Raw genomic sequence first — 288,358 nt, forward strand, 5'->3', positions numbered from 1 at the left:
CCTCATTCCGTAAATTCTCTTCATTGTTTGAGCTGGATTTTCCCAGCATTTGTAATGAATATGTCCTCACTTATGGTGAAGAAAGAAATATAGGGAACAGGATAGGAAAATTGGTGGATGATATTCCATATGTCCAAGCACAAAGAAATTACTGTGCATAGGTAACCAAGGAGTTGGGGAAAACCAGCGTGTGATTGTGATAGAGTTCCCTGGGCTACCCATTACATGAACTGTCTCCCATTCTTGGAAATCTCTCACTATAAGAATCCTGGTGGAAGGATCTACCTCCCACTCCAGAAGTCCACCTCACGGAGGTTAGGGTGGGGCTGAGTGTTTGATGCTCAGCCAATCATATGCTCCCACTGGGACCCGGGATCCAGGATAGGCAATGTAGACCAGCAGGAAAAGTTGCAGTGGCAACTAAGTGCACTTCCAACAGCAGCAAGACTGGTGCCATTGTTCAATGATGTAATGACGGCATTGATATCCTCACCTAGTGGGTGCCTGGTTTCCCTTGATTCCAGCTTGTTTTCCAAGCTTGATTCTTTGCCTTCTTGGCAATTTTGTGAGCTACCTACTAACTGCTAAATAGACCTCTTTTCTGCCAGAACAATCAGAATTGGTTTCTGGTGTTTACAGGTGAGGACCCTCCCCTGCCACCAACTGACTAGCCAAGGTGGAGGTCAGTACTGCTAGACAAAGAAGAACTGGTCAGGAGAGAAGTTCGTGAAGGTCTCCCAGAGAGAAGTAGCCTTCATGTCAAGTACAGGGGATGTGGGAACAGATATACCGGGATTGAATCCCGGCTCTGTCATTTACTCATGTGACCATGGCAGGTAATCTGACCTCTCTGAGCCTTCATGTCTCACGTGCAAGAGCACTGTGATGGTAGGACCTAATGGACGGCACCTTTGGGGTGGCATTCTTTAGTCTAGATTCTGGCACAGACCTGGTCTTCAGAGTAATAGCTGTTCATGAGGTGACCTTGCTCACAAAGAGCCCCATTGCACCCTTTTTTGAGTATACTTGTCCTTACTCTTTACTCTTCATTCCCAGCAGAAAGGAAGAAGATATTCCCAATGTGTAGGGAAGAAATTTAAGTTGGATCGAGACGGATGTGTGCTGGTCAGTGTTGAACAACCAGTTCTCCAGGGAAATAAAAGCACTGATTTGTAGCATTTGCTGATTTCCACGGTGTAAAAACTCTCACTGTGGCTCATTTCAGGCAGCCAACATGCTGTTGCTAACCATGGAGGCGGGAAGAGATGTTCTCAGTCAGCTCTCGTGATCCAGCACGAGCACACCACTGGACCCAGGGAAATACCTTGAAATGTTGGAGAGTTGAGGGAAATAGGTGGTTCCTGAGCCCTGGGGCAGAATGTCAAATGAAACTCCTTAAGAACTGTTGACAGGATGAGGGTGGCCACATAGTGTGCTTGGCTTAAAACTTGAGAGTTGTCTTTAAATGGTACCCTTTGACACCCCCCACACTTCAGCTAGTCAGCTTCTAGGGCCTGGCTGTTCCTTCTTTAAAATCTCTCCTGCAGACGGGACCGGGTGGCTTAGGCAGTTAAACTTCCGACTTCAGCTCAGGTCACAAACTCGTGGTTTGTGAGTTCGAACCCCATGTCAGGCTCTGTGCTGACAGCTTGGAACCTGGAGTCTGCTTCAGATTCTGTGTCTCCCTGTCTCTCTGCCCTTCCCCTGCTCCCACTCTGTCTCTGTCTCTCTCAAAAATAAATAAACATTAAAAAAAATTTTTTTTTAAATCTCTTCTGCATTTGGACACCTACATGAGTCAGTCAAACATCCAACTCTTGGTTTGGGCTCAGTTCATGGTCTCACGGTTTGTGAGTTCAAGCCCTGCATCAGGCTCTATGCTACTAGCGCGAGACTGCTTGGGATTCTCTCTCTTTTTCTCTCTCTGCTCCTTTCCCGCTCATGCTTCCTCGCTTGCTCTCTCTCAAAGTAAATAAATTTTTAAAAATCTGCCCTGCATCTATCAATCCCTTCTTTTTCATGCCCACTGTGGCCCTGCCGCCCATGGGCTCAAGTTTTCAACTCTGAAACATGACTCCCTTTGTTGTACTGGAGTGGACCCGTGTGCCATCCTTCAGCTGACTTTCAGTGTGCCTTCCCCACTCAGGGTTTATTGTCATATGGCTCTACGTTAGCTGTCCCATCCACTGTAAATGCTGCTGCATGGTTGGCCCCACTCAGTCTGGAAGTGATGTGAGTGTGGGTCTCATATCTACTTACTAGCTATGAGTTCTGGGGCAAATTACACGACATTCCCTGAGCTTTAACTTCCTTACGTCTAAGATGGAGATAATAGAAGAACTTGCTTAGGGTTGTTCTGAAGACTAAATTCTACAAAAGGCTTGGGATGGCCCTTGGGCCGCTGTGCATGTCGAAGTGAATACTGGCTCCGTGACGATGACGATGATGGTAACTGCTCCTCTGATGGTAAACGGTGGCTGATGGAAGGTTAATCTTCCTCCCGCCGGGACTTCTACCCTACTTGCCTTTGCTATTTCAGTGCCATTTTTCCTTCAGCTTTGGTTCTTTTTTGGCCCGATAGGGTTTTTTTTGTGCACTGATTAGCTGCTTTTCCTCTGAGTTTCTGAGGCAATTACACCCCATCATGAAACATTAAATTCAGTACTGTCCCTTACTGTTCTCTCTTGATGTGAATCCTGTTTTCCTGGCTCTTCTGTAATGGGTTTATGGGGTGTGGCCTGTCTCCTTCTGTTTCTCTTGTGAAGGATCTTGGATCAGCAACCACAGAGCAGCAGCCAAAGTGATAAATGTCGTGAACGACCTGGGACTGTGCCTGCTATTGTATGTGCATCCTCCCATTTTATTGTTTCCATTCACCCAGGGTTGGTCTGGGCACCAGCTATTTGCTAGGCGCTGGGGTTACACACTGAGTGGGATAAGAGCCTCTGTCTTTCACGAGCTTACGGTGTCCTGAGGGGAGCTGTGCTGAAACATGTGATCACCCAAACCGGGGTACCTTGATGGATGGCACCGGGTGCTGGGGAGGGAAAGAAGAGAGTGTGACAGGAGAGTAAAACAGGAGCCTGATGTGGGTAGGGGCAGAGGTCAGGGCAGGGGCGCTTAAGCTAGCACCGGAAGGAGTCGCTCAAGGAAAGAGACTTTCTAGGAAGCTGGCTCGATAGGAGCTGAGTGCAGTGGCTCAGAGTGCTGAGGACCGGAGATAAGATGGAACAGCAGCAGGTCCCAGCAGGAGGGACAGAACAGCCCGCAGCAATGGGCAGGCAGGTAGCCCCGGGCCTGCTGGGCTTCCTAGTCCGGTTTGGGTATTTCGGTCTCTATCCTAAAAGTGGAAAGCACTTCATCCTCTCAGAAATCTTATGAGATAGTTGCTATTATCAGTCCCATTTTACAACAGAGGAAACAGGGGCCCAGCATGATTAAGTAACTTGCCCAGGGTCACACAGCTAGTTGGCAGCTCAGAGTGCCAGTATGGCCCAACATGGCCAGGACCCCTCCAGCGTTCAGTAGCCACTCCCTGAGTGACTGAGAGCAGCAGTGACCACTGCAGTACCCACCAGCCTTGTCCTTCCCACATGCTGTTTTGGAAACGGCCCTGGAATTGAGAATTTTCTCAGGGGGTGGCGGGGGACAGTCTGGGGCCTCCTGGGAAACACAAAACTAGTTTGGTGGGAATGAAGATGTCAGCAATTCTGCAGTCATAGCTGAGGGGTTTACAACTGCCTTGCCTTCTAAGCACTAGGTCCCACGGTCACATCCCGGCTCATGCTCTGCAGAGCTAAAAAGAAACTCCCCGTTCTGTTAGTCAGAAGTCTGAGGCTGTGGTGCCAAGAAAAGGAGGTGGTGCTTTATGGGGAGCAGTACCGTCTTGAGGAGTTGAGCCTGGATGGTGTGGGCAAAGAAGCCCAGGCACAAAGGGGCCTGAGGAAGTCTGGTGGAGACAGGATGTGCCCAGGAATCTGAAATAGGCAGCATTTGTCTTCCCAACTCCTCTAAGCCCCCTCCAGTCTAAGACCTTCTTCCTTTCTCAGCGCTCCCCCCCCCCCACGCCCACCCAGGGAGAGGTGGTCTGGAGTCCCTTCCCTGGGCCCCATCAAGGTTCCCAGCCTGCCTCCAGGGCCCCTCCCAGAACATTAAAACTTACTTAAGATGCTAATAGGTGATAACAACACCTCCCAGGACCTGGGACCCAGGAGGTAGTTAAGAGTGGGAATTTCAGGCACCAAATGGAGGTGGCCTTTTGGCCCCCCTCAAGTCACCCTGTCACCCCAGGGAGATAACTCCTTTTATTTCCAGTCTTCTATAGTATGGTGATTTCTTTTCATCTGTCATTCCCCCCTCCCCCTCCCGTGTTCTGTGGAGAGCAAAGAGCTCACAGCTCAGTGAGGCAGAAGAGCCATTGGACCAATGAGAGGTGGGAAGAAAATGAGGGAATGAAGCCTCTGTCTGCTTCCTGCCAAGGAAGGTCCCTTTGTTTGCCCAGAGCCTGGCCCTTGGGCCACAACATGACCAGAGGCCCTTGGGTCAGGAGGCTTGCCCCCTTTATGGCCTTCTAATGAACCTTCCTTCCGGGACGCTTGAGCAAATGCCCCTGCCTGCGGGGGAGGGGCAGCCCGTAGCTGTCCTGTTGGTTTGCCCAAGGAACCCTGCCCCCAGCCTCACCCGTGGAGAAACTAGCACCTCCAAGGCTGGAAGCGGAGGATGTGCCCAAGTTCCCACCGGCTCTTTTGTCCGAAGGGACAGGAGGATTATCTGACTCCCCAACCCTAAGGAGATGCCCTCAGTGCCTTTCTCTTTGTTGTTTGGTTATCTATGGGGTTATGGTATCCCCATGTCATGTGTTTTAAGTTCCACCATCATTTTGTGAGGGAAGCTGGCCTGAGGTTTCCATAATGCAGAGTGGTATCAACAGGTGCCAGGACCACTGGACCCTACACACACACACACACACACACACCCCTACCTCATACAGTACCTTTAGCTCACCCTGACTTCTTGCCCCCTTTGCATCCATTTACTCCCTACCATGCACCTTGTATCCTTCCCTCTTTTTTTGTGTCCTCTTTGCCACACTCTAGCTCACTGCCCTACTTGGCTAATCTCGGACCTGTCTCCTGCCTCTCCATTTCATCCCATCAATGGCTAGCACTTCATTGACATAATAACAATTGCTACCTACAGTGAGTACCTAATAATTCTAGCTCACATTTAGTGACAGCGCCCTGTTAAGAAGTGTCCTAGAGGCTTACATTAAAGCTGTCCAGTATCGAGGCCAGGGCACAGAGGTGCCAGAGCACGTGGCTCCGGGGCATCCAGGACAGACAGGTTCAGTTGCTTGCCACTGACAGAATCCAAAGGCAGGGAGAGGAGTGGTGGTGAAACAAGACAGGAATTTAGTTCAGTGAGGCTGACACCAGGAAGGCAGCGGAGCAGTGTCTCGAAGACTGCCTCCAGAGTGCTGACAAGTCTTCAGGTTTATATAGGGAAAATGTGGGGCAAAGGTTGGTGGGTGTGTGCAGGTGGGCAGTGAAGGTTGAATGATCGCGGTCTTGGGGTCAGTCACTGGGCTGGGTCTTGCTAGCTACCCCAGGATAGTCCGTGCTGGAGATGGTTAGGGTTTCCATCAGGGGATGCTTTGCCCTCGGGGTCTCCTGTCTGAGCCAAGAGACAAGCTGGAAAGAACCCAACTGGAAAGTTTTGAGGTGAAAATGGAGGCAGCCAAAGCCCTCTTTCAGTATTGCTGCTGCTTTGCAGTGGAAGAAACAGACAAGGAGAGTAATTGGCCCAAAGTCACACAGGTAATAAGTGGCAGAGCCAGGATTTGAACACAGTCAGCTAGACACAAGCCTGAACTCCTAACTGTCATTAACATGGAATTTAAAAATATTTTTTCCTAAAAATCTATTATGAAGAAAGCCATAGGGTAGGCGCTAAGAGCATTTAAACAGGAGTAGATGAAACTTGTTTCCTCCTCATGTCCTAGCTCAGGGAGTTAAATGATAGTAAAGGCCACCTAGGGAGATGAGTAAGACAAGTCCAGACATGACCTCCTGCCGGAGAGGGCAGAGTACGTGCCACGGAGAAGATACACAGAGGGCCTTTGGTACAGAGGACAGAGAAGTCACATCCGTTCAGGAGACTCAGGAAGTCAGGAAGAGTTCCAGGGAGGCCGTTGGGTGGGGGATGGTTTGGAAGGACAGATGGGTTTGTGGCAGGGTCCTAGGAGGTGAGGAAGGACTAGATTGGAGCAAAGAGGGTAAATACTCTGAATACTGCAGAACAAAGATCAAGAGAAGCAGAGCCAAGGTAAAAGCACCCTGACCACAAGACTCAACCCCCTGAGAACTGAACCCGGTAGTTGAAGACTATATGAGTTCTAATTTCTTTTCTAGCACTTAACCAGCTCTGTAATCATAGCCTCCCCCATGTTTCGGTCACCTCATCTGAAAAGTGGGTGTAGTTCAGGGCAAGGACCAAGGTAAGGTGGATGAGGCATTTGCCTTGAGTATGATGCAGGCAGGCCGAGTCGAGAGGTGCCCCCCAAAAAGCTCTGTGATACGAAACCATATTGGAGCCTAAAGCAAAAGGAAAAATCAGTAAAATTGATCCTGTTTTTAGTTAAGATAAAGCCTCCCCCCTGGTCCTGGCCCTGATAATAACACTAGGCATTTCTTGATTGAATCAAAAAAGAATATCAGGCAGGCATTAACATTTAGGAGATATTTCCATGGGGCAGTAAGGCAAGTCTTCATGGAAAAGGTTGAAGTTAAGCTATTAGTTTATCAACATAGTTTTTAATACATCTTTTATCTGGCACCAGAGAAATAGCGATACATATGACATACACTACCCTTACTTTCAAGGTGTTTATACTTTAGCTGAGAAGAAAAATAATAACAAATACTTAAGAATAATTGATCAGCACAAGGATAGTAAGCATTAGATAGAGGTGCCACAGGACCATCAACTCCTGGAAGACAGGGAATATGCACTGGATTTTTCTTTCTTTTCTGCTGTACTTACATAATTAAGACCTAAAGGATGGAAGTTTTTAATTTATAGATAAACTTTAAGCTTTATGTCTGTCTCTTTTTTTAAGTCCTTGACTTTTTTTTAAGTTTGTCTATTTTGAGAGACCCAGAGGGAGCACGAGCAAGGGAGGGGTAGAGAGAGAGAGAGGGAGAGAAAGAATCCCAAGCAGGCTCCATGCTGCCATCGCGGAGCCCGATGTGGGGCTTGAACTCATGAACCATGAGGTCATGACCTGAGCCCGAAATCCAGAGTCAGACACTTAACCGACTGAGCCATCCAGGCCCCTCTGTGCCTCCTTTGAATAAGTGTTACTCACGTGTGGTGTATAGTCTAAAAAACACAAAAGGGTATATAGTGAAAAGTCTCTATGCATCCCTTTCCAGAGGTGAGTGATGCCACTGTCTCAGGTATCATCCCAGAGATGGTCTAGCTATACATAGTCAGGTCAACTCCTGAGTAATTACATAAGTGGGGTCATGCCACCCTCACTAACTAGCACTTACTTCTGTCTTGATGATTATTCCATATTAGTATGTGATTTTTATGACTGCATAGTACTGTGGTGGGTGATTCTGTCAAAGTTTATTTAACCAAAATCCTATTGGTGAACACATTGTTGGTATTTTTTTTTCAATTAACATACTTTATTTTTTGAAGCAGTTTTAGGTTGGGCGCCTGGGTGGCTCAGTCGGTTACGCATCCAACTCCTGATTTTGGCTCAAATCATGGTCTCATGGTTTATGAATTCGAGCCCAGTGTCAGCCTCTGCGCTGACATTGTGGAGCCTGCTTGGGATTTTTCTCTCTCCCTCTGTCTCTCTCTCTCTCTCTCTCTCTCTCTCTTTTCCTCCCCCACTTGTGCTCCCTCTCCCTCTCTTTCTCAAAATAAAGACAGACAGACAGATAGATAGATAAGCAAGCAAGCTGTTTTAGGTTTATAGAAAAATGAGCAGAAAGTACAGCGTTCCCACATTATCTCTCTTCCAGCCCATGCCCCGTATTAACATTTAGCATTAGTGTAGTACGTTTGTTACGATTGATGAGCCAATATTCATACATTATCATCAGCTAAAGTCTGTAGTTTACATTAGGGTTCTCTCCGTGTTGTATATTTTGTGGGTTTTGACAAATGTCTAATGACCTATATCCGCTGTTACAGAATGGTCTCCCTGCCCTCAAAGTCTCCGTGCCCTACCTCTTCATCCCTTCCTCCCTCCCTGGTGAAATGTCGTTTGTAACATTCACAGTTATTTGTAGTTCAGCTTTCAGAGATGTGGGGGAGGAAAAATAATTTTCCCTCTACTCTTCGAGGTTTTTGGCAGAGACACTCCTCCAATAATAATTTTTAAAAGAGGATTAACAAGAGAAGAACAAAAGTTTAATAACATATAGCCCTTTTATCTGCATGAGAGACACCCAGGAAAATCTGGTAACTCTCCAAAATGGCCCAGGCCATCACCTTAAATGCCATCTTTGGCTAAAGACAAAAGAAAGGTGTTAGGGGTGGTGGGGGAAGGCCACTTATGGAAGGTCACCAGGAAAGCACAGTAAGTAAGCATATGGTTGTTATGAAGATTTAAATCATTGCCTTCGCCACCATTAAGAATTTCTAGAGATTTGGACATAACCCTCTTCCTGGTACAGCAAGGGAGACAGGCTTACAAATGGGGATTTCCTGTATCCGTGTAAATGTTTGTTACAAAAGTAGAACCTTCTACCAGGTTTTCAGAGCATCTCCTGTGTTTGTGGTTTCTTAAAAAGAAGCAGCTTAGATTAATCCTTATGCCAAAGGGCATATTTTGGGGTGACAAATTCTCCCCCTCACTCCTTTCTTTTAAACTTTAAACTAGAAGTTTCACCGTCCAGAAGCTAAATTGATAGACTGCTCCCTATCTCACTGCACCAGTCACTCCGTCCTGAGATTAGGTCAGTTGAGTCAAACAGTTGTGTCACATTTCAGGAAGTGATGATGCAACTAGACTGCCAAAGTTAGGCCTATATTGTGTGAGAAATCAGGAGTTTAATAATACATTTCTGTGCATACAAAAGAAAAACAAGAGTAAATTGGACCAGTCTGAGTCCTAAGGGCAGTCAGTCAAGATTTCTAGATGTCAGGCTCAAAACATCTTTGGCAGTTTGACCATCTGCAATGGTCCCTGGGCGTTCAGATAAACTTTCTGAGTGGCCCATGCAGCCTGAAAATTGTCTAAAAGTGTGCTGGTGTGGCATTTGCTCTGAGGTTTATGTCAAGTCATTTTACCTCCAGGTTGCAGGGCTTTGGGGAAAATGGCGGTTTTTGGACTCAGTGATTCCAGTCAAAGAGGTGAGAGAAAGTTCAAAATGTTAGTTTGGAGACTTGTAGTCAGATATTTGAGGAAACTCCAGTTCAGGATATGGTCCAGTTGACAGGTAGAAAATGGAAACTTCAAAGACAATTGACTGGAGTATGTAACCACAAGTGTGTATTATGATTTCTAGTGCAACATAACTTCGCTTTCTAAAATGAACATCACTTCTACCAAAGATGGCCAAATTGAGACTGATTTCTTTGCAAAATAAGTCTAGTCTCAATAAACTTGGCCTAATTATTTACATAAATGCAGCAAGCATAGTGCTGGACCATATAGGCTTCTTTAAATCTGCTTTGCTGGAACTTTTCATAAGGACTCTCAGATCAAGCTTTTAAAAGCCTCTCCATGCTGGGGCGCCTGGGTGGCTCAGTTGGTTTGCATCCAACTCTTGGTTTTGGCTCAGGTCATGATCTCAAAACTTGTGAGTTCAAGTCCTGCGTTGGGCTCTGTGCTGACAGGGTGGAGCCTGCTTGGGATTCTCTATCTCCCTCTCTCTCCACCCCTCCCCCTCTCTCTATCTCTCTCTCTCAAAAATAAATAAATAACTTAAAATAAAAATAAAAGCCTCTTCATGCTAAGAAACCAAGTCAAGGACTCACTATCAGATTTTTCCTGTAGTACCTATAGATTTGGGTGAATTTTTCCCTTCTCAAGGTCCCCAAAATATCCTGAGTTTCCTGCATCTGCCCAGAAGTGACCTTCCTTACTCACCTACTTAGGATCCTTTTTTTTTTTTTAATATGAAATTTGTTGTCAAACTGGTTTCCATACCACATCCAGTGCTCATCCCAACAGGTGCCCTCCTCAATGCCCATTACCCACTTTCTCCTCCCTCTCACCCCCCATCAACCTCCGTTTATTCTCGGTTTTTAAGAGTCTCTTATGGTTTGCCTTCTTCCCTCTCTGTAACTTTTTTCCCCCTTCCCCTCCCCCCATGGTGTTCTGTTAAGTTTCTCAGGATCCACATAAGAGTGAAAACATATGATATCTGTCTTTCTCTGTATCACTTATTTCACTTAGCATCACACTCTCCAGTTCCATCCATGTTGCTACAAAAGGCCATATTTCATTCTTTCTCATTGCCATGTAGTATTCCATTGTGTATATAGACCACAAGTTTCTTTATCCATTCATCAGTTGATGGACATTTAGGCTCTTTCCATAATTTGACTATTGTTGAAAGCACTGCTATGAACATTGGGGTACAAGTGCCCCTCTGCATCAGCACTCCTGTATCCCTTGGGTAAATTCCTAGCAGTGCTATTGCTGGGTCATAGGGTAGAGCTATTTTGAATTTTTTGAGGAACATCCACACTATTTTCTGGAGTGGCTGCACCAGTTTGCATTCCCACCAACAGTGCAAGAGGGTTCCCGTTTCTCCACATCCTCTCCAGCATCTATAGTCTCCTGATTTGCTCATTTTGGCCACTCTGACTGGCGTGAGGTGATATCTGAGTGTGGTTTTGATTTGTATCCCCCTGATGAGGAGCGACGTTGAGCATCTTTTCATGTGTCTGTTGGCCATCTGGATGTCTTCTTGAGAGAAGTGTCTATTCATGTTTTCTGCCCATTTCTCCACTGGACTATTTGTTTTTTGGGTGTGGAGTTTGGTGAGTTCTTTATATATTTTGGATACTAGCCCTTTGTCCAATATGTCATTTGCAAATATCTTTTCCCATTTACTTAGGATCCTTATAAGCAAGGTTCCAGGCTCTTTTTCTTTATTGGCTCTTATCAAGTCAGCCTTCGTTTCTTAAAGCTGTCTGGCATATCTGGTTCTATGCACATTCTCAAATCTCACTTTGCAGTCAAAGCCTTGATAATATAACCAGTGTTTCCAGTTGTGTCCTGTTATAAGGAGAACTGATTGTTACTGAACTTATGCAAATAAATATATTGCCATGAAAATAGGAATGCTAAGAGTCTCCAAATTCTGGAGGGATCAGGTAGGGAGGAAAAGAAATTGTTTCATTCTTGTTTACTTTACTAAATTGCTGTAAGTCATAATTAGCTTAAGAGAAGATAATGTCCTAGGGCATCTAGGTGGCTCAGTTGGCTGAGTATCCAACTTGATCTCAGCTCAGGTCTTGATCTCAGGGTCATGAGTTCAAGCACTGCTTTGGGCTCCGCACTGGGTGTGAAGCCTACTTTAAAAAAGAGAGAGAGAAAATAATTCCCTTAAATCTGGAAAAATAAAACATTAAAGAACCAGCAGTATTTCCTACAAAAAAGTTATAAAAGTTATCATCCTCATCAGTTCTTTCAGTTATTAATGTTATTAATTATTGTTCTGTTTGGATGTAGTTTTTCCATGAGTTCTGGAAATTCTTACCCAATTTACTTTTATGATCTTAAAAGTTATCTAAAGCCTGTGCTTGCCACAGCCCTTTCCATGAATCTCCTTGAAGATGAAGCACTTCTACAGGAACACTTTTGTAAAAGCATCACAGTAAAACAATCATTGTAAATGACAAGACTTAAAAATGTCCATGCCTAGGGGTGGCTGGGTGGTTCAGTCGGTTGAGCGTCTGACTTCGGCTCAGGTTATGATCTTGCGGTCTCTGAGTTCGAGCCCCGCGTCGGGCTTTGTGCTGACAGCTCAGAGCCTGGAGCCTGCTTCAGATTCTGTGTTTCCCTCTCTCTCTGCCCCTCACCCTCTCATGCTCTGTCTCTCTCTCTCTGTCAAAAATAAATAAAAACATTTAAAAAAATGTCCATGCATAAAGATCTGAAGAGTTCATCATAATACATGGGACAAGGAAATGTGCTGATTAATTCAAAATAATAACTAGAATTATGACTGATAGAATTATACCAGGACCTACAGGAATTTCAGAAATGTCATACAATTTCTGGAATGCTTACATACATATGCAGATGTGACATAAAGAAGCCTTAGTATTACTTTCTTATTTGACAATGCTTCTTCTGCAGTTTAACATATTAAATAAGCATAATTAGTTTGACATCTCCCCCTTTTTAACAAAGAGAACAAATCTTTAGAGATAATCCAAGGACCTTTTGAAAAATCCCAAAGTTAGTCAGAGGTCCAGAAGACTTCATTTAGAATTTGATTTGGGGAAGTTTATCAAAAATATCAAAAGGTTTGGACACCTGACAAACAGAATTACAGATCATTATGAAACAGTAATTATCCATTTAACCAAAGTGACAGAAGATTTTAAGGGAAAATACAGAAGGTTATATGGTTGTAAGCAAAAGTTAGCTTTTTTAATATTGAAAAGACCCAGTTTTCTTAATTAAAGACCTGATTAAGGTAACATTGAAGCACAGGAAATCATTTTGGCAAGACACAAAATCTTTGATTTTTAGGCAGATTACTTAAAAGGTAAAGAAAAACCTTTTATGATCTCTTATCAGGAGCAGACCTATAGTCCAAGAAAACTTTATCCTTTTAGCAAATGAAAGTGAAATTCCAGTTTTACATAACTACACTATTGATATTAAATCTTATTTAAGGGGTGCCTGGGTGCCTCAGTCAGTTAAGCATCCAACTCTTGATTTCAGCTCAGGTCGTGATCTTGTGGTTCCTGAGATCAAGCCCTGATTTGGGTTCTGCACTGACAGAGTGGAGCCTGCTTGGGATTCTCTCTCTCCCTTTCTCTCTGCCCCTCCCCGGTGCATGCATGCATGTGCACCTGTGCGCACACAGTCTCTCTTTCTGTCTCTCTCAAGATAAAGAAACAGTTTTTAAAAAGAAAAAATCTACATCACAAAGGCATAGAGAAAGTATCCAAATGTTTTCCAAGGAGTTTGGGGGTATTTTCTTTATCAGAGGTATGAAGTAATTACTACTTAAATTTTTCCTTTTTTTTTAAAGCATAGGGCAATTCTGTTTTGTAGTATCTCAGTATCAATAGCATTTTAGGATGAATAAGGGAGCTTTGGGGATTGATAAGGATAGGTGGACTTCGAATTGTGTCTAGAACCACAGTTCCAGTTTTGTAGACCTGCAAGTCAAAGACAGTTGTTTCTAATTCCTCAGAGAATCAGGTTTTTAGCCCAAACATCAAGAGGAGGATGCACCCATCCAACTAAACTTTGCTTCTTTTACCAGGGAGATTTCCACATTCTAGAAATTTAGGGTTTAATGCAGTGCACCTTTAAAAAGTCTAAAGCATTTAACAGAGGCCTTGTTTCTGCACAGTTCAATCTTGGACCAATTTACCTATCAGGGAAAACCTGTATTGCTTCTATTAGTCCCTGAATATCCACTTCCAGGTGACCGATTTCCTGATAATTTACAGTAAGTCCTGGGAAGAATTCTGGTCATCTGTTTCTTTGTGAGGGGGTAGTTTCCCCAGGGAGCTGTCTGGCTTGTCTGATAACCACAGTATAAATCACGTGTGGCAAGAATACTCTTTTACAGCCAATCGAGGTTCCTCTGAGTGGGATTGTGAATGTTTACTGCTCTAAATGTTCTGTTAATTTGGTAGGATCATCTCAAAGTGAAGGCAAAAAGGACTTTCTAATTTCATCTGGTTAAATAATTCCTTATGGCTAGCCACCTTTGTGTTTGTGTGTGTGTGTGTGTGTGTGTGTATCCTCTTTTCAATTTGATTTTTCCATAGGCACCATTAAGATAATTGTTTAGAATGAGAGAGCTCTCTAGGGGCACCTGGGTGGCTCAGTCGGTTAAGCGGCTGACTTCGGCTCAGGTCATGATCTCGCGGTCCGTGCTCGAGCCCTGCGTCGGGCTCTGTGCTGACACCTCAGAGCCTGGAGCCTGTTTCAGATTCTGTGTCTCCCTCTCTCTCTGACCCTCCCCTGTTCATGCTCTGTCTCTCCCTGTCTCAAAAATAAATAAAACATTAAAAAAAATTTAGAATGAGAGAGCTCTCTAAGTTTTTTCAAGTATAGACGTTTGTTTAATAGAAAGGATCCATCATCTGGTCACTGATGAGTAGGATCTTATATGAATCTCAATAGCAGTTCAAACTAAATGCCTTCTTATGGTTTACCCATGGATGCAAGAGGGAATGTAAAAGATGCAACCCCCACAAGATCCAGAAAGTGTTCTCCCAGAGTTAGCCTAAGAAGGCACAGATCTTTGTTGTCACGGGCAATAAGGATGGTGTAGTTGAAACAGTGTCTCTGGTTTCCCATGCGAATGTGAGATGCCTTCAGTCCCAGACCCACTGATCTGTGACGCTGGATGGGCACTGCTGGAATGGGACTTTTCCAGCAATAACAAGACAAGGAAGGTTGAGATGATAAGGACCCCTTATGACAAACTCCCCTGAGAACTGTCACAGTTGGACAAAGAGAATTCTGCTTCTCAGATCCACAGGCTGTTCGGCTGCCCGCCAGATACGTGCTGGTACATGTATCCTCTGGCTGGTAGAGACTGGGGAGGATATTCTTACTGGCTGCAAAGCAAAGACCTGAAGACATAGAACAAGACGAAAGGAAAAACCTCATCAGACCTATGGTGCTGCTCTTTATCTAAACAACACAGAAGACAGAGGCAAAAGAAAACAATGACCATCTCTGGGAGGAAGAGGATCAGTAGCAAACAGGGGTACTTGTAACAGATTTTTAGGAGATTAGCTATCCCCAAGGAACTAGTTCATACAAATATTTTCTCTTGCTGATGTCAATGTAGAAAGGAAGAGGCAAAACATTGTTACCTTTCTCTTGACCAGGTACTGCAGAGTGAGCTCCAGGGGAGCTGGCTTTGTTAAGAATTCTTACCCTTCATGACTTCTTCCAGTTTTCTAGGATTCCTTCTGGAGGCCGCAAAACGAGTACGGTGTATCAGAAAGTCCCATAGGGGACACTAAAACTATGGGGGAGGAAAAATAATTTTCGTTCTACCCTTCTAGTTTCTTGGGTGAGATGCCTTTGTAATAAAAAGACAGATTAACAGGAGAAAAACAAAAGTTTAATAACATGTAGCCCTCCTGTGTACATGAGAGAGACCCAGGAAAATCAAGTAACTCTTCTTAAAAGAGGCCATCACCTTCAATACTTTCTCCAGCTAAAGACAAAATATATATATATATGTTGGTGGAGGCCACCAGGAAAGCACAGTGAACAAGCATATTGTTGGTAATGAAGATTTAATTCTTTTCCCTCTCCATTGATAAGAATTTCTAGGGATTTGGTCATCCCCTTTTCCTTGTACAGTGAAGGAGACAGCCTTACAAATGGAAGTTTCTCTTTTCCTTGTAAATGTGTCTTACAAAAGGGTAACTTCTGCCCGTTGTTTTTTTGTTTGTGATATAATTTATTGTCGAGTTAGCTAACATACATTGTATACAGTGTGCTCTTGGTTTTGGGGGTATCTGCTCGGTTTTTAGAGCTTCTCTATCTGCAGTGTCTGAAATACAACTAATGCTTATGCCAAAGGATTGGGCAACAGATTCTCTGCCCCTCCAGAGCCTTTATCCTTCGTCTCCTTGTCTCCTGCCCCCTGTCCTCTGGCCACACTGTATTGCTTCTGCCCTCTGAAACTGTGTGCCGCCCCTACCTGACTGCTCCTCCTGCAGGCACACTCGGCTGTCACCTTCTCTCTGAAGCCTTTTCCTGTCTAATCTACACTCCCCAACAGATTCATGGTCTCTTCCTTTATGTGGTTCTTTTTTTATTAAAAATTTTTTATGTTTATTTTTTACACGAGAGAGAGACCGAGCGTGAGCAAGGGAGGGACAGAGACAGAGATAGTGGTTCTTTTTTTTTTTTTAAAGATAACCTTTTCACTTTTTATTTTATTTATTTTTAAATGTTTATTTTTGAGAGGGAGAGAGAGAGAGAGAGGAAGGTAATGAGTGGGGGAGAACCAGAGAAAGAGAGGGGACAGAGGATCTGAAGCAGGCTCTGTGCTGACAGCAGCAAGCCTGATGCAGGGCTTGAACTCACAAAGGCTTAACTGACTGAGCCGCCCAGGTGCCCCCCTCTATGTGGTTCTTATGTTATTCACTCGTGCAACAGATATTTAGGGAGCATCTTTTGCATGCCAGTCAGGATACTGGTGCTAAGGATCTGGTGGGGACACATGACGATGAAGCCCAGCTCTCAGATGATTGAAAGTTCTTCAAAGAAACTAAAACCAACTGAGGTGCTGAAAGAAGCCAGTGTAGTCAGGGAAGGGCTCTTGGAGGAGGAGACATTTATGAAGGGGCTAGAGTAGAGGTGCCTGGGTGGCTCAGTCAGTTAAGCATCTGACTCTTGATAATGGCTCAGGTCTTGATCTCACGGTTCATCCAATCAAGCCCTGCGTCAGGCTCTGTGCTAAGCGTGGAGTCTGCTTGGGATTTTCTCTTTCCCTCTCTGTCTGCCCTTCCCACACTCACCTTCATGTTCTCTCTCTGTCTCTGTCTCTTTCAAAATAAATCAATAAGCTTAAAAAAACAAAGGGACTAGGGGGGAGGTATTAAAGGTGGGAAAAGCAGCAAGTACAAGGTCACAGAGCACTGCATGCAAACCTGAGGAAACACGCAGCTACCTCATACTCTTGGAAGAAAGCAGGCAGCCCTCCAGCCTGCGTTCTTCTGTGCATGCCTGGTGACCAGCCCAGGTCAGGGATACAAGAGAGAATAGTGAGACTGGGCAGGCCTGTCCCCGGTGGGGCAGAGTTGGTGGGGGGGCTCCTGCGCTTCCCGGCAAACACACTCTCCCCTCATTCTCCCAGCTGGTTGCTGACGGCTTTGTTTGCTAAAGCGTTTGAGCCCTTGATACCAAACCCCAATTACCTGAGAGAAGGCTATTGCCTCTTTAAAGAGTTCAAAAGCCCAGACTTTTTATAAATAGCTCTGGCCTTTCACCAGCTCCTAAGACTGCGATTTATGGCCCACTTCCCCAGAGGCAGACGGACCAACAGACAGGTTACTTCCCTTGGAGCCAGGTTCCTACAATTGTGGGATGCTCCCGCTTCCTCTTTGCATTTTATGACCTCCTGGCAGCTAATCCTGAAATGGGTTCCACGGGAAGGAGGTGGATCGTTCAGGGCTGCAGCTGCCTCGGAAGCCAGAGGCCCACCAGACTCAGGAAAGAACTGGCAGGCAGCAGGGAGGCCCAGGCAGCCTGGACTCTTGGCCGTGGCTGGCTCCTCTGGTTCCCGGCCTTTCCCCCAACACGATACCCAGAGTAAAGTCCTTAGCGTGACTGGACATCGGGGGGTATCTGCAGCAGAGGGACAGACCAAAAAAACCTCAGTTCCTAATCTCTTAATGTAGTGGGGCAATGTGGCAAGAATGAGAAATTTTGCTCGTCACGTAAACACATCACTCGGGGCATGTGCATATTCCTTATTGCCTTTAATTACACAGCTCCAGTTGGTCTAATGACATCTGTGTGACAGACGAGGAAACTGAGGCAGAGACAAGTCCGGGTTACACAGCTAAGGAGTGCCAGGTATGGATTCTGATCTTGGCTTCAAATGCTGGGTTGGGGTCAGAGGCACCAAGAGCAGTGGGAGGTCAGGAAAGAGAGTGGCCTTTGGGAGAGGGTGGTCAGCTTTGAAGAAGGGGAAGGGGTTGTAAGAGAGGATGCGGTAGAAAAGGCAAAGTCTGTCATGGGACAGCGACACTGGACTGGACCAGAGCGTGGGGAGGCACAAGCACCCTGATATCTCTCTGTAGGTCTTTTCCGTGGACCCCAGCCTCACCTTTTCCACAACCTTTTCTCTAGTTGCTCACTTCTCACCCTGATGGGCGCGGCAGTGGTCGGGAGCAAGGGCTGAGAGTTCAAACCCCTCCTACCAGCCATGGGACTTTGAGTGGATGGCTTAACCTTTCTTACCTCCTTCTCCTCACCTCTAACATGAGCTTGGTAATGACGGACTGGGGTGAACACAATGACAACTTGACGATTGTTGCCCCAGTTAGTGTTTCTCGTTCTGAAGTACAGCTCCTAACTCGTCATTTGCTCTGCTCAAAAAATCAAGACTGAGCATGTTATTTTGGTTATGAAGGCCCTGTGAGGTCTGATCCTAAAATCCCTCACGGCCAGACCATCTTTAGACGGTTTGAAATCTCAGAGGATGGGGATCTACTGCATTCATGGCCCGTGACACAGTGGAAAGAACATCAGGCTGGGGATCAAGACAGGCCAGTGTTCAAATTCCAGCTCTTGCAGTGGTCCCGCGTGCAGGGGAAACTAACCTCCCAGAGTCTCCACAGCCTTGCCTGTAAGGAGTGGGGTCTTTCTCCACTGGCTGCTCTGAGAGTGTGGCACCACGTGCTTTGCTTTCTGGACCACTGTGGGTGCTCCTTCAACGTGCCCCCTTGTCTTCCTTTCAGTGATGTATTCGTTTCATGCCATCTATATGAAAGTGGCTCTGCTACAAAGTCATCAGGAAGGAGCTCACCAGCAGGACACACACAGTGGCCTTGCATTCAGCTTTCCCACCATGGCCATGTCTTGTTCCCCCACCCAGATGGCCAGGCTTTCCCAGGGTAGGCTCCATGTCTATCTTGTTCATCCCAGATACTGGCCTGATGAGTAGTCAGCACTCAATAAATATTTATTGGACAAATTAAGTATTGAAGAGAGGCCTCGAGCACCGTGTTCAGTGTCCAGGAAGTATGTTTGAAACATGCACTTTGAATCTCAAGGGCCTCAGAAAGTAAATTCATGCTCCTAAGAATATGATAATGAATTAGAATCGGCAGGTAAGTCACAGCCATGGGATAGCAGTGAATAATGAGCATGTCTACAGTAAAAAAAGGGGCTTCCTTGTGTGAGCAGCTGTCCTTAGCTCTGTTCTGGACCTCCTGGCTCAGGGGTCCCTCTCCCTCTGGGGAGAGGCACTAACGTGTTACAGTGTGCCTACTATGTCCTCTATCCTTGGCATTTTATAGCCACTATCCCTGTTAATCTCAACACCAACACTGTAGGTTAGAATTCTGATCTCCATTTTACAGATGAGGAAATTAAGGCAAAGAAAGGACAAGCAACCCACCCATCTAGGTTACTCAGTCAGCGGGTAGTGGAGCTATGATCTGAACCTAAGCAAGACCCAGCCCCCAAACCCATGGTCTTCGGACTAGCCCACACTTCCTACCTTGGCCAGGTTAGCCCACTGTGCCTTTCAAACTGCACATCTATCATTCTTTTCTTGGCACCCATTTCCCAGACTAGCAGGACCACTTTTGAAAGACTAGACCAACTCACCAGAGTGTGTTTCCAGCCTTGGGCAAGCCCAAACTGCTCTGTGTGCTGGCAGCACTGGTCTGCGTGCTTCCGATAGTCCCCGAAGGGGGTTGAAACTCAGGGCAAGTGGAAACTTCCCCCAACGTGGTGTTCAGAGATGGAATTTTTTTCTCTCTCAATTTTGAAACGGGAGGATTGGGGCCTCCGTCTGGGCTGGGCTCCTCTGGGGTTGGTGATTTATTCATCAGGTGGCTTTGGTACTTAAATTTCTCTGTAGGAATTTGTTGTAGAGGAAAGTGGAGATACATGGGGACCCGTGGGGCTTGAATCCCCCTTTGCCCCTCAACCCTTACCCAGAGGTGAACAGTGACAGTTCTCCAGCTCTGCACCCCCACCCCAAGCCGGGTGCCTGATTGCCAAACAGATAGCATCTGGGCAACAGGAAACAATTAGCTGCCATTGTGTTATTTAGACTGGAGACAGAGTGAGGTTAGGGACTTGGGGGGAAGATTTGCACATTTATTAGCTTTCTCCTTCCCTTTTTCACACAAATGTACACTAATCCCCTTGAGCCCTGGGTTGGCTGAGCCAATAGAAAGGTCAAGTTGACTTTCTCCCTCCCTCCCTTCTAGCTTGAATGCTGCTTCACCATTTACTGTTTGGGTGACACTTTGCTTACGTTTTGAAAGCCTCAGTTTCCGTCTCTGTAAAATGGCATAAAATATAGCACCTCATAGTTTATTGTGACGCCTGGATGAGTGAATGCATTTTTTTTTTAATTTTTTTTTTCAACGTTTATTTATTTTTGGGACAGAGAGAGACAGAGCATGAACGGGGGAGGGGCAGAGAGAGAGGGAGACACAGAATCGGAAACAGGCTCCAGACTCTGAGCCATCAGCCCAGAGCCTGACGCGGGGCTTGAACTCCCGGACCGCGAGATCATGACCTGGCTGAAGTCGGATGCTTAACCGACTGCGCCACCCAGGCGCCCCAAGTGAATGCATTTTTAAGTGTTTGGCACCTGACCTCGCACCTTTATTAAAAGGCCATGCAAATGTAAGCTTTCACTGTTGCTATTGCTGACCTGGCAAACAGCGACTGGTAACGTACCGTGTGCCCTGAATTGTGCTGGGTGTTGGATATAGTCCGGGCTTTCCAATGATACGCGGCTAGTGGGAAAAGAGAGCTCATGAAACAGCCAGCCGGAACACAGCATGGTAGTAAGTGAAGTGACAAACAAACCATAGTATTAGGACTTAGTATATGCCAGACACTGTTTGAAGGTCAATCACTCATCTTATTTAATCTTCAAAGCAGTCTCATGAGGCAGGTACTATTGTTTTCTCCACTTTTTAGATGTGGGAACTAAAGTACGGAGGAATGACGCAACCTGCCCCAGTCCACCTATCTGTTGGAGGTGGGATGGGAATCCAGGCAGACTTTACAGGATGCCAGAGGGCTGCCTTGCCAGCCGAGGGCAGGAGAAGCTGCATGGAAGAAAAGATGTCCGAGTTGACCTTGAAGGTCCAGTAGGCTAAGCAGGAATGAGCAGGGGTACAGGGAACGGCATGTGGGGTCCTCTCTCCCTGGGGCTGTCCCTTGCCCAGCTGTGGAAGATTCAGCTTTCCTTTGTCTTTCTCCCTTCCTTCCCTCTTTCCTTTCCCTTTCTTTCTTTTTCTTTCTTTCTTTCTTTCTTTCTTTCTTTCTTTCTTTCTTTCTTCTTTTTTTTTTTTTTTTTATTTTGAGAGAGAGAGAGCAAACAGGGGAAGGGCAGAGAGAGAGAGAGGGAGAGAGAGAATCTCAAGCAGACTCCCGCTGTCAACACAGAACCCAACGTGGGCTCGAATTCACAAACTGTAAGATCATGACCTGAGCCAAGAGTTGGAAGCTTAACCAGTTAAGCCACCCAGGTGCCCCATGTCTTTATTTTTTTAATGTTTATTTATTTTTGAGAGAGGGAGAGCAAGCAGGGAGGGGCAGAGAGAGGAAGAGAGGGGATACCAAGCCAACTCTGTTCTGGGAGCAGAGAGCCTGATGTGGGGCTTGAACTCATGAACCATGAGCTCATGACCTGAGCCAAAGTCCAACACTTAACCAACTGAGCCATCCAGGCACCCCAACTTCCTTTGTCTTTAAAATATGAGTCCACTTAGTAGTATGATATTTGTGAGGACTGAACAAGAGGGTGTGTAGTATGGAAAGTGCCTTCCACAGTGCCAGGGTGCATTAAGTGTTCAGTAGATTTATTCATTCATTCATTTGTTCATCCAACACATTTTTATTAAGCACCTACCATGAGCCAGGCACTGTCCTGGACATTAGGAATGTAGTGGTTAAACAGGCAACCTCTTGCCTTCTCATAGAGTTTATATTTTAGTCGGCAATACAGACAATAAACAAGTAGACAAAAAAATGTATATGTGATATAAAAGCAGGTAGTGGTGAAATAGAAAAATAGGATGAGAGGAGGTGAGAGGTTGAAGGGGGGACTATTCTAGACTGGGAGGTAAGATAAGGCCTTTCTAAGGAAGTGATAATTAAGCAAAATCCTGAATGAAGTAAGGGACTGAGCCATGCAAATATCTGGGCAAAGAGCTTTCTCCGCCAGGGAACCAACAAATGCAAAGGCCCTGAGGCATAACATCCTTGGGCAGATGGAGGAACTTCAAGGAAGACCACACGGGAAGGAAGGAAGGAAGTAAAAGGAAGGGGCATCAGAAGAGATGCAGGGACAGATCACAGGGAGCCTTATCGGCCTTAGATACTGTTTGGAATGAAATGAGAAGCCAGTAGGGAGGGCTTGAGCAGAGGGATGGCTTGTGGTTTTGTGCTAGAAGTTAGGTACGGCCAACGCCTTCCAGTGACATCCAATCTAGTGGGAAGAAATGACTCTTGAAAAACTTGTCACTGCACAGCATGCTAAGTGAAATGACAAATTGTCATAATGAGACTCACTATGGGCCAGGCACCCGTATCTTATTTATCTTCACAATAGTCTCAAGAGGCAAGTATTATTACTTTTGCTGTTGATTAGAGGCAGCACAAAGGAGTGAAACAACCTGCCCAAGACCACCCCCCCCTCCCCCCAGGGGCTCCGTGCTCTCAGTAAGCTAACCACAGGGGCCATAAGAGACAGCAGAGAGCAGGTGCGGTCATCCAGAGGAGACAGAAAGGATGTCGGGTGGCTTGGATGGAGGTGGTAGTGGTGGCAGTAGATCAGATCCCCCATGTATTTGACTGTAAACCAATAATGATTTGCTGCTGTATCAGGTGTGGGGTGGGAAATAAAGAGAGAAGCCAACAATGAGCCCGAGATTTGGGGCCTGAGCTACTGGGTAAATTCTGTATTTACTGAGATAGGAGAAAGTTGTAAGAAGGGCAGTTTAGGAGAGAAAGTCACGACGTGGGCTGGTTTAAAACATGGAAAAACCCGTGTTTACTGAACGGATGAAATGGCCACTCGGTCCCATGCTCTTATTGTAGTTGAGGGGCATCTCTAGTTAAAATGGTTAAAAAATGCTTCTCGGTCAAGTACTTCCTGTCCTCCCACCCAGCTCCACCCCAGGGTTCCAGAGAGAGGCCATCCCTGTGTGACCTTCTCACGTTGTTTTTTACACCTTTAACTTTGTTTTGGCAGCTTTGACCTGAAGAGAGCTGTTTCACCTCAACTTGTACTGGGGTCAAGGGGAGGCATCCTGCCTTGAACTCTCTCCCTGGCCTCCCCCACCCTCCCATCCCCCCCGACCTCCGGCCCCTAACCCAGAAGCATTGTTTTGAATGTAGCTTCTAGTCCCCCTGGCCCAGGAAAGGTGGAGGTGGGTTGGGGGCCTGCGCTGGGAAGTGTGAAGTCTCTCCCCAGCCAGAGGAAACCCTGGTGATTCATTGAACTGAGGTACTCTCAAGGAAGGAAAATAGCACACAGCGGGGAGATCTTTATCTGAACCATTTGTCTGCCTCCCCCTGCCCCCCATAGAGGGCTTCCCTGGGGGCTCACAGCCACTTCCTGCTCTTGCTCAAGGGGAGGGGGGCGACTGAGTTCTGAAAAACTGCCAACAGAATTCATCTCAGCCATGTTTTATCTGGGCAGTTCTTGCAGATTTTTCTTTGACTTTGTTTTATGGGGTGTGTGTTTGTGTGCATGTTGTAAGGACCAGGTTCTGGGAGGGCCTGTTAGGGAAGACCCTTCCTTTATCCCATGGCTCACACCTCCCATTTCTCGCTGGGGTTTCAGCTCAAACATCACGCATCCTCAGAGAGGCCTTCCCTGACCACTATGTGGGTCATTCTCCACCAGGTCACCTTAGTTCTTTTCCCTGTAGCTCTGGTAACTCACTAAAATAATGGAGAGTCAGTGACCTTCCACCAGGAGAGAAAGCTGCTTTGTCCCTCCTTTGCCCTCAGGACTTCCCAGTCACCCCAGACCTCACCTCCTCATGTCTGTCTCAGGATCTGGGCTCCATTTGTCTCTCCCCTTGTCCAGATCTCAGTGATTCTCTCTTTCTAACTGTCCTTTGTTTCTCTATTTCTGTCTTCCTCTCTCTTCCTTGTCTCCCTGTCATCCTCTCTTTCCTTGTTCAGACTTTGCACATTTACTGAGTTCTTTTTTCGTGGTAACTGCTGTATGTACGCACTCTCACTGACCCCTGACAGGAGTCTGTGTGAGATAGGTCATTATGGTCCCGTTTTTCAAATGGGGAAATGGAGGCTCAGGAAGACCTTGGACTGGTCTGTTCACACAACCAGTGTATGGTCCAGCTGGGATTTGAACCCAGGTCTTCTGATGATCATGTTCTCTGTAAGGCCACGGTCCTAACAGAAAACAAATGCTGTCTGTCTTCTGAGGACGTGGTGATCTCCGGTCCACCGTTCCAGCAGGTGGAGATGAGGCTGGGAAGGCCAAGAAGGTGTGTGGATGGGTGGGCTTGTGAGGTCACACCTTGCAGTCACCCCTCATGCAACTCTGCCTCTCAGAGAAATGGGGAGCCCCTTTGGTCTCCATCCAGGTCCTGCCTGCAGGCTTGTTTCATTTAGTTGTAATCCCGAGGCCAGAAAAACTTGGGAAAATTAGAGCTGGAAGGAGAGAAACAGCTACAAACTTGTGTCTACCAGTTCATCTGTGACAGTTACGTGTGGAAGTCTGACTCCAGCAGATCCTTTTATGGAAAGAAGTGGCAAGAAGGACAGGAATACAACCCTCTTTTTACCCTACCAGAAGCACAAGCTCTCCACACTTCAACACGGGGTTAAAAGGTGACGCTGGGTCAGCCTAAACCACCATCTCTCCCAAGGCAGCGTTTTCAAGACAAGTTTGGGGCAGCTTTGGAAGTTGCTTCTCCCCGGCTCGCCTCACCTGGCAGGGAGAAGTTATTGTTGGAGAGCAGGTGGGAAGCATTCACCTGCTGCTCTGCCCGCCTCGCCCCGAGTGGGCTGGTGAGCTTTCTTGACAAGGCTGGCTTATTCACACCACTGAAGCCAGAAGAGGCAGGATGGAGACAGATTCTAACAAACGAGTTATTTATATCTACATCCCAGACCTCACAAGGAAAATTCCCATACTTAGACATTCCTAGATGGCCTGCGACACAGGATATTTAAAGTAACAATGGGCCAAATTCTTGCTCACATTTTTGGCAGTGATCCAGTCTGAAAGTCCACAAGAGAAAGACTTGTCGGGCTGTGTAGCTTCAGCAGAGGGGGGGTGGGAAGACTGTTTCTAATTCGGGATTTATTTAAGATCTGACTTCCCCCTTCCTTCCTGGAATTACAAGGAAAACATGATTTTGATTTTAGAGACAACATTCTATGTAATCTCCTTTGGAAGATTTTAGGAGTTGTGGCTCTCCCCACCTTGAAAACGCGGGATGTTAAATCAACTAATAGGGTACACTATGAAAAACTATAGCACTCCTCCTACATTTATTATTTTTCACCTGAGGGTGGATTTAGCTACTACCCATGGGCGGTCTAGTAGCCAAACTCTCTGAATGCTGCAGGTGACTGTATAGAGCTGGACACAGGCCTCTACTAAAGTCACTGGCTCATTTAAGACATGACGTGATAGGGGCGCCTGGCTGGCTCAGATGGTAGAGCATGTGACTCTTGATCTCAGGGTTGTGGGTTCGAGCCCCACACTGGGAGTAGAGATTATGTAAGAAAAAAACACCTTAAAAAAAAAAAGACATGACATGGTAGCATTAGTTCCAAGGAATATCTCAGAAAGGGTTGAAAACGGTGACTTTCTTGTACTTACCCAGTTGTTAAGAGGATTTATGGTGAGGATGACTTAAGGCCCCTCCCAAACCCAGGATATTTCTAAATGCCAGTCTTCTAAAGAAGTAAGGAATATTGCATCTCTGTTGGCTAGGATGCCTTTGACTACAAGTCATGAAAATTACCCAGCTCACACTGGCTTGAATTATAAGAAAGGTGTGTTCATTCATATGCACCTAGTCTGCAGGTATAATGACTGCAGGATCAGCTAATTAGGCAGCCCAGCAATGTCACAAGGGTTATAGGTTCCTTCAATTTTCTCTCTCCCATCCAGCCTCTGGCCCTTAACCTCAGACCAGCTCCCTTCATGGCACTAAGATTGCAGTTCTAGTGTCACAAAGACACTACGGTGTGTTCCTTTCTTCCTTGTGTCTCCTTTTATGAATGAAGAAACTTCCCAGATACCCCCAGATTTCCCCTTAAATCCCATTGGTTGTCTCAATACCACATGTCCTTGCGGATGCAGTCACTGGCAAGGGAACTGGGGCCAACATGATTTGATTACACTCCTCAGGGGTTATCTATGAATAAAATTACTTTTGCCTTAATTACATAGCAAGAGGATTACATCTGAAAGAAACTTGGGGCAGGTTAGGCAGGGTCTTGTAGACTTTGGTAAGGAGTTGGGACTTTTGTTCTAAGTTCAATGGGAAGAAACTGAAGATTTTTAAAAATTATTTATTTAAAAAAACCTTTTTATTTTTTTTAATGTTTATTGTCAGGGGGCGGGGAGGGGCAGAGAGAGAGACACACAGAATCTGAAGCAGGCTCCAGGCTCTGAGCTGTCAGCAGAGTCTGACATGGGGGTAGAACTCACAAACTGCAAGGTCATGATGTGAGCCGAAGTCGGACGTTTAACCAACTGAGTCACCCATGCACCCCCAAAACATTTTTATTTCGAAATAATTTTATTTCAAATACAGTTAATTCCCTATGCTGTTCTCCTAGCTTCCCCTAATGTTAACATCTTTGATAACCATAGTATATTGATCAGAACTGGGAAATTAACACTGGGAGATTACACCACTATACAGATTTTATTCCGATTTTGTCATTTTCCACCAAGTTGTATTTAGTTGTCATGTGTCTTCAGTCTTCCCTAGTATGTGACAGTTTCTCCGTGTTGATGGTTCATTGCCTTGACACTTTGGGAGAGTTCTAGTCAGGTATTTTAAAGAGTGTCTCTCAATTTGGGTTTGTCTGCTGTTTTCTCGTGATTCCACTAAGGCTGTGAATTTGGGGGAAGCATACGAGAGGTGATGTGCCCTTCTTGTCATATTATTTCAGGGAGTATATGACATCAGTGTGACTTATTACTTGTGATGTTTAATGATCACTTGGTCAGGGTAGCATCTGCCAGATTTCTCCACTGTGAAGTTACCGTTGTTACTTTTCTATGCTCTGTTCTTTGGAAGCAAGTCACTAAATCCAGTCCACACTCGAGGGGATGGAGAAACTAGAGGGTTTTAAGAAGGGCAGTGACAAGAAGGGATTGGGTAAATAAATGATGGTTGCTGTGGAATACACTGCTCTAAGCAGTCCAGACCTGGAGCGGATGGTCCAGTGAAAACCGTGCATCTTAAAGACAGTAAGTAGCCTTTCTTGTGCCTTCCTGTTTATTGTCGTGGTCACCTTTTTAAAAAAAATTTTTTTAATGTTTATTTCTGAGAGAGAGACAGAGCATGAGTGGGGGAGGGGCAGAGAGAGAGGGAGACACAGAATCAGAAGCAGGCTCCAGGCTGTCAGCACAGAGCCTGACACAGGGCTCGAACTCACAGACCGCGAGATCATGACCTGAGCCGAAGCCAGACCCTCAACCGACTAAGCCACCCAGCCGCCCTGAGTCATGGTTATCCTTAAGGAGAATGTCATATGATCTAGGAGCTTGTCCCAACACAGCAATTTACCACCTGGCAGGTCTTCTGGGGAGGGCAGAATTTCCTTTCCCCCACATTACCAGCTCCAACAGGCTGCCCTGTGTGCGGCCCCACCCCTTGCAACCTCCCCCTCCATACACACACACACACACACATACACACACACACACACTCAACAGGCTGACAGGGCTCCTGTTTTTGACCCTTAGCTTTCTTGGGAGGGCAAGCAGAGGGTGTGTCTCTTGTGGTCCAGGTGAGGTTTGTGGCTGGGTGTGTAGAGCAGAGCTCTCAAAAGAAGAGGTGGAAACAAGAGTGGTAAGGCTATAAAATGAAATGCCATGCAACACCACCTGTTAAAAAGGAAAAGGTGGAACTGTAGAGATAGGGAAGGAAGTCCATGTGTGTGGTGTGGAATGGTGTTCTGAGAGTGATCCCGTATACAGTTTGAAGATGGAAGTACAGTGTCTGCACATTATTTGTTAAATAAATGAATGGTCTACTCCAGAATGTCAAACTGAAACTGGGAATATGATGGGGAGTTTTATTTTTTTCTGTTGCTTTCCATTTTGCAAGTCATGTTATTTTTAAAAAAACCTATTTGACTCTTTAAAATATTTTTCAAAAATTAGGTACCACCTTGATTCTTTTTCCCAAAGCTGATCAGTAATAATTTTTCTTATACTTGCCTGGTCTAAGCAGTGAATGTTCAGTCTAAGAACTGACCATTAACAAACACTTCTGGTAACTGTATTTGTTCTAGAAGGGCCAGAAGAACCAAATGGCATTAGTTCCTAAACTGGCTTCCTCTTTTTCTCTTTGGGGATATTCTGTCCCAGGCAAGTGGTGAAGGGAGCTCGGAGCTGGGAGTTTGCCAGATTCACTTTTGCAAACTGCTGGCCCCAGGTGCCTTCACAGTCCATGAGTGATTCTACAGCCTGCAGGCAGGGCTTCCTCCTATGCAGCTAGGGCTCAGGCCTCCTCCGTCATGTCAACCGTCCCCAGTTGGTGGCCCAGACACCCTGCTGATGCCTCTTCCCAGTGTCCACTGGGTGGGCACGTGAGTAGGAAAGCTGGGGCTCAGGAGTCAGGCCTGTGTGACCTTGGGCACATGACATCATGGCACATGACATCTAGAGCCTCAGTGTCTTCATCTGTAAAATGGGGGAAGATACAAGTACTAGTACAGAATGAGGATTAAAGTAAAAAATGGATAAAAAGCAGTTGATTGGCATGGTGCTAGGCATGTGATAAACACTCAAGTATCAGCTGTATAAAATGGAGGCTGGTCTTATTATTTGTATCATTATGATTATATAGTGGAAATGCTGTGTCCTCTCATGTGGCTAGCTTTGGGACAGAAATAAAGTCTGAGGCCACGTGTTCACTTGTTTTTTACTCTCCTTTCAGTATATCATTATTTGATTACTACATTTGACAAATATTTATTGACTGCCCCTCATATGCCAGTTGCTTTGTTGGAAGCTTTCCAGTGGATGTGGGGTATATTGAATACTGATCCCCTAGATGTTTGGGGCAGTGGGTGTACCTTGGGGAGGACAGAGAGAACCTGTGGACTCTTGTGCTGCTGCCCATCACTGACAAGAGACCTTGTTGGTTTACCTGAGTGGCCAGTTTCTCTGGGTGCTGTGACAAAGGCCAGGCGGCACTGATATCACGAACCAAAGAGGCCAAGTTTCGCACTGTCACAGAACCCATCCTCTAGTGGGGACAAGACATGCTGTGAGCAAGTAAACAGGTCATCAAATCGCTGCGTATCGCAGAAGTGGCAGGAATAACCAAGTAAAGATTGGAGAAAGAGAGTTGGGGTGAGATTGCAGGGGGTGATTACTGACAATATCATTATAGTTGAGGTCACTTTTGGGGGAATTTTTGAAGGAGACACTATAGATGGGCGGATAACTGCTTAAAAATCACGAACTGTTTTCCTAGAAAGAAAACCTGGCTCCTGTTCTTCACAGCTAACCCGTTGTGTGACCTAGGACAAGCCACTCTCAGGATCTTCCATCCCCATCCATAAAATGGAGGTGGGTGGATTGGACTAAGGATTCCTAACATTTTGGACTAGTCACATGCCCCTCTGAGACTGGAAAGTACAAACATACAGAAATTTATCTAACAATGTCAAAGGGTTCCCTTAACCACCCACTCCCAAATTCTGGGCTACGGACCTCCATGACCTTGGATGTCTTTTCTGGGATTAGGACTCTGGTACCTGTAACTGAGTGATATGCCTGCAGGGTGGGCAGCCTTAGGAAGCCTCTAGATGGGATTTGGGACGTCGAACATGGTTTGAGTTAGAGTGCCCAAGAGCGCCAGCCAGACTTGATAGCAGCCAGCATTGGGGGTGGAGAGCTGGGCAGGTAATCTAAAAAGAGAAGCACGCTGGACTAAGAGACATCATGGGACAAACATGACCCATGCCGGCGGGGACCCTGCCCAGTTTGCAAAAGGCACTTGCCTTTCAGCTCTGGCCAGTTGTCACCATGGGAAATGAGGGCTCAGAGGCGCCAGCTATTTTTATTTTTTCAAGAGAAGCTTTATATCTGGGTTTGGGAACATCTTATTTTTCAAATGACGATAACCAACAGTTTTCAGAAGCACTGTGGACCAGCAGTTAGTGACTTCCTGCCTCCACAGTCCAGGCTGTAGGCTTAACATGGAGAAACTGAGGCTCAGAAGAGAGCCAAATTCCTCTTTTCCCTGCTGTCCCACGTGAGCCCCATTTTGATCTCTGATAGTAGAAACAGCATTTATCAGTGTTGTGCACAGCCACTATCTCATCCTTCAGCTGTTATTACAAGGGCAAGGATTCTCCCGGGGTTACACTAGTGAAGATGACAGGGCAGGGACCTGAGCAGTAGGGACCATAAGGCTCAGTGCTCTTTTTACCACATTGTCCTGAGAGGAGTGGCCTGTGGGGGTGGCCCCAAGGCTTGTGCCCACTCTGGGAACTAGCTCTGCCTGGATGGACACTAGTTGTCTAACTGGATTAGATCCAGCACCTCCAAGAGCCTTAGTCCAGGGCTGGCTGGAGCATTGCCTGGAAACAGTCCAACAGTAGCCTGAGGGATTGGGAGGTGCACTGCTTCTAACACGGGCCACCCCTTACCTTCGTCACTCTCACCTCCACCCTGACCACTTTGGCTCGCTGGTCTGTGCCCCATCCATCTACTCCAGCATTGGCACAAAGAGGAACGTGCCTTGGCCCCTGGACATGCAGAGGAGCGGTCTCTGCCCTTCACCCTGTGTGCGTATCCCTCCCCATGCAGGTGCACCACCCCATCCACCCAGGCCACACTTGTGAATTATATGTGGCAGCTTACAGCCTCCTCTCTCCCCTGTTGGGTTCTCGTCCCTGGCTACCACAGCCCAAATAATTCCATAGTCTGAGGATGCACCTCCTCTCTTGATGGCAGAGGAAATCAGGCAGGCTGGCCAGGAGCAGTGTCAGGAGGGTTCTTGTAACGTCATGTGGTAAGATCAGTTTGAAGATGTGGCCTCAATATTTTATATGGGGTGTTGTGGTGCGGTGGTTAGACCCGGACTCAAATCTCTTCTCAATTAGTCTGTGTAACCTTGGTTAAAGATCACTTACTCTGCCAACGGGTACAGAAGCACAAGTGGAAGGAGACCTTTCTGGGAACATAGGAAAGTGTCTCAGGGGAGGTAGTATTTGGGTTGGGTTTGGAAGTTTGAATAAGACCTCAGCCTGCAGTGCACAGGCTCTGGAGGCAGGCCCACCACTTACCAGCTGTGTAGCCTTGGGCAGATGACTTAACCTCTCTGAACCTCAGTATTCTCAACTATAAAATGAGACTGATTATATCATACTAACTTGATTATTTTCAAGATTGCAGAGGACAGTGCAGCATCTTTGCTTAGAAGCAGTAGCTTTTGTAATGATGTCATAAGGCCACTTGACTTATCACCCTGTGCAGGCTTCCCAGAAGACTGTAGGTGTTCCAAGTACTGATCTTGTTTAGAGTGTCATCTGGAACTCCGTTATCTTGCTTTGTAGACGCTGAATGTTTTTTGTGGAGACTGACACCACTCCCCTCACCAAGCCAAGGGAGAGGAGTCAGTCAGAAGTTTACCTGAGTCTCTTCAGGTACAGGAAAGAAAGGGGCCAGACCCAAGGGAGAAGGTGGAGAGGAAGAGAACAGGGAGGGTTCCAAATCTTGCAACAGTTAAATGTTAATGTAGGTGTCGGCATAGGAAGTGTCTTCTAATGACAGAAGGAAACGAGGGAGTTTGTCAATCATCTCCTGCTTAACAGATACAGATGTATTCATAATTATCCCTTGCCTCAGGCCTTGAGGCCCAGGTGGGCTCCAGAAGGGCCTGTGTTCCTGCCAGACAAGAGTCCTTAAGGAATATCATGTAGACAATTGGAATGCCATTTATCGCACAAAACACAATAAAACCCTGAGCTCTCTTCCTGTCTCAGAGACCCATAAATTATGAAAATTATACCTGCCCCAGGCCATGGACATATTGTTTTATTAAAGTTCCGATGAATAAACTTCAGGCTCTTAAAAATGTCCTCTCGGCTTTCATCTGGCACACACCTCCAGCGTGGAGCTGTCTGCCGGGGTGCATTTGATTACCTCACAAATGTACTTTGGAAAGTGGAACTCATTTCAAGGTGCAGGTTCAGCAAGCTGGAAGGGCCAGCTGGGGAGCGGCGGGTGCAGCTTGGGGCTGCCTGGCCAGACTACAGAGTTGCCAGAAGTGGGGGTGGAGGGGGTTGTTTTTTTTTTGCCCCTAGAGCAGGGATACCCACCCTCCCCATCTCTTGGTGGAATGGGCACCAGGCTTGTGGTGCCCTCCTAGGGGTATGCGGTTATCGGCGTGGAGGGTAGAAATTCTGCTTCTTCCCCCTTATTTTAAAATTCAGTCACCAGGGTCTATCTAGTCTATTGTCTGCTTCTGACCCAAATTGTGCTGCTAAACCCTCAACTCCCCGTTTTCCTCATCTACCCCCGAACAGGTGTTGGGCATGTGACCACATGTCGAACCTCAGTTTCTGCACCTCTAAGAGGGAACTAACAATGGTGTCTGCCATGTATTGTTCAATTTCTGGCAAAAAGAAACCATTCAGCAAATGCTAACCATTATTACCCAAAGCCATTTCATAAGCAGTCAGGAAGGGAAAGACAAGGGAGGCAAATGTGGAATTTTTTCTCTGGACAGGAGTTTTTAAAATACAAGTGCTTATTCATTCAAACAATATTTGGATTGGGGAGATGCTAAGCACCCAACACCCTGTGTAGATTTTTATTTTTAATCCCCAAACATTAGAAAACAACATAAAACCAGGGGCAGGCCAAGTGTCAGGAAATCCAAGACTGAACCAAAGCCTGGTATACAGCATTCGGGATTGAGGTGATTAAAGAGACAAGCATCTGCAGCGGGACACTTACCTGGCCAGCACAGGAAGATTTTGGAGCACAATTATTCCTTGTCCATCATCTGGGAACGGGGAGGCTACATGGTCTCATCAGGGAGACTGGTGCCTACCTTTTATTAAAGTTCTAGAGCAGACAGGACCGCAGTGACTACAAACATCCTTTGTGCTCTCTTAGGCACTAACCAGGGGGTCCTTGGAATGGGTTTGGATATCTTAAAGAGGAACCTGAGGCTTGAACAAAGAATTGGAAGATGCCTGTAACTGATGACCTCAGAGAAAACAAGATCTGGACCCAGGGCTTCTCATCCTCTGTCCATCCCTCTTGTCTTTGTGTGCTTCGTGGCAACAGGAAAAAAACCAATAATCATTCAATTCCTTGTCTTTCAGTAAATAGGCATGTATTCACATGTTCACAATAAAAAAGTTCCCCCAGGTCCATAAACTGAGAAGTGACCTGGTCTCTACCAAGTTTTGAGGGGGTGGGGCAGAGGAAACAGGTGGCAGGTACATCAGAAGGGCAAAGCCAAAGCATTCAATGGATGGAAGCCTTCAGAAGCCAAAGGAACTGCTTTTATGTAATATAGACCACTCTGGTGGTCATAAGAAAACTACCAAGCGCTTTCCAAAAGTAAAGTTACAGAATTTTTGTGAACTGGGCAGGTCAGATGACCCTTTCCCACTTCCACTGCCTCTCTGTTTGAGTTTTGTCATCTGTGGGTTACAAATACACGCCTGCGTAGGGGAGGATTTAGCAGCACCTGGCAGAAGTCAGCTTCACAAGGAAGTGAACAAGGGACATTCTGGCACAAGGAGCCCCCTCCCTCTGCCCCTTCGTCTTGCCAGAGCTGGGGTACGCGCTTCCACTTGGTGTTTTTGACAGGCTCGGGGTCTTGCTGGGTGAGGAGGTCGGGGGTGTGAACACACAAACACATGAGAAACGGCAGTCCTGTGTATATTTAACAATATATATTTATATATATTTTCTAGATCAGTACATTCAGTTTTTAACTTGTTTTTTTTCTTCACAAACAGAAGAACTCTTACAATAGTAGACTTTCTAAAATAAATACTATTAAAATAGAGCTTCAAAATAAATATTCTATACAAAGGAAACCTTCTGTGGTAACTTTTGTTGTGGGGTGAGAAGGGGCTACAGTGAAGAGGGAAAATGAAGAATGTGGTGGGGTGGGAACCTCGAACACCTTTTGTGTTTGTAACACGAAACCAAACTGTGGGGCAGAGAAGAGAAAGCAAGGTAGACACCACACGGGAGTTACCCACAGCAAAAAATGGCAGCGCAAGATTTGTCATCAACTGTCACAGTAAGCGGAGGGCAGGAGAATGCTCACCGAAGGTATGAGCCAAAAGGCCCGTCAAGCTTGTGAGATGCCCTAGTGAATTGTATACAGTGCAAAGTTGTGCGGCCCACACTCTATCAGACATCTCCTGGGGCAACGGGTGGAGAATATGGAGCTTCGAGGCGATGGGATCTGGGCGTTTGGTTCCAACCAATACTTTCCATGTCGTGCAACCTTGGGCAAGTCATTATCTAACTGGGTCACACTCAATGTACGTTGGGGACCCACGCAGACTCCACAGCACTGAAAGGACTAGTTGACATGTCACATGAAGGTCTTCTGTTTCTGTTGTTGAAGGGGCCCGTGCCAACAGCAGGGATTGGTCTTTACCTCCTTCCAGCCAAGAACTGTGAGAAGCCTTGGTTGCACCCTGCCATCCATCTGGAAGGGTTTTGCTATTTCAGAGCCAGTTCCCCAGGGTTTCTTGGAGTGTTGGACCTTCACAAACCCACCCTCAGGGCAGGAGCAGCCAAGGTCCACTAGGACACGTCTTAGACCCACGCTTGTGGACCCTACCCCCAGTTGGAGGCAGAACCACCACCCACCCAGGCTGAACAGAAGCGGGAACCAACTGGCTCTTTTCCAAAAAGGTCAAGACGAGGCACAATCCAGCCAAGCCAGCCGTTGGTGACAGAAATAATCAGCCGGAAGCAGCACCCACCAAAATGTGTTCCTCAGTGGACCTCGACTGGCCCCCGGGAAAGCCAGTTTCATTTTCTTTTGCCAAGAAGCTGAGAAAAACATGCCAAAGACTTGCCCTGCAACAGAGCTGGGAGAACCAAAGTTGCTACATGGCTTCCCTTTACCATGGAGCACAGGGGACCCCGGGAGCTTGGCACACATCCATCTAGCAGGTGAAATGCAAACCAAGAGAACAAGCCAAAATGGGGAAGCAAAAAAGTAAAAAGAAACCCAAAACCAGAAAAATCCGTGTTTATAACTATGTACACAAAAAGTCAGGGTTCATCAGGGGTCAGGAGGCTGTTTGCCAGGAAACAGGGTCTGTGTAGATAGAGGGTTGTGGGGTAGGTGTGTAGTTTGTGTGTGTGTGTGTGTGTGTGTGTATACACAGCTTATGTAAATTCTCCACAGAATGGGTGTGTAGAACACCAAGATCACCAAAGTGCAACTTGCCATTGGGTCAAGTTCCCCATGGAGACATTTTGAGAGGGACCCTGGGAAAGGTTCTGAGGCCTCGCCAACAAGAGTGGACACGTGCCCTTCCATTGTGGGGGTAACCTCTGCACACCTATTCTGAGGAAAACATCTCCAGTCCCTTCGGTACACATCTGATACATTCAATTAGTAGAAGTGGTTGGTTGAATGTGTTTTTCCTACCATTCCCTCCTATTTGTGCAAGAACATCCATACATCCATCACTGTGGCAAGGGTAGCTACACGAATCAGCCTTAGAAAACGCAGATGCGGTATTTCCTATTTTACAAGCTAGCAAACGTTATATAAATAAAGCCTAAAATGATAAGACCCTCCCCTCCTTTCCTCCAATCAATAAATACCTACAGTTACGATGAACTTATTCTAAACCATAAGATGTTACTACTAGTCTTCAAGGGAAACAAAAAAAGTCCTAGAGAAGCAGTGGGTGCATGCCAATCACAGCTACCTGCCTCCTTGCCTCCGTCCTGGAGGTGGTTCTGTTCCTACAGAACAAACTGGAAACACTGTGCACGCTCTGCCTAACACACTTCCAGTTTCACCTGGGGTAGCTTTTCCCACCCAGGCCACTTCCTCTCATGGGGGTGGGAGGACACACAAAATACCACACGAAGCAAAGACCCCCCACACAACAACTGGGGAGGAAGGACCAGACACAATATAGCTTTTGCATGCAACAAGTACCTACCCACTGGACGTGCTGCGCTGAGTCCTTTAGCACCTTGAGAGAGAGAGTTGCTACGTCTTTGGGGGCTGTTGGGAGGGGGCGTTGTGGCCATGCACAGAAGCAGGGCTCAATCCCCCAAGAAGCCCCTGGAGAATCCCCACCGCGCCCCCCTTGCTTTCTTATTCCCCTGCCAGGGCTTCCTAGCACTAAAATAGACTCTTTTTTTGTCATCTGTCTATTTACATTAAAGATACAGACACATCACTGTACACAAAAGGCTATGACAGCAAGCAGCAGAATCAGAAGAGAAGGAACCCACACCCAGCTCGGCCCTACTGTTGCTCTGCCAATGGGAGGTGCTGTCTCTCTTCTTTGCTGTGAAAATCCTCTTCTTGGTGGGAAGGGGGATTGTGTTCCTTGAGGTTGCTCGCCCCCCAGATTTTGAAATCAGCCCTTCCTGGGGGTGGCCCAAAAGGAAGCAAAGTGTTTTATTATTATTTCTCTTTAAAACACCGTTATAGCATCTGGTTTAATTGTTCTATAAAAACATAACGACTGGATCCAGAGACCACAGTCTCAGACTCATTGGCAAAATGATATTTGGTCTCGCATGTGCCGCCCCGGCCTTCTCTACCCGTGAAATTTCTGGAAAGGATCTAGGTAGAGAGAACACGGGACGCATAGTGGCAGGTGAGTCTGTGACTCGGTAAGAACCGAAGGACGGTGTTACGAGCTGAACACCCCCAAGAGTTAGTGATGAAGCTGGAGGGGAGGAATGCACTGTGCAGTGGCTCCTAAGTCCATCTGTGGCTCCAGGGAGGCAGAGCGAGGAACGAGGCCTGGACTCCCTGGCTCTCAGGGGCTCCCAAGTATATACAACAGGGATCACCAAGGTCTTCTCCGCCTTCCCCAAGGCGTTGGGGCAAACTGGGGTGGAGGGTGGGGGAGGAGAAGTATGAAAGTCAGGGCTCCAGGGGTCTTCTTCAAAGGTCCCCTGGTCACTCAGTAAATGATTCCTCCCAGGCAGCCAAAGAGAATGGAAGAGCAGGGGGAGAGGGGGAAGGAGGAGGAACTGGGAAGGCATTCAAGCAGCCGCAACTTCCGGATATGTGTCCACATCTGTGTTCCGTCTTCTGAATAAGAACACCCCCCCCCACCCCCACCCCCCCCCACCCCGCTCCCCTGCCCCGCAGCCACACCACGCCCCTGCCACTGTCTGACACAAAGTTCCGGGACCCTGAAAAAAAACCCAAAGTGCTTCTTCATCCTTTTGGGGAAGAGAGGGCGGGCGGTGGTGGTCTTCATTTCTTCAGAAGCTGAGGATGGGGAGTGGGGCAGACCAGCAAGGTCAGCCTCAGGACACTAAAACCTCTGGCCTCGCTGTGGTCTTCTCAGGTGTCAGAAGGGAACCGAGTTCCAGGGGTAGCAGCACGGGGGCTTCGACCCAAAGTGTCAGAAAGACTTGTCCGGTTTGCTGGCCTTGGCGTCGCCGGCGGCTGCCTTGCAGATGACGCTGTTCGTGTGCTTGCATCGACAACCAGGGCGGCGCAGGCGGTCGTAGCCGCGCTGGGCCAGCTTCACGCAGCCGGTGGCGGGCAGGTAGCAGAGTAGGCACGGCAGCACCAGGGAGAGGGCGCCCATGAAGGACCAGCGGGCGCAGCAGTTTGAGCGGGAGCAGGAGCAGGGGTGGTCAGCGCAGGAGCCCTCGTCGTCCTCGTTGGTACAGTGGTAGAAGATGCCTTGCACCAGGCACATGCAGGTGCCGTAGTTGACCAGGGTCTGGGCTGAGCACAGGCACTCCTGGTTGCAGACCCAGCAGGAGGGCAGTGTCCGGGGTGATGCACACTCCTTGCACTTACACTTCCCACAGGCCTCGCACAGCAAGAAGTGCTTGTCCAGCTCCGGTGGGACTGCTGGGCCCTTGAAGTCCAGTGGCTTGCAGTGGATGGCCTTGGGCTGGATGCGCACAGCCCTGGGGGAGGCCTGGTCAGCCACGGGCGGTGGTGCCATGTGGTCTAAGAGACGCTGGTCAGAGGACGTGCTGCTGCTGCTGCTCACAGAGCTGGGGCGCCCGCTGAAGGAGATCCAGTGGTGGGTGACGTCCTGGTCACAGCGGGCCGGCGTCAGGGCCAGCTCTGGGGCCCCACCCCGGGTCCGCTTCGGGCCAATGGGGGGCACCAGGCCGGGGTTGTCTATGTAGTCATTCTCCACGTGGCTGGTCTTCATCTGGTCGATGGGGAGGATGGTGAGTGGGTGTTGGAGGCGGCCGTGGGGCATGCGGCTGTCAAGTAGGGGCTGGACCATGACTGAGCTGGGAGTCAAGGGGACGCTCTGTGGGATCGGGGGCTCCATGGGGCTGGAGAGGTCCTGGACTGTGCTGAGGAACAGGCTTCTAGGGGCCCTAGGTGGGAGGTGGGGAAAAGGAAGAGAGAGCGGATTCCAGGCATCAGTACTTGGCCTGTTAACACCCCCACCCCCCATCAGGTCCTTGGGAGTCCAAATGAAATGGGAACCCGATTCCCTCAGGACTCTCCAGCATCCAGGCTTAGATGATTAATAATAACAATTAATAGTAAGTGGTAAAAATAACACTTATTCAGCACTTAATGTGAGCCAGGCAGTCTCCTAAGCACCATATATATTATGTCATTGACTCTTCACAGTCCTGGACTCTTCACCCTAAAATGTGACTACTATTATTATGCCTTTTCTAGTTACAGAAAACTAATGTTCAAAGTAACTTGTCCAAAGGCACACAAAACTATGAACAGAACTCGGCAGGAGTTCAAACCTAGCCCATCCGATCTCATTCTTGGAACTGTGAAATACGCTCCATTTTTTAGCGAGTTCAGTGGTTATACACACAGGCTCTGGAATCAGATTCAAGTTTGAATTCTCACCCCTGCCTAGCAGCGATGCTAGAAATAAGGTTCTGTAACCTCTGTATCTTTAGTTTTGTCATCTGTGAAATGGGTTCTTGTGAGAAGTAAATGAGAAAATGCATATCCAGTGCCTAGCATCTTGCCTGGCAGTAATCTGTCACTACCCCAGAGAGCAACAGTGTAGATTTCCTGAACACCAAAAGGACTTTGTGCCAAGCATCGTGCTGAGGATGTAATGACCAAGACAGATAGCCCCTGTGTGCTCCCATCGTGTATCAGCTGGGTAAACAAAACCCTTTATTCCAGTTAGTCACAGAAGGAAGGGCTGCATGTGATGCCTACACATCCAAGATATTAACTTATTACCAGCACTTCGAAGAGCAGCAACCTCCAGTGGCTAATAACCCCCGGCTAGGTGCACTTCTGACAACTTGGATGGGAAATCCTCTCGAGGGGCACTCACATCACCCATTTCCAAGTGCTGAGCCGAACATTCAGCCTAAATGCTATTTACTAGAATAGCTAAGCCAACTCTGGATCAGTTTCTAATTTCACCGAGAGAGTGCAATTTTAAGTTGGAATCTGGCCAGAGATTCAACTGCAGTGCCTGACACGGAACCCCAGGAAGTCACTTAAATCAAAGAGCGGAAACGGCTTGGTTCAAATTTAGAAAGTGCACATTGTTTTCTATTAGAAGTGCCATTTCCTCGCCTGCTGACCTTTACATTCGGAATTCGGCTGGAGATCAATTTAAAGAAATAGCAGCAGAAGGCCAAGACCTCTGCCCAAGGGGACCCGGTTTGGAATCCAAGAGAATTAGACTCTGGGAAGAGTCCACCAGGGCGTGGGGGTGTGAGACAGGACACGGTGTTGGGTAGAAGGGAAAGATAATGGTCTTTAAAAAAGGAACAGACCTTTGGATTAACGTGTTACAGGGTATGGTTTAGTAAATGCTTGTTCGCGATGCTAATAATGTTGTTTAGGAGAGCCGACCCTGCACTTCTGCTGTTAAGTTCATCTGGCCTCAAAGGGGATGCCTGAGAAGATAGGTGGTGGATAGGTTTCCACTGCCACTTACCCCCCCACCCCCGCCCCCCCCCCTTCCAAACTGGGTACACGGTAGGCCCATCCCAATAGTCCAGTCACACCTTGCCTCACTCAGGTAACTCATCCACATTTATCCATGTCTACAGTGAAGGGGAAAAGGCATTCAGGGCAACTCAATATTATGGTTCCCTCCTTGCAAACAGTTCAGACAGTATCAGAAATGGTTAAATTGTTGGCAGAGGGCTTTCATAGATGCTTTCTAACCTGTCTAAAAGAAAGAGCTAGCTCTAGATGCAAAGTTCACGAAGTAGATAAAAGGGAACTTATCCACAGGGTTCTCATCTGTATATCCTCTACACTGCAAATGCAGAAAAGCATGAAGTCTTTTCTATAAGGTTCAGTGTTCAGTCGATGGATATTTCCCATTTGCACAGGGCCATGTACTATTGGCTTTGCTCCCGTGGCCCTACCTACTTAAAAGATGCTGGGATTTCTGTGCAGTTTTTCTCATGTTGGAGAAAGTCTGCCTAATGGCAACACCTGCCTCCTATCTCCACATTCCCTTCAGATGTAGGGGGAGTGAGCATCTTCTTCAAATGGGAGACTTTCCTGTGGCAGAGTTAGCCTTAAGTGTCTGGCGGGTCTGCCACCAAGAATGGTCATTTCCCAAGGCAGCCTCCTGTGGGGAGCCCTATGGTCAAGGCTGGATCGGGGGTGGGGGTGTCAAATAAGCATCTCTGGCACAGTTTTTCCAAGGATCAGGCCAACCACCCAGCAGAGTCCACTTATTCTTTGCAGGGGTTCCATAGCCTTGCTTCTAGAAATGGGTTTGGGGTTGACAGAAGAGGGTTAGGAGACCCTAGGTCCACACCATAGGGACTTTGCCTGGAGGAAAAGGTGTGACTGAGCATAAGAATGGAAAATGTTGACAGAGGCACAGGAGAAGGATCTCTGGTGCCAGCCAAGAGGTGCTGCAGCCAGAACCCCCTAAGACAAAGCACAATTTCCCTTATTCCAGAAGCTCAGGTCATGAATACCCAGGGTCCTGCCAACAAAACTGTCAGTGGCAGTTTGAAGGCTGTGTTGTCCCATGTAGTTGGGCTTTTTGTCTCTTAGGACTGGGGGCTGGGACTTGCCATGCTGTTGGAAAAAGTAAGGGAAAAGAAGATTATCCACTCCTCTTTCCCCAGTTCTATTCCTGGGGCTCTTAAAAACAGACACATTTTTCTGTGGATAAAGCAAAAGGCATGGGCAATGCTCAGGGATTTTGATAGGCCCTGGAATCAGAAGGCAGATTAATGGAAAAGTCCCACCAGGATGCCAGGGTGGGCGCCGCGCCTGCAGGCAATGGGGATATTGGCATTTGTGGGCTCCCATCACCCTCCAGAGGTAGCTGTCAACATCTGGGCCTGTAGTTGGGGCCAGACATGGGGTTGGGAGCTCAGTCCACGATGACTCAGCTCTCTTGGGACATGCTGCATCCAAGATGGCTCCAGCAGGCATACTCCAAAATGCATCTTCCCTATCACAACTCTGATGTCGGATTCCTTCCGGCCACCAGCTCAGCAAAAACAGTGGCTGGCTCAGAGTTGTACTGCTCAAAAACCTCCTCAGGCCTCACTGCCTCCTCACCTCCCCATTAGCAGGGACTTCCACAGGAGGGTTGAATTCATTTGGCTGACAAAGAAAAACTACTTCCCGGGCAGCCTGTTTGATAACCCCTCAGCATAGCTAAATGAAGTCTCAAAAAAAAAAAAACCAACCAACCAAAAAACCCAACCCTCAGTTGGTTTAGAAGATCAAGCTCTACTCACTGGGACACACCCATCCTCCAGTCTAAGCAATGCTGACAGAACTTAAGTGCAGTTTAATATGTACTCTCTGCTTCCCCTGCAAGGAAGGAAGAGATTTATAATATAAATAGGAGAGAGGAGGCTTTGCCTCATTTAGGCTCTTTGGAAGACTGATGGCCAATTTGGAAGACTGTGGACAGAGAAACAAAGCCAGCACTCCACTTAGGCAGAGAAGCACCTCTATCAAGTTTTAGGTGGCATTATTATGGATTAGCATGAGGAAACTTTTACCTCCACTCACAACTTCTCATAATAAATAATAATAATTGTGGAAAGAGCGGATATTTATGAACATACCTTCATGTCAGGCTCTCTGCGCTAAGCCCTCAGTGATTTTCTCATTTAATCCTCACACCATCACCTTGGAGGATAACACCCATTTCGCAAGGAAGAAATGAAGAATAACGCTGGTAGGTGATGAGATTCGAACCCACACAGGGAGAGGCTCCAGAGCCTGCAACGTCAGCCCCACAGCCCTGACCAACAGTCAGGGCTAGGTATTCATGTGATGACAGGAAAGCACCAGTCACTTTCACAGCTGTGAATTCTACTAGTCCGTCTCCCCCTTCCCCCTGCCCAGTCTGGCCACTAGCCCTTCAGGAGCCTCATCAGGCCATCCTCTGGCTCTTAACCAAACCAGCAGGGAAATGAAGCCAGACAGGGGTTACATCAGATGGGCCCCTAGTTCAGGGAATTGTCACTGTTCAGAGTGGAGGCTGGGGGTTTGAAATCTGTCATTACAGGAAGGCTCAGGGCTCAAGTTACCTTCGTTTCCACTTCAGTTTTCTTTGCCGTCTCATACACCGCTACTTTACTAAGTGTGTTCATTTTTATTTTTCGTAGAGTCAGATGGGTCTCACCACAAAAGTCCCTAAAAGGAAGCCCTGGAGTGGGAGGGAATCCCCTCTCCTTCCTCGTACACAGCTGAACTTAAATTAAGGGTCTCTCCAGGGCACTTTCTCGGATGGGGCTTATTGGTCCAGGTCTGTGCAGAAGGGAAGAAATAAGAGGAAGCCAGAAGAGAGTCCTAGAATATTGAATCAGCAGGATATGGAAAAGCCCAGAGCACAAGGTCCTGTCTTTGCCACTTGGTGGTCTGTGGCGTTTGTACCTGTGGGAGGGGCTGAGCATCAGGACGCAGACCTTGCAAAGCAGGCTGGCTGAAAAGAATTAAGTGGCGTTTTAAATGCCCACGCCACCCATCCACCCTTCCCCTTGACTTACCCTGGGAAGAGGAGTTGGGAAATACTTGGAAAACCTGACAGTTGTGCTTTGAAAACTATAGGTCAGCAAATGACAGACTGGCAAGAGGCTCTGAATGAATGGGCAATTTCTGCACCATTCAGTCTCGGTAGGTTCTCCCAGCGAAGGCTATTTAACCCTTTATCAGTTCAGAAGAAAAGGTCTCTAGGCTGCAGGGAGCCTGCCCACCACTACCACTTGGTTCTTTATGACAACATCCCAGTTTAGTTAATTAAACTCCAATCAAATAATGACTTACTGCTTCAGAAAGACTTTAAAAGGTGTTTTGGGGGGGGGGGTGTGGTATAAGGAAAGCCAGGGACCTGCCTTCCCTGTACCCCACTGAGGAAGACAGTCTCTGCATCTCTGCTGAGAACTGCCCCTGTGGGAAAACAAAGCACTTCCGCAGTTGGATTTGTCCGAGAACCTCGCTGCTCTCCCATCCCTCTCGGGCACCGGGCACCAGCACTAAGGAGCTCACCTCTAGCCATAAACCGTTAGAGATCACAAAAGAAAACAGCTGCTTTTCATCCCTTTGTCTCAGCACTAGCTAGCAGTTCCCAACCCTCTTCTCTTTCTCGTCCACGAGTCAGCTAGCACCAAAGGCCAGCACAGGCATGAGCTGGAAAGAGTCCTGCTATATACTAGGCTCTGGGCTGTCCTAGGTGGCTTCAAATGTTGGTTTCACTGTATTATTAACCCCATAATCCTTGTCTGCTCAAATTCCTTTAAAGAGGTAATAGAAAGCAAGAGTGAGTAAAGAATGGGGCTAGAAGCAGCCTGTTAGCCATCGGCACAGTTTGGGAACTCCTGGCCCACGTCGAAGCTTGGAGGGGACCAGAAACCTAGACCCCAAGGGAAGGCCCCCGTCTCACGGGCACCAAGATCATTTATCTCGCCATCCTCCACCATCGATTTCTAATAATAGACTCTAAAAATAGGCTTTAGCTTACTCCTGGGATGGGGCAGGAGATGACTATCCCCTTCTCCCATCCAGAAAAAGAAAGACTACCGGACAAGGGAAACCACTCTTCTGCAAATGGCCACCTGCCCCAGAAGGGCCCCTTCCCTCCTCCACTAGATCCAGCACATCTGTGCTCCTCCCCCAGTGCCCTTGCTTCCTCCACGGACTGTCCTTGGAAAGAACAATCATGATCACAGCTGAATGGTGGAGCCTCTTAAACACAGCCACATGTCCCGGATACATCCCCAGCCTTGTCAGCTGTCCGGATCTACAGGGTGGCCCCAGACCATTGAGAGCCAAGAATACCCCACCTCTTACATCATGCAACACCCTACACCTCCTGTGTAGGATGTGGCTCACTTACAACCAGCTCTTCATCCTAGGTGCCCAGTAGTGACAAGCAGCGCAGCCCAGCCCCCTGGGGAAGTTTCTTCTCTCCCCACTCTGCAGATGGAGAGACCAAGGCCCAAGATAGCAGGTTTTCTAGCCAGTCATCTGCTCCCACCTGGCTGCTAACTTAGTCTGGAAGGACTAATACACTTCTGTATGTTGCTCTTCATCACCTGTTCCTCTGGCTTTTTTGAAAGAGCAAAATTGCCCAGTAGGGCACTGCTTTCCCTTCTATCAGGGAGATCCAGGCTGGCCAGGAGATGGAAGCTTTTCACTCTTGGCCCCCCCCCCCCCCCACTTAAGAACGCTTTGTCTACATCCCAACTCCAACATTTTCAACTATATCCCTAAATTCAGAGGTTTGTGCAAGAATCCTCTCAGTGTTCCTCACAAAGGAACTTCCAAATCGTTAGCGGTGAGATGACAGGCACCCTGGATTCAGAACTACATTAAATGCCTTAACTCTCTAAGAGCACAACTTCTCTAATGAAAGAAAGGGGGCTCCTTCCCAAGTTTCCTTATTCCAAATAAGGAGTCCTACCCAAAAGGATGTCCGGAGGAAAGAAAAATGCCTCAGGGGGCCCTACACTGGGGAGTAGAGGTCGCACCAAGGGACTTAGCATCAGAATTGGAAGAAAGTCCCTACGTGTTCTCCCAAAGTATTAAGCAGAGTAAAACACCTCAGGGGCCACTTCTTGAGGCGTTAATGGATGTCTTTTCCTCCCTTTATTTTTAAATCGCTCACTTTTAAATTTTGCTTTGAATGCCTGCCTTCATTTGTTATTCAAGTCAGCCAAACCTCTGGGCAGAGGCTACGTCAGGTTTACCCGAGTGGGGGATGGGGATGGGTAGGTAAAGAATATGAACTGGACAGAGGGTGAAATTCCAAAGAGCCCTATCTCGCCATCTATTCTGGAAGGATTAAAACAAAAAGGACATCTGTGAGCTCCAAATGATCTCCGTCCCCCAGTTTCTGTCCTGCTTTAGCTAGGAATCGTTCTTGTCTATGTTCTGTCTCCTCCCACCAAGCCCAACCAAAACTTTAGGAAGTGTTGCCATTTCAAAATGATGGTAATCTGGAAAAGGTCAGGGGAACGAGGAGGATTTCCACTTTACAAAAAGGGGAAGGACTCCTGGGTTCAGAATCTAAAAAAGGAAAATAAGAGATGTCTATGAAAAGTCTTCCTCACTTTAACTGACAAACATTTGTCCATCAAGGAGATTTCAGAAATGTGCCATCAAAATGCCCCCTACCAGGTACTGGGTAAATGCATCTCAGTTGGTCAGTGTGTGCACTGCTCACATTAATGGATTTGCCTGAAGCCTGCTGGCAAGGGAGGTTGCTCCCAAGGGCTGGCAAAGGGAGGAAACTCCATTTCACACTGGACAGGTCTACATTTTTCCCACCCTTCTTCTGAGACAGAACTAAAGGGGTCAACTGCAGCCCTCCCTTTCCTAGTCCAACCCACACCCACATACTTAAAGAAAAACTGAAAATTCCAGATGTTTATGCTCCATTCGTGTGAAGATCCAGAGAACTCTAAACATTGTGAAATCACCAGTGCAATATTGGGTAGGGCGTCAGGCCCGACTGAGCTTTATTAAGAGATTGATAAGGCCATATTTCCTCAATACTCTAGGCCTTCACCTTCCAGCTTTGTATCCCCCAGAGGCTCGTCAGAAAGACTGGAGAGCCTTGGTCAGCTCCCACCCCTCTCCAACTGGAGAGAATCACGCCACTGATTTGGAGGCATTCGGAAGGTGGGGGTTCCCACTGGATCTGGGTACCCCACTGAACCCACACTTTTCCTTTCAGCACTAACCATGTTTTGGGGGGGTCCTCGGAACCTCAGTGTGCCAGAGCACAGCCTCCTGCCCTCACCCAGACTTGGCAATATGGATGCCCATCCATAGCTGCTAAATGAGGCAGCCAGCAGCTCTCCCCTCTCCTCACCATCCAGCCCCTCCATCCCAGTTTGCTTCAACGCCCAAGGCTCAGCCTTCAAGCTGTGCAACCATTTTCGCTTCTCCTGCCTTCTCTGCCCACAACCCCCAGCCCCAATCAAAGAGAATTGGGAAATCGTCTTCTTGCACAAGAGTAGCTACTGTCTAAATGCCTTTTGATCGTCTGCATGGAGGGGAAACTGGGCACAGCTCTGGCCCCAGTGATGAAGCCAAGCTTCAGCAACCCTGACTGCCCAAACCCGCCTTTGCCCCCCCCCCCCCTTCTTTGCCCCTGTGGCCTTGGGAGATTCGGAATTTTCAGAACGTACCGTCTGTATCTTCCTCTCTTCTCGGTGATGTCAAGCCTGGTACCACCAAGAAGGAAGGAGGGAAAGCGGGAGCCTTATCTCTCCTACGCACGCAACCTCTTCCTCCAGCTCCCACACGCCCGGCGTTATGTAAACGCACCTTCAGCCCCCACCACAGCCCCAGCGCGGCCCGGCCCCAGGGCCTGGCACAGCTCGATGCCCCGAGAAGGGAGGCACGAGGAGGCCGAGGTGCCTCTGGCCCTGCAGAGGCCGGGAAAGGGAAAGGCAACTGCAAGGCAGTTGCACAGCATAAAATGCAGCAGCAGAGCAAAGGTCAGACGGCGAGGAACCGCCTCGCCAAAGAGAGGGAGCAGAAATGCCCAGTCCCGGGCCAACCCCGTGCTGACCATCGAGGGGGAGGCAGAAGGGTAGAAAACCCAGTCCGTCACGGCTCCGACGGGAGAAGAAAAACCTACGTCGAGCATAGGCCGCTGCAGTGGGCTGGGAATATCTGGGCAGAGCTGGCACCGTGGGCACGGAGCCCGGGGTGGGCAAGCCGCCCAGGGCAAGAGCGCCCGCCGAACCCAAGAGGTGGCTCCTGACCGAGCCCAGAGCCTCCTGTTCCAGCGCTCGAGGCGGGTGGTGGCAGGAGGAGGGAAGAAACCAGGCCAGAGGCAAACTCCCGGGACACGCACGGGGCTTCCTGAGTCGCAGAGTGGAGAAGCCGGGCTTGGCAATGCCCCGGGGTCGGAAACTCCGGTGCCAGGCTGTGAACACCCCCGGCGCCGTGCCGGCCCAGCCGAGGGCGTCAGGGAGCTGCGGCACACCGCAGTGGCTCAAGGAGGCGCAGGGAGAGGAAAGGAACACTGAGGCGCGCCTAGAAATAGCGCACCATTTGCCCCAGCCGAAGTGGAGGTCGCGTCGCGGCTCAGAGGGGGGCAGTTTCGGATCCCGAAACCGGCCAGGGACTTACTTTGAGGAGCCGCAGAGCCATAAGCATTGCTCCACGCCTGTATAAATCTCCGAACCCGGGCGGGTCAGACGCTGCTGTCCTCGCAGACGTCGGCGGGAGAAACCGATAGGACTCCTTGCGCTCCGCAGCGCCAGCTCCGCGCTGTCAGCTCCTCTCGCTGCCTCCGCGGCGGTGTTGCAACCACTGCCTGGGAAAATGGCTTTTTTATGAATGGGAGGGAAGGGAGCTCCAGTGCGCACGCGCCCCGTTCGCGATTCTATGAATGGGTGGGCACAAGAGACCCCGCGCGCGCATGCGCCGCGCTCCTTTTTTTATGAATGGGGGGCCGGAAAAGGACTTAACCCCTGATTGCTGGGGCTGACTCTAGCTCCTCTGAGGCCGTCGTTCTTTTACAAAAAGGGGTGGAGGTTGTTGTTGCCTTTTTTTTTTTTTTTTTTTTTTTAATGAATGGAGGGCGGCGGCGACTGCTGCAGCTGGCTCAGCTGCGCGGGCTGTACCCCCTCCCAAGCCTGCGAGAGGAGGTAAAGGCCACCTTCACGCCACTGCGGGCCTGGGCAGGAACCGTCAGTGTCGTTGGGGGGGCGGGGGGCACTGAGGCCTCTGAATCCTGGGCGGAGAGCCGGGTGGGGAGGACACACCTAGATCTTGGGATCTCGAACTGCCGCAGGCAGTCGCGGGGCGTGGGGGGGGGGTGTTGGAGGGAGACGGGAAGACCCCTGCTGTGGCCCTTATCTTTCTCTAGCCTAGGGGCGTCGGGTGGGGGGAGGGGTCTTGAAACTACGCTCACCAAAATTTAAAATGTCAAATGTCCGTAGCACAGAAGGGCATAGTGGGGGTTGCTTGAGTGCATCTGGTTCCATTACTAAGTCTGAGTCTCCCTTGAGTGAGTGCAGACCACCCCACCCCCCACCCCACCATTTCTTGGGCGTGGACAGCGACAAGACCGAGACCTCTTCCTTTTCCAGTACCCTCCCCCGACCGACGCTGGCTACTCAACTAGAGGAGCCCAGGCTCTCGCCTTGCAGTGCACGCCCTCCATGCCCCAGTGTATTGTCCGCAGTGCCCTGGCGCCTGCCCGCCCTTGGCTGCCCTCACTAGCTGCTTCACTCTTCACCCCCGTGCCTTTTCCAACCCTGAGGAGCCTATGTCCCCCGAAGGCTATGGCCCCTTCCTCCAGTAGGAGCCTTTTCTCCATCATCCCCATCAGCGCCCTTCCGGGGAAGCGGGAACAGCCGAGAATTGGCCAGGTGGATGGGTGGAGTCGGCAGAGCCGAGGATGCTGCGGGAGTAGCCATGGGATTAAATAACAACAGGGTTCTTGAGCCGCAGAGGAAATGGAAATGGCCGGGGGTCCTTTCTTTGCAGTTAACGATGCTGATGGGGTTATCCCATCAGTCTAGGCCGTTGAAAAAGAAAAGCCCCAGCCTTTAGGCCTGATTCTGTGAAGGCGAGGAGCCCTCACAACAGCCTCAGGCCCAGCTCCGCCCAGGAAAGGAGGATGCTGTAGCCTGGGGGGCACGGAGGGGGAAGTCCAGCGTTGGGGGTGGCTTTGATACAGGGATGTGAGCTGGGCCAGGGCCTGAATCCCCCTGTTTGTCTTGCTGGTGTTCTGGCTTCACTGCCCGAGGTTGTGAGCTGCCCTTTTTCTTTCTACGCCACCAAAGGACTGCGCTTGGCTGTTGTCAAAAGAGCCAATGAAAGGCTCCCAGTCCAGGCCAGAAATCTGGCCTGGGGCTGGGGCTGGGACTGGGGCTGGGGCTCAGGAGACTGGCTGCAGAGGGACATTTTGCAAACCCAGACTAGAACTCAAGGTTACAGAGTCTCAGTCTAAAATGCCTTCTCACTACTCAGATGTAGCTTTGCAGTGTGATTTACTTAACTCAGCTCCTGGGAGCAGAGCTCCCCCTCGCCTAGGGGACCTCAGTCTTTGAGGGCCAAGACCTTACTTAAAGTCAAAAGAAAAACTCTTTACTACGGCAGTAGAGAGTATTACAGTTGTTGAGGATTTCTCTTTGCAGGTCCTGAAGTTCAGTGTCATTATTACCATTTGTCAGTTGTAGGAATTGAGGCCAAGCGTCCTTTACCTGCTCAGTGGAAGATCTAGTGAATATAGTGCTGATTTTCCAGATCTTTGCAATCTAGCTCTCTCTACTTTGCTACCACCCCTTCTCAGCATCACAAACATAAAAACCTGGTGTTTTGTTAAGTCATTTAAGCACACTAAACAAGGAAAGTTGGAGTAGTAATTTTGCAGCCAGTGATCTCTCTGGGATTTGCTTGAACAATTAAAAGGATGGCAGTAAATACATCCTTTCTAAACCATCAAAGGAAAGCAAGATGGTGGTAGTAGTTTGGGTTTGCTGTCCTCTTTCCTTTCTTTAGGGGATTTAGCCGAGACAGACGGGGTTCCATTTCTGATCTTTTCCCAGCTTTCCTGAAGCATGAGGTGAAGAAAGCACAGCCTTGGTGGGATGGTGAGAAGAAGGAGGAGCCCCCAGCCCTGGCCTGGGAGGAGCCTCTGATGTGTAAGTAGAGTGTGATTCCAGAGTGTCTGGGAGGTAAGTGATGGTTATATTCTGCTCCTGCTTGGAACCTAAAGAGAGGTTTGGGGCAAGTGTTCTGAGAAATGCATGTATGTATGTATGTATGTATGTATGTATACATTCATTCATTCATTCACATATCATTCTGTGTAAGAGTCCATCCTGACTCTGAGGACTCAGTGGTGAGAAACAGTGTTCCCTGCCCTTGTGAAGCTCACAACCTTTTGATGAGACAGACAGACCATGCAATTTGAGGCTGTGATAAGTGCCAGGAGGGGGTCTGACTTGAGACCTGAAATCTGAGAACGGGTGAGCCTGAGGGAGGTTGAGGGAGCCTGGTTGGAAGCCCTGTCGGGGGAAAGGGCCTGACGTGGAAGTGCTGATGGTAGGGCTCTGTGGCCACAGCTTGGCAAGTAAGGTGGAAATTGGCCTGGTGAGGAGTTCAGATATTATCCTCTTAAGGGCTTTAAGCAGGGTCGTGACACATTCTAGCTTGTGTTCTAAACCTCTGTAGCAGCCCAGAGGCCCGTGGCCTGGGGGTGAGGGGATAGAGTGAATGGTGACAGGGAGATGCAAAATGTTTGCTCCCCTGACGGGCTGAAGGTGCCATATTTGTTCTTTGGGTTTAGGTGGACAGTAGGCCTGTGCTTTTTTTTCTCTTCTGCTTCATCTGACTTTGTTTATTCCAAAGCTGCTGTCTCCTGCCCAGGTATAACTTTTCTGCTAGAGGCAAATCCTAACGGCCCTGCATTCCTGCCTGTGCTAATTATAGTCCTATCACCCCAACCTCAACGTAAACATCTTTACCCCTACCAGATCATGGCCAGGGAGTGGGTTCACTTCTGGGCTTGGCTGTCTTGTTAAGCCCCTAGCCTTGCCAGGACCTGGAGCAGTTAGTGGGAGTTAGGAGAGGCAGGAATTCCAATTCACTGACAGACATTCATGGAGCACTTACTGTGTGCCATGTGGGTGCACGGCGTGTTTTCCTATGTACTGCTCCTTTAAAAAGCTGTATGCTGGGTCATAGCCTTTCTCTTTGTCAGATAAGAAGTCAGAGGCTATGTCTTAATTATTTATTAATTCCACCAAAAATTTTTATGCACTCCCTGTGTGTCAGGCACAGTGCCAGGTGTGGGGAAAAAAAAATAGATACAATTTTTGCCTTTATAGAACTTTCACTCAGGGGTGAGGTGGGTGGGGGTAGGGTGTGATTTTCCCCCTGTTACCTTCATCAGCGCCCTCGTTCATTTCTATATTCACTTCACAGTTTTCAACCTTACATAAAGTACTAAGCAGTGGAAGCCAAGCCCCCCAGCCTAAACAGATTACCTGCCCCCCACTTGTAATCAAGTAGGGGAGATGAGACATTAAACAGATAATTGATCAAAGACTGATTTAATTACAGTGATGTGACAGAGAGTGCAGAGAGCAAAGTAGGGGGACACAGCCTGGGGGCCCTGGGGAAAGCTTCCCTGCGGTTCCGATCTGCAGAATGCAACCTCAGCCAAGCTGGTCTCAGTGGCAGAAAGCTCAGAAGCAGAAAGGGGTCTTGAGGAGTGCTTGAGGATGTGTCAGACCTGAGTTAGAGCTCTCTTCTGGCCTAGCTCCTAGGCTTTCTGGCTCCGTGTGTTCATTGGTTTCAGCTTTGAAGGCCGGAGACCTTGAAAGATACATGTGCAGACATGGAGCACGGATTGCTGAAGTCCTCTCCTACCCTTACAAGCTCCATAGCCTTGGACAGGTTCTCCAAACTTTGGATACCTCAGTGTCCTCCTCTGTAATATGAAAACTGCTAGGTGCACTTACCACAAAGGGTTCACTGGAACCTGAATGGAAAAATGTACACAAATAACTTAGAACAGCATCTGGCGAATTCTAAGTGCAAAGCATACATTTAGATGATTCTTCAACACACCCGGCCGTGTTCATGCAAGGATTGAGTTAGAATTTTAAGAGGAGTCCATTTATGTGGGCTATTCCCAACTTTGGAAAGAGAAAGCTAACCTAAACTGTAAACAAAGTTTTCACTGCTAATAAATAGTTAAAACAGTAATACTTTGGCTGTCATTGTTACTTTAACTAGTACAATTTTTGCAGGACAAACATTAAGCTAGATTCAGCTGTGTGGCTGGGTATTTTAAATAGTTCACCAGAGAGTTGATTTGAACCCTGGCCAATATAGATGCTTGAATTTTGGCGATAGCACATGTGTTACCAGTATAATGCTGAAAGTATGCTGAGTAATGATTCTGTTGTATCAGTAGGGGGAAGGGGTACTAAGCACTTGGTGACTTTGCATTTATTCACAGTCTGTTCAAGACTCTATTGTAAAGAGGGCATAGCCCTAAGCATCTGCTTCAGAGGGTTGTTATGAGCAGTAAGGGAGGGAAGTATGTTTTTCAAGTAACTTAGCTCAGAACCAAGTGCACAGCTATTTTTGTGGTCCTCTACTTGATCTGTGTAACAGGATATTTTAAAGATTTTAACTTGGTTATGGTAACACAGGTCACTGGCTTCCTTTGCCCCAGTTTTCCTCAAAGATCCTTGGTTTTCACTCTTTGCCGAACAGGGCTGTAGAATGGTATGCAAAAGAAGGATTCCACGAGACCTCACATAATTCAAGAATAATTTCCTCATAGGTGTGACGGTGAAGTCAGATTTGCACGGTATCAGTTTGGGCTTCTGAGTCAAGATTTTTGTGAATATATTTATACGGCACGGTTCAGATTTGCCTTAGTTCAAGTTCACATAAAATGCAAGTGCCCTGTTTATTTCAGGTGTGGGAGCTACCTCCAGAGCAACCACAGAAAGAAGGAAAAAATGCCAGAAATAGCCCCCTTGGTCCTTTTTTGCAAATCACAGAAATCCCCTAGTAACTTGAAAAATCAGGTGGTAGAGTAGTTGGCAAATTCTGGCTTTAGGGACAGACAGACTTAGACTATGCCCAAAGTAATGCCACTTAATTGTTGATGGATCTCAGGTGAGTTACTGGTCCTTTTTAAAAAAATTTTTAATGTTTACTTATTTATTTTGAGAGAGAAAGAGAGAGAATAGACTGGGGGAAGGGCAGAGAGAGAGGGAGACAGTGAATCTGAAGCGTGCTCTCACTGTCAGTGTGAAACCCCATGTGGGGCACGAACGCAAAAACTGTGAGATCGTAACCCAAGCCAAAATTAAAAGTCAGACACTTAACTGACTGAGCCACCCAGGTGCCCTGAGTTACTGATCCTTTAGACCCTCAACCTTATCTATATAATGGGCGTGATGATTTATTCCTACTCCGTAGGATGGTTCAGTAAATACCTCATAAATGTCTGTATCCTTCACACAACAGAATGGGGACCCTGGGAGAAACACAGGGATGAGGAATGGATGTCTACACCCCAGGGATCAGCAACTTTCCAGAGGCCTGATCTTGCTTCATGAGGGAGATGGGGGCGTTGTCCTTCTTCCTGACTTGACAGTTGTACTTTGGGCCACTTTTTTCTCCCCTGACCTCCATTTACGCCACTTCATTTATTCACTTGCACATTCATTCATTCAACCAATATTTAAGCACCTTCTAGGTACCAGGTGCCATGCCAGCCCCCAAGGATACAACAGTAAATACATTCTAGGAATCCCCTGTTCTCCTAGGGTTTAGTGTAACGATGGGAACAGATAATGAAAAGTAAACACCCAAAAAATAACAATTTCAGATGTTGGTAAAATCTACAAAGGGAATAATAGGGGGAGGTGACAACGAATGGGGGACTGAGCTGGTCCCTTTAGGGAGGTCGGGGAAAGCCTCTCTAGGCAATCTGAAGGCTGAAGAACAGGAGCCATGGAAAGGCCTAGGAAGGAGGGCACAGTGAGCACAGAGGCTAGGGCCAGCAAGGGCTGGCATGTTCCAGGAATACTGACATCTTGGGTCTGAGGCTGGAGTTGCTCATCTCTGCTTGAGGACATTCTGGCCTCCTGCAGCTGACTTGCATCACACTGGGGCTGGCCCAGGCTCTGGACTCTGGAGTACACAGCCAAGTGCACCAGCCTCAGGCCCTGGGGAAGAATTTACAACCATCCTGAGCCTGTTTACCACCTGCCAAGGAGCCCTTGGAAGGCACAGGCTCTTTCTCAAAACCACTTTTTACAGAGCCGTGTACAAAACAATTCAACTGGATAGGATTTTTCCCCCTTTTCTTCAGTGATCTTTTTTTTTTTTTTTATGTATGACATATTAGTTGAACCACACGAAATTGCCGATATTCAACCACTTCTCATGTACAAAGATGGCAATTTCATGCAATTCAACATAAATTTCATGTAATTCATTCGGAAAACTGCACAAATCAAGTATACAACTCAGTGTATTTTCACTAAATGAACACAACTGTGGAATTAGTGGACAGGTCAAGAAACAAAACACTACCAGCATTCTGGAAGCCACATTCATGCTCCTCGCATTGCTCACCATCACCATTCCCCACCTCCACCCGCAAGAGTAATCACCGTCGTGACTTTTAGCACCATAGATTAATGTAGTCTATTTTTTTATCTTTCTATAAATGGAATTCTATAGTAGATTCTTTTTTGTGTGAGATTCATCCATGTGGTTGCATATAGTTGTAGTTTCTTTTTTGTTGCTATATACAATTCCAAAATAGAGTTGTACTGCAGTATATTTATTCCTTCTATTATTGATGGGTATGTATATTGTTTCCAATGTTTACTTTTTTTTTTTAAGGTTTTTTATTTATTTTGAGAGAGAGAGAGAGCGAGAGAGAAAGAGGGAGCAAGAGCAGGGGAGGGGCAGAGAGAGAGGGAGAGAGAGAGAATCCCAAGCAGGGCCCGACAGAAGGCTCAATCCCTTGAACCTCGAGATTAGGACCTGAGCCAAAATCAAGAGTTGGAAACCTAACCAACTAAGCCACCCAGGTGCCCCTCCAGTGTTTAGTTTTACAAATACTGCTGAGGCACATGGGTGGCTTAGTTGATTAAGCCTGTGACTTGATTTCAGCTCAGGTCATGATCTCATGGTTTGTGGATTTGAACCCAATGTGGGGCTCTACACTGACAGTGCGGAGCCTGCTTAGTGTTCTCTCTCTCTGTCCCTCCCCCACTTGTGCTCACTCTTTCTCACAAAATAAATAAATAAAATTTAAAAAAAGAAAATACTGCTTCTAGGGGGCACCTGCCTGGCTCAGTCTGTAGAGCTTGTGACTCTTGACCTTGGGGTCGTGAGTTTGAACCCCATGTTGGGCATGGAGCCTACTTAAAAAGAATAAAGAAAGGAAAAAAAAAAGAATGCTGCTTTTAGGGGAACTTGGCTGGCTCATTTGGTCGAGCATGCAACTCATGATCTTGGAGATATGAGTTTGAGCCCCGTGTTGTGTATAGAGATTACTTAAAAATAAAGTATTAAAAATCAAAAAGAATATGGCTTCTGTTAATAGTCCTGTATATGATTTTTAATAGATTTTTAAAAAATTTAAATTTAATTTTGAGAGAGAGAGCGTGTGCATTTGTGCGCAACCTGGGGAGGAGCAGGAGGGCAGGGGGACAGAGGATCTGAAGCAGGCTCTGTGAGAACAGCAGACAGCCCAATTCGAGGCTCGAACTCATGAACTGCGAGACCATGACTTGAGCCGAAGTCTGTTGCTTAACTGACTGAGCCGCCCAGCAGCCCCATCCTGTAGCCGGCTTTTGTTGAAGACCTGTTTATCTGTTGGTGGATATACACTGAGAACTGGTTTGGCTTTAGTGAGTACTTCCAGTTTTCCCAAGCGGTTCTACTAATTCACATTCTCTGCACTGCTTTCTTCGCTGTTCCCTTGCTGTCTAGCTCTTGGGCCAGGTTCTGTGCAAGGAATGAATAGAAGGGAGATAATCGTGACATGCGTCATGGGATGAGTCTCAGTTTGTGCAGTGATTAAGAGCACAAGTGGGTTCAATTGTTACTCAGCACCTCTGTTTACCTACTACCTCTGAGGGCAAGTCAGCCAACATCACTAGGCCTTAAGTTCTTCATCTATAAAGTCAGATAAACATAGTAGTTCTTATCTCTCACAGGGTTTTTTACCCACTCCTTTAAATGTTTGTGGACTGCCTCTTGTGTGCTGGGCTCTGTCTTGGACACTGAATTCACGGGGTGCACAGAACAGAGGAGGCTTTGCTCTCATGGAATTTATACGCTAGTTAGAGGAGGCAGATAATAATGGAGCAAACAAAGAATTAAGATAATTTTAGATAGCAATAGATATTATGGAGGCAATAAAACAGGGTGCCATGATCGAGCGTGGAGGGGAGGGTAGTAGGGAAGTCAGGGTGGTAGTAACTGAGCTGAGACCCAAATGACCAGAAGGAGGCACCTGTAGGTGGATCTGAGGCAAGAGCACTCTATGCAGCAGGGCTAGCTGGTGCAAAGGCCATGAGGTAGGAACAGGTTTCGTGTATGTGAGTTGCAGAAGGAAGGTTTATGCTGCTGGAGTGAAAGGACTAGTGGGTGGGCTGTTTGAGATACAGCAGCAGAAATAGGCAGCGGTCAGGTCCTGCAGGGCTTCGAAGGCCATAGTAAGGAGTTGGCATTTTATCTATTTATTTTTTTTAAGTTTTTGTTAAAAGTGTTTTTTAATGTATATTTATATTTGAGAGACAGAGTCCAAGTGCAAGCTGGGGAGGGGCAGAAAGAGAGGGAGACAGAAAATCCAAAGCAGTCTCCAGGCTCTGAGCTGTCAGCATAGAGCCTGTCATGGGGCTTGAACTCACAAGCCATGAGATCGTGACCTGAGATGAAGTTGGATGCTCAACCAACTGAGCCACCCAGGCGCCCCTAAGTGTTTATTTTTAAGTAATGTCTGCATCCATTGTGGGGCTCAGACTCACAACCCCAAGATCAAGAGTTGCATGCTCTACCAACAGAGCCAGCGACGTGTCCTGCATTTTAATATCAGTGAAAGTCATTGAAGTGTCTTAAGTAGGGGACCACTATGAGCTAATTTACATGAAAATTGAAAGATTATATGCTTATATATATGTATACACACACACACACACACACACATACACACTTAACACAGAGTCTGGCATAGAGTGATGTTTGGTAAATGTTGTTATTATTCATGTTCTTAAAGAATCTAAAAATTTTCATCCTCATTGAGGATAAGGAAGCGAAGGCATAGAGCCATTACCATCCATATATAAAGTCAATCAAATCAGACAACAAGGTGTAGATTTTATTAATCAAAGGAACTGCTTTTGGTCTCTTTCCCAAATGGGAATTTTAAGGCAGAGGAGTTTCTCTGTGGTTAGCAATTGTCTGAAGCCAACCAAACTCAACTCCTTCAGCCCACCGCGCCAAAATGCCCAGAGTTCAGTCACTTGAGTCCCATTGGCTGTGGCCCCATCCATCATTTAGGGCCCTTGGAAAGGCTAGTGGTTGATTGTTAATCCATCTACCTTTGCTCTGGGTCTGATGGGTCAACAATGGGGAGCCATTCCCCGTCCTCCACCTTCAGTGTCCACCAGGTTTACTGAGACACCATCCACTGCTGTGGCTTGGAGGCTTTCCTACCGTGTTCTTGCCATATACACAGCCCAGAGAGTGTTTTTATGTTTAGGAAAGGCCTTTGAAGGCAGCTGCATTTAATTTTCTCTGACATAGAGAAATGACAAGTAAATAATCTTTGAATGAATGAATGCAGATTGGGTGATGAAACTGGGGAAAGCTTCTTGGGGTATGGAACACTTGTTTCTGGGCAAAGCACTCTTCTCTAAGTGAGGATGTTGTCATTCCTTTACTCATCAGTATTTATTGAGCTTCTGTGAGGCTCCAGGTGCCAAGCACTGTGCAGATCTGTGAGTATAAAGGATGCCATTCTTCCCCTTATGGAGCTTACAGTCTAGTGAGACATACATTCATCAAACAATTGCACAAATATACATGTTAAATGACAACAGGGGCACCTGGGTGGCTCAGTTGGTTAAGCGTCCGACTTCAGCTCAGGTCATGATCTCATGGCTTGTGAGTTCAAGCCCCATGACAGGCTCTAGTGGTTTGTGGGTTCGAGCCCCATGTCAGGCTCTGTGCCGACAGCTGGGAACCTGGGCCCTGCTTTGGATTCTGTGTCTCCCTCTCTCTCTGCCCCACGCTCTGTGTCTCTGTCTCTCAAAAATGAATAAACGTAGAAAAATTTTTTAAAACATAAAATGACAGCAGTGATAAGTGCTCTGCAGGAGAGGTATTAACACCCTGAAGGTATATAATGAAGCTGAGGCTTTGGGAAGAAAGTTCCTCTCCATATCTAGTGATACCTGAGTTTAGCCCAAAAGGATGAGTGGTGATAAGTGGGTTTGGAGGGTGGAGGGAGAAGTATTCCAGGCAAGGACAGCATATACAAAGGTCCTGAGGTAGGAGGGAGCATGCATGATAAACCCAAGGACATAAGATAAAGCCCACTGTGACTAAAGAATTGAAAATGAAGTGGACTCTGGTCCCAGAAAAAGCTAGAGATAGGGAAGAGGGAACAGATCATTGAAGGTTTCGGAGGCTGTGCAAAGATTAGTAGTTTTATCCTGCTCAAGGATCATGGGATACTATTAAAAGTATTAAAGCTGTGTATGTTTGTGTGTGAGTATGCACGTTGGAGAATATGTCATTTTGGCTACAGTGTGGAAAATGGATTAGAAGGAGCCAGAATATATTCTGGTGATTTGCCCAGTCTTCCCTGGCCCTTCAGTCCTAGAGGTGATAACGAAGCCCGTTTTTTCACAGTTCCACAGTGTTGCACTATCCTGAGTTTCCTTACACTCTGGCCACATGTCTGCAAATAGTTCCTTTATCAAACTATCCTCAGATGACCGAATTTGTTCTGTTTGACTTTGTAGAGAAATCACACTGACAGGATAAAGCAGGAGGAAACTTTGGCAGTTACTTAGGCTCACTCCTTTATTTTTTTTGTAACAAGCACTATTACATTTTTTTTTTAAGTGTACTTATTTTGAGAGAGAGCGAGCAAGTGCATGTGAGAGGGGCAGAGAGAGGGAGAGAGAGAATCCCAAGCAGGCTCAGCACTAAATGTGGAAAAGGACAATTAAAAGAATATGTATTTATTTTGAGAGAGAGAGAGAGAGAGAGAGAGAGAGAGAGAGAGAGAGAGAGAGAGAGAGGCAGAAGAGAGGGAGAGAGACTTTCAAACAGGCTCCACTCTGTCAGTGTAGAACCTGATGTGGGGCTCGAACTCACTAACCTCGAGATCATGACCTGAGCTGAAACCAAGAGTTGGGTGCTGAACTGACTGAGCCACTCAGGTGCCCTGGATTTTAATTTCTAGCCAGTCTGACAAGCTTTGTGTTTTCGCTGCAGAGTGGTGCATTTCAGTTTGCATGTTTTTATATAAGAACTGAAAATGACTGAATTAGATTTTTCTGTCTCATCCTGTGCTATTTATCATATGTGTGTGTTATGACTATGTTTTAGAGCAATTTTAGCTTTATAACAAAACCGAGAGGAAAGGACGGAGATTTCCCATATACCCCCTACCTTCCACATGCATGGCCTTCCCTGTGTGCTGGTTTTTATTTTTGCTCTTCCTTCTACTTTCTTGTTGTGTGGATTGAGTTTTTTTATTTTTTAAAAAATGTTTTATGTTTATTTTTGAGAGAGAGAGAAAGACAGACAGAGGGCAAGTGGGGGAGGGGCAGAGAGAGAGGGAGACACAGAATCCGAAGCAGACTCCAGGCTCTGAGCTGTCAGCATAGAGCCCGATGCGGGGCTCAGACCCAGAACCCTGAGATCATGACCTGAGCAGAAGTCGGATGCTTAACTGACTGAGCCACCCAGGTGCCCCGTATTGAGTTGTTGAAAAAATCATCCGATTCTTTCCTACTGATTGCTTTGGAAGTTACAGTCTCTCTGTTTTTTTACTGGATCCCCTAGATGTTTAAAACTTAATCACAATTTCTGCCCTCTTAAACAATATAACACAGGGACCTTAGATTAATTTAAATCCTTAAGTCTCTACCTTCCCCCTCTCACCCCTTTATATTCTTTTGTAGTTCAGAGTTTTCGTTCTATCCTTTTTTTTTCTTTTTTAGTAGAGACTTACTATTGTTTCTTTATATGGACAGATATTGTCCATTGGTGGATTACAGACCCACCAATCTCTTTGTTCACTGTTTCTTTTTATAAGAGCATCTGTCTGAGATTGCTTTTCTTCTGCCTGAAATTCAGCCTTTAGAATTTCCTTCAGTGTCTGTTGGTAGTAAATTCTCTCAGTTTTTCCTGGGTTGAAAATTCCTTTCTTTCACCCTCATATTTAAATTTTTGAATAAAATCCTTGAACAACAGTTATTTTGTTCTCAGCACATTGAAGATACCGTTCTGGTTTCCATTGTGACTGCTGAGAAGTCTTGCGTCAGTCTAACTGCAATTACTTTGTTGTTGATCTATATTTGTTCCAGGCCCTCTGCAGTTTCAATCTGATGTAAGTACTTGTGAATATATTTTTCTTCATCCTTCATGGGATTTCTGGATGCAGAGTTTTCTGTCTTAGAACAATTTGGAAAAACTCTCGGCATGGGCAGCACTAGTGTGAAGTCAGGGAGGTGTCTAGGGCACCACATTTAAGGAGGTACTCATTCTTGAGTTTGTCTAAATGCAGAATTGGTCGTGAGGGTGAGTGTCTAAAATAAATTTTATGCCCTAGGTACCTCACCCACTTCACTCCTATCCTGGTCCTGCTTCTACAAACACTCCTCTTTCTTATTCTTTCCTTTATTTTCTTCTGTAAATACAATTAAGTATATATTAGACAATCTTATTCTGTCCTCCAATGTCACATATGTAGTTCTTTGTATTCTTCATCTCTCTGTATCTTTGGGTCACTCGTTAGATTTCTTTAGATCCATTTTCTAGTAAATGAATTCTGCCTTTAATAGTATCTAATCAGGGTGCCTGGGTGGCTCAGTCAGTTAAGTGTTTGACTCTGAATTTTGGCTCAGGTAACGATCTCATGGTTGGTGAGTTCGAGCCTGGCATTGGGCTCTGCATTGAGAGTGTGGAGCCTGCTTGGGATTCTCTCTCTCCCTGTCTTTCTGCCTCTTCCCCGCTCACACGCTTTCTCTCTCTCTCAAAAATAAATAAATAAAATTTAAAAATTAATTAAAAAAAACCCCTAGTATCTAATCTGCTATTTAATCCATCTTCGTTTTAATTAAAAACATTTAAAAAACATTTTTTTTTTTTTTTTTTTGGAGAGAGAGAGAGAGAGCGTGCACGCAAGCACTGGCGTGAGCAGGGGGAGGGGCAGAAAGGAGACACAGATTCCAAAGCAGGTTCCAGGCTCTGAGTACAGCCTGATGCGGGACTCGAACCCACTAACTGTGAGATCATGACCTGAGCCAAAGTCAGATGCTGAACCAATTTAGCCACCCAGGCAACCCTTAAGTTTTGTTTTTTTTTTTTTTCAAAATTGGCTTGGTTACTTTTTATAGTCTTCTACTCCTGGCTCATATGTTTAAGGCTTATGTTTATTTCTTGAAATATAGTACATATACTTACCCATTTTCTGTACTTGATAATTTTTATGTCATATTTTTGTGGATCTGATTAGACTGTCTGTTGTTTCTGCTGGTTTTCACTTATGGTGCCTTGTTTCCTTGTGTGTTTTGTGATTTTCAGCTTTAGGCCCAATTTCTTGGAATTTTATGGGCATTCCTTAATGCATCAGTTGAAATTATAGTCCTTTAGAGATAATTTGTATTTGCTTTTACCATTACTGAGCTTTATTCCTACCTGGAGCTACTTAAATTTTCTGCTTGAAGTTTTCAAGTACACAAGGTATAGGTTGTATGAATTCAGTCTATAAACTCGTGAAAGTTGGTTTGTAGTTATGAATTTTCAGGGAAGATTTGTTTTTCTTTGCTCATGCAATATCAGTGTTTGCCAAACAAATTTCCTTGCTGCCTCTTCTGTGCATTGGATATATTTCTCACTCATCCCTTACACTGAGGCTGTAACTTTTTGTGTATCCTTTTGAGGGGCTTCTATTAGGCTTATTACCTTGTGTGATATTACCTTCTGCCTGCCTCTGTTACCTTCTTATCTTGTATCTTCTGTCTTCCTCATCCTTTGTATTTATCAGAATTAAAGCTTTATGTCACCAGGTTACTGCAGATACCCTAAGGGGAAAGCTGTCTCATGCACTCACTTATGTTCCAGAGTTGCCATTTTCTTTTCTGTTTTTCTTTTCCTTTTTTATCTTGGCCTCTGAGTATTTCTTTCTTCTTTTAATTTCTTTTAAGGTTTATTCATTTTTCAGAGACAGAAACAGAGCATGAGGGGGGAGGGGCAGAGAGAGAGAGGGAGACACAGAATCTGAACCAGGCTCTAGGCTCTGAGCTGTCAGCACAGATCCTGAGGCAGGACTCGAACCCACGAACCTCAAGATCATGACCTGAGCCAAAGTCTTCCAATTCAGTGATGTATTTTTGAAAAAATTCTATATTTTATTCAATACTTGGAATTATTTTCATTGAGAAAGCCATCCAGGGTATTTTGGTCACCATACCATCAGAAACTGAACCAATTCTTTTACATTCCCAGAGAAAGAGGTAGCACGGTGTAGTATGAAGAGTTGGAGGTTAGACCATACTGGGTTCACATCCACATTTCATTCTTTCAAGACCAGGGTGCCTGGTTGGCTTAGTCGGTAGAGCAAGCAACTCTTGATCTCAGGGTTATGAGTTTGAGCCCCAGTGTGTGATGTAGAGTTTACTTAAAAACAATTCTTGGGGTATCTAGGTGGCTCAGTCAGTTAAGTGTCCAGCTCTTGATTTCAGCTCAGGTCATGATCTCGGAGTTTGTGGTACTGAACCTTGCATTGGGCTCTGTGCTGACAGTGCAAAGCCTGCTTGGGATTCTCTTTCTCTCCGTCTCTCTGCCCCTCCCCTGCTCGTGCTCTCTCTCTCAAAATACATAAATAAACTTCAAAAAAAATTCTTACAAGAATCCTATGATGTAGGTACCATTGTTATCTTCATTTTATAGATCAAAAAACCTGCCTAAGGCCACAGGATGGAATGAGGAACCAAACCCATGTAAGACACTGGAGCTTTTGTTTTTATCTTCACTGCTATTCTATCTTTCTAACAGAACAGTCCACTGAATCCTAAAAATTCAATACTTATCTAAATATAAATGCACTGAAATATTTTATCTGTGGGGTGGGGTTGGGGGGACAGAATAGAACTAGGGTTGTAGAGCGTGTGGCTCTTGATCTCAGGATTGTAAGATCAAGACCCACATTGAGCATAAAGCTTACTTAAAAAAAAAAAAAAAAAAAAAGATGGGCGCCTGGGTGTCTCAGTTAAGCGTCTGACTTTGGCTCAGGTCATGATTTCATGGTTCGTGGGTTCAAGCCCCGCGTCAAACTCTGTGCTGACAGCTGGGAGCCTGGAGCCTGCTTTGGATCCTATATCTCTGTCTATCTCTGCCCCTCTCTTGCTTGTGCTCTTTCTCTCTCTCTCTCTCTCTTAAAAATAAATAAACATTAAAAAAAAAAAAGTTAGAGCTAAAACACTGGACAACAGACAATGATTTTGAGATCCACTGAAAATTTCTTTATTGGCTATGAGGGAGGAAAAAGGACAGAGTAAAAGACGATTCCATATTTTTGAGTGACCAGATGGAAGGTGCTTTTAGGAATAGGGAAGTTGGGACGAGAGCCGAGTTTGCTTTTGTTTCGTGCCTCAGTTTCCTCATCTGTGAAGCAAGGTGGTTGGGTTGACCTACAAGGATTTTGTGGTTCTAGACCTCTTGAAGTTTCAAGATTGGCAAAATGACTCAGGAATAATTGTCTCGTAGGCAGCTGGAATTTAGAACTGGGATCTGGATGAGCATCTAGGTCTGTGTGTAGACATGTTGACCTGCATGGGAAATTGGGAAGGGGAGGGATGATAGTTTAGACCATGGAGATGAATTGACAGAGGAGGATGAGATCTTTGGGGATGATGACTGTGACATAGAATACAAGGGGTGTATTAGTCTACTAGAGCCACTATAACCAAGTACCACAGACCCCGTGGCTTAAACAACAGAAACTTATTTTCTCACAATTCTGGAGGCTGGAAGTGTGAGGTCACAATGCCAACCGAATTGGTTTCTTCTTAGGGCTCTCTCCTTTACTTATAAAAGACCCTGTCTTCACATGGTTTGCCCTCTGCCTGTGTCCTGATAAATCAGGACATATTAGATTAGGGCCCACCCTAATGGACCTCATTAATTACTTTTTAAAGACCCTATCTCCAATACAGTCACACTCTGAGGCGCAGGGGGTTAGCATTTTAACATATGGATTTTGGAGGGATGCTGTGAGGCAAGAAGCAATACAAGGCAAGAATCAGGGGCGGGAAAGGGAGAAGAGAAGGGAGGACAATGGAGTATAGTCACCCAGAGAAACCAAAGGAGGAGAAAGGTGTGGAAATTAGGAACAAGCAGTGGGGAGGGGTGCCTGGATTAACAGCTGGTGAGCTGGTGCGCCTGAGGACTCCCTACAAGGAAGCCTTTTCAGTAGAGAGGTGGAGACCAGGCTTTGAGGGTTTGAGGCAGATGCCAGGATGGTAAGGGAGTAGAGGAGCAAGGCCAAGCAGCAAGTTTTTGGTTTCGCTTCTAGACACAATAGATATTCCACATAGATATTTGTTGAATGAATATATTAATTTTCTTTCCTCCCTCCTCTGATCCTCCATGGTCCTAGGACTTGGTTTCTCTTTAGAAACTGTGAGGTGAGGCCGCATTCCAGGACCTTGGGCCCGAGTTTATTCTTTGATGTGGCTGGATCTTGAGGACAAGCCAAGGGGAAGAGAACATCTTTTCTGTGAGGAAGAGAATGAATTGCACGAACCGAACCAAATTGCATTATCAGTAAGCTGCCACATCGTAAAGAAGCGAATAGGGTGACAAGAGGTTGGAGAGGCCTTGGGGGTTATTTTGTAATTTTCCTGTCCGCCCTTCGGAAATGAAGAGGTTGTTCATTCATTCACCGAAAGAAATTTTAATGAAGCATCTACTCTGAATTGGGCACTGTGCTAGGCAAGAGGGAGATATCAGTGGAGCAAGTATGAAAGATTTATTCGCTGCTTATGTAATGCCATGTCCTGTGTTAAGTACTTGGTATACCTCCTGCCTTCAAGGACAGTGTAAGGCAGGGACTGTGCATGTTGCTTTTGCTTTTTTTCACAGATGGGGGCATGGACTAACTGAAGCCTAAGATGGTGGCTCACTGTGGGTCACAGAGTTGTACGTGAGCAACTTGGATACATCTTTTCTTCCCCGCCCTAGTTTCACCCAGGCTCCTGGGCTTCCCCCAGGGTGCAGTAAGGGGCTTGGCTTGGGGTCCTGCATGAGTCAGGCTGAGCTGGGGATAAGCACTCACAGTTCCTGCCGTTCCATCCTGTCCTTGGCCTGAGCAAGGACATAGTTGTAAAGGGACGGATGTGGGCTAGGATAATAATGCCGAGTCACTGCTGATGAAAGCCCTATGTGTTCACCTCCCCCCAGCCACCACCTGAAGGCTGTCTCCTCTGCTGTCCTTATTGTCATACTCACATCCCTCTCAGTCCCACTGAAAACAGCTGGGATTGTGTCTCATGAACCAAAAACGTATTTCCTTCCTTCTCTGGGGCTACCTCAGGGCTACCTGAGAACACAGCCAGACTCTGAAATCTTATCCCCCAATGCCTGGGATTTCCCCTCTGGTTCCAGATAAAGGGACATACGTGGGTTCTGTGAGCTTCTTTTGAGCGGGATCGTAAGGAAACAGTCCAGTGACCTCTTTCTTCTATTTTGAAATGAGGAGGAACGTGGTCACACCGGTGACCAGTGAGTCAGTGAGTATAGGGACTGAATGCTATATTTGGGTAGAGACACGGGAGGTAGAACCAAATTTGATGACTCACTCCCAGTCTAGTCTAATCTGGCAATCCGAAGCCCTAAGACTTAAGGTGTCCGTAGAGATATGTATACAAAGATGTTCATCACATTGTTTTAGTAGTAGCAACCTACATGCCCATCTGTAGGAGGTTGATTAAATCAATGATGGTTGCTTTTTGCAAAAGAAATCGAAGTTGCCTTTGAACAGTGTGTGGTGAACCTATCAGGTATAGGTATAGAAAGGTGTTCAAGACCGATTGTTAGGGGTGTCTGCATGGCTCAGTCAGTTAAATATCCGACTCTTGATCTCAGCTCAGGTCTTGATCTCAGGGTCATGCGTTCAAGCCCTGTGCTCGGCTCTGCACTGTACATGAAGCCTACTTAGAGCGAGAGAGGCCGATTGTTAAGCGAAAAAAGCAGGCCACAGAAAAGTGTATGTGTGTATATGTTTCTATAGCCGTGGATGTTTTCTGGAAATACACATGAGAAGCTAACTGGTTATTTCTGAAGATCAGGAATGGAGGTTTGGGTGACGAGTGAGACATTTGCTATTCACTTTTAATATTTTAATGAACATGTATTGTTTTTATAATACAATGATAGTGATAAAAAAAAAAAAAAGGTGGAAGAAAGAAAGGCTTAAGGTTCCAAACCAAAGGTACTAAAACAATTCAGCACCGAATCCAGGAGTGCTGAGGGCAGGAGGAACCACAAAGTAGGGCCTGAGATGACTTTGTATGATGGAACTTTCTCTTAACCACTGCTTGCAGAGACTACTTTGACCAGCCAAGGGTGGACACAGAGGTAGGGACTGGCAGGAAATCACTATTTGCAAGGCTGGCTCGGTGACAGAAAGTGTAAAGCAAAAATAAGGCCAAAGTTCAAATCCAAGAATAGGAACTGGAGTCTCTTATAACAATAGCTAACACGTACTGAGTACTACTGAGTACGTGTATCACATATGTATCACACTGTCATGTATCACAACACTGTCCTAATTGTTTTACTTAGCATTATTTCATTTAAATTTTCACATCAAACCCATGAGGTAGCACTGTTATTATCCCAGTTTTACAGGTAAGGATACTGAAGCTCAGAGGGTCCAGATACACACAATTAGAATTGGTAGGGCTGAGATTAGCCCAGGTCTGTCTGTTTCTAGAGGCAGTTCTCTTACCACCTCCTGAATACTACTCCATGTTGAACTCTAAGGCCCTAGGGTCCAAGAACAGGACATCCTTACCATCAAGGCGCAGTCTGGATAGCTGGGGAATATTGCACTAATGTGTGTGGAATATATAGTATCTTATATAGGGCACACATTTGGATTTAGCTGGGCTGCAAAGATGATAAGCATTTTTGGATTTTAAATTTGGGGAGATCTGTAAGTTCTGAAGTTGTAAACAAAGGCATCTTGGAGGAGGAAGGATTTAAACCATAGGTCTGGAAGGTTGGACTGAATTAAGAGAGGAGTACGGAGAACATTCCAGAGAAGAGAATGCACAAGTTGTGCAGAAGTCTGCTCTGTTGTTTCAGAGACAGTGACACATCTTGCCTAATCAGAGTGAGAGCTGTGTACATGTGATAAGCGAGCTGCTGTGTGTGGGGAGGGAAAACAGAGCATCAGAAGTCATCCTGAAGGGAGAAAGCTGGCAGAAGAGTTGTACTTAACATGGGAGGAAATCAAGAGAGTCTGAAGGTATTTTGGGGCAGTGAGGAGACACTGCAAAGTGATGCTTCAGAGAGATTAATGTGACAGAGGTGTCCAAACGCCTTGGAGTGAAGGAGGGAGCTGGGGGAAAATATCAGTGTGGGGTGACAGAGGCCTCAGCGAAGGTACTAGAGGGACGAAGCAGAAGGGTCGGGTGAAAGCTGCTGTAAAGGGAGAGAGGGAGGAGACAATAGGACTTGCTGATTGAAAAGAAACAGACTATGAAAGCAAGGGTCCACACCAAATAGTTCTGGGCCTCAAATCCGTGTGTCCAAAGAAGGGAATGCCTATATCTGGAACAGGGAATTGGAAGAGGGTTTGCTATTGGAGGTGGGGTGGGAACAGGTGATGAATTGTGTTTTCATTCCAAACCTTGCTTTTTCCTGTGACTGTAAGTCAGTATAGGGACTTTTTCTCTCTGTTTTCTTGGCTGTGTAATGCATAGGACTCCCTTTGTCTGGACCAGTTCATTCATTCAACAGTTCTTTATTAAGTTGCCATTATGGTCTGATTGTTGGGAACACAGCATTGAGAGCCAGAGCTGGTCCCTGTCGTCATGAAAGGCAGATATTGAGCAAGAAATTATAATGGTCCTAGTATCAGGGTGACATTTCTTCCCCAGACCAATCCTGCTCTCTACTCCCCAAGTCCGTAGCAGGCACCAGCTGGTAAGGGCATTTGTCAAACATTTTACTATACATTGTATCTTGAAAAAAAAATCATCACAACCATTTATGTATTTCTTTGTTCTATAAATATTTATTGCATGGCACTGTGGCTATGTATTTTTAGCCCTCATGCTCACTCACTAGTGGAGGATACTGACAAGTAAACAGATAATGATAACATGGTATAAGAAGTATAGTGAGGGATAAGCACCAGGTTGTGGGAGCAACTGGGAGGGATATGTGGCTGGCCAGGTGAGTTTCTCTGACAAGAATAATGAGGTATGGGGCATCTGCCTGGCTCAGTTGGTGGAGAATGTAACTCATGATCTCAGGATTATTGGTTCGAGCCCCACTTTGGGTGTAGAGATTACTTAAAAAAAAAAAAATCTTAAAAAAAAAAGGGACACCTGGGTGTCTCATTTGGTTGAGTGTCCGACTTTGGCTCAGGTCACGATCTCATGGTCTGTGGGTTGGAGCCCTGCGTCAGGCTGTGTGCTGACAGCTTGCTCAGAGCCTGGAGCCTGCTTTAGATTCTGTGTCTCCTCTGTCTGCCCCTCCCCCGCTCACACTCTGTCTCTATCTCTCAAAAATAAATAAATGTTGGGGCACCTGGGTGGCTCAGTCAGTTGAGCGTCCGACTTCAGCTCAGGTCATGATCTCACGGTCCGTGAGTTCGAGCCCCGCGTCAGGCTCTGTGCTGACCGCTCAGAGCCTGGAGCCTGTTTCAGATTCTGTGTCTCCCTCTCTCTCTGACCCTCCCCCGTTCATGCTCTGTCTCTCTCTGTCTCAAAAATAAATAAACGTTAAAAAAAAAAATTAAAAAAAAATAAATAAATGTTAAAAAAAATTTTTTTAAATAAATCTTAATAAAAAAAAAAACAAAAAACAATGAGGTGTTAGCTACACAAGGGTGGGAGTGGGCATGGGATATGTGTTCTATGCAAAAGGAACTTACAGTTCAAACACCTGGATGCTGGAGAGGCCTAGGGTTGTTGGGGGAATGATTTACAACCTAGAATTTTATACCTAGCAAAACTACCAGTCAAAATGTGAAGAGAGAACAGAAGGCAAGATATATGCTGATATGCAAGGTCTCAAAAAATTGACCTCTCCTCTATCTGTTATCAGGAAGCTACTGGAGGACCCACTGCCAAAATCAAGATGTAAATCAAGAGAGCAGATACACGGGAATGACTACTTGGAGCTCAGGTAGGCGGGAGCTGGATCAAAAAGGGTTCTAACGGCATAGGGAGGAGTTTGGACTTGCTTGGAATGACAAAATTACCTAAAGTAATAATAGAAAGGTATTCTAAAATAGTGATTTTTTTTCCCCAAACTTTGAATTCTAGGGACCCGTTTGAGCAACCTTGTGATTGGTTCCTACCAGAAACAATAGTTTTAAATCTATTTTTCCTTTGTGTTACTTTGCAAAGAATTCTGCTGAATTTTAGAGTTTGGAAACAATTGTACAAAAAAACCTAAAACTGTGTATAAGTACTTCTTCGTCTCGTGCAATTTGGCGGGGCCTCCAGAAGCCAGGGCTATGAAAATTCCTGGAGCAGTGCACTGTGGGATAGGGGAGAATGATATAGGGAGATGATAAAACGTTGTCACCAAATTTCAGCAGGACTCTTGGCTGGTCATTCTTCCATCCGCAGCAAAGGTGATCACTAGAAGAATATTTCTACTAGGACAGATCTGTTTACCAGTTAAGTGTTGAAGCAGCCTTCCCCAGTGACTTCCAGACTGCCAGCAAATAAATTTTAAAAATACAAACTTGGGGTGGGGGAAACACAGTGAGACCATAGCTCCTCTCCTACTGAGCTTTGTCACAGTTGGAATAAGGCAGGGTGTAGATGAGCGTGTGTGTATGTGTGTGTGTGCATGCGTGCGTGCGTGCATGTGTGTGTGTGTGTATTCAGTGAGCTTAAAAGAAATTCATGGGTATGTTGTATGTTATATTGTAGCAGGGATCCAGTTGTTCCCTAAATCTGGAGCCAGGAGCCAAGGAGAACCTTTTCTTTATGGATTCAGCAGAAGGCTGTTTGTTTTCTTTTTGATATCTGCATTTCAAGCACTATGATAAAAGATCAGCCCAGAAACCAAGCAGCTTGTTAAGGTGTTTGCTGGTTTTGCTAACCATAAAAAAGGGCGTTCCCCAGTTCCCCATCAGCTGGGAGAAATCCTTCCCCACCCTCTCCTGACCAATGTCTTTCCCTCCCCCTAAGCAAGTGAATTTTAAATACCGCTCTAAAGTTGTTGGCTGGTGACCTGGAAAATTCCTTTTGCTTTGTTATCGTGTTAATGGCCCATCAGTTTAAACCTCCTATCCCCAGAAACAGTTCTTTCTCCTAACTAGACTAGACTGAGGAGGTAACGGAAGTTAAAAGAAAAAATGAAAGAAAGGATTCCTATTTCTAAGGGCTTTGGGAAGATTCAAAAATGGCCAGGCCTGAATGAATGGAAGGAAGGAATTTCATTTGTCTTGATTTGTCTGCACAGCACCAGCAAATGTAAAGGCAAGTGTAAATTAAATTAGGGTCTCTACTGGATGACTTTAGAGGAAGGTGATAACTGTTGAATGTAATATTAGCTCTACTGTGTAGGATTTTGGTGGGCACAGGTCTTCTGGAAGACCACTAATTCAGACTTATGTTAGAGATGTGTAAGCTAGTAAGTATGTAAATGTCAATCACCTTCCTTATTTTCATGTGAAAGCTATATTTAAGGGGCACCCAGGTGGCTTAGTCAGTTAAGTTCCTCTTGACTTTGGCTCAGGTCATGATCCCACGGTTAATGAGTTCGCGCCCCACATCGGACTCTGCACTGACAGTGTGGAGCCTACTTGGGATTCTCTTTTGCGTCTCCCCTACTCATGCTCACATGCATGCTCAAAATAAATAAACTAAAAAAAAAAGGTACAGTTAATAATTGTTGGGGAATCTTGTAATTGTTAGTTATAATTGTTAGTTGCTATTTTTTTAATGTTTATTTTTGAGAGAGACACACACACACACAGAATGCAAGCAGGGGAGGGGCAGAGAGAGAAAAAAGGAGACACAGAATCCAAAGCCGGCTCCAGGCTCTGAGTTGTTAGTGTAGAGCCCAACACAGGGCTCAGAGTCACGGACCACGAGATCATGACCTGAGAAATTGGATGCTTAACTGACTGAGCCACTCAGGCACCCCAAACCAATGGTTACTATTAACTGCATGTACCCAGTACAGGGCTCAGGACTTTTCCTGCATTGTCTCATTTAATTCTCACTGGACAGTTCCGTGAGGTAAGTACTATTATCATCCCCATTTTAGAAGAGAGGAAATGGAAGCTTAGGGAAGTGGTACAGAATCCCACTTGGGTTCTCTGTCTTCTTAGCTCATGCTCTTAACCACAACATCATGCTGTTTATAAAGTACGAAGATCTAAGAAATCATAAAAAGGAAGCAGAGTGTGGCTAAATTATTCTTCCCTAGAGCATGACAGTTCACCTCGTGCTGTTCCTGCAGACCGCAAAGTTACCAAGGTATCAGGTCCTCATTGGAGGGGACAGTCCTGCATATAATGTTCTAAGCAGACCCTTGCTCCTAGCCTTTTGGATTTCTGGGTTGAGGTTTGGACCACAAAGAACTATTGTCTATCTTCAGGTCTTGGTTTGTCAGGTTCCATTTCTCACCTTCCAAAACAACACATAGATGCATAAGGAAGTCAGAGCCTTTGAACTTCAGTGCCACTCCCTTCACCTACCTCTATGGGATAGGTAGCACCTTTGGCAGTTTTCCCCTCCGAAGTGAGCTTTGTCACCTCTTCTATCAGCTGGGGCTTCTAGCTCTCAAATCCATCTTCTATCACCCAAAACTTCCACGGGGCATTCCCTGACTGAAGAGGAAGCAGCTGACCAGGTAAGAGATTGCCACTGTAATGGCATGCTGAGGACAAAGCGGCTGTGGGCAGCGGTGGAACTGTTAACACCAGCTGGAAAAACCGGCAGAGATGACATTGGCTGGGGGCCTATCTTGGATAGAATTCCCAGAGCCCAAAGTAGGCTTTTATGCTCCCCTTTTTCATATTTATTTTTATTTTTTATGAATAGAAGTCCCTTTATCTAAAAAAATTAATACACATTTGCTGTCAACAACTTAAATAATATAGTGATTAATAGAGAAAGTAAAAGTATGCCATTAATGCAACACACTGCCCCACTGTTACCTCCACCCATATGCATCTGCCCAGTCATCACTAGAACAGTTGGGAATCTGTCCTTCCAGATGGTTCTGCTAGTTTCCGGTGTGTGTGTGTGTGTGTGTGTGTGTGTGTGTGTGTGTGGTGTTTACAGAAATATCAATGAGAAGATCTTGTTCTGTACCTTGTGTATCACGAGCATCTTTGGAATCTATCTGTACAGCTCTCCCCTTTTTAATAGCAGCACACTATTTCACTGTAAGATGGACCAGCAGCTTCCCTTTTTTCTAATCTCTGCTTTAACAGATCTTTCACTTCCTTGGGAACCTGTCTCAGTGCCCTTCTCTGGGTCCTGCCTCAGGGAACTGCACAAATGGGAAGGCGGTCAAAAGGTGGGAAGGGTACTGGTGGGCCCCATATGGGAGGGGGTGGGGGCGGGTGAGTATATTCTGTCCTGGCCATACTGGGGTGCACAGAAAGTTTTCTCCTCATCCTGCCAAATGGTTCCTCCGTCTGCCTGAGGCAAAACCGCACATTTTATGGGAATCATCTTTGAAAATGACCAAGAAGATCAATGCAGAGAAACATAAAAGGCTGTTTTTCTTAGAGTTACCCTCCATTTTGGGACCTGCACTCTGGTCATGCACATCATTGTGCTGTCAGAATGACCAGAGGCCCTTCAGGCCAGTCCCTTGCCTCCATTCAAGGCAGGTTTGCAGCCCCAGCTCAGAGTACCCCAGACTTTTTTTCTCTGTAGCTACTCTGTGTGATTAACAACTCCGTGAGGTAGAAATTTGCTTCTTGTCACTGGAAAGACACTCCAGCTTAGAGGACTCAGGCTCTTGGCCAGATTTCCTCTCTGTACCTCCAATTCCTCATGTGTAAAATGGAGGTAATAACAGTACCCATCTAATTTGGTAGGGTTTTTCTCTGTAACTTAAATATGTGCATGGCATATTTGGTGTATTATAAGAGAGATGGCAAACACTCAGTGTTGTGAATGATTATAGGTTACTGGCTCTTCACCCTGGCTGCACACTGAATTCAGCCAGGGAACCCTCAAACAAATGCCAGTGCACAGGCTTCATTATCAGAGATTCTGATTCCCTGGGACCGAGGTGGGATCAGGGGGATCATTGTTTTTGAAAACCACCCTGGGGAATTCTAATTTGCACTTAGGGTTGAGAGCTACTGAATTTAGTTCAGTGTTCTGTTTCTAGGTGAAGAAACTGTGAGGCCTGGAGCAGGGAAGGGACTTGCTGGGGTTATACGGCCAGACCGGAAGGACCCAGGTCGCTCACATCCTGGATGCCAGTTCCCAGGGCTTGTCTTGGGGGCGGGGGGAGGGAAATCCTCCCTGGGATGCCCTTCAGGTGGTCTTGGGGATGAGCAGGGATGCTGTCCCTGCTTCTAGTCTCTCTCTGCATAATGTTGCTGGACGTTTCAATTCATTCTTTGGTCACCAACTCAAGGAGTTTTCCTTTAAGGAAGCCGTGGTTCTAGAATCTAGAATATGACCCTCTTTGATTAGAGCACATACAGCATGTGAAATAATCCCATCTATCCATCCACTCATTCATTTTGAGAATCTAAGCCCCCTGGGGGCAGGGATGTTGTCTGTCTTGTTCCTGTTGTACCGGGCCTAGAATGGTGACCAGCGCTTAATTAAAAACAACAACAACAACAACAAACATTAAATGACTGAATGAAGGAAATCCCAGGAGGGTAGTTGAGTATTTTATTATTTTTCTGGCCCTAGCCATCTGATTCTCATTACTCCTACAGCCAGGGAAGCCTCTCTCCGCCTTGGCGTTTTATAAACCTCGTGTGCGTACGTCGACATTTTAACCATAAATCCAGAGTTTGGGGGCTGGAAAATTCGAGGCGAGGGGATTGGGGGAGGGGGTAAAAACCACCCGGAGGTCCGAAGCCGGGCCCTGGAATTGGCGCGGGAGGGCGGGAGGGAAACCGTCGGGCGGGAGCGCCTCCGCCCCCCGCCTGCCCCCTCCGCGGGAGATGGCCCCGGGCCGCTGCATCCATCAGAGGGGTGCGCCGCCGCCGTCTCCTCGCGTCCGCGGGAATGGAAGGCCGCGGGGGAGGGGACGCGATCCGGGTCGCGGCCCGGGGCCGGCTCCGGCAGCAGCCCCTTCATTCCGGCCGCGCGCACCCCCGGAGGTGGCGCCTTGGGGAGGCTGTATTTTTTTTTTTTTTCTTGGAGCCGCAGGGGAGTAGGGGGGGGTGGGGGGGAGGGAACCCTGTGTGTGTGTCCCTTTAAGAGCCGGAGCGCTGCCCCCGCCTTGCAGGCGCCCGGAGCCTCACAAAAGAACAGGATGTTGTTGATTTGTCACCAAACCACAGAGAGGAAATGATTGTAAATTTCCTTTAAACATCCCCACCGCGCTCCGGCCGCCCCCGCTTCCTCCTCCGCCGCCCCCGCCCGGCCGGGCGCAGCGGGGCCTCGGCGCTCCCGCGGGGCGCCCGCTCCCTGGCCTTCCCGGTCAGGCCACAGGCCCCGGGCCGGCTCTGGGGCGCCTGCTGGAGCGGCCCCCCGCCCCCGCCGCGCCCCCACTCGCGTTCCAGCTGATTTCTTCTGATTTTTTTTTTTTTTTTTTTTTTTACACAACAGCTGTTGGAAGCGCCTTAGGGGACGCCCACCGTGTTTAGCCTTACTGCTGACCTGCTGAGGCAGGAATCATTAGCTCTGGTGCTTGGGTGGAAACTGAGGCCCAGGGAAGTTCCCTGAGTAGCAGAAAGTCACCAGCTCCTGAAACCTCTTCAGGGCTCTTGGAACACCAAACATAGATTTGTTTCACCTCTGAGCTTATGTTTGTAAGCGGTGCGCCATACAGCCGTGGGAACATTCTAGAAATACCCACTTATCAAAAGTGGCAGTGTCTCAAAGCAACAGTGACCTCAAACGAAGTTTTTTTATGAGGAGCATCCCCCACCATGTTCGTCTGTGCCTTTGTGCATCCTTATGTCTCCTCACACCCTTTCCCATTGTTTGCAATGATTTTTTGAAACCCTCTGGTGGAATTCATGTTTGCTTTCAACCTGCAGTCCGTGGTCGAGTGGTCAAGTCTGTCTGTGGTGCAGAGAAAGGCTCCGTTTGCTGTACAGAGTGTTCTTTTGGAGCAATTAATGCTTATGATTCCGGCATTGGCTGCAATGGAGTTCTTGGCTTGGATATTCAAAGCAGCAGATAATGCCCCAGGCGCTGTGCATTCTCTCCTTTCTTCCTCACATAGCCCCCTTAGACATTGCTGGGGGCTTTCATACACGTGAGGAAACAGGTTCAGGGAGGTTGAGGAGTTGGACCAGCTCACACAATGTTTCCTTATTCTCACTACTGGTGGTGTCCTTCTTTGGCCCTTTAAAATTGATTATTTGGTTAAGAGAACAGATAGGGAAGGAAGCACAGGGTATTTTTGTTGGGTCCTTTCTCACCTTAACCCTTGGGGAACTCTAGGCCATATCTCACTTTCTGCAAAAAAGCATTTGAGTGATTCATACTGTCGGGCTGCAGTCTTCCCTTTGGGGCCTGATGAGGTGCTGAGTGGCTTGGAGGAAGAGGGGGACTGGTGTAGGGTCTGAGTTCTTTCCATTCTACTTGAATGGAAAGCAAAAAACATTATCTGGTACTGGATTCCTAAGGCTGAATAGTCCCTCATTTCCAAGACCCCCAATTCTAAACTCTAAGGGGGTGGTGAGGCGGACAGGGGTTGGGGAAGGGAGGGTTGTGTTTGACTGCAGGTATCATCTTGTCCTATGAGAACACTTAATGTTTCATCATGTCCTTGCCACGGACCATGCCCCGGGGCTGTGTGCTTTCTCATTTGATGCTAAGAAGGTCCTAACGGATGAAAAGTAGATACCCAGAGAGGTTGTACATCTAGGAATGGTATAGCTGGGGTTTGCAGCCGTCTGCACAGGGTCCCTTGTGTCTGTGCAAGAGGAAGTTACCCACGCGCGCCAGAAATGGGACTGCAGTACTTGTCTTCAGTCAGTGCAGAAAGCCATGAGGGTCCTGGATGCTGGTGGATTTTGGAGAGAGAAATGCAGTGGCCTTTGGCTCCTTTGTGCTGCAGCTGTCTGCACTTCTTCAACTCTGAGCACATTTGTTGATGGATTTCCAGAGCCACTGCAGTATCTCCACCTGTCCTTTTTGCTTTTATAGATTGCCAGTCACTGGGGCATCCGGGTCCTGAGCATTGGGGGGGAGAGCCATCTGCTTAATTATTTCCATTCCCCAGACAAGGAACACAGGACACCAACATGCTGAGCTGTTGGTCTGGGCAGGCTGGCTTGAAGCAGAACGAGACAGCAGGAGTTAGGGCCCTCAGCCGCTACCACTGCTCAATTCTAGGGAAGCAGGAACCAGAGGGTAGGTCATCTGATGTCTCTTGGCCTCAGTTTCCTAGCCTGTGTAGACCTTTGGCCAGCGTGGTCTCTGATGGCTCTTTCAGGCCTCATCATCCAAATAATAGCTTCTATTTACTCATTCAGTTAATATTTATTAAACATCTACTGTATGCCAGGCATCCCTGCTGAAGGTGCTGGAGATACAGCAGACTACAAAACAAAAGCTCTGCCTTCTTGGGGTTTACCTTTTAGGTGGAGACAAAAAAAAATTAAACACACAGATATATAAAATGTCAGATAGTTCTTAGTGCTATGGAAGATAAAGAGCGTAAGAGGGGGATGTAGTGTGTGTGTATGGAAGGAGGAGCTAGTGTTTTATTTAGGGTCTTAAGGGAAGGCTCACTGATAAGGTGGCACTTGAGAAGGAAGAAAAAAGTGAGCCTTCTGAAGTTTGCTTTAGGTAGTTGGGATGGCAAAGATAAGAACCAGGAGATGGGAGTATGCTGCATAGCACTTACAGTGTGTCAGACGCTGTGCTAAATGCATTATGTTATTTAATCCTGTTATCACTATATTTTATTTGAAGAAGCTGAGACTCAGAGAGGTTCAGCGATTTGCCCAAGGCCACACAGCTAGTGAGTAGTGGAGCTGAAATTCAACTGCTCGTCTTAACCGTCATGCTGCTTCCCACTCAGGGACTCTTTTGGAACTAGTGTTTAATTCATGACCTAGTTCTTTCGATTTCTTGGGGATTAAGTGACAACTGTGGCAGTGACTCCTGGTCCCTGAGTTGCCTGTGTTGGGGAAAGAGCTCAGGGCCTGGAGTTCCTTTTTGTGAGTGGAAAAAGGTAATATGTTTGATGCTGGAAAACCTCATGTTGTGTTTATGGCAAAAGGGTGAAAAAACACCTTCAGATTAGTGTAAACAAGAGAAATGGGAGAATGGGGTAGCCTGAATCCCTCCACCCCCCTCCTTCGCTTTAATTTCCCCATGTTGGGCTCAACACAGCATGTTGTATTATACAGCGATAATTAAAACACTTGGATTAGTGAGCTGAGATTTATAGGGCAAACAGGAGCCAGAGGAGAAACGACAGTCATGTCTTTTATTTGCAGGCAGATATCCAAATTGCCACTTGCTTCCTTTTTCTTCCTGACACTATCACCTACTCTGCTTAATTAGATTCTTTTTTTTCTGTATCATTTCCAACACCCGCTCAGCCTGCTGTTCAGCAGCGAGTTTAGGGAGCTGCATACTGAACCTTTTCCCACAGCCCAGGGAAGATGAGTCAGGAGCAAGGCAAATAAAAGCCAAGGAGGGTGCCTTGGCATCAGGCTTTGGAGCCCACCTGTCTGTCAGCATCGTAGAGCAGCCCAGGAGGGTGGAACCCAGGGCTGCAGAGAGGAAGCATCGCATATGAAACACCCTCTATCTTGTGGGGAGCAGAGAGTGAATTCCCCAAACAGCAGACCACCCCCAAGACAAAAAATTCCCTTTCAAAACAAATAGTTAAATCATGTTCCCCAAATTTTATTGAATATTTTACTATATTCAAAGTATCATCATAGACTCTGTGGGGGGCGAGGGGTAGAGGGTACTGAGATGAAGAAACTGCTGTCCAAATTTATCTAGCAGAAAGAAGAGTTGCAAATAACTGATGAGAATTTTGGTCAAATTCGTATGTTTGATAAGTACTTCTTGAATATCTAGTACATGTCAGGCATTGTTCTAGGCACTTAGGGGACACAGTAGTGGCTAAACAGTGGAAAATCCCTGTCCACGTGAATTTACCAGCTCTTGGGCTGGGGGATGGGGCAACAGTGAGTTCATCACTAAAGAGCCTAAAAACTGTGGAGAAGGATGCCTGGGTGGTTCAGGTGGGTGCACGTCCGATTTCAGCTTAGGTCATGATCTCGAGTTCGTGGGTTCTGGCCCCATGTCAGGCTCTCTGCTGTCAGCACAGAGCCGGCTTTGGATCCTCTGACTCCCCCTCTTTTTGCCGCCTGCTTGCACGCTCTCTCTCAAAAATAAATAAACATTAAAAAAAAAAACTATGGAGAAAAATTAAGTGGAAAAGGTGGCTAAGAGAGTCCCGGGGCTGGTCATTTTAAAAACAAAAAGGGTGAAGGCAGCACGCCCTGGTGCAGACTGACAGATCTGATAGGGAATCTGGGCTTCCACACCTGCTAGCTGTGTGGCCTTCACGTTTCTGTAATCAATTGGTCTGAACTTTATTTTTCTCACCTGTACAATAGTAGGACTGGTCATAGACACTCATAAAAGGATTAAATGAGGCAATATATATATATATATATGGCAAAAAAATATATATATGCATATATATGCATATATATATGAAATATTATATATATAATATTTCATATATATATATTTCATATATATATGTATGTGTATATATATATATATATATATATATATATATATATATATATGAAATATTAGGAGCACCTGGGTGGCTCAGTCAGTTGAGCATCTGGTTTTGGCTCAGGTCATGATATTGCAGTTCGTGAGTTTGAGCCCTGAGTTGGGCTCTGTGCTGACAGCTCAGAGCCTGGAACCTGGAACCTGCGTTGGATTCTATGTCTCCTTCTCTCTCTTCCCCTCCTCCGCTCATACTCTATCTGTCTCTGGCTCTCAAAGATAATAAATAAATATTAAAAAAAGAAATATATAGGGGCGCCTGGGTGGCTCAGTCGGTTAAGCGTCCGACTTCAGCTCAGGTCACGATCTCGCGGTCTGTGAGTTCCAGCCCCGCGTCGGGCTCTGGGCTGTTGGCTCAGAGCCTGGAGCCTGCTTCCGATTCTGTGTCTCCCTCTCTCTCTGCCCCTTCCCCGTTCATGCTCTCTCTCTGTCCCAAAAATAAATAAATGTTAAAAAAAAAAAAGAAATATATAACAAATAATATAAAAATAATATTAAATACATATATATAATCCATACCTAATTAGGGCTCGGTGAATGCTTGCCGTTTTCAGCATTATATGCTTATAAGAAGGTCATGCAGAGCTGAAGGCACAGTGAGTAGTTACAGTTGGAAAGAAAAGGGTCGTTAACCACGTCCCCCTTCCCTCGCAGTTTGCGCATCCACCCAGAAGGCAGGAGTGTGGGTGCGCTCCTGCGGCAGGCAGCATCAGGACTGCAGAGGGTTTAGGTCCGGGTTTGGTACGCAGGCTGTATAGGTGGGAGCTGGAGGATTGTCGAGTTCTGCATTCACTCTTGAAAATTATTTTCCACATGCTTGGTGTTCACCCTGATACTCCACAACCAGCGTGGCAGGGGGGTTGGGGCTGCCCACTTGACAAACGGGAAAACAGGCACAGGATGTGAGTGCCTGGCCAAGGTCACCTCCAGTCTCCAGAGGAGATCTCCTGCCGGCCTCAAGATGAGTCATCCTGGAGTGTTGTTCCCGGGGTGAAATCACAAAGGAAGGAAGGCTTGGATTTATTGCAGGCAGCCCGGGAAGTTTCCTGTTCTTGAGAAATCTCAGAAACAGTAACTCCTCCACCTGCAGGGCTTTGTTCTTCCTAGATCAGCCTACTCCAGAGCCCCCCGAACCTCCAGGATGATACAGGGTCTGATACGGGGCTAGGGCGAGGGCAAGGGTAGAAACCCTTTGACGTAAACAGAGGAGGAAGAAAGAAGAAGCCGTGTAGGGGTGGAGAGCTTGGGCCCTGGAGTCAGACACATCTGGGTTTGGTGGTTCTGCCACTTACCAGCTTGGGCAAATCACCTAGCCCTCTTCGAGCCTTAGTTTCCTCATTTGTAAAACAGAATAGTAACAGCCTATAACTTACAGGTTATTGGGAAAGTGAAATAAGGTCACGTGTGCCAAGAGTTTAGCCCAGTGCCTGGCAGTAGGAGGAAAAGGGGGCAGCTGGGTAAGGGAGAAGGGGTGAGAGGGCCCTCGGGTTCTGCATCCCTCCAACGCCAGAGCAGTTAGATGAGGTCTTGGTGAAGTTCTTTCCACCCAAGGCTTCTGGAGTCAGTCCCACGGGAGGTGCGTCTTGACCCCCTAGGAGTTTATGCTGGGCCCAGCAGAGCACGACCAGTCAAGTCTCCAATGTCTTCCTGCTGTTGCTCACCGCATCGTGGTTCACTGGGCACGGCGGGCCTGGGGTGGGGAGGGCCCCCTCGGTTCGCTTGCTCCCCCTCCCTTTAACCTTTGCTTCTCTGGCTCAGACCCATTATTCGTCCTATTGCTGTTGACTCTATATAATGAAAATAATTGAGCCTGTCTCCACTGATGACTGTCTAGGAACAAATCAAGCCTGGCCCAGTCATCTGCCTCTGATTGAACACACCCCACCTGCTGCAAACGGTGCTGCTGGAGCCTGGGTTTAACCCGGGCTGCACTGCTAGGTGCACTTTGCAGCGTGGCTGATGCCCTACTGGACAGCCTCATGCTTTGCTGAAGGGTGTCTAAAGGTTCTGGGACTAAGGCGCAGAAGCTCTGAGGACACCTCTAAGCGTTATCCAAAGCCCTAATTGTGTTCTCCAGTTAAGCATCTGCTTTTCATCCACCAGCCCAACTTCCTTGCCGCGCCCTGTCCCATTGGATGTAGATTTCTCGAAAAGAGATAACTGAGGGAGGTAAAGAGTTGCCTGGGCTTGGGGTGGGGAAGCTACTGAGGCTTCTCAGATTTTTCTGATTTTTACGTAAATGTTCCAAGAACAGATCTCAGAGGAACAGCACTGCCCAGCAAGAGTGGGCAGGGTTGTTGATTAGAGGGATCTTATTTAATTGTATTAGTCTAGTCCAAAGTCACATTTATATCTGTATATTTTGGTAAGATAATATCACAATCTTACATGAAAACAACCCCACCACCCTGTCTTCTTATCTCTAAAAGGACCCTGCCCTTTTGTCTGGGATCCACTCTCCTCTTTACCCTTGCACATAATGTGAACTGGCTCTCCCGGGGCCAGGACTGTGCTAAATGTTTACATATTTTCCACTTCCACCAAATGCTTGCAATAATTCAAGAAGGAACGAATTATTATTCCCGTTACGTTAACGAAGAAAGTGAGGCTCTGAGGTCTGGTCATCATAGTTAGCAGAACAAGGATTCAAACCCAGGTTTGAGTCTATCCAAAGTCTGCAAATTTAGTGATAGATATGAGTGTTTTCCACTCACCATGATACTATAAACATTTCCCCATGTTCCTTTATAGTCTTCCTAATTCTTGTTTAAAATAGGAACCTCAGGTATTGGGCTACGTGACATAAGCCAGTCAGAAAAAGGCAGATGTCATATGTTTTCACTCGTATGTGGAATTTGAGAAACTTAGAAGACCATAGTGGAAGGGAAGGAAAAATAAGTTACAGAGAGGGAGGCAAACCATAAGAGACTTTTAAATCCAGAGAACAAATAGAAGGTTGATGAGGGTGGAGGGACTGGAGAAAATGGGTGATGGGCATTGAGGAGGGCACTTGTTGGGATGGGCACTGGGTGTTGTATGTAAGCGATGAATCACGGGAATCTACTCCCGAAGCCAAGACTACACTGTTACCTATTTTTTTAAAAATAAAATAAATAAGATAAGAACTTCAGATTCCCCGAACCATCACTGTGTGACCATCTTCTCCTTTTGGGTGTTTGCGGACAAGGGCACTGGCTAAGGGCCGCTGAGCAGCGGTAGTAGCAAAGGGCACGGTGTGGAGGGTGGAGGGCTGGGCTCTTGGAACCTGGCACACATTACCGCTGAGAGGAGCACACGGACCTGCTACCACATCCGCTCGCTTTGACCCCGGGCAATGGGGCAGGCAGCCCCTGCACGCTTGCTCTCTATTTCACCTGTGTGAGTTGGGATGGGGACTGGGTCAGGGCGGCAGCCGGTCTCTGCCTGGGTGAGGGTGGTAGGGAAGGTACAGTCCCCTTGAGGTAGACGGAAGTGGAGTTTCTATCTCCATCTTACAGAAAAGAAACCTGCGTCTCATGCATGTCAAGAGACTTGCCAAAGCACAGCTCTGACGTGGCAAGGTGAAGAACAAGGTGTTGGCATCCTGACTCTTGTGCCATTCTCCTCTGTCATCCTGACGTTTGTCTCTGCTCTTCCGGGTATCTCCTCCAGACCACTTCTCTTCCTGGTACATGGGGATGCTCCTCAAGTAAAACCGCGTCTGTAAATCCACACCAGATACTGGTGGTACAGCAAGGCTAGCCCTGTGGAGAAAACAATTTCTTTTTCTTTTCTTTTTTTTTAAGTTTATTTATTTATTTTGAGAGAGAGAGAGAGAGGGAGAGAGAGTGTGTGTGTGTGTGTGTGTGTGTGTGAGCAGGGAAGGGGCAGAGAGAGAGGAAGAGAGAATCCCAAGCAGGCTCTGCACTGTAAGCACAGAGCCCAATGCTTGGCTTGAACCCACAAACCATGAGATCATGAGCCAAAACCAAGAGTCAGATACTTAACTGGCTGAGCCACCTAGGCATCCCGAGAAAATGATTTCTAAAGAAGGGCAGAGTAGCTGGCAGGGAAAACCAGGAACCTGTTTCTGAAAAGCTTCCCAGAAACAAGGTGGAGTTTTTCATCTTGTTGGCCCAGGATCATGGCTCAGATTCCTCCTGTAAATCTTTAGGATTTAATGCGGCACTCAGCCTCTGTCCCAAGAAATGCAGTGCTGCTAGAAACACCTTTTTCAAGTCTAAGCAATGATCCTGCACAATTTTCTTTCATAAGAGAAAAACCTGAGACCCTTAAAAGAGTGTTTGCAAACAGCATTGAGTTCTTAGAATGACAAGACAGTTTTAAGGCAACAACAACAACAACAACAACAACAACACATTGTCTATGTCAACTCTTCAGCTTATCAATATGAAATGAAGATGAAGATTCATTTATGTGGATAGACCATTTTTTGGTTGGGGGGGTTGTTAAAAATTCATATATCTTTGCTAATGGAATCATTTTCACATGCACAATGGGGGAAAAACACCAAACAAAAAAACAAGGCTCGTAAAACCTTTCCTGGAACAATCAGCAAAGGAGTGAGGCCCTGAAAATGCAGATTTGTGGTATTATATTTGCATATTGGCAAAATTCTCCTAGCCCTCCAATAGTGTGTTATGGACCTAATCTGCTGTTAGATTGGTTTAGCATCCTCTTTTAAATTATGCTTTTTCTAGACCATGTTTATCTGCCCTCACTCTGAGCCACCCGTGTTGGCCCACTTTGCACTCACCGTGGCCTTGAATCCTTACAACCCTTACCCCTTTGAAATAGCCAGGGTTCCTCACTCTATGAAAACACAATGAGAAACTAGAGTTTTGCAACATAAGGGCCCCAGAGCTGTAGTTAAGAGTGATGACCAAACTGTGAAAGGCTCCTAATGGGAATTTAGTGGGAAAAGCAGGACCTGAATCCAGCTCTGGATGACCCCTAACACATAGTGTTTTGCACTGCTCAGTTCTGCCTTAAATTAGCAAACCTGTGCTGAGCCCCTTCTGTGGAGTAAGGTGCCCTGTTAGGCACCTTGAAGGATATGCTAAGGTGAGTCAGAATGTTTATCCTCTTCAAGGCACCTGCAATCTAGCATGGGTTGGAGGCTTATCCTTTATTGTATAGAAACGTTCATTAATTTGTGTTTTTTTAATGTTTATTTATTTGAGAGAGATAGAGAGCGAGTGGGAGAGGGGCAGAGAGAGAGAGAGAGAGAGAGAGAGAGAGAGAGACAAAGAATTTCAAGCAGGTTGTGCACAGTCAGGCTGAGCCCGATGTGAGGTCCCGAACTCATGAACTGTGAGATCCTGACCTGAACTCAAACTGAGAGTGGGATGCTCAACCGACTGAGCCCCCTAGGCGCCCGAAACACATACCAACTTGTAATCCTCATTTTATAGTAAGAAACTCAATCAAAGAGGTCAGGTGACTTGCTGAAGGTCACATAGCTATGATGTGACAAGACTTATTAAATGGGTGTTGGCCAGAGGCCCACAGTAGTCCAAGCCTCTTATGTGGGCCATCACATTCCTACCTGCTAGGCAGGTGGTAGGTCAGAGCTGCACTTAAAGGGCAGACAGAGGCCAGAGTGGCAAGTACTTAGAGGGTATGGTGCTCAGTGCTCCTGAACTGGCGAGAATTTCCAAAAGAGCCCTATCCCTTCAAGATGCCTGTAGACTCCTGGGTCCGTTGTCTTACGTGCAACAGAACTCATGGGCTCACCTGCCTGGCTCCCTGTGATGAAGAGTCCCTGCTTTGGCAAGCAGACGTAGGAGACTTCTGTCCCCAAAGATTTTCCTGTAGGACAGAAGCCACCAAGGCCTGCTGAGTTGGGCTAGGCTGTACTTGCTTTCGGCTGTGTAAGCCAAGGAAAGCCTGGAGGAGCAGCAGAAGGAGGGCAGGCTTGGTAGATGCCCTTTGCTGTCACAGAGCAGTTAGCCCCACCCTCCCCAGGTGTGGGTTTTCCAGGCCCCACCCCCCCGGGGGTTACTTGAACTCTCAGCTTGTCTGCTCAGCTCTGCGTGGGCATGAGGATGACTTCGACTCCCTTTGCAGTGTTGGGAGGGGAGATGAGAAACGATTGAGTCCATTGGTGGACTCAGGGTTGATGCTTCGCATGTTTCCTTCCTTTGAATTTCTAGCTGGTCAATAAGCCCTAGAGGACTTTTCTGCCATCTTCACATCTGCAGTGACAGCATTTCCCTGTCCCACACTCTAGGCTCCTTGATGACTGCCCCGCTATACATGGGTTTCATTGGAGATGTGCACATTCAGAGTTAAAAGATGCTGGGGTGCCCATGTATCATACCAGGCATGGAGGCAGTGAGGCCATTCTTTTATTTGGCCTTTACAGTCACCTAGTTTGGGTGTTCCTCCTATCTTCTGCCTCATTGGCTGTGTGACCTAGGTTATGTTATTTAACCCTCCTGTGCCTGTTTCCATATTTGCAAAATGGAATGAGAATAGTACTTTTTCCCAGAGATGCAGGAAGTATTCAACACAATAGTGCCTCAGAGCCCCGTGGCACTGGTACGTGCTAGGAAATGTTATCTAAAACACCAAATCCAGCTAGAAGGGACTGTAGACATCAGGGCCCACCTTTTAATTTGCTTAAATTAATTTATTAAGTAATTGACAATAATGATAAGTAACAGCAATCGCTGATTGGGGCTCTTGCCACGTGCCAGGCACTGGGCTGCGTACTTTCATACATTAAGTTACTGATAAATGTGAAGGTGCACCAAGTTCTTTTCCAAAGAGGCAGCCACCATCACCAATACTCTGTTCATCTTTACCTTTGTCCTCTGTGAGCATGCAGATATTTAAATCTTTTTTTACCCCTTCAGCTTCAAATTTGAGAAATCTTGACAAATTGTCATAAAAGTGCTTATGCTGTGGAGCCCCTGGGTGTTTCACTTGGTTAAGCGTCCAACTTCAGCTCAGGTCATGATCTCATGGTTCCTGGGTTCGAGCCCCATGTCAGGCTCTGTGCTGACAGCTCAGAGCCTGGAGCCTGGTTTGCATTCTGTGTCTCCCTGTCTCTCTGCCTCTCTCCTGCTCACACTCTGTCTCTCTCTCTCTCAAAAATAAGTAAACATTAAAAAATGTTTCAAAGAATGTAAGTGACTGTAGGGGTGCCTGGGTGGTTGAGTCAGTTACGTGTCTGACTCTTGGTTTCAACTCAGGTCGTGATCTGAAGGTTCGTGAGTTCGAGTCCCACATCTGGCTCCGTGTTGATAGTGTAGAGCCTGCTGGGATTCACTCCTTCCCTCTCTGTCTGCCTCTCTCTCTCTCTGTCTCTCTGAAAATAAAAAATAAACTTTAAAAAAACATAAAAGAGGGGCGCCTGGGTGGCGCAGTCGGTTAAGCGTCCGACTTCAGCCAGGTCACGATCTCACGGTCCGTGAGTTCGAGCCCCGCGTCAGGCTCTGGGCTGATGGCTCAGAGCCTGCAGCCTGTTTCCGATTCTGTGTCTCCCTCTCTCTCTGCCCCTCCCCCGTTCATGCTCTGTCTCTCTCTGTCCCAAAAATAAAAAATTAAAAAAAAAAAAAACCATAAAAGAATGCAAGGGACTATTTAGAGTGGTCAAAGAAATACAGTATTGTATGTCAGCTGTGCTTGACATTAAAAAAAGGAAAGAAAAAAAATAGAGTTCCAACAATTTATATATTTTAAAAACCAACAAATACCTCAAACATTAGCAAATCTAAAAGAATAACATTTTTATTAATTAACAGCCTGACACACCTCTATCACACTTTTTTTATTATTTTTTTTAATGTTTATTTTTGAGACAGACAGAGACAGAGAGACAGAGCATGAGTGGGAGATGGGTCAGAGAAAAAGAGGGAGACACAGAATCCGAAGCAGGCTCCAGGCTCTAAGCTGTCAGCACAGAGCCCGACACAGGGCTCCAACTCACAAACCGCGAGATCGTGAACTGAGCTGAAGTCGGATGCTTAACTGACTGAGCCACGCAGGTGCCCCACCTCTATCATACTTTTTATTCCTACGTTTTCTAGCTTCATATTCTTTGCTCCCTTCTTCATATAATTTTCTAAAATAATCTTCTGTGGAGAGACTAAAAGATAATTCACCCTTTTTTCTAGCATGGTTGATCAAAATTTGTCTTTTTCTTGTAGTTTTATAGTTTTATTAACACAAACGTGATGTGCACATAAGCCGTCTGTTCATTTTCTTTGCTGTGCAGCCTGGCATTGGGATTGGTCACTGTGATGGCCAGCGGGGCTGCTCGCTCCACAATGGTTCTGTGGTTCCTGGAGGAGATGGTGTGAAGCAGTCTCTGTACAGTAAGATCTGTTGCACATCAGCAGCACTTCAAGCTCTTGTCAGTGCCTCTGGGTTTCCGCCAGTTGCGCTTGATTTCGACGTGTCAGTCTGACTGGTGTTGGATGAATTTCTTGGTCCTCTTTTTTTTTTAATGTTTATTTGTGCGTGTGTGTGTGTGTGTGAAAGAGAGAGAGAGAGAGAGAGAGGGAGAGAGAGAAAGCTCGAGTGGGGGAGGGGCAGAGAAAGAAGGAGAGAGAATCCAAGCAGGCTTTGCCCTGTCAGCACAGAGCTTGACTCGGGGCTCCATCTCATGAACTGTGAGATCATGACCTGAGCCAAAATCCCGAATCAGATGCTTAACTGACTGAGCCACCCAGGCACCCCTTCTTGGTCCTCTTTTTAACAATCTTGGGCTTCACCTGCGGTTTGAGGGCAGCCATGGGGCCAAGTAAGAGGTGGCTGGTGAGATATGTCTTTTGTTATTAACAGTTGAGATGCAGGAAATGAGCGAATTCACATAGCTACATGCACCGTTTGCAGTATTAATACATGTTCGTGTCCCATAAACAGGAATTTTGGTCAATTCTGTTTTATGTGATTGTCATCAAAAATGAAAAAGGAGACTACGGTGCACTATTACTGTGTGCATCAAGTGCATTTGTGAGAGAAGAGAACTTCCCCTTTGACCACGGGAACGGAATCCTCCCCTTACGGTTTTATAGGTCTCACGGTGAAAAGCCTTTCTCACAGGCTGGCATCTGGCTCTGTACCTTTCAAACCTCTCTCTGTCTTCCCTACCACATGTAGTAGTCTCTTCAGTGTTGGGCACCGGAGCACATGTTCATGTGGTGTTTCCCCCGCTGATGTGGCCGGTGTCGGGAGCTGGGTGGTGGGCACTTGGGTGCAGGAGTACTCGGGAGCTGTGTCTGCCCGGGAAGGTTTGCGGTAACTCGTCATATGTGGGGGTGACTGCGAACCACATCGATCTCTCCTTCCAGAAGCTCAGTATCTCACCTGTCTGACTCTTGCTTGGGCATTCCCTGAATGCCAAGGCCACTGTAACACCACACAACAGGAGGGCGGGCATAACAGAAGGGAAACTGGGGTGGGGAGAAACAGGACTGTTTCTACTTGTGGTTGAGACTTGACTTTGGCAGAACTTAGAGAAACCCAAGACCATGTGCACATGTCTCTTTCCAGGGCCCTGGAAGGGGCTACTGTGAGCCAGGGCTCTGAAGCTTTAGCTCTGTGAGCTTCACAGTGACCTGGGTAGCTCTTGCTTGTATTTGTGGTTAGAGAGAGCCATGCAGCCCATTTAGAAGCTGTGTGACCTTGTCTCTTATAAACATGGGTCCCGCAGTAGTAAGCATGATACTGTTACTAATATTTACTTCACTGGGAATGTAAACAGGAGGGCGGGCGCCAGTCTGATTGTTTATTGCTGTGTTCACGGTGTCTAGAACACACAACCCACACTCAACAAATACCTATTTTGTGATTTTCTTGAAATGCGGGGTGTTGGGTGTTTAGCCCCAGGCTCTCAGAGGAAAGGAAACTGAGGCACAGTGCGCTTTCCTGTGCTCTACACTGCCCCTGGTTAGACCCAAGGGAAACCATGGGTGTGTGGACCTCCTTTCCCTCCTGCTGACCCTCTCACATGTGCTGCATAGGAAGGGGAAGCTTAACTCACTTCCAAGTGCCTGAGATAATCATCGGAGTTATTCCCTCTGTTATGGACATGAGCCAGGGTCCCTGGGTCTCAACCCTGGAATTTGCTCTGATCCACAGAATCCACTGTTCCAGAGATTCTCCTCTCTTCTCCCCCTCCACTCCCGGCCCTAGGTCCCTGGGAATGGTGGGAAGCAAGGAGACAGTTGAAAGAACAAAGGTGAATGGTTTTGAGCCATAAAAAAGTGAGCCTGAAAAACAAGTTTGGAAGATGAATGGCTTTGGGCTTGCAGAGCTTAGCAGGGGCAACCCTGAGAATTGTTGACATTCCCGCCCAAGAACTCCCGGAGGCCCTGCATGAGCCACAGCCCATGTCTGTGCAGCTCCCCCTCTATTTGGGGAGGTCCTCAAGCAAAGCTAGAAGTCACCCTGTGCTGTGGAACGTTGGAGATGAGGCCACAGGGGCCTCCTCAGTCAGTGGTCATCTTGTCATCACGTGACGGGAGCCGTGGTCTAAAGCGCCAGCTGGTTGCAGGTGGTCACTCTGCTAGAGACGCAGAGCCCGTGCCAGAAGTGCAGTCTGGGTCCTGTAGATGGAGCATGCCTCTTTGCCATCCTCTGTCTGATGTGGATTTCCAGCCAAGCTCTGCACCGGCTCCCACCTCTGCTTTATGCTAAGCTGCCCCGATGGATGGTGTGGGCCTGTCCTGGGATGCTTCCCCTTTCTAGGGGGAGCTCAGGAAAACATGAGGACACTTACTGCTCTTGCATCCCCCCTCCCCCCATTAACAAGACTACCGGGATGCTGCAGGCTCTCCTTCCAGCCTGATTCCTTCCCCGCCCCCTGCCCCCGCCCCCTCCCCCCCCCCCCCCCCCCAAGCCCTGGGATAATATTTATATACAAATGCTGGCTCCGGTCTCCACCCAGGAAAACACCAGCTGCTATTGAAAATCTTTTTTGCATGTGATAGAGAGCAGAGCACTGGGCCTCACGTGGGCCCCCTTGAGCTTCTCTGGAGGGTGGTAGGGAACAGCAAGTGGGTTTTATTTGTGTTTTTCAAAGTCGTCCCAGGGCTGTGTCCAGGCAACTGAAGGCCTGTCAGAGCCAAAAACGCCCCATTCCTTTTTAGAATAGACAAAGGGATTAGGTGTCCCGGGGACTTTAACAAATGCATTGTTGGTGGTTTTGATTGAGGTTTCATTGAGGGAAGGCAAGTGCAGAGAAGAGGATGCCAGAGTTCCCGGCTGCCAGTGTTGTGAAGATGCCTGGAGACAGGCATGCATAAACTCTTGGCCGTGATGTAAATTAGTGCAGCCTCTTGGAGAGAAATTTGGCAGCATCTTTCATAAAAAATGAGTGTGACCTTTGAGGCAGCAATTCCACTCCTTGGAAACTATCCTAGAGTGATGTTTGCCCCTGTATACAAAGATCTCTGTGCAGAAATGCAAAAAAGTAGGAAATCACCAATGTGTCTCTCATCAGGGGATGGGCTTAGTAAATGACAGTTCATCCAAATGATGGAACACTATATGACCATTAAGGAAGACAACAAAGTAAATACAGTAGTTCTCCCCCTCCCCCTCCCCCACCATTGAAAGGTTTGCTTTTTAGAGTTCCAGTTACCTGTGGTCAACTGAAGTTCAGAAGCAGCTGACCTTCCTGAAGAATCTGCAGAAGTAGCCTGATGCTATGTCCCGATGCCTGCACCATTCACCTCACTTCATCTCATCACGTGGGCATTTTATCGTCCCACATCATCACAAGAAGAAGGGAGAGTACAGTACAATAAGGTATTTTGACAGAGAGGCAGACCACACTCACCTAACTCTTATTACAGTATATTGTTATAATTGCTCTATTTTATTATTGGCTGCTGTTGTTAATCTGTTACTGTGTGAGTTCTTTTTTTGTTTGTTTGTTTGTTTGTTTTTGAGAGAGAGAGAGAGAGAGAGAGAGAGAGAGAGAGAGAGAGGGCATGAGTTGGGGAGAGGCAGAGAGAGAGAGGAAGAGAGAGAGAATCCCAAGCAGACTCCATGCTCTGCACTGAGCCTGACCCAGGGTTCAATCTCACAACTGTGAGATCATGACCTGAGCTGAAATCAAGAGTTGGACACTTGACTGTCTGAGCCACTCAGGCACCCCTGTGCCAAATTCTTAAATAAAATTTCTCACAGGTATGAATGTGTAGGAAAAAACAGTATACATAATGGTTTCTAACATCTATGGGGTTCTTGGGATGTATTATTGACTGTGAATAAGAGGGGTTTGTTGCAGTGGGAATGGCCAACAAACAGACAGTACTTACTCCACACAGAATTCTAAGTTCTGTACTTATTTTATAATATTTATGTATTTATAATATTAACTCATTCAGTCTTCACAACAATCCTTTGGTTGCTATTAGAATAATAGACGGGGAAAGAGATGTAAAGTTATTTGCCTAAGATCCCATACTTAATGAGCTGGGCTTCAAGCTGGCTGGCTTCAAGTTCTAGAACCACCACACAAATGCCTGTAACTCCAGATAAAGAAGGAAAGATGCCCTTGAGTTACTCCTTTTTTTTTTTTTTTTTTTTTTTTTTAATTTTTCTTCGTGTTTATTTTTGAGAGAGAGAGAGACAGCATGAGCGGGAGAGGGCAGAGAGAGAGAGAGAGGGAGACCCAGAATATGAAGCAGGCTCCAGGCTCTGAGCTGTCAGCCCAGAGCCCGACATGGGGTTGATCTCACAGACCGCGAGATCATGACCTGAGCCGAAGTCGGACACTCAACCGACTGAGCCACCCAGGCGCCCCGCCCTTGAGTTATTCTTAAGTGAAAAATTTAAGTAGCAAAGAGTGTGATTTTATTTATGTAAAAATAATTGTTTGTGTATGTGTATGTGCACACACATGCATGCACATGTGAATGTATCACATGTATATGTAAAATTCAAGATCCGGAAGAATACGTATATCCAGGCAGTAGTTCCCTTTAGGGAGGCATAGGAGATGGGGTATATATATAAAGAGTACTCTTTTTTTTTTTTTTTTGTACTATTAACTAGATATAGCTTTATATTTTCTTGAACGAGTGCTTTTGGAATTTTAGGAACAATAAGCTTGACCACACTATCAAGGTAATGATAATAAAATAATCATTTTTTAGTTTCTTTTCTTTTTTTGTTAAAAAATTTTTTTTTTAATGTTTATTCATTTTTGAGAGACAGAGACAGAGTGTGAGCGGGGAAGGTGCAGACAGAGAGGGAGACACAGAATGCGAAACAGGCTCCAGGCTCTGAGCACAGGCTCTGAGCTGACAAGCACAGAGCCCGATGCATGGCTCGAACTCATGAACCATGAGATCATGATCTGAGCCAAAGTCGGACCTCAGCTGACTGAGCCATCCAGGCGCCCTTGTACTTTAGTTTCTATTTCTAAATGTCCTTAGAAAGGAGAGACTTCCTATAATCATGGGCTCAGAATAACCCTTGTGATTAACTCCAAAGTAAAAGATGCAGAGGCAGCCTAATAGACAGGGCTTGTGATAAATTAGATGAAGGTAGTCCAAGTTCTTCGGATTGGCTGAAAGGCATCCTGAGATAATTATTCTTACTCTCATTACCCTTGAAAGTCTTGCTTTCTCCTCGAAGGCTTTGCCCAGGCATTGGAAGAGTCTGGTGATTTTTTCACACACAACCCCTTCACGTGCCCTCCTCACTCCCCTGCCTCTTGCATTTAATGTGTTTGTGTGATGCATTATTGTACCTCACATAAATACTCTAGGCATTTGAGCCCTTGTGTCATCACTTTCCCTTCAGGGTCATCCTGTCCCAATGCACTCATGATGTATTACATTTTTAGGTACTTTGCAACTTGCAAATCTTATTCCCATTTCATTATTTCAATTAACTGAGCATGGTGCCTTGTCACTGTAATGCACTTCACCCAACATCTTTTTTTTAGAGGTAAAGCAGGGGCTTAAGAGAGGGTCTGATGAGGAAAATGAAGGCTATCAAAATTTTGACACCCATTATTATTAAAAAAAAATTTTTTTATGTTTATTTATTGGAGGGGAGGGGAGGTACAGAGAGAGAGAGGGAGAGACAGAGAATCCCAAGCAAGCCTTGCACTGTCAGCACAGAGCCCGACACAGGGCTCAATCTCATGAACCATGAGATCGTGACCTGAGTCAAAATCAAGAGTCGGACGCTTAACCTACTGAGCCACCCAGGCGCCCAGACCCCCCATTTTTAAATCCCAGTGTTTAAGTATTGATTTGTGAAATCACAGACCTATCACAGACAATACAGAAAAATAACCAGAATGGTTCTGCTTGTTATGTCTGGTTGCAATGTACCCAGTGTTCCCACATGTTTTATTTTAATTCTCGAATTAAGATTAGGGGATAATTTTTATCTCCCGTTATCTCCATAAGGAACTGAGGCTCAGGGAGGTTGCATGAGGTCCTCAAAGTCGTACGTGTGGAAAGTGGGAGATGGATTTCTCACCCAGGTCTGTCTGTCTGTCTGTCTGCAAAATCTGAGTGCTGAGCACCCAACAGAGGAAAAATAGAAAAGTTTCACTCAAATAACACCTCCCTAACATACTATTAGCGATTTAGTTTTATTTCCGTAGTTTTATCTATTTAAACAAAATTAAATTAAGAAAAATACAAACTTGGTAATGGAGGATATATAAAATGTTTATACTGTTTTTCTTTTTCACTAACATCACAAAAACTGTCATCTTTGTTGCTTTGTGATGTCATTTTATTTTATTTTTTAATTTTATTTGTTTAATTTATATCCAAATTAGTTAGCATATAGTGCAACAGTGATTTCAGGAGTAGATTCCTTAATGCCCCTTACCCATTTGGACCATCCCCCCTCCCACAACCCCTCCAGGAACCCTCTGTTTGTTCTCCATATTTATGAATCTCTTATGCGTTGTCCCTCTCCCTGTTTTTATATTTTTTTTGTTTCCCTTCCCTTGTGTTCATCTGTTTTGTCTCTTAAAGCCCTCATATGAGTGAAGTCATATGATATTTGTCTTTCTCTGACTGACTAGTTTCACTTAGCATAATACCCTCCAATTCCATCCACGTAGTTGCAAATGGCAAGACTTCATTCTTTCGGATTGCCAACTAATACTCCATTGTATAGATATACCACATCTTCTTTATCCATTCATCCATCGATGGACATTTGGGCTCTTTCCATACTTTGGCTATTGTCGATAGTGCTGCTATGAACATGGGGTTGCATGGATCCCTTTGAAACAGCACACCTGTATCCCTTGGATAAATACCTAGTAGTGCAATTGCTGGGTCTTAGGATAGTTCTATTTTTAGTTTTTTGAGGAACCTCCATACTGTTTTCCAGAGTGGCTGCACCAGCTTGCATTCCCATGTGATGTCATTTTAAATAATTGCATACTTTTTAAAACTCAATACCAAAACCCCATAATTACCTGATTAAACTGGGCTGGGACATGAGAGAGCATTTCTCTAAAGAGGACAAAGAGGCTGACAGGTATTTGGCAAAATGATCAATGTCACTACTTATCAGGGAAATGCAAATCAGGCCACAATGAGATACCACCTTACACCAGTCAAGATGGCTACCCTAAAAGAAAAAAAAAAAACAAACAGTGTTGGCAAGGATGTGGAGAAATTGGAACCCTTGCAACTGTTGGTAGGAATGTGAAATGGTGCAGTTGCTACGGAAAACAGTATGGAGGTTTTTCAAAAAAATTGAAAATAGAAATACCATATGATCCAGTAATCGTGCTACTATTTACTGAAAACTATTGAAATCAGGATCTCGAAGAGATATTAGCACTGGTATGTTCACTGCAGCACTATTCACAACAAAGTGTTCCATCAACAGACGAATGGATAAAGAAACTGGTATGTTCATATAACGGAATACTGTCTAACCTTAAAAATGAAGGAAGTTCTGCAATATGTGACAACATGAATGAACCTTGAGGTCATCATGCTAAGTGAAATAAGCTGATGACAGAAAGACAAATACTGCATGTTCCACTTACGAGGTATGTGGAATAGCCTTCATAGGATCAGAGTGGAACAGTGGTGTTAGGAGCTGGGGGGGTGGGAGCGGGGAATGGTAATTACTAATCAACGGGCATAAAGTTTTAGTTATGATGAGTCAGTTCTGGAGACCCACTGTACAACATTGTATCTATAGTCACCGGTAATGTATTATACACTTAAGAATTTGTTAAGACGGTAGATCTGATCTTAAGTGTTCTTACCACAGTTAAATAATAATAATAAAAAAGCTGTGTATTGTTCCAGGAGAGAGCTATTCTTGGGAGGGATTCCCACACATGGAATTGGTAGGTCATAGAATATAAATGTTTTTATGATTTTTGCTATACATTGCTAAATTGCTTTTCAGAAGGGCTGTATTAATTTGCATTTCGGCCAGTAATTTTGAGTGTCATTTTCATCACATTGTAGGCCTAAGTTATCATTAAAAATGAAAACACACAACGAATCTGACTTGCTTGCTAATATATACCAAACTATTTCCTACTGGTTAGTCTGGAGAGTCGGATGAGGCTGGTGGTGGAGGGGAAGGGACAGTGAAGGGGATGTCTGTTTTCTACTTTTCCTAATGTGGTTCTATTAAAAATATCTTATTATGAGCACTTATTATTTTTGTCATATGTATATTTTAAAGTTTTTAGAAATAATTTGTCTTACAGAAGAGTTGCAAAAGTAATACAAAAAATTCCCTGTATGCCTTTCGCAATTTTTTTTTTTAAAGGTGAAATAATTAGAAATGTTCCCCAAATGTCAATCCTTACATCCACAAGGCAGACTCCTGGGCCTGAGAAGAATCTGAAATCAGAATGTTTGTCAGTGAGGGTGAAATGCATTTAAACAGCCTCTCCCGGGGGCACCTGGGTGGCTCTGTTAGTTAAGCATCCGACTCTTGGTTTTGGCTCAGGTCATGATCTCCTGGTTCGTGGGTTTGACCCCATGGGCGGCTTCATGCTGACAATGAGGAACTTGGTTGGGATTCTCTATCTCTCCCTCTCTCTCTCTCTGCCCCTCCCCCGCTGGTGCACGCATGCTCGCGCGCTCTCTCTCTCTCTCAAAATAAATAAACTTAAAAAAGCAAAACAGAAAAAAACCAACTTGCCTCTCCCTCAGGTAAAGTTCTCAGAGCCCTCAAGGGCTGAGAGCCACTGTTGAAAGCTTCTTCCTTTTCATTTTATTTTCTCCAGCAATATTATGGCTTCCTTCCTTGGAAAGCCCTCCAGTGTGCAAAGATTCAGAAGAGTGAGTGAAATCTGAGCATCTTTGTTGCAACTTTTCACACTTTGTGTTGCTGCTGCTCTGCTGCTGCCAAGCTGTCTTGTAATTCGTTTTCTCAAAAGCCTCCTTTCTCTCTCAAGCTAGAAAGAAGTACCCCGAGGGAAGCCAGGTCCAGAGTGGCAGTGTGGAGGGTGGTGGTCCTAGTCACCCTTGCCACTTCTTTGCTGGGTGTCCCAGGGAGTGGTGGCTGGAGCTTTTCCCGTTACCTGGCTCCCTTGCAGGAGCAGCCCGGGGGGCCTGATGGGGAGGCATCCCTCCAGAATCTGGCGCCAGATCCTCCTGCCGTTTATTTTGTTTAATGCTGATGCTTTTCCACAGTTTGTGTCTCTTGGACACCGTGGGCATGTCCTTTCCACACGTGTGTTACATACTGGCCATTTGCCGGGTCATCTCCATAGGGGCTACTTCACCTGCCCCATGACCTCCACTGTCCTCTCCACCTTCCTCTCTGCCCCAGAGATGTTCTTTCCAAACCATAGATCTGACCGTGTCAGCTAACAGCTTAGTGACTTAACGACTGTGAGAAAGAAGTGTGGGAAATGTGGCCAGCAGGGAGCCAAACTGGGGTGGGTGGAGGGAGCTTTAAGATGAAGGAAGGTCTATTGTTGTTAAATGTCTTTTAGTCCTAAGTTTATTGTTTCCCACATTAAAAAAAATGTACAACGTACCAAGTGTTATAAGCCTATATTACCTTAGAAATGGGAAAACAGTTTTTTTTAAGTATTTATCTATTTTTGAGAAAGAGAGAGAGAGAGAAGACTGTGTGCACAAGCGGGGTTAGGGACAGAGAGAGAGGGAGACAGAGGTTCCATAGCGGCTCCACGCTGACAGCACAGAACCCAGTGCGGGGCTTGAACTCACGAACCACGGGATCGTGATCTGAGCCAAAGTCGGACGCTTAACTGACTGAGCCACCCAGGCGCCCCTGGGGAAATTTTTTTTTTTTTTTTTAAACAGTGTCCTAATGGCTAATATAGACAATTTGGAAAATAAAAAAAGTGGAAAGTGGAGGGGGAAAGTTGCCAGCAGTCCCACCAGTCAAATCAAGCCATTGTCTGCACCCAGGTGTGGAATAGCCTGGAGGATGAGGGCACAGGCCCTGAATTGGGCAAATCTGAGTTCAGATCCCTTTTCTCCCCCTTATTAGCTGTGGGCAACCAGTGTGCAGCTTCATTATCTTCTCGGAGCTTGAATTTTCTTCTTGATAAAGGGAGGCCCTCCTCACTGCCATGAAGGTTAGGTGAGATAAGAGCAAAGCAGTTGGCAGGACGCTCACAGAGTAAGTGCAGGTTGTTTACCAATACGGCATAGTTTTGTTAACCATTTCTTTATTGTTCTGTAGCAATTACTTCACGTTCCTTGTTCCCAGAACCTATGTATGAACACTTTAAAAATTTGTTTTTTTTTTTTTTAATTTTGTTTTAACATTTATTTATTTTTGAGACAGAGAGAGACAGAGCTTGAACGGGGGAGGGTCAGAGAGAGAGAGGGAGACACAGAATCCGAAACAGGCTCCAGGCTCTGAGCTGTCAGCACAGAGCCCGACGTGGGGCTCGAACTCACGGACTGCGAGATCATGACCTGAGCCGAAGTCGGCCGCTTAACCGACTGAGCCACCCAGGTGCCCCCAAATTTGTTTTCTTTATGTTTATTTATTTTTGAGAGAGAGGGAGAGAGTGTGTGTGTGTGTGTGAGTAGAGAGAGGGAGACACAGAATCCAAAGCAGGCTCCAGGCTCTGAGCTGTCAGCACAGAACCCAATGCAGGGGCTCGAACCCACGAACCGTGAGATCATGACCTGAGCCGAAGTCAGACGGTTAAATGACTGAGCCACCCAAGCGCCCCTATGTATGAACACTTTTTATGTGTACGATGTCTCCCTCTTCCCAGTCACTGCCAGTTACAACCATTTCCTTGGGGAAGAGTCTTAGAAGGGAGATTATAAGGTCAAAGGGCATGAACTTGTATCAAGGTTTGTGACCTATACTGCCAAATTGGTTCTTGTGGAGTCCAGTTCTGTTTTCAGGGCAACTGATGAGACTGGGCTGAGGGACCTGGATTTTACTACTATGCATTGTAGCTGTTGATGTGCCTGACAGAGTTGGAGGAACACAATCAGATCTGGAGTTTGAGTGGATTCATCTGGCTGCCATTGGGAGGGTGGATGGGGGCAGGGTCAATGTTACGGAGTTCTGTGGTGAGGCTCTGGCACAGGGCATTGGTGCCATAACCATCCATGAACCTGGTCAACGCCCCCATCTTTGGGAGTACCTGTGGTCACACTCTCACAATCCCGTTTTCTTGATAAGTTACTCTACTTATGTATCCTTTGTCGGTCTAGCATAAGTAACTTCAGGTTGTTTCTGTCCTTTGTGATCAAAACGAGAAGGATTTTTCATCTTCAGGGATCACAATATAAGACAGTAAGTTTGGGAGCTCTGGGATCACTGCTTGGATTGGGATCCCAAGCTTACCACTTATTAACTGTGATTTTGGGCTTCAGTTTCCCAGTCTGGGAAATGCTACCTACCTCACAGGATTAAACAAGGCGTTGTATATTCAGCAGAGAAAGTGCTGAGTGGTATTATTCTTTTCTGTCTCCTTTTTATTTATGTTTTTAAATTTTATTTTATTATTATTATTATCATTCTTTTACTGTAGGAAAGGCCTTTATTGTTTGCAACGGGAAATTAAAAGAGGAGGGGGACACAGCTCTGGCTCCAGGGGCGGGTCCCCGGACCTACTCTTTCGCTATCCCGGGATCTATCTCCTTTTTAAATTAAGGTTTTTGGTTGAAAGAAACTAATTCAACGTCTAGATTCACCACTTTCCTTCCTTCTAAAACCTAGCAAGTGCATGAAGATTAGGGAACAATACCAGGAAGCCCACTTTCCCCAAATATGTGCCCCTCGGAAATCGTGGGGAGGGAGGGAAAGAGCTTGGGGAAGCCACAATGATGGACCAACCATCCTGGGATGTGATACTTCAAGGGCTAAAACCAGAAGAGTCGCTGACAACCGAGGATGCTTGGTCATCCTAGTGTGATGGTATAGGGTGACAGGATCCGGTGAAGTTCTCTCCAATGGAGAGAGAACCAAAATCTGGAGTATTTGAGAAGTATTGTCTTTTCCTTTGGTTGTTGTTTGGTAAACCCACTTGAGCACTCATTTCACCTGGAACTTCTGGGGATGAATTAGCTGCCAGAAAGGAGACCCACCCAGCTGGGGTGGGAGTGGGGTGGGAGATAATTAAGTGCCTCCCAGGAAACAGGGCTGGGCACTTCAGTAGCTCCCAGACTCCTGGGTGTGAGTGAAGTGAAGGCTGGGGGTTAGTGCACAACGTTTTCCCCAGTCCCGGCTGGTTGTTCTGCTCTCCAGAAGCTCTCTTTCTTGGCCCAAAGAGGAGTCAGTAGCCCTGAGTGGACAAGGGTTGGTTCCCGCTTCTGCTCCAGGTCCCTTCCTAGCCCTGCGTCTCTATGTACAGCACCCCCGAGACAGAGGCTGCAGGAAGCGAAAGTGACCATGTTTAGGCTGCAGGCGAGTGGAGGGGGTCAGAGTCTGTACTTCCTCTTCCAGCCCTTTGAAAGCATTTTTAATCCGATTAGGTTTTCAGCAAACACTTGAAGGTTTGCCCTCCTCTGAGAGGCTCACAGAGCTGAGGAAGAGCCTTCCTCTGTTTGCTTTTCCTTTATGTGGAAACCTACTTGGGAGGTTTCTACAATCAGCTCCCCCCTCCCAGACTACCCCTGCCCTGAGATTCCAAGCAGGCCGGATTTCACCAACCACCAGGGCCCTGGCCTCCCGTTGCTTTCTGGGCCTAATGAACCCTCATGCCCTCCAGGAGCACCACTTTGAACAGTGGGCCCAGGCCACTGCTCTGACCCACACTGGCCTCGTAAGTGTGCGGAGACTGGAGAAGTGAGCTGACGGCCACTGACACTGTAGACTCACCTCCCTCTTTCCTTCTGTTTGTGGAGAAAGCCAGGAAGATGGGGGCCAAGATGGGCTTGGTTTTGGAAGGCAGAGAACTGACTTTCAGCCTCACACTGCTCCTCTTCCTCCCCCTTTTAATTAATTCAATTTTTAACATAAGCTCTGTGCCCACTGTGGGACTTGAACTCACCACCCTGAGATCAAACACACACACACACACACACACACACACACACACACCCTTTTTAATTAAGCCCCTGCTAGGGGTAAGGCTGGGTGGTGTGGAAGGGAAGGAGGGCAGATGGTCAAGATAGACTTCTATGCTTTATTCTGTGTATCAGTGTATTATATAAGTAACACATTAAATATACATATTAATGTATATATTAACATACATATTAAACCAGGAAGTTATCCCTTGTGATCAGGAGGCTCACTGCTAGGTAGAGTACAGGGTCAAGCCTTGGAAGATTCAGGAATGACTTCCCAGAGGAGGTGGCAGGTAAATGGTAAGTAGTTAGATTTGTTGATTCAACAAATATTTGAAAGTCTGCTGGATGTCAGATTCTGTTCTAGAAGCTAGGAGGCTAGTGGAGAGCAAAATGCGTATGGACCCTGCCAGTCCAGTGGAGAGAGACAGCTGAAGGAAAAGATCACGTTAGGTGGTGTTGAAGAAAAATTACTGACACAGGTTAAAATGGTAAGGAAGACTTGATTCAGGACTGTTTTAGTAGGAAAGAGAGTGAGTTCAACTCTGAATATAGCAAAGACAGCTGGACATCCATGACCCACAGAGTTGAGGGGGCCTGTGTATGGAGGAGACATTGAGGGTGGGGGAATTTTTGTCAAATCATCTGGATTCTTAGAGAAGGCCGGCCAAGCAGTTATACATCACAAGTGGGGGTGGAGGAACTTGGTCAGGTATCAAGGGTAGGGGCTGATTTAGCAGGACTCTTTGCTGAGAGCAGACCAAGGTGCAGGCCCGGTTCAGAAGAGGGCTCGTAGGAGCCTGACTAAAGTGTACTCGGGAGTGCTTGGTGACAGAAGGTGCTGTGAATGAAAATAAAGCAGGTGTGGCCTAGAGCAGCTAGACAGAGACCGGGGTTGCTTTTTATTAGACATGGTTAGCAAGGCCTCTTGAGGGAAGTAATTACCCAACAGAAATGCAGATGGTGTGAGGGAGCCAGACCTTCCAGCACCCCAGGTGCCCCAGGTAGAGGAGACAGCAGTGGGAAGCCCGGGAGGGTGGTTGGGGGTGTTACAGCAACTATGTGGAGAAGGTGGTCTGTAGGAAGTAAGGTCAGGGAAGGGGTGTGAGGCAGGGGGGATAGATCCTGCAGGGTCTTTCTTGTAGGATGTGATTAGAGGGGTGAGTGGGTGGCTGGAAGGATAACCTGGGCCCAGGGTAATGAGAGGGAGTTTTGCGCAGGGGTGCTGTGTTGCCCGGGCGTAAAGAAGGAGCATGTGCCAAGGTGAGTGTCTGCCAGGGGCCCAGAAGGTGGAGATAGAGGTGGCTGGAGGACTTGGGTGGGGGCGGGGGAGATTGAGAGCTGAAGGGAAGGGGTGGACCATGTGGGACTTTTTCCTTCTCTTCAAGTCAGGGTTTCTCAATCATTTTAAAGAGAGCCTCCTTCCCAGCGGAAAAAAATCAAGCAATAAAGGGAGGAATGCCTCTCCATTTAACGTAGGAGAACTACAGGAGACAAAGGAGGTTTGGTTGGAATAAAGTTGGAAGGGGCCTAGTTTGGCCGGCTGCCGGTCCTATAAATATCGCCCTCCTGGTCCTGGAAAGGCATCAGCGATGGCTGTTGCGAGCTACTGGGGAACATCCTTCCTGTTCAGATGGCCAGGAGTTGGCTGCCTGTGCACATCCGCGCGCAAAGTGCCTGGAAGCAGGGGGTGAGCGCGCAGAACAAGAAGTTCGGGAGTTTGAGCCCACTCTTTTTACCCTCGGGGCCGGCCCCACTTCCTCTGGGGGCCCAGGCATCCCTCTGGCAAGTCTTCAGCTAAGCAATCTGCAGAAGTCGTTGGCCAGACTTAGAACTAATCCTTTGTGCCAAAGGGGTTGGTGGAGGGGAGGGAGCTCTTTGCCAGAACCAGGATGTTCCTTGCTAGTGGTGAACTCGCCTGCTGCCTCCCAGCCATCCCGCTGCTTTTCTTTCGGAAGTGGGGGAAATAGGAACGAGGGGCCAGTGTAATTCGGCAACATGGGAGTTAAAAAGCAGATGAAAACCCACAGAGTAACCAGACATTCTTCTCTTTGCATGCAAGATCCTGCTGAATGTTGGAAGAGGAAGGAATATTTTTCTTGCTTTTCAGACATTACATCCTGTGAGGAGAAGATTTGGAACAGATGGGGGCCAGGGGGACCTCACTGCATTTGCTTGTTTCCCCCTACCCCCTCCCACAACCAGAAATGGTTCATTTATTTTTTCCCTAGTGAAGTTAATTTTTTTTTTTTTTTTTTTTTTTTTTTTAAGAGAGTGTAGGAAAGTAAGATAGCAGGGGTCAGGGAGAAAAATCCACACTGTTCGAGAAAAAAAAAAATCTACTTTTCATCACAGAGGCTTCTTCTAAGGCTAAAGATAGATAATTAACTAAAAATGAATTTTTTTAGTTCATGGGGGTGGGACAGGGGATAAAGGATCCCTTACCAGATGGAGAAAGAGGCTCTCTGAGTAGTGAAAGGTAAGGAGTGCTTCTGAAATCTTGGGTACACAATGTGGGAAAAACAAAGTTGATGGTGTTTTGTGGGAGCAGCTCGGGTGTTGGAATGGTTTGTCCCCCCACTTTTGTTGGAGTGATTGCCTTGGGGAAGACCATGAGATTGGGGATGTTAAGTGGTCTCTGGTGTATTTGATTGGCTGCCACGGGGTTCCTGGTAGAGTGGGGTCCCTGACCTGGCTGCAGGCAGCGAGACGTCTGGTGTGATGTTAGCCCCCAACCACAGCTGGTCCTTTTTGCTGAAGACAATTCAGACCACAGTTCTCCTTCCCCTGAACCCTGAAGGGGGCTCTGCCAGTGGAGTCTGATGGCAATAATTAGCCAGGGTGGACCTGCTGAGCTACCTCTGCTGTTGTATCTCTTCCCCAAAGGGAGTGTGGGGTGATGGCATGTGAGCACGGAAGGGCCGAAAGAAGAGCATGGGGCCTCTGCGTTTTCCTTTATTGTCCTTCCTTTCTGGCTCGTTGAAGCCTGTGACAGGGCTGTCTCTTTCTTGGGAGGGAATTGGGAGGTCCAGGTGTGGTCCACTACCTGCCTCTGGCGTGCTGTTGCTGAAGAATGTTCTCCAGAGTCGGTTCATTGAGGCAACAGCAACAGCAAGCTGATTCGGGAAGGGAAGAAGGAGGAGATAATGGCTGTAATCTCAGGTTCCCAGTGGATAGAAAGAGCTCTCCTCCCCACCTAAAAGACCTAATTTAAAAATCAGTTGACAGGAGAGAAATAGGGCCCACGTGCCTACAGTGGGATCTCCCATCTTAAGTCTTTGTTTTTTGTTTTTAAGTTTATTTATTTTGATGCATATATATGCATAAGCGAGGGGTGGGGGTGGAGAGAGGGAACTCCAAGGAGGTTCTGCATTGACAAGGGGCTCAATCTCACAAACCATGAGATCATGACCTGAGCTGAAATCAAGAGCCACTCAACCAAACGAGCCACCCAGGTGCCCCTTGAATCTTCATTCTTAACTTTTAGAACTAGATAATGCGGTAGTGGTATGTGATGGAAGCAGTAGCTTCTGCCTTTCTCTGTAGGGTTCAAATCCCCACAAGACATAATGTGGCCGTTGGAGAGGATGCTGGAAGAGCAGCCCATATTGCTTGAGTACCATTACCTACTGGGCACTGCAGTTAGGACTTCAGGGGACACATCAGTGAATAAAATACACGTCCTGCTTCCCCACAACCCAAATGCAAATACAAGAGCAATTAATTCACAGTGGAATCACCAAGGTTAGGCAAGCATATGCACATGAGACTGAAGAACCTCAGTCCGCAAGAATTAACTGAGCATCTGCTTACTTGTGAGACCCTGTGGATCCACCAGAGGATGGGAGGGACAGAGTCCCCACCTTGTTGGATCTACAGCCTGGTGTGGTAGATGGCCTAGTCAAAGGCTCTGGGGATGTCTTCCTGGAGAAGTGATGTTTAAGTTAATCCATTAGTAAGAAGAGCTGACATTTGTTGAGTGTTTACTCTTAGTTGGCCTGGGCAGTCCTTTGGTCCTGCCATTTTTATTCCTTCTTTCACTTGGAAAAGTGCTATGTTGGTATCGGGAATCGTATGGCACTCTGCTGTGTGCCAAGCATGAGCTCCACCATTAGAGTAGTTCTGGCTCATTTCAAGTGCTCGAAGGTGACCTATTTGCTGGTCATTTGACTTATCTCATTTAATCTTTATAACAACCCTGGCAGTGGTAGTTTATTGGTTAGGAATGCTTTTGGTTGCAAGTAAGAGAAACCCCATGTAACAGTGGTTTTAGGAAGAATGGCATTTATTATTAACAAAACAAGAATTCTGGGGTTGGTAGTCCCTCAGGTTGGCAGTGGCTCACCCCCCTGACATCGAGGACTCAGATCCTTGTTTTCTTTCTACTCCACTATCAAGGTTGGCCACGTAATTTGTGGGTCCCAGTGCAAATGAAAATGTGGGATTCCTTGTTTAAAAAGCAGGAAAAAAGTGCCATTTTAGGTACTAAAATGTAAAGTTTTTTCCTGTCTTTGTAATATTTGAGTGTGGTAATTTTTTATCTGCTACTTAATGTTCTAAAAAAAGAAATTTAAATACTGATACATTAGCATGAGTTTTACCACTTAAATTGTGCAGTGCTGGTTTTAAATGCAAACATGAGAGCATTTAACTTATGTGCAAAATTATACACTTATTCAAAGATAAGAAAATATTCAAGATAACTTTTTTAACGAGATGTTTTTCTAAAATGCTCACATTTATCGATGAGATGGAAAAAGCAAAACAAACTTTGTAATTAGTGTTAAAATTGTAATCAAGATTATTTTAAAGCTGAAAAAGTCCTTTCAAATTTGGACTTAGTTTTTTTTTTTTTTTTTTAATTTGATATCTGGGGCATATGGGTGGCTCTGTTGGTTTAGTATCTGACTTCAGCTCACGTCAATAGCTTGAGTTTGTGAGTTCGAGCCCTGCGTTGGGTTCTGTGCTGACAGCTCAGAGCCTGGAGGCTGCTTTGGATTCTGTGTCTCTCTCCTTCTCCCTGTGCCCCTCCCCTGCATGCAGTCTGTATCTCTCTCTCTCTCTCAAACATAAATAAACATTAAAAAATTTTTTTTTTAGTTTATCATATGCAGTTACAATGCTCAATGTCCATTTCATTTCCAAAGAATTAGTATTGGGGTGCCTGGGTGGCTCAGTTAGTTAAACGTCTGACTGTTGATTTTGGTTCAGGTCATGATCTCAGTTTGTGAGTGGGAGCCCCACATGGAGCCCCACTGTGAGTGCAGAGCCTGTTTGGGATTTTCTCTCTCCCTCTCTCTGCCCCTCCCCCGCTTATGTGGGCATGCGCACGCACATGCGTTCTCACTGTCTCAAAGTAAATAAATTTTAAAAAATAAAATAAAAATATGAAAATAAAAATTAATATGCTTCATGCATGTTCTCTTTCATATGTATGTGAGACACACATACATGCAGTATGATGTACTTTCGCAAAGTGTTCCTTAACCACCATGTGCAACTGGGGTTAATGTAGCTCTGATTTGTGATTACTTGTGGAACCATGAATAGGAACAGAAGCAAGAAAATGGGTATTCAGGACTCCTGAGTTTCTATACTTCTTTATACAAGAATGTGCTGCCTTTGTGTTGAGAGGAAGGACCCAAGGAGATCATTTGTGTTTTGTCTTCCTGAAGCGCTCCTGGCACTCAGATCCTCCCCCCACATTCATAGCAGTGTTGGTTTCCCATGGTGGCCAAAGCACAATCCACAACTTTCTCATTTGGGATGCATCCACCTTTTTTTTTTTTTTTTTTTTTTTTTTTGGCGGATATAGGCAAGAGATATGACATGTTGCTTTGGCATCTGGATGGTGTTAGCCCTCACAGCAGATGTTGAGGGTTATAAGTCATGCTGTGTGACCCTCAGGGACAGAGGCACCCATATATTCTTTAACTTGATATGTGTGTTGGTGATGAGATCCTCTAAAGCATGGGGTTTAGTGCAGGGGCCTCTCTTGACTGGTTCTAAGGGTAGTACTGTGTTCCCAGAAGTCCTCAACTGACTTTCTCTTAAAATTAAAAAACAATTTTTTTTATGTAAGTAAGCTCTACACCCAACATGGGGCTCGAGCTCATGACCTTGATATCCAGAGTCGCACGTTCTTCTGAGTGAGCCACCCAGGTGCCCCTTTACTTCTCTTAAGTTCGACTGTCCAGGATTAATCACTGGCAAAAGGAAGATGGGTTTCCATAGCTTACTGATACCGGTCAGGATGCACTCCCTGGAATGAGCGCGTGGCCTCTGAACAGAACTTGCTTTCTGTTAGGAAGAAGGGAGATAGCTGGGTATTCAACCAATATGTCCTCAATTATTATTCCCATTTTTTTCTGAAAGGGAAATTGAAGTTTAGAAAGGTTAAAGTCACACACCTGGAAAAGGATGGAACTGTGGTTGGAACTCCGGAAGCCTGACTTGGGATGTGTTTTGAACCATTCTCCCTACTGCTTCCCATGGCTGATGAGTCTTGTTGGAGAGTGAGGAAGTAAAGAGGTCTGGAAGAAACATGCCACACAGAGGTGCAAGACCAGAGGGAGGCAGGAGAAGACATGATATAGCTGAGGATTGAAAGATATTATGAGAACTGTGAGCATGTTGTATGAAGGGGGGCTTTGGGGGATAAGGCTGGAGAACAGATGCAGCCAGGGCTGTTGGGTGGACATAGGAGGTGGCAAGATGAGAAGCAGGCATGGGTCAGGAGGTAGTTGAAAGATTACAGTAGGGCAGACATAGTGATAACTGAAATAGCGGAGGGAGAAGGAAATGTATGCAATCAAAAGATACTTAGAAAGCAGAATTGATAAGATTTGAGGATGTACAGGTGCAGGAGAAGGGAAAATCAAGAATGACACCTGAGTTTTTGTCTTGGAACTGGGTTGGTGGAGTGCCATTCAGATACAGAAAACAGGAGGTGGTGCCAGGCAAGGTGGTGAAGGAGAATGAGTCCACCTTTTTTTTTTTTTTTTTTTAAGTGTGATATTGAACATGTTGAGTTCAAGGACATATAGTGGAGCTGTCCTATGGACTTTAGAGTCTGAAACTCAGGGTAGAAGTCTATGCTAGAGAGATGTGGGCTTCTTCATATACAACCTGTGGATTCCACTGTAGGTGAATGTGTAACATGTGAAAAGCAAGTCTAGAACAAGCCTCAGAATCCCAGTATGTAAAGAAAGGGGGCCCACAGAAGCAAGTGGGAAGTTGCTGCCTCCATTAGAAGCCAGGAGAATTTGGTGTTACTAAAGCCAAGGAAAGATGGCTTGAAGGAGGGAAAGGTAAGGCCTGGGAAATGAGTGCCAAGGTAATGAAGGATTGTGGTGAGGGGTGGGTCCTAGAGTGGCCACAGCCTGAGAGCAGCCAGGTGGCAGGACTCTGGGATGTGGGAAGGTAGAGGGGATGTGGATGGAAGGTAGTGGTAGGTATAGAGCTATGGGAGGATACAAGGAGGTTTAAAAAGAAAAAAACAGGAAAGCCTTGAGCGTGTTGAATTCCTGGTGAGAAATAGACTTCTGGTAGACCGCAGTTACAGATACAGAGAAGAGGTGAGTAATGAATAGCACAAAGTCCTGCAGAGGGGTTAGGAGGGGGTGGGATCCAGGGCTCAGATGGGGAGGGTACTCTGCCCCAGGGAAGGATGTGGCTCTCTTTGGAACAGGTGGGGAGGAGGCAAAGGAGGATGTACATGTGGGAAAGTGTGTGGCACCAAGAATTTGAGTTTCCTTTTGGATGCTTCCTTTGCTTTGTAAGCAGCAGAAAGAAAAGAGGAGGCGGTGGGTCAGATGGTTGGGAAAGCTGAGCTCTGAATCGTGGCCTGTAAAGAGAACTGACTGGGGAGCAGGAGCAGCTCTACCGTGGGCCGCTTGCATAGCCACACATGTCTCCAGTTTAGAGGGGTTTTGTGTTTTGTTTAACGCTCTGCTGCCACGGTCTTGAAATTATTATTTTCTAAAGTTTATTTATTTTCAGAGTTGAAGAGAGAGAGAATTTGACTAGTTTAGGAGCAGAGAGAGAATCCCAAGCAGGCTCCACACTGTCAGTACAAGAGACTGAAGCAGGGCTCGAACCCACCAACTGTGAGATCATGACCTGAGCCGAAATCAAGAGTCAGATGCTTAACTGAGCCACTCAGACGCCCCCTTGAAATTCTTAATTTATCTAATGAAGAGCCCCTCATTTTCATTTTCTTTTCTTTTCTTTTTTTTTTTTTTTTGGTGGAAATATATCCCATGTAATACTTGGGACACACATGGAAAATGACTCATTGTGCATGTGAAATTCAGATTCCATTATATTTTGTCTGGTGACCTTAACTGCAACTGGGAAATTATGTGGCTGGTCCTGCTGGAAGGCCTAGGATGACAGTGAGGTGGTGTCACAGGCCCCCGGAGGTTTCCTCTGTGAAGCACCCAGTGGTGGTGTGTGTGGAGACCTGTTTGGTCTGGAGACCTGGTGGGTTTGTGGTGGCTGTTACTTATGAGGCTGTGCAGCAGTCTTCCCAGGTCCCTGCCACCTGCATGTCCGTGTGGAGAAGGCAGACGGTGTAGGATGCCTAGATTCGATAATTTACTGTGTCCCTTGGGTGAAACCCAAAGGCTTTACCTTGGTTTGTGAGGTTTTGTCTTCCCTCCCCTTTCAACTCCCACCAGGCTGTTCTTACTGCAGCCTCTGGTCAGCTTGCTGCTCCTCAAACACTCCAAGCAGGTTTAGCCCCTGGCTGCCACTGTGGCATTCCTTCTGCCTGGAATGTTCTTCCTGCAGGTAACCTCAAGGCTTATGGTCCTTATTCCCTCAGGGTCTCCCAGAGACTTTCCCTGACCGCTTTTTTTTACAAAGCATCACCACCTCCACCTTTTGTACTGTTCCCTTTTGACTTCTGTCATTTCTCACTGCCTGATATACATTTATTTTGTGTCTGCATTAAAATAAAAGCACCATGAGAATAAAGACTTTATCTTGCTTACTACCCCTGTTCCTAGGCCTAAAAATTTGTTGAACTAATACATAAAATAATGTTATATCTTATCAGTATTTTAGGTCAAGCTTTTATAGGTGAATTTTTAAAAATCTTTGTGTAGGGGCACCTGGGTGGCTCAGTCAGTTAAGCCTCCAACTTGGGCTCAGGTCATGATCTCGCAGTTTGTGAGTTCAAGCCCCACGTCGGGCTCTGTGCTGACAGCTCAGAGCCTGGAGCCTGCTTCAGATTCTTTGTCTCCCTCTCTTTCTGCCCCTCCCCTGCTCATGCTCTGTCTCTCTCTGTCTCTCAAAAATAAATGTTTAAGAAAAAGTAAAATCTTGGTGTATATGTATCAATGATGCTCAACAATCAAAGGAATGAACTGATAGGTGCACCAACATACATGAATCTCAGGTACATTATGGTAAGTGAAAAAGACTCAAAAGGCTCCACACTGGATAACTTCATGATATTCTGACAAAGGCATACTAAGAAGGTGATAAAACAAATCAGAAGTTGCCAGTGGCTGGGAATGGGGGGAGGGATTGGCACAAAGCACTTGTTTGGGGTGATGGAAATGTTCTATATTTTGACTGTGGTGATGGGTACACAGCTCTGCATTTACTACAATTCGTGGAACTCTTTATGACAACGGGTGACTCCTGTACGTAAGTCATACCTCAATAAACTTAACATTGTTCTCAACATGGATTTTTGTTACAGTATTCGGGCATTTCTTGTGTGAGTTAGCTAGAGATTCATTTTCCCTGGTGGCAAAGTGACCCCAGCCCTCTGGTGTCACTCATGTGTATTGCTGCCATTGAATGCCTGTGCCAAGGAACTGGTTTGTTCTTCAAGACAGAGAGAGATTTGTTTGGGTGGAAATGGGTTGTCGATTTCATTCCCAGGATCTCCCACTCCCTCCTAGGAAGAGAACACCTTTTCCTGTGTAGTTGGGTGGGGCTGACCTTTGCCCTGTGTCCCTAGGAGTGGTTATGTGATCTGAGCAATTTGAGTACTGTCTGGCACTGTGCTGCCAGAACTCTGGAGGAAGATGGTCTATTTTTGTGGGGATTGGTAGGATGTGAGTGTGAGGCTTTTAGTGGGTATCTTGTTCACCAAATGGAGAAAACAGAACAGATCGGGCGCTGGTATTTGAGCCCCTGAATCTAGCCATGCCTGAAGCTAAATATCTACCTGGGACTCCCCAGTGACATAAGCTAATGAATTCCATTTTCCCCCACTTAAGTCAGGCCAACTTTGGTGGCTTCTATCAATCACAGCTGAGCAAGTTCTGACTCACAGTATTCTGGTTGAAAATGAGAAGTTCTTGACCTATGCAGTGATAGGAGATTAGACCACTTTAACTGAATTAATGAGTTGTGAGAGGAAGTTCTATTTTCTCCGAACCTTTTTATTATGGAAGCACAAGTACAGAGGGCTGAGATGGGGATGAGCGAGGGAGATTGAAGGGTGAGTGGCAGGCATCCCCCTGGATAAATGGGGCTGGGGACGCTAGGATGTCATTCCCTCCCAGTTGGGGTTCCCTGGCTGGCTGAGGAGGGCCTGGAGTCAGTAGGCAGAGGGATTAGGGGAGCCCAGGACTGTAAGCCAGCTCCAGGCTCTTGACTTCAACTTTGTACACCTCAATACTGATGGCTTGCTCACCCCAGGGCTTGTGAGACCCTCATCAGAGGGGACAGCCTCCTTTGGCGACACTTTGATGAAAACGATCAACCGTCTATAGCTTCATTTGCTCAAAGGTAAAAGGCTGGGCTAGACAGGGGCTTGAGAATCACTCAGTGTCTCTTGTAGACTTGGGCTTTGATCTGACCTTTGCATGAATGGCAGATGACAGATCATTTTGGGTAAAAGGACGAGAGGAAGCATAAAAGTAGGGCCTAGGGACTGAAACTTGGTTAGGGGTCAAAGATGGCAGTGTGGAAGGAAATTTCTGAATGCTAGCCTGGGCGCAGGGCCTTGGGCAGGCTTCTGGCTAGAGTTGTTAAGTGCCTTTCACAAACTGGAAAGAAGGAAAGACCCCCCTTTTCAAAAATGTCTTTCTTTTAAAAATTTTTTTTTTCAACGTTTATTTATTTTTGGGACAGAGAGAGACAGAGCATGAACGGGGGAGGGGCAGAGAGAGAGGGAGACAGAATCAGAAACAGGCTCCAGGCTCCGAGCCATCAGCCCAGAGGCTGACGCGGGGCTCGAACTCCCGGACCGCGAGATCGTGACCTGGCTGAAGTCGGACGCTTAACCGACTGCGCCACCCAGGCGCCCCAAAAATGTCTTTCTTTTTAAGAATAATGTAGAGTTTTTCTGAATACAAAGTAATCATCTGTTTAAGAATTTTGAAATACAGAAAAGTACACATAAGGAAACAAAACCACCTGTGATCATGATACTTCCAGAGATAACACTGGTAGGATTTTTGTCTCTTTCCAGTATTGATTTTAGTACCCTTGTGTGTATTTTAAATATATGAGAGATGGCCTATAAATAAAATTTGACTTTACTCTGTATATAGATTTAGAATCTGCGTTTTTTCACTTAATGTATGATAGAAGCATTTTCCTATATATTTTTACATCTCTTTTTACAGCCTGATTTTTAATTGTTATATTCCACATTTAGATGTATTCCTTTTATTGGATAGAAGACTGTTTCTAATTTTTTAGGATTATAAAGCAATATTGTGGTTAAATCCTTACAGATATCTTTGTGCACATCCTTAAATAATTTTGTAGGACAGAGCTTTAGAAGTGGAATGGGCTTAGAAGTCAAATGGGATGTCCACATAAGAATTTTTGTCTTTATCTGGCCAGGTTACCCCTGTTAACTTAGGTGGTGCATGGAGATTCAGAATTCTCAATATCTGGCCCTTGCTGGATATTGCTGAATTTTTAGGAACTTGCCAGTTGATATGTGGGAAAAGCTTTTTCTGTTTTATTTTTTTCAAATGTTTATTTATTTTTGTGTGTGTGAGAGGGAGAGTGCATGCACGCACACGCAGGGCACAGGCAGGGGAGTGGCAGAGAGAGACAGGGACAGAGGATCTGAAGCAGGCTCTGCCCTAACAGCACAGAGGCCAAGGCAGGACTTGAAGTCACAAACCATGAAATCATGACCTGAGCTGAAGTTGGATGCTCAACCGACTGAGCTACCCAGGCGGACCCCTCAATTTTATTTTAATATGCCTTTTTTCTGGTTACAATAAGGCTGAACTTTTTTTTTTCCATAGAAATAATAGCTGTGTGTGTGTGTGTTTACTGATTTATAGGGATTCTGTTTATAGTAAAAATATTAGCCCTTTGTGGGTACTGATATATTTTTAAGACCGTGGGGAAATGTTTTAATAATAGATCTTTTATTGAGGTCAAGGTAGAATGCTTGATTGGCTGGGGTGGGGGTGGTTGGAAATCTGATGCTGCCTACCCCCTTTTGTATACAGTATAAATCTAGAAGTATAATGTATCTCAGGATGTTAAGACGTCCTAGAGCACAGCCTGGCCATTACCTTTGTTTCACAGACAGTTCTGTTTTCAGCCAGAGAGGGGGAACTGGCTCAAGCCCCCAAAGCTGGCTATGTGCCGCAGCTCCAGTTTGCATGCCCTGGGCTTTCTGTGTCTTCTCTCCCAGGCTTCTAAATCCTCCTTGTAGGCATCTGGTGCCTGCAAGCTGGTTTTATACAAGCCACTCTACTAGAAAGCAAAATCTATTTGAAAGCTGTTTCAGGTTTTTCCAGAACTTCCAGTTTTTTAGAATCCACCTGTTCCCTTTGCCCCCAGCAATTAACATTTGAATTTCTCAATCTGCAGCTTCCTTTGTACAGTGCAGTGACTGAGTCCAAAGGGACCTTCCGCCAGGGGATTTTAGTTCCCTGGGAGAGGGCTGTGGAGCCCTTCCTCTGACCTGGGGCCAGCCTCCCCAGGAGAGCTCCTTCTGCACACTCCTCCTGCGAAGCAGCAGCAGGTCGCTGAGGATGTGGATTCTCTCCACCTCTCAGAGGTTCTTTCATATAAATATGTTCATACAATTTTCTCCTGCTGCTCTTTTTCCTGCAAGAGTGAAGTTAGAGGCTTCGGTTGCTAAATTTAGCTCTTGCTGACGCACTGGCTCTCTCCTAGCAGTCTCCTCGGGTCTCAGTGTTGCTCTTACCCTCCCTCTTTTGCTGGTAGACGAACACCATCACATCCTACATAATACTTAGCTCTGAGGTGTTTCCAGATGGGAAATGCATTTCTTTATTTTCATAGCTGTGTTCTCGGTGTGAATGGACTGTAGTGAAGGTGGGGGCTGGCAGCCTGGGGGGGGGGGTGGTGGGACCCGGTAGGGGGCTGGCAGCCAGCCTATGAGAAGCAGAGATCCCTAGGGTGGTGACAGGGAAACCAGTGCAGTTCTTGCCATAGGTTTTCTTGCTGTCGGGAAGAGAGCGCGGTGGCTCTTTGGGGAGATCTGGGGGTGGTATTTGACTGGGATGTGAATGGAGAGTTTTCACAAAGGGAAAACCCTCCTTGAAGCAAGCCTTAGTATATTGTTAAAGAAAATTATTCTGACACTTGTTAAAATGAGGCAGATTTTATTCAGGGTATTACAGTAGGAGAGAAACGGGGCTCAGCTTGGAATACAGCAAGGACAAGGGCGGATTTATCACCAAAGAGCAGAATGAGAGGCTGGCGGAATGGAGAATGGATAAAAGGAGAGATCCAGGGTAGGGGGACTTACACATCAAAGTTAGGGGAGTCTCTCTAAACTGATGTAGCAGATTCTGGCCAAGACTGGGCTGTGCAGGCCCAGAAGGATGGAGGCAAAGTCAAGGCCTGGTGGAGAAGAGGGCTCAGAGAAGCCTGACTCAAGTTCGATCAAGGAGAGCATCTTTGTCAGTCCCTCCTGTGTTCAAGGACAGAAGAGACCCTTTTCTTTCTTCAGAACGATCTAAGTGCATTTCTTGTTTGGTTGCCTTTTGTTCATTGAGTACCAGCAGAACCATCTGATGGACTTGGTAGCAGAGGACATTTGCTGGATGGTGCAAACTGTCAGATGTTTAAATGACGGGGACTCATGCTCTGCAATGGTGAGGGGTCCTTTGATGTTTTTATCCAGCCTTCCAGCTTCAGCCTGCAGAGTTTCTTTAGATCTTGGTGGGGGAACGGATAATAAGGAACTGATCAGTCAGGTTGTAGTTCTCAGTGAAGCCAGGTCAGGAGAGCGAGAGAAAAATTGGAAACAATAAGAATTGAGAGCTGGGTAAGGAGTGAGAAAATGTGCAACATGGCAGGCTGAAGTCCAGTTGGACAGGTAGGTAACACAGTAAAAACTAATTTACGAAGAGGTGAAAAATAGCTCAAGGACAATGAAGCAGACCAGAATTTGATACCCACAAGGCTGTGCTATAGTTTCCTATTGAAACGTACAATTTCTACAGCATCTAGCCCTGGTCACTGGGTGGGTTTGTTGGAATGTCACCATGGAAGGTAGCCTGGTGTCACGCAGGCCTGGCTTCAAATCCCTGCACCAGCTGTGAGATGGTGAGCAAACTGGTTTAAGAAATCATGTAATTTGTGCACAGGTGATACTGATGGGCAAGTAGAGACCAGAGTTCATGTACTTAAATGGGTTTGGCACTTATTGGTGCTGGTAGGAGTGGTGCATTGTGCCCTCTCGGCAGAGGAGGGCTCTTCTATGAGGCAGAGAGGGAGCCTCCCACCTAGACTTCAGTGCCCGAGAGGCAGACCCAGCTGGGAGAAGGGCAAGGCTGGCTGTGGCCAATGGAGGCTTCTCCAGAGACACCTCTCACCGGCTGTGCACATTTCATTGTGCACCAGATGGGTGTGTATTTTGGCACTCCTCACATCTCAGGTAGGTATCCTTCATCCTACTGTGCAGATGAGATGGAAGCTTAGAGAAGGTAACCACCGGCTCAAACACACAGGAAGTGGCAAGGCAAGGATTTGAGCCCAGGTCTGACTGGCCCAGAGCCCATGCTCTCTGCCCTGTTGGGCACCCTTGGTGACCAAGGAGGCAGACCCACACTACGGGGGAATGCTCGTGGGCAGTGCTGAGGCACAGGGATACAGTGGGTAATGGCATGGGCTTTGAAGTCAGACAGACTGGGGTTCAAATCCTGGCAATGCTACTACTTAGCTGTGTGAGCATGGGAATTCATTTAACCTCTGTGATCTTTGTTTCCTCCTCTGTAAAATGAAGGTGCTGTTAACTATGCCAAGAGAGAGTATGAGGATATCATGAGAGAAGGTCTGCAAAAGCTTGGCATAGGCCCTGGGGTGTGATGAGCATTCAGTCAATAGTGGCTGCTGTGGTGTATATGGGGGTTGCTGGCCTCTTTCTCATTCAGTTGATCCCCTTGTTGGTTTTTGGGAAGGGCAGACTCTGGAGGGCAAGTCTCAGACATAGGAGTAAACTTGGGCAATTGTCAGTCCCGGGGTGTGTCATTGGGAGCTGTTTATCAGAAAGATAACCATGGAGAGGCACCTGGGTGGCTCATTCAGTTAAGTGTCTGACTGTTGATTTCAGCTCAGGTCATGATCTTGAGATTTGTGAGATTGAGCCCTGCGTAGCGTCGGGCTCTGTGCTAACAACGCAGAGCCTGTTTGGGACCTCTCTCTTTCTCTCCCCCTCACTCTGCCCTTCCCCCACTCATTCTCTCTCTGTCTCTCTCTGCCTCTCTCTGTCTCTCTCTCTCTCTGTTTCTCCCTCTGTCTCAAAATAAACAAACAATGAAAAGAAAGAAATATAACCATTGAAGATTGGCAGGACAAGGAGAAGACAGGCTGGGTACGATATTCCAGAGTGGTCCAATTCTGGTCTTCCTAGTGACAGTCCAAAAGAAGAGACTAGAATAGGGGTTCATTTGAGCCTAATGGGACCTCCTGTAGGAACCTAGCCTGGCAGACATGGGCAGGGTCCAGAGTTCTCCTGGGGAAGGAGGGATTGCCTGTGTCCCTGGCAGTCTCCACTTGAACCTTTCATATCAGCTTGCCCTACAGTGGTCCTGTTTTTTTAGACCCTTCCCTCTAGAGAAGTGTGCTTGCCACCTCCATAAACCACTGGCTGACACAATCTCAGCACTTGCCTCATAAGGATGTGGTAAGGATTCAATGCTAATGGATGTAATGCTCTTAGACTCAAGCTTTACATGTGAGGAATGCCTACCTTCTCTCTGTGTGTGGCTCATTAATAATTTGTTGACTCTGGCACCATTTTAGGTTCAGAGGTCAAGCGATAAGCCAACAAACAAAAAGTCCACACACTCACAGGGGTCATATTCTGATGGGGGAGGACAGACAAGAAACATGTAAGCACATAGATTTGAATGCAATATTGGGGAACAGTACAGCAGTGGAATGGGACAGAGGGGTCTTTTGGGGGTGAGCAGGAAAGTGACCTGTAAGCCCAAACCGTAGTGAAGCAAGGGCTCCAATCATGAGAATGTTGGGGGGTGCATTCCCGGGAAAGGCCCGGGGTGGAGCTGACCTGGCTACAGCAGGAAGGCCCATGGGAGTGGGGGAAGGGCTAGGAAATGAGGTCAGGGTGGAAGCTACCAGATGACATTGGCCTTCTCACCATTTGAACCAGTCATTATTTCCAGATCTCAGGGAGGATTTAGCTCCTCCCTTCCCTGTGTGCATCTTGTGCGCACGCAGCCACTTTGGCAGTAGTCACCTGGGTTAGGAATGGTTGTCTGTTTTTTCCCCACACCCTGAGCTCATTAGGCCAGGAACCGCGTCTGTCTTGTTTACATCTAGCCCCTAGCATGGAATATGTGCCTCACACATTTCAAAATGAATTTGAGGGGTGCCTGGGTGGCTGAGTCAGTTGAGTGTAGTGACTTCGGCTCAGGTCATGATCTCGCGGTTTGTGGGTTCGAGCTCCACGTTGGGCTCTGTGCTGACAGCTCAGAGCCTGGAACCTGTTTCAGATTCTCTGTCTCCTCCTCTCTCTGCGCCTCCCATGCTCATGCTCATGCTCTGTCTCTCTCTCAATAATAAATGAACATATAAAAATTAAAAAAAATTAAAAAAATGAACTTGAGGGGTGCCTGGGTGGCTCAGTCAGTTGAGCATCTATCTGACTTTTGATTTTGGTTCAGGTCATGATCCCAGGGGCATGGGATCGAGTGCCATACTGGGCTCTGTGCTGGGCAATGAGCCTGCTTAAGATTCTCTCTCTCTGACCCTCTGCCCCTCTTCCCTGCTTTGCTCTCTCTCTCTCTGTCTAAAATAAAATAAAACAAATAAAAATTTTAAAGTGAATTTTAGTGATGCTGCTGCTATCTAGCCGGGTTTCTGTGCACCAGTTACCATGGTAAGCACCTTATATTTCATCATCCTGTTCCATCAGCCCCTCCTGAGGTGTTGTTGCAATTTTACCCCCAGAAGATATGCACTTAGGGTCTACTGAGGTGGGATTGGAAGCCAGGACCGGAAGGGCCATGCTTTCTGCTCTGATAAAGCCTGGGGGTTGGCTGCATTCCGTGGCTTCGTGAGGGGTGGCCGCTGTGACCACTCTTCCCCGGGATGTGGTGTGCACTCCTGAGGGTCCTGGCATCACTTTGGCTTTGTGGTCCCACAGGAGTCACCTTGAGCCCTGCCTGCCTGTAGCATCGCATAGGGCCTGTGGGGTACCCTCAGACCTCCTCTCGGCTTCATAATCCACAAATGGAAAAGTGGCACTTAGAACGAATTTATTCAGGTGGGAACTGTGTAAGACATGGAAATAAGGCTTTTGAGCTGCTGCACATAAACTGGAGTGTAAATGAAAAGCTTTTTATTTGGTTTCTGAGCCAGACTTTGAGAAGCCAGTGGGCCGTGTGGTCTGGAAGCGCACGTTATGGGCAGTGGGTCGGAACAGGGGCCACTTTGACCGGCGAGGAGGGAGAATCGCTGTTGCACAGCTGGAACGGCCAAGAGGCCAGGACGTCAATAAACACAGTCGGGACACAGAAAGTCTTTTCCGAAAAGATGGGAGGCGGGGGAGAAGAGGAAAGGCCGTGCCTCACTCCCGGCGTATTTGAGAAGGAAAATGCTTGAGGTAACCCATGTTGGCAGCTTTTATAGCTTCCTCCCAGTAATGTGCCGGGCAGACCCTGAACAGGCTGGTGTTTTATTTTCATGTAACGAAGCCGAGTGGACCAGGGGCAGCTCTCCAGCAGTGGCTCGCCTGGGGCTTTGCCGGTGGAGCGAGGCGGGAGTGCTGGGTCCGGCTCCCTGACACCGCCCTCCTGCCTGCTGGGTGAGCCCCAGGGAGGGTGGGGGGCTGGATTCCCAGCCTCCCCTTCACTCTCACTCCTTTGGCTTGTCATGGTCCTTCAATGGGAGGTCCTCTAGGGTCAGTGTCAAAGAGGGAGGCGGCGGGTGGGGTGGGAAGGCAGCCATTCTGGGAAGCGAGGCACGGGTCTACACTGTCAAAAGTGTTGCTGCTTGGGAACTGCATAGGAACCATAGCACAGGGAACCCACAGAACAGTCTTTGTGCCTTTGGTTGCCACTTGCCAAGGCACTTTCCATGACTAGATTTAACCTGCATTTATAATCTCTTCTCTTTGGTAGTAAGTACATATGTGTGTGAGGTATATTTGGACATTGGATTACGTGTGTGGTTAAAAATATGTATCTTTCACATTGGTGACCCGCATGGGCGTGTTTTTTGAGAGCCAGGGGCTAGGGGAAACGCCCAATTAGCTGCTCTGAGATCCTCAGAACTCAGAAAACACTGAGGTGCAGGTACGATCTGCTGTTTTATGTTCTTGTTATAGACCCCTTCCTGTTTTCTTCCACTTGATTATATGGAAACCAGATGTGTATCTTAAAATTTTTAGGAAGATCTTTTATCCTAAGAACTTCAGGTTTGTTTTTTAACCCATATTAATTGTGGAAAAATTAGAAAATAGCAAAAGTAAGTAGATAAAAGTCCTGTGCTTTCCCGTCATTCAGGGTGATTGCTGTTGCTGTTTGCATGTTGATGCTCTTCTAGACTCTATCCTGATGAGTATGTATTAATGTAAAATAAAATCTAATAAGTGATGATGGCTTAACATTTGAATGTTACTATTTGCCCGCACTTTACATGTGTAGACTAATTTAATCCTCAATAATCCAGTTGGTTTTTATTATTAAACCCATTGTACAGATGAGAAAGTTGAGGCCCACAATGATTAGGTACCTTAAGATCACATAGGTAAGTAGCCATGCTGGGACCTGAACCCCGGCAACCTGGTTCCATAGCCTATGCTCTTAGCTACACATTACACTGACTTGCAAAAGAAAAGGATATGGGTGCCTGGCAGGCTCATCACTTGAGCACATGAGTCTTGATCTTGGGTTATAAGTTCCAGCCCCATGTTGGGTACAGACATTACGTAAAAATAAATTCTTAAAAAAAAAAAAAGAAAAAAGAAAAAACTATTCATATCAATTTATAACTTGGTTTTTTTCACTTAATTTATTATGAACCCCTTTGGATGCCAGTAACTTTACATTCAGAGCATCGTTCCAAATGGGTAAACTGTGATGGATACATCGCAAAAATGGAATGCTATTTTCTTGTGTGGCCATTTTGAGTAATAGTAATTATTACTGTATTTAAAAATAGCAGACATCAGGCCTCCTGGGTGGTTTAGTCAGTTGAGCATCTGACTCTTTATTTTGGCTCAGATCATGATCTCACCATTTGTGAGTTTGAGCCCCGTGTTAGGCTCTTTGCTGACTCTGTGGAGCCTGCTTGGGATTCTCTCTCTTTCTCTCTCTCTCTCTGCCCCTCCCCACTGCATGTATGCCCTCTCTCTCACCCTCTCTCAAGATAAATAAATAAACATAAAAAAATAGCTAACTTCAAGGTTCTGCCTCATGCTGTGCTAAGAGCCTTGTGCGTATTCTCTAATTTAATCCTCATAGTAATTAGGGTTTCTTACAGGGAACAAGTTTTGAAGGATCAGGTGTAGATTTTCCATGGTGTATCTCATTTCCATTAAGCCTCAAATTTAGATTTTTTTTTTTTTTTAAAGTAGGCTCCATGCCCAACCTGGGGCTCGAACTTAAAACCATGAGATCAAGAGTTGCACACTTCAGTGAGTGAGCCAGTCAGGCGCCCCTGAAATTTAGATTTTTGACTTTATCTTCAAATAAAGTTAAATATACAGTAATAATATTTTTGTGTGTTAATTTTAAAAACAACTTGTTATTTTGAAATAGTGTGACTCAGAGGGAGTTGCAAAAATAGTACAGAGAATTTTTGTGTATCCTTCACCCTGCTTCCCCCAATGATAATATCTTCCATAACTGTAGTACACTGTCAAAACCAGGAAAGTTTTTGTTCTCTGTTATTCAGTTTCTCTGTTATTAAAGTTAAATTGTTTAAAAAAAATAAACACAAAATACGTCACACTTGATAATCTAGTTTGTTAGTTCTTTGTTGTTAAATATATAGGAGTCTCTAAGGGGAGAAGGCTGGGGCCTCTCTCCTGCCTCAGAGACGTGAACAGTGTTATTAGCTTCATTCAACAGGTAAGGGATAGGGGTTAGAGAGGGTAAGTCCCTTGCACAAAGTTGCACAGCTTTAGTGCGCTTCAGAGCTGGGACTTAACCTTTCTGACCCTAAGATCCAGTCTTGAGCCCCCACTCTCCCCAGCATCTTTTCTGGTTTGCTGCTGTTCAGGGCAAGGCTCTGAACATAAGTAGGTGTGTTTACAGCATCCATGCATGTGTATGCACACATACAGGTATTTCCCCGCTCTCCAGAGTTCCTTCTCTGAGACTAGAGAATGCCAGAGCTACAGAGGACCTCGAGTTGGGCATTTAGCCCAACGCCTCATTTAGTAGAGAGCAGTCACACCAGCTCGGGGGACCACGTGCTGCAGGCCACCTTCTCCCATAAACATGGTCATTTTTTCCGTTACCTTTGCGACTCTCCTCCAGTTGCTCGTTTCCACATTTGCTGACTTCCAGCTGCCTGGCTGTTGGGTTTGCTCAGTTCCCTCCTGGAGGTGCTTGGGAAGCCCAAGCAGTGATGGGCTGAGCTGAGCCTCCTGAACTTCTCCACCCTCCTTCTCTTCTCCCATCTGCACACCCAGGGCCTCTCAGCCAGTGCCTAGGACTGTAGCAAAGAGCAAAGGCCATGTGCATAGGGAAGATGCAGGAAATAAGATTTCTATAAAGTCCTGTCCATAGGAAAAGATATTTTTACCCCCATCTGAGTCCGTCCTCCTCTTTTACTGCCTTCCTTTCCAACCTTTATTTATTTATTTATTTATTTATTTATTTATTTATTTATTTATTTATAAATGTTTATTCATTTTTGAGAGCGTGAGCGGGGAAGGAGCAGAGGGGCAGAGAGAGATGGGGACAGAGGATCCCAAACAGGCTCTGTGCTGACAGCAGAGAGCCTGATGTGAGACTCAAACTCACGAACCGCGAGATCGTGACCTGAGCCAGAGTCGGATACTTGACTGAGCCACCCTGGAGCCCCCGTGCAACCTTCATTTAGAACTTGAGCTGTCAGCCCAGTCCACTTTGGCAACCCAGGAAGCAGCTAAAGCCCATCCCCTTGCCTTCCCAACCACAGCCATGGCCTGGCACTTCAGCAAAGGTGATGTGTGGAACTTATCATTCCTGTTTAAGAAATCAGGGACCTGTCTCATTTCAACTGTCTAGTTGATCCCTGAAGTAACTCTGGCCAAATTTTTGTTGGATTTTATGCATAGAACCATGGGAGTGCAGACCAGGATTGTTCCAGACACCACTTCAGAAATCCCAGGTGTGTGCCTTCCATAATGTTGCATGGATCGCCTGAGCAGTTGGGACCAAGCCCTTATTTGCTGAAGCTTCTGGCCACTGGTGGAGAGGTGATCCCAGGCCCAGGGCTGCCCCTGGTGGGGGTCAGGATGGGATGGGAGGTGATGAATTCAGTGGACCACTGTCTGAAACTGTTATGAGAGATGGTCTTCAAGTTAAGCATGGCTTGCTGAGTGGCGTCACCACCCTAATCTCATTACCTGCTGGGTCCTGTCCTCTGCCGTCCTCACAGGCAAGCAGAGAGAGACTGTATTTTCTCACCGGAAGCCCCTCAGCCTGAGAGGAGGAAACTAAGAGGGGATTAACTTGCCTCACTCTTGGACCTTCCCAAAGCTCAGTCTGCAGTTGAGACCTCTGGTATGCAGGAATGAATAGCTTCCCTCCCTAAACACGGGGAGGGGGAGCTACCGAGAGAACATTCCAGGCCAACAGGTGCCTGCCAGTGGAGGTCTTTCTGAAGGGTTGTTAAAAGATAGAAATATCAGTACTTCAGTTGCCCTAGTTTTTAAAGTAGATTCTACTATTGTAATAGTCATTCATTCTTCCAAATTTGTACCATGCAAAGTACAGTACAAACGCAAATAAGACGGTCTCTGTCTTAAGGGATGAGCCAGCAGCAGCAGCAGCCCCTGGGAACCTGTTAGAAATGCAGAATCTGGGCCGCCTGGGTCGCTCAGTGAGTTAAGCCCCGGACTCTTGATTTCTGTTCAGGTCATGATCTCCTTGTTCAGGAGTTCAAGCCCCGCATCCAGCTGCAAACTGACAGTGCAGAGCCTGCTTGGGATTCTCTTTCTCCCTTTCTCTCTGTCCATCCCCTGCTATCTCTTTCTTTCTCTCTCTCTCTCTCTCTCAAAACTAAATAAATTAATTAAAAAAAAGAAATGCAGAATCCCAGGGCCCTTCCTAATTATTGAATTAGAGCTTACATTGTCTCCAGGTCCCCTGGCGTCTCACATGCCTCTTAGAATTCACATGTTCGGCACCTCCTTCATTCCTCCACCTGTGACATAAATCACTTGTTGATCAAATGAGTTTTCTACTGACTGTATATTTGAGTTGGCTCATGTGATGAAATCTCCTTGTCATCCCTGTTGGAGTAGGAGAGAACTCACTAAGAAATAATTTCAGTGCAGTGTAATAAGTCTGCTAGGTGAGGTATAGGCTATGGGTTACGAAACTTTTTCTTTCTTTTGATAAAATTTTTGTTGCATACTGTGTGCGTGGGGCTCTGCTAGCAGAGGGTGTAATGTAAGGTCAGTAAACAGACCCCATGGGTTGGGGGAAGGGTGGATGATAAGCAGGATAGAAACATGCAAACAGGGTAACTACCCATGGTGATAAAATGCTTTGCAGGGAAGAAACGGGGTGATAGGAGAGAGTGATGGTACATAGGGCATTCAGGGAGTTGAGCAACACATGAATACTCCCAGACAGCACATGAAAGGCACTTGATAAGGTTATTATTCTTCATACTGGGGTGTACATTTTATCTGCTAACACAGATAGGTTTTTAAATTTTTTTTTAACGTTTTATTTATTTTTGAGACAGAGATAGAGCATGAACAGGGGAGGGGCAGAGAGAGAGGGAGACACAGAATCGGAAGCAGTCTCCAGGCTCTGAGCCATCAGCCCAGAACCCGACACGGGGCTCGAACTCAAGGACTGCGAGATCATGACCTGAGCCGAAGTCAGACGCTCAACCGACTGAGCCACCCAGGTGCCCTGATAGGTTTTTAATTTGCAGCAGCGCATACTAAATTTCTGCCCCTAAACACAACTTCTCTTTTCTTGGCATGTGTGGGTGCAGCCTAACACTTGTCCGGGCTTTCCAGCCTCTCATCGCAAAGTCCACTTCTGCTGTCTTCTCTGCCTAAAACAAGATTGTAAACTGAGCACACAGGACTTCGGAGCCCTCCGGTGCTTGTCCAGTCCCCGTAGTCAGCTCTGATGCCTGCGTCAGCCCAGCTCTATGCTTTGGAGGAAGAACTTCTTTTCCTTTGCTTACATCCCCTTTCTGTCTTCCCTTGGAATCCAAATCCCATGCTCCCTTTTGAGTTGGAAACACATCCGATTGGACATCTTTATAGCTACACCTGATCACACCAGTGCCTGTGAGTCTCTCTTTTCCCTGATCTCCTACTTACCTGATGAGTGCTTGATCTTTGCCAGGCCTTGCACTCAGTGCGTGGCAGAAGTACATGGGGGAATGGACGTGTTCCCCGCCCCTGGAGTGTGGGCACGTCGACTAAGCCTCTGTTTACTGCATCAAATACAGCACAGGAAAATTCCCTGGGAACCTATGCTGGGAAGGGGCCAGGTGCCTGGTACCTTGAGAGTCTCCAGTGAGGGGATCTGGCCTCAGTGGGAAGGCGTTGCTGGGGGGATCGAGGTCAAGATGCTGAACAGGCCTGAACTCAGCACAAAAGGGCAGACGAACAGCATATGCAAAGGCAAGGTGTTGAGACAACCTGGGAAGGAGAGAGGTGATGAAAGTCTCCTGGGAACATGGGGGATCCCTGCACCCCCTCTCCATGACTTAAGGCTTCCCATGTAGCCCTGACTGCTTCCCCCTGCTCTAACCTCTGTGGTCAAATTCAACGGTTATTCTCAAACCTCATCTTACTTGACCCACCAGCAGCATTTGGCACAATCAGTCATTCCTTTCTCCTTGAAACGTTTTTTTTGCTTGGCTCCCTGGACACTATGCTTTCCCGGTGGTCTTCCTGCCTACCTAGCAACTCCTTCTCAGACTCCCTTCTTGTTCTTGTCCTTGTCCTTGTCCTTGTCCTTCCTTCTGGCCTTCCTTGCTGAGGTATTCCAAACTTTTGTCTTCGGATCTCTTCTCTCTTCCTCACACTAGCTGGAATACCAGCTAGATCCTAGTTTAGATACCGTCTCCAAGTTTATCCTTTCCAGCTCTGACCTGTCTCCTGTCAGGCTCACATACCCATCTACCTGCTCAACATTCCTACTCAAATATCAATATCAAAAATCAAGGCCCAAGTCAAATTTGCCTGCTTCTCCCCCAACCACATTTGTTCTCAGTCTTCCCCCACCCCAGTAAATAGTTATTCAAGCCACAGTGTATTCAAGCCACAAACCTTGGAACCATCCTTGACCCCTCTCCTCCACTTCACTTCCATTCAGTGCTTCAGCAAATCCTGTCTACTTGGCCTTCAGTGTGTATCTGTAATCTTTGCACTTCTCACCACCTCCATTGCTACCCTTGGTCTAAATCACCTCTGTTTCTTGGCTAGACCATTGGGATCAACTCCTTCTAATTGTGCTTCTACTATGACCCTGCCATTCTCAGCATGGCAGCCAGAATGGTCCTTGTAAACTATAATCAGGTCATGCCATGCTCTGCTCAAAATCCTTCAAAAGCTGTACCATGTCACTAGAATAAAAGCCAAATCCTTTACAGCAACCCATTTCCTCCTTCCCTTACACACTGTTCCAATGTGTATAAGGTGTATTCTCTTCCATGCATTCTTAGAAAATGTACATAGTTAACTTATGTGTAAGTTTCTGAAACTTTTAAGTATATAATTATATTTTAATATGTAAGTGGTATTGTTATAGATGTCGTTCAGATTCTTTTTTCACCCAGCTCAGTATTTTTAATCTCATCTCGTTGCTAATGTATGATAATGTAACCAGCTACACACACAAGATAAAAAATTAATTTGATGCCATAATTGAATTAAAAAGGAGAAATGAAAGGAAATTAGTGTATAATAAAAGATGTAATTTGATATGTAAATGCACAGGCACAGATATACTAGAAGACATAATGAAATACATGCTTTTAAGGAAAAACTCTGGCTTTCAGAGAAGGAAAGATTTAACTACTGTTGTTGGAAGTTTCTATAAAGCTTTTGGTATTTTGAAGTAAGAGCTAAATAGATACTATGTGATAAACAGTTTCCTCAGGTGAATGTTTGGCAAGACATTTTTAAGTCCTGCAGGGCATGGTGTATGTGTGTATTTCCTGCACCTTGTGGGATCTCTAGTGTTCCCACCCTATTCTCAGTCATTGCCACACACAGAAGTGCCCCCGCAGGTGTCTAACATGCCTCCTGGAGATGGATCACAGACCTTAATCTAAAGCCATGTTAACACCATAACATTTCTAGAAGAAAGCATAGGGGAAGATTCTTTGTGACCTTTGCTTCAGCAAAAAATTCTTAGATGCAACACCTAAAGATGAGCTCTAAAAATCAGAAATGGATAAATTGGACTTCACCAAAACTAAAAACTTTTGCTCTTCAAAAGTCACTGTTAAGAGAATGAGAAGATAACCCACAGAGTAGGAGAAAATATTTGCAAAGCACATTTGTTTTTTTTTAAGTTTATTTATTTATTTGGAGAGAGACAGAGACTGCACAAATGGGGGAGGGGCAGAGAGAGAGTAGACAGAGAATTCCAAGCAGGCTCTGTGCTGCCAGCACAGAGCCCGACGCAGGGCTTGAACCCATGAAACCGCAAGATCGTGACCTGAGTGAAACCAAGAGTCGGATACTTAACTAACTGAGCCACCCAGGCGCCCTCCCTTATAGTCTTCTTAACCTTTTTTTCTCTAGCTTATCTTATTGTAAGAATTATAGTATATAATTCATATAGCATACAAAATATTTATTTGACTGTTTCTGTTATCAGTAAGGCTTCTGGTCAACCGTAGGCTATTTGTAATTAAGCTTTTGGGGAGTCAAATGTTACATACAGATTTTTGACTGTGAGAGGGTAGGCACCCCAACCCCTGCATTGCTCAAGGGTCAACTGCAGTCAAAACTAGTAAAACCCAGAAGCAACACAAATGTCTATTTACAGGGATAAACAAATTGTAATACATCCAAAATTCCCTCCGAGAGAGGGAATCTAAAGTCTAAATTTCTGCACTTCATGTTCAAGCCCTTCAATATCAATTTTCTTTCCACATTCTCTCCTGACAGGTCCCTCCTGGATGCCCTCTATGTCAAGTCTTCTAAGTTTTCTCAATACTCTAGCTGATTTTATAAGTGAAGCTTTGCAACTACAGTTGTTACGTCTTGGCTGGCCTATCCTTTATTTGGGTAGTTTTTCTTTTACATTTCTTTTTTAGATGATTTATATATGTGTGTGTGTAATCTCTCTGCCCAACATGGGACTTGAACTCATGACCCCAAGATCAAGAGTCACATACTCTACTGACTGAGCCAGCTAGGTGCCCCTATTTTGGCTTTCTTATCCTGTCACACCCCTTCTGAAGGCACCCCCATATCCTCCAGAGTTAGAAGCTCCTTTACTTAAACCTAGCAGAGCTCCTAAATATGATACAGAATTCATTTATGAGTATGTGTGCCCGCTGAATGGTCAGTTCCTCAGGGGCAGGAACTAAGACTTGGCCTTTTGTTTTTTTCATCCTTTGCACTTCATATAGAGCTTGGTAGACCACAAGTATTTGAAGGAATAAATGAATGAATGAGTGAAAGAGTGAATTGGTATTCAGTTACATGTTTTATTATTGACAATCATAATCTCTGCAGCTGGGATGGTTGTATATGTGAGTTGGATCTTGTTTTTAACTGAAGATAAACTCTGTATCAGCAACAAAACCCAAAGTTGTCACCCTAATCATCTCATAGGTCACCAGGACACATACTGTCACCTAAAGATTCTTATAATGTACATAACTATTGCAACACTAAAAATAACAATAACCCAAATGTTCCTGAACAAGGAACCTATTAAATAAATCTCAGTTCATATAATGCAGTTCTTTGTGTTGGGTAAAAAGACTCATCTAGTTCTGTACAAAGTAATGTGGAGATACGTACATAAATATAATTTTGAATACAAAGTTTCCAAACGATAAAATAGGATCCTGATTTTGAGCAAGAAAACTGTATATGTATATAGATCTGTGTATATACTATGTTAGTTTGTTCTTTTTTTTTTTTTTTTTTTTTTTTTTTTTTCTGAAATTTATTGACAAATTGGTTTCCATACAACACCCAGTGCTCATCCCAAAAGGTGCCCTCCTCAATACCCATCACCCACCCTCTCCTCCCTCCCACCCCCCATCAACCCTCAGTTTGTTCTCAGTTTTTAACAGTCTCTTATGCTTTGGCTCTCTCCCTTTCTAACCTCTTTTTTTTTTTTTTTCCTTCCCCTCCCCCATGGGTTCCTGTTAAGTTTCTCAGGATCCACATAAGAGTGAGACCATATGGTATCTGTCTTTCTCTGTATGGCTTATTTCACTTAGCATCACACTCTCCAGTTCCATCCACGTTGCTACAAAAGGCCATATTTCATTTTTTCTCATTGCCATGTAATATTCCATTGTGTATATAAACCACAATTTCTTTATCCATTCATCAGTTGATGGACATTTAGGCTCTTTCCATAATTTGGCTATTGTTGAGAGTGCTGCTATGAACATTGGGGTACAAGTGGCCCTATGCATCAATGCTCCTGTATCCCTTGGATAAATTCCTAGCAGTGCTATTGCTGGGTCATAGGGTAGGTCTATTTTTAATTTTCTGAGGAACCTCCACACTGCTTTCCAGAGCGGCTGCACTAATTTGCATTCCCACCAACAGTGCAAGAGGGTTCCCGTTTCTCCACATCCTCTCCAGCATCTATAGTCTCCTGATTTGTTCATTTTGGCCACTCTGACTGGCGTGAGGTGATACCTGAGTGTGGTTTTGATTTGTATTTCCCTGATAAGGAGCGACGCTGAACATCTTTTCATGTGTCTGTTGGCCATCCGGATGTCTTCTTTAGAGAAGTGTCTATTCATGTTTTCTGCCCATTTCTTCACTGGGTTATTTGTTTTTCGGGTGTGGAGTTTGGTGAGCTCTTTATAGATTTTGGATACTAGCCCTTTGTCCGATATGTCATTTGCAAATATCTTTTCCCATTCCGTTGGTTGCCTTTTAGTTTTGTTGGTTGTTTCCTTTGCTGTGCAGAAGCTTTTTATCTTCATAAGGTCCCAGTAATTCACTTTTGCTTTTAATTCCCTTGCCTTTGGGGATGTGTCGAGTAAGAGATTGCTACGGCTGAGGTCAGAGAGGTCTTTTCCTGCTTTCTCCTCTAAGGTTTTGATGGTTTCCTGTCTCACATTTAGGTCCTTTATCCATTTTGAGTTTATTTTTGTGAATGGTGTGAGAAAGTGGTCTAGTTTCAACCTTCTGCATGTTGCTGTCCAGTTCTCCCAGCACCATTTGTTAAAGAGGCTGTCTTTTTTCCATTGGATGTTCTTTCCTGCTTTGTCAAAGATGAGTTGGCCATACGTTTGTGGGTCTAGTTCTGGGGTTTCTATTCTATTCCATTGGTCTATGTGTCTGTTTTGGTGCCAATACCATGCTGTCTTGATGATGACAGCTTTGTAGTAGAGGCTAAAGTCTGGGATTGTGATGCCTCCTGCTTTGGTCTTCTTCTTCAAAATTCCTTTGGCTATTCGGGGCCTTTTGTGGTTCCATATGAATTTTAGGATTGCTTGTTCTAGTTTCGAGAAGAATGCTGGTGCAATTTTGATTGGGATTGCATTGAATGTGTAGATAGCTTTGGGTAGTATTGACATTTTGACAATATTTATTTTTCCAATCCATGAGCAGGGAATGTCTTTCCATTTCTTTAAATCTTCTTCAATTTCCTTCAGAAGCTTTCTATAGTTTTCAGCATACAGATCCTTTACATCTTTGGTTAGATTTATTCCTAGGTATTTTATGCTTCTTGGTGCAATTGTGAATGGGATCAGTTTCTTTATTTGTCTTTCTGTTGCTTCATTGTTAGTGTATAAGAATGCAACTGATTTCTGTACATTGATTTTGTAGCCTGCAACTTTGCTGAATTCCTGTATCAGTTCTAGCAGACTTTTGGTGGAGTCTATGGGATTTTCCATGTATAATATCATGTCATCTGCAAAAAGCGAAAGCTTGACTTCATCTTGGCCAATTTTGATGCCTTTGATTTCCTTTTGTTGTCTGATTGCTGATGCTAGAACTTCCAGCACTATGTTAAACAGCAGCGGTGAGAGTGGGCATCCTTGTCGTGTTCCTGATCTCAGGGAAAAAGCTTTCAGTTTTTCCCCGTTGAGGATGATGTTAGCTGTGGGCTTTTCATAAATGGCTTTTATGATCTTTAAGTATGTTCCTTCTATCCCGACTTTCTCAAGGGTTTTTATTAAGAAAGGGTGCTGGATTTTGTCGAAGGCCTTTTCTGCATCGATTGACAGGATCATATGGTTCTTCTCTCTTTTTTTGTTAATGTGATGTATCACGTTGATTGATTTGCGAATGTTGAACCAGCCCTGCATCCCAGGAATGAATCCCACTTGATCATGGTGAATAATTCTTTTTATATGCCGTTGAATTCGATTTGCTAGTATCTTATTGAGAATTTTTGCATCCATATTCATCAGGGATATTGGCCTGTAGTTCTCTTTTTTTACTGGGTCTCTGTCTGGTTTAGGCATCAAAGTAATACTGGCTTCATAGAATGAGTCTGGAAGTTTTCCTTCCCTTTCTATTTCTTGGAATAGCTTGAGAAGGATAGGTATTATCTCTGCTTTAAACGTCTGGTAGAACTCCCCTGGGAAGCCATCTGGTCCTGGACTCTTATTTGTTGGGAGATTTTTGATAACCGATTCAATTTCTTCGCTGGTTATGGGTCTGTTCAAGCTTTCTATTTCCTCCTGATTGAGTTTTGGAAGCGTGTGGGTGTTCAGGAATTTGTCCATTTCTTCCAGGTTGTCCAATTTGTTGGCATATAAGTTTTCATAGTATTCCCTGATAATTGTTTGTATCTCTGAGGGATTGGTTGTAATAGTTCCATTTTCATTCATGATTTTATCTATTTGGGTCATCTCCCTTTTCTTTTTGAGAAGCCTGGCTAGAGGTTTGTCAATTTTGTTTATTTTTTCAAAAAACCAACTCTTGGTTTCGTTGATCTGCTCTACAGTTTTTTTAGTTTCTATATTGTTTATTTCTGCTCTGATCTTTATTATTTCTCTTCTTCTGCTGGGCTTAGGCTGCCTTTGCTGTTCTGCTTCTAGTTCCTTTAGGTGTGCTGTTAGATTTTGTATTTGGGATTTTTCTTGTTTCTTGAGATAGGCCTGGATTGCAATGTATTTTCCTCTCAGGACTGCCTTTGCTGCGTCCCAAAGCGTTTGGATTGTTGTATTTTCATTTTCGTTTGTTTCCATATATTTTTTAATTTCTTCTCTAATTGCCTGGTTGACCCACTCATTCGTTAGTAGGGTGTTCTTTAACCTCCATGCTTTTGGAGGTTTTCCAGACTTTTTCCTGTGGTTGATTTCAAGCTTCATGGCATTGTGGTCTGAAAGTAAGCATGGTATAATTTCAATTCTTGTAAACTTATGAAGGGCTGTTTTGTGACCCAGTATATGTATGTTAGTTTGTTCTTAGGAAAATCTGGAAAAGTATTCACTCAGGGAATTGGGACATGATGGGAAAATTTCTTTTTTTAACTTTATATGCTTCAGTAGTATTTGAATTTGTTATGAGCACATAACAAATTCTTTTCTTTTAATAATGAAAAAACTCACACAGATTAAAAATATATCCCTGGCCAGTAAGACTTACTGTTATTTATTTCATGTACCCCCAAACATTAATTCTTAGATTTTTAACATTGTAGATTTATATAGCATCTTCCTCAATTGCAAGCTGTTTAAACTTATAATCTTTTTTTTTTAAGTTTATTTATTTATTTATTTTGAGAGAGAGAGAGAGAGAGAGAGAGAGAGAGAGAGAGAGAGAGAGAGAATATGAATCCCAATCAGGCTCCGGGCTGTCAGCACAGACCCTGACATAGGGCTGGAACTCACAAACCATGGGATCATAACCTGAGCTGAAATCAAGAGTTGGACCCTTAACCGAGTAAGCCACCCAGGTGCTTCTTATCTTATTTTCACCTTCAGATATCTTTTTGGGGAGCTGGCGTGAGGAGGGAACCCCAGTGCAAGAAGGGTGGACGCTGTGTCCGGTCGGAGTGTGGATTGCAGTTTCATTCTCCTACTCTTAGCCTGGTGTGCTCTTCAGTAAAGTTCAGCTGCTACCTGACCAAACTAGAATGCTCGAATTCCTTTGGTTGGGTAAGCGCGTGGGCTTTGCAGTCACAGACCTGTTTTTGACCTCTGGTTTGCTACCTATTAGCCGTGTGACCTTGGTCAGGAGTCTTAAGAGCTTCGACGTAGCTTTCCTCATCTGCAGCATCAGGATGCTGGTGGCGTGTGTGTCCTAGTGTGGTGGTGAGGCTTGGGTGTGAAGTGTCAGAAATGAACGTGGAACTTGATGGTTTGTGTTAGTTACTCCAGTAAATGTGGTGAAGGAATACCCAGCGCCTGAGAGACACGAGGCCTCATAAAAGGAAATCAAATGAGGGAAAGGACAACAATGTTTAGTGTGGGTTGAAGATACAACTCAATTTCCCAGTTCCTCTTCCCTGCTCCTTTTAAAAAAGTTAAGCCTTCTTTGCTGAGTGCTGGCAGGTGCATCACTGCTAGCTCAGTAGGAGCTGTAGGAAGGCCCAGAGCAAATGCTCTGCAGTGTGAACAGGGAAGAGAGACTTGCATGGACTGGTGAAGAGCATTTATAGGCCAAGACGCTTGGAAACCCTGTCGGCAGTGCTGCAGCGACCCGGGAAGCCAGGCCCTCTCCTCTGTACTCAGAGGGCATTGGTGGTGTGACCAGTACGCTAGCCCTGGGGCTGAGAGCTCCATGAGTTCCCAGGCAGAGTCAAGCTTTCCAGTGGGCTTCTTGTGCCCAGAACATCTCTGTGACTGAACACACTTCTGAGAAATGGTCCCGACCTGCTCTGTCGGCCTGACAGAGCCATCCTGGCCCGCATCTTACCGTGGGGAGAGATGAGAGAAGTAAGGAGAGGCAGCTGATGTGCCATTAATGTGGCAATGCCCGGAGTACTTCTTAGCTGTGGCGGCGTGGTGTCCTTGGGTCTCTGGGGACAACTGGCAGGTGGAAGTAGAGGGCACTTCTCACACGACCTTCACAACTGTGTGAGGCGGGGGTGTGTGGCCCCGTGAATGCAGTCGGGTCCGCTAAAGTGTTGGCTTACGTAGGACCCTCTTAAGAGCAGTGTTTCGTTTGTTCTACGTCGTGTTTGCAAAAGCGATCATAGTAACAGCTAATATTTATGTGATGCTCCCCACGTGCCAGGAACTATGCTAACCGCATGTGTATTTTATGCATATAATTGATACACAAATACCTAGAAAGTTACATAACAAATTACAGATGAAAATGTGTATATATCTTTTATTCCTCACACTTTGCTCTATGAAATAGGCACTAATATTACTTCTTGGGTTAGCGGTTTTTCAGATGGGGAACATGAGGCGTGAAGAGGTTTAGTAAGTTGCTGAAGGTCACATGCAGGTAAATGGCAGAACTGGGACTCAAAACACAGCTGCTCTGGTTCCAGACCCCAAGCTCCCATTAATACTACATTGCATCTCAATTTGTTTGAGCCAATATTTCGAAACTGGAATGTTTTATGTCAAAATCTGGAGAGCTGACTTTTTTTAAAAAATTATTTTTAATATTTATCTAGAGAGCACGCACATGCACACGCGCGCGTGCAAGAGAGAGTGGGGGAGGGGCAGAGAGAGGGAGGACAATCTGAAGCAGGCCCCAGGGTCTGAGTTGTCAGCACAGAGCCCAACACGGGGCTCAAACTCACTAGCCATGAGATCATGACCTGAGCCAGACTTGGACGTTCAACCGACTGAGCCACTAAGGTGCCCCTGGAGAACTGACTTCTGTTGACATATCAGAAGAACTGGGGACACGGGTCTGTGTCCCCTTGTAGTAACAATTGGCTGGTACCCAGTCAAGACTGCCCCTTAAGTGGTCTCTGCGTTACCCCTGTCCCCACCTGCCCGTCTCACATCCAACTCTGAGTCCTACTCTCTCCACCCAACTCCCATACTTATTTATATCTGCAGACGTTTCCATTTTCAACCCCTGGGTTAAGGTTGTATAGTATTCACAGATAGTGGTATTGATAAACATGTCAGGCACTTTTCCTCTGAAATAGGGACTCTCTTCATCTCCATTTTCTGTGTAAGGTCCTTACAGCAATGGAGAGGGCAAATACTCACATGAAGTAATGCAGACAGGGTTTGAGCTTTGCCTCGACCCAGAGTCTGTGCTTTGGTGACTGTATTACACCTCCTCCCCTTCGGGTCTGGGGGTTTCCTCCCACCCAGTTAGAGATTCTGTGGGAAAGCTGATAATTAGAGCAGAAGAAATTATGGTACTGTAAGAACCAAGGGTGAAAAAGTCAACCTAATAGCCCATGTCTGTTTTTGCCTGTACACAGAGTGGACAGTTCTTGAGCATAATCATTTTTCTACAACTATTTGTTGACTAGAAAATAGACCAGCAAGAGTTTTTGTTTGTTTGTTTTGTTAGTTTTTTTTAAGTTTATTTATTTTATTTTATTTTATTTTATTTTATTTTATTTTATTTTATTTTATTTTATTTTATTTTTTTAATGTTTATTTATTTTTGAGAGAGAGAGACAGAGAGAGAGGGAGACACAGAATCCGAAGCAGGCTCCAGTCTCCGAGCTGTCAGCACAGAGCCCGACGCGGGGCTCGAACTCACAGACCGCGAGATCATGACCTGAGCCGAAGTCAGCCGCTCAACCGACTGAGCCACCCAGGTGCCCCTTAAGTTTATTTATTTATTTTGAGAGAGAGAGAGGCAGAGAGAGGAGAGAGAGAGAATCCTAAGCAGCCTTCACAGTGTCCGCATAGAGCCTGATGTGGGGTCAAACTCATGAACCATGAGATCATGACTTGAGCAGAAGTCGAGTCAGACACTTAACCAACGGAGCCACCCAGGCATCCCTTGTTGTTGTTGTTGTTGTTGTTTAAATAAGCTGTACATCTAATGTGGGATTGAACTCATAACCCCAAGATCAAGATCAAGAGACCCATGCTACTGAGCCAGCCAGGTGCCCCAGAAGGAGTTATCCTTGAAGAGAGAAGAGAAATCTGAGAACATTTCAAAAAATGAATTGGTACCTAGTATATATTTAAAAAATTTTTAATTTACTGAATTTGCCTCTTCCCCCTGATTATTGGACAAAAGGGCCTTTTTCTAGCCAGTATCTCCAAGGAATTTTTTTTTTTTTTTAAATGATACAATCCTGGCTCATTTCTCAGGCAAGTTTATTTTAAAGTTCCCAGGATTCTCTTTAAGTGGTTTGAGATTTGGAGCTAGTGATAGCAAGCACAGCTGAGAAATGAGGTTTTGGCCTGGTGATTGTCTAACCAGGTGGGTTGGGGTCCTTGAACTTTAAGAAGCTTTTGTATTTCCAGCTGTACCAGGGGGATTAGTGGCTTAGTCCCACCTCATGGGAGCAAGTTTTATTGTTACCTCTTATAAGGCTGAAACCATAATGCCATGGTTTTTTACACAGCGCCATCTGCCACAGGATCTCACCGTGCTTACTTAGAGGTCCCCCCCCTGCCCCCGCCCAGTCCCTCCCTCCAAATAAGTTCAGATCTGGAAAAGCGAATGCACTTTGGATGTAGCAACAGATGTGCGTGGTAATACGTTAAAATGCAATTGGTTGGTTGTCCATCAGTTGTGTGGTCATTGAACATCTGATACAGGCCAGGCAGTGTGCTAGAATGTGTGCAGTGTCAAGGAAGAGAATCGAAATGTGGTTCCTGTCCTAAGGGACCTGGCTGGTCAAAGTAGACAGAAAGCACGCAAAAAGTACAACATCCACAGGAAGTAAAAGAAGTTAGTAAGAATAAGTAGAAGAGAGAACATGCAGGCGTGAGTCATTTCCAAAGGCAGGCTGCAGATGTGGAGTAGCAGGGTGTGAGTTCTCTTTGGTAAGGTCCCTCTTTGAGCAGCAGCAGAGCCCAGAAGGAATGTGCCTGCAGCCGCACAGTGAGAGGGGCGCTTCGAGGGGGAACAAAGCTGCTTGTGTAAGCGCCAGGGGGAGTGCTGTCTCTTCAGCGGGGTCCGGAAATTCATTCTGTAACAAAGAACTGTAATTCCGAGTCAATGACACCTTCTCAGTCCTCACAGACTATGCCCAAAATTATAGAGGAGGCATGGCGAGCTAGTTCCGTTCAGCCCGAACTGGATAGCCGTGTACTTTGCTCAAATGCCTGGGATCTGGTGGAGATGGGCCGGCAGCCAGGAGATACAGCAAGTCGATACAGGACTGGGAGAGCTCTGATGCTGGAGCAGATAATGAGGAAGGGCCAGGGTTTGAAAGCATGACCTCTTAGTCTTCCTGTGTAATGAACGGAACATAATGGAGGGCTGAGATCTGAGACCTTAGCGCACCTGTGTCTGTGCCCAGCCGGGCTGCATCTTTGCATACCTTGAGTATGCTCTGTGGGAACTTCACAGCCTTCTGGCCACCTTTACGGCTTCGTGAAAAGAGTAGAAGGCAAGAGATCCTCTCTAAAGTAGAGAGGCGTGTGGCTTAATGGGTAAGGACTTGAACTTCAGTGTTAAGACCTAGCTACCCCATTTACTAGCTGTGTGGCCTTGAGCAAGTTGCTGACCCTTTCTGAGCCTCAGAAACAGGAAAAAAAGGGCGCCTGGGTTGCTCAGTCTGTTGCGTGTCTGACTCTTGGTTTCCGCTCAGGTCATGATCCCAGGGTCGTGAGACTGAGTCCCCTGTAGGGTTCTGTGCTGAGCGTGGAGCCTGCTTAAGATTCTGTCTTCCTCTGCCCCTCTCCCAGGCTCATGTGCATGCGTTCTCTCTCTCAAAAAAAAAAAAAAATGGGAAGAAAAAAGATGATAGTACCTATAGGGTTATTGTGGAGACTAAAATATAGAGGATAGGAAAGCACTTAATGTGTATGGCACATGTGAGTGCACAGTAAGTCAAATCTTTTATTATTAAAGGAGATGATCGTGAAGAGGAATGTTTTAAATTGCTTTTTCCTTCTGTAAGTTCTGGACCTGGATGAGACAGAGTGGGGATTCTTCTATTCTTCTCCCTTAGTTCTCCACCTCAGTCTTTGAGAAGATAGGTAACTCATGCAATGGATAGGAGGTGGGATGAGGATTTAGAGAAAGGCCCTTGTCTCCATGCCCTCATAACCCAAACTTACTTAAGACTATGAAAGGTCAGCTCTCTGAAGGCGTGGTTGGGACACTGCTGCCCAGGGACCAGAATATGTTATTTCTCACCCCTTAAAGAACCTTAGAAATCGTAGAACAATGCTTCTTAAGCACTAGCATACAAAAGAGTCACCTGTGATTCTGCATTTCTTTTTTTTCTCTTTTTAAATGTTTGTTTATTATTAAGAGAGAAAGAGAGTGAGAGAGAGAGCTTGCACATGTGCAGGCGCACATGTACAAAAGAGCACGGGAGGGGCAGAGACAGGGGAACGGAGGATCTGAAGCAGGTTCTGTGCTGACAGTACAGAGCCCGATGTGGGGCTCAAACTCATGAACTGTGAGATCATGAGTGAGCCACCCACTTGCTCCGAGATTCTGCATTTCTGACCAGTTTCCAAATGATGCTACTGGTTCTCAGACCACATTTTAAATAGCAAAGTCCTGAAAGGCCTTGGGTCCTTGAGTCCTGTGGCATGGTTGAAACCTCTCTAGAATAATTTAGTGAAAATGCTCATCCAGTTCTGCCTGAACACTTCTAAGGATGACAAGCTCTTTCTGTATCCAGATGGCAGATGTGATGAGAATGTGTATCTTTTACTGAGCTGATAGAGCCATGCGTTGATCCTAGTTCATTACTTTGACAGCAGGGGGGGTGGGGATATGACACAGATAATCCTGAGGAGGCTTTTAACCTGGTTTTGGTCTTAGGGAAGAAGTCCATGAATGGGCCTCCACAACACTGATGGGGTCGGGGTGGGGGGCCCCAACCCCCTGAAAATATCTATAGAATTTTGTTTGCATGTGCATTTTCCTGGGGAGAGTTTCCATAGCTTTAAATAATTTTTCAAGGGTATCTGTCTATTCTCCCTAGACCATTAAGGACCATTGAATTCTTCTTCATAGAATGTTGTATCCCACACAAATCTATTTGGAAGGCTAGGCCCTTCTTAGTCTCTGTATTTCTTGTCTCTTTTTAAATTTGTTTTATAGAATTCTTTGTGTAGCATGGTTTCGGATACGCCGTTAGTCTTGCCAATTTTTCCTAGTTTATCTGGTCCCTCTAAGATTGTGTCCCCCCTGCCCCCGAACCATGTACAAGTTAAACTCCAGGAATCATCTAACCAAGAGTGTGTGACATCTCTCTTTAATTTGACTTGAGACTTCTCATAGTTCTTCCTAAAAGTGCACTTCTTTGGAAACCATAGTGTGCTGGACAGTACTATCAATTTGGAATGCTATGTTGCATACTAAGAAAAAAGAAGAAAAATTAACATTTAAAGGGAATTATTGGTATATGTAACAAGGCACAGGCCTAGGGGTGGTACTGCCTTCAGGTGAGGCTTGATCCAGAGGCTCAGACCACTTTGACCAAACACCCAGTTTCTTGTTCTGTCTTCTCATAGTCAGGTCTCAAGTCTTTTTCACATGTACCATGCTGAGCCCCATCTTCCACCATCCTGAATTCTTTGTATTGGTTTTTGGATCATGTATGCAGCACCTGATATTTATTACTATGAAGTACCTTGTCAGACCATAGTCCTGATTGTACCATCCCCCCCTTTGTCTCCGCGTCCAGCTTAGGGTCATCTTCAAATCTGATCAGTGTGCCAGCAAAGTAATGATGTTGAATTAGACAGGGTCAAGGCCAGAGCCACAGCACACCTCCCCCCCGCCCGCCCCCCGATACTTCTGCCCGGATTGGTGTTACATACCTTTGAATGTGGATGAACATATCTCAAAGTGCATTCTGAAGGACCCTAGTCTATAGGATGGTCCTCAAAAATGGACCCATATTATAATCAAGTGTAGTTGGATATGCTACATATCTGCAATGCTTATATTAGAAATTCTGATGAAAGAAATTGTTAGAACTAGTTTTCCAACAGTATTTGACCATTAAATTCTCCTGCCCCGCCCTGCTATGTGACTCCTAATAGTAATAATCTGTAAACAAATATGCTAGAGAGCACAGTCTGACAAATGCTCATGTAGATGTTCCAGTTATCAGTTACTTGTTTTATCATCTGGCCCAGATTCTTCCATTGTTGACCACAAGGGTAAAATAGATGTTGTAAATGCCTTGCTGAAAACCAGTTGACCTTGCCCATCTATCACCCCTTCAGAAGAGAGACTATTTTCAACTGAACACTGTTTGTCTGGGACGGCTTTCAACCTAAATCTGCCAGGTGAAGCCTGAGTGCCTTGGATGGATGTTTTTTGGGTGTTTTGGTAAAAGCAGAATCCACATGTACTTGAAGGTGCTCAGGGAAACCCAAAGCTGGGGTGGGCAGGGTGGAGGGGGAATCGTTCACAGTAATAAGGGTGATTGGAAACAACAATAACAACAACTCGAAGCTACTGAACCTTTACTTTGTGCCAGGGATGCTACTCAGTGCTTCTTATATAATACTTCACTCTTTGCTCGCAGGAACCGTACATATGAGTTGGGCGATACCGTTGTCCTCATTTTATGAATGAGGGGCCTAAAGCGTCAGGAGCTTGAAGAGTTACTCAAGTGGACACAGCAAAGGAGACATGGAGCTGGGCATCAAACCCATGTCGGTTTTTTTTTTTTTCCACAATCATGTAGTTCATTAAATGCTGACTTTGATTATGGCATGGTATTTTGTGAAGCTGAAGACACAGTCCTTCCCCTTAAGGGACTGGCACTTTATTTGGGGGAAGGTTTTTGTAGTTTAAGGCATAGAATACTTACTAGGCAAATAGAAGGAAATGCATGAAAATAGAACGCCAGATGCCGCACCGGTGGCCTGCTCAGACCTCCACAGCCGAATCTCTATAGCTTGCTTTTGAAAACCCACTTGCCCATGAATGTCTCCTTCCCATTCTTCCACATTATCTGTTGTCACAAATTCCCTTCTTAGTCTTCATCTTCCCCCTTGTCCCCTTGACCTCCACTTGTCCCCAGGGGAAACCACTAACCTCTTGGCCTCTTTAGTTTTCGGTCTGTGCGAATCCCCAGCTGACATTCACAGCACTTGGAGGTGACCTAGTTTGAATGAAATGCTGGCTTTTCAGTTATATCTTCAATAGGCTGAGTTGGCAGCTTGTCAGCAGGCTTATGTCACCTAATGACTGTGTCAATTCCCTTCTTGTCTGGCTTCCTGTTAGTAAATATCCTCAGGATGCTCTTGGAACCCAGAAGGTGTAGGAGGCCTGGTAAGGGAGCCAAAAAGAAAAGAGGAAAAAGAAAGGGGGAGAAAAGGAGAAAAGACTTGCCCTTCCTTGCAAAAAAAAAAAAAAAAAAAAAAAAAATTACAAATACAAACGAAGTATACCAGAAAAAATAATTCCCTAAAACAGAGGGAGACTGAGGGTGTCTCCCTATGGAACAATTTTTGCTCCAAGGAAGAGCTTGTTTCTTTAATTTTTTTTTTTGACCTGTTTTGATCTCATTTATCTCCACCTCCTGCCCCCCCCCCCCCCCGCCCCCCTCCCCGCCCCCCTCCCCCCAGGCTCTTCCTTCCTGTTTGGCACTTTTAAAATGGTATTACTTCTCTTCCACAATAGTGACCTGCTGGGAGTAATAGCAGAGACATTTCCTCTCCTGTGGCTCTAGTTGTCTTTTTAATAACAATCCCCACCCCACCCCCTTTCCCTCTGCTGCTCTTCATAAACATTTTCCTAAGGCTTGGTAGAAAAGCTTCAGGTGTGCCTGTTAGGTCTTGCAAAGGTTAGCCATGTTGGCGGCTTGAGCCACCCCCCCCTTCCACCACCCCTGCCCACTCTTTCCTGGGGACAGCAGCATCCAGATTTCTGCCCACTGCCCTCCTTTTGAACAGTAGCCTCAGGTTTGGATGGTGCACTCTCAGAGGTTTGGCTCTTATATTTGCGGGTTAACAGTGATTCTGTGAGCTCATTCTCTTGGGAGTTGCTTTAGGGATTCTAGGCCCTTCCGGCCCTGTGATGGTGGGTCAAGTATCTCAAACAACAGTGGAGGTGCTAGCCTGTCCAGCCTTGCCTGAGGCCAGACAAGGTCATCTTTGGAGGCCCGGGCAGCCCCATGGTTCTCTCCAAGGACTGCCTCTTCAGAAAGCAAAGTTCATGTTTGCACACACCACCAGAACAGATGAATTGGATAGAATTCTCCGTATGTCCCTTCTTCTAAAAACATGGATTCATAATCCTGAAGTTTAGTTTCAAACGTTCTACCAAAACACCACTATTTTAGTGAATGTATCTCTCCCAGAGTTGAAAATCCTAAGGTCACAATCCTTCAGCCCTTCCTTCCTTTGGCTAATTAGTTTATTCCTTAATTCATCCATTTGTTTCTTTATTTAATAAAGCATTTGTTGAACACTTCATTGCCAAGTGCTGGGTGAACAAAACAGAAAAGTTCCTGCCTTCGTGATGTTTCTGGTGCCGTTGGAGAGACAGACAGTCATGTGCCTGAGCACTGAGAATCCTGCCATGCAGTGAATGGTGGGGTTGCCTGTATGGAGAAGCGATGGGAGACCTGGAGAGGGTTGCCAGGCCTGGCCCACTAGAGGTAGTGACCTGTGAGCCCAGATGGGAAGGATAAGGAGCAGCCGATTAGAGTGTCCTTGGCAGAAACGAGCTTGCCACTTTCTAGAAACTGAGAGGAAGCCAGGGTGGCTGGAATGAAGAGGGAGGTAGAAAAATGAACTTAGAAGGGTAAGCAAGGCTCGGGTGTTGAAGTCTTAACGTTTTCAAAAAAGCATACAAAATGTGCACCTAACTCCATAGTCTTTAAAACACATACATAGAAACCTGGGATACAGTAAAACTCAGTAAACGTTAGCTATTTCAAAGACGTTTTAGGGGTGCCTGGCTGACTCATTCAGTTGAGCCTCCAACTTTGGCTCAGGTCATGACTTCGCGGTTCGTGGGTTTGAGCCCTGCATCTGGCTTTGTGCTGACAGCTCAGAGCCTAGAGCCTGCTTCGGGTTCTGTGTATCTCTCTCTCTGTGCCCCTTCCCCACTCACCCTCTCTCTGTCTCTCAAAAATGAATAAACATTAAAAAAATGTTTTTTAATTACTATTCCAGGGGTCAGCTGGGTGGCTCAGTCAGTTAAGTGTCCGACTTCTGCTCAGGTCACGATCTCAAGGTTTATGGGTTCAACCCCCACCTCGGGCTCTGTGCTGACAGCTCAGAACCTGGAACCTGCTTCGGATTCTGTGTCTCCCTCTCTCTCCCTGCCCCTCCCCTGCTCACACTCTGTTATCTCCAGTGTGCAGGCACTATGCTAGGTGTGGGGGAGCTATGCAGGATCAGCCCACTCATTCCCCTGGGGAAGGAACCATCTAGCTGCGGAGTAGGGCTTCGGTAGACACAACTCCACTTTAAAATAGTTCAACCAGAGGAAGGGTCCTTGCCCCAAAGTGGGGCTTCAGAGAGAATATCCTAGAGGAAGTGATGGCTATATGACTCAAGAAGATAGTAAGAATTAGCCAAGGATAGGCAGGACTTTCCAGGAGGTAGGAAGAGTTAGCAAAGGCCTGGAGGGGGAAACAGTGTGGAAAGTGAGGGGAACCACAAGCAGTTTGACCAGACCAGGGAGGAATGTGCCACGGGGTGGGGGGGCCGACGCTGCAGAATGAGACAGGGATGGTGTGCCTTCCTGGGGAGTGTGGCGTGGAGTCCATGGGCCACGAGGCCACTGAATGACCTCTGGAAGGGCGTTCTGTGGTTGATTTGGGCTGGGTGGTGTAGTGACGTGCCACAGCAAGGTAGACTCAGGAGGCTGTTGCTCTTGTGTGGGTGAGAGGTATTGAGAGCAAAAGTAGGGCTGTGTATTGGTTGGTCTAGAGAGGAGGGGGTGGGCGAGAGAGAAATTAGAAGGTGGTATGCAAAGGCTTTGGTGGAAAAGGCTCCATGGGGGACACATCCTAGGAGAGACGGGCTTTCAGGGATGGTGGGACTGAGGACAAAGGTATTATTCAGTGATCTTGGCATTGCCTCTACCTGCCCCCACACCCGATGTGTCCTGAGTGCTGAGTTTTGTTCAGGGACCAGGACATCCCCATGTGGGCAAACATTTCCTTAAATAGAAACCACGTGGATTTGGGGGCTAACTTCTGGGTTGCTGATGTGTGCTTATGTGTGTGTTTATAAAAAGACAGTGATGTACAAAACTTGAGTCTTTTCAACCCTGGCAGGACCTTTGGGAGGAAGAGTGTCACCATGTCAACTGCTGGGCTTGTGAGAACCTGGGTCCCAGGAGGGAGGAGGGGGATGAGAAAAAGGTATGTGGGCATCTGCCCGTACTCTGTGTATGACCAGTAGGGGACGGTTTCTGTTTGGAGTCTTTTTTGGGAAGGAATATAACGAGCAAAGAACCACTGCTCAGTCAGATCCATGAAATTGAAATAATTTGCATCCTGCAGATCTTCCGCCCGTGAGGCCTGCTCTGTGTGTCCCACCCTGGTGAGACTCTAAAGCTGATCCTGGAGCTGAAATGACCAGACAGAGTGAGCAGTGTGTATTGTGTGGTTATGATTTAATAAAGCATGTGTTGTTCCCCACTTGGCAACGCAGCCAAGTCGCTCTTCTAGCAGGTGGTGGGTAACTGGACCCAAGCCCCCTGATCGTCGCTCAGGAACTCCCTGGTCCAGCCTTTGATATCAGAACAAGAGGAGAAAACAGTGACATAGGACACTTCCTGTCCCAAAGGGGATGTGATACAGGACACCTGAAACAACAGGCAGAAGGAAAGCTTCACCAGAGCTGTTTTGGGGGAGCCAGCCACAGCCTGCCCTCCCTAAGTCCTCTAAGACCTGGTCAGCAGTGGGATTGGGCAATAGCTGTTGGACCAGGGTTCAGCTCGATGGGTTATCATGTGTTCCCGTGTGGGCAGGGCACACACTCGATACTGACCTCCCACCCCCTGCCCTTATGAAGGATATGATCCAGTGATGAAGTTGAATAAGCAGGCAGGCACTAAAAATTATCGTGATGAGGTTTAACATTTTTTTTCTAGAGCACAGAGAGGTGTTGTGGGAGCCCAGATGATATGCTCCTGAACTGTCCTGGAAAAGTCAGGGAAGGCTTCCTGGAGGAAGAGGAATCTAGGCTGGGACTTGAAGGATGAATAGGAGTTGGACTATACACAGTTGCACAGGCTCCAAAGGTCTAGGTTGAAAAGAAAGTGGAAATTTAAGCTTAAGAATTTTATCTTATCTTATCTTATCTTATCTTATCTTATCTTATCTTATGTTTTTATTTATTTATATTGAGAGAGAAAGAGTGAATGAGTCAGGGAGGGGCAGAGAGAGAGGGAGAGAAAGAGGATCCCAAGCAGTCCTCACACTGCCAGCACGGAGCCTGATATGTGGGCCTCCATCCAATTAACCGCGAGATCATGACCGGAGCTGAAGTCAGACGCTTAACCCAGGCGCCGCAGATATCGTGACGTGTCTGTTCTCAAGTACTCCTCCCCTAACGGTGGTGGATTTCTCAAATTCAGGAAATGTAACATTGGTACAATACTCTTTTCTCACAGTCCAGATTATAATGGTTCTAACAGTTTTTAACTCAGATCAAGTCCAATCAAGGGCACATTTTGCATTAAGCTGTCATGGGTCTTCAGTGTCCTTTGATCAAGAATGGTTTTCTGGCCTTTCTCCTTCCGGCATGACCTGACACGTTTGAGGAGTCCAGGCCAGTCACTTTACGGATGAGACAGCTTATTCACTGAAGTGTTAGGAGTGATGGCACACCTCCTGTGTGCCGGGCACCGTGCTGGTGATAGGAAGATACCTTGAGCAAGGTGGGTGTGGCCATCTTCCTTCTGGAGCCCATAGTCTAGTGAGAGAGCCTGATGATAAATAAGCAGGCTACACAAAAGTGACACATGCTGTGGGGCACTAAGAAGAGTTCCTGGTTGGACAGAGTCTGCTCTAACAAAACGGAGAAATAAAATAGGCCTGAGATAACAGAGGGGAGAGTGTTCCTTTTGATGGGTGACTGAAGAGGGCCTCTCTTTGAGGTGGTGATATTTAAGATGAGAGCTGAAGGATGAGGAAGTGCCCATGAGGAGGCCTGTGTGGAGTGTTGGTGACAGCATGCCTGGCAGAGGGAACAGCATGTGCAAAGGCCTGGAAGTTGGGAAGTGTTGGGCTTGGCCGAGGAACTGGGAGAAGGGCATTTTGCCTGGGGGAAGTGGGGAAGGAGGCATGAGGTGAGTTGCTGCTGTGGGCAGGGGCTAGTGGGGCTTATTTTAGATGCGATGGGAAGTCCCTGGAGAGCTGATAACGGGAGAGTCCTGAAATGAGATGTTCTTTATTTTATTAAGTTTATTTATTTATTTTTGAGAGAGAGGGAGTGCAAGTTGGGGAGGAGCAGAGAGAGAGGGAGGGAGAGAGGATCCCAAGCAGGCTCCACACTGTCAGTGCAGAGCCTGATGTGGGGCTCCAACCCACCAACCTCCAAGATCATGACCTAAGCTGAAGTCGGACCCTTAACTGACTGAGCCACCCAGGCGCCTCGAGGTGTTCTTTAAAAAGTCCACCAGCTTCTGTCTGAACCACCACTGAGGGTGGTGCCAGGCTGGAAGGAAATCACTTCCACGAGTTAATGAGGGTATTATACACACAGGGTATTGTTTGTAAGAACTTAGAGGTATCACAAGGGATGATTTAAATGCTTTGTTTTTGTAATTGAAATTATACCCGAGTGATTTCTGAGGCACGGACTTGGCCTTCTGGAGAGATTGGTGGGGCCATGTCTTGTTTCCTTATTTGTCGTTGGTTTTTCAGTGATGAGAGCCAATGCTGTTAGTATCTAGAAACAACGTAGTGGTCCCCTCTCCTCCCAGGCAGCTTGTAATTTGGTCGTGGGCTGGCGTCTCTGGGGATACCTGCCACCCTTGTCTGTGGAGCTCCTGCCTCCCACCTGCTCCCTCCATGCCCCTTCCCAGAGCCCACCCACGTTTGCTCAGTTGACCACCCTGGAACCAAAGCAGACCTTCAGAAGAAGCCCAACGGCAGGCCCAGCAAAGGCACCCACCCGTTCTTGGGCAGGCCCAGTGCAGCCAGGGGCCCTCTGTCAGTGTGCCACATGCCAGGGAGCCACAGGACCCGGCCACCATCCCAAAGCTTCAGAACCAGAGATGGAGAGAGAAGGATCCCCCTTTGCGGATTATCATCTCAGGGTTTAACAGCACTGAAGTTAAAGTTACCTTTACCGTCAGCTCCAGCTTTATGCTGGTTGCTATGTATTAATTCACAGACACACATCAATTTCTCTTCTCATGTGTCCTCCACGAAGTTTGTCCTCAGTTTTGATCTTCTGCATTCATTCTGCCTGTCTTTTCTCTGGGCCGAGAACGGTGCTGGGAGCTGGGGGGAGGTCACTGAAGAACGAGCATGACTGGAATCTGGGGCTGGCTAGAACAGCTGTGAGGCAGCTCGCTGCAGGCAGGGCAGGGAGGGAATCTATCAGCTGCAGAGCCTGCCCCCTGGCCTATCAGAGGCAGACCTCCCACCCCACCCCACCCCATGCCCCCTGAAGCCACACTTAACTGTAGGAGTCCCGTCTCCAGTCTTGGGTCTTGGAACATTCCATGCTCCCCACCTCGTTAGAGTCTTGGCACCTGCTGTTCCCACTGCTAGAATACGTTTCCTGCCCCCACCCCCTCAACAGCCAACTACTACCCTAAGAAGCCTTCCTTTTCCGGCCACCCTGACTATATCTGATAAGTTTATTACATGCATGCACGGAACTGTTTCCTTCAGAGTACATAGTTCTGTTTTATGTATTTAGTTTTATTTTCAAAGTACTCCCTGCACCCATTGTGGGGCTCGAGCTCATGACCCCGAGAACAAGAGTTTTACGTGCTACCAACTGAGCCAGCCGGGCGCCCCCATAGTTCTGTTTTGAGTAACGCATGCATATATGTATGTGATTATTTCATTAGTATTTATCTTCCCTACTTGGCTGTAAAGTCTGACAGTGGCAGGAACGTGTCTTTGGTTGCTCATCACCTAACCCCACGGTAACCTGTGTTTAAGCGTTTAGGGGTTGGGTTCCCCAGAGAACTGCTAGTTCCTGGTACTAGATGGAGGCTTGGGAAGTGTGTGCACGGTGGGTGTGTACATGGTGGGCAGCTCCTGAAGGCTACAGGATGGGGCTCTTTCTCCTGCAGGCACAAGCTGAGCCGGTCTGTCAACACATCCTTTGCAGATGTGAAAGAATCCAGTAAGATGGAAATGAGAGAGGGCTGGGCAGGAGAGGATGTTTGTAGATACTGGGCATTTCCTGACCTTCTAAACAGCAAGAACCCAGGACACCTGAAGCGGTGGCTCCCCATTTACCTTCAGAGCAGGCCACAAGGCACCTCGTTTCACTGATGTCTCTATTCCATCACCTTTTTACCTCTTGGCTACCAGTCTCTATAGTAGGATTTGCTAGAGAGGAGCAAGGGGCGTGCTTCATTTTTCTGCTCTGTGCCAAGTCTCAGCCAGGGAGAGGAAGCTCTGTAATCAGATGTTTTCTCTCCTCTGCTCCTTTGTTAGGATACTGCTCTGAAAGAATGTCCCGTTTCATTGAAGAGCTGAGCCAGCCTCAGCACGAGCCCTTATTTCAGTTGGATTGTATTTATTCCCAAATGGTGCTGGGCAAATACACTTCTGTGTCCCCACTTCCCTGGGATGTCCTGCCGAACAACATTTTGAATTAATACTTAGAATCTGTGTGGCAGCAGGTGCATAACCCAGGAATTGGGTAGAGATGTGGTCTTTATAATCTGGAAAAAGAGATCATTCTTGAGTACTCCCAAACTGGGCTTCAAGCATGAGTGCCTAACTAGCCCTTCTCCTTGACCGTCTAATGAAAATAAAATACAACAGTGCGCAGTCTAGGTCAGACTGAACTGCCTACAAGGACTAGGGAGGTGGAGCTCTCCTGTAGTTGTAGAGTGTACTTCCTTGTTAGCTCTCTAGTCCTCACCACTCCCTTTTGTCCTAAGATTACAATTGACTTCCAGTTTTGAAGGAACAGACTCCTTAGGTGGTCACACATCTTAGTTTCTATTTTGGTTGTTAGATGTTTGGGATGGGGACTATGGCGAACTAGCAAGATTGTGGCTGCTCTTGTGGTTATTCAAGAGGACGACTGCTTTTCAGCAGAGATTAGGGACCCTGTGTCACCAAGATAATCTGGGTTTTCAAGAGCAACTCGATATCTGGATTAATGTAAGATTTTCTAATTTTTTAAATATATTTTTTGAATGTTTACTTAATTTTGAAAGAGAGACAGAGCATGAGCAGGGGAGGGGCAAAGAGAGAGGGAGACACAGAATCCAAAGCAGACTCCAGGCTCTGAGCTGAGTCTGACAGGGGCTCAAACGCACGAACTGTGAGATCATGACCTGAGCTGAAGTCAGATGCTTAACGGACTGAGCTACCGAGGTGCCCTGTGGATTTTCTAATTTTTAAATGTTGACCACAAACCCATGATGTGAAATATTCTTTGTGGGTCTCACAAAACTTATCTGGGAGTGACATTTTGCCCAAGAGTTAGCAGTCCCTGGGCCAGTGCAGGGTGAGTCATCAGAAAGGTGCTATTTCTTCAAATGGCAGAATACAAGCAAATGGGTGTAGATGAGAGAAGGATTTAACCCCAAAAAGAGCTTCCAGGAAGCTGCATGGGGTGTTGGAGGGAGATGGGCTTTGGCCCATGGGGTCCCATGAGAGAGAGTGTGAATGGCCCAGTCAGTCCACCTCACGGAGTCTCACCTTTCCAAAGCATGAAATGGGAAGATGGCATTTGTTTCTTAGAGCCCATCAAGGTGGCCTTTGTAGTGCTCAGTTGCTGTCACTCCATCAGGCCTCACCTTCAACATGATCAAACAGAACTGGTCATGGCGCTCAGGTGTTCTGATGGTTGTTCAACAGCCCCATGTTCCATCTCACCAGTTTGGGCTCAGCTTTCTTCCTTGACCTGTAGCCATTGTCTGGGTCCTACCCCACATCTGTCTCCTGTCTCTCTTGTATTCCTTCCCTCCTCTTTACCTCCCTTGCCATCATTGCCTTGAGGTACTTATTACCTTTTAGCGGGATGATGGTAACTGTTTATACACCACTAGTCCTCCTTCCTCCCGAATCACTGGACACATGTCTCCAGCCCACCTTCCTGCGGTGTATCTCTGCTGGGGGCAGTGGTTAGCCCCCTGACCAGTTGGTAGAGGTTCCCATGCCTGGCCCCATCACTTTCTTCATCTTCTCTCTTGCCAGCCCGTCCAGGCTCTTCTCCTGATACCCCTGCTTCCCTCCTCTCACCCACTGGCCCCCAGCCCCTTTGGTCTCTTCCAGTTGCTCACGTCTGCCATGTTCTTTCCAGGATCCTGATACTTGGCACATTGGTCTCCCTTCTCTTCACTCAGCCAACCCTTAAATGTTTGTGCCTCACATGACATTTCTCTAATCTCCCCCCTTATTTGCCCATTGCACCCTAGACTTCTTGGCTTTTGCCCCAGTGGTAATGAATTATTTGTGTATAAATGTGTCCATCTCTTGCTTGCTTATTGGACTGAAGGGCTGGGAAGGCGGCACCACACCTGGTTCTTCTGTGTCCCCTGTTCACTGAATGACTGTAGACTCTTCCTACTTGAACTTCTGCAGAGAAATGGAATGACTGGCTGTTTCATGCACTCACTTTAGAGTCTTTAATTACATGGGGTCTGGCATGGTCTGCCTTGTGTCACTTCTGTCTCTACCCCTATGGGCTGTACCGTGTTGCCATTTTATCTCTTTGTGTCTTAATCTCTTCAACTGTAAAGTGGGGCAGATAATAGTACCTATCTGGCAGCATCCCCATCCTACCTTGTGTTAGCTGTGTTCCCCTTGGCCATGTAACCTCCCTGAGCTTGGGTTTCCCCTTTAGTAAAATGTGGGTGGTGATAGTAATACCCTCATCCCCGTTCATCCCCATTGTCGGGAGGATGAAATGAGGGAACGTGCAGGAAGTGCACTGCCCCACGCCTTGCATAGAGGACTGCTCAGTAAATGATTACTTCTTTTATGATTGTTATTAGTCTAGTGGTTGTTCTGGCACAAATTAGAGAGACCTGTTTCTGGTAATGCTTTTAGGGCCATGTGTGGGGAGAATTAGATGCTCCTGCACTGTTACTTGGGTTGCTGGTGGCAAGGGAGCGTTACATGGAAAGACCCATGGTCCACTACTTCTCTCTCCTGGCTCTAGCTCTTATTCTTAGGGCCCGTTTTTGACCTTGAACTAAGGTATTAGCAAGATAGCCTGTTTGTTGTGACTGGTGCAGCCTTGGACCATCTTTCATTTCCTGGAGGCAGCTTCCTCGACCATGCCATCAGAGATGCTTCTCCGTCCTCATTCCTTCTCCATCCCCCCCCCCCCCCCAGTTTATTTCTATCATAGGATTTTCCCTGACTCATGACATTATGTGTGGTTTGTTTTCTTCCTTCCTAGACTGGAAGTTCCACGAGGTCAGAGACTTTGTATGGTTGTCTTTGGGGAGAGCAGAAAAGAAAACCCTGCAGAGGACCTTGGATATACTTTAAAAGGTGAGGATTTTAATCTGGTATCAAGTCTGATTTGGAGGTTGGAAACGATCAGAGACAGGAGGGCAGCTCTCTCTGTATCAGTGGAGTTTGACTCTGTCATGAATGGATTCTCTTAATTTCACACGGAACTTTCCATGTGTGTGGCCTGTCCATCTCCAAGGAGAACGCAAAGCCTTCTCACCCCACTCTAAGCCGAGGATGTGTTTCTCCTTGGTCAGCTGGTGGCCTCCCAGAGCCCACTGGCCCGGCTGTACCCGGCTTATCTCCGGATGACCTCGATCACGGTGAGTTCAGAACAGTAGTAGAAATAACAGCAACCAGCATTCATCTGTGGAGCTTTTCCTGTGTGCCGGTAGCTCAGTAAGTGCTCTTAGTGCCCCCGTTTTATGGAGGAAGAAACAAACTGAGGTTTGCAGAACACAAGTTATTAGTCTAAAATCATTCAAGTAGTAGGGCCAATGTGCAAACCATGCCATCTGTTTTGAAAAGCATCGGCTTCGCTGTTGTGGTGCTGAACCGTGGAAGACTTTACATCACTCAGGTTTGGTTTGAGATCTGTTGCGGGCAGGTAGAGAGAGGGAGAAGGGCAAGGAAACGCTGTAGATTTATCTTGCTAATTTTACCAGGGCTTGAGCTAATATTAAAGTCATTTTGAGCCCTCCACTGACAAAGGCGGAAGAGAGAACCCAGTTCGATATTAAATATTTGCAATGGAAAATTCACAAAGCCTTTCTGAATGGAAGATATTTCCGAGTCATTCCCCTGGGACTAATTCAGCCAGTTGTTCCTTGTGCGGCATGCTTCCTGTGGTTGCTTCACTCTTCTCAGAAACGAACATTCCTGACTTTGAAGTCCTGGGGTTATGCTGGGCTAGCGGCTGAACTCTGCCTCGGTTTCCCTGGCAATGAGTGAATAGAGGGGACAGGGCTGTGTATTGCATTTAATTGTCCGAGTTATAATTCTCTGATATGTGAAAGTTACATTAAGCCCGGCGCCTTGGGTCACAGAGGTAGGATATATCACAATCATAATAACCGTAGTAGCGGATGCTGAGTGAGCATTTGCCGTGTGCCGTACTGAGTGCTCAGCACTTCACATGTCCTCGCTCTTTGAGTCCTAACTACTGCCCCGTAGTCAAGGTCCTATTAACCCTCTTTTATAGACTAAGGATCAGCATCACAGAGGTTAAGTTCTGGGCCCCGCTGGCACGAGGCAGAGTCGACACAAGAAGCCAGGAGGGCTTGACTCAGAGCTTCCACGCTGTCACTCACGATGCTGTGTGCCACAGAACTTTGAAGTGGTCGATGGAGGAGCTAGAGATCATTCCAGACCCCTGGCTATGGTGGGCCAGAATTGCCAGCACTGAGGGTGGAGGATGTCCATGTCTGCTTTGGCTGCCCTGTCACCTGCTGCATTCCTGGTGATCTCGGTCTGCTATACATCCAAGCAGGCGAGGAACCAGGGTGGCTGCTCATTTTCGGTTTGGAGACATGCACCGTGAGCCCTTCAGGGGAGAAAGCCCTGGAGTGTCGGAAGTAGCAGTGTCCTTTCCTTCCTCACGGCCATGTCGCCTGAATTAGTGGGAGCTCCGGTTTCCGAAGAGGTAACCTCCGGGAGGGAAACTCAAGGAGGACAGGGACTTTGTGAATGTTGTTTGGTGCTGTGTTCCCAGGACTCAGAATAGCACCTGGCACGCTGTGAGGTGTGTTACACATTTGCTGAATCTTCACTCCTACCTGGCCCCCTGCTTCTGCTGTTGACCTCTGCTGTATGTCTCCCCTTCAGCTAGAGCTTCTCATATGCTTTTGCACAAAATGCTGTTCCGTCTGCATAACGTGGTGTTCCCTACTCTTTGCCTGCTGAATTCCTTCTCCTACTCGGGTCTCAGCTTCAGTGTCACCCCTTTTGATGGGCTTTCCCAGATCTCCATGTAGCCCTGCCCCCACGGCCACATGGTGTCCCTTTGCTCAACGCTCTCTAACACCCTGTACTCTTCCTTTAAGGTATGTGTCCCGGTCTATACTTATACATAAATGAGTGGAACCGTTCAGTGTCTGACCTCTCACTAAACTGTTAGCTCCACAAGGGCAGAGAACCTGTCTGTTTTGTTCATTCTTGTAACTCCCTGGGTTTAGCGGGTGGTCACTAACATTTGTGAATGAATGAGTGTGTTCTTCGCTCTCCCCGCTGGTAGCAGATTCCTCCAGAGTGATAGGTTCCAGTGTAGTTAATATTTATAACTGGATGAAGAGTTTTCTCCCCACCCTGATCTTCACACCCACGGCATTAGCATAACTCAGACTCACTGCATCACTGAAGGGAGTGGTTTATTTTCCCTTTGGATTTGAGGACACTCGGCTCACGGAAAGCTCTGGTCTGCCTTCACCATAGTTACCTGTCCCCATGCCAGAGGGTCATGGCTATTTCCTGAATATCTTAGGGTTCTTGGAGAGTCATACAGAAAGAGTCTTAGTTCTCAACCATCTATTTTATGGGCAAGGGGAAGAAAGGCACGTCTGTGGACCCAACTGTCTGTCTGTCTGTCTTTCTCCCATTCCTTTCCCTGCCTCATGGTATCATGTTGGCATTGAAATGAATGAATCATTCACTAGGGAAAATAGGATAAGTTGGGAAAAATCAAAACCATTGATACTTTCCATCAAGGAAAAGCTGGGTTACTGCAGTCTGGGGGTGAGCAGAGAGCTCTTGTGTCTGAGGCCAGAGCTGGAGGGAAGCCTCCGAATAAAACATTTTGCAGGCTGTGAACTGTCGCTGGGCTCCAGTACCCTTGACCTCTCTCACAGGTGGCCACTTTGAAGGGTAAGGCATACAGGAGAGACCAGAAATTCTGCTTGGGCCCTTCTGGTCTCGCTCTTTCCTTCATTCCCCTTTCTCGTTATTGACGAATGCGGCTTGGGCTTGTCCTCACTCAGCCCCTTCCTCGTCACTGTTGGCTTTCGGCTCGCCCGCCTGACATCCTGTGGACGCTGCAGTTCAGACAAACAGCAAGATCATCAAAGAGAAGAGCATGAATGAAAAACTGCTTTATGACATGCCTTCAAAGTGTCTTTTTAGAAGTTCAAAGGATGTGGAGAGGAGGCAGGGGAATCAAAGACGATGGGGGAGAGCAATGAACTCTCCAAGGGATCGTCGGGTTTTTCATTGTATATTTTCTGTGACGCTTGTGATGTAAAAATCAAAAGTAATCTCAGCCCTCAAGGGCTCTGTGTGTGTGTGTGTGTGTGTGTGTGTGTGTGTGTGTGCGTGTGTGCGTGTGTGCGTGCGTGTACATCTGATGCAAAGAAGGAGAAAACTCACCTTGGTGGTGGACGGCTTTACCCTGGCCTTCTAAGTCCTATATTAGCATCTGCATTTCTTGTTGGAATCTCGATCGAATATTTTGACCTGGGAAGGCTGTGTCCAGAGATGGAGCTTGAAGGCTGCTTATGTGGTTCGATGGAGATGAATAATTTAGTCTCTGCAGAAATCCCCCATTACCTTTTCCATTTAAAGACGAGCTAGAGTCTGGTTGTAGCAGTGGATGTGCAGAGCTCAGAAAAGATCTGGCGTAGATCATAAGATCCCAGAGCTTCCCTTCTGACAGATAGAACCAAGATTCCACTTGAGGCTGGAGCCGGACCTAACGGATACACTTGTAGGAGCACCACTGATACTTTGATACTTTTAAATGCCTTGTGCCCAATATACCCAGAATATTTTGGCAACTAACATAGTACCTGGCCCATGGAGGATGCTTGAATGAAATGCATGAATGACGGAAAAAATGAACAGCTTTGTTTTGTAAGCCTAGAGAAGATTCTTTCACGGGAATGTTTCCTATTGTCCTTGGGCTGTTCAGGCCCAGTATACAAGGATAGTCTTGAGCATGAAATTTGGATTGCCGTTGGTCAAGTCTGCAAGCGATTTCAGCGGGAAGGGACAGATAGCCCAACTCAAACTGGATTGCGATAGAAGGAATTTTGTTGAATACCATTATTGAAAACTACAAAGGTAGATTTGACCCTGGCTTGATTGATAAAATGAAATGAATGTGTACATGTATAGTTCACACAGTACAACAACCCTAACGCTTAATGTGATGGTGTTTGGAGGTGGGGGCCTTTGGGACATGATTACGTCATGAGGGTGAAGCCCTCCTGACTGGGATTAGTACTGTTACCAAAGAGACCCCAGGGGACTCCCTGGTCCCTTCTGCTCTGGGAGGACACAGCGAGAAGATAGCCGGCAGACCAGGAAGTGCTTACCAGACATGGAACTTACCAGCACCTTGCTCTTGGCTCTCCAGCCTTCAGAGCTGTGAGAAGTAAATGTCTGTTAGTTACATGCTACTAAGTCTGCGGTATTTTTGTCACAGCAGCCCAAATGGACTAAGGCAGCTGATTGAAGGGCTCTGACAACGTCCTTAGGACTCTGTTTTACCCTCTTCATCTCTCACCTCTGCTTTGTGTGTGTTAGCTCTCTGCTTTCCCCCAGCCTCTCCCCGAGGGTGCCAGGGCACAGGAAGTATTGTTTCACAGCTAAAAATATAGTCTCTGGAGCCAGAAGCACGCTTAATTTGAATCCCCAATCTGTAGCTTAATAGTTTGTTCAACCTTAGACTTGTTTCTTTTTTTTTTTTAATGTTTATTTACTTTTGACACAGAGAGAGACAGAGACAGAGAGAGACAGTCAGATGCTTAACTGACTGAGCCACGCAGGCGCCCCAAGACTTGTTTCTTAACATCTCTGTGCCTCGTTTTCCATGTCTTTACATTGGAGATGATGATGGTGATGGTGATAGTCATAGCTAAAATATACTGAGCACTTGCATGTGCCTGGTGTTCTAAAGACTGCATGTAGATAAATTGACTAGTCTTTGCAACAACCTATGAGGTAGGTACTATTTTGGTGCCATGATACAGATGAGGAAACTGAGGTATAGGAAGTTTAAATAACTTGCCAGAATTCACATGCAATACTGTTGACCTCCAAACTATGCCACCTCATATAATAAATAGAACTGGCAACTCCTAGGACTCATGTGGGAATTAAATGAGATAATAATTGTGTGTGTGTACACACACTCACACACACACATACACACACACGTGCTTAGTAAGTCCTTGGCACGTAGGATTTAAAAACTTAAAAAAGAAAAACAGCTGCCCGCAACTTTTGGTCTCTATGCTATGCTCTTCGTGACCTCAGCAGAGAATGATTGTCTCTTCTAAGAGTGCCACAAAACTCTCAGAACTGGGTCTTGTTGGCTCTTTTGGGGTCACATATCCATTGTTGAACCAGCCATTATGGCCAAGAGATTGCGATGTTCTGACAAGCGAAGCTGGTTCATATATGCCTCCCCTCAGACTGAGGGTGGAGTCAGGACTACCTGGATCACATCATCTGAAAAGTGAAGGAGAGTTGTTTCTTCAGATCAGAATAGTAGGGTTACTTGCAGCGGATAGAGAAACTACACACAGTGTCCACACTGGCAATAGAGGCTGGATTTCTTTGGGAGAAGAGTGTTGTGGCTGATAAACGAAATGAGAAGGTGGTCTGAGAACCCCCCCCCCCCCCCCCCCCCCCCCCGCCCAAGTCCTGTTGAATCATTTAGCATGGAGCAGTAAGGAAAGAGGGATGAATAGGCTTGGAAAGAATCACCATTTTATTTACTTATTTATTTCTTTAGAGAGTTCGAGTCGGGGAGGGGCAGAAAGAGGGAGAGAGAGAATCCCAAGCAGACTCCACACTGTCAGCATAGAGCCCAACGTGGGACTCGATTTTACAAATTGTGAGATCATGACCTGGGCTGAAATCGAGAGTCAGATGCTTAACTGGCTGAGCTACCCAGGCACTCCAAGAGTCACCATTTTTAAGGCTCAACTCACTGTATTGTTTAGGGCAGCACTCAGAGAGGTTAAGTCAGGAAGTCAAGTGCTAGTTCATCTGGATCTACAGGAAGGTAAATAGGACATAATTACCCAGATGGCATGTGGGCAGGCCTTGAGGCCACCTTGTGAGAAGTGCTGGGCAAGCATTCGCAACCACTAATGATGCCCCTTAAGGCCCTGGTGCTGCTTAGAGATGGCGCCACCAGCCATTCCCAAGGTCCCATTCCCATGGTCCTGGGTGAGTCAGGCCGTGCTGTTGCAGCAGGGCCCCTGCCTGATTCACCCAGTCCCACTTCCTCTACTTCCTGGTGGTCCCCACCCACACAACCACCACACCCAGGTTAGCCCTGACCAGTGGGACCAAAATTAGCATCTGAGGCAAAAATGGGAATCTTGGGCCAAGGTCTTGTGGGTGGTAGATGAATTACAAAGGGGCCCAGAGACACAGATACCAGTTTACCAGTTTATGTTTAGGTCTCGACCATGTTCCACTTACTGGGCCATCTCTTGTTGGAGGAGACATAAAAACATTTCCTTGAGTGGCCAAGTCTCAGCAACTAACTTCAGTCAACCATCTCAAGGTTAGCCTGGCAACGTGAGTGTGTAGTGGGGACCATCGCCTTAAAAATAACTTGATGATAGAAACTCAGCTCTTGGGGCGCCTGGGTGGTGCAGTCGGTTAAGCGTCCGACTTCAGCCAGGTCACGATCTCGCGGTCCGTGAGTTCAAGCCCCGCGTCAGGCTCTGGGCTGACGGCTCAGAGCCTGGAGCCTGTTTCCGATTCTGTGTCTCCCTCTCTCTGTGCCCCTCGCCCGTTCATGCTCTGTCTCTCTCTGTCCCAAAAATAAATAAACGTTGAAAAAAAAAAAAAAAGAAACTCAGCTCTTTGTCACAACTGTTTATCATATGTGTATATGGGTCTAGACAATTTTGTATATTATTGGCCATGCTGGTTCTTCCAAAGACTCCTGCCCTGCATTCTTCTGTGCATTGATGGCCTTGCTTAAGACTTCACTGAAGAATGAGACCATCAACTTGACAACCCTCCTTCTCCCTCTGTTCTTCGCTGAGGCTCCAGAACTGTCTCCTTCTGCAAACTGTGGGTATCTTATCCACAATTTTTTCCTTCTATCTCTCCCTGCTATATTATTGATTTATCTTTTCTGATTCCTTTCTTTAAACCTATGTTGAAATGACTCATTCTGCAAATAAGCACCTTCCGTCACTCTCCACAATGCCTGTAGCTATACCCTTTCTACCAAATGTCTTGAAAGAGAAGTGTGTTTATTATCCCCACTTCTCAACAGCCGTTACAATCTGTTTCCATTTCTTTTTTTTTTTTTAATTTTTTTTTAACGTTTATTTATTTTTGAGACAGAGAGAGACAGAGCATGAACGGGGGAGGGGCAGAGAGAGAGGGAGACATAGAATCGGAAGCAGGCTCCAGGCTCTGAGCCGTCAGCCCAGAGCCTGACGCGGGGCTTGAACTCACGGACCGCGAGATCGTGACCTGGCTGAAGTCGGACGCTTAACCGACTGAGCCGCCCAGGCGCCCCAATCTGTTTCCATTTTTACCACATCACTGAAATTGCCCTTCTAGGCTTACAACAACTTGAAGCCCTCCAAATGTTTTAAATAGTTCATCCCTATCAGTAAAAAAAGAAATTGAATATGTGTCTCAAGGTATGAATATTCATTTGTAAATTACAGACATATGTTAGTATGTAAATATATGCACTTATAGAAAACATAAATCAATACAAATGATGATTTAAATGAAGAAGGTCAAATATTTTCCCTAAGATGACAGTCTCCTGCATGTTTGGGTCTCATTACGGATCCAATATATTTCATTGCATTTTGTTGACAATTTTATTGAGATATAATACAATGAAATCAGTTTTAAATGTACAAATCACAAAAATTCAATGAGTTTAGACAGTTGTATAAAGTCTTACAACCACTACCCCAGTCATAATATAAAACATTTATATCATCTCAGAAAGATTACCTATTCCTCTTTGTTAATCCTTTACCCCTGGCAACCAGTGGCCTGCTTTTTTTTTTTTTTTTTTAATTTTGTATGTTTATTTATTTTTGAGGGAGAGAGAGAGAGAGAGAGAGAGAGAGAGAGAGAATGAGCGAGGGAAGGGCAGAGAGAGAGGGAGACACAGGATCTAAAGTAGGCTCCAGGCTCCAAGCGGTCAGCACAGAGCCCAACGTGCGGCTTGAACCCATGAACTGTGAGATCATGACCTGAGCCAAAGTTGGATGCTTAACCAACTGATCCACCCAGGCACCCCAAGAGTTTATTTTTTAAAGTAATCTCTGTGTTCAATGTTGGGCTTGAACCCAGAACCCCAAATTCAAGAGTTGTATGCTCTACCAACTGAGCCAGCCAGGCACCCGTAAATATATGTTTAATCTGCCATCTTGCTATTTGTTTTTATTTGTTCCATTTTTTTGTTGTTGTGTTTTTGGTCTTTCTGCATTTTTTGGATTAAGTGTATATTTTATGATTTCATTTTTCATCAACCTTATGGAGGTATAATATACATACCATAAAATTAACCATTTCAGGTATACAGTTGAGTGATTTTTAGTAAATTTAGAGTTGTGCATCCCTCACCACAATCTAGTTTTAGAATATTTCTGACACCCCAAAGGGATCCTTTGTGCCCATTTGCAGTAAATATAATTCCTTTTCTAAAAAAAAAATTTAATGTTTATTTACTTTTGACAGAGACAGAACATGAATGGGGGAGGGGCAGAGAGAGAGGGAGACACAGAATCTGAAGCAGGCTCCAGGCCTTGAGCTGTCAGCACAGAGCCCGACACGGGGCTCGAACTCATGGACTGTGAGATCCTGACCTGAGTCGAAGTCGGATGCTCAACCGACTGAGCCACCCAGACAGCCCTCCCCCCTTTTTCTTAAATCTCCTTTAGTGGTTTAATCAGCTGTATCTCTTTTAATTTTCTGAGAAGTACCTGTAGGGTTTACTGTATACACCTTTAACTACATCTTTTCCCTCCTTTTGTTACTGTTAGTCATTTGTTTCTCTCTGTGACATGAACCCCTCAAAGCATCCTTGCTATTTGTCTTTTGAAAAGTCACTTCTCTTTTAAGGAGATTTTTTTAAAGTTTTAATTTAAATTCCAACCAGTTAACATACAGTGTAACATTAGTTTCAGGTGTACGATATAGTGATTGAACAATTCCATACATCGGGATGCCTGACTGGCTCAGTCACTTAAGTGTCCGACTCTTGGTTTCGGCTCAGGTTTGATCTGTTTTGTGAGTTTGAGCCCCTCTTCGGGCTCTGCTGGCGGTGCGGAGCCCCCTTGGGATTCATTCTCTCTCTCTCTCTCTCTCTCTCTCTCTCTCTCTCTCTCTCTCTCTGCCCCTCCCCTACTTGCACTCTCTCTCTCAAAGTAAATAAACTTTAAAAAAAGTTCCATACCTCACCTCGTGCTCATCACAAGTGCAGTCCTTAATCCCCATCACCTATTTCAGCCATGCCCCACCAATCTCCCCTATGGGAGAACCAACAGTTTGTTCTCTTTAGTTAAGAACCTATCTTTTGGTTTGTCTCTCTCTCTCTCTTTTTTTCCCTTTGCTCATTTGATTTGTTTTCAAAATTCTGCCTATGAGAGATTTTTAAAGTAAGAAAAAGGTGTATTTACCCACATTCTTTTTATGCCTGGTGTCCTCCATTCCTTTGTGTAGACCTCACATTACCCTTTCCTATCATCAACCTTCGGTCTGAAAGACTTCCTTTAACATTTCTCATGGTGGTGGTCTGTTTATGATGATTCTTTTCAATTCTGTGTTCAAAAATGCCTTTACTTCACCTTTGCTTTTGCAAAAATATTTTTGCTGGGTATACAGTTCTGGGTTTAGAGTTTTGTTTTCTTTTAGCACTTTAGAGGCTGGGTTGCATTGGTTTTGACACAAAGTCCTCCATCAGTCTTTATTCCTCTTTGTCTTTTTCCCCTGACTATTAAAATTTTTTTCTTTTTGTCACTAGCTACAAACACTGTGGTTATGCTATGCCTTGGTATAATCTCTGTGTTTCTTCTGTTTGAGATTTGCTGCGTTTATTGCATCTGTAGGTTTATAGATTTCATCCAATTTGGAAATCTTTCAGCTTTTATTTCTTCAAATATATATATATATTTTAATATTATTATTTTATATTACTGCTAGGCTCTGTGCCCAACATGGGGCTTGAACTCATGACCCTGAGATCAAGAGTTGCATGCTCCACTGACTGAGCCAGCCAGGAACCCCTCTGCAAATATATTTTTATGCCCCTACTCCTGACTTATTTTTTCTTGGACTCCAATGACAAATGTATTTGCCTGCTTTATGTTATTTGACAGCTCACTGATGCTCTGTTCATTTTTTTTTCCAGTGTTTTTTTTTTTTTTTTCCCTGTCCGTGTTTCACTTTGGTTTGTTTCTATTGCTATGTCTTTAAATTCATGATTTTATTCCCTGCAATGTCTAATGTATTCCTTAATTCCATCCAGTTTATTTTACATCTCAGACATTGTATTTTTAGTCTCTAGAAATTAGACTTACAACTTTTCCTGTCTTTCATGTTTCTCCTTAACATGTTCATGCTTTCCTTTAACTTTCTAGAACTTACATAGTTAGAGTACTGTTTTAATATTTTTGTATGCTCGCTCTTTCTTTTCTTTCTTTCTTTCTTTCTTTCTTTCTTTCTTTCTTTCTTTCTTTCTTTCGTTTACTTGTTTATTTTGAGAGCAAAAGAGAGGCAGTGTGAGAGAGAGAATCCCAAGTAGGCTCCATGCTGTCAGCACAGAGGCCAACGCAGGGCTCGATCCCACAACCCATGGGATCATGACCTGAGCTGAAATCGAAAACTGGGCACTCAACCGACTGAGCCCCCCAGGTGCTCCTATATGCTTTTACTCTATCATCTGTGACTTTTCTGGGTCTACTCCTCGTGATTAATTTTTTTTCCTTTGTCATTATGAGGTATATTTTCACTTCTTTGCATGACTAGTCATTTTTTATTTGATTCCAGATATTGTGCATGTAACAGTGTTGAGTGTTGGAGTTCTTTGTGTTCCTGTAAATATTGTTGGGCTTTGTTGCTCTGGAATGCAGTTCAGGTCCTTGGAATTAGTTTGATTCTTTTGAGGCTTGTTTATCAGCTTTGTTTAGGTGAGTCCAGGAGACTTGCTTTAGTGTAAGCCAGGGGCTGGCAAACTGTGGCCCACAGGCCAGCTGCCTGTTTGGGGAAATAAAATTTTATTGGAACACAGCCACACACGTTTGTTTACGTATTGTCGGTGGCTGCTTTTGTGTTCTAGCTGCAGCACTGAGTAGTTGTGGCAGAGGCTGTAAGCCCTACAAACCCAAACTATTTAGTGTCGGATCCTTTGAGAAAGAGTTGGCTAGTATCTATTTTTAGCTAATTTGGGCTCAGTATTGAAGCAGTACCCATGCTCCTGAGGACCTTCCTGATGTTCCATGTATTGGGATGTCTTTCCAGTTTCCCTGGTTGGATGATCGGCTACTCTTGGCCCTGTATGAGCTCCTGGGGTTATTCCACCTCTCTCGTTGTCCCTCCCTGCGTCGTGGTCTGGAAACTCTGAGCAGGAACCTGTGGCACTCTTAGGGTTTACCTCGCTTGCTTACCTTCCTTTAAAGGATCATCATCTTGTGCTGTCTGTTGTCCAATGTCTTCTAATGTCTTTTTTTTTTTTTAATGTTTATTTTTGAGAGAAAGAGAGAGCATGAGCAGGGGAGGAACAGAGAGAGAGGGAGACACAGAATCCAAAGCAGGCTCCAGGCTCTGAGCTGTCAGCACAGAGTCTGATATGGGGCTTGAACTCATGAACCATGAGATCATGACCTGAGCCAAAGTCAGACACTTAACCGACTAAGCCACCCAGGTGCCCCTGTTGTCCAGTGTCTTAAATGTCTCATAAATTTTGTGTGTTTTTCTGGTTGCCTAAGGTAGGATATTAAGTTTGTCTCTCTTGTTCCATCATGGCCAGAAGCTGTCATCCATTAACTTTTTCAACTTTTCTCCCCCGATTACATAAGTAATGTGTTTCTAGCCTACTAGTTGCCCTGAAGTACTGCCTCTGACTTGCCCATCCTGACTTTTTATAATTATTATACTTTTTCCACAATAATTTCTCCTCCTCCTCCTCTTCCTCCCCCTGCAACTCCTTCTTTTCTTCCTCTTCCTCCCCCTCCCCCTCCTCCCCTTCATCCCCCTCCTCCTTCATCTTTTTTTTGGTATTTTCTTTTTAAATTAATTTTGAGACAGAGAGAGAAAGCATGCATGCAAGATCAGGGGAAGGGCAGGAGGGGGGAGGGGCAGAGAGAGAGGGAGAGAGAGAATCCTAAGCAGGCCCCTCATTGTCAGCACAGAGTGCCACACAGGGCTTGAAACCCACGGACCGTGAGATCATGACCTGAGTCGAAATCAAGAGCCAAACACTCAACCAATTGAGCCACCCATGTGCCCCCACAATAATATCTTCTTCATCTGTGGTCTGTTTCTTCTGCTTTTCTTTGCTGGCTCTCCCTCTTTCTCCCGCCTTAAATATTAGGGTAGCTGGTAGTGCTCATTTTTTCCATCTTCCCGCAACTTTAGCCACTATCTGGATGGGGAGGCAATAAATACTTAGGGATCCAAAGTACAGCTTGGAGTTGTTCAGGCCTGGATAGAAAACTCAGTTTGACCATTTATTTGGATGTGTGGAAACTCAAGAATTATAAGAATAATTTCTTTTTTTTTTTAATGTTTATTTAAATTTTATTTCTTTTAATGTTTATTTATTTTTGACAGAGAGAGAGAGACAGAGCATGAGCAGGCAAGGGGCAGAGAGAGAGGGAGCCACAGAATCTGAAGCAGGCTCCCGGCTCCGAGCTGTCAGCACAGAGCCCGACATGGGGCTCGAACTCACAGACCGCGAGATCATGACCTGAGCCAAAGTCAGATGCTCAACCGACTGAGCCACCCAGGCGCCCCATGTTTTATTTATTTTTGAGAGAGAGATAGCGTGAGTGGTGAAAGGGGAGAGAAAGAGGGACAGAGGATCTGATGTGGGCTCTGTGCTGACAGCAGCGAGCTCGATGTGGGGCTTCAACTAATGAACCCAACTGTGAGATCATGACCTGAGCCAAAGTCAGATGCTCAACCGACTGAGCTACCCAGGCACCCCAATAAGAAAAATTTCCAAAATTTTTGGGGGGTCCTCTTAATATTTACCTGGTGGTGTGCTAAGTACTTGATACGTATCGTCTTTAGTCCTCCACAACAGTTCTATGAGGCAGATATTTTTGTTACACCCATTTTATAAAGGTGGAAACTGAGATTCCAAGAAGGTAAGCCACTTTTCCCTATTAGACAAGTCAAATTTAGGGCCCAGGTCAGGCTGACCAGACTAGACTGACCGGCTGCCCTGTTTTCCCTGAGATTTTTCTTGTGTTAGCACTGAAAGTCCTGCTTACTAGGAAACCCCTCAGTCCTGGGCAAACCAGCCCTGTTGGCCTCTTCTCTCTACTCGATTAGTACTTTATGCATAGTTTAAACTCTCAATGCAGGTTAACCATTTTATATGGTGCCTGACACACAGTAAGTGCTGAAAAGTAGGAGCTGTCAGTACTGGTCCTATTTCTAACCCTTCTGAATGTGTCATAGCTGACGTTTGTTATTCTGTTGTCTTCCTAACATCTGAGCAACAATGTTGTGTATAGGACATCTCCTGCCGTGTGAGGCAGGACCCATTTCATACTCCAGAGGAGGCCTGTGGCAGTGGCTTACCTCCAATCCCATCCCCATCCTGGCAGCTAGAGCACAGGCCCGTGGCCCAAGCCGGACCAGAAGCAGGGCCTGTGCAGAATCCCTCCTTGTGCAGGTGGTCGTGGTGGACACATCCAGGCTTCTTGGGGGCGGCAGCCGTGTTCTAGAAGCAGAAGGCTGGGGCAGAGAGTGAATTTGGTGCTGCTCCTGGCTGCACAGGTGTTGACCATGGTTCTCTGGCTGGTAGAGAAAATCTGTGAGTTGTCAGATTCCCTTTAGTAAGTTCCTTATCTGCTTGAGTTTGCCAGACTTGCTTTCTTCTCTCTGCAACTGAGAATGCGGATTGATATATATACCATCTGGATGTTGTGGGCACTTCAGACTTAATGGGTCCCAAAAAGGACTCATTACCTTCCTTCAGATACCTACATCATCTTACTCTGAATCTCAAACACTGTTCCTCACTATTGACTAGAGTTGTGTAATTTCAAGCCAGAGAGTCATTTTTAAGTTCCTTTTCCTATACCCCCAGCCCTGTGGCGTTTACCAAACAAGGGTCTGCGTCCTCTGGTGTTGCTCACAGACTTCTCTGCCACTCCCTTCCCCAGGTTCTGTTGTGTTTTGCCTTGATCACAGACAGCCTCAGATCCCATCTTTTTTCCTGCCGTTCTCCGGGCAGAAAGCAGAGGACAGCCAACGCGCTTTCTAAGGCCTGAAATGAGGGCAAAGCAGAAGAGAAACGGAGGTAGATGAAGGCAGATCCAAACCCATGAAATTCATGCCTTGGTTGGGAGAGAAGAGAAACTTGTTTTAAAGGTTTGAAGGGAGAAAGAGTACAAAATACCATTGATCCTCATTATTCATAGATTCTATAGTTATAATTTTGCCTACTTGCTAAAATTTATTTGTAACCTGAAAATCAGTACCGGTGATGCTTTTGTGGTCCTTTGTGGACGTGCTCAGAGTGGCACAAGTTTGAGTCCCACGGCATGTACTTTCCTAGCTGAAGTGGATGAAAGTGACACTCTGCCTTGTAGTTTGAGCCCTTATACTGTAAGCAAGCGTCTTTTTCACAGTCTGTTTTGTGCCACATTTTTTTGTGCTCTTTGTTGGTGATTTTCCTATTTGTTTTATTTATTTATTTTATTTTTTATTTTATTTTTTTATTTTTTTTGGGACAGAGAGAGACAGAGCATGAACGGGGGAGGGGCAGAGAGAGAGGGAGACACAGAATCAGAAACAGGCTCCAGGCTCTGAGCCATCAGCCCAGAGCCCGACGCGGGGCTCGAACTCACGGACCGCGAGATCGTGACCTGGCTGAAGTCGGACGCTTAACCGACTGCGCCACCCAGGCGCCCCAATGTGATTTTCCTATTTGAAATAGCCCCCAGGCAGGGTGCTGTAGTGCTGTCTAGCGTTCTCAAGTGCAAGAAGGCTGTGATGTGCCTTATGGAGAAAATACAAATATCAGATAAGCTTCCTTCTGCCATCAGTTACAATGCCCCTAACCATGGGTTCAGTGTTCACGGATCAACAATACATATAAAATAGGATCTTTGAACAGAAATACACATAAAACAAGGTTAGTTAGGCATCGCTCAATTGATGAAAATGGTGCGACCAGAGGCTCGCAGGAAGTTAACCCTGTATTTCCCCCTAGGAGCTGTGATTCAGCGTTTGCAAATTCAGTGTCTGTGGTGACTTTATAGAACAAAAGTCTGATGAGTAGTGACTGCCATTCAGCCTCTTGATCCTTAACAGTGCTTGATACGGCAAAGGGAAAGTGGCTTCACGGTACCCCCAAGTTAGCCCTCCTGGGAAATGATTGTATCAGTAAAGATTCAACCAGAGAAGCAAAACCAGCAGGAGGTATCTAGTCTAAAAGATGTATTACAAGGAATTGACTTACATAATTTAGGAGGTTGGCTGAGTGAACCCAAAATCTATAGAGCAACCTATCAGGAAGAGAAGATCACAAGGCAGCTGGAACCCATGCACATGGCAGGAGCTGTTATCCATAGACAGTCAGGAAGAGAATACCAGTGAAGGGAAAGCATTTGTATATCCAGAAGCTGTTGGGATCTCTTTTGTCAGGAAAAGCTCAGTGTCTTTTAAGGGCTCACCTGGTTAGGTTAGACCCACTAAAGATAATTTTTCTGGTTTCATGTCAACTGATGAGAGCCTTTATGGTCACATCTGTAAAATCCTTTCAGAGAAGCACCTGTGTTAGTGTTTGATTTACTAACTGGTGGAAGGAGTCTGTATGCTATAAAATAGCTCTGCCCTCTTCTTTCCTTGTCATTTAGTCTAGCTAGGTTGACCCATCTGAAGACCATCACAATGAGGCATCAAATGTAGGGTTTCTTTCTTTCTTTAAAAAAAAAATTTTAATGTTTAGTTTTGAGAGAGAGAGAATGAATGAATGAGCGAGCGGGGGAGGGGCAGAGAGAGAGGGAGACACAGAATGTGAAACAGGCTCCAGGCTCTGAGCTGTCAGCACAGAGCCCAATGTGGGCCTTGAATCTACCAGCTACAAGATCATGACCTGAGCCGAAGTCAGATGCTTAACTGACTGAGCCATCCAGGTGCCCCTCATAGGTAGGGTTTTGTTTTTTTTTTTTTAAGTTTATTTATTTATTTTGAAAGAAAGAGACAGAGAGCAAGTGAGCAGGGTAGGGGCAGAGAGAGAAGGAGAAAGAAAATCCTAAGCAGGCTCTGCTCTGTGAGTGCAGAGCCCAATGTGGAACTTGATCTCATGACCTGTGAGATCATGACCTGAGCAGAGATCAAGAGTTGGACATTCAACCACCTGAGCCGCTCAGGTGCCCCTCAAATGTAGTTTTTACTGCAACTTACTTCTAGGAGTTAGATGGTTTTATTGGGCTATCTTCCAACCAATCCACATTTCATTTAACTCCTCCCTCTTTTCTAGGTGTAAGTGTACATAGAGTCAGTACTTTGACCATCCTTATTTCACAAGTGGAGACGCTGAAGCACAGAGAAGTAACTGACTCATTTAAATGATGGGGCCAGACGCTGTGCTCTTTTTTTTTTTTTAAGTTTATTTATTTTGGGAGAGAGAGAGAGGCACAGAGAGAGCATGAGTGGGAGAGGTGCAGAGAGAGAGAATCCCAAGCAGGTTCCATGCTTTTAGCGCTGAGCTGGACATGGGGCTCAACCTCACGAACCTTGAGATCATGACCTGAGCTGAAATCAAGAGTCAGCTGCTCAACCGACTGAGCCACCACAGCACCCTTAGAGTCTGTGCTCTTAATCTTCCTCTTGTGCTAAGTCTCACTATGGCATTGGAAGGAGTCATTTCTACTCTAGACTCCTGCGTGTTTAGGGAAGGCAGGGTCTCTACAAGGACCACATGGATCTGGTGAGCATTGATTGTCTGGTAGCAGAGGGTGCATACTCTCTTGTTGGAGACATTAGTGTCCCTTGCAAGTGCCAGAACCTTAGACCTTAGTTCCAGAGTTCTGGTCCTTCTGGCCCTTCTCCTGGGGCATGTGTCATCCAGAGTCCTTTGAACCATCTTAACTCTGTGAGTCATACAGATTTCCCATTTGCCCCACACTTAGGCCTTATTATGCAGAAACTCTCTCAGATTTGTTTCCTGTGGCTTCAACTAAATCTCCTGGCCTGGGTTAGACCTTCCCACAGAAGGTTCCCACAGAACTTTTCTGTTAGACTCTGGGCCCCCTTCCCCCATTTATTCACTCATGCATCCAAGCCACCAACGAGTAAATGAGAATTTACTTCGTGCCAGGCACCTTGCAAGGTACTGGGGATACAGCTTTTAATAGGACAGACAAGCCCTTGGTGACTTCAAAATGATTACATTCCCAGGTCCCAGAAATAAAGGCCTGGGAGTAGGATTGCCTGCTGAACAGGAAAGCTGGATCCAGTGGGCCTTGCGTACTGCCTTTCTTCCTTTTTTAGCAGATATTTATAAGTATGTGTGTTTTTCTTATATAGGTGAACACATTAAAACAGTTTTACATCATTAAAAGCCCCTCTTCATCATCCTCATCCCTTTTCTCCCTTCCCTACTTCTATTCTCTACCCCACAGGTGACCCTTATGCATTTATTGCATATCTTTCCAGATATTTCTTCCATGCATTTATAAATAAATGTGAATAGGGGCGCCTGGGTGGCGCAGTCGGTTAAGCGTCCGACTTCAGCCAGGTCACGATCTCGCGGTCTGCGAGTTCAAGCCCCGCGTCAGGCTCTGGGCTGATGGCTCAGGGCCTGGAGCCTGTTTCCGATTCTGTGTCTCCCTCTCTCTGCCCCTCCCCCGTTCATGCTCTGTCTCTCTCTGCCCCAAAAATAAATAAAAACGTTGAAAAAAATTTAAAAAAAAAATGTGAATATATTGTGTTTGAAAGTACTTATAATTGTATACAATAGTTATTCCAGAAGTGCTTATTGGTGCATAGATGGATGAATGAATCCATTTTCACATGTGTTTCACCCTGGTTTCCTTGCTTGCCTCCCTGATTTCTGAACCCTTCCTGGTCAGAGGGGTTAGGCAGATGAGGGGACCAAAGGCTCTGGATTCTTGGTTTCCCCTTGAACTACATTAACCGGATGTGGACATAAGAGCTGGCTATCTGTGTTAACCAGTTCAACCTGCCACAACACAACACAACACCGCAGGGTGGGTGACTTAAACAACAGAAATTTGTTTTTTACAGTTCTGAAGGCTGGGCATTTTAAACCAAGGTGCTAGCATGATGGGTTTCTGGGGGGAGCTGTCCTCCTGTCTTACAGATATCACCTTCTGGTTGTGTCCTCACATGGTGGGGAGAGAAGAGATTGGGAGTTCTCTTTCTCTTCTCACAAGGCCATAGTCCTGTTGGATTAGGACCCCACTCTTAGGGTCTCACCTCACCTTTCTTACCTCCTAAAGACCCTGTCTCCAGATAAAGTCACACTGGGATACAGCCTCAACGTATGGATGTTGGGGGACCAATATTCGGTCCCTAGCACTGTCCATGATGTCTTTACGTGCCTCAGGGCCACCACGTACAGAGCTGGGCTGCTCTAGTGCTCCTGGTTCAGGGTTCTGCCCCCAGTGGGCATGCTGTAAGATGTTGATTGACTCATGCATTTCTTAGAGTAGAACTACTTGCCCTGGGACCTGGGGGAAGCTGAGGGCCTCCCAGTGGCTTCCATCCCTAGCATTCCATTTGAATGAGTGGAAATTTCAACCACCACTTTGTGAATGGTTCCAGATGTGCCTGCTGGGGGAGAGCAAGATGGCTTGGGGAGAGCGAGGTAGCTGGAAAGACAAGCTTAAAATTAAAGAGTTAAATTAAGTTTGAGGTGAGTGACAGCTGCCATCACCTAAGTGTTCAAGAAGGGGAGCAGTACCATTGGGAGATGCCTCAGCCTGGTAAAAATGCGGGGCTAGCCCTGTGCCATGATGAAACATTGGCATGCTAAAGCCACCTAATTAACCTCATCCCTCAGCTCAGATCTTGGTCAGTTTTAAAGGCTCAGAGGACAGAGACAGATGCAAGAGAAGAAAATAGAGAGTCCACACAGTGTGACAGAGAAGAGAGAACAGTTCCCTGGGAGATTGAGGGCTAATTAGACTTTGGAAAGCGATTTCAAAGGAGAAACTGTCAAGTGCCCACAGAGAATCTGTCGTGGGGATTGTGAGTCACTGAGGATGGCTCTGAGACACGTTTCTGTAGTGGTTCAGATGCTGGGATAAAAGACTGGGATGCAGGGTTTTAGGGGGATGGAGTGGATGACGTTTGTGGAAGAAATATTGGGGGGAAATGAACTTCTGGCTTGATGTGGCAAGAATGCTTATATGGCAAGCCAAATGAAGAGTGTGTTATTCAGAAACGAAATGTCTGCTTGATGTAGGAGAACCATGTGGCAAATGAAACTGCAAAGTAAGAGTGGCAGAAATAGAAGGGTTGCTCAAGGACAAGGACTGTGAAGCTGGTGACCTGCTGTCAGGGTGGGTCGACACGCATCAGCCCTGAAGTTGGACTTGGGGACAGTTGTTCAGCCTGAGGTGGTCATACCTGGGAGCTGCACTGGGGAAAATCACCATGTATCATCTGGCGGTACAAGAAGAAGCTACCAGACGGGTTAAGAGCCTAGATCTTGTGATTAGGTGAGCTCTAGCACTTCCTCTAGGCAAGTTACAATCTCTCTAAGCCTCAGTTTCCTCACCGGGAAAGGTGGGTAAAATAATAGTACCTACATAATAGGGCTGTTGAAAGGACTAAATGAGGAAATGCCTGGAAGAGGCTTCAGTTCGTGGTAAATGCTTAACAAGTATTAGGCGTAATTGCACCAGTTAGGCAATACGGTTTGTGTCCTTACGATAAGGACGTTTTTGCTTCCCTTTGTCGAGTCAGAAAGAATAGACACGTGAAGAAGGAAATAAATAGAACACAGGTGCAGTCAGATGGATTTTGGCCCAAGTCATGTCAGATGGAGCAGAAGAGAGTGCTTCAGCTATGGTCGAAGTGTTTATCAAGTTAGGAGTGGGAATTGAGTAACATGAGTATGAGTGGATTGAAAGGGAGGAAAAGAAAGTGGATTTTACATTCTTGTTACCCCAACTATCACTAGCCTGGGTAAAGCACCCACTATGAACGTTGTGCCCCATTAGATGGGGGATTACGTGGAAATAGATGGACTGGCCCTTGCTCATGTGGTCTTCACAGGGCAAGTTGCCATCAGCAAGTGAGTGTATCAGTGATGGAAGGATTAAACACCACACGCGGGCAGGAGCCTGATTCTGTCTCGGTGAAGACCCACCACGTGGGGGACTCTAAATATGTCTGACAGAATCTGAGTGTCCACTTCCTGCATTGCACTGTTCTACGTGCTCTGTGAAATATGCAGCCTGATCTCCCATTTTAGCCCCGCATTTGGGAGAAGATGAGTGGAGAGAACATAGAGGAGGCTTTAATGAACATTCCAGGAGAGAAGGGATGAGCCCAAATTGGGGGGAGGAGAGTGGGATAGAACAAGAGAAGAGTTCCAGTCCAAGATGGCAACATAGGAAGACCCTGTGTGTCCAGGGACACACCAAATCTACACCCGTCTGTAGAACAATTCCTCCCGAAAGAGAAGTGGTAGCTGACTGAATCGCTTCTGCAGAACAAAAGATAGACCACACAGAGGAGAACAGCAAGAGAGGCAGAGACTTGGTAATAAAGGGAACCCTACACCCCAGGCTATGAAGGATAGTACTGAGGGACCAGAGCGGTTTGTTGGCCCTGGGGCACAGAGAAAAAGCCTAGGTTTAAAAGGGCAACTAGAATATAAAGGAACCAACTCTAGAATTCTGCCAAATGGAACTCTGTCCCGGACAGAGGGCAAGTGCGACAGTTCGTGTTCCCCATACACCTTGACAAGATGGACAGGAACAGAGGACAAATTGGTAATTGCCGAAGGGGAGAGGGGAGGGGGATGGAGGATGGGCAAAATGGGTGACGGGGAGTGGAAGGAGGTACTTCTTCCAGTTAGGGAATGAATAAGTCACGGGGATGAAAGGTACAGCGTAGGGAATAAGCTATGAGTGCTGTAATGGCATTGTGGGGTGACAGATAGTAGCTACACTTGTAGCGAGCCTAGCATAACATGTAGAGGTGTCAAATCACTATATCGTATACCTAAAACTAACGTAACACTGTGTGTCAACTGTACTTCAACCAGAAAAAAAAAAAATCCAGATACAAGGGATATTGCACTGATAGATAACATACGACTCAGTGAGTATGTGGAAGAAAGGGAAGGAACGCAAGGGCTTTGAACTTTAGTGACCATGAAGTCCTATGAGCAGAAATGGGGGGCACCAGAGGAACTTGGACCAGTGGCCATCACATTTTAGTGTTTGAGACCCACTAGAGAGCTTAATACTGCAGATTCCTAGGGTATACCCACACCTACTGAATGTGAATTTCTGGGGTGGGCCAGAAATACGCCTTTATAGCAGATACCCCTTGGGAAATGCTGGATTAGAGAAAACAAACATCTCAGCCCGGCCCTCCAGAAAGCTGGGGCTGAGGCAAGGGCTGTGGTACTAATACTTTATCAGGGAGGTGAAATCCCGAGATGGTGACAGTGATGTAGGAAAGCTGTAATAGGGTACGTTGATGTTTTTGTGTTGGCTACCATTTCAGAATAAGCCATGAAGAATCAAGCAGATCCTTCCACGTGTGGGTTTGCTCCACACGGTTTGCATGGAGGGATAACACCTCAGCATAGTTGGAGGGTGAAGGAAATGGGGGAATCTGGCTTTCTCCCCACGCTGCCCTGACACCTGTTTTCCACTGGGAAAATTCACTCCAGCGGGAGTTCAGTTCCCTGCCTTTCAGGATTGTGCCTTTCAGGATTGGCCCTTTGGTGACTTCTCTGGAAGCCAGTCCCCATACTTCTGGTACTCGAGTGGCAACCGGGGTGGGTGGGATGCTGACTTGGAAAGAAAGCAAGAAGGAAGCGGTTGAGGACATGTGAGAAGGCATGCAGATTTGTTTCTCAGTGGACCCAAGAAGTCAGGCTGGCAAAGGTTTCTAGTCCCCCACAGTGGGGGACACAGTTCAGAAGCTGGATATTAAAAGAAAGATTTGTAAGGAAATTATCTAAATAGAGTTATGTTCACACTGGTAATAAGAGCAAAAGCCTAGACTTTGTATCCATAAAGTAAATGTCTTTAAGTCCTTTTTTTATTTGCATTTCTTGTCCCAGGAAAACTTCCAGTAGAAGACACTGATGATGAAATGACACGTGTGAGCAGTTGCAGGGTGTTGCAAACAGGAGGCTGCATAAATTCAAGGTATCACCTGTTTAGTTTATACTCCTGAATTAACTTTCTGCCTTCCCAGTCCAGAGGTCTAATAAAAGGTTTCACTCGGGCTAGAGAGCAAATGTGTTTGGGAATCTCATCCAGAATCCCACAGCTTTTCCTCTAAAGACCTGTAAGTTCCTGAGACACTCTAAAAGGAGTATAAAAATAATAATTGTAATTCTTGAGTGCTGCCAGTGGTATACTGGGTTCCAGAGAGTAATAACCTTGTGTAACGCTTACGTGAAGCTTTCCATCTGTGTGTTGCCAGAACTTGGCTACCATTACAACACTGGCAAATGGCATTAATCTGTCATAGAAACAGGAGAATTTAGTTGCAGGAGTTTAAATAACTAACCATGTCCTATAAGGAGCTGACAGCAAATAGACAATCAGACTTATTTAACACTATCATCCTGAACCATTTAAAAATATTTCAGGGGGCTGTTGAGATATGATTCTGGGAAGAAACATCTCTTGATAGTGGCAAAGATGTTGATAACTCATTTGTGGAGAGTCAATATTAGTTGGCGTGTGTGCGTGTGTTCTGGGGGCAGGGTGTAAAAATTGGTAGCTGTTTTTAAACGTGGCTGATGGGCTTGTGAGGGAAGGTGGTGGATGGGTGAGGGTTGGTCGATAACTCATGGTTTGAGGTAGAAGTTCAAGGATGGAGAAGCCAATGATCTGTGGGTTATTAAGTGCCTGTAGGCAATGTAGGTTTGAAGTAACAAGTAAGAAAAAGGTGTTGAGCAACTAAAAGGGCAGAACAGGGAACAGGGAAGAAGAAGAAGTGAAAGGCAAAAAAGGAGAGAAGAAAGGAGGGAAAAATGGAGAGAGATTGAGACTGTGATTATTGTAGGAAGTGAACATAATCCATCAGCAAATTTAATGCAAGAGATATTTGCCACACAAAAGGAATCGTTATTGGTGACTGGATACGTAATATTCATTCAGAAGGGTTTTATCGAACAGTTACATACATGACATTGAGACACCAATGGGAAGAAGAGTTTGTCTCTTGTTTACTGTGTGATGTCTTTCTTCCCTAAGTCTTCAGACACATACCTGTTTAGAAAAAGAAAGTCAGTGGGGCACCTGGGTGGCTCAGTCGGTTGGGCATCCGACTTTGGCTCAGGTCATGATCTCACCGTCTGTGGGTTCAAGCCCCGCATTGGGCTCTGTGCTGACGGGTTGGAGCCCCGAGCCTGCTTCGAATTCTGTGTCTCCCTCTTGCTGTGCCCCTACCCCACTCAAGCTCTGTCTCTGTCTCTCTCAAAAATAAATAAATATTAAAAAAAACAAAAACAAAAACAAAAAGTCAGCAAATATGGTTGAACAGAATGCTTTGTCCACAAGGTCTCTTCTAGCTCTAGAATTCTTTGATTCTGGGCCACGATCCCTGGGGCTCCATGGTGTCTGTAGCAAGTGTGTGCTTTGCAGGCTGGATCCCTATAGGGTTGGACAGTTGTTGTTTTTACTTCCTGCCCCTCCATCTTATTTCTATTAGATAGGATTATTTCAGTTACAGATTGATAGAAAGTGTAACCAAAGGCAACTTAAACATAAAAGTAATTTATTGGCTCACAATACTGAGAAATCATGAGTGGATGCATTCAGGAGTGGCTTAATTCAGGACCTCAAATGCCATCACAGTGTTCCGATTTCCCTCTTTTTATCGGTTTTGCTTTCCGTGGATTGACTCCACTTTCACATCTATTCTTCCCCGTGGGATCACGATGACTGCCACAACTTCAGACTCATCACCTTTCAGTCCCAAACCTGGGTAGGGAACATGTCTACCCAACTGAGTTCCCATACACATCCTGGAAATCATGCTGATTGCACTGGTTTAGGTCTAATGCCCATCCTTGAACCAAACATTGTGGCCAAAGGGATTAAATTGTGCTGATTGGTTAGGAATGGGCCACATGCTCCTCCCTGCCAGAGCCTTGTGGTCTGGGGAGCTGGGGACAGTGTAACCGGGAGATGGGGGAATGCATTCTGGGTAGCCAAAAATTAATACTGGGCTACCCCAGGCTCAGTGAAACCTAGGAAGAGACCTGAGGTTCTGATCCAGAAAATCCAACAAGAAAAGGCCATGGGGGTGGGGGCCGGGGGCAAGAAAGAATTCCAATCCACAGATGGCCCTGGGATTGAATGTGACATGTCCAGGGTGGCAGCTCACTGCCCCCTCAGGTTGCCCTTTGTTCCTTGGGCTGACCAAGGATTTTGTATAACCCTGGTACATAGTTACTTTCAGGAGATTACAGGGGGAAAATACTCCACTTCCTGTTTAGGATTACACTCTTAACCCTCCCCTCCCACGCAGGCCATATGTTCATTCTAAGCCTCAGCATCCAGCCAGAAAAGCCCTTTGTGTTTTCTTGGCAAAACTAGAGCCCAGTAATTAAAGTCCATATGCAAAGCTGCTACCTCCAGCCCACACCGAGGTCTTTTAATTAGTATGTAATTGGTCAGAGAGGTAGTATCAAATAGCTCCCAGTCTGGCTGGCTGCAAATGCCGTGTTTGAAAAGTCCCAGACCAGAGAGGGATAATAATAAATACTTTAAGTCCCATCTGTTGGAATGATTTGTTTAAGGTATAAATTTCTGTTCTGTTACTATTTTTAACAATTCTGCTTATAGCATTTCTTAAACTCTATAACAACTAGCAGCATACTCACTGGAGGTAGGAGTGTGAGTAAGTGAACCAGAAGAAGGCTTAGCAAATCTGTGTGTTTTTTGTGGTTTTTTTTCCTCCTTTAAAGAAACTCATAACATGCAGTCGGGATAGGGAGGGAAAGAAGTGAGCTGGGCATTTGGTTTGAGTGGCTGGTCAGGAACTCTGGGGTTATGTCCTTTCACGAGAACAACTGTCAGGGAAGTCAGCCCATTAACAATCTGTGGTCTTTGAAGTGAGCAGTGCCCGGGTCTTTTAGCGTTGCCCCCAAAGCACCGTGTGAGTTTTTCTCAGTGCGAGGAAGGACTTTGAATTCATCTTGGTAGACAAGGGTCATCAACTGTGAAGAAGCAAAGGGAGCAAGAAGCAGGGAGGCTGACCTTTCATTGCCTTCTGGAAGCCATGTAGACTAGACTAGAGTAAAGCTGGAGTAATCATGATAATGGTAAATATTATCATTACTGGTAGTAATAATGATATCATATCATATCATCATCATCATCATCATCTTGGCAGCCAGCATTTTACTCTGTGCTCACTATGCACCCAGGACTGTGCTCAATATTTTACATGATTGGTCTCATCTGATCTTCACCCTGATCTGAGGTTGCTACTATTGTTCCCTCTGTTTTGTAGATGAGGAATCCAAGACTCTGATGGCTTGACTGACTTGCTGAAGGTCACCGGCTAGTAAGTGGCAGAGTCAGGGTTTGAACCCAAGTGGTCTGAGTCTAGAGCCTGGGCTTAGCATCATGCTTGCTGTCTCCTCCCAAGCGTCACTCAGTGCCTTGGTTTTGCTTGAAGAGTATGTCAGGGAAGAAGGAAGACAGAAGGCAGATGGCTGAGCTTCTTCCTGGTTCTTTGTGTTCATTTAGCCTTTGGGGCACATGTATAGTCGAAACTTGAGGTTTAGAAATGTAGGCAGCTGGGGTGCTTGGGTGGCTCAGTCCATTAAGCGCCCAGCTGCAGCACAGGTCATGATCTCACAGTTCGTGGATTTGAGCCCTGCGTCGGGCTCTGAGCTGACACCACCCCCCCCCTCCCCCGCCCGCCTTCCGAGCCTGGAGCCTGCTTTGGATTCTGTGTCTCCCTCTCTCTCTGCCCCTCCCCCACTCACGCTCTGTCTCTTTCCCTCTCAAAATTAGACATTAAAAAGAAAAGAAAGAAAGAAAGAAAGAAATACAGGCAGCTAAGCAACATGGCCCTCTAGGAGAATGAGTCTGAGGTCCCTCTCAGCTCTTGTGCCTCTACAGTTGACCCCCAAATGTGGGCATAAGAAGTGTGGACACTTCACCAGCACTGCACCCAGAGCAGGGTGTGAGAGTGTGTGTGCAAGGTTGAGGGGAGGTGTATGGAGCTTTTAGGCCACTAGAAGGCCCATACAACCTTGAATGGGCCTTTCTTTGTCCCCTTCATATGGCAAAAACTCTAAGGGTCTGCACACTGTTCCCTCCAAGGAACCTTCTTTCTCTCCTGTCTCCTCACACTACTACTTGAGGAGTAAAAGATGGACCGGCCCGTGTCCCGTTTGCCTTTGTAGATGAAAGTTCTCCTAGAAGAGATGATTGTGCTGAGAGATGATTTGAACTGAGGCCTGTACCCCTGAGAGACAAAGGCCTCATGGACTGGCCTTTTTTCGTTGTGGCCTTATTCTGTTGTCTGTCTGTTCATCCATTCATTTGTTCTTCTTCTTTCCCTTGAGCACACTTTCCTTCCCTTGGTTGGAGAGGGTCTGAGGAGGTAAGGAGGCCTACACTTACTCCTTTCTGGGCGTTGGGTCCACCACCCCCATTTTTGTTTGCTCTCTCATCTTGTGTGTTATGGTGGTAGCTGGCTTTTGTGGGAGGCTCAGATTTGGGCCCAGAAGTGAACATTCAAGGCCCTCATGCTTAGCTAGCTCTACTAGGGAGCTCACAGCCCAGCCAGTCTTGCTGGAGTTCTGCTCAGAGCCTGAGGGCAATCCCAGCCAACAATGAAGTGTTGCTCTGCCTTGCTTTGTTCTCTGTGCACCCCTTTTCCCCATAGGCCTCTTGGGGACAGTGGCTGGTTTGTGGCAGGACTTGGGTTTGTGCCTTGGCCAATCCCATCGTATGCCATATTATTCTTGTGCCTTCACATCCCTATGCATGTACCCAAGTACTTGACCTTGGACGTTGGGCAGACTCCCTTATCCTGAGATGGGTCAGTCTGGGTGAGTGGAGTCCAGATTGAAGGAGATGGGAGGGATTTGTGCTAGTGTCATTCTGAACAAAATGCCAGAAATGAAAGCATTTGTTTAAAGTAGCATGGAACCGGGAGTGAGGGAAAGAGAGGGGACAGCTGTAGGAACGGACAAGAAAGGAAAGTCACAAAATCCCACTTCTAAAATGAAGTCCTCTTTGTAGAAAAATGTAGTGATCTTTTAAAATGCCATATTTAACAGATTAAAAGTGACTAAATTAGAATTTGGAGTAAATGTTATTGTCTGACACTTAAATCCTTGCTTCCAGAATGTTTTCTCCTTACAAAATAACAGTATTTCAGTTCTGGTTGTACTGCTGTGTTAATAGATCTTGGGTTTAGGAGAATAATGGATTAGTCCCGTAGGAGAACTATTGATAGTAACTCTCATTTTTGCAACGTGTAAAACAAACAGTCGGTTAAAAAATATATATTTGTAACACTCCTGATAAAAGGGCCTCTCCTGACACTACACGTAGTCGGGTTTATACCTAGGAATGGTTCCAGCATGCAGGCGCAAAGTGGGCTTCTTGGTGACTTGTCTGCACCTGCTGGAGATCTGGTGCACCTGTTACAGTTACAAGGCAGCTATTAGCCATGAACTGACACCAAGATGACAGGTTCAACTCCAAATTAAACAGTGTCATGTGTCCACCAGGGCAGAGAGTGAGGGGGCGGGGGCATGTGTTTGGCAAATGGTAGGAAGCCACTGCAGCCTGGGGAAGATAGTGTTCTGATTAATAACAGTCAGATACCAAGAGAAGTGCCGTTAGGGTGGGCTTGTTGAAAAAGGGAGACCTAACTTTTGAGTCCTGATCGTATGACCCTGGTAAGTCTCAGTTTACCAACTTTTTTTTTTTTTTTTGAGTTTATTTATTTATTTATTTTGAGAGAGAAAGAGAGCAGGGAAGAGTCAGAGAGAAAATCCCAAGCAGGTTCTATGCTGTCAGCACAGAGCCCATGTGGGGCTTGAACTCATGAACCCTGAGATCATGACCCGAGCGGAAATCAAGAGTGGGCCAGACTGAGCCACCCAGGTGCCCCTCAGTTTGCAGTCTTAAAATGGGAATGAGAATGCCTGACTTATGAAAAGAAGGAATTCCTTGAAAGTGAACTCATGCAATTCTTGCTGTCGTAAATGCAGCAAAGTTGCACCAAACTGCATTAGTAGGAAAATAGAGGCAGCAGCAGTGGAAGATGAAGAATTTTGTAGAAGCATTCAGCCTGCTGAATTGCGGCATGGTGTGAGAGAAAGGTTAAGTCCCCCAGTCCTGGATTAAGTTTTTCTCCCTACTTTCTCATTCCTTCTATGAGACAAGGAACACAGATTAGCCCAGCAGACCGGTAAGGGCAAGGGACACGGGTACAAGGAAGCCTGGAGAAAAATTCACCATTAATATTATAATGATTTGTAAACCGAGGACAGGGAACTCTAAATAATACCTTGCACAGAGAAAGCACTAAATATGCATTTATTAGGCAAGGGAATAAAGGTAGATTACTTTTTTTGATTCTGTATTTATTATTAGTGTCTTATTCATGTTTTTTTTTTTTACCTCACTGATTTTAACATATGTATCTTTATACATGATGTTAAAATAGCAAGAGAAAAAAAATAAACCTAGTGATTGGGCTGACTGGATAAAATCAACTAAATAAATGAGAATAATGATACCTGATAAGTCATTCATTCATTCATTCATTCAGCCTAATGATTGAGGACATTCTGTGAGCTGTATGCTCCCTTTGAGGGTGTGGGGAGATGCCTGTAGATGAGACATCTAAGTCCCCTGTGGGACTGTGAGGACAGATACACTAACACATGCTCACATAGGGAGGTAGCTTCAGATATAGACTAGTGCTATGGAAATGATCATGCACGTAAATGTACAATCACAGAGAAGTCCATCCTTTTGTCTTCCCGTCCTCTATTTGTTGAACACCCCTTGTGTGCCAGGCACAACTGAGGCGCACTGATGAGCAAGAAGGACTTGGTCCCAACCCTCGAGGAGCTCACAGCCAATTGGCAGAGAGGATGCTCTCTCCATTATTATGGCCCCTAATGGATTATGTAACTTGTAACTGTTATTTATTTGGGATCTCTTATCTTGCTAAATGTAATTTCTTCCTTTAAAAATACCGACAGCATGTTTGTGGTGCATGCTGTTGTAGGAATAATACATTCCTGATGAAAACATCACTTTTCAGCTGAAGAAGTCTTGAGGTTGAGACCAAAGGGGCTGACACAGGTATTCTGTATTGATTGTGGTTCGTCTGTGGATTGGCTTTATTTAAAACCTTTTTGATGTGGTCTTAGGAGATCTCAGCATTTGCCAATGGCGAAGTGAGGCTGTCTGGGAGGCGATGGGTGAGATGAGAGCTATGTATGAGTTAGTGGAACACTATTTGCTGGTAACAGATAAACGTCAACATTTCAGCAGCTTGCTATCCAATCCACTTCTCACCTGCTGTTCCTGGTCAGTGGGTGGTTCTCCTCTAAGCAGTGCTTCCAGCTTCCAGGTGTCTTCCATGTTGTGGCTCCCCCGTCCCCATCACGTAGCAACCAAGATCACACAGAAAGGAAAAGAACATGGCATATTACACATGGGAGGTTGTAACGGACCAGGCCTAAAGTGGCACCCTTCGCTTCCCCCCATATCCCGCTGGCCAGAACGCAGTGTCTTGGCCCCATCTGGGAGGTTGAGAAATGTAGTGTAGCTATGGGCCCAGGAAGAAATGGAAGCTGTTTTAAGTACGAAACAATGAACTTTCTCTGTGACCGTCTACAATTTAATTTTCTTGGCACTTGAGAAGAAAAAAAAAAATGCTGAGGGGCCCCTGGGTGGGTGGCTCAGTCCATTTAAGCATCTGACTTTTGATTTCGGTTCAGGTTGTGACATTGAACCCCACATCGGGCTGTGCATTGGTGGTGTGGAGCCTGCTTGGGATTCCCTCCCGTTCCCTCTCTCTCTGCCCCTTCCCCACTCATGCTGTGTCTCTTTCTTTCTCTCTCTCAAAATAAGTAAATACATTTAAAAAAATAAAAGCTGGAGATGGAAAATATTTGAATGTCTGTGTATTCATATGTGGTTTAAATAATGACACCCCAAAAATGATTTGTTACTTTTACTGTCTTTTCTCTTTTTTATTTGATTCTTTTCTCTTTCTTCTCTTCTCTTTCTTTTTTTTTTTTTTTTTTATGTTGAGAGTTAGGAATTTCCATTAATTTTTATTTTTCTTTTATACACTTGAATATAGCCAGCTCACCTTTCATATATGTGTCAGTGTAAAAATGTCAATGGACAATTAATAATTTAGAAAACCACTTATCTCCATTTGGGGAGGGGGGAATTAGAGGGGTGTAGTTTGCTTTGGAGAGCGCAAGATAATTTGGTTTAAAGGCACCTTATGCTCAACACATGAAAGGAAAGGATGAAGCTGGTTTCTCTCAAACCCTCAAACTCTCTCTGCATCCGTAATAACAAATGGGGGAGGGAGGCAATAATGGGGCCTGTTTTTGAGATCTGTTCATTTTCTCCATGATTATACTGCACTATGAAATGTGAAAGGCATTAGGGACTCTGAGCACAGTCCCCCTAAATGCCCCATTGCCCACAGGGAACCAGCCAGAGGCTGGGGTTGGCTTCAGATGGCTGGACAGGTGGCCTTGTAATTAAAACCTTTCCCTTCTAACGGCAAGCCTTGTTTTGCCAGGAAACTGAGGTGAAGAAAATGTTCTAGTTGTATGCCTATACCAGCTGCTTTGAAAGCTTCCTTACAGCTGTCCCCAAACCATAGCAGACAGCCACATCTCTGCTTTCAAAATCCAGGGGGCTTAGTGTTATTTGAGATGGGATAAGCAGGCCTAGAGATGAGGGAAGATTTCTTCCTGATCTCAAAAGTTCTGAGCCTTTTTGAAGAATTAGATGGCACACACAGAAGTCTGGGCGGCAAGCATTTCCTCCTGACATCCACTCTTTGAGATAGAGGCCATTATTCGTCCTCATTTTATACATGAGAACTTTGGAGCACAGAGGACTCAAGCGACTCCATCAAGGTCACATGGTTAAGTGTCAGAGTCAGGACCCAAATCCAGGTGGTCTTGACTCTATATTTGGGCTCTGATAACTTTTAGGAATGTCCAAAAGTTAATTCCTGATCATTGCCCACATGTGGTCTCCACCCTCAGTTTTTCTCTACGTCCGTTCACAGCCACATCATCTTCTGGGTCAGGCCAGAAACATGGGTTTCATCTTTGACTTCTCCCTTTCTCTAAAACCCCAATTACCAGGCACTTTCGCTAATTGTGCCTTCACAATACACCCAGCATCTGACCACGTCTCCTCACTTCCAGTGCTGTGTACCACCCTTATCAAGGCTGTTGGTGTTCCATTCTCTGTTCTACAGTAGCCTTGACACTGATGTGTCTTCACTTGTAGTCTTGCTGTCACCCCAGTCCCTTCTCATCACGCCAGTCACAGTGATCCAGCACTGGGAGGCAGCTCTAGTCCACAGATCATTCTGGGACTGAGGGGTATTCTCCCTTATTCGCCTTTCCTTGGGGTGCTGTGTTCATCTGTGCAGTCAGAGCTGGCTCAGCTCCCTGCCTTCTAGCCCACAGAAAGGGGAGTAAGACAGGAAATCCCGAGACAAATCCCGAGACACAATTTACTTTGAAACAAATGATATAAAATATCTATGTATCATTTCCATTCATGTTTCGCTGGTAAATCAATGGTCATATGGTCAACCTAGCTGCAGGGGGATCTGGGAAATGTAGTCTCTGAACGGATTGCCATATTCCAGCTCCCCAAGGAGAGGATCGTGAATTTGGAGGGTAACTAGCATTGTTCTAGAGTTCAAGGGGAGAAGTGGGTAGACCAATTAGGAGGCTTCTCAGGAGCCTAGGGGAATATTGACAATAGCTCGACCTGGTGAAGGGGCATTGGAGATGGAAAGAGGTAGACAGATTTGAGATGTCCTTGGGAGGTAGAATTGGACTGGGTATAGGGGCTGAGGAAAAACAAGATTCAGGGGGTGATTCCTAGATACTCCTATCTTGCGAGATAGAGTGATGCCATTTTCTTGAATCTAGGAAGCAGTCCTTGGAAATAACCTGTTTCTGGAGCAGCCACCTGTAGACCAATGTGTGAGGCTATCTTAGGGGGCCCTTCTTGCATCACAGTGGAAGCAACCATGGCAGGTTGAAATGGCTCAGAGGAAGAGTCTGAGGGTCAATGTGCTAGGTTGATTAAATGCATTTTATCTTAAAATGCTTCCAAGGAAGGAAGAGGACAGCCTATGCTTGGTGCACTTGTAGGCCAAAGTGACGGGCAAGGTGGAGGTTGGTTGGAAGAAGCTAGGAGCTTCAGAGCCCAGGTTGCATGTGGTCTCAGGTCCAGTTAGGTCTAGGTCGCTGCTGTCGGTTTGGGGGAGGGAGGCCCTAGGCAGTAGCATTTACCTTTCAGCACCTGAGCCGGAAGGGGTACTACTCCCAGCACCTTGACTCCCCTTGATGTTGAGGGCTCTTAAGTGTTTTCTCTGTCTTCTTTTGCCTGATTTGATGAGCAGTGTGAGGAAATGTGTTTGCGATTAGAGTAGTCAAAAGGCTGAGGGTCTGGAAGGATGAATAACTCATCCAGCTGGGCAGATAGAAGGCCTACTGTGGCCATTTTGAGAAGCAGTGTGGATGGTGGGTAGTGGTGGGAGGCTCAGAGGTCAGACCCGCCTTGAGCCTGATCACTTGAGCCTGAAAGCACCATCAAGGCCACGTTCCCCACTCTGAGTCTGGGGGCAAGATGCTCAGCCTACGATGAACCCAGCTCGTGCTGCCACCTGTCAGAATGTGCCTGGAGCATTGCCACTTTCTATAAATGTTAACTATCTTAAAACACTGTTCATTATTAACATTGCACAATCATTATTGCGCCATGTACATTTTTTTCAACCTTTCTATTTTACGACTGAGAAAGTTGAAGTTAAGTAACCTGTACAAGTAAGGAGAGCCAGAGTTTAAACCCTTGCTCATGAATATTCTGGTGTTGACTTCACTTACTGGCTCTTTTAGTGTCTAGAGGGTTAAGTGTCATCAGGGCCAGAGAAGCTCCTGGTGCCTCTGGTAGCACAGTTGAGGGAAAGGGCTCCAGGAATAAGTCACCAGGCCTGGGTTTGAGTCTAGCTCCCCTTTCACCAGTCCTGGGACCCTGTGACTCAAGTCACTTGTATAGCCTCCTGGAGTCTGTGGCCTCTTCTTTTTTTTAAGTTTATTTATTATGAGACAGGGAGAGAGACAGAGAGAGAGAGCGAGTGAGCGCACATGCACGTGGGGGGAGTGGCAGAGAGAGAGGGAGAGAGAGAAACCCAAGCAGGCTCCGCCCTGTCAGCACTGAGCCCCACATGGAGCTCGATCTCACAAACTGTGAGATCACGACCTGAGCCCAAAGCAAGAGTCAGATGCTTAACCAATTGAGCCAACCAGTGCCCCCTGTGGCCTCTTCTTTAAAGTTAGGAGTAACCCCTTTCCAGCCTACCTTTAGGCATTGTTGGGAGAGTTCCAGGAGATGGCTCCTACAAAGGTACTTGGACATCAGTCAACCACAGGACAGCCCAAGGTCTCCCTGTGATCTCAGAGAAGGGACCAGAATACGGACATGAGGGCTCAAATGCTTTTAGTTTCAGCCTGTACTTCCTATTTGTGAGTAGGGAAAAGTGGTTTGATGTTGGAAAACCTAAGCTGTGCTTATGGGGGAAGAAAAGGAAAAAAAAGTTTAAGGTAAGTGAAAGAGAAGTGGGGAAAAGCATTAATTTCCCGGTGTTGATTGATGTGTTACTTAGTGATAACAAAAATACTTTTTTTTTTATGTTTATTTTTTTTTAATTTTAATTAAATTTTAATTAAAAAAAATTTAATTTTTTTTCAACGTTTATTTATTTTTGGGACAGAGAGAGACAGAGCATGAACGGGGGAGGGGCAGAGAGAGAGGGAGACACAGACAGGCTCCAGGCTCTGAGCCCTCAGCCCAGAGCCCGACGCAGGGCTCGAACTACCGGACCGCAAGATCGTGACCTGGCTGAAGTCGGACGCTTAACCCACTGCGCCACCCAGGCGCCCCTTTAATGTTTATTTTTGAGAGAGACAGAAACAGAGCATGAGCAGGGGAGGGGCAGAAACAGAGGGAAACACAGAATCCGAAGCAGGCTCCAGGCTCTGAGCTGTCAGCACAGAGCCCTACACGGGGCTCAAACTCATCAACTGATGAGATCATGACCTGAGCCAAAGTCGGATGCTCATCTGCCTGAGCCACCCAGGCGTCCCACAGAAACTCTTGAATCAATGAATTTGTTCATACAGCTACTCTCTCACCTAAGTGTCAAAACACCCTGTGAGATAGAGGCATGGTCGTGATCCCTGTGGCTTAGAGGCAGAGAAGGCAGGGCTTCGCGCACCTGCGCTGCTGGGCCACGTGTGAACCTGGAGGCTCCCTCCCACACTTCCTGCCCGAGGGACCATCTTACCAGTTCATGTGGGACTGAGCAGGCTCCCAGCTCACCTCCCAGCGGCAGAGCCGACTCGTCACCTGAGTGCTAACTTAGCCATGCAGCCAGGAGGATGGAGAGTCTCATGAAAACCCCTATAGTGATTACTCTGGGAGTCACATCTGGATTTGTCCTAGAAAGCGTGAAATCAAAGCAAAGTGGTTAATGAGTCTTTGTGGGATGTTTTTCCTAAGCACTTCCGGATGAAGACCTTTTCAGTTTTGTCTTTGTCATTTACCTTTCAACAGAGCAGAATTCTCCAGCCCCACCATGTGCAGGGCTTCTGGGAAACTCTGGCAGGATCTTCTTATTCACTTCCCCCTCTTGAGCATCCCCTCTGAATTGCCAAAAACTTGTCGTCACAGCCTTTCTTTCTTACAGTCCTGACATTATCTTGAGGTCAGAACTTGTCTGCCATTAGCTGAATTGAAATCAATGTCTTCCTTCCTTCCTTTACTTATTTATTTAAATTTATTATTTTTTAATGTTTTATTTTTTTTTATATTTGAGAGAAAGAGAGGGAGCGTGTATGTGCTAGTGAGCGGGGGAGGGACAGAGAGGGGGGAGACACAGAATCTGAAGCAGGCTCTAGGCTCTGAGCTGTCAGCATAGAGCCCAACACAGGGCTCCAACCCACAAACTGCAAGATCATGACCTGAGTTGAAGTCAGATGCTCAACTGATTGAGCCACCCAGGCCTTTTTTGTTTTTATTGTTATTATTATTTTTAATTTTAGAGAGATTGCGAACAGGGAAAAGGGGCAGAGGAAGAGGAAGAGAGAATCTTAAGCAGGCTATGTGCTCAGCTTAAAGCCTGATGCAGGGCTCGATCCCATGACCCTGGGATCATGACCTGAGCTGAAATCAAGAATGGGACTAGACACTCAACCAGCTGAGCCACCCAGGCACCCCTAGTGTCTTCCTTTTGAATCAGGCAGCCTGGGTGGCCTTAGGAAGTACCCTTGTCACGTGACCCAAACCTGCAGACATCCTGTCTCATGTGGGTAAATTTCTGGGAGATAATGTGTGCATTCAACTAACCTCATACCTTTTATGTTGGTTCTTTTTAGCTTCCATACCAGGATGAGCATCTTCTAATCTGCTCTCCAAATTCCACATTATCTTGTCTTTGAGCTTGCTCCCTCCTCTGTGCTGAATATATTTAATACAATACAGCGGATATTTGTTGAAGGCCTCCCATGGCCACTGCTTAGCAAGATTAGAATAATGGTTGTTTGTTTGTTTTAAAGATTTTATTTTTAAGTAATCTCTACACCCATCATGGAGCTTAAATGCTCAACTCCCAGATCAGAGTCACATGCTCCCCTGCCTGAGCCAGCCAGGTACCCCTAGATTAGAATGTTTTGGTTAAAAAAGCATGGACTTTTTTTTTTTAATGGTGTAAGAGAATGTTTAATCTTACATTAATATGCTGATGATATATTGTTAAGGAAAAAGAGAAAGATGCAATGAAGAATATATAGTATGATACCATTCTTTTTAAAACAAACCTTTATTAAAAAAACTTTCATTATTTAAGTATAGTTGACATAAAATGTTATATTAGTTTCAGGTACACAATATAGTTATTCAACAGTTCTATTCATTACATAGTGCTTACTATATAAGTATAGTTACCATTTCTCACCATACATTGCTTTTACAATGTTATTGGCTATTCCCTATGCTGTATTTTTAATCTCTGTGACTTATTTATTTTATAACTGGAAGTTTGTACCTCCTAATCTCCTTCACCTGTTTCCCCCATCTCTCTCACCCCTCCTTTCTGGCAACCACAAATTTGTTCTCTGTATTTTTACGTCTGCTTCTGTTTTTTGTTTGTGTGTTCATTGTTGTGTTTTTAGTTGCCACATATAAATGAAATCATATTTGTTGTTCTCTTTGTGACTTATTTCACTTGGCATAATACCTGTAGGTCCATCCATGTTGTCACAATGGCAAGATCTCATTCTTTTCTTTTATGGCTGAATGGTATTCCATTGTGCATGTATATGTGTGTGTGTATATATGTACACACACACACACACACACACACACACACACCACAACTTTTTTTACCCATTCATCTCTTAATGGACTCTTAGGTTGTCTCCATATCTTAGTTATTGTAAATACTAAAATAAGGATAGAGGTACATATGTCTTTTTGAATTAATATTTTTGTTTTCTTTGGGTAGAGACCGAGTAGTAGATTTACTGAATCATACGGTATTTTTATTTCTAGTTTGGGGGGAACCTCCATACTGTTTATTGCATGGTGGTTGCTTCAGTTTACATTCCCACCAACAGTGCACAATGGTTTTCTTTTCTCCACATCCTTCCTAACACTTGTTATTTTTTGTGTTTTTGATACTAGCCATTCTGACAGGTATGAGGTGATAGTTCCTCGTAGTTTTGATTTGCATTTATTTCCCTGATGATGAGTGATGTTAAGCATGTTTTCATTTATCTGGTGGCCATTTGTATGTCTTCTTTGGAAAAATGTCTATTCAGGTCCCCTATTTTTAATCAGATTTTTTTTTCCAGGGCTGTTTGTTCAGGCTCTTTGTGTGTTTTGAATACTAACCCTTTATCAGATATGTCATTTGCAAATATCTTCTCCCATTCATTAGGTTGTCTTTTCTTTTTGTTGATTGTTCCCTTCACTGTCCGAACCCTTTCTTGTTTTGCTGTAGTCCCAATAGTTTATTTTTGTTTTTGTTTCCCTTCCCTGAGGAGACACATCCATAAATATGTTGCCAAGGCTGATGCTGAAGAGATTAGAGCCTATGTTTTCTTTGAGGAGTTTTATGGTTTCAGGTCTTACGTATAGGTCTCTAATCTATTTTCAGTTTATTTTTGTGCATGATGGAAGAAGTTGGTCCAGTTTCATTCTTTTACATGTAACTATCCGTTTTTTTTCCCAACACCATTTGTTGAAGATATTGCTTTTCCCTCATTGTATATTCTTGGAAAGGCATGGGCTTTTGGGTCAGTCCTGGGCTCATATCCCAGCTTCACCACTTACCGGTAGAGTCATCTAATGCAAGTTACCTTACCTCAGTTGTACTACCTGTAAAATGCAGGTGGGAGTACCCACCGTAATGGGGTTGGGGTGAGAATTAAAAGAAGAGGGGCGCCTGGCGGGCTCAGTCGGTGGAACGTGCGACTCTTGATCTCACAGTTATGAGTTAAGTCCCGCATTGGGTGAAGAGATTACTTAAAAATAAGACTTTTTTTTTTTTAAAGAAGAAATAAATGAAGTATATAAAGTACTTAGTTCAGTGGGTGTGCATGATACATACTTAATAAAAGTAAAACTTGAAAATACACATAATGCTCAGGACACCTGGGTGGCTCAGTCGGTTAAGCATCTGACTTCAGCTCAGGTCATGATCTCGCAGTTTGTGAGTTCAAGCCCCACATCGGGCTCTGTGCTGACAACTCAGAGCCTGGAGCCTGGTTTGGAATCTGTGTCTCCCCCTCTCTCTGCCCCTCCCAAGCTCATGCTCAGTCTCTCTCTGTCTCTCAATAATAAGTAAACGTTAAAAAATTTGAAAAAATACACATAATGCTCTATACATTTATTCATGTGTTTCTAAACAGATATGTATGGAGTTTCCTCTGTATGCAGATCTCCTCTGAAGATCCGCAAAAATAAAGTCCATATCCTCATAAAGCTCACAGTGTAGTGGAGATGTATATAGTAAGCAAATAAACCCATAAATTTAGTGTCAAATGGTGAAGAGTGCCTTGAAGGAAAATAAAGCAGGGACGGGGGACAGAGTGACGGGGGAGGTTTTATTCCTCAAACGTGCCCCTTACTGGAGAGCCTTTGCATTCGCCATGCCCTCCGCCTGTAATGTCTCCTCTCCCGGTCTCCCACCTCCCAGTATCTTCAAGGATTACTCTCATTTTGTTTGTGTGTCTGCCTAAACCTCACCTCATCAGAGAGGCACAACTTATCTTAAAAATTACACACACACAGGGCGCCTGGGTGGCTCAGTCAGTTAAACGTCCGACTTCGGCTCAGGTCATGAGCTTACGGTCCGTAAGTTCCAGGCCCGTGTCGGGCTCTGTGCTGACAGCTCAGAGCCTGGAGGCTGCTTCAGATTCTGTGTCTCCCTCTCTCTCTCTGCGTCTCCCCCACTCATCTCTGTCTCTGTCGTCTCCAGAATAAATAAACTTTAAAAAACAAATTTTAACTTAAAAAAATCACACACACACAAAACATGTAAAGAGATGCCGTTCGTGCCTTTGACATTTGCGGTCCTGTAAAATTGACAGGTATACAGATGACAGTCCTTCCAGTCCAAGGCTGTTACCTTCAGAGAGTTACAAATAAGTAACATTCAGTTAAGGGAGTCAGGAAAGGCTACAATTAAAAAATGGTCCTTGAGTGTGACTTGATATGAAAGGAGCAGGAAGTTGGAGCAACCTGGGTTCAAATCCCATCTCTGCTCCTCACTACCTTGATGACCTTGATCACTCAGAATATAGAGAAAAGGTCACCTACCCCAGAGGGCTGTTGTGTTCCATGGGAAACAAGCCCCCAGTGTGCTGGTAGTACAGGAGGCCAGTTCTTAATGGTGCCCTCTTCCCACTAATATATAATTAATAGGAGTGTTTGGTTTGGGTTGCCATCAATATTGTTCTCACTGTGTGCTGTGGTTGCGTAATTGTCTGGGCATCCGGCTCTGCCAGGACAAGGGGAGCTTCTTGAGGACCTGGCCTGTTATGTCCTCGGCATAGCAGGTGGGTCACCCCAGGCCTGTTAAGCAGGGGCTGATGATCAAAGATAATGAGTACATGCATCTAACAGAGGCAGAACTGTTCTGCACAGGCAGGAACCCCAAGGGATGGTATGTTCTGTTCTCCATCTCTGCACCTCGGAACCCACAAATTGTTTCTGACAGATGGGTGTTTAGCATGTTCTTGAAAGATATTCTCTGTTCCCTCTGGGGACATCCATGGTGGGTTTAACCACATCATTCCAAACTGGTGAAATGACGTCGGCATGCTTACCTCTCCTGACCCTGATTCTACTTCAATGCCCCCAGTTTTGAGAAGGAATTAAAGAATATTTATTTTTTCCAGTGGAGGGGCTATAACCAGAATATTATTATTTTTAAGATCAGAGACAGTTTTTAAGACGTGGAAATTTTTGTGTCAGCTAAATCTTAATTGTTCTAGGGATACCTAATGTCAAGTTAGTGACTTTCCCAGGCATATTTCTTTTTTGTTTTTAAGTTTATTTATTTATTTTGAGAGAGAGAGAGAGAGTGCACACACACAAGCAGGGGAAGGGCAGAAAGAGAGGGAGAAAGAGGATCTCAAGCAGGCCCCAGGTTGTCAGTACAGAGCCTGACGCCGGGCTCGATCTCACGAACAGCAAGATCACGACCTGAGCTGAGATCAAGAGTCAGACGCTTAAACAACTGAGCCACCCAGGCACTCCTCTAGGCATATTCCTAGTGCATTGTTTAAAAAAGTGCTTTCCATTTGTTTCTTTTTGCCTCATAACAACTCCACCGTAAAATAAATAAGACACAGAAGAGAGACAATCCAAATAATTATGCTTAGGAAATTTTATTAAAATGTGGTAGGGAAAGGAAGAGGGGAGGCCATTGCTGCTGAATTTCTGGGGAGGGCTCATTAATGGTACTTGGTGTCACCCCTCACCTCTGTCCCTGTTAACCTATAATTTTGGGTAAAAGTCACTGCATTTGGAGACCATATCTGGAATTGGAAGTCAAGGGTGAGTTGTTGTGGAAAACTCTCCCTGTTCCTCAGAGCTTCCACTGTGGATCAGAATGTGGGCCACCGAGTCCCAGCCCCAGTCTGCAGCCTCAGGCAGCCATGTAGACACTGCAGCCCCAAAGCAGGAAGAGTATTATTTGTCATAGTGACGGCCTTGATCTCAACACGGGCCGCCGTGGAGATCCATTGCCTTGGAATCTATCTGACTTTCCAGGACAGAATGCTTCCTCAGAAAAATTCCACAAAATGCTTTCTAATTACCAGGACTGTTTTGGCAGTCATTTCCTTGGAGGAAGCCTGAAGGCCTTGGGTAAAGGTGGCACCAAAGCCTACTTGGCTTCAGAGTTAACTGTAACATCAGGCAAACAGAAACTTGAGCTTTCCTTTCCTTTCCTTTCCTTTCCTTTCCTTTCCTTTCCTTTCCTTTCCTTTCCTTTCCTTCCCTTTCCTTTCCTCCTTTTCTTCTTTTCATAAATTTTATTCTTTTAAAAATTATTATTATTATTATTATTATTATTATTATTATTTATTTTAGAGAGAGAGATTTCAGGACAGAGGGACAGAGGGAGAGAGAGACAGAGAATCCCAAGCAGGTTCTGTGCTCCGTACGGAGCCTGACAATGGGCTTGAAGCCTCAGTCCTGGGATCATGACCTGAGCTGACATCAAAAGTCAGATGCTGAGCTGACTGAGCCACCCAGGCACCCCCCCACTCATTTTCCTTAGATGGATTGGGGTTACAGTCACTGGTGAACCTACCTGCATGAGTAGAGTTACATTTACTGCCCTCTGGGTTATCCCAGGCACTTCTGTGGTGAATCAAGCATAGGGGAGGGGGCAAACATGCATCCAAACCTGGAGCGTGAGAGATGACCCAGACAGAGGCTGTGGATGTCACAAGCCCCCAAGGCATGGGTGCCACTGTGACCCTTCCCCTCCATCCTTTGACCTGGTGCCTCTGCCCTCCCCTAGGAGAATTATTATCCAGTGTGTGCCTCTTTCTGTCTGCTGGTAGGAACTCAGCTTCCTAGAGCTTGAAAACTAGCTTAGTCTTCCCCCATTGCTGCTTGGGAAATAGGCCTCTCCACTCTTCCCACCCTACCCCGTCCTTCATACCAAATGGAAAAGGACTGGCATCTTGGAGCATCTCTTTGAAGGATTACTAAGGCCTTCCCTGTGAAAGGTCAATTACTAGTTTCCAAATTCAAATAACTTTATGGACCACACAATAACAGGGGTCCTTGAGCATCTCTAAACGTTTTTCGTGCTGGTTGACTTCCAGCTGCAAGGCCTGGTCCTTGAGGCTTCAGGAGGTTAAGTTTACCACCCAAGGTGGCTGGAATTTTCCCTGCCATAGATGAGACTCTACTTCAGAGATGAGAGACCTTCCCTAAAGGGACCAGTAAAGCCCCTGAAGCAGAAACAGGAGGAGACAAGGGAAGAGGAGGCTGGGGCTGGATCAGAGTGCTTCTGTGGGGAGGGTGAAGAACCCTCTCCAGGACCAGCATTCCTCCGTGCTCACCTGCTGCCTCCCCCAGCCCCCATGGGAGAAGGACTGCCCTAAAACAGCAGTAGGTAGATCTGATGGAAGAGCTTTCTTCTAGTAGTTTCCAGAACCTAAAGAAAAGACCCAGCAAGACCCTCGAATGAACCTTGGAGTACACAGGATGTCAGAGAGGTGTAAGCCCTTGGTTAATGAGAAGTCCTGGCCAGTGATCCCAGGTCCTGGAAGGCACCAGTCAGGTTGTTTTGTGACAGATGGGCCCACACCATCACACTGGAGTTGGTCCCACCAGCTCTGTAGTGACCAGCCCAGATCTGCATGTTCTGGCCCCAGCATTGGAAAGACACAAAGCCCCTGGCCCATCTTGATGTTGGAGAACACTTGGGTGACCTGAAAGCAACCACTGTTGTACCACTGCTGAATGGGATCAGCCATAGCAGAGAATTTACCCACAGCAATCTGGTTGACGTCAGTCAGAGACACAAATCTCAATCTTCCCACTATCGAGCAGTTCCAGCCATCAACCCTCCTCCTCCGGGCCCAAGACCTGCTTCTTGAGACATGAGCTGAAGGAAGACATGAAGCAGGTCTGCGAGGGGGCTCCCGGGGCACCATATGACCTGTTCATCTCCACCACGCAGCCACCCCACCATGCTGCACCACTGTTTCCGGAGGTCTCTTGGCCACAGGGGTTGCCTATAAGGTTGCATTCGATGTCTCTGCTCTTGATTGCAGAAGCGGCCCAGGAGGCAGGGGCTGGCCTGATGGACGCGGGGCAGGCCGCTGAAGGCGAGGGGCAGCAGAGCGCTGTGGTCCCGGGAAGGTCATTCATCAGGACGTGCCAGCCCCTGTGTTTCTGGCAGCTGCACCCCAGCAGTGTGCATGGAGACACGTGGCTCAGCAGCACCAGGAGCAGCTTGGGTGGCAGTTGACTCAGGTCCAGCACCTCCTCAGGTTCAGGCTCCAGTGCAGTGACCCGGAGACGGTGGCTGGAGGGGGGCAGGAGAGGGACCAGTCCCTGGAGGCCAAGGCGCCCACGGCCTTACACCACGTGCTCCCCCTCACCGGGCTCAGCAGCAACTTAACTCTCAAATTTCTGAACACACTCATCTGCCTGTAGGTGTATCATCACTTCCAATCCACCAGCCTCGGAGGCCTCTCTTTTATGCAGTGAATCCAGCCACCTATGCCTGACTTTTTTGTCGCCCTGCCCCTCCCGCCTCCCTTTGGACTTGGTTCATCCCTCTGTTACATGCCTACAGCCTGCATCTCACCACTGGCTGCTTCTTCCCTTTGCAATGTCTGAGTGTCTCTGATCCTGCCAAGGGACCATGCCTTGCCCCACAGCCTCGCTAGTTTCCATCCAGCCTTTCTTCTTCTTTGTCACCAGAGCAGTCCACGCGCACCATGTACGCTTACTTTTATCCTCTACCCACCCCGGTTGCTGTCTGCCCCTTCCCCCACCGTGTCACACAGGTAAACTCCTGGTCACCCACGACTTACTTCCCCAATGCCGAGTCTCCTTTGGATCCTTCCCTCCCTGGACCTCCTGTTGCATATAGGGCAGGAGAGCCCTCCCTGCAACTTCAGCTCTCCTCTCTTAGCTCCTGAGACTTCATGCTCACTCATGTCATTTGTTTTTCTCTCCAGCGTGAATTTCTCTCCCTCCATTTCTAAATTCATGGCTGGGGCGCCTGGGTGGCTTAGTCGAGTGAGTGTCCGACTTTGGCTCAGGCGGCTCAGGTCTTGATCTCACGGTTTGTGGGTTCAAACCCCCGTGTCAGGCTCTGTGCTGACAGGTCAGAACCTGGAGCCTGCCTCAGATTCTGCATTTCCCTCTCTCTCTACCCTTCCCCCACTTGCACTCTCTCTCCCAGGAATAAATAAACATTAAAAAAAGCCCAAAACTAAAGAATTCATGGCTCCAGGGTTACCTCCTTGACGTACTTTCATTCTGTTTTCTCTTTGGGTGAGGTATTTGACCACCATCTAAATACCAGGCAGCTCAGACCTCTGTCTCCAAGGTTGTGAGCAGGGTGTTGGTTGGAAATGCCTTCAGGGCCAACCAGGTGAAGGCAGTGATGGAGGCAGAGTGTGGCAGGCCAGAGAAGCCCTTATTCTAGCTAAAGAGAAGGGCTGCTTCCGGGCTCCACCGATGTTTGACAAGCAACAGTTCAGGACCAGTGTTGCCAGATTTCCCAATTTTCCCTAAAGAAACCAGAAATATATAATCCTATTTGGAATCTCTCAGTGATTAAATATTGGTTCGAAAATGTCCGTAGGGACCAAAGCCCATCTGAGAACCATGTCTGGTGTAAGGGCTACCCGTTTGGGATAACAGTTTGACTCATATTCCACTGATCGGCTAATACCTTTATTCCGAAGCCTACGGGTACTTCACATTGAATGTGCGCCACACCGTCTTTTCTCCACACCCTCCTCCCTCTTCATGGGCACCTCATCTCAGTTAATGACACTTCCTTCTATCCATTCACCCAAGCTGGAATTATGGAAGAGGGTGTCCTTTTCTTCTGTAACTCCTCCTCCATTTTCAGTCTACCACCAGATTCTACCAACATAACTTCCTAAATAAATCATGAATCTGTTCTCACGTCTGCACTCCTCACCACCATTATCATAGTTTAGGCTTCTAGCATCTTCTGCCTGGACCAGTAGGCTCCTGAGTGTTTCGAGTGATGATTCATCATAGTTAATTCCCTCTGTGTATAAATTATTATTCTGAGCCAAACGTGTAATCTCGGTCCCTTGACAGTGATTGGTTTTGAAGTGGGCTTGGGATCCAAGCTGGGCCAGTGGGATGTGAGGCAAAATTTGCTGGGAAGCTTCTGGAAGTTTTCCTTGTTAAGAAAGAGACCGAAGAAGAAACTGCTCCCTTCTGTCTGTGGGCTTCTCTGTATCCGTACGTCACTCTAGGAACTGCTACAGCCGTCTGGCATAGATGAGGAAAGGCAGCCTGCAGGCAGACCCCACCACAGAGCATGGTGCCCTGGAGAGAGGATGGAACCTGGGTCCGTGGTTGCGTTTTTGAGCCACCGAATCAACCACGTCTGCGGCCTGTCATCTCAGAGTTTGCAGCTATGTTGGATAATAAGTCTCTTGATAAATTCAGGCAGTTAGACTCAGAGCTTTGTGTTTAAGGGAGCCAAAGGCATCCTGACTGGTACCCTCGTCTCCCGCCTTGAGGTCTGTGCTCCGTCACCCCACATGACACCTGACTTTCAGGGTGGTCCCTCTAGATGCTAATCTGACCACATTGCCTCCCGCTCGTTGCTCCCATCGCCCACAGGATAAAGTCCCAGGACCTTGGCAGAATATACAAAGGCTTCCATGACAGACCTCCTGCCTCCATAGCCGAATCGGCTCTGGCTCCTTAACGTAAACCTTATGCTCACTTTGGTGTGATCTGCTTGCAGTTCCCTGCCTAGGCGATGCTGTTTAACTCTTTCATTCATTGGGCAGATATACACAAGTGTCACCTCTGGGCCAGGAGTAGTTCTAGGCATCCCAGCTACCGCTCCCAAGTCCCATGTTCTAGCCATCTCCTCTCCCTGGGGTCCCCCCCCCATCTTTATCTGACTAATGCTCTCTTTTCGTTTCCTGTTCCAGTCCAGTGTTAGCACTCGTGATAGCTTTATATACATAGTTGGCTCTTGAATAACACAAGTTTGAGCATCGGAGGTCCATGTATAAATGTGGATTATTTTCTTGTAGATACAGAACAGTACTGTAAATGTATTTTCTCTTCCTTGTGATTTTCGTAATAACATTTTGTTTTCTTAATAACATTTCCAGCAAAATTTGTTGTAACAATACAATATATATTACATGTTAATAGGCAAAATATGTGTAAATTGACTGTTGATGTTATTGGTAAGGCTCTGGTCAACAACAGGCCGTTAGTAGTTAAGTTTTGGGGGAGTCAAAAGTTATACATGGATTTTCGAATGCACAGGGTCTGTGGCCCTAACCCTTGCATTGTTCAAGGGTCAACTCTGTGTGCTTTTAACAATTGTTTATCTAATATTCTATTTTGGAAATTAAAAAGATAGAGTAAATTAAAAGAATAGTGTAAGAAATGTGTATATATATACCCAGATTGACCAAATAACATTTTGCAGATTTGTTCTTTTCCCCCCATCCCCCTTAGTACATATATACACACACATACACAGATAGGCCTGTCTTTTTCTGAGCCATTTGAAAGTAACTTTTAGATATCATGACTCCTCTTCACAAATAGTTCAGCATGTATCTCCTAAGTACAAGGACCCCTTAAAAAATTTTTTTTAACGTTTATTTATTTTTTAAGAGACGAAGAGACAGAGTGTGAGTGGGGAAAGGGTAGAGAGAGAGAGGGAGATACAGAATCCGAAGCAGGTTCCAGGCTCTGAGCTGTCAGCACAGAGCCTGATGTGGGGCTTGAACCCACCTGCCGTGAGATCATGACCTGAGCCGAAGTCATACACTTAACCGACTGAGTCACCCAGGCGTCCCAAGGACCCTTTAAAAAAAAAATTATGTTTATTTATTCTTGAGAGAGAGAAAGACGGAGTGTGAGCAGGATAGGGGGAGAGAGAGAGGGAGACACAGAATCCAAAGCAAGCTCCAGGCTCTGAGCTGTCAGCACAGAGCCCAACGTGGGGCTTGAACCCACGACCACGAGATCATGATCTGAGCAGAAGTTGGAGGCTTAGCCGACTGAGCCACCCAGGTGCTCCAGGACATTTTTTTACATAACCACATTATTACACTCAAGAATTTAATAATAACACAGTAAACTTATTTGATATTTGGTTCGTAGTCGTATATCTGCAGTTTTCCCAAATGTTTGTGGCTTTTTTATCCATCCAGGATCTTCTAGGCTAAGCACTCATCTCTTTCAGGAGGGCTTCCTTGAATGCCTTCAGCTTCCCAATGCTCTGGGAATGTTTTGTGCAGATTGCCATCATGGTATTCACCACTGTGTTTATGTGTGCCTCCCCATCTTCAGAGTGAGTCCTGTGTCATGCTTATCTTCTCAGTGCCCAGCCCAGTGTGTGGCACATAGCAGATGCTCAGCGTTTGTTGGCTGAATGGGTGATTGAGTAAGTGGCAGAATTGGAGACAAAGCCCATGGCCTCATTGCTGGTTTCTTCCTTCCATATGTAACTGCTTTGTGCAGACAGTGATGTTAATAATGTAAGAACAGAGTCCCATCTGCCAAATGGCGAGAAGAGAGGTAATCCAGATAGAAAATGGTGAACAATGGAAAGAGCCAACAATTAATAACATCTAAGGCCGTGCTGATAGAGAAGCATGTCCCTGATTACTGAGAACAGCAGTGGAGAAAGACATCAGCCTTCTATCAGTTGTTGCAAAGCCCTCATCACATTTGCAGGTTTATCTTCTACAGAAACCAGGCCCCTCCCTTTTTTAATGTTTATTTATTTATTTTTGAGAGAGAGAAGGAGAGAGACAGAGCACAAGTGGGGGAGGGGCAGAGAGAGAGGGAGACACAGAATCTGAAGCAGACTCCAGGCTCTGAGCTGTCAGCACAGAGCCTGATGCGGGGCTCGAACTTACGGGCTGTGAGATCATGACTTGAGCCCAAGTTGTGTGCTTAGCTGACTAAGTCACCCAGGCACCCCAACCAGGACCCCTTCTAAGTGAAGTTTCCACAGCATCCATGTATACCTGGAGCCATAGTCTCTCCCAGGATGGGTTTGTCAGCCAGCTAGGATGGGTCTGATCTTACCGGGGTAAAGTGTCCCTTAGCTCCAATGCAGCATCTCTTCCTACTGTTTGAACTTTATTTCTGGAACTATCTCAGAAGTTCTCTGAGTGTACAACATCTGATACCATAATTAATATTTATTTCCAGAGACACTAAATATGAACCCAAAGAACATTTCCATTCTGCTGATGACACTCCCTTAATCGAGAATGTGGAAGCAGGGTCAGGATGAGCCAGGTCACTCAGAAGGCTGCTGGCTGTTTGTGGGGAAGTGACCTCTTGCCATCTTCCTTGGAGGATTCCTTTTCCTAACTGACCACAGTGTTTTTTCCTTGCTTTCTGAAGACTGTTGGGTTCTCTACAAGAGGTCACGAGGAATTTTTAAAAATTCCTCAAAGCCATTAAAACAGGCAGATACAATCTTCCCAGCTATGGTAGGGACCGATCTAAAGGCAGTGCATCCCAACTCCATTCTTCTCCTGCTGGACACAACTCTAGGCACCTACGAAGGACCAGGCATTGTAGATACAAAGATAAATAAGCCCCTGCTCTCCAGGAACTCATCATCTGTTGGGGTAGCAGCCATACAAAGAGTCTCCAAGTTTATGGGGAATGCAACGAGAGAGAAATGCACAGGACACTACAGACCTCAGAGAAAGGGGCACTCATCCAACCCAGGGAGGGTGAGGCAAGGAAGAGCTGAGTGGTGAAAGTGGGCATAGGATAGAGAGGAAATGGTTAGGTCGTTTGGGGGGTTCTAGGCTAAAGGGCATGGAATGAGGCACCTATGGAGATTTCCATCATCATGATGAATGTGAGGACAAAGCGATCAAGGTCTCCATGTGCAGAGGATGCGGAGAGAGGGCCATTTTTGATAATGTAAGATGCCAGCACCAGAAGTTCAGTGGCTGTCTCTTAGCTGACTTGGGAAGACTTTGCCTGTCTGGTTCTGGGTGATCCTTTAATGTCACTCCCACTAAGGGTTAACGGTAGAAGACATCCTCCCCCCTCTACCACCACCTCAAAAAAACCAAAAAAACAAAAAAACCAAAACCAAAGTCAGTGAAGGTAATATACCACCATCTATTTAGCGGCTGAAGAATTTACCATTCAAGGAGATAGGACCCTGCCTCACCAGAGGCGTTTAACAGTCCAACACTATCACATTACCCAGATTGTATAAAGAGTATGAATGATTTCCGCTCACAGACCTCTAATGGAGGTATCTCTTTACAAAGCCCCTACTTCAGGCCAGCTGAATGCCTCAGCAGCGCCTCCGAAACCCCGCAGCCCTAATCCCTTTAGCAACAAAGGTCTGTTTCTTTGCTTAGCATGAAGTAGGCCTCAGAGGCCTGTGTGTGTCTTCGCCTGTAGACCAGAAGCCTCCTGTTTACAATTTCCCTATTCCTGTTTTTAATGTTGTTCTGAGAGCAGCCACAAAGGGCTAGTTTTGTCCAGCAGGAACAAGGGAGCTATTAGAGAGAGACAGAGGAAGGAAGGAAGGGCGATCGCAGGGAGGACTCCTCAAGGGATTAGCAGACACAGCTGTTCCCGAAGGGAGAGGAGCTCCAGGCTGTTTATAATTTCCGTCACATTTACATTTTTTAATATTTTATTTCCTCAAAAACTTTTTTTTTCTGATCAGTTTCCTATCCACCATCTAAGGGGAGCATCTTGTTGCCATATTGATAGACTTAGGGACATGTTTTGTATATGTACTGAGGATTTAGCTTTTTACTTCACTGCTCTGCAAATCTGGTGTGGTGATCTCCAGCGCTCTGTGAGGTCACAGACCTCCAGACGACCAGGTGCCCGAGGACATTGACTGAAGGGACTGGTGTCACTTCTTGTCCCATTTGTGCAAACCTTTGGAGTTTTTTTTAGGCTGTATCTGATTCATTTAGATCCCATAGAACACTGACTGCACAGTGTCCCAGACCTACTTATATATATATTTTTAAGTTTATTTATTTATTTTGAAAGAGAGAGAGAGAGAGCGAGAAAGAGAGAGAGATTGAGAATCCTAAGCAGGGTCCATGCTGTCAGTGCAGAGCCAGAAGCGGGGCTCAAACTCACAAATTATGAGATCGTGACTTGAGCCAAAATCAGGAGTTGGACACTTAACCAACTGAGCCACCCAAGTGCCCCAAAAGACCCACTTTTCAAATGCACCTGATGTTTATCTTTATATCTAACCATTGTATTATAAAGTGTATTACCTACAGGTGGAGAATCTGTCATACTCCATATTGCTAAAATGTCTTATTCCACTGGCTTTAAGAAGATTGTCTATGTTTTCATCCTGGAAACAAATGTTTGTGTCACCTTCTAGTTCTTGCCATGAATATTTTTCTATCCCAACAATAGTCTGTCCCTCTTTTATTCTAAAAACATAGAATTATGTTTCTCTTTTAGTTAAAAATGTACACATATCCAGTGTTAGGTCATGCATATTTTTCTTTCCAATGTCTGTCTGTCTGTCTCTTTTTTTAACTCCTTTTCCCTCCCTTCTCTTATCCTCCTCCCTGTTAAAATATTAGCAGTTTGGGGACACCTGGGTGGCTCATTTGGTTAAGCGTCCGACTTCGGCTCAGGTCATGATCTCACGGTTCATGAGTTCGAGTCCTGTGTCTGGATCTGTGCTGACAGCTCAGAGCCTGGAGCCTGCTTCAGATTCTGTGTCTCCCTCTCTCTCTCCCCCTCCCCTGATCATGCTCTGTCTCTCTCTCTCTATCTCTCAAAAATAAATAAATATTTAAAAAAATTAGCAGCTTGTATATCTTTCTACACCTAGCTCTATGCTCAAATAAGGATATGGAAAAAAAATTTTTTTGTTCGGGATTGGGAGAATTACTGTTTGTTATTACAGTGGGACTATATATTAGCTACTTCCCTACATCTTGCTTTCCTCACTTAACAGTGTACAGAGGAAATTGCATTTAATATATTTTTAACCTAACATGGTCTGTGCAAGTGCACTTTGCCTAAGGAGGCTTTGGCTAAAGTTGCAGATGCCCGCGTATGTGTCAATTCCATTTTTTTTGAAACCATTTTTGTTAAGTTTGACTTTTTCCTGGGGAGCTTAAGTCAAGATACAAATGACTTTCTCAAATGTCCAGTCAGCCCGCTGCTGACCCTTTGGGCTTTTGTTGCCTTTGGGGTACATTTCCGGACTTGAGCGTCTTTTAGATCCGGCTGACGTCCTACTACTGTTACAGAAATATTCCTCATGGTACGTCTCAAAAGTTAAGTGTATGCGATTTCCCTTAGCAGGGGCCTGGGATGTGAGCTAATCTTTAAGTAAAGGAGAGAAGGGACAGTGATTAACATTCTCCCAACTCACTCAGGGACAGCTGTTCCGAACCTTTCCTTCCTGCTCGAAGCAGTAACTAGTTTTCAAGAGGAATTAAAAAAAAAAAAATTTTTTTTAAAGAAGAATATGGAGTTCTTCCAGGATTGCTCAACTTTTCTTTCTCTAAAGTAAAATACTTCAAACCATGTGCCAATCCAAATGTACTTTCTGTATTCGTCTTCACTGGAAATGTGGACCATAAGATAAGATGCATAGCCCCTGGTATATTGTTTTACAGAACTGGCCAGGAAAAAGCCACAATTTCAGCTGCTTTGATTTCCCCTATGCTTTTTCGAGAGGAATGCTAAGGATATTTTAGGGAACGTGAGCTTCCGCAAACCCCTGTCATCTGACTACTCCTGTTGTGCAGGCTTCTTTGGCAGGATTACAGATTTGAGGTGGTGATTACCGTTTTGGTGATTACATGCCTTTTGGGGGATCATTTTCTGATGAAAAAAATTTTTTAAAGATGTCTTCCCATTCCAAGTATAAATTTAAGGTCCCGTGAATTTTAATAAATGTTTTATTTGAAAACATAAATTACCCAATATACACATATCCTTCGGGTTAGGAGTGTTAAGATTTCATGATCCCGTGCCAAGGACGTTCCCTTGTAGGAAGGACATACCTTAGGTGGAGGAAGAGCTGTCTGTAGAGCCATGATGGCAGGCGGCGATCTCTGTCTAGCCATACAAAGAAACAGAATCAACTCCGACACGGTGGTTGCAGACATCACCGCGCAAGCATCTTACATTCACAGAGATTACGTATTTAAAATTTATTGAAGATAACGCAGAGGGCCCCTTTAAAAAATATAGGGTGTATCGGTTTGACTAACCCCATAGTTAAATTGTGTATTATAGGTGGATCACGTTGTAGGTGAAGAAACAGGAAAGATGCGCTGGTCCCTTGGAGTCTTTTACATTTGTCAGCATACAATCTAGAAGAAGTAGTCACCAAAAAGATAAAAAGGAAACTTAGTAAAATGTTAAATTTTTTCAAGATACCTTTTTTTTTTAAAGTAAAAACTGCTTTTAGGGGGCAAATCATAAAAATGCAAGTTAACACAGAATCACGGAAAGTGAAAACAGAAGTCACCTCGCCCAAATTACACTCCCCAGTAACTACTATTTCTCTGAGCTGGTAGAATTAAGAGAACGTGATTTGGTGCTCCTGTGGTCTAAATAAGGGCTAGCTATAAATGATGTCAACTCAATCCTTTGGAAAAGGAAAACATTAATTTTGAAACCATTTTTTTTTTTCATGTATTTATCCAGATAGTCATTTGGAACAAAGAAGAGTATTGGGGTGGGGAGATAGGGCTGGGCTTCTGGGACCCCTGCTTTGTGAAAGCGATTCTATTTCATTTTGAATATGTATTTTAGAAAGAGAGTGCACAAGCGGGTGAAAGGGGCAGAGGGAGAGAGAGACAGTCTTAAGCAGCACGGAGCGTGATGCAAGGCTGGATCCCATGACCCTGGGATCATGACCTGAGCCAAAATCAAGAGTCAGACACTCAACTGACTGAGCCACCCAGGAGCCCTGCCTAGTAGTATTTTATCTGAGCCTTATGGGAGCCAAGTCGCACTTATCCTCTGAATACATTATTGCAAAGGTACCTACCTTCGAATTAATACAGATTTTGAATCTGCTAAGAGTTGCCCATCCTTGGGAAATAGTTTGTCATGTTGAGAATCAAGAGAAAAAACAAGCCCTGAATGCCCTAACGTCTGTCTATATTACAAATCACCTAGAGCTCTGAGAACAGTTTTCTGTAGGAAAAACCACAGTGGCCATTCACACAAAATGTTAACTTGGAGTGGTTGACAAATGCTACTAGACCGTAGGTGTGATCCAACATATTATGTTTGTGGAGTGAGGGAATCGGAGATCTTCCTTCCTATTATCGATCATTTCCCTTTTCTCATTCTGATAAAGCGTTCTTTCCTTGGGTTTTAGCCAGTGACATGGTGCAGAATTAGATCCACATGTGCTGCTTTTTCCATTCTGTTTATTTCCAGTTGCTTTTTCTTTCAGTCTGAAGGAAAGGGAATTGAATATCAGTCTTGGGTTGTGTACATCAAATCTGTTGGAGAATCTTTTATATAACCAGTACTCTATCCTCAGTAACTTCGAGTGCTGAAGTTACACTAAAATATTCCTTATAATCCTCATTTTCCTTTGCCTCTAATTTTCCAATAAGGTATCCTTTTGGACTGAAACTTTCCATGCTTGGTTTCAACTCAAAGGTGAGTTTATTTTGGAAAGTTCATACTAATTTAATTCAGGGACTTGGAAGGGATGTGAGAGTAAAAATATACCTTCTACTCTACAAATAAATGTAAGACTTCGGTCATAGATAACTCCAGAGAGGCCAAGCAGCGGAACAATAAACAGGTCTCAGAAAAATCCCTGTTAAACTGATGCAGGTTGAAGTGATTAACCCACATTTCCTGAAGGCACTGAACAGATTGGAGCTCCTTGAGGCTCTGTGGTCTCTTCCGAAGGACAGTGGCCACAACAGGGCATTTCAGGACCTGGGTGGATGGAAGAGGTGAGATATTTAGTTTGGATCCAGGCAGACTACTTAGTGGTCTACAAAGTCCTAAAACATACTGATTATTGTTGAAGGCTCTTCTTAGGCAACAGGGGCTAGCTGATACATCACAAACACAAAATCACCCAAGCCTGTAACCTGATGTTTGTGGCTAGCACTCTGCGATGTTGAAATGTCATTATCTAGAGCTAGGTTTCTCTACCGTGGACATTTTGGGTAGATAAATTCTTTGTTGGCGCTATAGGTTCTGACGAGTGCATTGTAGGATATGTCCAGAGCCCTGGGCTGTACCCGCCAGGTGCCAGGAGCAAGCTGCTCTCTGCCCACCCTCCCCTTTTCCTGCTCCACCCCTCTCCGCCCCAGTCATAACAGTTAAAAATTTCTCCAGACATTGTCAAATGTCCTTAGTGTAGGGAAGAGCCCCCAACTGAGAACAACTGGTACCACTTTGAGTGCAGACCCATCTGAGCAAGGTACTTGCACCAGGCTGGAATCCATGTAGTGGGAAATCTGGCATTTCAAATGAGGTCTTCCTAAAAAGTAGAGTTGGCATCACAAAGAAGTAGCCCTCCTGTTCAAAGCTGCCCTCCCTGACTTGTGCCTTTTGCCCCCTCTCCGTTCTGTTGCTTTTGGGGACTAGGTCAATACCTTTAAAATTTTTTTTCCTCTTGAATTGTTGCTTCTCCACTGAAGCCTTTCCGTGAACTTTCAAGTATTTCCATCTTAGATGGCATTAGCTGCTCTAATTATTATACTTTCTAAAGAAGTAATCTCTCTGCCCAACATGGGGCTCAAACTCATGACCCCGAGATGCTCTACTGACTGAGCCAGCCAGGTGCCCTTCGGTATTATATTTTTTAATGTAAAAAAGAGCATTCACTCACACTGTCAACAAAAGCTAGTACTAACCACAGCTGATGTACTGAGTATGCCCGTGCCCACTCTGCTCTAAGACCTTGTGCACCTTTTGTGTCTTTATGGATGTTACTCTCTTGCGGGTACTGTTCTTATCCTCATTTTCCAGGTAAAGAGCTAAGACACAGTGAGGTGAACTAACTGGTCCCAAATCTCATAGAAGTAGCACAAAGCGGGTTCGAGCCTGGATTCCTGAGCACCTCCCTGTCTTAACAGCTCTGCCATCCTGTCTGTCCATCCCACACATCTCTGTAAGGCCTCCTCACAATTATTACACAGTAAAGTTTTAAAATCTGCCTTTACGAATCCAACGAATACTTGTAAGTATGACAAGGGATCCATCCCGTACACTGGGTGATGCAATGACGAACATGATGTGATCCCTGCTCGCAGTGTGGTCAGCGGTCAGAAGATGTAAACAGATGTGAACATCGTAGAACAGTGCAAAGTGTGAAATGGTTACTCTCTTGAAAGTACGAGCCAAGGACTAGTGGCGTAAAGAGCCTCTAGAGATGGTTTAACCTGGAGGAGGAGGAGGGAAGTGTGCAAACTCCCTGGAGGGAGAATACTGTATGCCTCCTATGAGACTGTATCGTATGGGAGGTACCACGTTAGGTGTGAGGTAACACGCTTACAGTCCAGTGCAGGGGCCAGAATGCATCAGATGATCATACACATTTAGGTGGGAGTTGCTAAATTTCAAAGGGATATGGTACCATGGGAGTATGTGAATGAGACGGGACTAATTTTTTTGAAGAGAAGGAGGTCTGGGAAAGTTTTCCTGAGGCAACGATGCCTGACCTGAAAGCTGAAGAATGAGTGAGCATCCTTGCATTAGCCAGGTGCAAGGGGCATATGGATGCATGAGCATGTGTGTGAACATGTGTACGTGCACACTGTGGAGGTGGGGGAGATAAGGATACTTGAGGTGGAGGGACCAGCAGGTGCAAAGGTCCTGAGGTTAAAGAGAACACAAGGAGCATGAGCCACTAGAAGCCTGTGAGACTTTAAGACAGAGAGTGAGAGAGGGCAGGGGCCAGAGCGTGCAGGGCCTTGTGGGCCATGGTAAAGATTTTGGTCTTTATTGGAAGAGCAAGGGATTGGAGGGAGATGGTTGACATCATCTGATTTGAGTTTTCAGAAAATCCCTCTGGCTACGGTATAGAGAGTGGATTGAAAGGAGCCTGAGTAGATTTGGGGTCATTGTGATAGTTCAGACGATGGAGCACAGAGGCCCACAAGCACGTTTGTTCTTGTTCTTTTTTGCTGAAATGTTTTGCTCTTTTGTAAGTCAAAAAAATTTTGTTAAAAGTAAATGCAAATCTAATGGAGTCCCCCCCTTCAGCCTGGTGATTCTATGCCTGCTAGCTTTTGGTAGTTGCTGACAGTCCTTGGTGTGACTTGGCATTCCTTGACCTGTAGATGTATCGTTCGAATCTCTGACTCTGTCTTCACATAGCGTCTTCCTCCCTGTGTGTCTCTGTGTCTTTCCTCTTATAAGGACACTAGTCATTGGATATAGGGCCCACCCTCAGCCAGTACGATCTCATCTTTATTTAAGGAATTGCATCTGCCAGGATCCTGTTTCCTAATAAAGTCACATTCTGAGGTTCCAGGTAGACATGAATTTGGGGTGGGACACTGTTCAGCCCAGGATACAGATCAGGTTGACACTGTGTCAGGACGTTGTTTCGGAGCTTAATTTTAAACAGAAGAGATGTGCAAAGAGTTCTTCCAGAAGAGCATCCTGGAGTGAAAAGCACTGCGTAGTCTCCCTTTAGACAGGCAGAGACTCTCTCTGCTTGTCACTTGCCTGCCTCGGTCATTTATGTATCTGGCTTGCTCCCACAGATGTTTGAATTTGTGGCCTCAGAGTTAGATTCAAAAGTGAACATTATGATGTGGAAAGGACTGGAGGCCGCTGGGGAGTGTGTAACAAGGGACACAATTTAGTAAACATTGCTGGATGGGTGAACGCCTCTCTTAGAAGAATGCGGCAGGGTATTTCTGGCAGCTTCGTCTCTGGAAGACCACAGATGATGTCTATTATATCCTCATGCATCAGCCATTACCTTGGAAATAGGCCATCCTAACAGCGTGTCAAGGAAGTTATTATAGGGAATTATTTCAGCCAGAAGAGATCTCTGCAAAGCAATCTGTTCCAGCCTACTGTGCCATGGAGTGGTCCCCATGTCCCTGATTTTTTGCTAGAAATGCAGCAGCAAACAGCATGAAGCCTACACCTGTCATGAGCTAATGTGCAATTCCTGCCAAGGTTTGCACTTGGGTTCCATTAACAGGATAGAAGAGACCTTCCAGGGAAGCATGTTAATGTTTAACCCTTTACCCACAAATTCTCTCCCTCTCTCGGAGAAATCTGCCACTTGCCAAACCAGCACCAGGCCACTTGGGATTTTGCTTTTGCAAAATGGCTTGGTTTTGGAGGCAGACTAGAGAAAGGAAAGTTAATGGGAACTGACCTTCAAGTGCAAGGTCCACAGGACTTTAAAAAAAAAAAATCAAGGAAGAATGAGCTGAGCTTTGGCCTGGAAAGTGTTCATTGGCAGAAATGATAAAGCTGAGATGAGAACTAAATCTCATTAGTGTCAGATGTCTCCTTTCTCTCCAGCTGCAGGCAGAGCAGAACCTAGAGATGTCTGGGTGGGAGGTTAGCAGATCTGAAGCTTCAAAATAACCATCCACTGTCTGTGTGTATAGCAAGGAGTAGGGGCAGTATTCAGATGGGGATCTGTGTCTCACTGTGAATTTTTCTACCATGAGATGCGGCAGGGGTGACTGGGGGCGAATACCCCTCCCCATGCCTAACCTTTGTAGACAGGGGAATGCTCCCTGTCCAGTCTCAGTTGGAATAAGTATAGTTAAGGGGTACAGAGGCTAATGGCTGTGTTATCATTTGTTGAGGAGGAGCTGAGTGCCTGGAAGAACAACTCCTGGCAAGGGCTGAGACTTGGGGTACGAGTTCAGAAACCAGAGCTCATGGACCTGGGAGACCCGGATGGAAGAAAGTTCGGGGTTAGGAGATGAATTCTGGAGAGTATCAGGAAATAAAGAAACTCTGAAGTAGAGGGTCTATTCCAAGAGGAGACTAGTTCATAGAACACAGCTATGCATGCAGTAGGCTCCCAGGAAATGATTGTGGAAAGAGTGACTGAATGGAGAAATTATGCTGGCAGTCTCCTGTGGTGGAGGAGAGTTACTTTATTTTGTTTCTTGTATGTGAAGGGGAGGGAGTCCCATTGCTAAAAAGGATGTACCTGATATAGTTAAAGATCTTAAAATTATTTCTCATTATGTAAGTGATACAGAAATACATTATTCTTATAAACAGAGCCAGAGAATTTCATTTAAGAAGGTCTTCTTTATCCATTACCCCAAATTTTGGGGTGTGTGTGTGTATGAGTGTTTGTGTATGAAGGTTCTAGGGAATTTCCAGGCAGCATCTTGGCCACAAGATTTTTTATCTCATAACCAATTGGCTCTAAGGCAGTGTTGCCTTAAGAGATAAAAAATAACCTGGTTGACAGTTTGGTTTGACAGTTGGTTGGGTTAATCAACTGGTTGTCAGGTTGGTTTCATTTTTCTCCTTGACATGGTACTCCTATTTTTATATTATATAAATCTTAGCCATCATAATGGTCTATACACTGTTGCAGAGTTTTGAACCCACGTTTCCTCAACTGTAGAATGTCTATCAACATTCCAATTTGATAGTCCACCGAGAGCAAGCACCAGTGTAGAAGGCTTTCACAATATAATACAAAGCTCAGGTACGAATAAGCATTCGAGTATCTGAAAAGTGATACTTCTCTCTCTCTCTCTTTTTTTTTTTAATGTTTTTATTTATTTTTGAGAGAAAGAGAGAGAGACAGAGAGTCAGAGCGAGTGGCGGGGGGGTGCGGCTACAGAGAGAGACACACACACACAGAATCCGAAGCAGGCTCCAGGCTCTGACCTGTCAGCACAGGGCCAGATGTGGGGCTCGAACTCATGAGCTCTGAGATCATGATCTGAGCCGAAGTCAGATGCTTAACTGACTGAGCCACCCAGGTGCCCCAAGAAAGTGATACCTCTCTTAATGAAGAAAGAAATGTTAGAGGAAAAAGTGTGATGCAGAGTGAGGAGATGAGTCAACAAGCAGAAAAATAACGTATAATACTATGGACAAAACCCTTTGAAGACACGTGCTTACGGGCAGTCGACAAAATAAAATCGGTTATTTGTACACAGCTACCATGAATCTACACTATACGTTGTGAATGTATTAGAATATTTTGTGTTTTGAGATAAAGTCTTAAGTTTTGTTATTCATTTTTCGTGTTTCATTATGTAGTTAAAAATTTTTTTTTTAATTTGTTTTGAGAGAAAGAGAGTGAGAGAGAGAGAGGGCGAGTGAGCACGAACAGGGGAGGGGCAGGGAGAGAGAAAGAATTCCAAGCAGGCCCTGCACTGTCAGCCAGGTGCGGGGCTCGAAACCATGAACTGGGAGATCATGACCTGAGCTGAAACTAAGAGTCGCTGATTAACCGACTGAGCCACCCAGTCGCCCCTCATTGTGTCGTTTATGATACATGTCACTCTATTATTTTTCCTGATTTTATCTTTTGTGGCAAAATTGCCTTACAGCTGATCAGTTATGTGGTGGAAATGTTTGCAGTAAAAATGCTTGTAGTTAAAATGCTTGCAGCAGGGGTGCCTGGGTGGCTTAGTTAAGTGTCTGACTTCAGCTCAGGGCATGATCTTATGGTTCTTGAGTTTGAACGCTGCATGAGGCTGTCTGCTGTCAGCCCAGAGCCCACTTCGGATCCTCTGTCCTCCTCTCTCTCTGCCCCTCCCCTGCTCGTGCATGTGCTCTCTCAAAAATAAATAAAAACATTTTAAAAATGCTTGCAGCAAAGATGCTTATGGGGGAGAATTGTGGACGTGATGTGTGAGTATGCCCATGTCACCATGAATACCCAAATCTGTTCCTTTGTGATCACTTCAAATGTTGTGGAGGATGTCCTGACTGTATGCAGGGAGGGTTCCTAATGGACTTTGTCTCTGTCATGTGATGAGGGATTGGTTTTCCCTTCTATCTGAGCCGAGGTTGGAGCCTCCATCCGTGGAATCTAACCCACCCACTCTATTAAGTGACAAAGACTGTGGTTCTATTTCAGAGACAGAAGGAGTCTGGCCACTTTGGTGATACCTGTCAAACCTAAGGCATTTTGCTTTTCTGCCCTGTCCACCAAATTGCTATATAACCTTTTTGGTGCCCTGTCCTGCCCAGCATAAGGTCTGCGCATCATTTGTGGTCCACCTTAATATCTCACCAGTAACATCCTAATAATCTTGAAAGCATTCTCTAACATGAATGATCTCTGCAGGTAACAAATGCGTGCACTGCCATTTCTTACTGTTTCTGTGTATGCCCGACTGCATACTCCTGAACCAGTGAGCTTGGTGCTGAAGAGACAGGGAAAAGAGGTTATAAGCAATGGGAATATTTTCCTTTCACTGGATCTTTGAAATACTGGAATAAATGCAGGTTTGATTTTTTTTAATACCCTTAATGAAAACTCCTCAGTGATTACTTTTAAATGGACAATTTACCACGTCTTAAAAGTCTTCACGGGGCGCCTGGGTGGCGCAGTCGGTTAGGCGTCCGACTTCAGCCAGGTCACGATCTCGCGGTCTGTGAGTTCGAGCCCCGTGTTGGGCTCTGGGCTGATGGCTCAGAGCCTGGAGCCTGTTCCCGATTCTGTGTCTCCCTCTCTCTCTGCCCCTCCCCCGTTCATGCTCTGTCTCTCTCTGTCCCAAAGATAAATAAACGTTGAAAAAAAAATTAAAAAAAAAAAAAGTCTTCAAAGATGACACCAAAGGACATGTTATTATCAGTTTTCCCTTCTTCTCTTGTCATCTTTGACAGACGTCTCTCAGGCAACTTAGTGTACTGAAACAATTTGAGTTTCAGGGAAACTCTTTAACATGCCTCTCATATTTTTATGTGCTTTGCATATTGCTGTCCGGGGCCAGGAATCTTCAAAGAGAAGGCTTGCCAGCATTATGTCACTAAAGAAATCAAAGGCTTCTTTCTTTTTTTTAATTTACTGAATCTCAATACTTGTAAATTTCTCGCTTTGTATACTGAAATCCCCTCAAATCATAGTATTTCTATACCACTGAATCTGCTTTGGCTTAACTTTATATGAATGTCAAGGTGGTTTTTTTTTAATGTTTATTTATTTTGAGGTGGGGGATGGGCAAAGAGAGAGAGGCAGAGAGAGAATTCCAATCAGGCTCCTTGCCATCAGCACAGAGCCCGATGCAAGGTAGATCTCATGAACCATGAGATCATGACCTGAGCCGAAATCAAGAGTCAAACGCTTGATGGGCTGAGCCACCCAGGTGCCCACGAATGTCAAGTTTTTAAACCTTGTTATGTATTTTTCCTTGTGATACCTCAGGGTCACCTTCATTTGTCAAATGGAACGAACACCCCTTTTCTCTTTATGCTGGCTGTGTATACAGGCTCTGGAGCAAAAGAAGTGACTTTGAGTCTTGCTCCATTGCTTACCAGCTGTCTCCTGGGTTGTCGTCCAAAATTTTGGGGCACTAGGTTTATCACTTGCAAATGCTGATAGTGATAATATCCACATTGTAAGTATACTGTAAGAATTAATGAGGTAGTGTCTGTAAAATATAATGCCAGCCACATAATAAGAGCTCAAACATGAGGGTGAGGATGGTGGGGATGACGGTGTTGAGTATGTGAGAAATCACCAGGCAGGAAGCTGAAAGAGGAAGGTGGGAGCTGGGGGCAGATGGGCAGCAGATAATTGCTACTTTTCCTCTTCCTCAGTTTTGTACGGCTGTGCTCTTCTTGCTGGTCCACAAGTGATGAGTCCAGAACTTGTCCTTTTTCTGATGTTTTTAGGTTGCTTCCTAGAAAGCTTTGAAGCCAAGACCTACACTAGATAAGATTTTCCAAAAACTGACAATTCTTTTCATAAATTGGGTACAATACATATCACACCCTTTCCCTCGCCCCTGGTTCTCGTTGAAAAACTGCACACCTGGGTTTTAAGGGAGCTTCTTGGGTCTGCTTCAATAGCACAGATTTAAGAGCCCATGTATTGGCTATTCACTGAACGTTGAGAGTGACAGGAGGTCACAGAGACGATTAGCTAAGGCAATTAAAAATAATTGTGGAACTCAAGACCTGTGAAGTCTTTCATATGGCCTGAGTTGCTCAAACCGCCGAGTCTGTCTTTGGAGGGTTTCCTTATTATTTGTATCAGCTGCTGATAATTTTCTGAGAAATCACTTTATATAAATCAAGAGAATAGAAAGAGGGTGGGAATGTCTCTCTGAAAAAGGTGTTCCTCTAGCCCTCCCTACCCTGGCCCAAATACTTGACAACTGCCAGAGTTAACATAATCTTTTGCAAGATTTCAGACCAAGCTGATGTGGTCTTGAGGTTGAGTGATTTCCTCTCTTTGGTGCTTCTATTCTCATCTTCTGCCTTGGCCCAAGCACCTGAAAACCCATGTAATCTATTTTGCTATGCTAGTGGTTTTCAAGCTTTTTGAGTTGTTTGTTGTTATTATTATTTTTTTTGATCTGACACCCCAATCTACAGGCAGGACCTGGAGGTAGGAACAAACACACACTGGGCATAGCTATAGATAGACCACAGTTTGAAAACCAAGGTAATAGGTAGCTTTACGCAAAATCCAAACGGGTAGAAATACGATCATTTGACTGTAAGACCGGTGGATTCTTTCCCAAGGTGGGTTTGCTATGCATCTTGACTGATGGCATGTTCAGCTTCCCACCTCGCAGGAAATAGGTTGTTTCTTACCAGGCAGTGGAATTTTTTAATGGCTATCAGACAGGGTTTCCTTCTGGTCCATTGCTCTCTTGTTTAAGTTGGACCTGCAGAGCTGAAACCACATTGCTGCCATCTCCTGAACCTTCTATGGTGTGCACTTTGCGCTTGCTTTTTCTTTTCTTTGTCTCCGAGGAAACCAGTATTCCTCACAAGCATATTTTATGGTTGACATGAGATTCTTGGAGATCTTTCCCCCTATTTATTTGCAGAACTAAAGTACATGCCAAACCAGGGAGCTGGTTTCATTTTCATTCTCATTCATTCTGGAAGTTGAAAAGATGGAAGGAAGGAGGGTGGAGAAGGCTCAAGGGTGCTGTTGTAGAAGAGACTGTGAACCCGGAAAGGACAGCAGTGGGGTCTGGGATTCACATAAGATTAGGGCAGAACAGAGGGAAGGGCACCCGGGGTCTGACTGAGATGGTGCACAAAGATGATCAACTGGGAAATCCCAAGAATGAATTCCTCTTCACAGAAGGGAATTGCTTCTCAGCTTACTGGGGCACCGATAGAGGGTGTCATCGTCTGGACCAAACACGGCAGAATATCTAGTCTGCATTGCCTGAGGCAAGGTATTGGGATGAGTGTTTGGGCCAGAGTGTAATTCAGAGCCGCTTACTTCCTTTCCCATGGAGCATGTTGGTGTAATGAGAAGAGAAGATGAACCAAACTGTCCCATGACCATCTCCAGAATCACTTTCCAGCAGCTTTTCGTGCCACTCTCTTTTTCTCATTGCTTTGGAGGGAATAATTGCAGGCTTGGTAGAAATTTCTTCCTGCTCATGGGTGAGAATTTCCTGGCCTCTATGGTGGGTCTCTCCTGCCAACCTTAACTTACTTGTTCAGGTGGTTATGCCCTTGGCATAGATTTCATTGTCTTTATTTCTTATCCATACTAAGTGAAGATGGCTGTGCTCTGTATGTTGTAATCAAATAACTAGATAAGGATAATGCATGGAGCAAAGGCTTTTGGAAAGTCTGGTAAATGTGTTGATGTTTACCCACTTCTTCTCGATGGAAATTGTCTATGCAAGTGACTGTGTCTTGCTTGTGATCGTTAGTGTGTGTGTTAATTCCCGCAACTATATTTTATAAATCCTGCATTTCACAGAAGGGAGCCAAACTCGTCTTCTCATGGTTTGTTAGCTTTTAGACTAGAGCTACAGATGCATGTTTATGTGTTTTCTTGCTGCGGCCATTTTCAGTGTGAGCTCTGTGTTTGATACGCCCTTAGCACTCAACACAGTGCCTCAAATGAAGGTTGTAATAGGTGGATGGAGGGAGGCAAGGAAGGAAGGAAGAAAAAAGAAGAAAAGCTGGATGGAGAGAAAGAAGGAAGGGTTCCATGGATAGCTGTGATAGAAGAGTGCTTTTTAAACTTGAGAGTGCCGACGAATCCTCAGCAGAGCTACTTTAAGAAAATGTAGATTCCTGAGCCCCATTCCCAAGAAACTTCAGTTCGGCACTCAGCACTCTTGACAAGGGCCCCTGGTGGTTTTGACGCAAGTAGTCCACGGGCCTCACACTGAGAATCGTTGTTATAGAAACTGTGAATGTGATGAATCCGTTTTCCCTCCCGAGCATGAAAGTGGGTGTTTCAGTCACTATAAATGTTTTCCAGAGTTACAGTCATCACTCTTTGTAGAGAAGGAGAGGGTCGTTAATGGAATCACGCAGCACGCTGGTGAGGCGAGAGGCTGATTTACCATTTCTGCCCTCTGAGGGACTTGAGGGTATACTCATCACCGAAAGGTCAGCGTCTTTTATCCCCCAGGTAACCTTATCAAGTGTGCACCTGACATTTTCCCTTTCTTGGGCTCCTTTGCCTCCCTTCACATCCAAGCCAACCACATCCCATGACTGTATTCAGGAAACCAGAAAATAGAGTATATCATAAATTTAAACTTTGCACACGTGTCCGCTGCTGGAGGTGGCTTGGCTGCTTACTCAGGATGGAGATGTTATATAACCGTGCTGCTGCTGGCTGCCCCGTGCCCCAGCTTTTCTCTAGGATTCGTATTTCTTCCAAAGTAGAACCTGCCACAGGCTAACAGGATCCTTTTCCAGACATTTTGATCCCCTGCCTGACCTCCTCTGCCCTCTCCTCCCCACATCAGATCATGTGGGGGCCACTCTTGCGCTGGCCATGCTCTGGTCAGCCCATGTGGCTGGATGAGGTGGTGTTTCCTTTGTTCTGTGTCAACATTTGTGAGGGGCTTATGTGGAAATAAAGACTTCCCCGTCCGTTAAGGGGCTTGTGTGCTGAACTGCTTTCCGTGTGCTAGCCTTTGGCACTCACAACAGATCTTTCACCCTGTACCATGTCTAGCTTCTTGACTATAGCTAGTGTCTATTGCTTTTGGCTTTTTATGTTTGTTGCTGTTAGAGAAGTCAGCAGAGGGCTCCAAATAAGGCCTGTGGTTCATACAAATAGGAAATCAAAATGGCTCCTGGGCAGTTTTATCTGGAAGGCTCTCCTGCTTTTGTGACCCTGTGATCCATTGGTACCATAATAATGGTCTCTGATTTGGAGAGATCTCACTCAGCGTGCTGGCAATCGGCTGTGGCCAGGGGAAGCCTGTAGAGATGATCGTATTGGAAAGGCCAGATGGCAGCAAACTCTGGAGTTCTAAGTCCCCACTCTGCTCAAAGGTGCCTGAGGAATAGCAGCCTACTGACAGCTTGAAGTATGGTGCACTGGATAATTGGCTTCCTCATTTAGTAATTTGTCTGCTTTCTTTCCTCTTCCCCTGCTTCCTCTCTTCTTGTAAACTGATAGCCTCCTGCCTCTTCAGTAGACTGATAGAGAGTCCCCTGAGCAATGGCTAAGGGGAGGGGGTGGCTGGAGCCCCGGGTGGAGGGTCATTTGCAAAACTGACACAGAAAATAACCATCTTTCTTCCCCGTTTTTCCTCTGATTACCCATCTTGATTTTAGTCTCTCTCTTTCATTATCTCCTTATTTCTCTGTCAATGTCCCCTTGCCACTTGATCCTCGTATTTTTCTTTATTTCTTCTGGTAGACTTCCCTATTCTGTCTCCTTTTCCCCAGTCCTTTCTGCTTTCCCTACCCTTCCCTTTTTCTTTTTTTCATTCTTTCTTTTATCCTCCCCCACCCCCTGCCATTTCTGTTCCCTTTGCCTCCACAATTGTTCTAGTTAAAGTCAATTCAAAAAAGGAAATTACACCACATTTATTCAGGGTAACCTACCTTTTTCTTCTTGTCATTTTTTTTTTTTTTAAATCTAAGGGAGGAAGAAAGAAATTTAAAAACCCATATCCGGCCCCTTCTGGCACCCTCATCCTCTCAAATGTGTTTGTCTTTAGGTGTCGGAAGTCCCAGGACACAACATCTCTGCCTCGTTGAAAGTGCAGATGCGCCACTCAGAGATTTTACACTTGGACCTGGGGGGTGACGTCTGGTTTCACTTAATAAGTCATTTTGGTCTCCAGGTGGAATTCAAATTATTCCATTGCAAGCAGGAGCAGACCTGCCCCTGTTGCTGGAAGAGTTAAGTCAGATGTCTCAGGCCGCCCACACCCTGGAAGGGCAATGTCAACCTGAACCGTCTCCTCAAGGTGTTTTCCCCAGAGTCTGGGTCATCCTGATGGCACAGGTAGAGAGGGTCTCTGCTTCTGCCTCATGGTAGACCAGTTGGGTCCACGGTCACAAGGCTGTCTGAGCAGTCTGAGTGAACCCTACTGACAAGGGACTTTGCTGAGAGGTCAAGGGGACAGCCGCTGCCATTCCTCACTCTTCCCCAGTTTTCATCTTGTAGCTAGAGGTTACAGAGTGCAACTAAGCCAGTGACTCCCATTCTTTTTTAGAGAGAAGAGCTGGGTCCCAGCTCCCCCAGTTGTGCGACCTTAGACAAATTAGTCATCCTCTCTGAATGCACATAATCTTCCCGAGGACCTTGGTCTGTTGTGTTTACAGCTACATCGCATCTAATACACATGATGCAACTCCCAGATGTTCAATAGATGCATTTCAGGGGTGAATGTAACGTGAAGAGCAAGGACTCCATTCCAGACTGCCTGGGTTCAGATTCCAGTTCTGCCACTTACCATGGAAACCTGGGCCAATCACGTCATCTTCCTTGCTCAGTTTCTTTCTCTGGGAAAACAGACAGGATTTATGCTAGTGTCCTAGGGCTACCATAACAAATTACCACAAACTTGGTGGCTTAAAACAACAGAAACTTATTGTTTCACAGTTCGGGAGGCCAGAAGGCCAAAATCAAAGTGTCTGAGGGCCCTGCTCCCTGCCAAGTCTCTATGGGAGAATCCTTCCTTGACTCTTCCAGCTTCTGGAAGGTCCAGGTCTTCCTTGGCTTGTGGCTGCATCTCTTTACTCCATTGCCACATGGCTCTTCCCTTCTTCTCTGTGTCATCTCCTCTTTTGTTTTTTCTAAGGATACTTGACATTAGCTTTATGACCTGCCTGGATAATCCAAGATGGTTTCATCTAGAGACGCTTAAGTAAATCTGCAAAGACCCTTTTTCCAAATAAGGTCATATTCCTAGTCTCTGGGGAGTAGGCTGTGGGCATATCTTTTTAGGGGCCAACATTCAAGCCACTGCACTATTGTTATGAAGATCAATTAAAAAAACAATTAAAAAAATTTTTTTAATGTTTATTTTTGAGACAGAGAGAGGCAGAGCACAAGTGAGGGAGGGGAAGAGAGAGAGGGAGACACAGAATCTGAAACAGGCTCCAGGCACTGAGCTGTCAGCACAGATTCCCATGTGGGGCTCAAACCCATGAACCACGAGATCGTGCCCTGGCTGAAGTCAGACGCTCAACTGACCTAGCCACCCAGGCACCCCTAAAATTTTTTTAATGTTTACTTATATTTGAGACAGAGAAACAGAGCTTGAGTGGGGGAGGGGCAGAGAGAGAGAGAGAGAGGGAGACATAGAATCTGAAGCAAGCTCCAGGCTCTGAGCTGTCAGCACAGAGCCTGATGCAGGGCTTGAACTCACGAACCATGAGATTATGACCTGAGCTGAAGTCGGACGCTTAACCGACCGAGCCATCCAGATGCCCCATGAAGATCAATTTAATGAACATACATCAAGCGCTTAGGGCAATGCCTCGCATGTGTTAAGAGTGAAATAAGTGCTTTCTTTAGATCTCACAATAATCCTATAATAAAAACTGAGACACATATGTGTGATGTGCTGTGGAGTCTAGCACACAGTAAGAGCTCAGTGGATGTTAGTTAGTTATTAGTGTATTTGTATCGAAGGCGAACTGTGAATCAGGTGCCCTGTTCTAGGTACTGGCAATACCATAACAATAAATAACATATTATAAATAATAATAAAGGATAAAGAACCCAGGAAAGCCTTTTTCCTTGATTGTGCTTATGTTCCAGTACTTTCCATGAATACCGTGTTCATCGCCACCACTGTCAGGGATGCAGGCCTCGTCATGCCGAGCCACCCTCACAAGATGCCGAAGAATGGGTTTCCTAGGCAGAAGAGGTCAAAGAAAACAGCCCACAGCCAAAAACCAAACTTCTTCTTCTTCTTTTTTTTTTTTTTTTTTAATTATTATTTGTAGGGATCTGGTGGAGGAGCAAGGGACATCAATCTTGTCTGAAAGTCCTGTCAGCGCCTGGTTTTACAGTGGTGCCAGGATGCTGTAGGGGGCAGGGTCAGGCAAGGCTGTTGGAGATGAGCTGAGACCGGTGGGCAATGGGCCACAGGGTGCATTAACCTCAGAAAGCAGCATTGCTGGTCCCCGTTGCCATGACAACAGTGGTCCGTGCCAGGAGACCCAAAGAACGAATTAAATGGAAGGAAATTGCTGCTGCCCTCAGAAGAAAAAAGAAATTAAAGCAGGCTTCTCAGGAATCTGTGGATGTCTCTTTGACCTCCACACTCATGTTGAATATGTCAGCAAGGAACACTCTTGGGGTGTGGGGGTTGGGGGGACCCGCCCTGCCCACAGGATGTCCTTCTGAGAAGGAAGACTGATTGCACGGATCGCACATGGTGACTTTCCCCCGCCAGCCCCAGAACAAGAACCCGGCTCAGCAGTGGCAGCCTGTGCTTAGCCTCGCCAGCGATGGCCTGTTTTACCTTCCAGCTCATCCCACATCTGTTGAGTTTGCCCTGATGGGACGCGGTGACCTGGAAACTCACACAGAGCTCTGTTTTGGAATAGACTGTATAGAAAATAAACATGTGGGATAAATAAAGCACAGGGCAGGAAGTAATGGTTTTAAAAAGTTACCAGGAAAACCACGGGTGAGGTCAGGTTCAGAGAGCGTATGGTGTTCGGAGGCCCTTAGTACTGACATCACTCAAATTGCTCAGTAGGGACCTCCAAGGGGAGTGGTTGCTATTGGAGTTTGCCCAGCGCTCAACGCGCTACCAAGCAGGAGAGCCCTGACCCACTTTCCCCACCCCCACCCCTTTTTTAAAAGCAGGTTTTGCTGCTTGTTGTGAGGCCTCCAACAGGGCAGTGAAGTCAATGAAGTGGATTTGGTGTTTTGTTGACTAGTTCATACGTCAGAGTCCATGTCTCCCTTATGGAGACCAGCCAGCGTTGTAAACGGACTGTGTAGGATAGGACCAAAGCGAGAGCCTCTGCATAGCCCCTTCCTTTGGCTCCCTAGGCTCAGGCGGCATCCCAGGGCGCTGTGATTCGTTCAGGGCTCTGCCCTGCTGAGAAAGAGAGAAAATGGCCTTTTAAAGTAATCAAACCAGAGGGCAGACTGCAGTGAAACCTCCTGATAATTGGATCATGGGTTGTCATGCCCTCCCTACAAATGCACCAATGGCTTTCCTTAGCATTTAGAATAGCATCCAGACCTCCTGCCGTAATCTTCAAGGCCCTCCCTGACGCAGTTACTGCAGACTTATCTGACCCTGTCTTCCAGTGATCTGCTTCCCTAATGCTTTTCCAGTCACTTGCTCGCTCTTTCTGTTCCTAAAGCACCCCCAGCTCATTCCTTCCCCAGGATCTTTGCACAGGGTCTCTACTTCTGCCTGGGAATCTGTCCCCAGATCCCCATGTGCTGGCTCTTTCTATGATTGCACTCAGATGTCATTTTCTCAGAGAGACCTGTGCCCTTGCCTGGTCTAAAATGGCCGTGTGCCTCACCAGTCACATGACGACTGTACTTTAGCTTCCTTTCCTGCATGACACTGACCACTATCCGAAGTCATCTTATCTGTTTACTCGTTTATTATTGTTGCCTCTCACCCTCAAATGTAAGCTCCATGGGAATAGCAAGCATGACATTCTTGCTTGCTGCTGTAATTTCCAACTTCTAAAATTGTGCCTGGCTTATAGTAGGTTCCTGAATATTTGTAGAGTGAATGCATACTTGCCAGAATTGTGGGCTTTCTAAAACACTGCCCAGGAGAAGAGAGATCATAAATCCTCAAGTAATGAGTTTGTCTTGGGACCCAGTGACCCTAATCAAAAAAACCTTTTTTTAGTGTTTATTTTTATTTTGTGAGAGAGACAGACAGAGAGAGAGAGAGAGAGGCAGCAGGGGAGGGGCAGAGAGAGAGGGAGAGAAAGAATCCCAAGCAGGCTCCATACTGTCAGTGCAGAGCCTGATGCAGGGCTTGATCTCATGAACTGTGAGATCTTGAACTGAGCTGAAATCAAGAGTCAGGTACTTAACTGACTGAGCCACCCAGGCACCCCTCCCAGTGACTCCAATTTTAAAAGATGTGGACTGTCTTCACAGAGCTACCTTGGACGGAGATCTTGCCTAATGGAATGTGATAAACACAGTTTGGGGGAGGAGGTTACCATTAGGATAGTTTCTGCTACAAGAAACAGAAAACTCAATTAAAATTAGCGTAAATATTTACAACAGTTACCAGCTCACTTAGCAAGAAATCCTAGGGTAGAGCTGTTCTGAGGTTGCTTAACAAGAGTATCAAGGACTCAGGTTCCTTCTATCTTTCCATTCTGCTCTTCTCCATGTATGGCTTTTCCTCTTAGGTTTGTCCTCATGTTGCAGGATGGCTAAGGATATCATCTCACACGATCGATTTGAAAACCAGGGGAAGGGAACAGCCCTGTTTTCCTTTTTACGGGCAAAATGAGTTTCTCAGCAGGTTTTCCTCTGGTCTCATTGGGCAGAATTACAACAATTCTCATTCCTATAACAGTCACGGGCAAGAGGAATCCTATTCTATTTAGTTTGATTAATAAAAATTCATACCCTGGGATAGGGGAGGGGCCCAGCTTCCCCTGATACACTTGGCTTCTAGATACCTGCATTAAATAGTGGCTTTGGGGTTGACAGGATGAGTTCTTTTGCAAAATGAAAGGCCTTTCTTACTACAGTGCTTTTCAAAGCACAAATCACTCTATCAGCCACTGACAGACACTTGACTGACTAAACCTGGGGCCAAGTTAATAAAGGGGATAAAAATCGAAGTTAAAAAGGAAAGATAATGTGGAAAGTATATTATGGGTCACCATGCTAGAATTTCACTGAAAGAATTAGGGTTCTTTCTTCGCCTGGTTGCCTCAATTGTCCTCTGGTTATAGAGGCAGTTCTGTGAGTTCAGCGAATGCACACTGAGCACCTACTTTGTACTAAATTCTGATCCATAATTCCTTTTTCCCAGGCTACGTTTCACTCCATCATACTCGTGTTCATTCTCAGATACCCAGGGAAGGATACACTCTCGTTAACCTACTAGCCCTGTGGCTTTGAATTCAAGGGAAAATTTTGCCTCTGATTGAATCCTCTGAGTCTCAGAATATGATTTGTTTGGAGACCAACCTTTGACCGTCTATGGCCTGACCAAGTGTATTATTTTTAGGATATCACAAACACAGATGGTTTTCTGGGTTTCACACTAACTCATCTCTTTGGTTTCTTTGGGTGCTATTTTCATAACAAATTTAAAAATAACATAACCACATTATCTCCTATGTGTGCTCGATACGCTCTTACATGTGTGGTTATCAGCATTTCCTTTCTTCGGTCCATGAGTAAATACTACTTCTTTAGTTTTCCTTTAATCAAATCCCGTAGGAGTTAGCCCTTGGAAAAAAATCTTTTTTTTTCTTCATTCCCACCATGTTTCTTTGAAAAGACCGGGGCCCTACACTTCCTTTTCTCGAGCTTTCTACATATCATAGGACTATAATGGAGTGCGCCTGTCTTACCTAACCTAGTAACCTCTTTGTGGTTGGTTTTGGTTTTGTTGTTTTTTTCTCATAATCGTGAAAAACTTAACGCCCACACAAATAATATAACAGACATCTGTTTACGCGTCACTCAAATTAACGCACGTTTACATTTTGTCATATTTCTTTCAGATCATTATTTTTTTAAGATGTGAAACATTATAGCTAAAGTCCTTCCCCTACTTCCCCAGAAGAAACCATTAACGGAAAGTGGAAGTGCCTCTTTCCCATGCATGTTTTATACCTTCCGTTGTAGCTAATCGTTCACGTAACAATATATATTAGCATTTCCACTTTAATAATTTACTAAAATGGTATTATTTTCTACATAGTCTTTGATATATGCTTTTATTTTGACTTTATGTTGCAGAGTTATCCCTGTTAATTCAGTAGACTTATCTCATTTTAACTCCTGCTGGTAACTCACTGCATGAATATAGCAGTGCTGGTTTATTCACATGACCCTATTGATGGATCTTTTGGCCTTTAAAGAAAATATTCTCCTTTTCCAAATTGCTGTATGTAATTTTAAATAGTGCTTAAATGAACATTCTCATACACATTTTCTTGGGCACATATATGAGATGTTCTTTGTTATGTACTTAGAAGTAGAATTGATACGTCACAGGGTAATGTACCTTTAGAAATTAACTAGAGACTAAGAAATTGCTTTTGAAAGCAATGAAAGGAACTCATAGAACCATTAGCAATGTACGAGAGCTGTCATTTCTTTTTTTAAAAAATTTTTTAATGTTTTTATTCATTTTTGAGAGACAGAGAGATACAGAGTGCTGATGGGGGAGGGCAGATAGAGACAGGGAGACAACAGAATCTGAAGCAGGCTCCAGTCTCTGAGATGTCAGCATAGAGCCCAACGCAGGGCTTGAACCCATGAACCGTGAGATCATGACCAGAGCCGAAGTTGGGCACTTATCTGACTGAGCTACCCAGGCGCCCCAAGACTTGTCTTTTCTTAGCATTCTCACAAACACTTAATTTCATCAGATTTAAAATATTTTTTTGCCCAGTCCGATGGGTATGAAAATAATATCTAATTTTTTTTAATGTTTGCATTTGCTGGATTGTTAGTGACATTGAGCATCTTTTCATTTGTTTATTGAGCATTTTGGCCTTCTTTCAGTTGAATTGCCTGTCTATATCCTTTGTCCATTTCTATACTGGGTTATTTATTTCCTACTGATTTGTATGAGTTCTTTATGAAGTATGGATAGTAATCTTCTATCAGATCTGAGTGTTCCAAGTATCTTCTCCAGTTCATTTCTCATCTTCTATATTTTGAGTCTTTTATACATAAAGAATTTTAACAATTTCATGTAGCCAAATTGGTAAACCATTCCCTTATACTTTGTGCTTTTTATATGTTAGTCAAAATCTCTTTTCCTATTACTCAATTAGAAAAAATCTCCCTTAGGACACCTGAGTGGCTCAGTTGGTTAAGCATTTGACTTCAGCTCAGGTCATGATCTCATAGTTTGTAAGTTCAAGCCCTGCCTTGGGCTCTACACTGACTCTGTGGAACCTGCTTGGGATTCTCTCCCTCTGCCCCTCCCCCATTCTCTCTTTTTTCCTCTCAAAATAAATAAATAAACTTTAAAAAAAGAAAAAAAATCTCCTTTTTCCCTTCTAAAGCTAAAGGATTACTGATATTAAAAAAATTTTTTTTTAATGTTTTATTTATTTCTGAGAGAGAGAGGGAGACAGAATGTGAGCTGGGGAGGGCCAGAGAGAGAGGGAGGCACAGAATCTGAAGGAGGCTCCAGGCTCCGAGCTGTCAGCACAGAGCACGACGTGGGGCTCGAACTCACGAACCATGAGATCGTGACCTGAACCTAAGTCAGACACTTAACTGACTGAGCCACTCAGGCACCCCTACTGATATTTTTCATTTTACCTAGAATGAATTTTCTTTTACCTAGAATTAATTCTGTGTGTGCTGTGAGTTAGGAGTCGAGTTTGTATTTTTTCACGTGGTTAACCAGTTGTCCTACCCCTGTTTTGAACAATCTCACCTTTGTTATGTATCCTTAATAGGCGCGATGCAGTATCTCTGGCTTATCTGAAAACGTGGTAATGTAATGAAAGTAATCTGTTTTATTCCATGAGGCTCAACCCTATCATTGTTCTTTTCATACCCTGTGGTAGTGATTCTTAAACTCTAGGGTGACCTAGAATCAATCACTTGGGTAGTGTATGGAAAATGTGAATTCTTAGGGCCCACCTCAGATCTCTAAGTCAGAATCTTTGAGGGCATGTACCCAGGAATCTGCGTTTTACACAAATGGACTGGCTGAGTTTGTTGCAGGTGCCCTACAGCGTACCCTGAGAAATGCTGCCCTTAACACTGGGAAATATAGTTTTCCCTCTTCCATACTTCACATCATCCAGGTGGCACAATTTAAATATTGTACTTTCTCTCTTACACACACACCCACACCCACACCCACACACACACACACACACACACACACACACTTAAACTTACCCGTTAAAGGGCCCCAACCCAACCCCTTTGATGAAAATGGAAAGAGTCTCAATCTTCAGTCTTCTGTGATTGTTGTGGGCACTTTAATTTTCCCAAGGGAGCCAGGTAATATTTGTTAGGCTGGTAAAAATGAACTACTAGGAGTTCAGAGAGCCTCGAGATCCATAGCACATGCCAGTTTTCTGCTCAATTTGGCCATCATGCATATTTTATGCTATTAGCTCCTTTCTTTGCAGTTGTGCTCTTTCCTGCCGAATCTGTGCTGTTCACTCTGGTTAGAGGCATGGTAGGAGTTTTACGATCGGGAAGACAATTTAAAATAATAATAACTCACCCGCAAGCCTACACCCTTGGTGGTGGTTTCCATTGCTGCTGTCAGCAGACCCTTCCCAGGGGAGGGGCTGGGTGGCCCTATGATCTAAGCCCTTTCTTGGGATACCTAGACTCCTCGGCACCATGGGGCCGAGGCAGCCTTTTATGTTTTAGAAGCAGGAAGATTGAGTTTCTCAAACTGGCATGTATGTGTGTGGAGGGCAATGTGGATGAGTTGCTGGTGGTAACAAAGACTTGTCTGCTAATTTCGAATGTTAAAGAGCCCAGAGAAGGAATGTTTTTTAACACAAGGGTGCAGGAGCTCCATTTCCTGGGACAGGATGTAAAACTAGATGAAAACTCAAAAGCCTTACCTGGAATATTTATTTTTTTTACTTGTAAGAGAGGCACTATTTTCTCTTTTTCATTTTGAAGTGTACTAGTAGGTTTGATGCTCTGATGTTTTTGATGTCAGGATAGCATGCCAAATATTATGCAAATCATCAGGAAACATCTATTCTCCCTGCTGCTTCATTTTCAGGCAAATTCCAGACCCCAAAATGAGAACGATGGGAAATCTAATCTTTGAATAAATGACTCTTGATATCATTTCCAGGCACCAAATGTTATCACTCTCAGAGCTTTTCCTTTGATTTTTGATGGGGAATCTGATCCTTTCCCTTGATGGGGAGGGTGCCCTATCCTTTAATAGGTTCCATGGAGAAATAGAATTTTTATCTTTTTTCTGAGTATTGTTAGCTCAAATAAGTAAGCAGAGGGAAATAGTGACTGATGTGGACAAATATGACCAGTTGTTGGAAAACCGGTAGGAAATCCCAGGAAAAGGGTAATCTTTCTAACAGGTGCATTTCTCTCTGACTTATCTCTCCGGATCTCTCTTGGGAAATGCTTTGGTCTGTGTTCACTTGGTGTTGACAACACTGAATGCACCTCCCTAGCCACAGATAAAATAGAGTTGTTCATTATTAACCTCTTGGACTTTGCACAGACACCTGCTTATGCAATTTAGTGATCCCTGGTGGCCGGAAACCCTTGGAGGTGTGGACTATCTTCACATCCACAATGCAAATATGAAGTGCAGGGCTCAGGTTCCTGGCACTCAGAGTTTTCCAATGCCGAGGTCTATTTTAAAGTGGTCACGGTATATATTACCAGAGCACAAGAATGGAAAGCCAGATGTACTAATGGTATTAATGAAGTCTACAGAACACACAAATATTTGGCTAGTAATCTGCATTTATTATTTTAAAAACAGATACAGCATTAGGAAGAGGTAAAACCAGAACTTGAACTTAGGTCTGAGTGATACCAAAGTCTGTATTCTTATCATAAGACTCTATTGCTCCTCTTGGGATTATAGGAAAGACCCATATAATTGATCATTGAAAGGATTGATTGACCGTATCACCCAGAAAAAAATACCCTTAATATATGGAGGTTTTTCTGCATTTATGAAGGTTAAAGTTTTACACAGGATATTAAATGTAGAGCTGTTGATATCAATGACGATAAGGTACCTATTGGTGATCACATAACAGTGGGATTTTGTTCTCATTGATAACTATGTAATTAGCATAGTTTCCTACCCCTCATCCCCAAAGAGAGGGAGAGAATACATTTCATTGTCTTTAATACAGATAAGTTCGCTCCCCCTCCTTGAGGATGTGGAGTAGGAAAAGGGAAGCCAATAACAGGCAGGCTACATTAGAATCCAGCTATGCTCAGACAGAAAAGACAAGTGGATTTTCGCTATCAGTATACAAACATGTTCTTGTAACTCCAATATTAAACAAAATGAGCTTTCCCTGACCCACATCGCCCTTCGGCCAGTGCCCTCTTGTTCCCATTCACAACGTAGAATCTTGACAAACATTCCTCATAATCATCATTTTGCCTCCTCCTCCTCTGCTTCAGTTTTCTTCTCATTTCCCTCTACACACTCTTCAGGCCTTGATTCATTGATGCCTCTCCACACTGCTAACTCTAAAAGATGTTCTCTGCCTTTAGTTTGTCAGATTCACAGCAGCATTCAACTCTTTATTCCTTCTTAAAGCACTTTTTTTTTTTTCCCACTAGGATTTTTCTCCTAGCTTACTGGATGTCTTTTGGCTTTCTCTTTTACTGATCTCTTCTCTGCTCAACATCTAAGCTTTGGACAGTCCATGGGAGTTTTCCTGAAACCACATCTCTTTATCTTTACTTCCCTCAAGTGAACTTTTAAAATCTCCTTGTGTTACACATCCTATATAAACTGAAGACTACATATCTACACTGTTAACTCTAGCCTCTGTTTTGAACTTCAGTCATCTATCTGGCCACCTCCTTGACATTTTTCCTTAGGTAACTAACAGACGCCTCATACCTGATATGTCTTAATATGCCCCACCCCTGACCTCCTTCTTGCTGAGTCTCCTTCATTTCATTAAGAGACAACATTATTTATTCAACTCTCAGGCTATAAACCTAGGAGTCCTCCTCGCATTTTTTTCTTTATTTTACTCACCATATCTAATCCTTCACAAATCCTGTTCTGTCCATTTCTTATGCTCCCACTCTAGTACAAGCCACCCCAATTCTTTCATGGACCATGAAAGTGCTCTCATACCTGGTGTCCTTGCTTCCACTATTGATTCTTGCTACAAATCATTCTGCTACATAGCAGCCAAAATTATCTCTTTAAAAAGTGAATAAGGGGGCGCCTGGGTGGCGCAGTCGGTTAAGCGTCCGACTTCAGCCAGGTCACGATCTCGCGGTCCGTGAGTTCGAGCCCCGCGTTGGGCTCTGGGCTGATAGCTCGGAGCCTGGAGCCTGTTTCCGATTCTGTGTCTCCCTCTCTCTCTGCCCCTCCCCCATTCATGCTCTGTCTCTCTCTGTCCCAAAAATAAATAAACGTTGAAAAAAAAATTAAAAAAAAAAAAGTGAATAAGTTCTTGTTACGCCTCCATTAAAAAATTTCCACTGGACGACTTCTAGTAATATCTAACTCCTATAAAAAAGTTCCACTGGACGACTTCTAGTAATATCTAACTCCTATCAGAATAAACCTCGTGTATTTAACAACTCTGAACTCTGGAAAAAGTGGACAGCTACCTGGAGGGACTGGCAAATAATCAAAAGCAGACACAATTGGGAAGGAGTCGATACTTGAAAAGCAGGGTAAAGCACAGGGGGTTACCAGAGTTCTGGCTGATATCTAAATTGTGCTTGCATGGAGTAGACTCCATGCAACCAGAATAAGGTTAACGGAACTCACCAGAGCTATCAGCTGCCATGCACTGCAGGGGAAACAGAACTTGGGGTTTCGGGTCATTCAGGTCAACTGGCCTGCCACAACTACATTAAGATAATAATAATAAACACTACTTAGAGAAGTATTATAGAGTCCAGAGAGAGGCTCTACAACATTTCATTCTCACTGTCTAGGACACAGTGCAAAATTAATTGACATATGAAGAGACTGAGTAGTGTTACTCATACCCAAGTAAAGGCAATCTTTGGATACCCATTACTAGATTATCATACGTCGAATTTAGGAGACAAGGATTTTAAAGCAAGTATTATAACTGTGTTCAAGTACATAAAGGAAAATATTCTTACAATCAGTGAACAAGTATAAATCTCAGCAGAGGAAGAGAAACTATAAAAAGAACCAAATGGACATTTGTGAACTGAAAAGTGCAGTATCTGGGGGAAAAAAATCACTGGATAAGCTTAACAGAAGATAGGACATAACAAATTAGAGAGTCTATATTCTTGAAAATACATCAGTAGATATCATCCAAGCTGAAGAGTAGAGAGGGAAAATGTTTTTTTTTTTTTTAATTTTTTTTTTTTAACGTTTATTTATTTTTGAGACAGAGAGAGAGACAGAACATGAACGGGGGAGGAGCAGAGAGAGAGGGAGACACAGAATGGGAAGCAGGCTCCAGGCTCTGAGCCATCAGCCCAGAGCCCGACGCGGGGCTCGAACTCACGGACCACGAGATCGTGACCTGAGCTGAAGTCGGACGCTTAACCGACTGAGCCACCCAGGCACCCCGAGAGGGAAAATGTTTTTATAAATGAACAGTGCCTTATGTTACTGTTAACCTAATATAACCTAATATAACCTAATATATGTTTAGCTGGAGTCCCCGAAATAGAAAAGAGCATGAACAGCAAAATATTTAAGGAAATAATGGCTGAGAATGTCCCATATTTAGTTAAAGCCATGCATCTAATAATAATTTATGAAACCCCATGAACCCCAAGTGTAAAAATACAAAGACAGCTATACCCAGGCAAAGTATAATAAGCCTGCAGAAAACTAAAGATGAAGAGTAAATCTTGAAAGCAACTGGAGAGAGGTACGATATGAATGACTGCGGACTTTGTTATCTCTAGAAGCTTGAAAACAGTGTAACAATACCTTTAAGTTCTAAAAGAAAACAAAATCAACCCAGAATCCTACATATATCAAAAATACCCTTTAGGATTGAAGAAGTGAGGGAGGGGACGTTTTCAGATAAGCAAAAGCTACGAGGACTCATTGCCAGCTTTTTGCGCCACAAGAAATACTAGAGGAAGTTTTTCAGGCTGAAAGGAAATGATACCAGGGGGAAATCTAGATATTCAGGAAGGAATGAAGAGCACTGGATATAGTAAATGTATATTTATATAGGAAAGAGTTTTTTCTTGTAACTCTTTTAAAACATATATGACAGTTTAAAGGTAAAATTGTAACATTGTGTTCCAGAGACTATTAATATCTAACATGTATAAAAACTTTAGTGCAGAAAATGGGAGTGGAGAAAATAGACTTGTTCTTTTGCAGTGTTGTGACATTTATGTGAAATAGTGTAATATTAACTTTAAGCAGACTGTGGAATGTTACCGGTGTATATTATAATCTCCAGAGCAACTAATGAAACTAAACAAAACAAAAATGTGGAGGTCTACCTAAAAGCCTAATAGAGAAGTTAAAATGGAGTTTAGGTTTGATTAAAACCTAAAAGAAGGCAGACAAAGAAGAACTAAAACAGAGAGAGCAGGCAGAAGACAACATGATAAAATGGTAGACCTAAATCCAATATCATGAAAAATCATAATAAATGCAAATAGAGAAAATAGGCTGATTAGAAGTAGAGATTGACAAACTGGGTAAATGACAAAATCCAACTCTTTGCTGTCTGTAAGCAACCCATTTTAAATGTAAAGACACATAGATTAAAAGTGAATGGATAAATTCCCATATAACATGCAAATAGTGAACATCAAATGGCTGGATTGGCTATATTGATAGTAGATAAAATAGACTTTAAGATAAAGAGGTCAAGAGAAACATTATAGTGCTAAAATGGTTCATAACTGAGCAATCGTAAGGATGCATGCTTGTAATAATGGAACTTCAAGGGGCGCCTGGGTGGCGCAGTCGGCTAAGCGTCCGACTTCAGCCAGGTCACGATCTCACGGTCCGTGAGTTCGAGCCCCGCGTCGGGCTCTGGGCTGATGGCTCAGAGCCTGGAGCCTGTTTCCAATTCTGTGTCTCCCTCTCTGTCTGCCCCTCCCCCGTTCATGCTCTGTCTCTCTCTGTCCCAAAAATAAATGTTGAAAAAAAAAAATTAAAAAAAAAAAATGGAACTTCAAAATACACGAAGCAAAAATTGACAGATTTAAAGGGAGAGAGAGACATATCTGTAACCATTAGAAAAGTAACACTGTCAGCAGTGAATAGAACACCTAGACAAGAATACAGGTAAAATGAGCAGCCGTGAATAACACTATCAACCATTTTGATCCAATATTTTTACAACAGTGCGCAACATCTACAGAATATACACTCTTTCGAAGTGCATATAATACATTCATCCAGACAGACTGTATCTTGGGTCAAAAAACAAGTCTCAGTAAATTTATAAGGAATGAAATTATATGGAGTATATTTTCTGCCTTATCATCGAATTGAATTTTAAAAACAGTAGGCCAAATTATGGAAACAGTCCAAGTGTCTATCGACTGATGAATGGATAAAGAAATGTAGTGCAGGGGCGCCTGGGTGGCTCAGTCGGTTAAGCGTCTGACTTTGGCTCAGGTTGCGATCTTGCGGTCCACGAATTCGAGCCCCGCGTCGGGCTCTGGACTGATGGCTCAGAGCCTGGAGCCTGCTTCCGATTCTGTGTCTCCCTCTCTCTCTGCCCCTCCCCCGTTCATGCTGTGTCTCTCTCTGTCTCAAAAATAAATAAACGTTTAAAAAAAAAAAAAAAGAAATGTAGTGCATGCAAACAAGTGCGCATGCACTCACACACAATGGAATATTGCTCAGCCATAAAAAAGAATGAAATCTTGCCCTTGACCACAACATGGATGGAGCTAGAGAGTATTATGCTAACTGAAATAAGTCAGAAAAAGACAAATAGCATATGATTTCATTCATGTGAAATTTGAAAAACAAAACAAATGAGCAAAGAGAAAAGAAAAAGAGAGAGAGAGGCAAACCAAGAAATAGACTCTTCTTGATAGAGAACCAACTGTTGGTTGCCACAAGAGATGGGTGGGGGATGGGTTGAAATAGGTGATGAGGGATTAAGGAGGCCATTTGTCATGATGAGCACTGGGTGATGTATGGACGTGTTGAATCACTATATTGTACATCTACAACTAATATAACAATGTATGTTAACTAACTAGAATTTAAATAAAAACTTGAAAAAAAGAAACTAAAAACATAAGATATCTAGGGACACCTGTGCGACTCAGTCGGTTGAGCATCTGACTCTTGATTTCTTTCACAGATACACTTCTGCAAATGTCTTACATACTCTTTCAAGCCTTTGTGCATATCTGTTCACCTGCTTCTGTCCCTAATTGGTTTGTAAAGCATCCCCCCAAAAGACTATTACCATGCAAAATCACTCTAAACAGCCCATATTGTTTGTCTCTCTAGCCAAGTCCAGCTTAACATTTCATCCTCTCCAAACATAAAAGATGGGAAAAAGAAGTCTTCTGTAGCTGTTACTCTTGTTTTATTCCCTCATCCCCAGCTTTTCTGAGTGATTTCTTTTATTGAATATTTTTACTCTAAACAGCGAACCAGAAACAGAAGATGTCACAAAACCACTGTATAGTTTGATGAACTTATTCTAAGACAAATACCACCCAGGTCAACAAATATAACTGCTCCTCAGTCCAGAACCTCCCCTGTTTCTCCATCCTGATCATATATCCTTTGTCCCCTCAATAGTGCCGGTTATCCTGACTTTATAGTATTCACTTTTATTTTTTATAGTTTTATCACCCTACTTACTGTGTGTACTTAGACACTACAGCTTAGTACCTCCAACTTTTATTATATATCTATATATAATATATATTATATATATAAATGTATGTATAACATAAACATACACAATTTAAAAATATGTATATAAATAGATATAATATGTATTTACATATATATTTCTTCTAAGACTTAAGTATATATATGTATATATGTATGTATTTCTTTTAAGTCTCTTTAATCTACACATTTCCTGCCATTCAAGGTACTTGACCTGTAGAATTTCCTACAGTCTGTCTGGATTTGGTTGATTGCAATTCCATGATCTGTTTCTTCAGCATGTTCCTTTGTCCTCTGTGATTCTTGCAAATTGCCAGCTGGTTCAGAGGCTCGGTGAAACTAATGTTCAATCACTTTGGCAAGACTATAACTACTATTGTTCTTTCATCAGGAGACACATAATACCTGTTCTCTCTCTCTCTTTCTCTGTATTGTTAGCAGCCATTGATGATCATTGCCTAGATCTTAATTCATTGGGGTTATCGATTGGTGATATATTCTACTTTTTAAATTTATTTGTTAAAATACATTTTTATTTTTTAACATTTTTTTCTTTTTTTTTTTAAGTTTATTTATTTTGAGAGAGAGAGAGAGAGTGAGTGTGAGGAGGGGGAGGGGCAGAGAGAGAGAGAGGATCCCAAGCAGGCTCCACGCTGTCAGTGCAGAGCCCAACATGGGGCTTGATCTTGCAAACCTTGAGATCACAACCTGAGCCAAAATCACTGGCTGGCCGCTTAACCAACTGAGCCACCCAGGTGGCCCTACATTTGATTGTTGAAAGCAAGTCACAAGGCCTGCTCAGATCCACAGGGTGGAAGGAAAAATTCCAGCTCTCCATGGGAAGACCTGGGAAGGGTTGGTCACCATATTTAATCTGTCCCACTTATTTTGTAAATATCTTCCATGCTTTTTTGGTTTTGCTGGTCTAGTGCCTCTGTTTTTACGTGGTAATTCAGAGAGATTCAAAGATGATGTCACCACCCCTATCTTGTTGGAATCCTCCCTCTGAATCATTTCTTAATCAACTTACTCTGTGTAACAAGCCTCATGCAAACAAGGAAGTGTCTAGCAGGGGCGTGGCCAGGAGTTTTACTGCTGCATGTTCTGTACTTGACTTGTTAAGAGTTGCAGGCTTTGATCCCTTATTACTGGCCTTTTCTTCAAGGTTTCCACAGAAGCATGACTCCTTGCGCTCTCAGATCCAGAAGGCCTTCTGGGTGCCCAGATGGTTCCTCCAGGGCTCATTGTGCTGGGGCCATCCTGTGTTCCTGACAGAACTGTCCCTCCTTTCATGGGGCCTCAGATCTGGTCCATGAAACCAGGCCGGGAATCTCTTGCCATAGCGCCCTGTCCGTTTCAGTCAATATATGTCTACCGACTCCTTCCTGCTGCCTCACCACCCCCCTACGTGATAGGTATGCAGCTCCTCCCTGAAGGCCCTTTGACCTCCGAGTGAATCAAGTCACCGAAGACACACTTGCTTCCCAACCCATGCAGCTGCACTAGCCCACCCATTTACTAAATAGAGCCAAACTGAATCTCACTGGAGGCTCAACAGGGACATACTCATTCATACATTTAGAAAGACCACCCCATCCAAGATTTTATTACTATTTATCTATATATTTTTCAGATGACTTCAAGTATGGCTTTATGTCATAGATTTAAACATTTAATTCAGCTGGAATATGTTTTGGTATATTAGAAGTCAGACTCTAACTTTCCTACCAAATACTTAAGCACATGTAGTTAAACTATCTTGAGTAAACTCTTTCCCCCACTCATTTGAAATAGCATCACTTTTTCCTTTACCAAATTCTCAGATACACACACCCCATCCTCGGATCTCTCCCTGGGCTCTCATCTCTCTTTTCTTACTCTGACTCCTGACAGTTCCTGTGTGGCACTTCATTAGAACATCTTAGTGCCTTGATTAATTATACTTTTACAATACATTTTCATGTCTTATTTTAGTGCTCTCTATTCTTTTCCTCCCACCCCTCTCCAGGTAACTCTGTCTCTCGTATTGATTTGGGTCATCCCTCTCTCTGGGCTTCTTACCTGCCCACCTATAAACAGGTTCTTTAAATTTTTTTTTTTCAACGTTTATTTAATTTTTGGACAGAGAGAGACAGAGCATGAACGGGGGAGGGGCAGAGAGAGAGGGAGACACAGAATCCGAAACAGGCTCCAGGCTCTGAGCTGTCAGCACAGAGCCCGATGCGGGGCTCGAACTCACGGACCGCGAGATCGTGACCTGGCTGAAGTCGGATGCTTAACCGACTGCGCCACCCAGGCGCCCCAACATGTTCTTGTCTCACATGTTAAAACAAGGCAGCAGCATACCCTTGAATCCTTGTGTTTCCTTGCTACCTCCGTGCTTTCCATAGGCGGGTTCTGCTGAGGAGTTGTGTTCCCTCTGTCTCCACCACCTCCACTGTGCTGACTTCAACAAGACTGAGTTCTCCCTGTGTTCACTAGTGATATTTTAATTGCTGACTTCAGGAAATACTTTATTCCTTTTCTTACTTGGTTTTTGGCTTTTTGGTTTTTGTTTTGCTGGAGAAGGAAGACTGTGTTGACCACTTTTGTCTTCTCAAAACTCTTTCCTCTCCATTCTCCTGCCTCAGCCTGCTTAGAGTCTCCTCTCTCTTAGAGGCAGTTCCTTCTCAGGCTTCTTATCTGTCTTCTATTCCGTTGTTAGCCCGGTCAAAGTTCGTGTTCCATGGAGTTCCATGCTTGACTCTCTTTATGCTCATTCTCTCCGATTTCATCTCTGTCTATGGCTTCAATCTGAAGGTTGATTCTAGATTCCCAATCCAGTGCCTTTCATATTTCTGATTATCTACTGAATGGCACCAGCAGGATATCCCATCAAGTGCATCAAGGGAAGAGTCTCTTATCCTTCCATCCTTCCCTACACATCTGCTCAGGTTTATCTCAGATGATGACCTTACTATTCATCTGATCTCCGGACCAGGAAACCTGAGCCTCCTGTGCAGCTCCTTCCCTCTTCAGTTCCTCCCACATCTGGAAGAGAAGGAAACCTGCTTTGCCTTGAAACAAGCTTAGATTCCAATCTTGACTCTGCTTCCCTGTTGTCACATGCCTTAAGTGAGCTCCTTAGCCTTTCAGAGCCTCTGTCTCCATTCCATGAAAGTGGAATGATGATGGTACCTACCTTGAAGGGCTGTTCAGAGGTTAAATGAGATGGTGTGTGTGTAACTCAGCCCTGACTCAGCACCCAGGCTCTACAAAGGCTGGTTTCCTTCCTAATCATTGCTGTTTAAATGTTGTCCAGATCAGTTTCTTTCTCTCTGTTTTTGTTTTTTGTTTGTTTGTTTTTTCCTGCTGATCTTTCCATTCTGGCCACGTCCTCTCTTGTCTGGACTTTTCCAGCAGCCGCCCCATTGTCCCCCTTCCTTAAGTCTTATCCCCTCTCCCATCTGTACACCACACATGGGTTAGTTCTTTCTGTCTCTTCACTCTCTCTTCCCCACATCTGGGCCTGCTTCAGAACCTTACTGGATAAAATGCATCTCCCTCAGCACGGCTTTCAGTCCTCTTGAACAGCCAGCCCTGGCCAACTTTCCCATCTTCCCCTTTGCCTGTGTCCATGCTCCATGCTCCACTCTGCCCGTAGAGCTTGCTGCACCTCTAACGTGCCATGGTATTTCTCTTGCATGCTTTTTCGTGCTCTGGACTTTTTGTCTACCTTGGAATTCTCCTCCCTTTCCCATTGCCCCTATCCCAGCCCCTGACTCTGAATGGCTGGCAACCTCCTTCTTATTATTCAAAGCCTAGCTCAGTCCCACCTGCTGAAACTCTGAACCAACTTAAGTGATGGTTGGTCCTTCCAAGTCCCTTTGCTTTGCCCTCCTTCATGTATTCTTGTAGGGAACTCTGTAGTCACAGTGTGTTCAACTATTTGTTGCATGCCATTCCCTACCCTCACTCTCAAATGACTGGAAGCCTCCTTAGAGAACCTAAAGAGCTTAGGCTGTGAAGGCAGACTGGACAGATTCAAAATCTTGCTTGCTTACTACTTACTTGCTTATTTGGTGACATTGGACAAGTTACTTAACCTATTTGAGCCTCAGTTTTTTCTTTTCTTTTCTTTTTTAATGTTCATATATTTAATTTGACAGAGAGAGAACTCAAAGAGTAGGGAAGTGTCAGAGAGAGAGAGAGAGAGAGAGAGATACCTAAGCAGGCTCTGCACTGTCAGCACAGAGCCCCATGCTGGGCTTGGATTCCACAGTGAGACCATGACCTGAGAAATCAAGAGTCAGACCCTTAACCGACTAAGCCATCTAGGGGCCCCTCAGTTTTGTCACTTATGAAACAGTAATAGTACCACAATGCTTGCCTCACATTAAATGCTCAATAAATAGGAACGCCTGAGTGGCTTAGTCAGTTATGCGACAGACTCTTGATTTCAGTTCAGGTCATGATCTCACGGTTCATGAGATGGGAGCCCCGTTTCGGGCTCTGTGCTGAGAGTGGAGCCTGCTTGGGATTCTCTCTCCCCCTCTCTCTGCCCCTTCCCTACTCTCTCTCTTTCAAAATAAATAAATAAACTTTAAAAAATGCTCAATAAATATTGCTTGTTGCTACCACCATTGTTATTTTTTTGTTACTATCATTTCTTATATATTATTTTTATTACTAACATTATTATTAGAAATGAGAGTGTCTTTTTTTATGCATGACTTTTACTTAAAAATCTTTTAATTAAAAAAATTGAGGTATACGGGGCGCCTGGGTGGCGCAGTCGGTTAAGCATCCGACTTCAGCCAGGTCACGATCTCGCGGTCCGTGAGTTCGAGCCCCGCGTCAGGCTCTGGGCTGATGGCTCAGAGCCTGGAGCCTGTTTCGGATTCTGTGTCTCCCTCTTTCTCTGCCCCTCCCCCGTTCATGCTCTGTCTCTCTCTGTCCCAAAAATAAATAAACGTTTAAAAAAAAAATTAAAAAAAAATTGAGGTATAATTGACTCATTATATTAGTTTTGGGTGTATAGTGTAATTTGGTATTTGTATATATTGCAAATATGTGTATATATATATATATAATGTATAACAGTATAAGAAGTCTAATTAACCTCCGTGACCATATGTAGTTACAAATTTGTGTGTGTGATAAGAACTTTTAAGATCCATTCTCTGAGCAACTTTAAAGTATGTATTATTAACTATAGGCATCATGCTGTATATTTTATCCCTATGACTTATATATTTTATAACTGGAAGTTTATACATTTTGACCTCCCTCACCCATCACCCATACTCTACCTCCTGCCTTTGGCAACTACTAATCTATTCTCTGTATCTTTGAGCTTGGTTTGTTTTCTTTTTTTCTGGTTCTACACATAAGTGAGATCATATGATATTTATTTGTCTTTCTCTGTCTGACTTACTTCAATTAGTTTAATGCCCTGATGTTTCACTGATGTTGTTGCAAGTGGCAATATTTCCTTTTTTTTTTTTTTACAGATGAATAACATTCTATTGTGTGTATGTGTAACACATTTTTTAATGCATTTATCTATTGGTGGATACTTATATTGTTTGCATGTCTTGGCTATTGTAAGTAATACTACAAAGAACATGGGGGTGAGTATATATTTTTGAGTTAATGTTTGCATTTTCTTCAGATAAGTACCCAGAAGTCAAATTGCTGGATCATATGCCAATTCTGTTTTTAATGTTTTGAGGAACCTCCATAGTGTTTTCCACAGTGGCTATACCAATTTGCATTTCCACCAACAGTGCAGAAGGGTTCCTCCCTTTTCTCTACATCCTCACCAACAAGTTTTTGGTGGAGTCTTTAAAGTTTTCTGTATATAGTATCATGTCATCTGCAAATAGTGACAGTTATACTTCCTATTTTCTAATTTGAATACCTTTTATTTCTTTTTCTTGCCTAATTGCTCTTGCTAGGACTTCTGAGACTGTTGAATGAAGTGATGAGTGTGACCATCCTTCTCCACTTCCTGATCTTAGAGGGAACACTTTCAGCTTCTCACCACTGAGTATGATGTTAGTTTTTATCTATATATAATCTTTGATTTGCCATATATAATTTTTATTATGTTAAGGTGTGTTCCTTCTATAATCATTTTGTTGAGAGGTATTTTTTAATCATAAATAGATGCTGATGTTTGTCAGATGGTTTTTTTTTGCATCTTTTGAGTTTATAATGTGTTTTTTGAGATGATCATATTTTTATCCTTCATTTTGTTAATGTAGTGTAGCACATTGGTTTGCAAATGTTGAACTGTCCTTGCATCCCACTTGATCATGGTGCATGATCCTTTTAATGCATTAATTAATAAATTTGGTTTGCTAATATTTTGTTGAGGATTTTTGCATCTGTATTCATTAGTTATTGGCCTATGGTTTTGCGTTCTCGTGAATTTTCTTTTCTTTGTTATTATCTGGTTTTGCTTTTAGGGTAATGTTAGCACTGTAAGAAAAGTTTGGAAGTGTTCCCTACGCTTCTGTTTTTTAGCAGAGTTTGAGAAGGATTGGTATTAATTCTTTAAGTGTTTGGTAGAATTCACCAGCAAAGCCATCTGGTCCTGGACTTTTATTTGCTGGGAGGTGAGAATATCTTACTCATCTTTATATTGCCAACCTCTGGGACAATGCCTGGCTCATAGTGGATCATGATAAATATTTGTTTAAGGGTGAGTTAATAATATTAGCTAATGTTTATTGAGTATTTGCTCTTTTCTGAGTACATGCAGAACACTTTGGATGCATTATCTCATTAGTCTTCGTAATTCTGTAAGATATCAACTGTTACTTTGTTCATTTAGCAAACAAGGAGACCAAGAAAACTGGTTCAGAGACTACATGACTAGATTAAAATCACACAATAAATAAGTAGCAGAGCCAATATCTGACTTCTCAGCTAGGCTGCGGTTGCTGTGTAATCATGGGCAAGTCACTTTTCCTCTCTGGTACTTCTCTTCCTCATCTGAGACTGATGGGGCAAACTGGACCATCTCTAAAGACCCTTCCACCTCTCCTACTCTTTTATTCCATGAAAAGTAGAAGACAGGGGTGCCTGGCTGGCTCAGTTGGTAGAGCATGTGACTGACTCCTGACATCAAGGTTTTGAGTTTAAGCCCCACATTGGGCATAGAGCTTACTTTTAAAAAAGAACATAAAAAAGGTGTGTGTGTTGGGGGGTGGTGCCTGGGTGGCCCAGTCAGTTAAGTGTCTGACTTGGAACCAGGTCATGATCTCACCATTCACGAGTTCGAGTCCCGCTTTGGGCTCTGTGCTGACAGCTCAGAGCCTGGAGCCTGCTTCAGATTCTGTGTCTCCTTCTCTCTCTGCTCTTCCCCTGCTTGCTCTCTCTCTCTCTCTCTCTCTCTCTCTCTCTCAAAAACAAATTAAGACATTAAAAAATAAAATAAAATGAAATAAAATAAAGAAGAAGTAGAAGACAAAGTTGTAGCAAATGCCATGTAATGAAAATCTCCTTAATAAAAAGACTTTCTACTTCCAGTTAGTGTACCATTTCTCTCCAAATAAGAATTATTACATTGAATTTTTTGTTGAATCAAAGAGCTTTGATGGTTTCTTGGAGTTCATTTTCTTGGTATTCGGCTAACCCAGTAGACAGGGACCTTGCTTGAGCACATTTTTAATTGCCAGCCTTACTTGGAACCCACTCTGGCCAGCTGAGGCAGAAATGGAAATTTATTAAAGAATATTAGGTGGTTCACAGTTTCTCTAGAGGCTGAGGAATATCAGACTGAGACTAGGGACAAGGCCTAAGCCATGCTGATGAACTGCAGGAGCTTCTGGGTTGCCATGGCCAGACAGGCCATGGTACTGACTCCTGTAGGTTTTCTTCACTCACTTAGGATCCCTGGCGGATGTGAAAATTAAACTCACAAGACAGATTAGGAGAAAGCCACACCATGGTACTGACTCCTGGAGGCCCGAGCCTCCCCTGTGGCTGCCCCCATGAACCACACGGTCAGGCTGCTATCTTCACGTCACAATGGATTCTGTGTGTTACTCTTGTGAATAGAAGGCTCTCTGGCTCCTGTCTGATTAGGGGAGACTGGTCACACATCTGCACTCTATCTTCAAGTGAAGGCAGGATATGGGCATTTTCTTCTACCTCTGCGAAGCAGGACTTATGATGTGGACAACTTCCTAAACTGGAAAGCATCCAGAAGGTACAGGATGAACACACCCACTGGGATAATAGGCCACTACATAGGTTTATTATACTGGCTTGAGGAAATCAGCTGGACCTTATCATGTAGGTGTGTGTCTTAAAGCTCAGAATCTCTTTGAATCCAGACATTGAAATACTAGCTGCTAACATTCACTTTCTGCCAGGCCTTATTCTAAGCTATGTGCACACGTTTTCCATTTAGGCCTCACAAAAATCTTGAGAAGTTTCTGTTATTATCCCCGGTGTGCATCATTAATGTCATCTCACAGTTGGGGAAACTGAGGCACACAGAGGAAGTACTGTGTCTTTTACCACTCAGCTAATAGGTTTTAGAACATGGAATTGAGCCCGGTGAGCCCCTGCACCATTCTGCCTCCAGGAAAGAGGTTTACGGGGTTGAAGATCAAACCCTGATACCGGGTCACCACTGGCAGTGGCCATCCCGAGGTCTAAATTTAGAATGTGCCACAACCAAACAGAATTTCCCAGGGAACTAACAATGACCAGATTTGTAAGAATAATTATGTGTATTTCTCCTAATATTTTTGATGTCAGTAGGTTTCAGAAACTGGGATGCCCTTTCATCTAGTTAAAATTGAAGGCTTGCGGGGTGCCTGAATGGCTCAGTTGGTTAAGCCACCAGCTCCATCTCAGCTCACGTCTTGATTTCAGGGTTGTGAGCTCAAGTCCCACACTGGGCTCTGTGCTGGGCATGAAGCCTATTTAAAAAAAAACTCAAGGCTTGAAAATGCTTGGTGTCTTTGTCCTTCTTCACCACAGTGTGCTGGGAAATGGTCTCAATGGAAAAATATCGCATAAACTCAGCTCCCAGGGTCCTCACTTAGTGCCATATTGGTGCCTCAACTGGAGACTTGCTGTAAAATTCTGGAAACCTTATGCAGGGGAAGAAAAGAGGTTTTCTTCACTCACTTAGGATCCCTGGCGGATGTGAAAATTAAACTCACAAGACAGATTAGGAGAAAAGCATACAGATTTATTTAATATAAGTTTTACATGACACAGGAGCCTTCAGAAGGAAATGAAGCCCTGAAGAAACCAGTTAAACCTGCATGTTTTTATGCTGGGCTTGATGAAGTGTGGGCAGTTGTTTAGAGATGTGATAGAACAGAGAATATGAGGTAAGCGTAGCAAACTGGGGGACACTTAGCAAGGCCTGTTTGTTCGGATTCTCCCCCATGATCCTTCATCCTGGAAATAAGGATGCTCCTTTCTTCTGGGTATAGAGAGGGCACCTCTCTCACATCAGGGTCTTAAGACTTGCTTCAGGGAGAAGGGTGAAGGGCAGGTCAGAGAGAACTTTATGCTTCTGCTATTTTTTAGCATTCCTTCAGCTTAAAATTGTGAATATGTGTGGTGCCAAAGTGTGGAGTAGGAAGTCCCGATCCCTGTCGCTTGATAGAAACAGTTCCTGTTCCTACCCCTTCACATGTATCCTTGTATCTTTTTCAGACAGAATCAGCAGCCTCTTTGGAGAAACAAATATTTGAAACGAAACAACCCCACCTCCCACCTTGCCATAAATACACGAGCGTAAACTCTGGTTGTGAAATTCAATGCTTATTTGGCCTGAGGCTAAATCATAAAGGAGTTTTACGGCCCCATTCAGGATGGAGATGAATGCACAAATGAAAATACACATACTTGCGGAACACACACAATTAATGATGGCCCGAGGGGAACATCCTCCCTCCCTAGGCCGACAGCTCTCTCACTTGATACTAGTTAGAGAGAACTGGCAGGAGGCAGGAGGGAGGGGATGCCGCTGCTTCAGTGTGAGATGACAGCTAAAGCCAGGAGGGGAAGGAAGTGAGAGGAGAGGCCAGAGCAGAGGGCCATAATTGCATTATGAATTCCTGCCTATTCTGAGCAGATTGTCCCCAAATTTGTCATTAAAAGTGCAATTTCCTCTCTGAGAAGTGTCTTTCCAAGAATCCCAGGAAAGATGATGAGAACAGGAAGTAGGGTATCCAATTATTCATGTTGGTAATGAACTTTATTCTGTATTCATTATTTATGAATGCTGTATTCTGCCGAAACTTTGTTTAGTAATAAAGTTCATATTGCTTCCCCCCCACTTTTTTGTGGGTTTGTCCAACAGACGCTTATCGATTGTCCACTAAGTGGGGACACTGGGTGTACCAAAGAGGTCCTGGCTCTGCCCTTAGATGCTTACATTCTGTGAAGAGGGTCAGACATTAAGCATCTAGTTGCAGCTATGTCGTCCCCAGGTTGGTGCATGCTGTAGCAAATCAAAGGATGTGAGGAGAGCAGGTAACAGGTGCAGCCGACCAGGGAGACTAAGCTGGGAAGTGACATGTGAGTTGAAACTAAGGGAGAAGAGGACGAAAACTAGGAACAAGAGGGAAAGCAGAAAAGGCAATCTGATGCAAGGAATGTGTGAAAGGTATAGAAGTGGCTTCCAAGCATGGGTTTATCAGGTCTCTTCTCATCATCCTTGTGTTAACTACATGAGAGTTTATCTAAGTGTTATTTACAAGTTACGTGTATCAGACTCACTGGGATGCATGTTAAGAATTCACATTCCTAGGTTCCACATCAGGCCACTAAGTCAGAATCTATAAGAGCAGGGTCCAGCCATCTGCAATTTAAATTCAGAACACACTTCTTCCACCGGGTGATTCTTAGACATATTCACTTTGATTTGAGTCACTTCCTAGTAGTACATGGAGCTTAAAACTCTTTCAAAAGGGCTTCTGCTTATGATCCCTTTGATCCCACTGCAACCTTGTATAGTACACAAGCTAAGTATCATTATTCCACTATTACAGGTGAGAAAATAGAGAAAGGTGCGGGGGTGCCTGGGTGGCTCAGTCAGTTGAGCATTCGACTTCTGTCCACATACGATCTGAAGGTTCGTGGGTTCAAGTCCTGCTTCAGGCTTGGTGCTGTCAATGTTGGGCCTGCTTTGGGTCCTCTGCCCCTCCTCCCACTCCAAAATAGATAAACATTAAAAAAAACAAGAACAGAGAAAGGTGTAGAGGTTGACCCACTCAACAATGTGCCTTGTACCCTTCTCCTTATACCATACTGTGTCCCAGAGGTGGATTGCAATTACATCCGCTTTGCAAATGTGATATATCCAGGAGTGGATTGTAAGCTTGAGGGCATACTTATTTTTCCCTCACGTTGAGGGAATACTGTTTGTGACATATCACCTTGTAGTTCAGCAGATCTGAAGTCAGAGAGATGTGGGGTCTCGTCCCAGCTCAGCTGCTCACTAGCCATGTGACCTTGAACATGTTACCTAACCATTTGGTACCTCAATTACCTTGTTTGTTAAGTAAGGATAAATAATTATGGCTACGTCAGTGAGTTATTATCAGGATTAAAACACTGTGTGTAAAACACTAAGTGCAGAGATTTTGTATACTTAGTTCTTTAAAAAAAAAAAAGGAAACTGTTGTATCTATGACATTTAGGACACACATATTTAGTAGTGTTGCCAACTAACTGAAACCCAGATAAAAATCGTCAGAGAAGTCACACGTGGAAGGTTTAAATAACGCTATAAGTCATCTAGGCAAAAACATTTGAGACAACCCAGTATCAGTGAGCACATCTAGCAGCCAAATCTTGGTTTCTAAATACCATTTCTCACTAAAAGAAACCAGCTCTTCTTGGAGAAATGCTGATTTAAGGTCTGGAGAAGAGAGACTACAAGGCAAATTGGCAACATTTTATTGTGTCACAAAGTAATGAAGTGCTCAAAGACTTATAAGGATGTGTCAAAAAGATAGATGAGCTGAACCAACCTGGCTTACATTTAACAAATTTGGGACAGTTTAAGCATCAGAAAAATAGTGATAGTGATGTTGACTACAACATGTTGAGTAAAAACAACAACAAGAAATCCATGAGTTCGTAGTGGTTATTAAGAAGATGGGATAGAACAAGGAAAGCTTTTTTTTTTTCTTTCTTTCTTTTTTTAAATTTTTTACTTTATTTTAGTGAGTGAGAAAGCATGTAACTGGAGGAGAAGGACAGGGGGAAAGAGAGAGAGAGAGAGAGAGAGAGAGAGAGAGAGAGAGAGAGAGAGAGAATCCTAAGCAGGTACCACACTTAGCACAGTGCCTGATGCGGGGTTTGATGTCACAAGCCTGGAACCATGACCTGAGCTGAAATCAAGACTTGGACGCTCAACTGATTGAGCCACCCAGGCGCCGCTGCTGCTGCTGCTGCTGCTGCTGCTGCTTCTTCTTCTTCTTCTTCTTCTCCTCCTCCTCCTCCTCCTCCTCCTCCTCCTCCTTCTCCTCCTTCTTCTTTTTTTAAACAAAACAACCACAATTTTATGTGGAAGGAATTATAGAGTTAGTAAAGTCAGAAAACTACTCTTTTAACATCAGTGCAATAATGGATTCAGGCAACGATCATCATTGGAGGTTGAAACCTTTTGTTAAATGTTGTTGGGAAACAAAATATTCACCTAGTCTAAAAGATCACTTGTATTAATATTATATACTTTAATATTATATGAAGAGAAAAATGTATCTTTCCTATGGTGAGATCTGGTAAATACCATCTATTCAAGTGACCAAATTTAGCATCACTGGTTATGAGACCAGTTGACATTATACAACTTCTGATGTAATGCAACAGGAAGTATACAACCTCACCCGTGTGGTATTATTGCCCAAATTGTCTAACCTGAATGAAATGATAGGAAACAATCAGACAGACCTACAAGGACATTTTCTAAGACAATCAACCTGTGCTTTTCAAAAATTTTACTGTTGTAAGGGATAAAAAGGGAAAAAAAAGATTTCCTTGAATCTACATTAATGTTCTAGAATTAATGTTGTACAATACAGATTAAAGGATGGTAATACATTATAATGTATATTCTTTGATTGGATCTTGGCTTTAAAAAGAGTCATACAACAACACAAATATTCAGCAACTGATGAATGGGTAAACAAAATGTGATACTTCTATGCAATGTGATGTAATTCAGCTTGAAAAAGGAAAGAAGTACCAATATGTGCTAGAACATAAATGAACTTTTAAAACATTATGCTAAGAGAAAGAAGCTAGACACAAAAACCCCCACATATTTTATGTTTCCTGTTCCATAAAATTTCCAGAATAGGCAAGTTGATAGTGACAGAAAGTAGACTAGTGGTTGCCAATGGCCAAGGGCGGGGAGAATGGGGAGTGACTGTTAATAAGTTAATGGGTTTCTTGGATGATGAAAATGTTCTGGGATTAGATGGTGGGAATAGGTGAACAAACTTGTGAATATATTAAAAATCTAAACTGTACACTTTAAAAGAAGGGATTTTATGATGTGGAGATTATATGTCAATTAAAAAAGCTATTAAGACATTGGGACAATTGGGAAAATTTTAATATGAGCTATTAGATATTTTTCTAATGTTAAGTTTCTTGAATGTGATAATGGTATTATGGCTATATGGGATTATATTCTACCTTATAGGAAATATTTAGGGACATATTTAAGCATGGATTATTTAGGCCTAAAATGTCATGCTATTTGCACTTTCAAATGAATCAGAAAAAATAATGTAAATTTTTAAAAAAGTAATGTATTGCAGATATAGTAATGTTTTAACAGTTGGTGATCTAGGTAAAGGATATACATGGGTTTATTGTATTTTTTTTTATTTTAATTTTTTAATTTTTTAATGTTTATTTTTGAGAGAGACAGAGACAGAATGCGAGTGGGTTAGGGGCAGAGAGAGGGAAACACAGAATCCGAAGCAGGCTCCAGGCTCTGAGCTGTCAGCACAGAGCCTGACAAGGGGCTCGAACTCACAGAGCTGTGAGATCATGACTTGAGCCAAAGTCAGATGCTCAACCAACTGAGCCACCCAAGCACCTCAATTGTATTATTCTTATATCTTTTTTGTAGCTTGAGTTTTTCAAAATAAAAAGATGGTGGGGGGGCCACTTATTGAGTGTCTGTTACACGTCAGATAGGGAATGACAGATTCCTGTGGGATTGTGACAAAGAAATTAAGAATATCGAGCACAGCCTTTCCTCCTTTCTGAGTGAATCCTTAATGGGGAGTGAATTGTATGCTTCCCTTCAAAACATCTCTTGGTCCCACCATCCACAGAGACAGATAGTCAGGCTGTCTCTTTTCCAGGAAAGTAATTCTATGCTTGGGCTTCATAGGTAAAGGGGGTCCTCTATCATGTCTGACTTGATAGGATTAGCCGGGGGGTCTTAAAATCTCCCAGAGAGCTAGTGTTAACTAGTTAGTATTAACTGGTAGTGGTAACTAGTGAAATCAAAAGGGTGAGGAGATGCAAGTCAGTTAGGCATGAAAGCCTAGGAACTAGAAGGAAGAAGGAGGTGGGCATGGGCACATGTATTGGGGTAGGCAAATGGTCAAGGCCAGCAACCAAAGCTTGGCTTTGAGTTTGAGTAACAAGCAGGAAACAATGGGGAGCCAATGCCCTGGCCCCATTTACAGACTCTGAATAGTAAAAGTGATTCTTGGGAGCCTCCTTGTTCTGGCCTTGCTCTTGGCTGGTGGTTAGAAAAGGGGCTATGTCATGTCCCATATTGTCCTACCTACCCTTCTTACCCAAGGAATCATTGTCATCTGCTCAGCCAGTTTTTTTTTTTTTTTTTTTTTTTTTTTTTTTTTGCGTCTGTTCTATTATTTTCCTGTCAAGGATGTTAAGAGAGAGTCTGGTAGAGCTGAGCTAGTATTTACTCTTAGATTGAGATGGGAGATCTCTTTCAGTTTGGAGCAGGGTTTGGGGATATAGAAATGGTGCTGTGGCAGCAACAACAGAAGCGAGTTTTTGTGAGGCTAACTGGGGAGGGTGGGGGAAGGCTGCATTTCTGCTTCACCCCTGACCACTAGTGCCTTCTGTTTTTAAAACAGACGTGCTTCATCCTTCCCAGAGCGTGGGCCAACCATGGGAACTCAAAATGCAAAGTCCCAGCCCGGGAAATTAAGCTGCAAGAGCTCAATGCCTAAAAAATATTGACTGTTTCTTTTTTTAAGCTAATATTCCAAATTTCTTATGAAAGTCAACTTAGACATCCAGGACACAGGAAACAAGGCAAGAGGCCACAGCCAGCTGCCTCAGAGGACCCAGGACACTTTCTTAATAACATCCAGATGGTTCCAGAGAAATTGTTAACATCTTGAAAGAAAAAAATCAGCTGCAGGAGAAATGAGATTCAAGTGGTTTAGGAAGGACAGCCTGGAGGAGAGTCCCAAGGGACTGAGAGAGCGTCTGAAATAGAAGCCTCTGTCGTGGGTTACTGCTTCCTGTGGCAAGGCTGGAGGGGAGTGGGTGTAAAAATCTAGAGCTTCTAGTGGAGCTTTGGGGTTGGCAAGAGAGCCTCAACGGAACTGCCCTTCTGGTCATGTTAATCCATTCACTAAACTGGGTTTGCAATAACTTTTTACATTAATAATTTTTCTTCTGTTTTAGAGAGGACTATTTGCTTCTCAGTCTGCTGTATCTATTAGGCTCTACAGGGCTGGTGCTCAGAGCTCACAGGCCTATGGCGATATTTAACACTTAAAAAAAAAATTACATATGTGGTATATTTATACTCATGTATATGGTGTATAGATACATAGCAAAATATAAATGTATTTTCCAGCATATGAAAAGCCCACAGAATTTAAATTAGTATTGTCTGATTAAACGCCCATAATAGATAATATCAGGTCCTCTTAGTTCCTAAGTTTAGAGTCCATTAAAACTTTATTTCATTTGAAAATAATTTGTACATTAGATTTACTCTAATTTGTATGTTAGATTTACTCATTTCCCCAGCATTGTTTAGACATGGGTTCTTTAGAGCCAAGTAATTTTAAAAGTGAAATTTAAAAATGTTTTCATTATTTTACTAGGGAAAGAAACTTACATCTTTAACATGAGATGTATTTTGTAATATGTTTACACAAGGAGGGAAGGGCATGGCGTCCTCAAATGAAAAATCAGGAGTCCAGGGGCCTCTGAAGGCCTTAACCCAGTCCTAGTTCTCTAAAGAGGTGTGTGTTTCTTCCTCTCCTCTCAGTCGCCTTCCCCCAAGGAAGAGGAAATGGCTTGTTTGTGGAATGTAACTGTTTGCACGCAAATCTCTTATTTGGAACCAAAAGTGGGGGGAGAGGGACGCAGGAGCCACAGGCTCAGGGCTTGATCAGCATTCAGCAAGCCTGTGCATTTTCCACTCCCCCAACAGGTATCTCTTACCTGGGTCACTTCAAAGCCCATTAGAAGAGCCTCCTGCCCCCCACCCTGTCTGAGGGTTTCCCCCGCTTTAACAGGATTCCGCTCCTTTGTCTGACGGTGACAATAGGAGATGAGAGCTGGAAGGGCCAGAGGGGGGGTGGGTGTCGAGGTCCAGTTGCCTGGCTTTCCTTGCATTTTCCACATCCTAAATCAGGAAGTATGCAGGAGTGGGGAGTGAACAGTCAGAATGTACACATCCTGGAACTTTGGTCTGAAATGCCTAAGTATTTAGTGTAAAAAAAAAGGATGTATAATTGACAAAACAAAAACACCTAATAACAGGAGCTAGAATTTTCTGCAACAAGCAACATTACCAAAGAAAGACCAGCCAAGGCAGCCCAGAGCTGGTTATGGAGCATTAACCAGGTAAACTCATTAGATGGAGCCATCTCTTTCCTTTGGGAGAACATTGACATTTAAGTTTTGGCTTCTTGGGATTCAGCTGGAGGACTCTTCGGTGGAATGCAATGACTCCTTCCTTCCTCCCCAAACTGAAATCCGGGCTATTACAATTCCAAATGCACACATAATGCTGCCAAGTTTATAGGAAATTGGAATGACAGTGTAGGTTCCCACCACTAGGGATAGCAGAAGCTGAACGCTCAGAGAATAAGTAACATTTCCCTTGTGATTCCCAAATGCTCTATTTTTATTTTAAGAGGTTCTGTGTTTTCATTTAGTTTTGTGAACGGAGGAATCCATATGGAATTTTTACCAACTCCACTAAAATAAAAGCATGCAGCTTCTCAGCAGTGCCCTGAAATGTGCATAAAGATTCCCTGATAGGTTGGTAAGAATTGCAGACGTTCACTTTTGAAAATCTTTGAGAAATCATCAACTCATTTTCAATGGGTACCTTCCAGGCACATGGCAGAATACAGTATCAATTGCAAAATGCACGTATGAGAGACCTTGACTTTGACTTGGCATAGTTCATCATTCAAAAGGAGTTATAAGTAGCTGCTCTGAAATGAGCAGTGTGTGTGAATTTAATATAAATGAAATATAAACATATGTATTGTATTTAAAGTGCTGAATTTGGGGGAGGGGGGGTCCGAAATAATACAGGTATGTTTTTGCTGGTAATTTTCAGTCAGATTTCTGTTACTCCTCTATTCCCGATAGTCATAGGTTAATAACCATTTGAAACTATTGTATTCATTTGTTTGCTTATTTATGGTATTCCTCACAGCTTCTTTAACTTCTGACTCAGTCACCATGTTCCCTGTGTAACATAAGCTCCACAAAACAGGGAGCTTACTTATCATAATTCTGTACCTCCAGAACTAGAGTAGAGCCAGATTCATAATAGATGCTTAGTAAAAGGTTTTTCCTCTTCAGTCATTCAATAAATCAAAACTTTCCCTCTCTTTTGCTTTTGATAGATTACTTTTGAAAAAACCAAAGTGGGCTAATAGTGTTTATTTACTTGTGTGTGTGTGTGAGAGAGAGAGAGAGAGACAGAAAGACAGACAGACAGATGGAGTGTGAGAGGGGGAGGGGCAGAGAGAGAGGATGACACAGAATGTGAAGCAGGGTCCGGGCTCTGAGCTGTCAGCACAGAGCCCGACGCGGGCTCGAACTCACGAGCGGTGAGATCGTGACCTGAGCCGAAGTCAGACGCTTAACCGACTGAGGCACCCCGGCGCCCCTGAAGTGGGCTAATAATGAAAAACAACATTACGTATCTTTGTTTAGATGACTGGGTTTTCTGTTGTACCTATGGCTTCTTGTTTTGCTTTATGCTGCACACTCACTGGGCTGTGTGCAGCATCATTTGTTTTTCAGATATTTTGCTCTGTACCAGGTACCATTCTAGGGAGAATATATCCTGTATCCATGGGACTTACATTCCAAGGGGGAGAGGTGGACAGCAAAAACTTAATATATGTTTTGTCAAGTGGAGAAAAACATTGTGATGAAAAGTAAAGTAGGATAGGGAAGGTTTCTGATCCTGGGGCATTGGAGAGCTATGTGGATAGGAAGGAACAAACGTTGTAGACAGCTGGAGGAGGGGCAGTGTTCCGTGCTTGTGGAGGGGCCTGGAGGCTGGAGCTGAGCAAGGGGAGGGCGCAGGGGCAGGTGCGGGTCACAGTTTGCTTGGAGGCCTAGTATGGACGTGAAGTTGTATTCCACATGAAAGACAGAGGTTTTCAGTGGAAGTGATGAGAAATGGTTGGATTCTGATTGTGCTTTCAAGGTAGGGCCAAAGGATTTGCTCATGGTTTGGAGATGGGGTGTGAAGGGAGGAGCCAGGGAAGGCCCCAAAACCTTCAGACTGAGTCCTTGGCAGAGTACCCTGTGGCCATCAGTGAGATAGAGGAGCCTGAGAGATGCACATTTGGGAAGAACCCAACATTTGATTTCGGGTCGTGTCATAAGTTTGAGCACCTGGTAGAATCTGTGCGGCAGAGATCCAGGACGGGCACGATGACCCCTGAGTCCTAAATTGTCAAAGGGCCAACAGGATGTGGCCAAATGTGGGGTCAGCGTCAGGCTGCACAGATGCTCAAACGAAGTCGTCGCAAATCTTCAAGTCTGGAGGAGAGCTCTTCCAGGGTGACCAGGGAAATCTATCAAGGAGCCTCCGAGCCCCCACCTCTCTGAGTCACCCACAGGGGCCTGGGTTCGGCTTTTGCCTTCATGCTAATGTTCTGTTCCTGTATCTCTACACTCTTCTGCTATTTATCGATCAAAGGACCATAAGGTGACTTGTTTTAAACACAACACAGAGGTTAACTAAAGCGTTTAAGCATTTGACTTTTTACCACTTACTGGTGCCCACAGGATAAAACACACGAAAAAGCACCCTTATTCGAGTTCCTAGTGAAGAGCCGTCCTGTGTCTGAGAACCTGCAGTAAACGATAGGTACTGAGAGGCAGGGAGGCCTCAGGTCCCCTCTTTGCAGAGACTCACTGCACCACCGGTCTCTGGTAGTTCCAAGGATGGGTGGCCAGTAGGAATGTGCAGAGAGCCGGCCACTGTCTACTCTGAAAATATTTAGTTGTTCTTAACCTTGGGAGTCTCTCAAGTCCCGACTCATTTATGACTGTTGACACTACTATCCTTAGTCCCCAAGGATCCGGTGTAATCAGCTCTTGAATTCTTTTTTCCCTTGAACCTAAATTTGAAGCCTTACGGGCCTTTCCCATAGCATAAATAACATTCTATTCCAGGGCATATTGTCTCAGTCACAGGAAATAGTCTCTGAATTACATCACAGACCAGTTCTACCGCATTCTGTTGACGTTTATTGTACAACTATTGTGGGAATGACATGGTTCCTGTCCCCAGGAGCTGGTCTATCCCATCCATTTATAGAGATGGGGGGCACAAAGGTGAGTGAAATTCCAGGACATATTGCCATCCTTTCAATGTTGAAATACTAGCCAACCCCTTCTTTAAATGTTTTCCTAAGCTTATAAAGGTGAGTATATGGCAAAGCATGGTACTTTTCCTTATCTGTGCCATTTGTGAGGTGATAAATAAAATTCATCCTCGGTGGGGGGGGGGGGGCTGGGTGGCTCATTTAGTTAAGCATCCCACCTTGGCTTAGGTCATGATCTCACAGTTCATGAGTTCAAGCCCTGCATCGGGCGGTCTGCTGTCACCATGGAGCCCACTTCGGATCCTCTGTCCCCCTCTCTCTCCGCCCCTCCACTGCTCACATTCTTTGTCTCTCTCTGTCTCTCAAAAATAAATACATGAATGAATGAATGAATGAATGAATGAATGAATGAATAGTCTTTGGAAAGATTTGGGGTCATGGGAAGTAGTTTAGATCAATGTTGTAGCAACTGGTAGCCATCTCCACTGTCTACCCTTCCCTTGTTCCATGGTAATAACATAGAACCCCCCAATTTTAAGTGGTGCATGTATCCACATGGCCTTAAGACTGCATTTCTCAACCTCCCTTGCAGGTGGGCCATCAGAAAGAGTTCTGGCCCAAGTGATTAGGTTACAGTGTTTAGTGGCAGCTCCTAGAAACTCCTCTTAAGAGGTGTTATAATGTGTATACTCTGCCCCTTCTTCCTCATGGGTTCTTCCATCCTGGTCCCTGAAACGTGGAAGCTGCCGTCTTTGACCTCGAGGTTGAAGCTGTGCGTGACGGAGCAACAGGAGAGAAGGTGCAGCACAGCATGCCCTGACTGTCTTTGACATCTTCTGTATGAGAGGAAAAAGAAACGGTATTTGAGGCACTGTTATTTGAGATTTGCCAGTCACCACAGCTGAACTGAATCCCAACTAAGATGCCCAGCTAAATTTTGCTCTATTCTGGCTGCTCAGGGATGTGCCCCACAGCATCATTGTCAGTTGATGAGAACAAACCCATTCTGAGTCAGCAAATGAATCCCCAGGTGCTACCAGATACTGCACTATATCATCAAGATCATTCTCCACAAATTCCTAATGTAGTGAGCATCACTTACACCCATGTATCAGAAAGTGAAAAGAATGGATTCATATCTAATGTGATTTGAGCTCCCATGTTCCCCCATCTGCAAGGACTTGTCCCAGTGTATATACAATGTTGTCCTATACTTTTGTGTGTCTATCACTTGGATTCTAGGTGTAGATGAAGAGAGCCCGCAAAGGTTCTAAAGGCAGGGCCGCCTGGGTGGCTCAGTCAGTTAAGCGTCTGAATCTTGATTTCAGCTCAGGTCATGGTCTCATGGTTCCTGGGTTCGATCCCCGTGTCAGACTCAGCTCTGAGAGTGTGGAGCCTGCTTGGGATTGTCTCTCTCCCTCTCTCTCTGCCCCTACCCTGCTTGCATTCTTTCTCTCTCTAAAAATAAATGGGTAAACATTTTCAAAAAAAGTTTCTAAAGACAGATGAGAAGAACACCCTCCCACTACTTGAGGCTGATTTTATTATAGAAGTTAACACATGTAAAACATTCAGATGGTACAAAGCTGTATACAGTAAAATGTGCCCCTGTGCCCAGTCCTGCTACCTAAAAGTCACTATGTCAGAAGCTTTGGGGATAACCTAGAACTTTTCCATATATGGAGAGCCCTTCTTTTAAAAAAAATATGTAAATATATAAGTGTGTGTGTGTGTGTGTGTGTGTGTGTGTGTGTGTGTGTGTGTATAGGGAACATATCACACACACTCTAATATACTTTGTTTTTTTAAATTTAATAATAATTCTAAACATCTTTCCAACACCGCATATGCACATGACTTCTGTCCGATATATAGTGTCCCGCTGTGCAATAGATGTACCATAATTAATTTCATGGACATCGGTTTCCAGAGTTTTGCTGTTACAAACATTGCTACAACAAATTCACTGTATGTATCTTTGTGCATATGTACCAGTGCATCTGTAATGGTAATTTGTAGAATTGGAGTTGCTAGGGGAAGGGGGATGATATACATGTAACTTGCACCCTGTGCATTTACACTCCCATCGACAGTATAAAGGCTGCTTTTTAAACTCAGGTTCCAATCAGGAACCACAGTTTGACATTCACCTTATTTCCTGTTCACTTACTACTTTTGTTATTTGGGCTTGTGTTTAGAGAAAGCAAGACGTCAGACTTGTCAAGAGACAAATGAGAAGCAGGTGAGCAATCTGCTTCAGTACAATACGGTGTCTTGTTTAACGCACGATGTGAGCAACGGTTCCACTTCACTGCTGAAGAGATGCAATTGATTTTTTTCTGTTTTAAGGTATGAGCATATTGCACTCCGAAGAAATAAAATAGCTAACTCAAGAGCTTTGGGGAGAAAGGATCTGGGATGCAACTAAAAATATAAAGGCCATGCTTCTAGGTCCCAGGCTCCAGAGAAGCTATTGGGCCGCAAAGACAAAAGGGACTTTGAATATCATTGGAAATGGAAAGATACCTTATGTAAGGGCTGGGAGAAAGTCCAAATTTAGGGCTTATTCAATATCCTGTGATCTCTAACCACCTATCCCTACGTTTAACACTTCCCCTTTTCTCAGAATCTGTTAAAAACAACCTTAGAATATGCATCAGTGGTAGGGTGGTGATGTAGGTTTCTTTCTTTTCTTTTCTTTTCTTTCTTTCTTTCTTTCTCTCTTTCTTTCTTCCTTCCTTTCTTTCTTTCTTTCTTTCTTTCTTTCTTTCTTTCTTTCTTTCTTTCTTTCTTTCTTTCTTCATCATCTCCAAGTAAGCTGCTTGGATTAATGCTGAGAATAAAAGGAGAAGCTTTGCTCTGTTCTGCTGATGCATTCATGCTCCCGGAACTCCTACCTGTTGTCTATCTAATTTAGAAGAGTGCCTTTTATCAAAGGAGGATGTGGTGAGTTGGAGCATTTTCCCTGAGCTGGTGAAAGGGCCACTCAGAAACCCAAACCCCAGCCTCACGTCAGGGGACAGGCCCTGCCTGGCGGTCTGGCGAAGCTGTCTTGGAAGTAGGTAGCACCCTCTCCTGGGCTAAATCCAAATGTTTTCTGTTTGTCCTGAAGTCATCTAGGATAATAACCGACATTTACCTTTCTCTGGCCAGCTCTGCCCCATCACTGCCCCCTCCTGGCTCCTTCTGTTTTTTAAAATTTATTTATTTAAATGCTATACTGAACTCTTTGTTCTTCCACAGAAACAACGTTGGAGATTCCAAGTAAGATTTGTTAGGGAACGAGAACTTACTCGAGTACTTACCGTGTGTGGGATACCAGGGCAGGGGGTGATGAAAGGAAAGAAAAGCCTGTAGTCAGTGTAGATAAGAATGAATACTGAAACACACACACACACACACACACACACACACACACACACACAACTATTTATTTATTTAAAATGTTTATTTTTGAGAGAGTGCAAGTGGGAGAGGGGCAGAGAGAGGGGGACAGAGGATCTGAAGCAGACTCTGTGCTGACAGCAGAGAGCCCGATGTGGGGCTTGAACTCACAAACCCATGAGATCATGACCTGAGCTGAAGTAGGACGCTCAACTGACTGAGCCACCCAGGTGCCCCAAGACTATTTTAAACAATTACAAGGCACCGAGTGTGTTGAAGGGATTCTGCAAATGGCAGAAATCCTAGAACAGTGAGCTGTGGTCCGTTGCCTGGCAGTCCCTTTGTGAAATGCCAGACGCCAGGGAAGGAGTTGTTGGTAGGATGGTCAGTCCTCACCCCCAAGAAGTAGTGTGGATGTAGATGTACTGGAAGGTTCTTTTATTCAACAAGTTAATATAAAACTGTACATCTACTACCTACCACCTATCACCACCTTCCACGTTCCTCTTTTTTCTTCATCAGTCATTAGATTTTTCAATGACATCTGTGGAAAAATAAGAGATTTTAATGGTACCTTCTCAATCCCACTCAACATTCTAGTTTCTGTTTCATCCAGACATTTATTCTAATTGGCCTGTAAGTTCTGCTTTATTTAACTGTGTCTACATGCTGAAGACCATGGGCATTGTGCATTTGATCTCATAAATCAAGGATTATGTCTGTTTTGCTGGTTCAGTTTTCAATGCAATCGTGATAAAAAATAATAATGATAATCACTGTCACTTAGTGAGTCTTTGCATGAAGCCAGGCACAGAATAATTTTATATTCTTTCCTATGATGCTCACAATTACCTGATGGGCTTTATTATCCTTGTTTTTACAGATACGGAAATTAAGGTTCAGAGGCGTTCAGTAACTTGCCTAAGTGTTAGGGATGGGATGTGTACTGGGGAGTCTAGCTCTAGAGACTTAGTTTTTATCCACTGTGCACATTATCTGCCTTAGCATTTGCAAGTAATTAATAAATGTGCTGCTAAGGGACTAAAGAAATAATCATGTTCCCAGGTATAGTTCATTTCCTAAAGATTAATGTGATTTGGCATCGTGGGATTGAGCTAGGGAGGAAGTAGAGTGTTTCTGAGGTCTTGGGAGCTTCTGTCAGTAGAAGAGGCTATGAGGACAGGATTGGCTCCCTCTAACAAAGAACACAGCACAGACCTTCAGGTCCTAGCCAAGACTTAATGAATGCTTACTATGTTCCAGGAAGCACACTCCCTCAAAACCCAGCATGCTGTTTCATTTAATCACAGAAGAGGCTCTGAAAGGTGAAGCACCTTGCCCAGGGTCATGTGGCTAATGGACTGATGGACTGAGGACAGTGGACTCCAGTCAGGTGCCACCTGGGAGCTTCGAAGAGCCTCACTCTCTCAGCCCATGCAGGAAGGTCAGATTGTCCTAGGGGCCCCTGCACAAATGTCCTAGTACCTCTCAGGAGATCCTCACTGCATTGATGGGTCAGGTGGGCAAGATGAGGGCTGGAGTCTGCCAGGACTCTAGCTCGTGGGTGCCCAGGGAAAGGCTTCTGGTTCTGAGGGTTCAAAGGTGTGGGTCTGCTCCAGGCACACCCAGAATGGGCCTGGAAGATTCGTGCCAAGGCTCAGGAAGACTGCCAATATATTTGGCCTCCAACTGTATAAAATGTGCCTTCTCATTGTCTTCAGGAGCACGAGTGGATCTTGTGGTTTCATGCTACCTAATTGTGCTGGTCACACCACTGGTACTTAATGGATACAGAGGAACAAATGAATGAATGAATGAATGAATGAAAGAACAAAGAGAAGGCAGATACTGTGTTTATGTAGGAGTGTGCTTAGGAACCCCTTTCCTCCAGAAACATGTCTAAAATAATGGTCCTGGTTGCTCTTATGAAAAATCTCCGTAAGATATGTTTGCAACTGGGGGCGCCTGGGTGGCTCAGTCAGTTGAGCCTCAGACTCTTGATTTCACCTCAGGTCATGATCTCAGGGTCACGGGACTGATCCCAGCATTGAGTTCTGTGCTGATGGTGTGGAGCCTGCCTGGGATTCTCTTTGTTTCCCTCCCTCTGCCCTTACCCCTCCCTGCCCCCTGCTGCCCCTCATACATGCGCTCTCACTCTCAAAATAGAAATTAAAAAATAAAAATTAAAAAAATGCGTTTTCAACTGGATTTTGAGTGTGGGGCTCTAGAGACTGAATGCCTATGTTCTAACACTCTTAGTTAGTTACCTGTGGCAAGTCACTGGCCCTCCTGGGGTCTCAGTATCCACTGTAGGGTTGCTGTGAGTTCATGCAGGTGATACGCCTGGCTGGAGTAAACATTTGGTAAGTGCCAGGTATGGGAATACTGACCCCAGTGTGACAGGCGTGCTGGAATCAGTGTGGCCACCATGCATTACACCCGCAGCAGGAAACTTTTCCCCTAGGCATGTGAGTGTAAAATTGTCAGTCCCAAGTTGAACCCAAACGTAGGGCAGCAAACACTTGGCCCCAAATATAATTTCCTCCTGCAGCTCATTGAGGCCGTGAGGAAATCGCCAGGGGAGGGCCCAGGAGTGTGGTGCAGCAGCCCCATAATTTCCAGAGCCCTTCTCCTAGACTGACACATAATTGTCAGATTGTTTTACGAGAGCGGCTTCCTGCCCCCTTCCTGCCTCGCTTCCAAATGTGCTCATTCCCAAGGAAGCATCACCTCTCCCTCTCGCCCTTAATCGCTCCTTTCCTGCCCGCCCAGGCCCTGGGGCTGGGGCGATTTCCTAAATCACTCAGATCAGCTTCTAGTGCTGGCTCCATCGCCCAGGGTGGGCTGGAGGAGAGGCAGCATTTGTTTCTAAGTGGCTTGTGACCCGGAGGTCAGAGATGCTTCCATTCTATTTGATGTCTTTCCCAGGACCCCTTCCCTCACCCACCTCTTCTCTCCTCCTGAGCAGACTTTAATTCTGAGGTCAGGAAGAGATTAAGGAACTGAGTCCTACTGCTTTTTCTATCCAGAATGGTGGTAAAGCAAGTGAGCAGGGGGCGGGCAGGTTAGAGGGGAGAGAGTCCTTTAGCGCCGTCCACATCCAAACTTGGGGAGTTTCAGAAAATTCCGCTGAGAGCTGTGTTCTGAAAGATTCATCCAAGAGATTCCTCTCCTTATGGGCATTTCCCTCTGCCTCCAAACGCTCCTTCTTAGGAAGAAATGAGAAGTCCTAACATTTTCCCCATTTGAGAAATTTCAGAGGAAGCAACATGGTTCTTTTTGTGTTTTAACTACTTTTTTTTTTTTTTATTACTAAAGCAATACACAGTCCTGGTAAAAATTTCAAGCAGAATCGCTTCCAGACCTAACCACAGTTTAACAGCGTTTTGTATATCCTTCCAGAAATGTTCATGGAACCTACAAGCGTACAAATGTATATATATATTTTTAACACAAATGGGAGCATATTGGACATCTTGTTCTACAACTTGTTATTTTCACTTAGCACATTTTGGATGTTTCCTATCTCAGTAAATCTAGAATTACTAAAAAAAAAAATTGCTATGTAGTGTTCTCTTGTGTGAATGTACTAATGTATTTACCCAGTTCCCTGTTAATGAGTATTTAGGTTTGCTTTATTACAAACAATACTATAATAAGTATCAAAGTCTATCTCCATATACTATATTTTTAGAACAACTTCCACTTAGAGGTGCTTTTTTTGTTTCTTTGTTTGTTTGTTTAGATTAAAAGACCTGGGAAAATAAAATCATAAGAAATGTTATTGAATTGTCCTTCAAAGAAGGTGATGTCGTATAAACTCCAGAATGAATACATAGGAATGCCTGACTGTGTGCACTATTACCCATACGTGTAAAAGCAAACTTGTTAACTTTGCCAACCTTAAAATACATATATTTTATGATTTTTTTAAGTTAATATTTCATTAGGAATGAGCTTCCAATCTTATTCCCAAATAATGATCAACCTTTTCTATAAGCTTCCTGCTAGGGTAAAGTTGACTCTTTTCCTATTATTTATCTGCCTCTTATTGCCTTGAAGATTTCTTTACATCTGAAGGAAAATAACCCTTTTTTGTCATAGGGACCATCAGTAAGTCCTCATTGTATCAACTGTCATTTGGTTTTGTGTATGGTATTTTTTCTGTCTAACATCAGAAAAATGATTTAAATGACAAATGTATCAAATTTATCAATTCTTTATTTTTATTATTGGTTTTTTTGCTTCTGGACATGCTTAGAAGCTCTTCCAGAAACTAAGGTTGTTGTTTTTTTTTTTTCTTTTTCTTTTTAATCAGACATGTTTCTGTTTTTTACATTTAAATCTTTAATCCGACTAAAATTAGAGAACAACAAATCATCCAATAGAGGTCAACTTTGTGTCTCACTCACCTGAATGGTTGTTTCATACTGTCCATTAACTAATACATCTTTTTTAGGGGCATTTTAAAAAAATAAAACTTGTTTATATTTTTTAAAGTTTATTGATTTATAATCTCTACACCCAGCGTGGGGCTCGAACTCATGACCCTGAGATCAAGAGTCACATGATCTTCCACCTGAGTCAGCCAGGTGCCCCCAAAATAAAGCTTCTTAATATCAGGAGAACACTGGGGCACCTGGGTGGCTGAGTCAGTTAAGTGGTCGACTTCAGCTCAGGTCATGATCTCACAGCCCATGAGTTCGAGCCCTGCGTCGGGCTCTGTGCTGACCGCTTAGAGCCTGGAGCCTGCTTCGGATTCTGTGTCTCCCTCTCTCTCTCCTCCTCCCCTGCTCATACTCTATCTCTCTCCGTCTCAAAAATAAATAAAAACATTAAAAAAAATTAAAAAAAATATCAGGAGAACACTTACCACTTCACAATGATGGCTTTCCTAATATGTCAGGCTCTTTAGAGATGAAAATAATTTGATCTCTGACTAATTTTAAGATGCCAATACCCAGGTCACCTGGATGGTTCGGTCAGTTAAGTGTCCCTCTCTTGATTTCGGCTCAGGTCCTGATCTCATGATTCGTGGGTTTGAGCCTTGTGTTGGGCTCTTTGCCGGCAGTGTGGAACCTTCTTGGGATTCTCTCTCCCCGCCCTCCCCCCGCCCATCTCTCAAAATAAATAAACATTAAAAAATAAAAATAAAGATGCCAAGACCCATCTTCACACACAGTGTTAGTACTTGAAAATCTTTGTGAAACGAGTCAATCCTAGATGGATTTCCAGAGTTGATTGTTTCCCATTCGTTCAGTCAAGCAGCCCTTGTTGCCACTACCTGTATAGCCTGTGGATCACAGAAATGATTGTAAACAAAATTTGCTCTCAGCGTGTTTGTAATCCGACAGGAAGCGTCAGATCTTTCATTTTGTGGAGGTATGTGTATGCATATGCTACATTTATGACTTGCTGATGTGCTGTGGGTTCCTGGGGCCTTGAAAATGTAAGAAAAATTTAAGTTTGTTCCCTTGATTTTTTCAGGAAATAATCTATTGAATAAGTGAAAGTTATAACGTCACTGAATACTGTAAGATACCTCTGTTTTAGGAATGTATACTGTGTGTGTGTGCCTGTGCGTTTTGATTTGTCTTAGAAACAAAGTCCTTTCTGAGGAGAGCCCCCTCAGATTTAGAATTTCAGAGTTCAGGGGTAGGAAGGAAAATAATTTTTAATTATTTTCTCCATTTTACTGAAGTAAAGCTCTATGTCTTACCTTTGGTCACGACTAAGTAGCAGAGATAGAATTGTAAACCAGCTCTTTCCACTCAAGGGTTGTGGTAAATATTTTAGGTGCCCACCTACCAGTTTCTCCCCCACCCCTCTAGGTGCTGTGAATACCGGTTTTGTATGGGGTAAGAGCGCCCACCCTAAGACAATCATGCCATCCCATTTCCTTCCCTGAGTCTTCTTTGTGTAGAGTGCTTTGTAGCTAGGGCACTGAAGTAATTTGGTAGAGCTGCCATTTTTAAAAACAACACTACAGGGGTGCCTGGGGGGCTCAGTCGGTTGAGCGTATGACTTCGGGTAAGGTCATGATCTCACAGTTCGTGAGTTCGAGCCCCGCGTTGGGCTCTGTGCTGACAGCTCAGAGCCTGAAGCCTGCTTCTGATTCTGTGTCTTCCTCTTTCTCTGCTCCTCGCCTGCTTGCACTCTGTCTCTCTCTCTCTCAAAAATAAGCATTTTTAAAAAATTAAAAAACAAAAAACCACCACAGATTGGGTGCCTTAAACAATGGAAATTTATTTCTCACAGTTCTGGAAGGTGTTGGCAGGATCTGTTTCTCCTGAGATCTCTACCTTGGCTTGCAGGTGGCTGCCTTCTTGCTGTGTCTTCACATGTTCTTTCCTCAGTGTGTACACACCCCTGGTGTCTCGCTGTGCGTCCCAATTTGAGGAAATTTGGAAATTTTGTATAAGGACACCACTCATAGTGGATCAGGGCCCACCCTAATGGCTTTGTTTGTTTGTTTTTAAAATTTTTTAATGTTTTATTTATTTTTGAGACAGAGAGAGACTGAGCATGAGCAGGGGAGGGGCAGAGAGAGAGGGAGACACAGAATCTGAAGCAGGCTCCAGGCTCTGAGCTGTGAGCACAGAGCCCGACGTGGGGCTCGAACTTACGAACTGCGAAATCATGACCTGAGCCGAAGTCAGACAGTCAACCGACTGAGCCACCCAGGCACCCCATAATGGCTTTTTTTTTTTTTTTTTTTTTTCTTTTACTTAATCACATCTTTAAAGGCCAGGTTTCTAAGTACAATCACATTCTGAGATGTTGGAGTTTAGGGCTTCAACATATGGATTAGAGGGGCTGGGGATACCATTTAGCCCATAAAAGGGAGCAAACTTCTTTTGGCCTTTGAGACCTAACGAGAAATCTACTGGATGCTACTGGGATGGGTTCTCTTCCCAGATCAATAGACTCTTGTGAAAAGAAAGTTTTTATTCCCCTGCCTGCCTGCCTGCCTGCCTGTCTGCCTGTCTGCCTGTCTGCCTGTCTGTCTGCCTGCTGCCTTTCCAGCTTGGGATCCTGATGCCTGGAGCTATGGCAGCTATCTTGAAATCATGAACTGAAAAATATAAGCACAGGGGCACCTGGGTGGCCCAGTTAGTTAAGTGACCAACTCTTGATCTTGGCTTAGGTCATGATCTCATGGTTTGTGGGACTGAGCCCCATACTGGGCTATGCCCTGGCAGCAAGGAGCCTGCTTGCGGGTCTCTCTCTCTTCTCTCTCTGCCTCTCTCCCCTACTCTCTCTCTCAAAAGTAAATAAACATTGTTTAAAAAGAATTTTAAAAAGGAAAAATATAAACACATAAAGTCTCTGCGCTAGGTATAATTAAGCAGAAGGATGGAAAGACTGGCAGCCTTCACAAAATGGTTGAGTTGGTGAATGAATCCTGAGATCATCCATTTCCAGATTTCTTGTTAAGCAAAGAATAAATGTCCTTATAGTGAGTCTGCCGTTGTTTATTAGGGTTTCCATTATGTGCAGCTGAAAATATTCCTAACTAATATGGAACTTTATTATCTCTTCACTGAACTATACTGACTCCCAGGGAAAGCATGGCTGACCTGTTTCATGTTATTATTTTTTTAGTTTTATTTATTTATTTTGAGAGTGAGAGAGAGCATGGAGGCATACATGGCGGGGAGGAGCAGAGGGAAAGAGAAAATATCCCAAGCAGGCTCCACACTGTCAGCACAACGCCCGATGCAGCGTTCGAACTCACAAACCATGAGGTCATGACCCAAGCTGAAATGAAGAGTCAGATGTTTAACCAACTGAGCCACCCAGACACCCCTCATGTTAATTTTTAAACTCTGGGATGCTGCTTAAACCTCTCTAGCTTCCCTCAACAGCCTGCTAGAGCTCATCAGCCAAGAATTCATCTTAAATTTTCCAGAGGGCTTTTACCTTTTCTGTTCATGCCAACTCCCCAGAGACAGAGTTTTAGGAGTTCACACTGTGATAAACAGACTATGGCTTTTTTTTTTTTTTTTTTTTTGGTAAAATTACCCCTTCAAAGTTCCAAGGGCTTTCAGGGTCTCATGTTCAAGGATTTGATGAACAATTCTCTTCTTTTTGTTGGTGAACTCTGCCTTTTATGGACCTTAAACATAGCCCTTCTTACTCTAATCTTTAGCGCTGGAGGTTGGGTGTTGTGGGAAGGTTTCAGTATTCATTTTAGATTCTTCTTTATAGTTTTATAATGTTTAATTATAGTTTACAACATGAATACAAATCGTGGTAACTTGTAAGGGGATAGGGAAACAGACTGTCTCTTAATTTTTGTGTTTCTAAATGAGAGCCCTTTATTATTTTTACTCCTTTCTTAGATGCTGTTTTATCTCTTTGAATTATGATTCAAGGAAATGTTTCCCACCTTGTGAAGGGAAGAAATGATGGAATGGCAGGTGCTGTGTATGGCATGGCGAGTAAGAAACGGTCTTTTTTTGGAGGTAGGATCAACTTGATCTGATCCATCTTTTTTTTTTTTTCAAGAGAGAGAGCATGAGCAGAGAGAGAGGGGGACAGAAATGGGGGTGAAATTAGGATTGATGTCAGGGGTTGTTGAGAGGGCTCAGTATGTGTTGATATTGGCCTGGCTCGGTGCCTGACGCATCCTAAACTCGTGCTAAATGTCTGCTGGTGTCATTGTTCTTAAGTTTTCATGCTGTGCCACTGTGGTGGATTTTAGTTTTTTCAGATTCGCATTTTTCTTACTTTTTATTTTGGTGTGATTTTAGGTTTAAAAAAAAGTTGTGAAGAGGTACAGAGAGTTTTCATACACCCCTCACCCAGTTTCCCCTCATTGTTAACATCTCACATTACCATGGTGTATTACTGTTAACTAAACTCCAGACTTCAGTCCGCATTGCGATCAGTTGCCCTGTCTCCCCAGGCTCCTCTGGTCTTAGAGTTGCTCAGTCTTGCCTTGTTTTTCATGACCTTAACAGTCATAAGGAGAGAGTCCTGGGCTTTTGAGTCTTCTGAGCCCACAGACAAAGAGTAGAGGGCGTTGACCAAAGATGGAGAACTGCATCCCTCCACTGGGAGAGTGTAGCTCTGGCTTGGGAGGAGGTATTTTGAGAAGACTCCACCTGCACTAGGTTCTGTATACCACGGAGGGATGAATGGAGGTATGTGGGCAGAGTGGAGCTTCGCAGGGTAAACTGTAATGTATTTGTGGTAAGGTTGGTAACTGGTAACCCTTGCTCCTCGTTTCTGTTGAGTATTAGGCTACATCAGAAGCTCTCTCTGATCAGCCCTCATCCTGAACCCTTTCCCTCGACTTGTCTTGGATAGCTCTACAGCTCCCCCTTCTAGGTGTCCAGGAGACAGAATTCATCTCCGAAGGAGGGAGAAACTCTCTAGTTGAACAGATCCACAGCTGCCCACGCTATTACCTTCTGGGGCTTAGTACGTTTCCATTCATGGTCATGTTCGCACAGCCCCGAAGGACATCTGAGCCCCATTAAGTCCAGATTTACATTCTTCTCCAACAAATGGCAGTGCTTCAGAAAGTTTGTTTATTTAACATAAAGTGCAATTTTAAAAAGTTTTAGCCCCGAGAGTATGGTAGTTTATGTGACTTCATGCCCCTCTTTCTGGGGTAGAATAAACAAAACAGGGAAATGGCAAAATCTATAGGGCTTTTCCTCCCTCCTCGTGGATGGCTGTTTTTTTCCGTTTATAATACTGTGGGGCAAAACTTCTATGGAGGAAGAAAAAAGAAAGATTGTCTTCTCTTGCGCAGAGTTGTTTGTGTCCATGTGTATGGCAGCTTGGGAAAACCTAGCTCCTTCCTTATCACTTTTCAGTTACCTTTATCCTTTTTACTTCAAGTTGGGAAATGAATTACGTTGTCCCGTGTGTGCGCGCACGAAGTCTCAGGAAGGATCTCGGACTTGATGTAACCAAATTATTTAAAACTATTTTTTGTGTATGTGCTCACATGCCTGAATTGTCCTTGTTTTTAGGGCTCTGTCATAGCCTGCAGAGTCGATTAGTCCCAGCAGAGCTTTTAAGCTAAGCAAAGTCAAAACCCAGAGTAAGGATATATCCCTGCAGTCAGGCAATCCTTCCCAAAGTGAACTTCAGAGATTCTTTTTTTTTTTTTAATTTTTTTTTCTACGTTTTTTATTTATTTTTGGGACAGAGAGAGACAGAGCATGAACGGGGGAGGGGCAGAGAGAGAGGGAGACACAGAATCGGAAACAGGCTCCAGGCTCTGAGCCATCAGCCCAGAGCCCGACGCGGGGCTCGAACTCACGGACCGCGAGATCGTGACCTGGCTGAAGTCGGACGCTTAACTGACTGCGCCACCCAGGCGCCCCCAGAGATTCTTTTTTAAACAACTTCCTTGAGGTATAATTTACATACCATAAATTTGCCTTTTTTTTTATTGAGGTGTAATTGACATACAACAGTATATTAGTTTCAGGTGTACAACGTAATGATTCAATATTTGTATATACGTCACAATAGCCACCACAGTAAATCTAGTGAACGTTTGTCACCTAGAGGTCTTTTCAATAGTCTTTGAGCCATGAGATGTCACTTTGGGGTAGAGCAGGTATCATGTTAGAAGGCTGGAGGAGTAGGGAGATCAGTCAGAGGAGCAGAGATGACAAGTAGATAACAAATGGTCATAATGGTATTTAAAAGAGAAGCAGGTCATGATATTAAACGTCTCAAAGTGTTCGGCAATCGTCAGTCACTGATGGGAATCATCTGTCAACAAAGTGAGTCAATATTTGACCGAAGAGTTTTTGCCCTCAGTATATTAGTAACAGGTCAGATTTAACATGAAAAACTACAAGGGATTAGCAGATTCGGCTGGTACTGGAGTCACATGGTATTAAATATTGCTGGAAATAAGTGGGTCCCGGGAAGAGTTAAGATTATCTTCGGGGCGCCTGGGTGGCGCAGTCGGTTAAGCGTCCGACTTCAGCCAGGTCACGATCTCGCAGTCCGTGAGTTCGAGCCCCGTGTCAGGCTCTGGGCTGATGGCTCAGAGCCTGGAGCCTGTTTCCGATTCTGTGTCTCCCTCTCTCTCTGCCCCTCCCCCGTTCATGCTCTGTCTCTCTCTGTCCCAAAAATAAATAAACGTTGAAGAAAAAAAAAAAGATTATCTTCTCTTGCAGTCTCATTCGCTATAATGGGACTTAGTCTTCCCGGAACCAAAAGTTCCCGCCAACACTGTCTCCTTTTGTGACCATGCAAACGTCAATCACAGGTTTTAGCTGCCACTTTGAGTTAGATTTTGGAAACCATAAAAAATTGTCTTCTTCCAGCTTCAGAGGTGAGGGACACAGATTGAGAGGTGTGACATTAAATCAGGTTGCAAATGGTTGACAGGCACAATTCCTGGCCACCAGACTTTTAATGGGCTCTGGCCATCAGTGTTCAGAGCTTATTTCCTACTCTGGAGCCTGCTGCACTTCATAAATAGCACCAGGAGGGGGACTGAGGGCCCAAAGGTCCTGGTGGATGCACCGTGATTGCTCTTGGAATACAGTCTCCGGGCAGGTTAGCTATGCAGAGGTAAGACCAGTCCTCGTGTAAGAGCTGTCAGCCTGGAGGTGAGGTCTTACACTGACCATTATTCTCATGGCCCACATCCCTCCCCCAGTGGTGTCCCGGGAGCCCGCCAAAGAGGCTCCACCCTGTAACTTCCTTCCCTTTGAGACTCACAGACTTGTCTTCGTGCTGCTTTCCTTAATGTCTTTCACCATGGTTCTAACGCCCATCCTGTCCACATACTATCTTTGGGAGTCATTGAAAAGGCACCGCTCTTGGAGAACGTGCCAGGGAGAGCAAGGGCGGCTCCCCATCCCACCCCAGTCCTGGAGGCTCCTTTTCCTTAATGAGCATGTTTAGTGAATCAAGAATATTCCATTAACCAAATAAGTAGAGCTGCCAACAGGAATGCTCCAAGGAAAATAAATGAAAACTTGTCTACTTTGCACTGTTTTGGTGGCCAGTCTCTTTTTTTAATCATGGTGCCTGTGCTGTTTCTTCTCAGGCTGTAGCATGTTAGAACAAACGCACCCTGAGGGTGCCTGGGTGGCTCAGTCGGTTAAGCCTCCGACTTTGGCTCAGGTCCTGATCTCATGGCTCATGAGTTTGAGCCCTGTGTTGGGCTCTGTGCTCACAGCTCAGAAACTGGAGCCTGCTTCGGCTTCTGTGTCTCCCTCTCTCTCTCTACCCCTCCCCCACTCATGCTCTCTCTCTCTCTCTCTCTCTCTCTCTCTCTCTCAAAAATAAATAAATGTTAAAAAAAATTTTTTCAACTATTAAAAAAAAAAAAAAAAAAGAACAAACACACCCTGAAAGTCCTGGGAGTGTTTTCATGTGTTGATAATTCCCAGCTCAAAATTTATAGTACTTGATACTTGCCTCTCCTCACTGCCTAAGGCACTGCATGGTAAGACACTAAATGTTCAAGGAGGCACATTAACTCTTTCAAGCCATTGGCTGGCAAATCTAAATGTTGGCTGTAATTACAACAACAAAACAGTAAAAAATTACTATTTTATTATTATTTTTTTTTTAATTTTTTTTTCAACGTTTATTTATTTTTGGGACAGAGAGAGACAGAGCATGAACCGGGGAGGGGCAGAGAGACAGGGAGACACAGAATCGGAAACAGGCTCCAGGCTCTGAGCCATCAGCCCAGAGCCCGACGCGGGGCTCGAACTCACGGACCGCGAGATCGTGACCTGGCTGAAGTCGGACGCTTAACCGACTGCGCCACCCAGGCGCCCCAAAAATTACTATTTTAAAATGTAATCTATTGAGCAAACCTCATATAAATGCTCTTATATCTCTTTAAATGGCAAGTCCTTGTCAAATGAGTTTGAAGGAGTGAAGAGAACTCCCTTCAAAGGACACATGTCATCATTTTCTCCATTTTAGAAAAAATAAGGAGCTCTCTTGGTAGAAACTGATGACTCCAAAGCTGTAATTTTGAAAGGGCTACCGTACCTCCTCAAGCTCCAAATTTGGTTGCTTCTTACTGTCTCCACTTATCAGAGGAGGAACCTGCTTATCCTTGACTAAGCAGTCAAGAGAGACTACATAGTAAGGTGGATAAGACTCTAGGCTTTGCCTTGGACAAGACTGAGTTCAAGGCACAGCTCTGCTGCTCATAGCCTTTGTGGCCCTGAGTAAGTTGTCTAACCTCTCTGAGCCTTCACTTCACCAAGTATAAAATGCACAGCTTTGGAAATTAAACAAGGGTACTCATATGGAACCCCTGAACCCTTTCAAGGAGACAGAGTGGCAGGGTGATTAAGAGCAGGGCCGTTAGAATAAGGTAGGCCTGAGTCTACACCCGCCTGTTGGACCATGGACAAGTCACTTTACCTCGCTAATAAGCCTTCGTTCTTCCATTTAAAAATTGGTGACGACAACAATAGCATCTGCATCATGAGAACCAAATGGCATGTACTAGAGGAGTATATCAGAAAGATAAGGAATAGCTCAAAGGAAAAGCTAGAGGGCCATCCTTGGAGGATATGAACCAAGGTAGACATGGAGACCCAGTGAACATGTTTTCAAATCATCCCACCTACACAGTGGAGTTAAACAGAGCATAATGTGTTGATATGGTTTACATACTTAAGTCTCTTAGGGATTTGATTGGCTCATGTTGGCTTCTCCAGGTCTGATCTACTCTAAGGCACTGGTGAGGCAGAACACCTAACCTGTAACATCGTAACTTTATTGGTACACTACCAACCTATGCCATTGTGGTGGACACAACTGTCCTAGAGATAACCTAACATCCTGTCTCCTTTTTAGCTTGCAGCATCTGAGTTTAAGTTATGTTTACTATATCATAACTAAGTCCATAGTAAGTGAGGAATGCCCTGTTTATCTCTCTCATGTTTTGTGTTCCCAGGACCTTGATCTTGTTGTTGTTAAAATGAGAGTTTATTTTTCTCCCATCTAAAAGTATTATGGTATGTAGTCCAGGAGTGGGTATAGTAGCTCTGCTTTGCAGAATATTCAGCTTCCGTCCCTGCTTCACCGCATGACTTCTCTAACTGAGTTCACCTCATGGTCTAATATGGCTGCTCCAGCTCCTGCCATTATAACCACATTCTAACCCAACAGAAAGAGGCAAAAAGGAAAGAGTAAAGGGCCTCCTATATCAGCTTTATTTTCAGAAAGGCTTTTATAGGCTGCCACATGACACATGAACTCAGTGATATGGACACACTGAGCTAAAAGTGTATCTGGGAAATGTCCTTACTCTAAGTAGTCAAGAATGTAGTTGAAAAATTAGAAGGAGAACTTGTTGGCAGAGAGTTAGAAGGGCCTTAACCACATAATCAGTTTTACTCTTCAGGTAATTTGTTGCTTTGTGGGGCTGTGCAGGACTAAAAAACCTAAATGGAAGGCCTCTGAAAAGCAAAACTGAAGCCTTTTGCAATATCTTGAGATAAAGATTGGAGTTACAGACCCTCCAGGGAAACGAAATCTGTACAATCAAATCATTACAGTGTGCATGTTAACTGTATTACAATTTTATTTGTCACTTATACCTCAATAAAACTGAAAAATAAAAATAAGTATAGATTTCAATTCTCTAAATGTTTCCATCTTTTTAACCTATTTGCTCCATATACTTCCCCATTTTCTTCAGTATTTTAAGCATAGTTACTTTTTTTAAGTTTATTTATTTATTTTGAGAAAGAGAGCATAGGGGAGAGGCAGAGAGAGAGAGAGAGAGAGAGAGAGAGAGAGAGAATCCCAAACATGTTTTGCACTGTCAGCATGGAGCTGGATGTGGGGCTCAAACTCACAAACCTTGAGATCATGAATTGAGCTAAATGCTCAAGAGTCAGACGCTTAAACTGACTGAGCCAGCCAGGTGCCCCAAGCATAGTTATTTTAAAGTCCTTACCAGCTACCTTTAATGTGTTTCTCTTGTCTGCCTATGATTTTTATCGTTCATTTTGTTAATGTGTTTATCACGCTTATTGATTTGCATATATTGAACCATCCTTGCATCCCAGGAATAACCCCACTCGATCATGGTGTATGATCCTTTTAATGCACTGTTGAATTAAGTGTGCTAATATTTTCATCAGGAGTTTTGCATCTGTGCTCATTAGGGATACAGACTTATAGTGTTCTTGCCTGGCTTTGGTATCAGGGTAAGGCTGGCTTTGATATTTGGCACTTTCAGTCCTTCAGTTTTGTTCTTAATTCAAGATTATCTGTTTTATTAGCTCTTTGTATTTCCATATGACTTCAGAATCAACTGGTCAATTTCCAGGAAAAAGAAGAAACAACCATGCCAAGATTTTGTTTGTACTTGTTTTGTGTCTGTACATTAGCATGGGGAGGACATCTGTGAATACTGAACTTTCCTGTCTGTATTATAGCTCTTCCTTTATTTATGAATGTTTTTGTATTTTATAGTTTTCTGTATAGAGGTATTACATGCCATTCATTTAATTTATTCCCAGGTATTTCATACCTTTTGATCCTATTGTAAATGGCATCATTTTAATTTTTGGTGTGTTTGTGGCTTGTATGTGAAAGAAAAATCTCGGTCTCACTTTTAAACCAGTGACCTTGCTTAATTTGTTTATTAAACCTAATAGGTATTTTTGTATTCTGTGTGTATTCATGTCATGTGTATTCATGTCATCTCCAAATACTGACCATCTTATTTTTACTTTCCACCCCTTAGCCCTTTTGTGTATATTTCCTACCTCCTTGTCCTGAGTAAGACCTCTAGTACAATAGCATAAGTATACGATATTACTCCATATCCTAGGCAGACATTTTTCAGTATTTTGCTAACAATGCAGTGAGCCTTGCTAGGACAAGCCACCCCAGAAAACAATGGTTTAAAATAATAATGATTTATTATCTCTTACCAATTTGTGGACTGGTTGGGTGTTTCTTCTGTTTTCATGTAGGTTGACTCATGTGGCTGCTTGGCTGCTCCCTTCTTGGCTGGGAGATCCCAGGTGGCCTCATCTTGCACTTGGTGAGGGCTGTGGGCTTGGACATCACCCTTGTCCTCCAAGAGGCACCTCCTATGCTAGTACCTGTGACTGGCTTCTTTACTCGTGGCCTAAGGGCAGCTTTTCAAGAGGCAGCTTGTCTTTTTAATAAATCGTGGTTGAGAATTGCAACTAGACACGACAACTAAAAAGTGGGAGAAGTTGGAAGTTCTGTAGATAAATTAATTAGCTTTTGAGTAATCTAGTGCACAAATCCTTAAAAATAAAAACTTTAAATATCTGGGAGCTTTGGAAATAAATCCTGGCTGCAGAGGAGTGGGTAAAGATCTAAGAAGGATGGAAAAGTACTCTGTTTGCATATTGTAGAATTAGCATATGAAATTAGAGAAGAATAGGACCTTCTCAGCCATGCACCGTTTGGAAATATTTCTCCTAGTGATGACTAAAAATACAACCCAGGCCCAGGCAGTTCCCTGACACAGTGGTCATTGGGACATCCTTGCACCCCCGTCGATATTTCCCAAAATTGGATGTAAAAAAAAAACAAAAAACAAAGAAAAAACCCCAACAAAACCCTTTTGGATTAATGTAGTATAAAATCTGTATAACTCATTAGATTTGGGATTATTACTCAAATCATCCTAAGGGTAGCTTTTGGATTGGTATGAACTCCATTGATTTCCATGGCACTAGTGGTGAATCAGTCTCACTACGGCCCAGATGTTAATGCTACCTGAACATTAGCTGTCTGAGCAAAAATTTTTTTCAAAACTTTTTAAGGGAAGAAAAAGGTATTTAATAAGTTGCTGTCACCTAGTGAAGAACCATGGAAGAATATTTTACAGATTGCTAAGGAACCACTTAGATTATACCTGGAATTTCCCGTCTTTAAAAATGAAAACTTGGCTTAACAGAGCTTTGTCACATATTAATAAGGCTGATATACTGAAAATCCCTGTGTCCGGGTTTTAAGTGAAGAGTAGGTTTGAAATCAAAGTTAATTCTGTATATAAAGTAAATTTTTAATTTACTTTTCTTCAGAAATTAAAGAAAGTCTCTTATCGAAGTTCAGTTCCATTCTATAATCAAGAAAATCTCAAATCTTTTGACTCAAACAGAAGGTCCACTGTAAAGATATTGTCACTTCCATACAAAATGTCAGTTTGTGGAATTATTCAGGTCAAACCAAAGGGGGAATTAACAGTTTAGTTTTGGGAGTATGGACCACTAGATACACATATGTTGATTTTCCTCATGAGATGGATTCTCTCTTCTCTTTGAATTTTTAGTCCAGTAAAGTCTATAGAGTTCTTGTATGTGGCTATCATTGTTATAACCTGCATCCACTTTTCTATTGGAGCTAGATCACAAATTACCACAAACTTAGAGGCTTAGGGTCTTACAGTTTTGTGGGTCGGAAATCGGGGGAGCATAGTTTCTGTTCTTGTCTCGCAGATTGAAATCGAGGTGTGGGTGCAGTGGAGTTCGGTTCTGGAGCCTGGGGGAAGAATCTGCTTCCAGGCTTGTTCAGGTTATGGGCAGAATCCTGTTGCTCATGGTTACAGGACTGAGGTCCCTGTGCCCTCCCTGGCTGTCCTCTGGGTGATGCTCTGAGTTCCCAGAGACCTCCCCTGAGAAAAACAAAAAGCTTTTAAGACTTGAAGGAGGGGCCTAAACCCTTGTAAACCTTGAAGGCTGAGCTCTCAGAGACTGTTGAGGGACATCACACCCAGGGCTTTTAGACATGATGCCTCTTATGATGAGGTCTCAGGGTTCGGGTTGATTATTTTATGCTGTTCCCACTGCCACTGCCTTTCCCAAGACTGCCCTGCCTCTGCTTCTGGGGAATCCTTGGTGCTGTGAGATTTCACCCCGATAATTACAGTGTTTTTGGCCAACCTCTCCAAATGTTGGGGCCTTTAAAATATTAGGACCACAAAAAAAAAAAGTAAATAAATATTAGGACCTCGTTAGACAAGCTTGCTTTGTCAGATTTTTATTTTTAGATTTTTAAAAAATCAAATGTATTGAGTTATAGTTTACATGTAATAATAAGCATCTCTGTTAAGTATATGTGTTGATAAGGTTGGGGGGAGTTATTCATTCATGTGACAACCTCTACAGTCAAGATCTACAACACTTCCATCACCCCAAAAAATTTCCTCGCGTCCCATCCCAGTCAGACCTCACCTCTCATCTTCCTCACTCCTCCCCGCCAGGCAGCCACTGATCTGCCTTCTGTCGCGATGCCATAATTTGTCTTTTTTAGAGTTTTCATAAATAGAGAATCATCTGTAGCTATATCTCTATTCACACACATACATGCTTTTATCTGGCTTCTTTGACTTAGAGTGATGCTTTTATTTATTTTTTTAATAAGCCCTTTTTTAAAAAGTTTATTTTTTCTTGAGAGAGAAAAAGAGAGAATGAGCAAGGGAGGGGCAGAGAGAGAAGGACTCTGAAACAGGCTCCTCGCCATTAGTGTGGAGCCCGACTCGAGCTCCAACTCAGGAACCCTGAGAACATGACCTGAGCCAAAATCAAGAGTCAGAGGCTTAAAGACTGAGCCACCCAGGTGCCCCTGGTGTGATGTTTTTGACATTCATCCCTGTTGTCATGTGTATCAGTAGTTTGGTCCTCTTTATTTTGAGTCATTTTCTGTTGTATGGATATAGCACCATTATCCCTTTTCTGTATCCCTGGGTTAAATTTGCTAATATTTTGTTCAGTGTTTTCAAATTTTTGTTATGAGGGATATTGGCCTGTACATTTCTTATAATGTCTTTGGTTTTAATATCAGAGTAACCCTGGTCTCATAAATTGAATTAGGAGGAATTTGGGACATTTATTGCTGTTTTCAGGTGGCTTTTCTTTTTTCTTGTCCCTCTCTTGGGTACTGTTTACCCCAAGGAACCCAGAGATGGCCTTCAAAGGGCTTTCTTTCTAGGATGAGGGAGAGCACAGAAGCCCCTGGCACTGCAGTCAAGACTTTGTGGCTTAGCAGCAACCCTCCATTCCTGTTCAGGTTACCCCACATCAGGAACGCCCAGATGCTTAAGCAGTATACACAGAAACACCACAACCCTGACCTTCCAAACAATTTTAGCCACCCTGCTGAGTCTGGCTGCTTTTGCTTTTTTGGCGTGAAGCAGAGGCCCACATCCTTCCCTCTGGATGATGTAGTATAATCCCCCTAAACCAGAAATGCTTACTCTTACTCCCTTAGGGATAAAGGAGAGGGAAGGGGGAAGCAGTGCCACTAAAGGGGATAGGATGCTCAGACCTTTAAAAAAACAATTCCAGGGGTGCCTGGGTGGCTCAGTTGGTTAAGCGGCTGATTTCAGCTCAGGTTGTGATCTTGTGATTTATGAGTTTGAGCCCCATGTTGGGCTCCGTGCTGACAGCTCAGAGCTCAGAGCCTGCTTCAGATTCTGTGTCTCCCTCTCTGTCTCTACCCCTCCCCTGCTGGTGCTTTGTCTTTCTCTCTCTCTCTCTTTCAAAAATATTTTTTAAAAAAACTAAAAACCAACCGACAAACAAACCCAACAACAACAACAACAACAACAAAACAATTTCAGGCTTTGCCTGAGGGTGGAACAGGGAAGGGAGGCACATTAAATCCCTTCTAAGTACCAGAAGCAAAAATTCCAGAAAAATAGTTAGTGTTCCGCTTAACCACTCCCTATGAACGCAGCCAAGGCAAATTTAAATCCATACATAAACTTTTAGAGAAGGAATATCACCCATCACATAATGTCCCTTCTCAACCATTTATCTCTTACAAATCTCATCTCCATACTTCAGAGAGAGCCAAAGATATTTGAAAACTACCATTTTATGAGGTTTTGGGGGGCCCCGGACAAATGAAATTCCTGCCGATTCCACACATATCCTGAGTTGGCATGCAGATCAGGCTGTCTTACGGTTCTGGCCAGCAGAATCAGGAGAAGGAACACATAATGATGACTTCCAGCCGAGGACTGAGTTTACTGCATCATGCTACATAAAATCCCATGATCTCCAAGTGCCTTTTTGTTGATATTCCAGCAAGAATAATGACCCTCAATAAATACGTTCTAGCTCTCGTTGTGTGACTTTGTGTGTGTAAACGCACACACGTGCAGTTATAATAGTTGTATGATTAAGGCATTAGTATACTGGGAGAGTAATGTTCAAAATTTAGGGTCTGTTTTCCTGTGTTGTTTGGTAGACTCACCGTAGACTCCTAAAAGGGCTGGAACAAGTTACCTGAACCCTGGCCACTCATGGAGATTCCTCAGGGATTTCAGTCCCCATTACCAGGTAACTCCATTGTAAATCAGGCACGTTGCTGAGATGGAAGCCAGAACTGAGTGGAATGTTTATGAGAAAAAAAGAGAACTGGTTTGTTAGAGCATTTGGAATTTGACCTTGAGTATAGCAAGATATTTGGATCAACCAATTTTCAGGGGCCAAGGAACCAAAATGGTACGGGGAGGCTGGCAGAAAGCCAAGGAGTCGTCAACCTTGGGATGGAGGGAAGAAATCAAGACTGATTTTGAAATCAAGATTTCGATTTAAGATAGACAGTTTGAGAGAACGAAAAGAATATAAGATGGGGAGATAAGTTACCAAGTTTGGGTCCTGTCTCTGCTCCACTATAGTTTTGTGGCTTCCAGACCCTTCACTTACTCTCTCTGGGACTTAGTGTCTTCATTTCTAAAAAGAAAGTTAAAGAGTTTGGTTATTAGATTATGTCTAGCTTTCAAGTTTTAACACTGCGAGGACATAAGTATTCTATGTCTTTGCTTATTTGTTTTATAACGTTCTTTATAAAGTTGTTAGTCGGTCTGAGACCTAAGTAGAAACAAAGAAAGGAAATACTTCAGCTAGAGGCGGCAGCAATTCAGGGGAGAAGAATCAGAGACTGCTCAACATTCCTTACTTCTAGAAGATTTTTTTCCGTTTTTGAGAAGATTTTGTATTTTTATTTAAGCACATGGTGACTTGGCTAAAGAAAGCTATAAAAATCCTGGTATCCCAAGACATAAGCAAACTCTACATAAATCTTGTAATTTTCTTTATCCTATAAGCACTAAGCAGGTCCTATAAACAATCATACCGAGTATAAATATTGAAAGCTCTTGGGGTTTGCAGTGGATTGTTTGACCAACCTCCCTAACTTTCCCTCTCCTGGGAACAGCTCCCTATGCCCCCGTCCTACACACACCTCCTCACACCCACCCACCTGGTCTCAGGGTGAGCAGACATCTCCCTGCTACGTGGTCAACCTCTGGCCGCCTTCTTCTTGCTGGAAATCTGTTCATTTTGAGACGGAGAAAGAAAGCATCATGGGAGTCATTTGGGAATAATTTTTCCTTCCGAGCTCAGGATTTTCATGAGTGAATTAGGAGGAGGAATAGATTTGGGACTGAGAAAGGGAGAGTTAATTACTTTCAAGGCGTTCGCTGATCATGCACTTGGCAGTGTCCTGCAGGCAGTTGAACATACTGACCTGCAGCTCCCAAAAGAAGTGCAGATATGAGTTGGAAATCATCAGGGAACAGGCTGTCCACGAAGGTGTGGGAGCAGCTGTATTCTCCCAAGGAGAGTGAGAAAGGCCAAGAATAGACCCTTATGCAAAAGAAGAGGAGAAAAAGCCAATCAAAAGAGATTGCGAAAGATGGTCAGGACTGCGGGCCAGGCCTGTATCACTGTCCTTTGCTCTCTGAGGGGACAGCCTCTGGCTCACACACATGCCCTCTGTCTGTTTTACCTATAAGTCACCAGTTTTTAATATTTTGTGCCTAAGATGTCAACATTTCCAGAATACAACAGTGTTCCAGCTTGCCCAGCAATCTGTCCGCATGTATCATTAGTTCATAACTACATAAAGATAGTTTATGAGATAAAATATCTGCCCTTGCTTTGTCTGCCATATTTCACATCCCTTACATCCGTTGAGATTGGCAGAAGTACCTGTTAGACCTTTCGGAAGAGACCTTAGGGGCTGGACGGCAAGGCCATAATAAGTAAGCGCTAGAATCCAGGTTTTGGGGGCACCTGGCTGGCTCAGTTAAGCGTCCAACTCTTGATCTTGGCTCAGGTCACAACCTCAGAGTTTGTGAGTTCAAGCCCCACGCTGGGTTCTGCACTGATGGTGTGGAGCCTGCTTGGGATTCTGTCTGTCCTCTCTCTGCCCCTCCCCTGCTTGTGCTCTCTCACTCTCTCAAAATAAAGAAACTAAAAAAAAATTTTTTTTTAATGAATCCATGTTTTGACCTCTTGAGTTTTCATTTCAATTGAAAAAGAAAATGGGATCTGTGACTTTCCTCTTGTAGGGAACCAACAAAGGAGGGGATTCTGGTTCTGGTGGGTAAGTGAGAATGTCGGAGTCATTTAAAACCTAGAGTTTTGGGGCGCCTGGGTGGCTCAGTCGGTTAGGCGGCCGACTTCGGCTCAGGTCATGATCTCGCGGTCCGTGAGTTCGAGCCCCGCGTCGGGCTCTGTGCTGACAGCTCAGAGCCTGGAGCCTGTTTTGGATTCTGTGTCTCCCTCTCCCTCTGACCCTCCCCTGTTCATGCTCTGTCTCTCTCTGTCTCAAAAATAAATAAAACGTTAAAAAAAAAAAAATAAAACCTAGAGTTTTGAGTCTTGCCCTTGGGTTTCATGCGACTGACTACTCAAGATCTTTCCCTCTTTAAGTCTTAACAAATTCTCACCTGGAGTGAGATAAATTTGAATGCCTTACTCCAGCAGAGTCCGGCATTTTCCTCCCATTTTCATACCAGAGACAGACTCAAACAGAAACACTGTTTTGGTTGGGTGAATATTTTTATGTTTCAGCTCACCAGTTGCAGAAAATAAATGGATATGGTTTAAGTTTGAACTATATCCTCAGGGTTTATTTATGTATTTAAAACATAAGTTTAGTTTTGCCACTGAGCTAAAAAAAACAAAAGCAAAAGAGGGGGAAATAAGTGAACTCAATTCAAAATTCACAAAATGGAGGCGCCTGGATGGCTCAGTCAGGTAAGCCTCCCATTCTTGATTTCTCCTTGGGTCGTGATCTCATGGTTCGTGAGATTGAGCCCCGCATCAGGCTCTGCGCTGGTAGCATGGAGCCTGCTTGGGATTCACTTTCTCCCTCTCTCTCTGCCCCTGCTCATACTTGCTCGCGGTCTCTCTCTCTCTCTCTCTCTCTCTCTCTCTCTCTCTCTCAATCTCAAAATAAATAAACTTTAAAAAAAAACAAAATTCACAAAATGTGCAGCCATTGGTATACAATATGGGTCAAATTCCTAGCTATTTATTCTTAGCTGTCTCCTTCAGAGAGAAGTAGATAACATTTTAGCCTTTAGTAGAAAGGTCTATGAAAAATAGATTACTTATTATTCCTACTCCATTTTCCTCTGAGTAAAGGTGAATTTTCCTAAATATGGTAAAGTCTAAGTAAATGTTCTTTTCCTTGTCATGTTGTTCCTGTTTTGTTCATGATCTGGCGTAACTCTTGTGGTCATATGCGGGAGTTAGTTTTCAGGCAAAGTGTTACTGTTTCTTTTTCTGCCTGACTGTGAAGGACAGAACCTATGTAGTCATTCCGGAGACTGCTGCTCTAGGTAGAAGAACAACGATGAGGTTGATGAAGTGTCAGAAGACGGCAAAATCCGCTCCATTGTTGTGCTCTCCAACTTTTTAATTAGGAGTCCTGATGAATGGCTTGCTTGTAAAATATTCTTTCACTGAGAGACACCCCCGTCCAGTGAGGAAAGGTGAGGGAGTACATGATGAGATAAAGCAGGGCAGTCTGTCTCTGTCTGCTTTATCCCGAGTTTGTCCAGCTCACATCCAGGGCCTGTAGCTGCCTGTAACTGCCATAAATAATGTCCCAGGGGTTTCCAGAGGCTTCCACAGGCCAGAGCTGCCACTGTAACATGTATTACCATGGAAACATGCGAGGGTTGGGAATTGTCTGTTACCATTTTCTTCTTGTAGAACTTTGGTTTAGATCCAGGGTTTCCCACAGGTTTTTTGTGTGTTTTCTAGATGGAGCCTTAAGATTTTGGCTCTTGTGGGATGAGCTACTTCCAGGTACTCGTGGTCATGAAGCCAGAAGGTTTTTCTAGAGCTGTCATTATTGAACAGCCTAGGAGACTTATGAGCGAGAACCAAAATTTTGCCAAGTTTGTATCTCAGAGGAAGTACTCTGAATGTTTCCCTCGCTGTGTCATGATAGATGTGTGTTTTAATAATTTCTAGGACCCTGTGGATATTATCACTGGGTGATAGCCACATTTCTTTCCCCCAAGTGAATAGAGATGTACAATAAAGGCATCAAAGCTAGAAAGTGTGATTTAAAATTTGTTTTATGTTTATTTATTTATTTTGAGAGAGAGGCAGAGAGAGCATGAGCAGAGGAGGAAGAGAGAGAAAGACACAGAATCCGAAGCAGGCTCTAGGCTTTGAGCTGTTAGCACAGAGCCCGACTTGGAGCTCAAACCCATGAACCGTGAGATCATGACCTGAGCTGAAGTCAGGTGCTCAACTGATTGAGCCACCCAGGTGCCCCTAGTCACTTACATTCTTAATATTGGATTCATAATTTTTATTTCTTTAAAAAAAATATTTATTTTGAGAGAGAGAGAGAGTGTGTGTGCACAGGTGTGTGGGGACGCACGAGTCGGGGAGGGCAGAGCGAGAGGAAGAGAGAGAGAATCCCAAGCAGGCTCTGCACTGTCAGCACATAGCCCAATGCAGGGCTAGAACCCACAAATCTCAAGATCATGACCTGAGCTGAAGACAGTTGCTCAACTGAATGAGCCACCCAGACACCCCAGACAGTGTGCTTATATATGGATGAATGAGGTGCAGGGAAAAGAGTTTCTAGGAATAGAAATACAGACCCTTCATTATAGTTTTGCAAAACATGATTTCTAGACTGTGATCTTTGGACATTTGTAGAGAGCTGGAAATACAGGGGGTTCAAAAGAAAATATAACTCTCCGTTCCCTCTAGCCCCTGCTGACCTCTAATCTATTGTAGGTATTTCTTATTGATAGAGTCATACAACATTTGTCCTTTTGTGTTTGGCTTCTTTTACTTAGCATAATGTTTTCAAGGTTCATCTATGTTGTAGCGCGTATTAGTACTTTGTTCCTTTTCATGGCCGAATAGTATTTCCCTGTATTTATATACCACATTTTGTGTATGCATTCATCTGTTGATGGACGCTCAGTGGCTTCCATGTTTTGGCTATTGTGAATAATACTGTTGTGAACGCGGTTGTGTATGGATCCTTGCTTTCTCTTCTTTTCCACCCCCACTTTTTAATTTAAATTGGGCGTGTATGTGGGAAGTCTAGTTTCTAAGAACCTGGTGTTTTGTCTGAATGCAGTCCTGTTCCTGTTACTTGGCATTCTGAAAGTATTTGAGCAATTCCACCAATTTCTTTGTTCATTAGTCTCCTCAGGATCCTGGGAGAAGGAGGAAGGAGGTCACAATTTGGGTATTTGGAAAGGGGACTCCAGGTCATGGGCCAGAGTCCGTCAGTGGAGCAAGCCTCTGTGACCAACTTTCTCAGGTTGTGGTGTAATGGCTTACTTGGGTTGAAGTAGTCTTTGATAAATATTTCACATGATGTCCTTTATCTGGCCTTTTGCTACATTTCACTATAGTTTGCCACCTCATCAGGAGAGGACTTAAGGTTAGGGACAAAAGTATCAAGTGAGAAGCAACTTTCCCACTCTGAAGGATCTGCTTTTATTTGTAAGATATGTCTGAATATACCCAGAGTCAGATAACTCAGCTAATTCCTTACTCATTTAGAAAATTGGCATTAGAGGGGTGCCTGGGTGTCTCGGTTGGTTAAGCATCTGACTTCTGCTCAGGTCATGATCTTTCGGTTCAAGGGTTTGAGCCCTGCATTGGGCTCTGTGCTGACAGCTCAGAGCCTGGAGCCTGCTTCAGATTTAGTGTCTCCTTCTCTCTCTGGCCCTCCCCTGCTCATGCTCTGTTTCTCTCTCTCGAAAATAAATAAACATTAAAAAATTTAAAAAAAAAGAATAATTGGCAATAGGGTCAGTCTGAACTACAAGAAATATGGGGAATAGATTATGATTACCTTCAAGCATGTACCTTTGGGACCAAGAGCTTAATAGACTTTTCTTAATTAAAAGATAGCTATAATTTATTTTTAAGTAGCTTCATTTGTATACAGTAGAGGCTACAGTCATTTAAAAAATGGTTGTATTTTTTTAAGCAGCAAAATTTATCCTCCAGTGTTGCTAGTTTGCTTATTACACTTCTCTTGATAAACATTGTAAAGAGTTCAGTTTCATCCAAACCTTTCTTACCATAAATTACTATCCCGGAAAGACTAAAACTGTAAGATTTTGTTTTATATAACTGGGCTTGCGCTCTTGGAAGACTGAATATATAGTGGTTTTTGTTTGTTTTTTATCTTATAAGCTTTCTTTTGCCCCTAAAGCATGACAGACCCTCTCCTTTACCACTCTTCTGCCACTGCCTGCCACCAAGGCTAAGGTTCTCACCCTGGAGCAACTCCTTTGGCTTAAAACCCTTCATTTCCAGGAAGCTGTTCAATCTAAGGTTGGTGTTGGTGTTGGTAGTCGTGGTGCGTGTGTGTTTCTATTTCAGAGATGCTCTTTAAGTGGTTTTTTAATGTTTTTATTTTTGACAGAGTGAGAGAGGGACAGAGACAGAGCATGAGTGGGGGAGGGGCAGAGAGAAAGGGAGAGAGAGTCCCAAGCATGCTTCAGACTCTGAGCCATCAGCACAGAGCCCGACACGGGGCTCGAACCCATGAACTGTGAGATGGTGACCTGAGCTGAAGTCGGACACTTAACCAGTTGAGCCACCCTGTCACTCAGTCTGGCCACATTGTTACGGTCCCAGGTTTGCATGGGAATTTATGCTCACCCCAGGAGCAAGGGGCGGCTGTTGACCTCTATCTCAGGGTAGACTTAAGAGAAAACATGGTATGGAATTGGAGTCTTCAGAAGGCTCACGCCAACAGAGGTGTTTCAAATTCAAAAGTCTCGTACGATTGTTACCTTTTTCATTAGAGGCAGAGCTTGTAGGTTCCAAATTCATTAGGATTTTTAGTGAATAGGATGTTTTTGGTCTTGTACTTTAGGAACACTCATTAAATTGATTAGCCTTTCAAAATAATGCTACAGAAGTTAAAATGGGTTTATCAAAAGGGCCAAATTACAACAATGGTAATAATAATTTATGAAGTTCATTTTATGTGCTGGGTATTGGGCTAAGTACTTCCCTCATAGTTGCATGTGATCCTCACAACAGCCCTGATTTGGGATTCATTCTCTTCATTTTATTATTATTATTTTTAAATGTTTATTTATTTATTTTGAGAGACAGAGAGAGACAGAGAGAGAGAGAGAGAGAGAGGGAGAAAACATGCATGGGGGAGCCCTGATGCAGGGCTCGATCCCAGGAACTGTGAGATCATGACCTGAGCTGAAACCGAGAGTCGGACACTTAACCACCTGAGCCACCCAGGCACCCTACTCTCTTCATTTTAGAGGAGATAGGGTGGAGATTTTAAGAGGTTAAGCAGTTGCCCAAATCACACAGTGGGATTTCAACCCTGGCTCCCTGCCCTCTCACCTCCCTGCTCTGAGCCTCCTTCAGTGAAAGAAAAGATACACAACGACATCTTTCTGCTTTTAAGCACAATTTTAACCAATTTATCTCAGCAAAATAGCATCATCTGTTACATTTTTGTCTACATGTTAGATTTTATTGGTATCATTATTTTGCTTACAACTTCTTTATAAGTAAATCATATATATTTATTTGTAGATGGTTTGGTTTGTGTAGATGGTCTCAGGCTTATAAGCCTGAGAGTTTATACCTAGTTTTATGTATTTTTGTGTATTTAAGTAATATTATAATAAAAATGGCTTAGGTCAACATGGGCAGCCCACAGTATTAAGTCATTAACACCCTCAGCACATTAACACTGTTTACTTTAAATAAAATCCCTTAATAGCCCAAGAGACTGGACATATTTGATGGACCAGGAGTGAAGAGGTAAGAAGGAGGCTCAAAACGGAGCGTGTGTTCAGAAATAGCCCCATGGCTGGTTGCAGGGTACCAAGGAGGGAGGAGGGGTGGAGATCTATTTTCTCTCAGCGTGTTGAAGACCACATTCTCCTCTCTCTTGGCCACTGCCGTTGTGCTGGAAAGTCTGCTGCCAGTGTAAATGCCACTTTGTAGGCAGTCATTCTTTCCTCCAGCTGTTTTTAAGATACTCTCCGTGGTTTTCTCAGTCCTTACAACTCTTCACCCAGATGTGGCTGTAGTTCTGTTTCCACCGCACAGGAATCCACGTGCTTCCTGAAACTTAGGATTCATGTCTTTCATCAACATTGGGAAATTCTTGGTAAAAATCTCATCAAATACAGTCTGTCCCTATTTCTACTTGTCTCTCGTATTGCAGTTCCTTTTCGTTCTCTTCTCCCTGGCTCTTCTTGACCTCTTGTTGATCTCACCATGTTACATTTTTGTTAATTTCTTCAGATGTATTTTTCTCTTTACCCATACTCCTTGGATACAAGGATCCAGTATAATATTTAGTGCATTTGTTAGGATTTTTTAAAAAATGTTTGTTTATTTATTTATTTTGAGAGAGAGAGAGAGAGAGAGAGAGAGAGTGTGTGTGTGTGTGTGTGTGTGTGTGTGTGTGTGTGTGTGTGAGCATGAGCAGGGGAGGGGCAGAGAGAGAGGAGAAAGAGAATCCCAAGCAGCCTCTGTGCTGTCAGTGCAGAGCCCAACACGGGGCTCAAACTCACCGACTGTGAGATCATGACCTGAGCCGGAATCGACAGTCAAACGCTTAACCAACTGAGCCACACAGGCACCCTAGGATTTTTTTTTTTTTTTAGTGGAAAAGAGAGGAATAGTTCATCGTTTACATTTTTAAACAACTTTATTGAGATAACATTTATGTACAATAAAGCACACCCACCTAAACTGCATAATTAGATGAGTTCTGATTAATGTGTATGCCTGTGAAACCCCCACTATAGTCAAAACATAGACCATTTCCATCACTCCTAAGAGTTTCCTTGTGCCCCTTTGGGAAGTCTTCAGCAATTACTTCTTCACATATTTTTTCTGGCCTTTTTTTCTTTCTCCTCTTCCTTTGGAATCCCAGTTGTATGCATATTGAACACTTGAATATCGTTCCCTCAGGTCTCCGAGGTTCTTCTCAATCTTTATTCTTTCTGTGACTCTGTCTTCAAGTTCACTGAATGTTTCTTCTGCCATCCTCTGTAGATAATTGAGCCTATTTAATAAAATTTTTATATCTCAGTTTTTGTGCTTTTCATATCTAGAATTTCTCTTTTTTTTTTAGTTTCCATTTTTCTATTGAGAATTCCTAGCTGTCCGTTCAATACAATACCATATTTTCCTTTACTTCTTTCAACATTTTTATAATAACTGCTTTCAAGTCTGCTAAATTCCACATCTGGAGGCATTCACAGTCAGTTTCTATTGGCTGCCTTTTCCCCTGAATACAGAATGCACTTTAACAATCCTTTGCATTTCTAGTAATTTCTGGTTGAAAATTGAGCCCTGTAGATGATACGTTATGGCAACTCTGGATTCTCTAGTAATCTTCGGAGGTGTATTTTTTTTTTCTAGTAGGCAGTTAACTTGTCTGGACTCCAGTGTCCCTTTTGCCACTGTTGGGATATGCAGCATTGAATATCTCTGTTCTTGTGATGTCTCATTGCTATTTGTTTCACCTGGCCCTTTGGGAGTTTTCTGCTTCTTATAATTTAGTGGTTAGTCAAGGATTTCAACAGAGATGGAGGTCACTGTCTTTGGAATTTCTTGCTTCTTCTAGAGGTTCTCCTCTCCCTAATTTCTAGCTCTTTGGCTGGTTTGGGGCTCTGTCTCTGACCTTTCAAGACTATAGGATTCAACTTTCTGGCACCTGACTTGTGCATGTTTGGGAAGTTAGCTCCGTTTAAAAAAAAAAAAAGGCAGCAAACTCACAGATAGAGCCACACACAGTTTCCTATCCAAGAGCTGATTGCTTTCTGGTTTCTGCCCACTTTTTCCCTAGTCCCCTTAGTGCCTCTTCCCACACATGCGTAGTTTAGCTCTTGGCCAGGGATTTGGGCAGAGTTTATATTCAGAGTTTTATACTCCTTCTGTGGTTTTTCTGCTGCCAGTACTTTTCCTGTAGATTTCTACCTACGTTTTCAGCCTTGAACTCTGATCTCTGGCACCTTAGCTGGTAAGGCTGTGGTTTTCCACTGCTATTTTTTTTTTTTAACAGGCAGAGCTGTAAGGGTTGGGCATCACCCTTAGTCCAGGAAGACATAAACTCTCAATTCTGACCCCTTCCTGTGGCAGTTTTTTGAGATTAAACTTTCTTGCTTCTGTCAGCTTTTGGACTCTCTCCAGGGTCCCAAGTATCTTTAAATAGTTGCCCTTTAAGAAATATTTCCTTAATCTTATTTTATTATTGTTATCTATGGGAGGACTTTATGTCCACTTCACTCCTCTGACATTTCTGGAAGCAGTCCACCTATTAGGTTTTTAATTTCAGTATCTCTATTGTTAATTTGAAGTTTTATTTCATTCCTATCTGAGTTAAATCTTCCTGGTGTTCATGATAGTCTTTTTATTTGTCACACTGTAAGTCCCTTTTGAAAAATGTATTTGACCACTTTAAATGTACCTATTTCTGGTCTGTATCCAGTTAATATCCAATAATTACAGCATCTTAAATTCTTGTTTACTGACTTCCTCTTGTTCAACTTTTTATAAACAAGTTTTGGATTGTTTGCTTGTACTTGGTGTCTAAAGACTATCATGTTCCATTGTCTTACATGAATTTCTAAGGCTAAGGGTTCCTAGGTGAGGCAGGTAGTGTAAATTTGTAGCCCAATTCTGCTTGAGGCTAGGCTCATGATTATAGATTCCTAGAGGGACACCTTCCTCTCTCATGTTACAGAGCTGAGAACAGCCATATCCCCAGGCCAATAGGTAGACTTTTTCCCCCCTGATCCATCCTTTCGCTGACAGTACACCTCTTTGAAACTCCTGGTTAGCAGTAGGTTCAGTTATAGTTTCTGTTTACCTCCAGCTGAAGACCTCTCTTGCGCCACCACACTCCCCATGAACTTTTGAAACTTAATCTATCTGTTTACCATGAGAAATGAGATGAATTCCCAATACTGTCAGTTCCCACTTACTACTCTGGTTTTTTATCTTCTAATTGATTTGACTTTCTACTCTGGAAGGTTTTGAACAGAAAAAAAATAAGAAGAGTACAATAAACTCCCATACACTTATATTTATTTGTTGTTAACATTTTGCCCACTTGCTTGCTTGTGTGTGTGTGTGTGTGTGTGTGTGTGTGTGTGTGTTTCCTGAACCATTGTAAATTATATACATCATGATATTTTACCCCTAAATATGTTATCATGAATCTCTAAAAATGAGGCTTTTCTTTAAAAAAATTGTAGTACTATTTTAATACTTAACAAATTACATTAGTCAGGGTTCTCCAGAGAAATAGGACCAAGAGAGAGGGAAAGAACATGTAT

The 288,358-nt window shown here is 44.8% G+C and overlaps 1 protein-coding gene, 1 long non-coding RNA gene and 1 pseudogene across 2 annotated transcripts; 1 reads left to right on the plus strand and 2 right to left on the minus strand.

The window, feature by feature from the left end:
- Nucleotides 1-37,488: 37,488 nt before the first annotated feature.
- On the minus strand, nt 37,489-48,063 carry SPRY4 (sprouty RTK signaling antagonist 4). The gene is made up of 2 exons (XM_047851352.1): nt 47,899-48,063; nt 37,489-38,696 (listed from the first exon to the last, which is right to left on the minus strand). The coding sequence occupies exon 2, from the start codon at nt 38,645-38,647 to the stop codon at nt 37,748-37,750; it is 900 nt and encodes a 299-aa protein (XP_047707308.1). The 5' UTR covers nt 38,648-38,696; nt 47,899-48,063; the 3' UTR covers nt 37,489-37,747.
- Nucleotides 48,064-50,325: 2,262 nt separating this feature from the next.
- On the plus strand, nt 50,326-174,070 carry LOC125176676 (uncharacterized). Its single transcript, XR_007156360.1, has 4 exons — nt 50,326-50,423; nt 69,856-69,936; nt 151,508-151,602; nt 174,014-174,070. It is a non-coding gene; the product is annotated as an uncharacterized LOC125176676 (long non-coding RNA).
- Nucleotides 174,071-193,995: 19,925 nt separating this feature from the next.
- Nucleotides 193,996-197,157, minus strand: LOC125164302 (F-box only protein 27-like; annotated as a pseudogene).
- Nucleotides 197,158-288,358: the final 91,201 nt, after the last annotated feature.

The sequence above is a fragment of the Prionailurus viverrinus genome, chromosome A1 (genome assembly GCF_022837055.1).
Source record: "Prionailurus viverrinus isolate Anna chromosome A1, UM_Priviv_1.0, whole genome shotgun sequence".
Taxonomy (NCBI): domain Eukaryota; kingdom Metazoa; phylum Chordata; class Mammalia; order Carnivora; family Felidae; genus Prionailurus; species Prionailurus viverrinus.

Bases quoted from the DNA above. Each gene is read 5' to 3' on its own strand.
- SPRY4 (XM_047851352.1), bottom strand. From the start codon at position 38,647: ATGGAGCCCCCGATCCCACAGAGCGTCCCCTTGACTCCCAGCTCAGTC.